At 50.5% G+C, this 262,329-nt stretch overlaps 6 protein-coding genes across 8 annotated transcripts; 4 read left to right on the forward strand and 2 right to left on the reverse strand.

Annotated features, from left to right (window-relative positions):
• Window positions 1-17,920: 17,920 nt before the first annotated feature.
• On the reverse strand, window positions 17,921-178,123 carry LOC147092001 (uncharacterized). Its single transcript, XM_085976658.1, is given in 9 exon segments — window positions 17,921-18,985; window positions 18,987-19,091; window positions 81,765-82,495; window positions 94,852-95,437; window positions 96,348-96,400; window positions 97,019-97,209; window positions 98,836-99,604; window positions 165,753-166,343; window positions 178,007-178,123. Coding segments are annotated over 9 exon segments (4,047 nt in total). The 3' UTR covers window positions 17,921-18,081.
• Window positions 29,260-51,709, forward strand: LOC147092002 (uncharacterized). 3 transcript variants are annotated; one of them, XM_085976965.1, is made up of 4 exons: window positions 29,260-29,618; window positions 29,700-29,864; window positions 37,844-38,061; window positions 50,607-51,709. In XM_085976965.1, exon 4 carries the CDS (start codon window positions 50,714-50,716, stop codon window positions 51,581-51,583), a length of 870 nt encoding a protein of 289 aa, XP_085833091.1. In that variant the 5' UTR covers window positions 29,260-29,618; window positions 29,700-29,864; window positions 37,844-38,061; window positions 50,607-50,713; the 3' UTR covers window positions 51,584-51,709. The 3 variants fall into 3 exon arrangements, with proteins under 3 accessions (XP_085833091.1, XP_085833090.1, XP_085833092.1); XM_085976964.1 differs by having other exon boundaries at window positions 29,260-29,440; XM_085976966.1 differs by lacking the exon at window positions 37,844-38,061 and having other exon boundaries at window positions 29,260-29,440.
• Window positions 159,567-161,134, forward strand: LOC147092003 (uncharacterized). Its single transcript, XM_085976962.1, has one exon. It carries the CDS (start codon window positions 160,102-160,104, stop codon window positions 161,053-161,055), a length of 954 nt encoding a protein of 317 aa, XP_085833088.1. The 5' UTR covers window positions 159,567-160,101; the 3' UTR covers window positions 161,056-161,134.
• Window positions 178,124-184,729: 6,606 nt separating the features above from the next.
• On the forward strand, window positions 184,730-185,953 carry LOC147092004 (uncharacterized). Its single transcript, XM_085976963.1, has one exon. The coding sequence runs from the start codon at window positions 184,834-184,836 to the stop codon at window positions 185,785-185,787; it is 954 nt and encodes a 317-aa protein (XP_085833089.1). The 5' UTR covers window positions 184,730-184,833; the 3' UTR covers window positions 185,788-185,953.
• Window positions 185,954-202,823: 16,870 nt separating this feature from the next.
• Window positions 202,824-203,767, reverse strand: LOC147092005 (uncharacterized). Its single transcript, XM_085976970.1, has one exon. The coding sequence runs from the start codon at window positions 203,636-203,638 to the stop codon at window positions 202,937-202,939; it is 702 nt and encodes a 233-aa protein (XP_085833096.1). The 5' UTR covers window positions 203,639-203,767; the 3' UTR covers window positions 202,824-202,936.
• Window positions 203,768-234,975: 31,208 nt separating this feature from the next.
• On the forward strand, window positions 234,976-244,719 carry LOC147092006 (uncharacterized). Its single transcript, XM_085976959.1, has 3 exons — window positions 234,976-235,063; window positions 235,165-235,254; window positions 243,157-244,719. The coding sequence occupies exon 3, from the start codon at window positions 243,263-243,265 to the stop codon at window positions 244,550-244,552; it is 1,290 nt and encodes a 429-aa protein (XP_085833085.1). The 5' UTR covers window positions 234,976-235,063; window positions 235,165-235,254; window positions 243,157-243,262; the 3' UTR covers window positions 244,553-244,719.
• The last annotated feature ends 17,610 nt before the right edge of the window (window positions 244,720-262,329 follow it).

Consider the following 262,329-nt stretch of genomic DNA (forward strand, 5'->3'; position numbering starts at 1 on the left):
TATTCAGAGGTCTGGGCGATTTCTGATCTAGTTAACGTATCACAACCCTTATATACTGGTGTGGTCACTATCGGTATTACAGTATACATGAGCCAATAAATAGTGCCACCCTAAAGTAGTGCTCTTAAAGGCGAACGGTCACATTCTATAGTTCCCTTAAAGGTAAACGGTTACATACACAACAGCTTCCACCTCCCATTCAGGCAGTGCATTCCAGATCATCACAATTCGCTGTGTAAAAAAAGTCTCCTCATTTCCTCTCTAGATTCTTTTGCCAATGATCTGAAATCTGTGTCCTCTCGTTACCGACCCTCCTGCCAGTGACAACAGCTTCTCCTTGTTTGCTCGATCAAAACCCCTCATAATTTTGAGCACCTCGATCACAGCTCCACTTAACCATCTCTGCTCCAAGTTATATTGCCATTGTTTCGAGAATTGTTGCTGTGATCGAGGTGCTGGATGTCCGTGCCTGGGGAATGGGACATTCTATCCTCGTGAGCACCAAGTGTCAGCTTCCAGCAATCTCTGGTCAGGGACTGTCTTTTTAAACTGCCTCACCTGAGCTTTTTGATTCCCTGATTTCATTATTAAACACCTCAGAGTTTTTGCAGACTGACCAAGGCTGAACAGATAAATAGAAACATAGAAGATAGGAGCAGGAGTAGGCCATTCGGCCCCTTGAGCCTGCTTCACCATTCAATGAGATCATGGCTGATCATCCAAATTCAGTACCCTGTCCCTGCCTTCTCCCCATACCTCTTGATCCCTTTAGCCTTAAGAAATATATCCAACTCTTTCTTGAATATATTTAATGAATTGGCCTCTACTGCCTTCTGTGGTAGAGAATTCCACAGGTTCACCACTCTCTGGGTGAAGACCCAATCTCTCCTCATACGTCATTCCTGCCATCCCAGGTATCAGCCTGGTGAATCTTCGCTGAACTCCTTCCATGGCAAGAACATCCTTCCTCAGATAAGGTGACCAAAACTGCACACAATACTCAAGGTGTGGTCTCACCAAGGCCCTGTGCAACTGCAGCAAGACATCCTTGTTCCTGTACTCAAACCCTCTCGCTGCGAAAGCCAACATACCATTTAGCCTTCTAAACCACCTGCTGCACCTGCATGCTTACCTTCAGCGACTGGTGCACAAGGACACCCAGGTCTCGTTGCATTTCCCCTTCTCCCAATCTATTGCCATTTCCCCGTCTCCCAATCTATTGCCATTCAGATAATAATCTGCCTTCCTGTTTTTGCCACCAAAGTGGATAACCTTGCATTTATCCATGTTATATTGCATCTGCCATGCTTCTGCCCAATCACCCAACCTGTCCAAATCATCCTGGAGTTTCTCGGCATCCTCCTCAGAGCACACATGCCCACCCAGCTTTGTGTCATCTGCAAACTTGGAGATATTACATCTAGTTCCCTTGTCTAGATCATTAATATGTATTGTGAATAGCTGGGGTCCAAGGACCGATCCCTGCGGTACCCCACTAGTCACTGCCTGCCACTCAGAAAAAGGCCCGTTTATTCCAGCTCTTTGCTTTCTGTCTGCCAACCAGTTCTCTCTCCAAGTCAATACTTTGCCCTCAATCCCATGTGCCTTAACTTTACACGCTAATCTCTTATACGGGACCTTATCGAAAGCCTTCTGAAAGTCCAAAAGCACCACATTCACTGGTTCTCCCTTATCTATTTTACCAGTTACATCCTCAAAAAATTCCAGTAGATTAGTCAAGCACGACTTACCTTTTGTAAATCCATGTTGATTTTGTCCGATCCTGTCACTGTTTTCCAAGTGCTCTGCTATTACATCTTTCATAATGGACTCTAGCATTTTCCCCACTACCAATGTCAGGCTTACTGGTCTGTAATTCCCCGTTTTCTCTCCCACCTTTTTTGAATAGTGGGGTAACATTAGCTGCCCTCCAATCCATGGGAACTGTTCCAGATTCCATCGAATGTTGGAAGATGATCAGCAATGCATCTACTTTTTCTAGGGCCACTCTCTTAAGTACCCTAGGATGTAAATTATCAGGTCCTGGGGATTTATCGGCCTTCAATCCTGTCAATTTCTCTAACACCATTTCCCTACAAATACTGATTTCTTTCAGTTCCTTTCATCAGACCCTATGTTCCCCGACATCTCTGGGAGGTTATTTGTGTCCTCCTTTGTGAAGACAGAAGCAGAATATGTATTTAATTGGTCTGCCATTTCTTTGTTCCCCATTGTAAATTCCTCTGATTCTGACTGCAAAGGACCTACGCTTGACTTCACCAATCTTTTTCTCTTCACATATCTATAAATGCTTTTATATTCACTGCAAGCTTACTCTCATATTCTATTTGCCCCTTCTTAATTAATCCACTTGTCCTCCTTTGTTGAATCCTAAACTGCTCCCAATCCTCAGGTTTACTGCTTTTTCTGGCCAATTTATATGTCCTCTCCTTGGATCTTATGCTATCCCTAATTTCCCTTGTTAGCCACGGTTGAGTCACCTTTCTTGTTTTATTTTTATGCCAAACTGGGATGAACAAATTCTGTAGTTCATCCATGCGGTCTTTGAATGTTTGCCATTGCCTATCCACCGTCAACCCTTTGAGTGGCATTCGCCAATCAATCCTACCCAACTCGCGCCTCAGGCCATTGTAGTTTCCTTTATTTAAATTCTGGACCCTAGTCTCAGAGTCAGCTACTTCATTCTCCATCTTAATGAAGAATTCTATCATATTATGATCGCTCCGACCCAAGGGGCCTCGTACAACAAGATTGCTAATTAATCCTTTCTCGTTACATAATACACAGTCTAAGATGGCCTGATCTCTGGTTGGTTCCTCGACATATTGGCCCAGGAAATCATCCCGTAAACACTCCAGGAATTCCTCCTCCACAGTATTGTTACTAATTTGGTTAGCCCAATCTATATGTAGATTAAAGTCACCCAAGATGACTGCTGTGCCCTCATTGCATGCTTCTCTAATTTCCCTTTTAATGCCATTCGCATTACTGTTTGGAGGTTTATATACCACTCCCACTAACGTTTTCTGCCCCTTGGTATTTCTCAGTTCTGCCCACACAGATTCCACATCATCAGAGCTAATATCCTTCCTTACAATTGTGTTAATCCCTTCTTTAACCAGCAATGCTACCCCACCTCCCTTTCCTTTTTGCCTATCTTTCCTGAATATTGAATACCCCTGGATGTTGAGTTCCCAGCCTTGGCCACCCTGGAGCCATGTTTCCATTATTCCAATCAAATCATATTGGTTTACCTCTATTTGCGCAGCTAATTCATCCACCTTATTACGAATGCTCCTCGCATTAAGACACAAAGCCTTCAGGCTTGTGTTTTTAACACTCTTAGACCTATTGGAATTATTATTTACTGTGGCCATGGTTGATTTAAACCATTGATTTCTCTGACTGCCACTTTTATTTTTCTCCTTTCTATCTTTTGCTTTTATACTTGTTTCCCTTTCCACTGTCTCCCTGCTCAGGTTCCCAACCCCCTGCCATTTCAGTTTAAACCCTACCCTGTGAGGTATTACATTTTGGTAGGAAGAATGGGGAGGTCACATCACTTGGAGGGTGCGAGTCTAGGTGGGGTAGAGGAACAAAGGGATCTCGGAGTACAAATACACAAATTACTAAAAGTTGCGACACAGGTTAGCAAGGCCATAAAAAAAGCAAACCAAGCACTAGGTTTTATTTCGCGAGGTATAGAATTGAAAAGTAGTGAAGTTATGCTAAACCTGTATCGAACCTTGGTTAGACCACACAGGGAGTACTGTGTACAGTTCTGGTTGCCATATTATAAAAAGGATATAGAGGCACTGGAGAGGGTGCAGAGAAGATTTACAAGGATGATACCAGAAATGCGAGGGTATACATATCAGGAAAGGATAAACAGGCTGGGTCTCTTTTCTCTTGAAAGAAGGCTGAGGGGTGACCTAATAGAGGTCTTTAAAATTATGAAAAATGTTGATAGAGTGGATACAGAAAGAATGTTTCCACTTGTGGGGAAGAGCATAACTAGAGGCCTCAATATAAGATAGTCACCAAGAAATCCAATAGGGAATTCAGAAGAAACTTCTTTACCCAGAGAGTGGTGAGAATGTGGAACTCGCTACCACAGGGAGTGGTTGAAGCAAATAGTATCGATGCATTTAAGGGGAGGCTAGACAAGCACATGAGGGAGAAGGGAATAGAGGGTTATGCTGATAGATTTAGATGAGGAAAGACGGGAGGAGGCTCGAGTGGAGCATAAACACCGGCATGGACTGGTTGGGCCGAATGGCCTGTTTCTGTGCCGTATATCCGATGTAATCCTATGTCAAGTATCCCAGCTGGCTTAGCTCCAGGCACTTTAGCTCAGTGGGCAGCATTCTCACCTCTGAGTCAGAAGGTCGTGGGTTCAAGTCCCAGTCCAGAGACTTGAGCATAAAAGTCTACGCTGACACTCCAGTACTGAGAGAGTGCTGCACTGTCAGAGGTGCCGTCTTTCGGATGAGATGTTAAACCGAGGCCCCCGTCTGCTCTTTCAGGTGGATGTAAAAGATCCTGTGGCACTACATTGAAGAAGAGCAGGGGAGTTCTCCCCGGTGTCCTGAGGCCAATATTTATCCCTCAATCAACATCACTGAAATAGATTACCTGGTCATTGTCACATTGCTGTTTGTGGGAGCTTGCTGTTGCGCCAATTGGCTGCCGCATTTCTCACATTACAACAGTGACTACACTTCAGAAGTACTTCATTGGCTGTAAAGCGCCCTGGGACGTCCTGAGGTTGTGAAAGGCGCTATATAAATGCAAGTCTTTCTTTCTCAGCAAGAGGGCGAGTGTCAGTGGTTGGAGGGAGGAGCTCAGTGTTGTCACTGGGTGGACACAGACAGATTGAAGCTAAAAGACAGAGAATGCTGAAGTTTGGAATGATAACACCCAAAGTCAGGAGATGAGCCCTTTGCCTAGATAAGGGAGGTGGTTGCTAAGAGACCCACAGACCTAATAACACTGCAAACTGCTCAGGCAGCAGACTTGTTGCAACATGTGAGGTCACGAGTGAGTTGGTGCCCAGACAACAGAGCCTTGGGCATTCCTGAGAGAGAGAAACTGGTTCTGTAACCGGGAGAACAGGTTGAGGGAGTCACCCTACGTGGGACGGCTCGCCTGAGGTGTTAACACAGAGTCAGCCTGGGGAATGGGATGATCAATGAATCATAGAAATTTACAGCACAGAAGGAGGCCATTCGGCCCATCTTGTCCATGCCAGCCGACAAAGAGCTATCCAGCCTAATCCCACTTTCCAGCACTTGGTCCGTAGCCTTGTAGGTTACAGCACTTCAAGTGCATATCCAAGTACTTTTTAAATGTGATGAGGGTTTCTGCCTCTACCACCCTGTCAGGCAGTGAGTTCCAGACCCCCACCACCCTCTGGGTGAAAAACATTTCTCCTCAAATCCCCTCTAAGCTTCCGACCAATTACTTTAAATCTATGCCCCCTGATTATTGACCCTTCTGCTAAGGGAAATAGGTCCTTCCTATGCACTCTATCTAGGCCCCTCATAATTTTATACACCTCAATTAGGTCTCTCCTCAGCCTCCTCCGTTCCAAAGAAAACAACCCCAGCCATCTCTGCTTATATATAAAATTCCCCAAACCAGGCAACATCCTCATAAATCTCCTCTGCACCCTCTCTAGTGCAATCAGATCCTTCCTGTACTGTGGTGACCAGAACTGCATGCAGCACTCTAGCTGCGGCCTAACTAAAATTTTATACAGTTCAAGCAAAACCTCCCTGCTCTTATATTCTATGCCTCGGCTAATAAAGGCAAGTATCCCGTATGCCATCTTAACCACCTTATCTACCTGTCCTGCTACCTTCAGGGATCTGTGGACATACACCCCAAGGTCCCTCTGATCCTCTGCACTTCTCAGTGTCCTACCATTTATAGTGTATTCCCTTGCCTTGTTAGCCCTCCCCAAATGCATTACCTCACACTTCTCCGGATTGAATTCCATTTGCCACTGTTCTGCCCACCTGACCAGTCCATTGATATCTTCCTGCAGTCTGTAGCTTTCTTCTTCATTATCAACCACACAGCCAACTTTTGCATCATCTGCAAACTTCTTAATCATACTTCCTACATTCAAGTCCAAATCATTGATTTATACCACAAAAAGCAAAGGACCCAGTATTGAGCCCTGTGGAACCCCACTGGAAACAGCCTTCCAGTCACAAAAACACCCTTCTGTAGGAGTCTACGTACTCCTAGCAAAAAATACTGCACTCGGAGAGGTTCAACAGAAAAGGTTTAATTGTTGAGGCTGCATGCTGAACACAAAATGGAGTCCGAGACCACACAAAGTACAACTGCCTTTCATCAGTGCACAGCTTCGAACCCTCCTCCCCCGCTCTGGGCTTAACTATATGCAGACCGAGTTTCTTAAAGGTGTGATGCTTCTTAAAGGCATGACGCCTGATTTATATTCTACGGACCGGAAAGTGGATTGTGTCCGTTCTGTGATCGGTACGCCACACTTCGACCATTACCCTTTGTTTCCTGCCTCTGAGCTAATTTTGGATCCAACTTGCCACTTTGCATTGGATCCCATGGGCTTTTACTTTCATGACCAATCTACCATGCGGGACCTTATCAAAAGCCTTGCTAAAATCCATATAGACTACATCAAACACACTACCCTCATCGACCCTCCTTCTTACCTCCTCAAAAAATGCAATCAGGTTTGCCAGACACGACCTCCCCTTAACAAATCCATGCTGTCTGTCCCTGATTATTCTAAATGAAGATTTAACCTGTCCCTCAGAATTCTTTCCAATAATTTTCCCACCACCGACGTTAGGCTGACTGGCCTGTAATTACTCAGTCTATCCCTTTCTCCCTTTTTAATCAACGGTACCACATTAGCAGTCCTCCAGCACCACACCTGTAGCCACAGAGGATTGGAAAATGATGGTCAGAGCCTCTGCTATTTCCTCTCTTACTTATCTTAACAGTCTGGGATACATTTCACCCGGCCCTGGGGATTGAACCACTTTCAAAGATGCTAAACCCTTTAATACTTCCTCTTTCACTATGTTTATTTCATCTAATATTTCACACCCTCCTCCCTGATCGCAATGTCTGCATTGACCCTTTTGTGAAAACAGAGGTAAAGTATTCATTAATATATATAGATGATGTGAGGTTAGTGTGCCCTTATCCCTGTATATTATTCAATCAGTGATTGTCCCTTTGCCAGGCCCGCTGCCTGCGGCCCCCCTCCCAGATTCCAGCCCCAGCTCTGTGCTGACTGAGCTGCTCTCACCTGGGGACAGCGCGTCACAATCGGCCCCAGCACACCTGAGCTAGAGAGGAGGCTCTGCTCCCTTGCCGCACCGCCATTGGTTGGAGGGCTCGCCGCCAGTCAGCTCCGCCTGTGCTCTTCCTATTGGTCAGAGCTCCTGTCAGTCACAGGCCCCGCGATCACGTGCTGCGGTTCACTCCACCCCCTCGCAAAACTCACTTTCCCTCACTGATTGCGGCTCTTCACCAACACCGACTTTACAACGAAAGCCCCGTGCGGCAGCCTGGAGCTCAGGGGCCCAGCGCGCAGGCGCTTGTGCTGGGGAGGATGATTGACAGGGGCCCAGGGTGTGTGCTGAGCATGCGTGGTGCGGGCCGGGCGCCTGTGGAGCAGGAGAGGGCAGGGCCATGGGGCGTATGCGCGGGGTCAGCCACAACTCAGCGCGGCGGCCGGAGCTGATGAGAGACACAAGAACATAAGACGTAGGAGCAGGAGTAGGTCATTTGGCCCCTCGAGCCTGCTCCGCCATTCAGTAAGATCGTGGCTGATCTGATCTTGACTTCAACTCCACTTATCTGCCCGCTCCCCATAACCCTTGACTCCCTTATCGTTCAAAAATCTGTCTATCTCCATCTTAAACACATTCAATGACCCAGCCTCCACAGCTCTCTGGGGAAGAGAATTCCAAAGGTCAGAGGCTGGGTATCCTGTGGCAAGTGTCTCACCTCTTGACTCCCCAAAGCCTTTCCACCATTTACAAGGCACAAGTCAGGAGTGTGATAGGATACTCTCCACTTGCCTGGATGAGAGCAGCTCCAACAACACTCAAGAAGCTCGACACCATCCAGGACAAAGCAGCCCGCCTGATTGGCACCCCAGCCACCACCTTAAATATTCACTCCCTCCACCACCGGTGCGCTGTGGCTGCAGTGTGCACCATCTACAAGATGCACTGCAGCAACTCGCCAATACTTCTTTGGCAGCTCCTCCCAAACCCGTGACCTCTACCACTTAGAAGGACAAGGATAGCAGGCACATGGGAACACCACCATCTCTGAGTTCCCCTCCAAGATACACACCATCCTGACTTGGAAATATATCGCCGTTCCTTCATTGTCACTGGGTCAAAATCCTGGAACTTCCTCCCTAACGGCACTGTGGGAGTACCTTCACCACAAGGATTGCAGCGGTTCAAGAAGGCAGCTCACCATCACCTGCTCAAGGGCAGTTGGGGATGGGCAATAAATGCTGGCCTTGCCAGCGACGCCCACATCCCATGAATGAATAAAAAATGTGTTTGATGGGACAGTGTAGAGGGAGCTGTATTCTGTATCTGTATTCTGTATCTCACCCCTGCTGTACCTGTCCTGGGAGTGTTTAATGGGACAGTGCGGAGGGAGTCTTAATCTGTATCTAACCCATGCTGATCATCCACTTAATTTTTGAAATATAATAATAAACTATAACAATTTAATCTCATCTTCTAACCCTTTCTAAAATTGTGCTAGTTGCCCATGCGCTGAGTGTATCCGAGCATTGCTCCAATGGACGCTGCGCGGCTCATCCCGGTGTCTGAAATCACAGGAATCAACTTTCATTGATTTTCTCCTCCTCCTATTGCTTGCTCTAAATGTATCTCTGCACTCCTCAGCCGGCCGAGACAATGGCGGTGGTTGTTACCCAGAACGCTCCACGAGGGAGAATAGGCCCTATCAATGCTGCAGGGGACTGGTTCGCAGGCGCGGGGTGGGCGGGGCGGGTCCCGTGCGTGCGCAGTCAGTGCCGCCAGTCGGGTGATGGCGGCGGAAGGCAGAGAGAAGATTCCGGAGCGGGGAGGTGGTGTTGGGGTGCAGGGGAGCAATGGAACCGGCGGGGAGGTTTTATAAACACCCGGTGTAGGCCTCAAGCCCCCGAATAAGTACCTACGGTTCCCACGTTTGCCACGAGTGGGGCAGCGGCTGCGGGACTTTCTCCCGGTGACAGGCCCGGCTCAATGGCTGCCATCTTGAGAGGCCGAGTGTGCAGCGGGGCGCATGCGCGGCCCCCTTGGGCCAGGGAGCAGGAGGAGCGAATGTTGTCAATTTCTGTCCTGGACTCTCAGTGATGGCTTTTGTAAACTCCTTTCACAGGCTGTGAGATGGGCAGGATTGACAGACGGGGAAACTCAAACCAAACATCACATCAAGAGCTGAGAGAGTCACTCCATTCATCAGGACCTGAAATTCATCGGCCTTTTGAGTGTGGAAGGAGAAATGTTTGGGAGGTAAGTAGCACTGAGTCCAGTTCTATGGAGTATTGCTTCTACAGAGTACTGAACTCGGGAATTGGGTGAGTGAGTGAATTCGATGAGGTGGGGGTAAGAGGTGCTGCTTGATACATTAAAAAATATAGAAACAACTAGGATTTAATTAGGACTGTAGGCTAAGTTACAGTAAAGACCTAATGCATATAACTACATTTAATAAATTAAACAAGGTTATTACCAAGATTAAAAACTATTGATAGACAATGGAGTATTTCAAAACTTGAAAACCTAATTAGTTAAATAAAATACAATAGAGATGGCAGGGCAGGTGATGTGTTGCATAGAGTCATAGAGGCACAGAAGGAGGCCATTCAGCCCATCGAGTCCATGCCGGCTCTCTGTAGAGCAATCCAGTCAGTCCCATTCCCCCGCTCTATCCCCGTAGCCCTGCAAGTTTATTTCCCTCAAGTGTCTATCCAGTCTCCCCTTGAAAACATTCAGTGTCTCCGCTTCCACCACTTCCGTTGGCAGCGAGTTCCAGGTCATCCCCACTCACTCTGTAAATAGTTTTCCCTCACATCCCCCCTGTATCTCTTGCTCAAAACCTTAAATCTGTGTCCCCTCGTCCTTGGACCATCAACTAGTGGGAACAGCCTTTCCCCGTCTAGCTTATCCAAACCTGTCATAATCTTGTACACCTCTGTCAAATCACCCCTCAACCTCCTTTGCTCTAATGAAAACAAATCCAGCTTCTCCAACCTGTCCTTGTAGCTAAGATCCCCCATCCCCGGAACCATTCTGGTAAATCTCCTCTGCACCCTCTCAAGGGCCTTCACATCCTTCCTAAAGTGTGGTGACCAGAAGTGTCTGCAGCTCGAGGAACTTCGGCTCAGAGTTAGAGTCATAGAGTTATACAGCACAGAAAGATGCCCTTTGGCCCATCGTGTCCGCGCCGGCCATCAAGCCCTATCCTAATCCCATTTTCCAGCACTTGGTCCATAGCCTTGTATGCTATGGCGTTTCAAGTGCTCATCTAAATGCTTCTTGAATGTTGTGAGGGTTCCCGCCTCTACCACCCTTTCAGGCAGTGAGTTCCAGATTCCAACCACCCTCTGGGTGAAAAAGTTTTTCCTCAAATCCCCTCTAAACCTCCTTCCCCTTACCTTGAAACTATGCCCCCTGGTTATTGACCCCTCTACTAAGGGGAAAAGTTCCTTTCTATCTACCCTATCTATGCCCCTCACAATTTTGTACACCTCAATCAGGTCCCCCCTCAGCCTTCTATGCTCTAAGGAAAACAACCCCAGCCTGTCCAGTCTCTCTTCATAGCTGAAGCGCTCCATCCCAGGTAACACCCTGGTGAATCTCCTCTGCACCCTCTCCAATGCAATCACATCCTTCCTATATTGTGGCAACCAGAACTGCACACAGTATTCCAGCTGTGGGCTAACTAGCGTTTTGTACAGCTCCATCATAACATCCCTGCTCTTATATTCTATGCCCCGGCTAATGAAGGCAAGTATCCCATATGCCTTCTTAACCACCTTATCTACTTGTCCTGCTGCCTTCAGGGATCTATGTACATGCACACCAAGGTCCCTCTGATCCTCTGTCCTTCCTAGGATCCTACCATTCATTGTGTATTCCCTTGCCTTGTTAGTCCTCCCAAAATGCATCACCTCACACTTTTCAGGGTTAAAGTCCATTTGCCACTGTTGGGCCCATCTGACCAACCCGTCTATATCGTCCTGTAGCCTGAGGCTTCCCTCCTTGCTATTTACCACTCTAATTTTCATATCATCTGCGAACTTGTGGTAAACCACTGTTTGTATTCCACTGTGTACATGTCTGTACATGCCTCGGCTGACTCCTCCCACGAGTCCAGGTATAAAGGTGACTGCGCCACAGTCCCTCTGTATTCTGGACTGGTCAACCACTCGAGGCACACCTTCATTCTCTTGTTAATAAAAGCCTGTTAGTTACTCGCTTAACCTCAGTCTTTTGAGTAATTGATAGCGCATCAATTTTTTTAACAAGATTTTTTATAATGGAGAAGATCCTCACACCAGCATGCCTGGACTTAGACCATCTGGAGGTGGACGCATCCACCAAGTTTGCTCACTGGCTTAGGTGCTTCGAAAAATTCCTGATCGCCTCCGCTGCAACGGTCAAACCGGATGAGGACAAACGGGATGTCCTGACCTCCAAAGTGCCCCACTGCCTCAAGGCCCTGAAGAGGTGCCTAGGGTTTTTCTCCTATTACGCCCAGTGGGTCCCCTGCTATGCGGACAAGGCCCGTCCGCTGATCAAGTCCACCTCTTTTCCCTTGACGGCAGAGGCCCGCTTAGCCTTCCACCGTATCAAGGAAGACATTGCCAAAGCCACCATGCACGCAGTGGACGAATCCATCCCCTTCCAGGTGGAAAGCGATGCGTCCGACTTTGCCCTGGCCGCTACCCTTAATCAGGCGGGGAGACCCATGGCCTTCTTTTCACGAACCCTCCAGGGCCCGGAGACCAGACACTCCGCTGTTGAGAAGGAGGCCCAGGCTATTGTGGAGGCTGTGCGTCATTGGAGGCACTACCTGGCCGGAAAACGATTTACCCTGCTCACTGACCAGCATTCAGTTGCTTTTATGTTTAACAACAAGCAGAGGGGCAAAATCAAAAACGACAAGATCTTGAGGTGGAGAATCGAACTTTCCACATACAATTACGAGATCTTGTACCGGCCCGGGAAGCTCAATGAACCCCCGGATGCTCTATCGCGTGGCACCTGCGCCAGCGCGCAGATCGATAGACTGCGGGCCCTCCACAATGACCTCTGCCACCCTGGGGTCACCAGGTTCTTCCACTTCATCAAGGCCCACAACCTGCCTTACTCCATTGAGGAGGTCAGGACCATGACCAGGAACTGCCAAGTCTGCGCTGAGTGCAAACCGCACTTTTATAGACCAGACAGGGCTCACCTGATAAAAGCCACTCGCCCCTTCGAGCGCCTGAGCGTTGATTTTAAAGGGCCTCTCCCCCCCCTCCGACCGTAATGTGTACTTCCTCAACATTATTGATGAGTACTCCCGTTTCCCGTTCGCCATCCCCTGCCCGGACATGACCAGTGCCACGGTCATTAAATGTCTGAACGACCTCTTCACCCTGTTCGGTTTCCCCAGCTATATCCATAGCGACCGGGGCTCATCGTTTACGAGCGATGAACTCCACCAGTACCTGCTCGCTAGGGGTATTGCCACAAGCAGGACCACCAGTTACAACCCCCGGGGGAACGGACAGGTGGAAAGAGAGAATGCAACAGTTTGGCAGGCCGCCCTGCTAGCCTTAAAGTCTAGGGGCCTTCCGACCTCCCGCTGGCAGGATGTGCTCCCCGATGCGCTCCACTCTATTCAGTCACTGCTCTGCACTGCCACTAACGCCACCCCTCATGAGAAAATGTTTGTCTTCCCAAGGAAGTCCACATCGGGGACATCGCTACCGCCATGGCTGACGTCCCCAGGGCCGATCCTACTGAGAAGACACGTGAGGACCCATAAAACGGACCCCCTGGTCGAGAGGGTCGACCTCCTCCACGCCAACCCCCAGTATGCTTACATTGCGTACCCGGACGGGTGGGAGGACACAGTCTCCATATGAGACCTCGCACCCTCGGGGTCCCCAGTAACCCACTACCCACTACCACCCCCGCCACGATCCAATATCCAACCCCAGCAGACAGCACGCCTGAGCCTCGCGACCCGCTCGACACCCACGAGGACTACACACCAGTGCCCATCTAAATCATTAATGTACACTACAAACAGCAAAGGACCCAGCACCGATCCCTGTGGTACACCACTGGACACAGGCTTCCAGTCACAAAAACAACCTTCGACCATCACCCTCTGCCCCCTGCCACTAAGCCAATTTTGGATCCAATGTGCCAAATTGCCCTGGATCCCATGGGCTCTTACATTCTTGACCAGTCTCCCATGCAGGACTTTGTCAAAAGCCTTACTGAAGCCCATATAGACTACATCAACTGCACTACCCTCATCCACACACCTAGTCACCCCCTTGAAAAATTAAATCAAATTGGTTAGACATTATCTCCCCCTGACAAAGCCATGCTGACTATCCTTGATTAATCCTTGCCTGTCCAAGTGGAGACTAATTCTGTCCCTCAGAATTTTTTCCAATAATTTCCCTACCACTAATGTTCGGCTCACTGGCTTGTAATTATCTGGTTTATTCCTACTACCCTTCTTGAATAATGGTACTATGTTAGCTGTCATCCAGTCCTCTGGCACCTCCCCTGTGGCCAGAGAGGTTCTGAAAATTTGTGTCAGAGCCCCTGCAATCTCCTCCCTTGCCTCACACAGCAGCCTGGGATACGTGTCATCTGGGCCAGGGGATTTATCTACTTTTAAGCCTGCTAAAACCGCTAGTTCCTCCTCCCTCTCAATACTAATTTGTTCAAGTATATCAGAATCCCACTGCCTGATTTCTATGCCTACATCGTCCTTCTCCATAGTGAACATGGAGGCAAAATATTCATTTAAAACCTCACCCACATCTTCCGGCTCTACACACACATTGCCACTTTGGTCCCTAATGGGCCCTACTCTTTCCCTGGTTATCCTCTTGCCCTTAATATACTTATAAAACACCTTGGGATTTTTCTTTATTTTGCCCGCCAGTGTTTTTTCATGCCCCCTCTTTGCTCTCCTAATTTCTTTTTTAAGTACCCCCCTGCACTTTCTATACTCCTCTAGGGCTTCCACTGTTTTTAGTCCTTTGTATCTGCCAAAAGCCTCCTTTTTTTTCCTAATCCATTCTTGTATATCTCTTGATATCCAGGGTTCCCTGTGCTTGTTGGTCCCACCCGTGACCGTTACGGGAACATGTTGGCGTTGTACTCTCTCTATTTCCTTTCTGAAAGACTCCCACTGCTCTGATGTGGATTTTCCTTCAAATAGCTTATCCCAATCCACTTTGGCCAGATCCTGCCTTACTGCATATAGTTTTGGTCTCCTTATTTAAGGAAGGATATACTTGCATTGGAGGCAGTTCAGAGAAGGTTCAGTAGGTTAATTCTGGAGATGAAAGGGTTGTCTTATGAGGAAAGGTTGAGCAGGTTGGGCCTATACTCATTGGAGTTTAGAAGAATGAGAGGTGATCTTATTGAAACATGCAAGATTCTGAAGTGGCTTGACAGGGTAGATGCTGAGAGGATGTTTCCCCTCGTGGGGGAATCTAGAACTAGGGGGCATAATTTCAAAATAAGGGGGCACCCTTTTAAATCGGAAATGAGGAGGAATTTCTTCTCTCAGAGGGTCGTGAATCTTTGGAATTCTCTTCCCCAGAGAGCTGTGGAGGCTGGGTCATTGAGTGTGTTTAAGGTGGAAATAGACAGATTTTTGAACGATAAGGGAGTCAAGGGTTCTGGGGAGCGGGCAGGGAAGTGGAGTTGAGGCCAAGATCAGATCAGCCATGATCTTATTGAATGGTGGAGCAGGCTCGAAGGGCCACATGACCTACTCCTGCTCCTACATCTTACGTTCTTATGAACTCATATTTCTTAGCATGAAATTTAATTTGACATCTACCCGCCCCATATACAAACCTGTGTATTCACACTGAAGTCAATTACAGTCCTCTTCACAGGTGGCCATGCTCCCTATTTCAGCCTCATCTGGTGAATTTGACCTTGTGCCCCATAAACACAAGCCCAGCTCATTCAGTTATATTGAGAAGAGCAATGGTGCCAACACTGACCCTGGGGGACACCGCTGTTTACATCCCTCCAGTCTGAAGAACAGCCATTAACCACTACTCTCTGTTTTCTGCCCTTTACCCAACTTCCTATCCACGCTGCCCCCTCCCTTTAATACCGTGAGCCTTAATTTGATCAACAAGCCTCCTGTCCAGCACCTTATCAAACACCTTTTGACAATCCATCTACACAACATCCACTGCATTTCCTCCCTCACTACACTGTGTTATTTCCTGAAATAATCCCTGCTGTCTGTCCTGAATGAATCCATTTCACTACCAAATGTTGCGATATTTGCTCCACACCACGGGGTTTCATCTGTTTAAAGCCACAACAGAAAGGGCCAGTTTTCTCCTGGAGTTTGAGAGAAATCAGGTTTGAAAATGATGCAGAGTTTCAGCCAATGAGGGAGCTCCAGGCTGAGCCCCGCCCACTGGGTGCCGCAAGCCCTGCCCCTCACACACTCTGATTGGTTGGAGGACTCGCCCTGCTCTTTCTATTGGTCCGGAGCTCCCGTCAATCACCCGGGTAGTGTGAGCTGAGCATGCGCGGGCAGCGGTGGCGACTGTGGGTGAAGCAGCAGGTGAGAGATGGGTGGAGGGAGGATGCAAAACAGGACTAATGCTGCCGAGCTCAGCGCTCCATGTCTCTCCAGTGGCTGAAGGGTCTGTAACCCTGTCAGGGGCGCCCCTGCCACAGGACTCAATATCCACCCCCTCCACCACTGGTGCACTGTGTCTGCAGTATGTACAGTCTACAAGATGACCACAACTCTACACGGCCTGACCAAGGGCCAGGCAGCAGAATGGATGGAAAGATCGCAACAAACGTCCCTTAACTCCAACCCTCTGATTTCTGTTTTGTAGCCAGCTTTTCATCCATTCTGCTGCCTGGCTCTTCACTCCACACGGCCTGACCTTGGTCATCTTGTCAATCTTACAAACTGTTTTTGGATAGCAAGCTGGTCACAAAACAGAAAACAGAGACTGGAGGTTGGGAGTAGCTACTCAGACTGGCAAAAGGTGGGAAGTGGTGTTCCACAGGGATCGGTGCTGGGATCACTGTTGTTCATAAACGATTTGGACTCGGGAATCAGAAGTACAATTTTAAAGTTTGTCGATAACACCAAATTGGGAGGTAGAGTTAATACTGAGGAAGACAAAATGCAAGAAGACATTAATAAATTTCAGAATGGGCGTGTAATTGGCAAATGAATTTCACTATAGATCAGTGTGAGGGGGTGTGTTAATGAATTTCACTATAGGTCAATGTGAGGAGGTGTGTTAATGAATTTCACTATAGACCAGGGTGAGGTGGTGTTAATGAATGTCACTATAGATCAGTGTGAAGTGGTGTTAATGAATTTCACTATAGCTCAGGGTGAGGTGGTGTGTTAATTAATTTCACTATAGATCAGTGTGAGGTGGTGTGTTAATGAATTTCACTATAGATCAGTGAGGTGTTGTGTTAATGAATTTCACTATAGATCAGTGTGAGGTGGTGTGTTAATGAATTTCACTGTAGGTCAGTGTGAGGTGGTGTGTATTGTTGGGAAGAATAAGGAGGCCACTCACTACTTGGACAAGGGGGTGAAATTGGGTTGCTTTGTGCCTCCCGCGATATTCAGCGGGAGGTTAGTGGCGGTGGTAGCCGCTAGCGCCCCGCGGAACTGCACCGCCGGCAATGACCTCATCACCACGCGCAGCACCCCGGCAACCGCTGACCTATCGCTGGCCGATATGTCCGACAGGGTCAGGGGTCGTTTCTACAGCTGCGGCGACGCCACTTAAAGTGCTGGTGTCGGGTGGCAACTTTTTATTTTGGCTGACTGCCAGCACCTGCCCCCTTCCCCTTTCTTCTTCGGGGTGTCGGCCGCGATCGCACAGCCCGGCGCTCTTCTTGATCTGACACCTCGCTCCCTGGTGGTCCAGCAGGGCCCCAGTGTGCACAGTGCTAGGCTCCTCCCCGTTAATCAGGGAGGGAGGTCTGCTATGACGCGGTGCTATGTGCCGACGGGCGTGGCGCTGTTACACGAAGTGTCGTGAAATTCACTGGTAGCGCCTCAAGAGGGAGGGGAGCGCTTCCAGTAGCCTCCGGTGCTACCACTGAATTTAATGCACAGGGGCGCTAACATTTTCGGGGGGCTAAAATTAGCCCCGGTGACGTTAGTGACCCAAAGGGGGTGCCACCGAATTTCCCCCGAAGAGTCTAAATGGGCTGGAGGAGCAGAGGGATCCAGGGATACAGATACACAAATCACTAAAAGTAGCGACACATGTTAATAAGGCCATTAAAAAAAGCACTGGGGTACATTCCTAAAGGAGCCTTCTGTTCCGTGCCTAGGAGCTCTGAACCATGGCAGAGAGTGGCTGGGACACATTTCTCACACGCCTCGAGATTAACCCTCATGGGGACTTTGCTGTCAGTGAAGAGAGAGAAGAAAGACCAAAGCGCCGTTTGCCCCTCTCAGTGTGGCCCTGAAGGACTGTGTCCAGGCTGGAGTTCTGTTCCCGTCATATGATCCTCCCCCAGATTGTACTTTGAGCTCCAGCCAGGTGATGCTAAACACTCAGGTGGGAAAGACAAAAATCTACAACAATGTGTTTAAAAGAAAGTTGATTTATTGAACATAATATCCAGAATATTAAACTCCAGCCCAGTTCCCAGAGTTATTATCAGCAGAAACAATCCCCAATGTCAGAATGAACATGGTTCAGTCCTGGATGTAATTAACAGCAGCAACAGCAGAATCCACCCCCTGCAGTCACTTGTGAACTCGCTGGTGTTTCAGCAGGTTGGATGACTGAGTGAATGCCTTCCCACACACGGAGCAGGTGAATGGCCTCTCCCCAGTGTGAGTGCGCTGGTGTACAAGGAGGTCAGATGATCGCCTGAACCCAGTCCCACAGTGAGAGCACCTGAAAGGTCTCTCGTCAGTGTGAACTCGCTGGTGTCTCAGCAGGTGGGATGACTCAGTGAATCCCTTCCCACACTCAGAGCAGGTGAATGGCCTCTCCCCAGTGTGAACGCGCTGGTGTCTCAGCAGGTTGGATGACTGAGTGAATCCCTTCCCACACACGGAGCAGGTGAACGGCCTCTCCCCAGTGTGAGTGCGCTGGTGTATAGTGAGCTCAGATGACTGCCTGAACCCAGTCCCGCAGTGAGAGCACCTGAGCGGTCTCTCGTCAGTGTGAACACGTTGATGGCATGTCAGTTCCCAGGAACTTTTATAGCACTTCCCACAGTCCGAGCATTTAAAAGGTCTCTCGTCAGTGTGAACCCGTTGGTGTGTCAGCAGGTTGGATGACTGAGTGAATCCCTTCCCACACACGGAGCAGGTGAATTGCCTCTCCCCAGTGTGAACTCGCTGGTGTCTCAGTAGGGTGGCTGACTGAGTGAATCCCTTCCCACACACAGGGCAGGTGAACGGTCTCTCCCCAGTGTGAGTGTGCTGGTGTGTCTGAAGGTCAGATGACCGAGTGAATTCCTTCCCACACTCAGAGCAGGTGAACGGTCTCTTGCCAGTGTGAACTCGCTGGTGTCTCAGTAGGGTGGCTGACTGAGTGAATCCCTTCCCACACACAGCGCAGGTGAACGGCCTCTCCCCGGTGTGAACTCGCTGGTGTCCCAGTAGGGTGCCTGACTGAGTGAATCCCTTCCCACACTCAGCAGGTGAATGGCCTCTCCCCGGTGTGAATGCGCTTGTGTCTCGATAGGCCAGAGGGTTGGCTGAAGCCTCGTCCACACACAGAACACGTGTACGGTTTCTCCCCGCTGTGAACGGTGCTTTTTGCTTCCATGTTCAGAGGCCGTTGATATTCAGATCTGATGAGTCGAGTGACTCTGTCATATCTTGAAGTGATGTTTGGTTTGAGTTTCCAGTCTGCAAATCGTCCCCTTCCAGTGCCCTGTAAAATTAATTTAAAACAGGGAGCGTGAGAGACAACCCACAAGAAAACAAAGGCAGGTTGTGAAATTGAGCTCAATGAATCTGGTCAATTGTGAGGCTGGCACTAAAAAAAAGTGACCATGAAAGCTGCCGGATTGTCATAAAAACCCAACTGGTTCACTAATGTCCTTCAGGGAAGGGAATCTGCCACCTGGTCTGGGCCTACACACAACTCTGGCCTCTATGGGAGGAGAGAGAGAGAGAGAGAAGTGGGAGGGGGCGAAGGAAAGGAGCTTTATACATCTGCAATTCGACCAGAACTTTGACAGAACCTCCCAAACCCGCAACCTCCACCACCTAGAAGGACAAGGGCAGAAGGTGCATGGGAGCACCATCACCTCCAAGTTCCCCTCCAAGTCACACATCATCCTGACTTAGACATATTCATCATTACTGGGTCAAAATCCTGGAACTCCTTACCAAACAACATTGTGGGAGTACCTTCACCACACGGACTGCAGCGGTTCAAGGCGGCGACTCACCACCCCCTTCTCAATCGGCAACTGGGGATGGCAATATTTGCTGCTCTTGCGAGTGACACCCACATTGCAAGAATGAATTAAAACAAATCTGTATATGTAAAATGGATTAAAAGCCTGTACAGAAATACTTCTTCCTAAAACAATACTCTTTTACATTGTGCGGACAGTGTCTGTGTAACAACCTAATCTCCCCCAAAATCCAGCTCCCTTGACAGTCTCACATTGGAAATTGTTGGGTCCTCCTGGGCTCAGAAGTACTGGGGGTTAAACCCAGCAGCTTCTCCACAATCACCACTCCAGCTCAAACTGAAGCAACAAAAAGACCTACACAGGCGGCCAGGGACCTACCTTCCATCAGCCTGCAATAAATCTCTTCCCGACAGCTGCTGACTAATGGTGGCCGCAGCACCCACAATTCCCTGCGCCCCAGAAACCACTCTATCCAACGCACTGATTTACCCGCTGAGAGTGCGCATGCTCCCCGGGGCCGCGGGCCATTCTGGGAGCCTGGCTCCTGTTCTTTTTCCTGAGTCGGACTCAGTGGAACCGGCTGAAGAAACCGGGAAGCGGCGGCTCGGATGGGGGAGGCGCTGCACCCTGGGTTTCCTGGTGCCGGGGCCCTGGCTGCACGTCCGCCAGGCCCGGCTGCTCTGATTCTGATTGAGTTTTTTGATGAGGTAACAGAGAGGGTTGATTGATGAGGGGAATGCGGTTGACCTGGTGTACATGGATTTCCAAAAGGCGTTCGACAAGTGCCACATAATAGGCTTGCCAGCAAAGTTGAAGGCCATGGAATAAAAGGGACAGTGGCAGCATGGATACGAAATTGGCAAAGTGACAGAAAACAGAGAGTAGTGGTGAACGGTTGTTTTTCAGACTGGAGGAAGGTATACAGTGGTGTTCCCCAGGGGTCGGTACTAGGACCACTGCTTTTCTTGATATATATTAGTGATTTAGACTTGGGTGTACAGGGCAGTTTCAAAATATGCAGATGACACAAAACTTGGAAGTATAGTGAACAGTGAGGAGGATAGTGATAGACTTCAAGAGGACATAGACAGGCTGGTGGAATGGGCGGACACATGGGAGATGAAATTTAACACAGAAAAGTGCGAAGTGATACATTTTGGTAGGAAGAATGAGGAGAGGCAATATAAACTAAAGGGTATAAGTCTAAAGTGGGTGCATGAGCAGAGAGACCTGGGGGTATGTGTGCACAAATCATTGAAGGTGGCAGGGCAGGTTGAGCAAGTGGTTAAAAAAGCATACGGGATCCTGAGCTTAATAAATAGAGGCATAGAGTCCAAAAGCAAGGAGGTTATGATGAACCTTTATAAAACACTGGTTCGGCCTCAACTGGAGTTTTGTTTCCAATTCTGGGCCCCGCACTTTATGAAGGATGTGAAGGCCTCAGAGAGGGTGCAGAAAAGATTTACAAGAATGGTTCCAGGGATGAGGGACTTCAGTTACGTGGATAGACTGGAGCAGCTGAGGTTGTTCTCCTTAGAGCAGAGAAGGTAGAGAGGAGATTTGATAGAGGTGTTCAAAATCACGAGGGGTCAGGAGAGAGTAGATAGAGAGAAACTGTTTGGTGGAAGGGTCGAGAACCGGAGGACACAGATTTAAGGTGATTGGCAGAAGAACCAAAGGCGACACGAGGAAAAACTTTTTTACGCAGCGAGTGGTTAGGATCTGGAATGCACTGCCTGAGAGGGAGGTGGAGGCAGATTCAATCACCGCTTTCAAAAGGGAATTGGATAAGTGCCCGAAGTAAAGAAATTTGCAGGGTTACGGGGAAAGGGCGGGGAGTGGGACTAGCTGAAGTGATCTTGCAGAGAGCCGGCACGGGCTCGACGGGCCGAATGGCCTCCTTCTGTGCTGTAACCATTCTATGATTCTATAAAATATTAGAAAGTTTGTTCCACAGAAGCACGAGGTTTATCTGCTTTTATTGATGAATCTAAAAAGTCTCCATTAAAACCTGAGCCAGTGTGTTGTGGGCCAAAGAGCCTTGTGTCCAATGAGGGGAATAAAGGCCCACAGCCTCCCCTGGCCCCGGGCCCTGAACAAGGGACTGGAGAAACTCGCTGCCCTGCGGATCAGACAATCAGCTGGCGCTAGTCCCGCCCCTCGGGCTCCTCGATTGGTTGGAGGACCCGCCCCGCTCGCTCCCTATTGGTCGGAAGCTCCCGTCAATCAGGCCCTGGGCTGGGTCACGTGTCCCCGATATCACGTGCTCCGTCCAACTGACGCCGCTCAGTCCGGGACCTCGCGGACTCTCAGGTTTTCCATTTCTCTTTATTCTCTCCCGATCCACCCCTCCCCCCCCACCCCGCGCGATTCTCCACCCAATCGGAGTGGAGAAAGCTCACTTTGCGTCACCGATCGCGACTCTGGACCCGACACCAAGGCCTTTCCCCGGAATGGCCCACGCCGACTCCATCCGGCAGGATCTGAGTGCGCAGGCGCAGCTCCAAGTGTGGGAGGGTGTTTGGTGTCCTCTGGGCATGCGCGGTTGTTGCCCTTGGTGACCGGGAGGGGTCGCTGTGCCCGACTCTGTCCAAACCGTCGCTCCCTGTGCGCATGCGCGGACCATCGTCTGTCAATCAACCATCAGCCAGAAGAGGTCGCTGGAGAGACCAGTGAAGAAAGACTTGCATTTCTATAGCGCCTTTCACCACCACCGAACGTCCCAAAGTGCTTTACAGCCAATGAAGTACTTTTGAAGTGTAGTCACTGTTGTAATGTAGGAAATGCGGCAGTCAAATAGCGCACAGCAAGCTCCCACAAACAGCAATGTGATAATGACCAGGTAACCTATCTTTTTGTTAACTCTGTTTCTCTCTCTACGGATGCTGCCTGGCCTGCTGAGTGTTTCCAGCATTTCCTGTTGTTATTTCAGATTTCCAGCATCCGCAGTATTTTGCTATTATCCTTTTGTTACATTTATTGAGGGATAAACATTGGCTAGGACACCGGGGATATTTCCCCTGCTCTTTCCCACATTACAACAGTGACTACACCTCAAAAGTACTTCATTGGCTGTAAAGCACTTCAAGACGTCTGCTGGTCATGAAAGCACTATATAAATGCAAGTCTTTCTTTCTCAAAATAGTGTCATGGGATCTTTTACATCCACCTGAGAGAGCAGACAGGGCCTCAGTTTAATGTCTCATCCGAAAGACGCCACCTCTGACAGTGCCTCAGTACTGCACTGGAGTGTCAGACTGAATTTTTGTGCTCAAGTCTCTGGAGTGGGACTTGAACCCACAACCTTATGCCTCAGAGGCAAGAGTGCTACCATAGAGTCATAGATTTATACAGCACAGAAAGGGGCCCTTCGGCCCATCGTGTCCGCGCCGGCCATCAAGCCCTGCCTATTCTAATCCCATTTTCCAGCACTTGGTCCGTAGCCTTGTATGCTATGGCGTTTCAAGTGCTCATCTAAATGCTTCTTGAATGTTGTGAGGATTTAATGCCTCTACCACCCTTTCAGGCAGTGAGTTCCAGATTCCAACCACCCTCTGGGTGAAAAAGCTTTTCCTCAAATCTCCTCTAAACCTCCTGCCCCTTACCTTGAAACTATGCCCCCTGGTTATTGACCCCTCTACTAAGGGGAGAAGTTCCTTTCTATCTACCCTATCTATGCCCCTCATAATTTGTACACCTCAATCAGGTCCCCCCTCAGCCTTTTCTGCTCTAAGGAAAACAACCCCAGCCTGTCCAGTCTCTCTTCATAGCTGAAGCGCTCCAGCCCAGGTAACACCCTGGTGAATCTCCTCTGCACCCTCTCCAATGCAATCACATCCTTCCTATAGTGTGGCAACCAGAACTGCACACAGTATTCCAGCTGTGGCCTAACTAGCGTTTTGTACAGCTCCATCATAACCTTCCTGCTCTTGCCTTCATTAGCCAAGGCATAGAATATAAGTATCCCATATGCCTTCTTAACCACCTTATCCAGCTGTCCTGCTGCCCTCAGGGATCTATGTACATGCACACCAAGGTCCCTCTGATCCTCTGTCCTTCCTAGGGTTCTACCATTCATTGTGTATTCCCTTGTTAGTCCTCCCAAAATGCATCACCTCACACTTTTCAGGGATAAATTCCATTTGCCACTGCGCTGCCCATCTAACCAACCCGTCTATATTCTCCTGTAGCCTGAGGCTTCCCTCCTCGCTATTTACCACTCCACCAATTTTCGTGTCATCTGCGAACTTACTGATCATACCTCCTACATTCATATCTAAATCATTAATGTACACTACAAACAGCAAAGGACCCAGACCCTGTGGTACACCACTGGACACAGGCTTCCAGTCACAAAAACAACCTTCGACCATCACCCTCTGCCTCCTGCCACGAAGCCAATTTAGGATCCAATGTGCCAAATTGCCCTGGATCCCATGGGCTCTTACCTGCTTGACCAGTCTCCCATGTGGGACTTTGTCAAAAGCCTTACTGAAGTCCATGTAGACAACATCAACTGGACTGCCCTCATCCACACACCTAGTCACCCCCATCGAAAAATTCAATCAAATTGGTTAGACATGATCTCCCCCTGACAAAGCCATGCTGACTATCCTTGATTAATCCTTGCCTCTCCAAGTGGAGACTAATTCTGTACCTCAGAATTTTTTCCAATAATTTCCCTACCACTGATGTTTGGCTCACTGGCCTGTAATTCCCTGGTTGATCCCTACTACTACCCTTCTTGAATAATGGTGCTACATTAGCTATTCTCCAGTCCTCTGGCACCTCCCCTGTGGCCAGAGAGGTTCTGAAAATTTGTGTCAGAGCCCCTGCAATCTCCTCCCTTGCCTCACACAGCAGGCTGGGATACATCTCGTCTGGGCCTGGGAGTTTATCCACTTTTAAGCCCGCTAAAACCACTAGTACCTCCTCCCTCTCAATACTAATTTGTTCAAGTATATCACAATCCCCCTGCCTGATTTATATGCCTGCATCGTCCTTCTCCATAGTGAACACAGTTGCAAAATATTAATTTAAAACCTCACCTACATCTTCTGGCTCTACACACAGATTGCCACTTTGGTCCCTAATGGGCTCTACTCTTTCCCTGGTTATCCTCTTGCCCTTAATATACAAATAAAACACCTTGGGATTTTCCTTTATTTTGCCCGCCAGTGTTTTTTCATGACCCTTCTTCGTTCACCTAATTTCTTTTTTAAGAACCCCCCTGCACTTTCTATACTCCTCTAGGGCTTCCACTATTTTTAGTCCTTTGTATCTGCCAAAAGCCTTCCTTTTTTTCCTAATCCATTTTTGTATATCCCTTGACATCCAGGGTTCCCTGGGCTTGTTTGTCCCACCCTTGACCTTTACGGGAACATGTTGGCATTGTACTCTCTCTATTTCCTTTCTGAAAGACTCCGACTGCTCTGATGTGGATTTTCCTACAAGTAGCTGATCCCAGTCCACTTTGGCCAGATCCTGCCTTATCATATTAAAATCGGCCTTACCCAATTTAGAACCTTTATTTCTGGTCCATCTTTGTCCTTTTCCATAACTACCTTAAATCTCACCGAATTATGGTCACTGTCACCAAAATGCTCTCCTACTAACGCTTCTACCACTTGCCCTGCTACATTCCCTCGAATTAGGTCCAGTACCGCCCCCTCTCTTGTAGGACTTTCCACATGTTGGCTGAAAAAGCTCTCCTGGATGCACTTTAAGAATTCCACACCCTCTAAGCCTTTCACACTCTGACTATCCCAGTTAATATTGGGGAAGTTGAAATCCCCAACAATTATTACCCTATTATTTCTACACTTCTGAGATTTGCCTACATATCTGTTCCTCTATCTCCCCGTTACTGTTTGGGGGCTTATAGTACAATCCCAGCAAAGTGCTTGCCCCCTTTTTGGTTTTAAGTTCTACCCATATGGCCTCATTAGAGGAACCTGCTAAGGTATCATCCCTCCTTACAGCAATAATTGACTCTTTGATTAATATTACTAACATGATTTTTGGTCAACTCTTGGAGTATTCCCATTTAATAATTCTCCGGGAGAAGGAGTCGCTTCACTTGCACTGGTTCCTGTGGCCTGATCACCTTCCCCAGGAGCAGGGCCTTGACCCTGACTTTGTTCGCTTGAACCGGTTCCTGCGGCCTGAGCACCTTCCCCAAGAGCAGGGCCTTGATTCTGGGGGTGTTTTAATGCAACGCTTGGTTTACTTGAGAAGAGCCCCATCAGGGCGAGCGTGGGAGGGTCGGGGGGCGAGCACGGGAGGGCCGGGGGCGAGCGCGGGAGGGCCGGGGGCGAGCGCGGGAGGGCCGGGGGCGAGCGCGGGAGGGTCGGGGGGGAGCGCGGGAGGGTCGGGGGGAGAGCGCAGGAGGGTCGGGGGGCGAGCGCGGGAGGGTCGGGGGGCGAGCGCGGGAGGGTCGGGGGGCGAGCGCGGGAGGGTCGGGGGGCGAGCGCGGGAGGGTCGGGGGGCGAGCGCGGGAGGGTCGGGGGGCGAGCGCGGGAGGGTCGGGGGGGAGCGCGGGAGGGTCGGGGGGCGAGCGCGGGAGGGTCGGGGGGCGAGCGCGGGAGGGTCGGGGGGGGAGCGAGAGAGGGTCGGGGGGCGAGCGCGGGAGGGTCGGGGGGAGAGCGCGGGAGGGTCGGGGGGCGAGCGCGGGAGGGTCGGGGGGCGAGCGCGGGAGGGTCGGGGGGGAGCGCGGGAGGGTCGGGGGAGAGCGCGGGAGGGTCGGGGGGCGAGCGCGGGAGGGTCGGGGGGCGAGCGCGGGAGGGTCGGGGGGGGAGCGAGAGAGGGTCGGGGGGCGAGCGCGGGAGGGTCGGGGGGCGAGCGCGGGAGGGTCGGGGGGCGAGCGCGGGAGGGTCGGGGGGCGAGCGCGGGAGGGTCGGGGGGCGAGCGCGGGAGGGTCGGGGGGCGAGCGCGGGAGGGTCGGGGGGGAGCGCGGGAGGGTCGGGGGGCGAGCGCGGGAGGGTCGGGGGGCGAGCGCGGGAGGGTCGGGGGGGGAGCAAGAGAGGGTCGGGGGGCGAGCGCGGGAGGGTCGGGGGGAGAGCGCGGGAGGGTCGGGGGGCGAGCGCGGGAGGGTCGGGGGGCGAGCGCGGGAGGGTCGGGGGGGAGCGCGGGAGGGTCGGGGGAGAGCGCGGGAGGGTCGGGGGGCGAGCGCGGGAGGGTCGGGGGGCGAGCGCGGGAGGGTCGGGGGGGGAGCGAGAGAGGGTCGGGGGGCGAGCGCGGGAGGGTCGGGGGGCGAGCGCGGGAGGGTCGGGGGGCGAGCGCGGGAGGGTCGGGGGGCGAGCGCGGGAGGGTCGGGGGCGAGCGCGGGAGGGTCGGGGGGCGAGCGCGGGAGGGTCGGGGGGCGAGCGCGGGAGGGTCGGGGGGCGAGCGCGGGAGGGTCGGGGGGCGAGCGCGGGAGGGTCGGGGGGCGAGCGCGGGAGGGTCGGGGGGCGAGCGCGGGAGGGTCGGGGGGCGAGCGCGGGAGGGTCGGGGGGCGAGCGCGGGAGGGTCGGGGGGCGAGCGCGGGAGGGTCGGGGGGCGAGCGCGGGAGGGTCGGGGGGCGAGCGCGGGAGGGTCGGGGGGCGAGCGCGGGAGGGTCGGGGGCGAGCGCGGGAGGGTCGGGGGGCGAGCGCGGGAGGGTCGGGGGGGAGCGCGGGAGGGTCGGGGGGCGAGCGCGGGAGGGCCGGGGGAGAGCGCGGGAGGGTCAGGGGGAGAGCGCGGGAGGGTCAGGGGGAGAGCGCGGGAGGGTCAGGGGGAGAGCGCGGGAGGGTCAGGGGGAGAGCGCGGGAGGGTCGGGGGCGAGCGCGGGAGGGTCGGGGGGGCGAGCGCGGGAGGGTTGGGGGGCGAGCGCGGGAGCGTCCATCTCCAGGACCAGTGTCTATCTGAATCAATGAGACTCTCTCAGAACATTTTCCCCAGTCCATCTCCAGGACCAGTGTGTATCTGAGTCAATGGGAATCTCTGACCTTTCTCCCCAGTCCATCTCCAGGACCAGTGTGTATCTGAGTCAATGGGAATCTCTGACCTTTCTCCCCAGTCCATCTCCAGGACCAGTGTGTATCGGAGTCAATGGGGCTCTCTCTGACCTTTCTCCCCAGTGCATCTCCATGACCAGTGTGTATCTGAGTCAATGGGACTCTCTCTGACCTTTCTCCCCAGTCCATCTCCAGGACCAGTGTGTATCTGAGTCAATGGGACTCTCTCTGACCTTTCTCCCCAGTCCATCTCCAGGACCAGTGTGTATCTGAGTCAATGAGACTCTCTCTGACCTTTCTCCCCAGTCCATCTCCAGGACCAGTGTCTATCTGGGTCAATGGGACTCTCTCTGACCTTTCTCCCCAGTCCATCTCCAGGACCAGTGTGTATCTGAGTCAATGGAACTTTCTGTTACCTTGCTCCTCAGTCGATCTCTGGAAGCTCTTTGAATCGGAAGGGTTCTCTCCGGTTGGTGCTCACAATCCTGTGCTGGTTCACCTGCTGTCGTTCCTCAGTCTACAATCCCTGTTTACTTCGAGCTGAGCACCTTCCTCAATCACACCATCATTCACCGGGAGATCTAATTGTGGCAAAGCAGAAAATAAGAACAATATTGAGAGCCTGAAATAATGTAATGTAGACTTTTAATCTGCTTACTAATAATTCAATTTCAAGGCCGAGTATTTGTTTGATTTTGTCCCTTTCCTCAGATCCCCAGTTCGAGGGCTGTCTGCTTAGTTTGGAGATTTTCCTCACTGTAAATTTCCGGCCTCCTGAGACTCCCCCATTTTCACTGCTCTGGGCGAAAATGCGCCATTTTCTGTGCGGAGTTACTTACCGGAGCGGTGACCCTGTGACCCTCCCTCGCTGAGATCTAAACTCGGGGCTGAGCAGCCGCTGGTGGGCCGGGTGCTGAATGGAGCCGAGTTCTCTCAGTCAGAGAGCGGGCCCTGTAACCCGGGCAACCAGCCCGTTTTTGACCCTCACTCACCGATCAACCCGCGCCGCCCGGCACTGCAGCGGAGCGGCACTGCGCCTGCGCGTGAGAGAGAGAGAGAGAGAGAGAGAAAGGGAGCAGCACTGCGCCTGCGCGGGAGAGAAAAGGGAGCTGCACGGCGCCTGCGCAGTAGAGGGAGCGCACGGGAGCGGCACTGCGCCTGCGCGGAACTGAGTAAGGGAGCCACACTGCGCCTGCGCGGGAGTGCAAGGAGCGGCATTGCGCCTGCGCGGGAGACAAAGGGAGCGGCTTTGCGCCTGCGCGGGAGAGAGCAAGGAAGCGGCACTGCGCCTGCGCGGAAGAGTGACGTCGCAGAAATGCATCAGTATCGCTCCCAGTGGTGGGAGGACTACATCGGATATTAATATGTTCCGATGCAGTCCTCCCAGCACTGGGAGCGATACTGATGCGTTCCTGCGACATCGCTCTTCCGCGCAGGCGCAGTGCCGCTTCCTTTCTCTATCCCGCGCAGGCGCCGTGCCGCACCACTTCGCTCCCGCGCAGGCGCAGTGTCGCTCCTTACTCTCTCCCGCGCAGGCGCAGTGCCGCTCCGCTCCCTTGTACCGCGCAAGCGCAGTGCCGGGCGGCGCGGGTTGATCGGAGTGAGGGTCAGAAACAGGCTGGTTGCCCGGGTTACAGGGCCCGCTCTGTGCCTGTGGGAACTCGGATCCATTCAGCACCCGGCCCGACAGCGGCTGCTCAGCCCCGAGTTTTGATCACAGCGAGGGAGGGTCACAGGGTCACCGCTCCGGTTAGTAACTCCGCACAGAAAATGGCGCATTTCCGCCCAGATCAGTGGAAATGGGGGGAGTCTCAGAAGGCCGGAAATTTACAGTGAGGAAAATCTCCGAACTAAGCACACAGCCCTCGAACTGGGGATCTGCGGAAAGGGACAAAATCAAACAAATACTCGGCCTTGAAATTGAATTGTTAGTAAGCAGATTAAAAGTCTACATTACATTATTTCACGCTTTCAATATTGTTCTTATTTTCTGCTCTGTCACAATTAGATGTCCCGGTGAATGATGGTGTGATTGAGGAAGGTGCTCAGCTCGAAGTAAACAGGGATTGTAGACTGAGGAACAACAGCAGGTGAACCAGCACAGGATTGTGAGCACCAACCGGAGAGAACCCTTCCGATTCAAAGAGCTTCCAGAGATCGACTGGGGAAAAAGGTAAGAGAGAGTCCCATTGACTTAGATACACACCAGTCCTGGAGATAGACTGGGGAGAAAGGCCAGAGAAAGTCCCGTTGACTCAGATAAACATTGGTCCTGGAGATGGACTGGGGAGAAAGGTCAGAGAGGGTCCCATTGACTCAGATACACACTGGTCCTGGAGATGGACTGGGGAGAAAGGTCAGAGAGGGTCCCATTGACTCAGATACACACTGGTCCTGGAGATGGACTGGGGAGAAAGATCAGAGAGGGTCCCATTGACTCAGATACACACTGGTCATGGAGATGGACTGGGGAGAAAGGTCAGAGATGGTCCCATTGACTCAGATACACACTGGTCCTGGAGATGGACTGGGGAGAAAGGTCAGAGAGAGTCCCATTGACTCAGATACACACTGGTCCTAGAGATGGACTGGGGAGAAAGATCAGAGAGAGTCCCATTGACTCAGATACACACTGGTCCTGGAGATGGACTGGGGAGAAAGGTCAGAGAGAGTCCCATTGACACAGATACACACTGGTCCTGGAGATGGACTGGGGAGAAAGGTCTGAGTCCCATTGACTCAGATACACACTGGTCCTGGAGATAGACTGGTGAGAAAGGTCAGAGAGAGTCCCATTGACTCAGATACACACTGGTCCTGGTGATGGACTGGGGAGAAAGGTCAGAGAGAATCCCATTGACTCAGATACACACTGGTCCTGGAGATGGACTGGGGAGAAAGGTTAGAGAGAGTCCCATTGACTCAGATACACACCGGTCCTGGAGATGGACCCTCCCGCACTCGCCCCGTGACCCTCCCGCACTCGCCCCCTGACCCTCCCGCACTCGCCCTGATGGGGCCCTTCTCAAGTAAACCAAGCGGTGCAATAAAACTCCCCCAGAATCAAGGCCCTGCTCCTGGCGAAGGTGATCAGGCCCCAAGAAGCAGTACAAGTGAGCAAAGTCAGGGTCAAGGCCCTGCTCCTGGGGAAGGTGATCAGGCCCCAGGAATCAGTACAAGTGAAGCGACTCCTTCTCCCGGAGATTTATTAAACGTGAATACTCAAGAGTTGACTGAAAATCAGGTCAGTAATATTAATCAAGGAGTCAATTTCTGCTGTAAGGAGGGATGATTCCTTAGCAGGTTCCTCTAATGAGGCCATATGGGTAGAACTTAAAGACAAAAATGGGGAAAGCACTTTACTGGGAGTGTACTATAGGCACCCAAACAGTAAGGGGGAGATAGAGGAACAGATATGTAGGCAAATCTCAGAGAAGTGTAGAAATAATAGGGTGATAATTGTTGGGGATTTCAACTTCCCCAATATTAACTGGGATAGTCAGAGTGTGAAAGGCTTAGAGGGTGTGGAATTCTTAAAGTGCATCCAGGAGAGCTTTTTCAGCCAACATGTAGAAAGTCCTACAAGAGAGGGGGCGGCACTGGACCTAATTCGAGGGAATGTAGCAGGGCAAGTGATAGAAGGGTTAGTAGGAGAGCATTTTGGTGACAGTGACCATAATTCGGTGAGATTTAAAGTAGTTATGGAAAAGGACAAAGATGGACCGGAAATAAAGGTTCTAAATTGGGGGAAGGTCGATTTTAATATGAAAAGGCAGGATCTGGCCAAAGTGGACTGGGATCAGTTACTTGTAGGAAAATCCACATCAGAGCAGTGGGAGTCTTTCAGAAAGGAAATAGAGAGAGTACAACGCCAACATGTTCCTGTAAAGGTCAAGGGTGGGACCAACAAGCCCAGGGAACCCTGGATGTCAAGGGACATACAAGAATTGTTTAGGAAAAAAAGCGAGGCTTTTGGCCGATACAAAGGACTAAAAACAGTGGAAGCCCTAGAGGAGTATAGAAAGTGCAGCGGGGTACTTAAAAAAAAAAAAAAAAAGAAATTAGGAGAACAAAGAGGGGTGATGAAAAAACACTGGCAGGCAAAATAAAGGAAAACCCCAAGGTGTTTTATTAGTATATTAAGGGCAAGAGGATAACCAGGGAAAGAGTAGAGCCCATTATGGACCAAAGTGGCATTCTGTGTGTAGAGCCAGAAGATGTAGGTGAGGTTTTAAATTAATATTTTGCATCTGTGTTCACTATGGAGAAGGACGATGCAGGCATATAAATCAGGCAGGGGGATTGTGATATACTTGAACAAATTAGTATTGAGAGGGAGGAGGTACTAGTGGTTTTAGCGGGCTTAAAAGTGGATAAACTCCCAGGCCCAGACGAGATGTATCCCAGCCTGCTGTGTGAGGCAAGGGAGGAGATTGCAGGGGCTCTGACACAAATTTTCAGAACCTTTCTGGCCACAGGGGAGGTGCCAGAGGACTGGAGAACAGCTAACGTAGTACCATTATTCAAGAAGGGTAGTAGTAGGGATAAACCAGGGAATTACAGGCCAGTGAGACGAACATCAGTGGTAGGGAAATTATTGGAAAAAATTCTGAGGGACAGAATTAGTCTCCACTTGGAGAGGCAAGGATTAATCAAGGATAGTCAGCATGGCTTTGTCAGGGGGAGATCATCTCTAACCAATTTGATTGAATTTTTCGATGGGGGTGACTAGGTGTGTGGATGAGGGCAGTCCAGTTGATGTAGTCTACATGGACTTCAGTAAGGCTTTTGACAAAGTCCCACATGGGAGACTGGTCAAGAAGGTAAGAGCCCATGGAATCCAGGGCAATTTGGCACATTGGATCCAAAATTGGCTTAGTGGCAGGAGGCAGAGGGTGATGGTCAAAGGTTGTTTTTGTGACTGGAAGCCTGTGTCCAGTGGTGTACCACAGGGTCTGGGTCCTTTGCTGTTTGTAGTGTACATTAATGATTTAGATATGAATGTAGGAGGTATGATCAGTAAGTTCGCAGATGACATGAAAATTGGTGGAGTGGTAAATAGCGAGGAGGGAAGCCTCAGGCTACAGGAGAATATAGACGGGTTGGTTAGATGGGCAGCACAGTGGCAAATGTAATTTAACCCTGAAAAGTGTGAGGTGATGCATTTTGGGAGGACTAACAAGGGAATACACAATAAATGGTAGAACCCGAGGAAGGACAGAGGATCAGAGGGACCTTGGTGTGCATGTACATAGATCCCTGAGGGCAGCAGGACAGCTAGATAAGGTGGTTAAGAAGGCACATGGGATACTTGCCTTCATTAGCCAAGGCATAGAATGTAAGAGCAGGGAGGTTATGATGGAGCTGTACAAAACGCTAGTTAGGCCACAGCTGGAATACTGTGTGCAGTTCTGGTTGCCACACTATAGGAAGGATGTGATTGCTCTGGAGAGGGTGCAGAGGAGATTCACCAGGATGTTACCTGGGCTGGATCGCTTCAGCTATGAAGAGAGACTGGACAGGCTGGAGTTGTTTTCCTTAGAGCAGAGAAGGCTGAGGGGGGACCTGATTGAGGCGTACAAAATTATGAGGGGCATAGATAGTGTAGGAATCGACCGATCCCCTACTAAAGCACTGAGGTCGAGTCAGTTCGATAAATAAACTAAGTTTAATTAAAACTTGAGAACAAAACAAAGGCATGCAGGAGCAACAGTAAACAGGTCTTTTTACTTGCTGGTTTCACGAGGTCTGAAGTGGGAACCTCCCCCTCTCTGACGTCATGACGTCATCACGTTTCCCGCCGTTCAGGGCATCACGTGACCAATGTGATGACGTCATCGCGTTGATTCTGGGACTTCTCCAGACAAGCTATTTACATGCAGGCAACAACATAGGTGCTATAGCACTCTGTTAAAGACAGTTATACGTTTGTACAGGAGCCCCTTGGTGGCTTTGCCACAATAGGGTAGATAGAAAAGAACTTTTCCCCTTAGTAGAGGGGTCAGTAACCAGGGGGCATAGTTTCAAGGTAAGGGGCAGGAGGTTTAGAGGGGATTTGAGGAAAAGCTTTTTCACCCAGAGGGTGGTTGGAATCTGGAACTCACTGCCTGAAAGGGTGGTAGAGGCATTAAATCCTCACAACATTCAAGAAGCATTTAGATGAGCACTTGAAACGCCATAGCATACAAGGCTACGGACCAAGTGCTGGAAAATGGGATTAGAATAGACAGGGCTTGATGGCCGGCGCGGACACGATGGGCCGAAGGGCCACTTTCTATGCGTCTTTCGGATGAGACATTAAACTGAGACCCTGTCTGCTCTCTCAGGTGGATGTAAAAGATCCCATGACCCTATTTTGAGAAAGAAAGACTTGCATTTATATAGTGCTTTCATGACCAGCAGACGTCTTGAAGTGCTTTACAGCCAATGAAGTACTTTTGAGGTGTAGTCACTGTTGTAATGTGGGAAAGAGCAGGGGAAATATCCCTGGTGTCCTAGCCAATGTTTATCCCTCAATCAATGTAACAAAAGGATAATAGCAAAATACTGTGGATGCTGGAAATCTGAAATAACAACAGGAAATGCTGGAAACACTCAGCAGGCCAGGCAACATCCGTAGAGAGAGAAACAGAGTTAACAAAAAGATAGATTATCTGGTCATTATCACATTGCTGTTTGTGGGAGCTTGCTGTGCGCTATTTGACTGCCGCATTTCCTACATGACAACAGTGGCTACACTGCAAAGGTACTTCATTGGCTGTAAAGCACTTTGGGACGTCCGGTGGTGGTGAAAGGCGCTATAAAAATGCAAGTCTTTTTTCACTGGTCTCACCAGCGACCTCTTCTGGCTGATGGTTGATTGAGAGCCGAGAGTCCGCGCATGCGCACACGGAGCGGTGGTTTGGGCCGAGTCCGGCACAGCGACCCCTCCCGGTCACCAAGGGTAATAACCGCGCATGCCCAGAGGACACCAACCCCCTCCCCCACTCGGAGCTGCACCTGCGCACTCGGATCCTGCCGGACGGAGTCGGCGCGGGGCATTCCGGGGAAAGGCCTTGCTGTCGGTTCCAGAGTCGCGATCGGTGACGCAAAGTGAGTTTTATCCGCTCTGATTGGGTGGAGAATCACGTGGGGTGGGGGTGAGGAGTGGATCGGGAGAGAATAAAGAGAAATAGAAAAACCTGAGAGTCTGCGAGGCCCCGGACCGAGCGGCGGCAGTTGGACGGAGCACGTGATCTCCTCGGGGACACGTGACCCGGGCCCAGGTCTTGATTGACGGGAGCTTCCAACCATAAGAACATAAGAAATAGGAGCAGGAGTAGGCCAATCGGCCCCTCGAGCCTGCTCCGCCATTCAATAAGATCATGGCTGATCTGATCCTAACCGCCAATCCACTATCACAGAACCATCTCCTGAATCTAACAGAATTAGACACACGAATTAGGAGCAAGATCAGGCTACACGGCCCCTGGGCCCGCTCCGCTACCCACAGGGCCATGACCGATCTGGACCTAGACTCATGTCCAAATTCCTGCCTGCTCCCCGTAACCCTTAATTCCCTTTACTTCTAGGAAACTGTCTATTTCTGTTTTAAATTTATGTAATGATGTAGCTTCTACAGCTTTTTGGGGCAGCATATTCCATGGACCTACCACCCTCTGAGTGAAGTAGTTCCTCCTCATCTCAGTTTTGAAAGAGCAGCCCCTTATTCTAAGACTATGCCCCCTAGTTCTAGTTTCACCCATCATCGGGAACATCCTCCCCGCATCCACCCGATCCAACCCCTTCACAATCTTATATGTTTCAATAAGATCACCTCTCATTCTTCTGAACTCCAATGAGTCGAGTCCCAATCTACTCAACCTCTCCTCATATGTCCATCCCCTCATCCCCGGGATTAACCGAGTGAACCTTCTTTGTACTGACTCGAGAGCAAGTATGTCCTTTCTTAAGTATGGACACCAAAACTGTACGCAGTATTCCAGGTGCGGTCTCACCAATACCTTGTACAACTGAAGCAATACCTCCCTATTTTTATATTCTATCCCCCTAGCAATGAAAGCCAACATTCCATTGGCCTTCTTAATCACTTGCTGCACCTGCATACTAACCTTTTGAGTTTCGTGCACCAGGACCCCCAGATCCCTTTGTACTTCAGTACTTTCCAGTTTTCTTGCCATTAAGATAATAACTTGCTCTACGATTTTTCCTGCCTCACACTTTCCAGTATTGTATTCCATCTGCCAAATCTCTGCCCACTTACTTAGCTTGTCTATGTCCCCTTGCAATAGGGAGCGAGCTGGCGGCGGGTCCTCCAACCAATCGGGGAGCCCGAGGGGCGGGACTAGCGCCGGCTGATTGTCTGATCCGCAGGGCAGCGAGTTTCTCCAGTCCCTTGTTCAGGGCCCGGGGCCAGGGGAGGCTGTGGGCCTTTATTCCCCTCATTGGGCACAAGGCTCTTTGGCTCACAACACACTGGCTCAGATTTTAATAGAGACTTTTTAAATTCATCAATAAAAGCAGATAAATCCTGTGCTTCTGTGGAACAAACTTTCTAATATTTTATCGAATCAGAGAATGGTTACAGCACAGAAGGAGGCCATTCGGCCCGTCGAGCCCATGCCGGCTCTCTGCAAGACCACTTCAGCTAGTCCCACTCCCCGCCCTTTCCCCGTAAACCTGCAAATTTCTTTACTTCAGATACTTATCCAATTCCCAATTGAAAGCGGTGATTGAATCTGCCTCCACCACCCTTTCAGGCAGTGCATTCCAGATCCTAACCACTCGCTGCGTAAAAAAGTTTTTCCTCATGTTGCCTTTGGTTCTTCTGCCAATCACCTTAAATCTGTGTCCTCTGGTACCCGACCCTTCCGCCAATTGGAACAGCTTCTCTCTATCTGCTATGTCCAGACCCCTCATGATTTTGAACTCCTCTGTCAAATCTCCTCCCAACCTTCTCTGCTCTAAGGAGAACAACCTCAGCTTCTCCAGTCTATCCACGTAACTGAAGTCCCTCATCCCTGGAACCATTCTTGTAAATCTTTTCGACACCCTCTCTGAGGCCTTCACATCCTTCCTAAAGTGCGGTGCCCAGAATTGGACACAATACTCCAGTTGAGGCCGAACCAGTGTTTTATAAAGGTTCATCATAACCTCCTTGCTTTTGGACTCTATGCCTCTATTTATTAAGCCGAGGATCCCGTATGCTTTTTTAACCATTTTCTCAACCTGCCCTGCCTCCTTCAATGATTTGTGCACACATACCCCCAGGTCTCTCTGTTCATGCACACATTTTAGACTTATACCCTTTAGTTTATATTGCCTCTCCTCATTCTTCCTACCAAAATATATCAGTTTGCACTTTTCTGCGTTAAATTTCATCTCCCATGTGTCCGCCCATTCCACCAGCCTGTCTATGTCCTCTTGAAGTCTATCACTATCCTCCTCACTGTTCACTATACTTCCAAGTTTTGTGTCATCTGCATATTTTGAAACTGTGCCCTGTACACCCAACTCCAAGTCATTAATATATATATATATAAAACAGTATGTCTCTGTCTCTCCGTCTCTCCGTCTCTCTTTCTGTCTGTCCGGCTATACAATCAAAAGTTATAGAGCGTACCTACACATATGTTATATCAAAAGAAAGCTCATCATTAGGGGCCTCTCATGGGTGTATTTACATTTTGGTTGGACAAAAATTGTGCCGACGGTATCCAAAAAACATTCAAAATTCCGCTCATTATCCGCTCATTAGCATCGAGTGACGTGAAGGTTGACCAATCGTACAGTCGAGCGACCCGACGATCGACCAATCGCTGCGTCACGGGGGTGGGTTCATTGCGTGTGCGGGCGGGCCATCCTAGAGTCGAGTGACGTGACCATTGACCAATCCTACAGTTCAGTGACCTGATGGTTGACCAATCGGTGTGTGTGTGGGCGGGACTAATCATTCTGAGTTCAGGTGAGTGGCCGCCATCTTGATTCCAAACTCTTCATTTCTTTTTCCCGCTTTCTGCGTCTTTATTTTCAAATGTACATTTCCAGCAAAAAAATAATTGCTTTTATTAAATAGTTTTAAAAAAAAGATAATTCATTTGCAAATATTTTCTCTAACCTGATTCTTTTTCCTACCTTTACCCGTTTTTGTAGGCCTCGAAGCCTGGGCCTCTCCTGCCCAGCCACGCCCGAGCTAGGTAATTGTCCCACGGCTTGTGGCAAGCTCCTCCCCCCCCTCACCCCCCCCAGTCTCCCCCGTCACGTTACCCGGGGCAACGGCGTCGGCTGCGAGGGACACGGGACAGGCACAGGGTGCACGCGCAGCAGGCGACACACACAAGCCCGAGGCACAGAGCGCAGGAAGCCAGCAGGTGAGATGCGGCATCTCTCTCTCTCTTCCCCGCTCGGCAGTCTTGAAGCCGGCTCGGGCGGGGGGGGGAGGGGCTCGGGAGGGGGGGAAGGGTTACCCCAGCAACCGGGCCGGGCCCTCACAGCCTCAAGCCGGCTCACGCCCGTTCCCGGGGCTTGGCTCCAGCCGCAATCGGCGGCCTTGAAGCCGGCTCGGGTGGGGGGGGGCGGAAGGGGCTCGGGAAGGGGGGGAAGGGTTACCCCGGCAACCGGGCCGGGCCCTCACAGCGTCAAGCCGGTTCACGCCCGTTCCCGGGGCTTGGCTCCAGCCGCAATCGGCGGTCTTGAAATGGGCTCGGGAGGGCGGGGCTCGGGAGGGCGGAGGGTGGGGCTCGGAAGGGGGGGAAGGGTTACCCCGGCAACTGGGCCCGGCCGTCTCTCACAGCCTCCAGCTGGCTCACGCCCGTTCCCGGGGCTTGGCTCTGTGGTAAACCACTGTTATACCTGTCTGTATGTGTATGTGTATTCCACTAGGTACAGGTCTGGACATGCCTCGGCTGACTCCTCCCACTATTCCAGGTATATAAGTGACTACCTCCCAGTCCCTTAGTATTCTGGACGGGTCGACCACTCGAGACAAGACCTTCATTCTTTAGTTAATAAAAGCCTGGCTGTTACTCGCTTAACCTCAGTCTTTTGAGTAATTGATGGCGCATCAATTTTATTAACTAAATTTTTTATAATGGAGAAGATCCTCACACCAGCATGCCTGGACCTGGACAGTCGGGAAGCGGACGCTTCCACCAAGTTTGCTCACTGGCTCATGTGCTTCGAGACATTCCTGACTGCCTCCACTGCGGTCACAACGGATGCGGACAAACTGTCTGTCCTGATCTCCAAGGTGAACCACTGAGTGTACTCAGTCATCCAGGACGCGACCTCGTACACAGCCGCCCTCCAGCTCCTCAAGACCCAGTACGCGCGCCCTGTGAACGAAGTGTACGCCAGGCACCTCCTGGGGAGTCGCAAGCAACAACCTGGGGAATCGACTGAGGAATACCTCCAAGCACTGTCCGTGCTTGGCCGGGCCTGTGGGTGTAAGGCGGTAACGCCCGCTAAGTACACGGAGGAACTGATCCGGGATGCCTTCGTAGCGGGCCACAGGTCCAACTACACCCGACAGCGTCTGCTGGAGCAGAGCGACCTCAACCTCAACAAAGCCTCCGAAATCGCACTAATGCTGGACGCAGCCTACCGGGGCATGGATGCCTACTCCTCTGCACCGTGGACGCCGCGGGGAACGACAACCTGGGACACGGTAGGGCAGCCCCATAGCACCGTGCCACCCCAGCCACAGCCCAACAATGGCCCAACTACCGCAGCAGTGTCCCAAAGCCAGACAGCAGTATCCCAAGGCCAGAAATGCTACTTCTGTGGCCAGGCCAAACACCCCAGAGCGCGCTGCCCGGCGAAGAATGCGACCTGCTCGGGCTGCGGGAAAAAGGGACACTACGCCAGCGTCTGCAAGGCCAAAGCCACCCCGAACGCCAGCAGCGCCGCGTGTGGGCCGTGTGAGCCGCCATCTTGGGCCTCCCCAGCCATGTGCGAACCACCGCAGCAGCAGCCATCTTGGACGACTCCAGCCACATGGGAATCATGGACGCCGCCATCTTGGACACCAACCGGGACGCAGCAGACCGCCAACCCCCCCCCATCTGATACCCACAGCGACACACCGACCCCTACGCTGGCCTCTGTTACGCTGGACCAAACGAGACCGCACCAACTAGCTCGGTCCAAAATGGATGTTCAGGTAAACGGCTATGCAATAAACTGCCTTTTTGACTCCGGGAGCACAGAGAGCTTCATCCACCCCGACACGGTGCGGCGTTGCTCTCTCCCCGTCCTGCCTGCGCACCAGCAGATTTCTATGGCTTCCGAGTCCCAGTCAGCGGACATTGGCGGCTACTGCGTGGTGACACTAGTAGTAGACAGGACTGTGTTCAATAATTTTAAACTCCTCGTCCTGCCCGACCTCTGCGCTGCCATCCTACTGGGGTTGGATTTCCAGTGCCACCTCAAAAGCGTTACGATGGCGTACGGTGGCCCCCTCCCCCCACTCACAGTCCACAGCCAGCAGCCTCCAAATTGCCCGCCGCGCACCAGATGCAACATCTCCACACTCAGTCCCACCCCCCCCCCACTGTTTGCTAACTTCACCCCCGACTGTAAGCCCATCGCCACAAAGAGCAGGCGATACAGTGCCGGGGACAGGGTTTTCATCAAAACCGAAGTGGAGCGACTCCTGAAGGAGGGGATTATTGAGGGCAGCTCTAGGTTGTGGTCATTAAGACCGGCGAGAAACAACGCCTGGTCATCGACTACAGCCAAACAATAAACCGCTACACCCTGCTGGACGCCTACCCACTCCCCCGCATAGCTGACATGGTCAACCAGATCGCGCAGTACCGCGTCTTTTCGACCATTGACCTGAAATCAGCGTACCACCAGCTCCCCATCCGCCCTGAAGACCGCCAGTATACTGCTTTTGAGGCAAACGGCCGCCTCTATCACTTCCTTAGGGTTCCCTTCGGCGTTACCAACGGGGTCTCCGTCTTCCAAAGGGAGATGGACCGGATGGTCGATCAAAACGCACTGCAGGCCACTTTCCCTTACCTAGACAATGTGCGGCCAGGACTTGCAGGACCATGACGCAAACCTCGAGAAATTCCTCCGCACCGCCCAACTCCTGAACCTGACATATAACAAGGAGAAGTGCATATTCCGCACAGACCGCCTCGCCATCCTTGGCTGTGTTGTGGAACACGGGGTCATCGGTCCCGACCCGGACCGGATGCGTCCCCTTATGGAACTCCCACTGCCCCACTGCCTAAAAGCCCTGAAGAGGTGCCTAGGGGTTTTTTCCTACTACGCTCAGTGGGTCCCATACTATGCAGACAAAGCCCGTCCGCTGATCAAATCCACCTCTTTTCCCCTGATGGCAGAGGCCCGCTCGGCCTTCCACCGCATCAAGGAGGACATTGCCAAAGCCACCATGCACGCAGTGGACGAATCCATCCCCTTCCAGGTGGAAAGCGATGCGTCCGACTTCGCTCTGGCCGCCACCCTTAATCAGGCGGGGAGACCTGTGGCATTCTTTTCATGAACCCTCCAGGGCCCGGAGACCAGACACTCCGCGGTCGAGAAGGAGGCCCAGGCCATTGTGGAGGCTGTGCGTCATTGGAGGCACTACCTGGCCGAAAACGATTTACCCTGCTCACTGACCAGCGTTCAGTTGCTTTTATGTTCAACAACAAGCAGAGGGGCAAAATCAAAAATGACAAGATCTTGAGGTGGAGAATCGAACTTTCCACCTACAACTACGAGATCTTGTACCGGCCTGGGAAGCTCAATGAACCCCCAGATGCCCTATCGCGTGGCACCTGCACCAGTGCGCAGATCGATAGGCTGAGGGCCCTCCACAATGACCTCTGCCACCCGGGGGTCACCAGGTTCTTCCACTTCATCAAGGCCCGCAACCTGCCTTACTCCATCGAGGAGGTCAGGACCATGACCAGGAACTGCCAAGTCTGCGCTGAGTGGAAACCGCACTTTTATAGACCAGACAGAGCCCACCTGATAAAAGCCACTCGCCCTTTCGAACGCCTGAGCGTCGATTTTAAAGGGCCTCTCTGCTCCTCCGACCGCAATGTGTACTTCCTCAGCATCATTGACGAGTACTCCCGTTTCCCGTTCGCTATCCCCTGCTCGGACATGACCAGTGCCACGGTCATTAAATCTCTGAACAGCCTCTTCACCCTGTTCGGTTTCCCCAGCTACATCCATAGCGACCGGGGCTCATCGTTTATGAGTGACGAACTCCGCCAGTACCTGCTCGCTAGGGGTATAGCCACAAGCAGGACCACCAGTTACAACCCCCGGGGGAACGGACAGGTGGAAAGAGAGAATGCGACAGTTTGGAAGGCCGCCCTACTAGCCTTAAAGTCTAGGGGCCTTCCGACCTCCCGCTGGCAGGAGGTGCTCCCCGATGCGCTCCACTCGATTCAGTCACTGCTCTGCACTGCCACCAATGCCACCCCTCACGAGAAAATGTTTGTCTTCCCAAGGAAGTCCACATCGGGGACGTCGTTACCGCCATGGCTGACGTCCCCAGAGCCGGTACTACTGAGAAGACACGTGAGGGCCAATAAAACGGACCCCCTGGTCGAGAGGGTCGACCTCCTCCATGCCAACCCCCAGTATGCTTACATTGCGTACCCGGACGGGCGGGAGGACACAGTCTCCATACGAGACCTCGCACCCTCGGGGACCGCTGTAGGGCGGGAGGACACAGTCTCCATACAGGACCTCGGGGACCGCTGTAACCCACTACCCATTACCACCCCACCCCCACGACCCGCTATGCAACCCCAGCAGCCGGCTCGCCTTGGACCATCACCCACGAGGACTACACTCCAGGGCCCCAGCCTACACGGGACGCGACGCCGGAAGCTCCACCACCCCTGCCGTCGCCACGTCGATCACAGCGGCAGACAAGACCTCCGGAGAGACTCCAATACAAGAACTTTTAAATACACTTCAGCCCGCCGGACTCATTTTTAAACAAGGGGTGAATGTGGTAAACCACTGTTATACCTGTCTGTATGTGTATGTGTATTCCACTAGGTACAGGTCTGGACATGCCTCGGCTGACTCCTCCCACTATTCCAGGTATATAAGTGACTACCTCCCAGTCCCTTAGTATTCTGGACGGGTCGACCACTCGAGACAAGACCTTCATTCTTTAGTTAATAAAAGCCTGATTGTTACTCGCTCAACCTTAGTCTTTTGAGTAATTGATGGCGCATCGGGCTCCATTTGCGGCTGCGGGCCACTCGCCCTCCTTTCCTCTGTCTCTCTCTCCTCCCCCACTTCCCTCTCCCCCTCGCCCTCTCCCCACCCCCTCCCCCTCTCCCCCTTCCCTCTCCCTCCCCCCTCTCCCGCTCCGTCCCCCTCCCTCTCGCTCCCTCCCCCTCCCTCTCCCCCTCTCGCCTCTCCCCTCCCCTCTCGCCTCTCCCCTCCCCTCTCGCCTCTCCCCTCCCCTCTCGCCTCTCCCCCCCTCTCGCCTCTCCCCTCCCCTCCCCCCTCCCTCCCCCTCTCTCTCCCCCCCGCCCTCCCCCTCTCTTTCCCCTCCCTCCCCCTCTCTCTCCCCCTCTTTCTCTGCCCCCTCCCTCCCTCCCCCTATTTCTCTGCCCCCTTCCTCCCCTTCTTTCTCTGCCCCCTCCCTCCCCCTCTTTCTCTGCCCCCTCCCTCTCTTTCTCTGCCCCCTCCCTCTTTCTCGGCCCCCTCCCTCCCCCTCTCTGTCTGCCCCCTCCCTCCCCCTCTCTCTCTCTGCCCCCTCCCTCCCCCTCTCCCTCTCTGCCCCCTCCCTCCCTGTCTCCCCCTCTGCCCCCTCACTCCCCTCTCTCTCTCTGCCCCCTCCCTCCCCCTCTCTCTCTCTGCCCCCTCCCTCACCCTCTCTCTCTGCCCCCTCCCTCACCCTCTCTCTCCCCCTCTCTCTCTCCCCCTCTCTCTCTCTCCCCCCAGTCTCTCTCTATCCCCCCAGTCTCTCTCTCTCTCCCCCCAGTCTCTCTCTATCCCCCCCAGTCTCTCTCAATCCCCCCCAGTCTCTCTCAATCCCCCCCAGTCTCTCTCTATCCCCCCAGTCGCTCTCTCTCTATCCCCCCGGTCGCTCTCTCTCTTCCCCCCGGTCGGGTTCTCTCTTGCCCCCGGTCGCGCTCTCTCTTCCCCCCGGTCGCGCTCTCTCTTCCCCCCCGGTCGCGCTCTCTCTTCCCCCCCGGTCGCGCTCTCTCTTCCCCCCCGGTCGCGCTCTCTCTTCCCCCCCGGTCGCGCTCTCTCTTCCCCCCCGGTCGCGCTCTCTCTTCCCCCCCGGTCGCGCTCTCTCTTCCCCCCCGGTCGCGCTCTCTCTTCCCCCCCGGTCGCGCTCTCTCTTCCCACCCGGTCGCGCTCTCTCTTCCCCCCCGGTCGCGCTCTCTCTTCCCCCCCGGTCGCGCTCTCTCTCCCCCCCCGGTCGCGCTCTCTCTTCCCCCCCCCCCCGGTCACGCTCTCTCTTCCCCCCCCCCGGTCGCGCTCTCTCTTCCCCCCCCCGGTCACGCTCTCTCTTCCCCCCCCCGGTCACGCGCTCTCTTCCCCCCCCCCCGGTCGCGCTCTCTCTTCCCCCCCCCCGGTCGCGCTCTCTCTTCCCCCCCCCCCCTGTCGCGCTCTCTTCCCCCCCCCCCCCGGTCGCGCTCTCTCTTCCCCCCCCTCCCGGTCGCGCTCTCTCTTCCCCCCCGGTCGCGCTCTCTCTTCCCCCCCGGTCGCGCTCTCTCTTCCCCCCCCGGTCGCGCTCTCTCTTCCCCCCCGGTCGCGCTCTCTCTTCCCCCCCGGTCGCGCTCTCTCTTCCCCCCCGGTCGCGCTCTCTCTTCCACCCCCATTCGCTCTCTCTCCCTCTTCCAACAACAACATGCCCTCAAAAGACCCTCAGCACCGCCGGGCACTTCAAGTATATATCAAGAAAAGCAGTGGTCCTAGTACCGACCCCTGGGGAACACCACTGTATACCTTCCTCCAGTCTGAAAAACAGCCGTTCACCACTACTCTCTGTTTTCTGTCACTTAGCCAATTTCATATCCATGCTGCGACTGTCCCTTTTATTCCATGGCCTTCAACTTTGCTGGCAAGCCTATTATGTGGCTTTTTGTCGAACGCCTTTTGGAAATCCATGTACACCACGTTAACCGAATTGCCCTCATCAACCCTCTCTGTTACCTCATCAAAAAACTCAATCAGAATCAGAGCAGCCGGGCCCGGTGGACGTGCGGCCAGGGCCCTGGCGCCAGGAAACCCAGGGTGCAGCGCCTCCCCCATCCGAGCTGCCGCTTCCTGGTTTCTTCAGCTGGTTCCACTGAGTCTGATTCGGGACAAAGGACAAAGGCCAGGCTCCCAGAATGGCCCGCGGCCCCGGGGAGCATGCGCACTCTCAGCGGGGAAATCAGCGTGTTGGATAGAGTGGATTCTGGGGCGCGGTGAACTGTGGGTGCTGCGGCCGCCATTAGGCAACAGCTGTCGGGAAGTGTTTTATTGCAGGCTGATGGAAGGTAGGTCCCTGGCCGTCTGTGTAGGTGATTTTGTTGCTTCAGTTTGAGCTGGAGTGGAGATGGAGGAGAAGCTGCTGGGTTTAACCCCCAGTACATCTGAGCCCAGGAGGATCCAACAATTTCCAATGTGAGACTGTCAAGGGAGGTGGATTCTGGGGGAGATTAGGTTGTTAAACAGCCACTGTCCCTACTATGTAAAAGAGTATTGTTTTAGGAATAAGCATTTCTGTAGAGGCTTTTAATCCAGTTTACATCTGCAGATTTGTTTTAATTCATTCTTGGGATCTGGGCGTTGTAATAATAATAAATAACTTCCGGAGGAAGTTATGTGCACATCACTTCCTGTGAACTGTGAACTCTGTGCATACATCACTTCCTGTGCATACGTCACTTCCTGTGTTTGGACTCGTATAAATACTGAACTGCTCAGTATAGTAAAAGGGCTTCTCCTAGAGGCATGGTGAAGACCGCTCTTGTACATAGTATAATTATAAGTTGTTTAAAGCTTACTTTAAAGTTCCTTGATGTGAGACTTTTTATTACATCAATTTAAACAACTTAGTATTTACACTCACAAATACTAGACCTTCGGACAAACTCGGAGTTAAGGATCCAGGGAACCACCCATCATGGAAAACATCCTTAAACCTACTCATCTGGACTTGGACCCAAACGCAGCAGCAGCTGGCAGGGTATGGAAGCATTGGTACCGTACTTTTGAGAATTTTCTTGATGAATGTAAAGCGAATGCTTCTACTAAACTGAGGATACTTATCAACTATGTGACCCCAACAGTGTTTGAATATGTTGATGAATGGGATAATTACGATGAGGTGATCCGGGCACTTAAAAAACTATATGCCAAGACCGCAAATGAGGTCTATGCTAGACATCTACTGGCCACAGCCCAACAAGGGCCAGGGGAATCGATTAACGAATTCCTTCAAGAACTTCGCAGGCTCAGCGTAGATTGTAACTTTCAGGCAGCCTCGGCTGAGCTGTACCACGAAGAAATGATTCGTGATGCTTTCATCTGCGGGATTGCCTCTCCATTTATATGCCAGCGTCTGCTAGAAAGTAAAACACTTGAGCTACAAAAGGCTTTTGACCTGGCTTGTTCTCTGGATTTGGCAAAGAAAAATGCAGACCTCTATCAGCTGCCCAGATCTCGATCTGCTGCTGTAACTGCAACCAGACGATTCAAGTGGTCTCAGGTGAACCCTATCATGGAGGAATCTAATCCTGATGATAATTCTGATGAAGAAGAGGAGGATGACCCCACTTTAGCAGCCTCTTGGCAATCTAGGAAGGAATGCTTCTTTTGTGGAGATTCTTTTCACCCTAGGAAATTCTGCCCTGCTCGCAATGCGATCTGCAGTCATTGAGATAAAAAGGGACACTTTGCAAAAGTTTGCGAATCAAGAGCCTCTACGAGGGCCTATCCAGCTAAGGCCTACCGAACTGCCCCAATTAGGGCCTATTAAGATGCTCCGGCTAGGAACTATCAAGCTTCCTCTCGAGCTCTCTCCCAAAGAAGCAAACCTAGAGTTTCAGCCACTCTCTGTGCAACCACACCAATTACAGCTGCTTGCCCACAGAACCTGTTCCATGCAGCTACAAAAGTTTCAGTTAATGGGCCTACCTTAGATGCCTTAATTGACTCAGGAAGTACTGATAGTTTCATTAGAGAACAGATTGTTGCAAAATTGAAACTACATATCTTCCCATCGGACCAGGCAATTGCGATGGCTCAGTCATCACTTAATACCAGAATCTCCGGCTTTTGTATTATTGATATGACACTTAATGGTCGCATGTATCCCTCCACCCGACTTTCGGTGCTCAAGGACTTATGTAGTGATCTCATCTTAGGGCTGGATTTTCAAAAACAGCATAAGAAACTCACCATTGAGTTTGGCGGATCCAAACCTGGACTTACTATTTCTAATATACTGTCTAAATTACCGTTTTGTGCATTATCAGCAGCTTCACTTGATGAACCCTCATTATTTGCCAGTATTCCTCCTTGATGCAAACCAATAATAATAATGAAATCGCGGCGCTTTAGTCAGGAAGACCAATCTTTTATTGAGGCTGAAATCTCTCGACTTTTAGCAGAGGATATCATCGAACCATGTTCGTCGCCCTGGCGGGCTCAAATCGTCATCGTCAAGAACCCTCTAAAACCTCACAAACAACGACTATGCATTGATTATTCGCAAACCATCAATCAATATATTGACTTGGATGCCTACCCATTGCCACGCATTGATGATATGGTTAATAAACTGGCCGAATACAAAGTGTTCTCAACTTACGATTTGAAAAGTGCCTATCATCAGGTACCCTTGAAGGTCTCAGATAAGCAGTACACGGCCTTTGAGGCTAATGGACGGCTGTACCAATTTCATCGCCTCCCATTCGGGGTTACTAATGGAGTGGCTGTCTTCCAACGGGCAATGGATGGCCTGGTTAAGCAGGAAAACTTAAGGGACACTTTTCCCTATCTTGATAACATTGCTATTGCAGGTCACGATCAACAGGAACACGACGCCAACCTCCAAAAAATTTCGGGATGCTCTCCATCACCGTAACTTAACTTTGAATCTAAATCTGTTGAGTCTCAACCGACCATCAACATCCTTGGCTACTGCGTAGGCAATGGTATCATTAAGCCAGACCCAGAAAGACTTTGCCCGCTCCAAGAGCTCTCGTCACCTAAGAATCCGGCTTCTTTACGTCGGGCTCTCGGTCTGTTTGCATACTACGCTAAATGGATTCCTCATTTTTCAGACAAAATCCAACCCTTGCTGCATGCTAGATCATTTCCATTGGGAACAGCGGCTGTTGCAGCCTTTAACCTTCTCAAAAAACAGTTGGAGAAAGCGGCTCTTCACTCCATCGATGAGAATCTCCCTTTCATAGTCGAATGTGATGCCTCGGAGGTGGCGATCTCGGCTACTCTAAATCAGGAAGGTCGTCCTGTAGCATTTATGTCCAGGACCTTACAAGATGCCGAGCTACATTATCCTCCGGTTGAGAAGGAAGCCACAGCCATCATAGAGGCGGTACGGAAGTGGAACCATTTCCTAGCTCGCCAGCACTTTACATTAATCACGGACCAGCGATCAGTCGCCTTCATGCTCGATAATCGAAAACGAACCAAAATTAAGAATAATAAAATACAGCTTTGGAGGATGGAACTGGCCTCTTTTGGTTACACCATTCACTATCGACCTGGCAAGGAGAATGTGGCCCCGGATACCCTCACACGAGCATTCTGCTCCACTATGTCGTCCTCTACTCTCATAGATGTCCATAATGGATTGTGTCATCCTGGCGTTACGCGCATGCTACATTTCGTACGATCACGGAATCTCCCTTTTTCTACTGGAGATGTAAAGAAAATGTGCTCAGAATGACGGCTTTGTGCAGAATTAAAACCTCAGTTCTTCCGCCCCTCAGATGGTATGCTCATACACGCAACCCAACCGATGCAACGACTTAGCATCGATTTTAAGGGCCCAGTGCCCTCTTCAACTCGGAACACATATTTGCTCACCATGATTGATGAATATTCACGTTTTCCGTTTGCTTTCCCCTGCTCCAATATGCTGGCGTCCACAGTAATCTGCTGCCTTGAGCAAGTATTTTCTCTCTGAGGCATGGCGGCTTACATTCACTCGGATCGGGGTGCATCCTTTATGTCAAGGGAACTCAAGGACTACCTCTCTGAACGGGGAATTGCTACAAGCAAAACGACGCCATATCATCCCATCGGAAATGGGCAGGTAGAGAGGTATAATGGTATCATCTGGAATTCCGTACGTCTTGCTTTAAGATCTCGGGGCCTACCAAACCAGCAATGGGAAGCAGTGCTTCCGGATGCATTGCACTCTATACGGTCCCTTCTTTCTACAGCCACAAATACTACACCTCATGAGCGGTTCTTTGGATTCCAGCGTCGCTCATCTTATGGGACATCCCTCCCGTCATGGCTAACTACTCCTGGACCTGTACTACTCCGAAGATACGTTCGGACGTCTAAAAATGACCCTCTCATAGACGAGGTCGAACTAACCGATGCCAACCCCACCTATGCATACATACGATATTCCGACGGCCGAGAATCTACCGTATCATTACGGGATCTGGCTCCCTGCCCACCAGGACCTAATGGGACATCGAGTGATGGTATTTTACCAGGAGCCTCTTGGAACCTACCGGGTACCCCTCTCCAGGATCCTGATCTGACACCAACTAGCTTGGTGCCGGTAGAACACCGCACTCAAAGTTGCGACCCTCCCAGTACCGCGCACCAAAGTACTGATCCGCCACGGACCAGCTCTGCACCTCCCTCTGAACAGAGACAGACCGACTCTGCACCTATTGGGGCTCGTACACGAAGCCATGATCTCCCCGACCCTTCACAGGGTAATCCAGGCCACACAGACTCTGACCAATGGCCAACAGCATGTAAGCACCCAATGACCCTCTACGACGGGAACCCAAACGGGTGCGACTTTTCCTCGTTCGGCGGCTGCGGAATAAAAGGAAGACCACAGCCTTCTAATCTCGCAGGAGGGAAGAATGTAATAATAATAAATAACTTCCGGAGGAAGTTATGTGCACGTCACTTCCTGTGAACTGTGAACTCTGTGCATACATCACTTCCTGTGCATACGTCACTTCCTGTGTTTGGACTCGTATAAATACTGAACTGCTCAGTATAGTAAAAGGGCTTCTCCTAGAGGCACGGTGAAGACCGCTCTTGTACATAGTATAATTATAAGTTGTTTAAAGCTTACTTTAAAGTTCCTTGATGTGTAAGACTTTTTATTACATCAGGCATCGCTCGCAAGTCCAGAATATGTTGCCAATCCCCATCTTCCCGTTGAGAAGGTGATGGTGGGCTGCCTTCTTGAACCGCTGCAGTCCGTGTGGTGAAGGTACTCCCACAATGCTGTTGTGTAAGGAGTTCCAGGATTTTCACCCAGTGATGATGTAGCAACGGCGATGTATGTCCAAGTCAGGATGGTGTGTGACTGGGAGAACTTGGAGGTGATGGTGCTCCCATGCACCTTCTGCCTTTGTCCTTCTAGGTGCTGGAGGTTGCGGGTTTTGGAGGTTCTGTCAAAGTTCTGGTCGAGTTGCAGATGTATAAAGTCCATCTCCTTCGCCCCCTCCCACTCCCACCTCTCTCTCTCTCTCTCTCTCCTCCCATAGAGGCCAGAGGCCCAGACCAGGTGGCAGATTCCCTTCACTGAGGGACATTAGTGAACCAGTGGGATTTTATGACAATCCGGCAGCTTTCATAGTCACTTTTTTCTAGTGCCGGCCCCACAACTGACCAGATTCATTGAGCTCAATTTCACAACCTGCCTCTTTAGTGGGTTCTCTCTCACGCTCCCTGTTTTAAATTCATTTTACAGGGTGTTTGAAGGGGAGGATTTGCAGACGGGAAACTCAAACCACACATCACGTCAAGATCTGACAGTCACTCGATTCATCAGGAACTGAATATCATCGGCCTTTGAATATGGAAGCAAAAAGCACTGTTCACAGCGGGGAGAAACCGTATACGTGTTCTGTGTGTGGACGCAGCTTCAGCCAACCCTCTGGCCTATCGAAACACAAGCGCTTTCACACCGGGGAGAGGCCGTTCACCTGCTCTGAGTGTGGGAAGGGATTCACTCAGTCATCTGACCTTAAGACACACCAGCGAGTTCACACTGGGGAGAGGCCGTTCACCTGCTCTGAGTGTGGGAAGGGATTCACTAATTCATCCCACCTGCGTACACACCAGCGAGTTCACACTGGGGAACGGCCGTTCACCTGCCCTGAGTGTGGGAAGGGATTCACTAATTCATCCCACCTGCTGACACACAAGCGAGTTCACACTGGGGAGAGACCGTTCACCTGCTCTGAGTGTGGGAAGGGATTCACCAATTCATCCCACCTGCTGACACACCAGCGAGTTCACACTGATGAGAAACCTTTTAAATGCTCGGACTGTGGGAAGTGCTATAAAGGTTCCGGGGAACTGATACGCCATCAACGTGTTCACACTGGGGAGAGACCGTTCAGGTGCTCGCACTGCGGGACTGGGTTTAGGCAGTCATCTGACCTCACAGTACACCAGCGAGTTCACACTGGGGAGAGGCCGTTCACCTGCCCTGAGTGTGGAGAGGGATTCACTCAGTCATCCCACCTGCTGAGACACCAGCGAGTTCACACTGACGAGAGACCATTCAGGTGCTCTCACTGCGGAACTGGGTTTAGGCAGTCATCTGACCTCACTGTACACCAGCACACTCACACTGGGGAGAGGCTGTTCACCTGCCCTGAGTGTGGGAAGGGATTCACTCAGTCATCCCACCTGCTGAGACACCAGCGAGTTCACAAGTGACTGCAGGGTTTGGATTCTGTTGTAGTTGCTGCTGTTAATCACATCCAGGACTGAACCATGTTCATTCTGACAGGTGGGGGTTGTTTCTGCTGATGTTACTAACTCCGGGAACTGGGCTGGAGTTTAATATTCTTGATATATGTCAAATAAATCAACTTTGTTTTAAACACATTGTTGTAGATTTTTGTCTTTCCCACCTGAGTGTTTAGCATCACCTGGCTGGAGCTCAGAAAGGACAATCTGGGAGAGGATCGTACGGTGGGAACAGAACTCCAGCCTGGACACAGTCCTTCAGGGCCACACTGAGAGGGGCAAACGGCACTTTGGTCTTTCTTGTCTCTCTTCACTGACAGCAAAGTTGCCGTGCGCATTAATCTCGAGGTGTGAGAGAAACGTGTCCCAGCCGCTCTCTGCCATGTTTCAGAGCTCCAAGGCACGGAACAGAAGGCTCCTTTAGGAATGTACCCCAGTGCTTTTTTTTTAATGGCCTTATTAACCTGTGTTGCTACTTTTAGTGATTTGTGTATCTGGATCCCTCTGCTCCTCCAACCCATTTAGACTCTTAGGGGGAAATTCAGTGGTGGCCCCTTTGGGTCACTAACGTCACCGGGGCTAACATTAGCCCCCTGAAAAAGTTAGCGCCCCTGTGCATTAAATTCAGTGGTTGCGCCACAGGCAGGAGGCAGGGTGCTACTGGAAGCGCTCCCCTCCCTCTTGAGGCGCTACCAGTGAATTTCACGGCGCTTCGTGTAACAGCGCCATGCCCGTCAGCACGTAGCACCACGCCATAGCAGACCTCCCGCCCTGATTAAAGGGGAGGGGCGCAGCACTGCACACACCTGGGCCCTGCAGGACCACCGGGGAGTGGGGTGTCGGATCAAGAGGAGCGCCGGGCTGTGCGATTGTGGCCGACACCCCAAAGAAGAAAGGGGTAGGGGTCAGGTGCTGGCAGTCAGCCAAAATAAAAAGTTGCCGCCCGACACCTGCCCTTTAAGTGGCATCGCCGCGGCTGCAGAAACGACCCCTGACCCTGTTGGACATATCGTCCGGTGATAGGTCAGGGGTCGTAACCCAAGGTTGCAGCCGGGGTGCTGCGCTTGGCGATGATGTAATTGCCGGCGGTGCAGTGCCGTGGGGAGCTACTGATTACCTACGCCGCTAACCTCCTGCTGAATATCGTGGGAGGCACAAAGCAACCCAATTTCACCCCCTTGTCCAAGTAGTGAGTGGCCTCCTTATTCTTCCCACCAAAACACACCACCTCACACTGACCTATAGTGAAATTCATTAACACACCACCTCACACTGATCTATAGTGAAATTCATTAACACACCACCTCACACTGATCTAAAGTGAAATTCATTAACACACCACCTCAAACTGACCTATAGTGAAATTTATTAACACACCACCTCACACTGATCTATGGTGAAATTCATTAACACACCGCCTCACACTGATCCATAGTGAAATTCATTAACACACCACCTCACACTGATCTATAGTGCATTCATTAACACACCACCTCACACTGATCTACAGTGACATTCATTAACATACCACCTCATACTGATCTATCGTGACATTCATTAACACACCACCTCACTGATCTATCATGAAATTCATTAACACACCACCTCACACTGATCTATAGTGAAATTCATTAACACACCACCTCACACTGATCTATCGTGACATTCATTAACACACCGCCTCACACTGATCTGCAGTGAAATTCATTAACACACCACCTCACACTGATCTACAGTGAAATTCATTAACACAGCACCTCACACTGATCTACAGTGAAATTCATTTGCCAATTACACACCCATTCTGAAATTTATTAATGTCTTGCATTTTATCTTCCTCAGTATTAACTCTACCTCCCAATTTGGTGTTATCGACAAACTTTGAAATTGTTCTTCTGATTCACGCGTCCAAATCGTTTATGTAAATGGTGAACAATAGTGATCCCAGTGCCGATCCCTGTGGAACACCACTTCCCACCTTTTGCTAGTCTGAGTAGCTATTCTTAACCCCTACTCTTTTTTCTGTTTTGTAACCAGCTTGCTATCCATAACAGTATGTAAGATCGACAAGATGACCAAGGTCAGGCCGTGTGGAGTGAAGGGCCAGGCAGCAGAATGGATGGAAAGCTGGCTACAAAACAGAAATCAGAGGGTTGGAGTTAAGGGAAGTTTGTAGCGATCTTTCCATCCATTCTGCTGCCTGGCCCTTGACTCCACATGGCCTGACCGTGGTCATCTTGTAGACCGTACATACTGCAGACACAGTGCACCAGTGGTGGAGGGGGTGGATATTGAGTCCTGTGGCAGGGGCGCTGATGAAGTGGATTTCTCTCTCCGTGAGTTTTGAGGCATCACTAGTTGCGTTTTTCAACTCTTTCCACCTTTAAAAACAACCTTGCATCCAGTTTATTAAAGCCATTAACAGCCGCTCGGGTGGGACACACCAATAAATGAGGCCTTGTTTCCCTCAGAATGACAGGCCTGAACCCGAGTTAGAAAACATTTAGCAATTAAACCAGACTGGGCGGGGCCTGAGGTGTGAGCTAGCAACGGAAAATTGGTGGCCAGCGTACTTCACACCAGGGCTGAGGATCCGGGGACTCGGGTTTCTGTGTCATTTATTGATTAATTTTGTTTATTGCCCAATCTCAATCAGACTGGCAGGTCATCTTGCTGTCTGACGGAGGCGAGGGTCCCCAATGGAGGGCTCTCTATGCGGGAGTCCTTCCCAGCACCATTGGGGATCTGGGGTGGAGACTGTTGCAGGGAGCTGTCGTGTGCAACAATTTCTAAGATCCTTTCCAGACTCCAAGGCCAGATGTGTCCACGGGCCGTGTATATATTCAGTGTGAGAGGTTGCAGCCCATGTGTAGTTACCTGAAGGGGCTACTCCTCAACTCTTGGTTACACTTTAGCCCCATGCTCCCAATCTTTGCCTGCCCGCCCGGTGCAGAGTGGGGTGGGTAAGTCAGAGGATCTTCTGCTGGACCTGCTCTTGGGCCTGGTAAAAACAGCAATTTGTAGGTCCAGGATGGGCGGGGCCCATGGGGTGGGGTCACTCTGGCTGCCTCCCTCTCTCCCATGGTCTTGTCCGTGCCTGGGTGGCCCTGGAGAGGGAGCAGGCGGTGTTTTGACCGGTACGCTTGATGCCTTCCGTGACCGGTGGGCGCCTCAGATTACAGAGGGTATGATTAAGAAGATTGCAGATGATACTAAAATCAGCTGTGTGGTTGATACTGAAGAAGGAAGCTGTAGACTGCAGGAAGATATTAATACATTGGTCAGGTGGGCAGAACAGTGGCAAATGGAATTCAATCCGGGGAAGCGTGAGGTTGTGGCGTTGCCACATTGGGGAAACACTGTGTGTATGTAGATAAACCTGTATAGTCCCCTTTTAACTGCTGTATTCCCCTCCCCCCGCAAGACAGTTGCAAGCTGAGAGGAATAAGGCATGTTCAGACTTGCCTGCTGCTGAGAGAAGGAAAACCAATCAGGTTCCAGCAGGTGACCAATCCGTGAGTCATCACAGGCTCGCGGGCTTTACGAATTCAGTACTGTATTGTGAGAGTTGGAGTAAAGACCTATTTCTTGTAGCTCGCTGTGTTGCCTATTTCTTTACGCGGGAGACTGTAGTCTCCCACATTGGTGACCCCGAATGTCGGCGGCCGAAGCCCCCGACTCACGTAGCCCTACAGAGGCCAGCAACAACCCGACGGCAACCAGCAGCAGCCCGATGTCGGCCGGCACCGCGTCCTTGAAGCTCCCCACCTTCTGGGAACACCAAGCACCAGCTTGATTCGCGCATACGGAGGCCCAATTCACCCTTCGCAGAGTTCAAGATGATGAAGAAAAGTACCTCCACGTAGTCTCAGCACTAGCAAGCTCCACCGCCGCCGAAGTTCTCGACCTGCTGGGGAACCCACCACAGACCGGCAATACTCAACCATTAAGGGCCGCTTGCTGCAGGCTTACGGCCTGTCCGGGGAGGAGAGGGCCCGTAGGCTTCTTTCACTACCAGGCCTCGGCGACTCTACCCCGACCCAGTTGATGAGCCGGATGCTTGCGCTCCTGGGCTCTGAACCGCAGTGCTTCTTGTTTCGGGCCCTTTTCCTCAGCCTGCTTCCTCAGCAGGTACAGACTGCCCTCGCGGGGTCCCCGATCACGGACTGCGTACAACTGGCAGCCGCCATGGACAAAGTCTTCGCCGTCGCCCAACTCGGCTCTGCAGCCGCGAGGCTCCCCGACACCACCGAGCGCGCGCCGCCTCGCCAGGCCGCACAACTATGCTACTACCACGCGCGTTTCGGCCACAAGGCCCAACGCTGCAGAGCACCCTGCTCTTTCAATCAAACCAAGATGGTCGCCCGGCCCAACGTGCCAGCCCCGCACCGCCGTCTAGGCCCGCTCGACCGCACCCCCGCCGCCACGATGGCCATCGGCACTGCAGGTAAACTGCTGTACATAACCGACTCCCTTTCAGGGCGCAGATTCCTTTGGGACACCGGAGCCCAATGCAGCATAATTCCTGCCTCCCAGCTCGACATCCAGGCAGGCTGCAGCAGCCCACCCCTCGTGGCGGCAAATGGCGCAGCCATCGCTACTTTTGGAAAGCGACGGGCGAGGTTTGTTTCAATAGCCAGTGATTTACGTGGGATTTCGTGATGGCCTCGGTGGCACATCCCTTGCTGGGCGCCGATTTTCTTTGCGCCCACGGACTCCTGGTTGACGTCCGCGACAGGTGCCTGATCGATGCAGCAACTTTCGCTTCACTGGCCTGCCAGCAGAGCAACAGCCCAGCCCTCATCGGGTCCTGCTCTGTCCCGGCGGATGACGACTACGCCCGCCTACTCGCAGATTTCCCGAGGCTCACACAACCGACCTTCTCAGCCGCGGCAGCCAAGCATGGTGTCGAGCACCACATCGCCACTACGGGACCACCAGTGTTCGCCCGAGCCAGACTCCTGGACCCAGCCAAGATGGCGGTGGCCAAGGAAGAAGTCACCACAATGGAGAAACTGGGCATCATCCGCCGCTCGAACAGCCCCTGGTCGTCCCCCCTCCACATTGTGCCCAAGCCGGGCGGTGGCTGGCGCCCCTGTGGCGACTACAGCTGGCTCAACGACGCCACCACGCCCGATAGATACCCCATTCCGCACATCCAAGGCTTCTCGGCACACCTAGCAGGAAAGTCCGTCTTTTCCAAGGTCGACCTGATTCGCGGTTACCATCAGGTCCCCGTCCAGCACGCAGACGTCCAGAAGACGGCGGTCATCACCCCCTTCAGACTGTTCGAGTTCCTGCGCATGCCCTTCGGGCTCAAGAATGCCGCACAGGCCTTCCAACGGCTCATGGATTCCGTCCTACGGGACCTGAGCTTCCTGTTTGTCTATCTGGACGATATCCTCATGGCCAGCACCAGCAAGGCCGAGCACATCGCGCATTTGCGCTCTCTTTTCCAGTGCCTCAGCCAACATGGGCTAATCATCAACCCGGCCAAATGCCAGTTCAGAGCAGCCCAAATTGACTTTCTCGGCCACAGAATCTCGCCAAGGGGAGCCATTCCCCTACCTTCCAAGGTGCAGGTGGTGGTGGACTTTCCCCAGCCCACCTCGGTCAAGGTGCTGCAGGAATTTTTGGGGATGGTCAATTTCTATCACCGTTTCGTGCCCAAGGCCACCTCACTCATGCACCCCCTCTACGAAGCCACCAGGGGCAAAACGGGCAAAGAGCAACTCACCTGGTCCAGCAAGATGGCGACAGCCTTCCACCAGACCAAAAGCGCCTTGGCCAATGCCACACTACTGGCCCACCCCATCCCGGGCGCCAAGACCGCCCTCACCATGGACGCCTCGGATTATGCCGTCGGCGCTGTCCAGCAACAGTGGGTCGAAGGCGCGTGGCAGCCACTGGCATTTTTCAGCCGACAGCTGTGCAAGAACGAGCAGGCCTACAGCACGTTCGACAGAGAGCTCCTGGCCCTGTTCCTGGCAATCCGACACTTCCATTTCCTCCTGGAAGGCCGGTCGTTCACCGCATTCGTGGACCACAAGCTGCTCACTTTTACCATGGCCAAAGTAACCGAACCCTGGTCCACGCGCCAACAGCGCCAACTCAACTTCATCTCGGAGTTCACCACGGACATCCGCCACGTCACCGGCAAGGACAATTTGGTGGCCGACTGCCTCTCAAGACCCTCGCTCCATGCAATGCACCTGGGCATCAACTACGCCAGCATGGCGAGAGACCAGGCCACCGACGCGGAGATCCAGGCCCTCAGGACGTCAACCACCAGCCTCACTCTGGCCGACATCCACTTCCACGCAGCCGGCACAACCCTCCTGTGCGACGTCTCAGTCCCCTCGCCTAGGCCGGTCATCCTATCCGCCTGGCGCAAGCGAGTTTTCGACATCATCCACGGCCTCTCACATCCAGGGATGCGTGCGTCTCAGAAACTCATGTCCACCAAGTTCGTCTGGCCTGGACTCCACAAGGATGTGAGAGACTGGACCAACACATGCGTGGCGTGTCAGCGCGCTAAGGTCCAACAGCACACCAAGGTGCCATTGGAGTGTTTCCCGGTGCCCGAGAGGCGTTTCGACCACATCCACATCGATCTGGTAGGCCCCTTGCCGCCGTCGCACGGTTTCACACACCTGCTCATGATCGTCGACCGCACCACCAGATGGCCCGAGGCAGTTCCACTCACCTCCACCACCACGACCAACGTCGCGCGAGCATTCGTCTTGACATGGGTGGCCCGGTTCGGTGTGCCGACCGACATACCCTCGGACAGAGGCCCCCAGTTCACCTCCCACTTGTGGAATGCCATCACCGCCGGCCTTGGCACCAAGTTGCACAGGACAACAGCCTACCACCCGCAGGCCAACGGGCTCTGCGAGCGCTTTCATCGTTCCTTGAAAGCCTCCCTCCGCGACAGCCTGGCCGACACCAGCTGGATCGACAAACTACCCTGGGTCCTCCTGGGATTGCGCACCGCGCCCAAAGAGGACCTCCGCACCTCTGCGGCCGAGATGGTCTACGGCCAACTGCTCAGAGTACCAGGCGACTTCCTCCCCCTGACAACGGAACCGTGGTCGGCCGCCAGACAGCTTTTCCTGCACCAGGACGTGGCCCAGCAATACCGTCCAGTGCCCACTTCGCAACACGGCCCGCAGCCGTCCTACGTGCCTTGGGACTTACGACATGTGGAGTTCATCTTCGTGCGCTGGGACGCGCGCACAGAGGCCCGCTGCAGGCACCATACACCGGCCCCTTCTCAGTATTGGAGACGGGGGAAAAAGCTTTTCTTATCGACGTCGGCGGGAAGCTGGACCTTGTTTCAGTAGACCGCCTCAAACCGGCGCACCTGGACCTCAGCTTCCCGTTTCGTCTGGCTCTTCCCCCATGGCGGGGCAGACCTCCCGCGTTGGCGGCGGCCCCACAAGAGGACCAAGACACGCCAGAACCTTACTTCCCGGCCGCCACCCCACCTTCGCCGGCAGCCCGTCCAGCCAGCCCACCGGCAGACCAGCCGCCAGACCAGCCGACGAACCAACCGGCCGACCTCCCAGACAGCCCTCCTCACACGCCAGATGGCTACTACAGCCACTACGGCCGTTTGGTCAAACCTCCGCAGAGACTGACTTTTACAGTTAACGAGGATTCTGGGGGGGCGTATGTGGCGTTGCCACATTGGGGAAACACTGTGTGTATGTAGATAAACCTGTATAATCCCCTTTTAACTGCTGTATTCCCCTCCCCCCACAAGACAGTTGCAAGCTGAGAGGAATAAGGCATGTTCAGACTTGCCTGCTGCTGAGAGAAGGAAAACCAATCAGGTTCCAGCAGGTGACCAATCCGTGAGTCATCACAGGCTCGCGGGCTTTATGAATTCAGTACTGTATTGTGAGAATTGGAGTAAAGACCTACTTCTTGTAGCTTGCTGTGTTGCCTATTTCTTTACATGGGAGACTGTAGTCTCCCACAAGGTAATGCATTTGGGGAGGACTAACAAGGAAAGGGAATACACATTAAATGTTAGGACACTGATTAGTGTAGAGGAACAAAGGGACCTTGGAGTGCATGTCCACAGATCCCTGAAGGTAGCAGGCCAGGTAGATAAGGTGGTTAAGAAGGTGTACGGAATGCTTGCCTTTATTAGCCGTGGCATAGAATACAAGAGCAGGGGGGTTATGCTTCAACTGTATAAAACACGAGTTAGGCCTCAGCTAGAATACTGCATGCAGTTCTGGTCACCACATTACAGGAAAGATGTGATTGCACTAGAGAGGGTACAGAGGAGATTTACAAGGACGTTGCCGGGAGTAGAGAATCTTAGCTCTGAGGAAAGACTGGATAGGCTGGGTCTGTTTTCCTTGGAACAGTGGAGGCTGAGGGGAGACCTTATTGAGGTGTATAAATTTATGAGGGGCATAGATAAAGTGGATAGAAAGGATCTATTTCCCTTAGCAGAGGGGTCAAAAACCAGGGGCCACAGATTTAAAGTAATTGGGGGAAGGTTTAGAGGGGATTTGAGGGGAAATTTCTTCACCCAGAGGGTGGTGGGGGTCTGGAACTCACTGCCTGAAAGGGTGGTAGAGGCAGGAACCCTAACCACATTTAAAAAGTACTTGGATGTGCACTTGGGATGCTTTACCCTGCAGGGCTATGGACCAAGAGCTGGGAAGTGAGATTAGGCTGGATAGCTCTTTGTTGGCTGGCACGGACACGATGGGCTGAAATGGCCTCCTTCCGTGCTGTAACTTTCTATGATTCTAAGTGGCAATAATCGATCCTCACAATCACATTATGATTGAATTATTATTTGTGAGTGTCGCTGTATTGTACAGTTATTATTCATAGAATAGATTCATAGCGACTTACAGCACAGAAGGAGGCCATTCGGCCCATCATGCCTGTGCCGGCTCTTTGAAAGAGTCGTCGTGTTTAGTCCCACATCCTCACTTTTTGTCCGTAACCCTGTCAGTTGCTCAAGTTCCCGTCCAACTCTGCTTTACAATTATTAACGGAATCAGCTTCCACCATCTTTTCAGATCGAGTGTTCCAGATCCCCACAACTCTGAGCGGAAACATTTCTCCTCATCTCTCCTCTAGATCTTTTGCCAATATTTTTGAATCTTTGACCTCTAGTTATTGACCCACTCACCAGAGCGAATGTTTCTTTCCCAATTTATTCTATCAAAATCGCTCACCATCTTGAAAACCTCTATTAAATCACCTCTGAACCTTCTCTGTTCCAAGGAGGATAGGGTGGGATATGTGTTGATTACGGGGATCGGGTGGGATATGTGTCGGTGCAGGCTCGATGGGCCGAAATGGCCTCTATCTGCACTGTGGGGTTTCTATGATTCTTCTGTGATTCTGAGGACAGTCCGAACTTAGAACATAAGAAGTAGGAGCAGGAGTAGGCCATACGGCCCCTCGGGCCTGCTCCACCATTCAATAGGATCATGGCTGATCCAAACCTAGACTCACGTCCACTTCCCTGCCCGCTCCCCGTAACCCCTAATTCCCTTATCAGCTAGGAAACTGTTTATCTCTGTTTTAAATTTATTTAATGTCGCAGCTTCCACAACTCTCTGAGGTAGCAAATTCCATAGATTTACTACCCTCTGAGTGAAGAAGTTTCTCCTCATCTCAGGTTTGAAAGGGCAGCCCCTTATTCTGAGATTATGCCCCCTAGTTCTAGTCTCACCCATCAGTGGAAACATCCTCCCCGCATCCACCCGATCAAGCCCCCTCACAATCTTATATGTTTCGATAAGATCGCCTCCAGTTCTTCTGAATTCCAATGAGTAGAGGCCCAACCTACTCAACCTTTCCTCATAAGTCAACCCCCTCATCTCCGGAATCAACCAAGTGAACCTTCTCTGAACTGCCTCGAGAGCAAGTATATCTTTTCGTAAATATGGAAACCAAAACTGCACGCAGTATTCCAGGTGTGACCTCACCAGTCTGTCAATATGCTTCTATTATGATCTCTTGATCTGTGGCCATAAAAACCTTCAGTCTCGGCCCTTATTATAGAATAATAGATGGAGTATATTCTTTGTGGCTTACACAATACTGCCTGAGCAATTTGGACTTCTGCTTAAAGCCCAAATTATAAGGCAGTAGAATGAACCAGGGCAACCCTACCGGATTATTAATTCCAATTAATTTTATTACTTTTCCAACCTCTCCTCATAACTGAAGTCCCTCATCCCGGGTAACATCCTGGTAAACCTCCTCTGGGCCCTTTCTAAGGCCTTTACACCTTTCCTCAAGTGTGGGGCCCAGACTTGTCCACAACACTCCAGCTGAGGCCTAACCTGTGATTTATGAAGTTCCAGCATCATCTCTTTGCTTTTATATTCTATTCCTCTGTTTATAAACCCAAGTAAGCGGTTATTCGTTGTTTAATATCTGTGGGGCACTTGCCTTCATGGGTTTTGCTCCCGTCTGGTGTCACTGGGGCAACTCAGAGTCACCCCTACAGGTGGTGAAAAATGGTTCAATCTCATTCGGATGGCAAAGATGAGGAGAAATGTTTTCACTCAGAGAGTTGTTGGGATCGGGAACGCTCAGGGAGCGGGTTAATGAACCCTGGGATCCCTGATAGCCAGCCAGGATCTTCTGCTGCTGCTGTGCCAGAAGAGAGGAGAGGAGAGGAGAGGTCTCTCTCTATCTCTGTGTCCAGGAGGAGAGACCACATCTGTTGCTGCTGCAGCTACTATTGGGGTGCCAGAGGAGAGGAGAGGAGAGACCAGGAGAGGACAGCTGAGGTCTCTCTCTCTCTGCGTCCAGGAGGAGAGACCACATCTGTTGCTGCTGCAGCTACTATTGGGGTGCCAGAGGACAGGAGAGGAGAGACCAGGAGAGGACAGCTGAGGTCTCTCTCTCTCTGCGTCCAGGAGGAGAGACCACATCTGTTTCTGCTGCAGCTACTATTGGGGTGCCAGAGGAGAGGAGAGACCAGGCGACCAGGAGACCAGACCAGAGCTAACAACAAAGGGAAGCCATCCCATCACTGTTTCCCCAACTGGTCTCCATTACAGGAGAGGGAGAGAGGGGAGAAAAACGAACATCCTACATCTGTTCAGAAGCAGGGAGAGCCGTTGGAAAACTTCGACAGGTGGGTGTTTCATGGTGCACTCTCATAAAGACTTTGTATTTAAGTGGGGGGGAGGAAAGAAGAAGGAGAAGAAAACAACTAGGGGTGTGTGTGAGTGTGTGTGGCTCTTGTAAAAACTAGGCCACACACACCACTAGCAAACACCCCTCCCTATTGCTTGACCTGGGACAGCTGGAGGTGCCCAGGCGAAGTCATCATTTAATTATCACATCGTTAAGACCTGGTGGTGGACTGAGCCTGGGCATCTCCAGCTTTATTTTCCCAGGTGAAGACATCTTCTCCCCCCACAAGAAGACCATCAACAGAGATTATTTTTCAGAGAGTGCACCCCTGCGAGCACCCACCCACCAACTTGAGTGGAGACCCAGCCCCTGCGGCCTCTCTCCTTCCCACCCCACCCTTTCTCTCTCTCTTTGTCTCTCTAAAGAGGCACCTCATATCCATTAATTGCCCATTGAGCAGAGGGGAGAAGGCCCCTCTCCCAATTTAATCAACAAGGGGAGAGGTGTGCCTTCACTTTTAAAGCTCCCTCTGCTCAGGGAAAACAACCGTTGAGGCCATTAACATCACCAAGCCTGTGACTTGGGGTGGGTGTAGCCCTTTATAATAAGCGCCCCACGATGTTGACCACATCATCGCCGGTGATGGGGCCAGCAAGGCCATACGCAAGTGTGGCAGCCACGGCCAAGGCTGCTCCCACTGCTTCTGCTGCCCCATCACCTTTCCGCCTTCACACTAAAAAACACAGGGTGAAGAGCTACACTCACCCCAACATGACTATCAAAGCATGCGTGAAGGCCATGGCTGGGGTTGTCGGCCCTTCAGCCATCGTCGTCGCCTCGAAAATGTATGGCAAGGCTGTGTTCTTCCTGGCATCGGAGCGGGCGGTGTCCCTGGCCGTAACCAAGGGGCTCACCGTGGGCGGGACCTTCCTGCTGGTGGATCCTCTCAAGGCCACCGTGCAGAGGATCCTTTTATCAAACGTCCCACCCTTTTTTTCGGCTGAGCTCCTCCTCCCCCACCTACATCAACTGGGGGAGGTGAGGTTGGGGATCACACCAATCCTGCTCGGATGCAGGGAGGCCAGCCTCCAGCACGTCTTCTCCTTCCGGCACCAGCTTTTTGTTCAGCTGGCGCAGGAGGACACCGAGGGCACTTTTATTGTATGCCACGAGGGGGCTGCCTACCGCTTCTTTTGGACGTCGGACGGTGTGCGGTGCCACGCCTGTAAGGAGGTGGGGCACGTACGAAAGAACTGCCCCACCTCCAAGACCACCAGAACATCTGAGGCAGCCAAGGCTGGCGCCGCCGCCGCTCGCCCCCCCCGATTCTGTCCGCGCGTCCTCAACACCTGATGCACGATCGACGCCGGAGGCCAATGCCATCACAGCCTTCAGCGGGGGGGAGGGAGAGCGTCCGAGCGAAGGGAAGGTGCGGAACAAGATGAAGCACCTTAGGACGGGTCCCCTCGGTGAGCACGTGGATACGGACGATCTGCTGGAACTTACACCCGCATACCTTGCGCTGGTGGCGGCAGAGTCTCGGAGTTTGGGGGGGCCTCATGCCCGGGCCCATGATCGCAACCGCTGAGGCGAAAGAAGTAAGACCTGCGACCGGGCTCAGGCTCGAGGGACCCGAACAACCCGCGCGATGGGAGGGAGCGGAGGAGGAGGCTCCGGTAGGTATGGAGGTCTCCCAGCCTTCGTGTCCCTCCATAACAAAAAGGAGGCGCGAGTCGCTGGGAGAGGAGGAGGACCACGAGAGACAATGTCCCTCCTCGCAGAGGGAATCGTCGCCCGCCGTGGGTGCTGCGCCCCCCCCCGCCTACTATTAGCGTCTTCTGTATTCGGCAGGAGTTGCCTGTCCCTCGGGAGGGTACGACAGATGAGTCTGTCCCGCCTGCGCCTCCCGAGGACGGGGAAGAGACCCTGTGCATGAGGAGGGGGGGCCGTGGATCTACCCGCAGAGGAAATAACACAAGAATCATTACATCTCGCCATGTCAGGCGCCCTGGAGACTGGGGTTGGCGAGGCCAGTGAGCCTGGGCTCACCCAGGACAGTCCGGACCATTCCCAGGCGTTGCTCGATGTGGCCGAGGAATGTATTCAAGCTCCCCAGTCCGCTGGGTCGGTGGCTGATGGCGGTGAGGGGGGAAGACCCCCTGACTCCATCTCCGATGCTGTCACCGGGGGTGTTGGGGGAAATGGGTATAGTGTACTCCCTGGTTTCCCCATGCACCCCGGTGCCTGGGGCGGAGGGGGGCCCCGAACTGCCGCCGCCTCCTGACCCAGCACCTCCGGAGGATCCCAGGGAGGAATCCTCTGCCGCCGATCCTGGGGGTGGGATCGAGACAGAGGTGGGGCTGGCTGATGACGACCTCCCGGAGGAGGACGGGGACCCGGTGGAGAGCACCAAGGATGAGTCAGACTCCGTCGCCAGTGAGGTGGCGGATACCCTCGTGCCCCCCTCCAAGTCCCCCCTCATCCCCGTTGTGGGACTCTGGGACTTTCTGGCTGCGTGCCGGGGTCACCCTGGCAAAGTCCGGCTGGCCCTAAACAGATGGTCAGATCTGGCGCTGCTCGTTGGCTCCGTCTGTGCCGCTGTCAAATCCATGGGTGCGGACGAGGGCGCGGGGTCGCGCGAGCAGCATCGGATCAACAAATTCCTCACTGGGCTGCTGAAGGAGTGGTGGTCGACAAGCGGCCGCTCTCCCTCCTCCCGTTAGGTTAAGTAGCGGTTGCACTATGCTCTTGTCATGAAGATAACCATAGCCAGCCTCAACATCAATAGCAGCGAGATGCGCGCCATAGATTTAATAACCTCTCGGTCCTCCGGGACAGGAGGTATGCGGTGTGCTTCCTGCAAGAAACCCACACCGTTCCGGAGGACGAGGCCACGTGGCTCCTGGAGTGGCAAGGAGGGGTCAGCATAAGTCACCTCTCCAACTATTCCAGCGGGGTGGCTATCTTGCTGGCCCTGCATTTTCAGCCAGAGATCTTGGGGGTCAAGGAGCATGTGCCGGGCCATTTGCTCCAGGTCACTGTTCACCTGGGGGGCATGCCGCTCTATCTTGTGAACGTGTATGCCCCCGTGGCCGGTGCGCAAAGTGCGCTTCTTTGAAGAAGTGTCCGCTCTTCTGGGCTCCATCGCCGTCGGCGAGTGCGTCATCCTCGGGGCGGATTTTAATTGCACCCTTGAGGCGAGGGACCGTTCGGGTCCCCCGTACAGCCTGGTGGCGATGGAGGAGTTGAGGGACCTGGTCGGGTCCTTCGACTTGGTGGACGTGAGGTCTGGAGGAGGAAGGTCCAGAATCGACCGCCTTTACATTTCTCCTGCGTTCCGGCGGCTTCAATGCAGCCGGGGCCGTGCACGGACCACCACCTGGTGTGGGCGGAGCTCGTTCTGTTACACGCACGGGGGGGGTCCGCGTACTGGCATTTTAACAACCTGCTGCTGGAGGACGAGCGGTTCCGGGATTTGTTTCATCGGTTCTGGGCCGACTGGAGAAGGAGGCGGGGGGGGGGTTTTCCCCCCCTTGAGGCTATGGTGGGATGTGGGCAAGGCTCACGTCCGTCTCTTCTGTCAGGAGTACGTGAGGGGGTCGACCAAGAGGCAGGAAGCCCAGGTTGGGCGGTTGGAGAGGGAGCTCCTCGAACTGGAGTCCCGTCTCGGTCAAGTCGTCGATGACCCGGCCCTGCGGAAGGTGTACGAAGAGAAGAAGGACATGCTGAAGGACCTGCAGCTCGTCGGGTCCCGAGGCGCGTATGTGAGGTCGCGGATCCAGATCCTCCGGGACCTGGACCGCGGCTCCCCCTTCTTCTACTTGCTGGAAAAAAGACGGGGGGTCCGTAAGGAGCTCTTGGGGCTGCTGGCCGACGACGGATCTCTGGTCTCGGATCCGGAGGGGATCAGCGCGGAGACCCAGGCCTATTATGGGGCTCTGTTCTCTCCGGATCTGTCCAGTGAGGATGCGTGCAGAGTTTTGTGGGAGGACCTGCCGAAGGTCGGCCCGGAGGGCGCTGAAAAATTGGATGCTCCGCTAAACTTGATGGAGCTGACCGGCGCCCTCGGCCAGCTCTCGAGGGGAAAGTCCCCGGGGTTGGACGAGCTGACCGTGGAGTTCCACAGGGCATTCTGGGACGTCTTGGGGGGTGAATACGCATGGGTCCTGGGGGAAAGCCTGGCGACCTGGGAGATGCCCCTCTCGTGGCACAGGGCGGTCATTGTCCTGCTGCCTAAGAGGGGCAATCTCCGCCTTTTTAAAAAAAAGAACTGGTGTCCGGACTCCCTCCTCAGCACGGATTATAAAATTTTTGCCATGGCCATGTCTGGCCGCCTTGGCACCATGCTGGCCCACATGATCCACCCCGATCAGTCCTACATGGTCCTGGGCCAGACTATCCACGATAACATCCATCTGGTCCGGTTTACACCTGAACCAGGGGGGAACCAATATCCTTGCGGGGAGGTTTGCTAGCACTGCTGGGGAGGGTTTAAACTAACTTGGCAGGGGGTTGGGGTACAGAGTGGAGCTATAGTAGGGGGTGATTTACGGCCAAATACAGAGGGAAAAACAAGTCAGCTGGGAAGGCAGAGCAAATATGTGAAGGCAAAAGAGAATATGGCAGGGCTGGAAGGCATTTATTTTAATGCAAGGAGTCTTGCAAATAAGGTGGATGAACTGAAGTTGTTGTTGAACACATGGGAGTACGATATTGTTGCTATCGCGGAGACATGGTTGAGGGAGGGTCAGGACTGGCAGCTCAATATTCCGGGGTATAGAATCTTCAGGCGAGACAGAGGGGGGTGTAAAAGGGGAGGGGGTGTTGCAATATTAATTAAGGAGTCAATTACTGCTGTAAGGAGGGATGATATATTAGCGGGTTCCTCTAATGAGGCCATATGGGTAGAACTTAAAAACAAAAAGGGGGCAAGCACTTTGCTGGGAGTGTACTATAGGCCCCCAAACAGTCAGGGGGAGATAGAGGAACAGATATGTAGGCAAATCTCAGAGAAGTGCGAAAATAATAGGGTAATAATAGTGGGGGATTTCAACTTCCCCAATATAAATTGGGACAGTCAGAGTGTGAAAGGCTTAGAGGGTGCAGAATTCTTAAAGTGCATCCAGGAGAGCTTTTTGAGCCAACATGTAGAAAGTCCTACAAGAGAGGGGGCGGTACTGGACCTAATTCTGTGGAATGTAGCCGGGCAAGTGGTGGAAGTGTCAGTAGGAGAGCATTTTGGCGACAGTGACCATAATTCGGTGAGATTTAAGGTGGTCATGGAAAAAGACAAAGACGGCCCGGAAATAAGGGTTCTAAATTGGGGGAAGGCCGATTTTAATATGATAAGGCAGGATCCGGCCAAAGTGGACTGGGGGCAGCTGCTTATAGGAAAATCCACATCAAAACAGTGGGAGACTTTCAGAAGGGAAATAGAGAGAGAACAACGCCAACATGTTCCTGTAAAGGTCAAGGGTGGGACCAACAAGCAAAGGGAACCTTGGATGACAAGGGATATACAAAAATGCATTAGAAATAAAAGGGGGGCTTTTGGCAGTTACAAAAGACTAAAGACAGAAGAAGCCCAAGAGGAGTATAAAAAGTGCAGGGGCATACTTAAAAAAGAAATTAGGAGGGCGAGGAGGGGCCATGAAATAACACTGGCGAGCAAAATAAAGGAAAATCCTAAGATGTTTTATAAGTATATTAAGGGCAAGAGGATAACCAGGGAAAGGGTAGGGCCCATTAGGGACCAAAGTGGCAATCTGTGTGTAGAGCCAGAGGATGTAGGCGGGGTTTTAAATGAATTTTTTGCATCTGTGTTCACTATGGAGAAAGACGATGCAGACATAGAAATCGGGCAAGGGGACTGTGACATACTTGAACATATTAGCATCGAGAGGGAGGAGGTGCTAGCGGTTTTAGCGGGCCAAAAAGTGGATAAATCCACAGGCCCGGACGAGATGTATCCCAGGCTGCTGTGGGAGGCAAGGGAGGAGATTGCAGGGGCTCTGACACTAATTTTCAGAACCTCTCTGGCCACAGGGGATGTACCAGAGGACTGGAGAACAGCTAACGTAGTACCATTATTCAAGAAGGGTAGCAGGGATAAACCAGGGAATTACAGGCCAGTGAGTCTAACATCTGTGGTGGGGAAATTATTGGAAAAAATTCTGAGGGACAAAATTAATCTCCACTTGGAGAGGCAAGGATTAATCGGGGATAGTCAGCATGGCTTTGTCAAGGGTAAATCATGTCTAACAAATCTGATCGAATTTTTCGAGGGGGTGACTAGTGGGGTGGATGAGGGAAATGCTGTGGATGTGGTTTACATGGACTTCAGTAAAGCTGTTGACAAAGTCCCGCATAGGAGACTGGTCAAGAAGGTAAGAGCCCATGGGATCCAGGGTGCCTTGGCGCGTTGGATCCTAAACTGGCTGAGTGGCAGGAGGCAGAGGGTGATGGTCGAAGGTTGCTTTTGTGACTGGAAGCCTGTGTCCAGTGGGGTACCTCAGGGATCGGTGCTGGGTCCCTTATTGTTTGTGATCTACATAAATGATTTGGATGAAAATGTAAAAGGTATGATCAGTAAGTTCGCAGATGACACGAAAATTGGTGGGGTGGTAAATTGCGAGGAGGAAAGCCTCCGGCTACAGGACGATATAAACGGGTTGGTCAGATGGGCGGAAAAGTGGCAAATGGAATTTAACCCTGAAAAGTGCGAGGTGATGCATTTTGGACGGACAAATAAGGCAAGGGAATACACAATGAGTGGTAGGACCCTAGGAAGTACAGAGGGTCAGAGGGACCTTGGTGTACATGTACATAGATCCCTGAAGGCAGCGGAGCAGGTAGATAAGGTGTTTAAAAAGGCATATGGGATACTTGCCTTCATTAGCCGAGGCATAGAATATAAGAGCAGGGAGGTTATGATGGAGCTGTACAAAACGCTGGTGAGGCCACAGCTGGAGTACTGTGTGCAGTTCTGGTCGCCTCACTATAGGAAGGATGTGATTGCTTTGGAGAGGGTGCAGAGAAGATTCACCAGGATGTTACCTGGGATGGAGCGCCTCAGCTATGAAGAGAGGCTGGACAGGCTGGAGTTGTTTTCCTTGGAGCAGAGAAGGCTGAGGGGGGACCTGATTGAGGTGTACAAAATAATGAGGGGCATAGATAGGGTAGATAAAGAGGAACTTTTCCCCTTAGTGGGGGGGTCAATAACAAGGGGGCATAGATTCAGGGTAAGGGGCAGGAGATTTAGAGGGGATTTGAGGAGGAACTTTTTCACCCAGAGGGTGGTTGGAATGTGGAACTCAATGCTTGAAAGGATGGTGGAGGCAGGAACCCTCACAACATTCAAGAAGCATTTGGATGAGCACTTGAAATGCCATTGCATACAAGGCTATGGACCAAATGCTGGAAAATGGGATTAGACTGGACAGGGATGAATGGGCGGCGCAGACACGATGGGCCGAAGGGCCTCTTTCTGTGCTGTAAAACTCTATGACTCTATGACCATTCCCAGAGGGCTGGTCTGTCGGTCGCCTTCCTTTCCCTGGATCAGGAGAAGGCGTGCGACAGGGTGTATCACGAGTATCTCTTCGACGCATTTCGTCGCCCAGATCCGACTTCTGTATGCCGCCGCGGAGTGTCTGATAAAAGTTAACGGGTCTTTGACGGTGCCCCTTTGCTTCGGGAGGGGGGTGTGTCAGGGATGCCCCATGTCCTGTCACTTATACGCCGTCTGCATGGAGCCTTTCCTGCGCCTCTTGCGGAAGAGGTTGACGGGACTGGCTCTGCAAGGGCCGGGCGTGGAAGTCGTCCTCTCGGCTTTCGCCGATGATGTGCTCCTCATGGTCACGGATCCTGCTGACTTGCGGAGGATGCGAGAATGCCAGCAGATTTACTCGGACGCAATCTCCACCAGGATCAACTGGGAGTAATGTTCTGGACTCCTGGTGGGCCAGTGGCGGGTGGACTCCCTGCCGGAGGAGTTAGCCCTTCGCCTGGAGCACCACGCACCTCCTCTACTTGGGAGTCTACCTCAGCCCCGCCGAGGATGCCTGTCCGGTGAATTGGCAAGAGCTGGAGGCCAAAGTCACTGCTCACCTAGGATGCTGGACAGGACTGCTCCGAGTGTTGTCCACAGGGGTCGAGCGCTGGTCATAAACCAGCTGGTGGCCACCATGTTGTGGTACCGGTTGGTCACTTTGATCCCGCCCCCTGCGTTTGTCGCCAAGATGCAGAAGAAGCTCATCGACTTCTTCTGGGACAAAGGGAAGCACTGGGTCTCTGCCACGGTTCTGAGTCTCCCGCTTAGGGAGGGCAGTCAGGCGCTGGTGTGCCTTCGCACCCAGGCGGCGACTTTCCGTCTTCGGACACTGCAGAGATACCTGTACGTCGAGAATCCTCCTCGCTGGTGTGCGCTGGCGACGTATTTCTTCCGCCAGCTGCACGGCCTCAACTATGACACGCAGCTCCTGTTTGTGGAATTGGGCCGTACGCGTGCCTACCTGCGGGAGTTGCCTGTCTTCTACCAGGAACTGCTATGGGTCTGGAACAGCATTGCCTCCAGGCGGAGTTCTCCCCCATCAGGAGTGGCGGCTCTCCTTCAGAAGCCGCTGCTCAGGAATCCGCACCTCCGTGACCGCTGGATCGGGCGGCTGGCGGAGGGCAGGGCTGTGCCTGGTAAGGTGACCAGGGTCGGGGACCTGCTTGATGGCGGAGGAGCGGGTTGGATGGTGCTGGAGGAGCTGGCACAGCACCTGTCCTGGGCCAAAGTCCGGCTCGCGGCCAAAGCCATCGAGACGCTGAAAGTGGCGCTGGGCCCCGACTCCAATAGGTGTATCGAGAGGCTCAGGCACGTGGGGCAATCCCGTCCGAACTGACCCCTGTTCAGACGGAATTCCTCATCGGCGCGCGGCCCTGAAACCCCTCTCGGGAACCGGTGCCTCACAACTTGAGCCATCTCGAGGAAATGCCCTCCGTGCCTTTTAGTTCTGTGCGGAGGGGTTTCCTGTACGGGCTGCTCCTGCACACTCTCCACTTTGTCATCTTTGCCTGCCGTCCAGACACGCTTTGGTGTGCCATCTTGCCGTCCGGCGGAGGTCCCCAATGGGGGGCGCTCTGTGCGGGAGTCCTCCCTTTATCTATTGGGGACTTGACCTGGAGGGTGTTGCATGGAGCAGTCCCGTGCAATAAGATTTTAGATAAGCTCACGGACTCCCAGGCTGCTTGCTGTTTTTGTGGCCTAGAGGAGTCCGTGTTCCATGTTTATGTGGAATGTGAGAGGTTGCAGCCCCTGTTCCATTATTTGAAGGGGCTGCTCCTCGATTTTTGGCTGCACTTCAGTCCCACGCCCCGGATCTACGGCCACCCGGTGCGGAGGAGAGAGGGCAGGTCGGAGGACCTCCTTGTAGGACTGCTCCTGGGCCTGGCAAAGATGGCCATAAACAGGTCCAGGCAGCGGGTGGTCGAGGGGGTCGTTCGGCCCAATTGCCTGCCTCTCTTCCGCGGCTATGTTCATGCTCGGGTGGCCCTGGAGATGGAGCACGCGGTGTCTGCCGGCATGCTTGAGGCCTTCCGAGACCGGTGGGTGCCACGGGGACTGGAGTGCATCATCACCCTGGCCAATGTGTTTGTAATTTAATTTGATAAGTTTTAAAAATTAATCCAGTGTTTTTAAGCTTCTTTACAGTCCACTTGTTCGGTCGGGAGAGTGAGAGACTCCGCTCAGCGATGCAGAGAGCCCTGCAGATGGAGAAGAATGTTGACCAGTGTCTGCTTGATCTGCACAAACTGTCCACTGGGAGCGCCAACCCTCAACTGAGTGAATTCCTGGAGACCCACGATCTGGATGAACAAGTGAAGATGATCACATCATTAACTTGAAGAGACTGGGGCCCCTGCCTTGTAGGCATGGGGCCTTGTGACTTTATACAAAGAGCCGAGACTTGAGCTCTCTGAATGTCATTAAAAAAAATTATTATATAAATAAATAAATAAACTGCGGGTTGCCATGGTTTATAAAGTTAGAGAATGGTCTCAGGCCCGAATGAGATCCAGCGGCCGAATGTGTTCCGCCGAACGGCAGCGGCGAGTCTTTTTCTCAGTGACAGGCCCGGGTTACACGCCGCCATCTTGGTGAAAGAAATACAGGCTGGTTCTACCTGCAGCAGGGCGCATGCACTGCCATCTTGGTACAGGTTCTAAATTGGGGGAAGGCCGATTTTAATAGGATAAGGCAGGATCTGGCCAAAATGGACTGGGATCAGCTACTTGTAGGAAAATCCGCATCGGAGCAATGGGAGGCTTTCAGAAGGGAGATTGAGAACATACAATGGCAACATGTTCCCGTAAAGGTCAAGGGTGGTTCCAAAAACCACAGGGAACCTTGGATGTCAGGGGATATACGGGAATGGATTAGGAAAAAAAGGAGGGCTTTTGGTAGATACAAAAGGCTAAAGACGGAGGAAGCCCTAGAGGAGTACAAAAAGTGCAGGGGGATACTTAAAAAAGAAATTAGGAGATCAAGGAGGGGCCATGAAATAACACTGGCAAGCAAAATAAAGGAAAATCCGAAGATGTTTTATAAGTATATTAAGGGTAAGAGGATAACTAGGGAAAAAGTAGGGCCCATTAGGGCCAAAAGTGGCAATGTGTGTGTGGAGCCGGAAGATGTAGGAGGGGTTCTGAATGAATTTTTTGCGTCTGTTTTCACTATGGAGAAGGACGATGTAGACATAGAAATAGGGCGGGGGGACTGTGATATGCTCGAACATATTAACATCGAGCGGGGGGAAGTATTGGCGGTTTTAGCTGGCCTAAAAATGGATAAATCCCCAGGCCCGGATGAAATGTATCCCAGGCTGCTGTGTGAGGCAAAGGAGGAGATTGCGGGGGCTCTAACACATATATTCAGGACCTCTCTGGCCACAGGGGATGTGCCAGAGGACTGGAGAACCGCTAATGTAGTACCATTATTCAAGAAGGGTAGTAGGGAAAAACCGGGGAACTACAGGCCAGTGAGCCTAACATCAGTGGTAGGAAAATTATTGGAAAAAATCCTGAGGGACAAAATGTGTCTCCACTTGGAGAGGCAAGGATTAATCAGGGATAGTCAACATGGCTTTGTCAAGGGAAGATCATGTCTGACTAATTTGATTGAATTTTTTGAGGGGGTGACTAGGTGTGTGGATGAGGGTAACGCAGTGGATGTGGTATACATGGATTTCAGTAAGGCCTTCGATAAAGTCCCGCACAGGAGACTGGTCAAGAAGGTAAGAGCCCATGGAATCCAGGGTGCCTTGGCACATTGGATACAAAACTGGCTTAGTGGCAGAAGGCAGAGGGTGATGGTCGAAGGTTGTTTTTGTGACTGGAAGCCTGTGGCCAGTGGGGTACCACAGGGATCGGTGCTGGGTCCCTTGCTGTTTGTGGTCTACATTAATGACTTGGATATGAATGTAAAGGGTATGATCAGTAAGTTCGCGGATGATACAAAAATTGGTAGGGTGGTAAATAGCGAGGAGGGTAGCCTCAGTCTGCAGGACGATATAGATGGGTTGGTCAGATGGGCGGAACAGTGGCAAATGGAATTTAACCCGGAAAAGTGCGAGGTGATGCACTTTGGGGGGACTAACAAGGCAAAGGAATACACAATGAATGGAAAGACCCTAGGCAAGACGGAGGGTCAGAGGGATCTGGGTGTGCAAGTACACAGATCCCTGAAGGCGGCGGAACAGGTGGATAAGGTGGTAAAAAAGGCATATGGGATACTTGCCTTCATTAGCCGAGGCATTGAATATAAGAGCAAGGAGGTTATGATGGAGCTGTATAAAACACTGGTTAGGCCACAGCTGGAATATTGTGTGCAGTTCTGGTCGCCACACTACAGGAAGGATGTGATCGCGTTAGAGAGGGTGCAGAGGAGGTTCACCAGGATGTTACCAGGGCTGGAGCGCTTCAGCTATGAAGAGAGACTGGGCAGGTTGGGTTTGTTTTCCTTGGAGCTGAGGAGGCTGAGGGGGGACATGATTGAGGTGTACAAAATTATGAGGGGCATAGATAGGATGGATGCTGAGGAGCTTTTTCCCTTAGTAGAGGGGTCAATAACTAGGGGGCATAGATTCAAGGTAAAGGGCGGGAGGTTTAGAGGGGATTTGAGAAAGAACTTTTTCACCCAGAGGGTGGTTGGAGTCTGGAACTCACTGCCTGAAAGGGTTGTGGAGGCAGAAACCCTCACAACATTTAAGAAGCATTTGGATGTGCACTTGAAATGCCATAGCATACAAGGCTACGGGCCAAATGCTGGAATATGGGATTAGATTAGACAGGGCTTGATGGCCGGCGCGGACACGATGGGCCGAAGGGCCTCTATCCGTGCTGTATTACTCTATGACTCTATGAGGAACAAAGAGTGGGCGGGGCTTCAGGGTCCCAGTGACCAAGAGGGACAATCATTGACTCATTGATTTTATTCTCACTCTGCACAGAGCGGGTGGAGAACTGAAGGTTTCAGGGTCCCAGTGACCAGGACAGACAATCATTGTCACATTGATTTTATTCTCACTCTGCACACAGCGGGTGGAGAACTGAACCCAACCAGAGTAGAGGGAGGGGGAAAACTGGGAGTGGAGGAAAGAAATGTTGGAGATGGTGCGATGGGTTTGGATTTCAGCACAGGGAGGAGGGAGAGTGTGTGGGACAGGGATTTACAGCTTAGCGGTTAAAATGTGTTATTTTGGTCATATTTCTAGATTTGCCATTTTCTGCCCACAGGGCAATCACAGTGCACTGACCAACACCTCAGCTTGTCAGAATAGGGCAGGTGGAACCGAGCCAGAGGCAGCTCTGGGACTTCATCTTCTGAGCATTGGGTTGGGAAAGAAGAATTCCATTGTTTATTGGGCCCTGGCGAGCACTGCCCTCCCTCCCACAATTTGAATATTTTGATGCATCTGTCTATTTATATACTAGTAATGTTTTAATTGCTTTCATAGCAAAATGCATTTATTATTAAACCTCCACAGAAACAACTGTGGTAACAATTGAATAAAACTCAGAGAGTTGTCGGGATCTGGAACGCTCGACCTGGAAAGGTCATGAGCTGATTCCATCAATGATTTTAAAAGGGAGTTGGGCGGGTACTTGAGGATGAGGATCTTACAGGGTTACGGACAACAAGCAGGGATGTGGGGCTAAGCAGGAGTGATGGGCCGAATGGCCTCCTTCGTGCTGTACTTTTCAATGATTCTGTGAAAACTAACAGAACCAAACAAAGAAATGATCTTCCTTGGTTATTGATCATTTCACTAAATTTCAACAGAGTTCTCTATACACCAACAACAACTTACCTTTATATAGAGCTTTTAAAACATCTCAAGGCACTTTACAGTAGGGTAATAAGACAATAATCGACACACATACTTTGTTTGTGGTCCAGTGCACTGACACAAAGTTCCTTCACAACTGTAACAATTTTATTGCGGTTGCTGTCAAGGCTGCGCTCACTCTGCTCGTACACCTGGTCTCCAAAGGAGGCAAAACAGGACTAATGCTGCCGCGCTCAGCTCTTTTTGATCAGAAAATATCAACTGTTTCGCCTCGCCAGGAAATGCACAAAAGAGGCAGCAGTGCTCATTGGCTGCCCAGGGAAGTCCTATTTAGATTAAACTCCTTCACCCAGAGGGTGCTGAGATTGTGGAACTTGCTGCCACAGGAGTAGTTGAGGCGAAGAGCATGGATGTATTTAAGGGGAAGCTGGATAAACACATGGGAGAAAGGAATAGAAGGAGATGCTGATAGGGTGAGATGAAGAGAGATGGGAGGAGGCTCGTGTGGAGCATAAACACCACATGAACCAGTTGGGCCGATTGGCCTGTTTCTGTGCTGTACAATCTGTGTAATTCTATGTAATAAGAGAGGAGAGAATGTTCCATAGAAACTAGAATTATCTGTTCCGAATTTTAATCCTGAACTTACAGTGATGTCTTTTGTAAACTGCTTTTACAGGGAAATATCATCGGCCTTTGAATGTGGAAGGAGAAATGTTTGCCTGTTCTGTCTGTGGGAAAAGATTTCAAAGATCGGTGTGACTGGAAAAGCACCGAGACACACACACCCGAGTGAGAGTGTTCCAGTGCACTGACTGTGGAAAGAGCTTTAACCAGTTACAGTCTGAAAAAACATCGCACCGTTCACAGCAGGGAGAAACCGTACATGTGTTGTGTGTGTGGATGAGGCTTCAACTGATTGTCCAACCTGGAGAGACACAAGGACACCCACACCACGGAGAAACTGTGGGAATGTGGGGACTGTGGGAAGGGATTTAGCTCCCCATCCCGGCTGGAAACTCATCGATGCAGTCACACCGGGGAGAGGCCGTTCACCTGCTCCAAGTGTGGGAAGGGATTTAGTCAGTCATCCCACCTTCTGACACACCAGAGACTTCACACTGAGGAGAGACCATTCAGTTGCTCTCACTGTGGGAAGAGGTTCAGGCAGTCATCTCACCTCATTGAGCACCAGTGCATTCACACTGGGGAGAGACCGTTCACCTGCCCTGTGTGTGAGAAGGGATTCACTAATTCATCCACCCTGCTGATACACCAGCACATCCACACTGCATAGAGGCCATTCACCTGCCCCATGTGTGAGAAGGGATTCACTAATTCCTCTGACCTTCTGAGACACCAGCGCATTCACACTGGGGAGAGGCCATTCACCTGCTCCGTGTGTGGGAAGGGATTCAATCAGTCATCCAACCTGCTGACACACCAGCAAGTTCACACCGGGGAGAGGCCGTTCACCTGCTCAGTGTGTGAGAAGGGATTCAGTCAGTCATCCAACCTGCTGAGACACCAGCAAGTTCACAAGTGACTGCAGAGGTTCAATTCTGCTGTTATTGCTGCTGTTAACCACATCCACGACTGAACCATATTCATTCTGACAGTTGGGGTTTGTTTCTGCTGATGTTAATAACCCCTATAACTGGGCTGGATTTTAATATTCTGGATATATAGCTGATTGAGTTGTCGGGGCTGCAGTGTCCCTTTAAGTGCTGCTGTCTGATCTTTCCCCTTAATTTCTGATGAGTGTTCCTGAAATATTTTACAATAAAATTATGAACTTTTACTTCAATCGTAAATTAATCTTTGCTATAAAATCTACAATTCATTGTCTGAAAGATTCCATTGATTATCATCTCCAATTAGAAAGTGCTGATTAATCCTCGCTGACAACTCTTACTGACTTGCACATTACACACAGTGGCACCTTCATTATCCACCAGAAAGAAGGGGAATGGGAATCGGTGGAGAATCGAGAGTCCCCAAATGTTGCCCCTCCCATCTGGTACAGCAATCCCCTCGGCACGGGAATGGAGACAAGTCCAGTTATCGTGACGGGATGAGTTAAAGGTATTTACTCAGACGGGCGGAAGGTGGGAAGTGGTGTTCCACGGGGATTGGTGCTGGGACCACTGTTGTTCACCATTTACATGAATGATTTGGACTTGGGAATCAGAAGTACAATTTCAAAATTTGCTGATGACACTAAATTGGGGGGTGTAGTTAATACTGAGGAAGACTGCGGTAGCATCCTTGTAGAATTATTCAGTTGTGTTCAGTAAATAACAACATTTTTAAATTTGCTTTGACTGATCACATCACTATATAGTTAAGTGATAAACAGAAATCATTAAAAGCTCCCAATTTCAGAACTGTTAGATTCAAACTCAACTTCTTCCAAGTACAATCTAACATTTCAAAGATTGTAATGGATGTAGGCGAGATATTAGGACTGTTGTCTAACACAATCCAAACACAGTGACACACAGACAGATGGGCAGGTGTAGCTTCACAGCGAATCCTTTCAAGCCTCACTAAAAAGTGGCAGACTGGCAATCCATTGTTCACTAATGGAGTTGTGATCTTTGTAAATTAAGAAATGGAAATGTGTCAAAGAGTTGATTAACAGAGTGGGGCATCATCTCCCTTTGATTTCTATTTCTGACACCAGGCAACAGAAAAAGGTCATTACAACACGACAGAAACAGACTCTTCAGGTGTGAGACATCAGACTTCAGAACAACATGTCTGCCAGCTCGGCCACAAACCCCAGTACAGTCAACCTTTCAGCAGCTGCAGCCCTGATTAAATAACTAGTAGTTTAACATGTCTAGTAGAGCTTTTGTATCAAAATAGAAGAAATGTATTTGTGACACACACACAATTAATAATTCAATCACAATGTGATTGTGAGGACCGATTATCGCCTCTTGATACCTTCCGTGTCCAGCGGTCGAGGAAGGTATCAAGTGAACCGGTGGACACCGCCTGCTCCCTCTCCAGGGCCACCCGGGCAGGGACAAGACCATGGGAGAGAGGCAGGCAGCCAAAGTGACCCCCCCCATGGGCCCCACCCATCCTGGACCTACAAATTGCTGTTTTCACCAGGCCCAAGAGCAGGTCCAGGAGAAGATCCTCCCAGTTTCCCACCCCCCTCCGCACCGGGCGGCCAAAGATTAGTAGCGTGAGGCTAAAGTGTAACCAAGAGTTGAGGAGCAGCCCCTTCAGGGAACTACACAGGGGCTGTAACCTCTCACACTGAATATATACATGGCCCATGGACTCCTCTAGGCCCCAGAAACCACATCTGGCCTTGGAGTCTGGAAAGGAGTTTAAACTGTTGCACACGACAGCTCCCTGCAACAGTCTCCATCCCAGATCCCCAATGATGCCGGGAAGGACCCCCGCGTAGAGAGCTCTCCATTGGGGACCCCTGCCTCCGCCAGACAGCAAGCTTACCTGACTGACATTGGGCAATAAACTAAATTAATCAATAAATGATACAGAAACCCGAGTCCCCGGGTCCTCAGCCCTGGTGTGAAGTACGCTGACCACCAATTTTCCGTTACTAACTCGCACCTCAGGCCCCGCCCAGTCTGGTTTAATTGCTAAATGTTTTCTAACTCGGGTTCAGGCCTGTCATTCTACGGGAAACTTACAAGGCCTTATTTATTGATGTGTCCCACCCGAGCGGCTGTTAATGGCTTTAATAAACTGGCAGCAAGATTTTATTAAAGGTGGAAAGAGGTGAAAAATGCAACTAGCGATGCCTCAAAACTCGCGGACAGAGAAATCCACTTCATCAGCATCCCTGCCACAGAACTCAATATCCACCCCCTCCACCACTAGTACACTGTGTCTGCAGTATGTACGGTCTACAAGATGACCACGGTCAGGCCGTGTGGAGTCAAGGGCCAGGCAGCAGAATGGATGGAATGATCGCTACAAACTTCCCTTAACTCCAACCCTCTGATTTCTGTTTTGTAGCCATCTTTCCATCCATTCTGCTGCCAGGCCCTTCACTGCACACAGCCTGACCTGGGTCATCCTGTAGATCTTACATACGGTTTATGGATAGCAAGCTGATCACAGAACAGAAAACAGAGAGTAGGGGTTGGGAGTAGCTACTCAGACTGGCAAAAGTTGGGAAGTGGTGTTCCACAGGGATCGGTGCTGGGATCACTGTTGTTCATAAACGATTTGGACTTGGGAATCAGAAGAACAATTTCAAAATTTGTCGATGACACCAAATTGGGAGGTAGAGTTAATACTGAGGAAGACAAAATGCAAGATATTAATAAATTTCAGAATGGACGTGTAATTGGCAAATGAATTTCACTGTAAATCAGTGTGAGGTGGTGTGTTAATGAACTTCACTGTAGATCAGTGTGAGAGGGTGCGTTTTGGTGGGAAGAATAAGGAGGCCACTCACTATTTGGACAAGGGGGTGAAATTGGGTTGCTTTGTGCCTTCTGTGATATTCAGCGGGAGGTTAGCGGTGGCGGTAGACGGTAGCACCCCCGCGGCACTGCACCGCCGGCAGTGACGTCATTGACATGTGCAGCACCCCGGCTGCAGCCTTGGGTTGCAACCCCTGACCTATCGGCAGACGATATGTCCAACAGGGTCAGGGGTTGTTCCTGCAGCCGCGGCGGCACCACTTAAAGAGCAGGTGTCAGGCGGCAACTTTTTATTTTGGCCGACTGCCAGCACTTGCCCCCTTCCCCTTTCTTCTTTGGGGTGTCAGCCGCGATCGCTCAGCCCGGCGCTCCTCTTGATCCGACACCCCACTCACCGGTGGTCCAGCACGGCCCCAATGTGCGCAGTGCTAGGCTCCTCCCCGTTAATCAGGGAGGGAGGTCTGCTATGACACGGTGCTATGTGCTGACGGGCGTGGCGCTGTTACATGAAGTGCCGGGAAATTCACTGGTAGCGCCCCAAGAGGGAGGGGAGCGCTTCCAGTAGCACCCCGCCTCCTGCTTGGGGCGCTACCACTGAATTTAATGCACAGGGGCGCTAACTTTTTCGGGGGGCTAAAATTAGCCCCTGTGATGTTAGCGACTCAAAGGGGGCACCACCGAATTTCCCCCTAAGAGTCTAAATGGGCTGGAGGAGCAGAGGGTTCCAGGGATACAGATACACAAATCACTAAAAGTAGCAACACAGGTTAATAAGGCCATTAAAAAAAAGCACTGGGGTACATTCCTAAAGGAGCCTTCTGTTCCTTGCCTAGGAGCTCTGAACCATGGCAGAGAGCGGCTGGGACACGTTTCTCACACGCCTCGAGATTAACCCTCATGGGGACTTTGCTGTCAGTGAAGAGAGAGAAGAAAGACCAAAGTGCCGTTTGCCCCTCTCAGTGTGGCCCTGAAGGACTGTGTCCAGGCTGGAGTTTTGTTCCCGCCGTACGATCCTCCCCCAGACTGTCCTTTCTGAGCTCCAGCCAGGTGATGCTAAACACTCAGGTGGGAAAGACAAAAATCTACAACAATGTGTTTAAAACAAAGTTGATTTATTGGACATATATCCAGAATATTAAACTCCAGCCCAGTTATAGGGGTTATTAACATCAGCAGAAACAATCCCCACCTGTCAAAATGAACATGGTTCAGTCCTGGATGTGATTAACAGCAGCAACAACAGAATCCAACCCCTGCAGTCACTTGTGACCTCGCTGGTGTGTCAGCAGGTTGGATGAACGAGTGAATCCCTTCCCACACTCAGGGCAGGTGAACGGCCTCTCCCCAGTGTGAGTGCGCTGGTGTGTCAGCAGGGTGGATGACACAATGAATCCCTTCCCACACACGGAGCAGGTGAACGGTCTCTCCCCAGTGTGAGTGCGCTGGTGTCTCAGCAGGGTGGATGACTGAGCGAATCCCTTTCCACACACGGAGCAGCTGAACGGCTTCTCCCCAGTGTGAACACGTTGATGGCATATCAGTTGCCCGGAACTTTTAAAGCACTTCCCACAGTCCGAGCATTTAAAAGGTCTCTCCCCAGTGTGAACTCGCTGGTGTGTCAGCAGGTGGGATGACTGAGCGAATCCCTTCCCACACACGGAGCAGGTGAACGGCCTCTCCCCAGTGTGAGTGTGCTGGTGTACAGCGAGGTCAGATGAGTGCCTAAACCCAGTCCCGCAGTGCGCGCACCTGAACGGTCTCTCATCAGTGTGAACACGTTGATGGCGTATCAGTTCCCCGGAACTTTTAAAGCTCTTCCCACAGTCCGAGCATTTAAAAGGACTCTCCCCAGTGTGAACTCGCTGGTGTATCAGCAGGTGGGATGGCTGAGTGAATCCCTTCCCACACTCAGAGCAAGTGAACGGCCTCTCCCTGGTGTGAACGGTGCTTTTTGCTTCCATATTCAAAGGCCGATGATATTCAGTTCCTGATGAATCGAGTGACTGTCAGATCTTGACGTGATGTTTGGTTTGAGTTTCCCGTCTGCAAATCCTCCTCTTCTAATACCCTGTAAAATGAATTTAAAACAGGGAGCGTGAGAGAGAACCCACTAAAGAGGCAGGTTGTGAAATTGAGCTCAATGAATCTGGTTATTTGTGGGGCCGGCACTAGAAAAAAGTGACCATGAAAGCTGCTGGATTGTCATAAAATCCGACTGGTTCACTAATGTCCCTCGGTGAAGGGAATCTACCACCTGGTCTGGGCCTCTGGCCTCTATAGGAGGAGAGAGAGAGAGAGAGAGAGGAGAGAGAGAGAGCGAGGTGGGAGTGGGAGGGGGGCGAAGGAGATGGACTTTATACATCTGCAACTCGACCAGAACTTTGACAGAACCTCCAAAACCCACAACCTCCAGCACCTAGAAAGACAAAGGCAGAAGGTGCATGGGAGCACCATCACCTCCAAGTTCTCCCAGTCACACACCATCCTGACTTGGACATATATCGCCGTTGCTACATCATCACTGGGTGAAAATCCTGGAACTCCTCACACAACAGCATTGTGGGAGTACCTTCACCACACGGACTACAGCGGTTCAAGAAGGCGGCCCACCATCACCTTCTCAACGGGAAAATGGGGATTGGCAACATATTCTGGTCTTTCGAGCGACGCCCACATCCCAAGAATGAATTAAAACAAATCTGCAGATGTAAACTGGATTAAAAGCCTCTACAGAAATACTTATTCCTAAAACAATACTCTTTTACATTGTAGGGACAGTGTCTGTGTAACAACCTAATCTCCCCCAGAATCCACCTCCCTTGACAGTCTCACATTGGAAATTGTTGGGTCCTCCTGGGCTCAGAAGTACTGGGGGTTAAACCCAGCAGCTTCTCCTCCATCTCCACTCCAGCTCAAACTGAAGCAACAAAAAGACCTACACAGGCGGCCAGGGACCTACCTTCCGTCAGCCTGCAATAAAACTCTTCCCGACAGCTGCTGACTAATGGCGGCCGCAGCACCCACAATTCACCGCGCCCCAGAAACCACTCTATCCAACTCGCTGATTTACCCGCTGAGAGTGCGCATGCTCCCCGGGGCCGCGGGCCATTCTGGGAGCCTGGCTCCTGTCCTTTGGCCTGAGTCGGACTTGGTGGAACTGGCTGAAGAAACCGGGAAGCGGCGGCTCGGATGGGGGAGGCGCTGTACCCTGGGTTTCCTGGTGCCAGAGCCCTGGCCGCACGTCTGCCTGTCCCGGCCGCTCTGATTCTGATTGAGGTTCTTGATGAGGTAACAGAGAGGGTTAATGAGGGCAATGCGGTTAACATGTTGTACATGGATTTCCAAAAGGCGTTCGAGAAGTGCCACATAATAGGCTTGCCAGCAAAGTTGAAGCCCATGGAATAAAAGAGACAGTGGCAGCATGGATACGGAATTGGCAAAGTGACAGGAAACAGAGTAGTGGTGAACGGTTGTTTTTCAGACTGGAGGAAGGTATCCAGTGGTGTTCTCCAGGGGTCGGTACTAGGACCACTGCTTTTCTTGAGATATATATAATATATATATATATATATATATATGTATGTATGTATGTATGTATGTATGTATGTATGTATGAGTCGATCTGTCTGTCTGTCCTCAGGTGTGCATCTGTCCGGCTATGCGCTCGAAAGTTATAGAGCGTACCTACGCGCGCGTTACCTCCGAAGAAAGCTTACGCTTCCGGGACGGTCGTAAGCGTATTTACTTTTCGGTCGCACGAAAATTGTTCGCGCCTTATGCAAAAAACCTTCAAAATTAAACTCATTATCTGCTACTTAGCATTGATTGACTGACGTCAAGGTTCGACCAATCCTGTGCCGTCACGATTGACCAATCCTACAGTATGGTCCCCTGATGGTTGGCCAATCGGTGTGTGTGTGTGGGCGGGACTAATCGTTTTCATCTCAGGGATCTGGCAGCCATTGTTTCACTACCATTACTTCAGCTTCCAGCTCAAACTACTTTGATCATCCAGCTTTGAAAAAGTTAGTATCTCTTTTAAAAATAACATAAGATTTACAAAAAACGTTTTATAAGTACTTTCACTTTCATCTTTCAAGGTATTAAAAGGTAGAAATGTTGCCCGGCAGCAGATTCACAAAGGGACAGAGACAGGGCCCAAAAGCCTGGGACTCGATTTAAAATGTTGCCCGGCAGCAGATTCACAGAGGGACAGACAGGCCCCAAAGCCTCGCACTCGATTTAAACCGCCCGGCCCAAAACAGCCCTGGCAAAGCCGGGCTCCCCCAGCTAGTATATATTATATCTATCTATCTAGGATACATCTGTCTGTCTATCTGTCTGTCTGTCGAGCTATACACTCTAAAGTTATAGAGCGTACCTACACGTGCATGACATCAAAAGAAACCTTGCGATTCCAGAACGGTCGTAAGCGTATTTACGTTTCGGCCGGACAAAAATTGCGCCCGCAGTATCCAAAAAACGTTCAAAATTCCGCTCATTATCTGCTCATTAGCATTGAGTTACATCGAGGTCGACCAATCGTATGGTCCAGCAACCCGACGGTCGACCAATCGCGGCGTGGCGGGGCCGGTTCCTGGCGTGTGTGGGCGGGCCCCCCTAGAGTCGAGTGACAGGACGATTGACCAATCCTACGCTTCAGTGACCTGACGGTCGACCAATCGGTGCGTGTGTGGGCGGGCCTTATCGTTCTGAACCGAGGTGAGTCGACGCTATCGTGATTCCAAACTTTTCATTTCTTTTTCCCGCTTTCTGCGTGTTTTTCAAATCTACATTTCCACCAAAAAAAGTCGTTTTTAAAACACAAAATGTTTAAAAAAGTTAATTCATTTGTAAATCTTTTTTCTAACCTCTATAATTTTCCTACCTTTCACCGTTTTTCCAGGCAGGCCTCGAAGCCTGGGCGTCTGTTGCCCAGCCACGCCCGAGCTACGCACCGGCCATCCCGCTGGGCCCGATTCCGAACCAGCGGCCAGCCATCTTGGTAAAGGCTGGCTGGGCTCACTGCAAGCTCCTCGCGCTGCACGGCGCACCTCCACACAGAGCGCGGCCAGAGGGAAGCGAGCAGGCTCGGGGGGGGGGGCGGGGCTCGGGAGGGGGAGCGGAGAGGGTTACTCCGGCAACCGGGCTCGCCAGCCGCAATCGGCCGTCTCAAGCCCCTAAGGCCCGGAGATCGGGAGGCGGAGAGTTACCAAGGCAACCAGGCCTGGCCAGCCGCAATCGGCCGTCTCAGGCCCGGCCTCGGAAGGGCGGGGCTCGGGCTCACCGCTCAGCATGTCAGTGCGTGGGGCGGCACAGAGCTCAGCGGAGCCATCGCCGGCAGAGGGGAGAGGGTCTGCTGGCTCCCCCCTCCCTGCCTCCGCCCCCTTGGTGACCGGGAGGGGTCGCTGTGCCGGACTCAGTCCAAACCGTCGCGCCCTGTGCGCATGCGCGGACTATCGTCTGTCAATCAACCATCAGCCAGAAGAGGTCGCTGGTGAGACCAGTGAAGAAAGAAACACTTGCATTTCTATAGCGCCTTTCACCATCACCGGATGCCCCAAAGTGCTTTACAGCCAATCAAGTACTTTTGAAGTGTAGTCACTGCTGTAATGTAGGAAATGCGGCAGTCAAATAGCGCACAGGAAGCTCCCACAAACAGCAATGTGATAATGACCAGATAATCTATCTTTTTGTTAAATCTGTTTCTCTCTCTATGGATGTTGCCTGGCCTGCTGAGTGTTTCCAGCATTTCCTGTTGTTATTTCAGATTTCCAGCATCCGCAGTATTTTGCTATTATCCTTTTGTTACATTGATTGAGGGATAAACATTTGCTAGGACACCGGGGATATTTCCCCTGCTCTTTCCCAACAAACCGTCTATATTCTCCTGTAGCCGGAGGCTTCCCTCCTCGCTATTTACCACTCCACCAATTTTCGTGTCATCTGCGAACTTACTGATCATACCTCCTACATTCATATCTAAATCATTAATGTACACTACAAACAGCAAAGGACCCAGACCCTGTGGTACACCACTGGACACAGGCTTCCAGTCACAAAAACCTTCGACCATCACCCTCTGCCTCCTGCCACTAAGCCAATTTTGGATCCAATGTGCCAAATTGCCCTGGATCCCATGGGGTCTTACCTTCTTGACCAGTCTCCCATGTGGGACTTTGTCAAAAGCCTTACTGAAGTCCATGTAGACTACATCAACTGGACTGCCCTCATCCACACACCTAGTCACCCCCATCGAAAAATTTAATCAAATTGGTTAGACATGATCTCCCCCTGACAAAGCTATGCTGACTATCCTTGATTAATCCTTGCCTCTCCAAGTGGAGACTAATTCTGTCCCTCAGAATTTTATCCAATAATTTCCCTACCATTGATGTTCGGCTCACTAGCCTGTAATTCCCTGATTTATCCCTACTACTACCCTTCTTGAATAATGGTACTACGTTAGCTGTTCTCCAGTCCTCTGGCACCTCCCCTGTGGCCAGAGAGGTTCTGAAAATTTGTGTCAGAGCCGCTGCAATCTCCCCCCTTGCCTCACACAGCAGGCTGGGATACATCTCGTCTGGGCCTGGGGGTTTATCCCCTTTTAAGCCCGCTAAAACCACTAATACCTCCTTCCTCTCAATACTAATTTGTTCAAGTATATCACAATCCCCCTGCCTGATTTCTATGCCTGCATTGTCCTTATCCATAGTGAACACAGATGCAAAATATTTATTTAAAACCTCACCTACATCTTCTGGCTCTGCACACAGATTGCCACTTTGGTCCCGAATGGGCTCTACTCTTTCCCTGGTTATCCTCTTGCCCTTAATATACTAACAAAACACCTTGGGATTTTCCTTTATTTTGCCCGCCAGTGTTTTTTCATGACCCCTCTTCGCTCTCCTAATTTCTTTTTTTAAGTACCCCCCTGCACTTTCTGTACTCCTCTCGGCTTCCACTGCCTTTAGTCCTTTGTATCTGCCAAAAGCCACCCTTTTTTTCCTAATCCATTCTTGTATGTCCATCTCCAGCACCGGTGTGTATCTGAGTCAATGGGCCTCTCTCTGACCATTCTCCGCAGTCCAACTCCAGGACCAGTGGGTATGAGTCAAAGGGACTCTCTCTGACCTTTCTCCCCAGTCCATCTCCAGGATCAGTGTGTATCGGAGTCAATGGGACTCTCTGACCTTTCACTCAAATCCATCTCCAGGACCAGTGTGTATCTGAGTCAATGGGAATCTCTGAGCTTTCTCCCCAGTCCATCTCCAGGACCAGTGTGTATCTAAGTCAATGGGACTCTCTCTGACCTTTCTCCCCAGTCCATCTCCAGGACCAGTGTGTATCTGAGTCAATGGGACTCTCTCTGACCTTTCTCCCCAGTCCATATCAGTCTTTACAGTAGAAGACACTAAGAATATCCCAACACTGGACAAACAGGGGGCTAAAGCAGGGGAGGAGCTAAACACGATCAAAATCACTAAGGAAGTGGTACTCGGTAAAATAATGGGACTCAAGGCGGATAAATCACCTGGACCTGATGGCTTACATCCTAGGGTCGAGGGAAGTGGCGGTAGGGATTGTGGATGCATTGGTAATAATTTTCCAAAACTCCCTGGACTCGGCAAAGGTCCCGGCAGACTGGAAAACTGCTAATGTAACACCCTTATTTAAAAAGGGCAGTAGACAGAAGGCTGGAAACTATAGACCGGTTAGCCTAACATCTGTGGTAGGTAAAATTTTGGAGTCCATTATTAAGGAGACAGTAACAGGACATTTGGATAATCATAATTTAATAGGACAAAGTCAGCATGGTTTTATGAAGGGGAAGTCATGTTTGACAAATTTGCTGGAGTTCTTTGAGGAAGTAACATATAGGGTGGATAAAGGGGAACCAGTGGACGTAGTGTATTTAGACTTCCAAAAGGCATTTGACAAGGTGCCACGCAAAAGATTATTGCTTAAGATAAAAAACCACGGGATTGGGGTAATATTCTGGCATGGATAGAGGATTGGCTATCTAACAGAAGGCAGAGAGTTGGGATAAATGGTTCATTCTCAGACTGGCAATCAGTAACTAGTGGTGTTCCGCAAGGGTCAGTGCTGGGTCCCCAACTCTTTACAAACTATATTAACGATTTGGAGGAGGGACCGAGTGTAACATATCAAAGTTTGCAGATGATACCAAGATGGGAGGGAAAGTAGTGAGTGAGGAGGACATAAAAAACCTGCAAGGGGACATAGACAGGCTAAGTAAGTGGGCAGAGATTTGGCAGATGGAATACAATACTGGAAAGTGTGAGGTTATGCACTTTGGCAGGAAAAATCGTAGAGCAAGTTATTATCTTAATGGCAAGAAACTGGAAAGTACTGAAGTAAAACATAGAAACACAGAGATAGAAACAGGAGTAGGCCATTCGGCCCTTCGAGCCTGCTCCGCCATTCAATGAGATCATAGCTGATCTTACCAGTTCAGTACCCCGTCCCCGCCTTTTCTCCGTAACCCTTAATCCCCTTAGCCTTCAGAAATATATCCAATTCTCTCTTGAAAATATTTATTGAATTAGCCTTCACAGCCCTCTGTGGCAGGGAATTCCACAGGCTCACCACTCTTTGAGTGAAGAAATTCTTCCTCATCTCTGTTTTAAATGATTTGCCCGCTATTTTTAGACTGTGGCCCCTGGTTCTGTGCTCCCCGGCCATTGGAAACATTCTCTCTGAATTCAGCCTGTCCAGGCCTGCCATAATTTTATATGTTTCGATGAGATCCCCTCTCAATCTTCTAAACTCCAGTGAGTACAAGCCCAAACTATTTAATCTCTCTTCGTAGGTCATTCCCGCCATTCCAGGTATCAGCCTGGTGAATCGCCGTTGCACTCTTTCCATGGCAAGAACATCCTTCCGCAGATGGGGCGACCAAAACTGTACACAATACTCCAGATGCGGTCTCACCAGCACCTTGTACAGCTGTAGTAAGGTATCCCTATTCCTATACTCGAACCCCCTTGATATGAAGGCCAACATACTATTTGCCTTCTTAATCGCCTGTTGCACCTGCATGCTCTCCTTCAGTGACTGGTGCACAAGAACACCCAGGTCCCTCTGCACTTCCCCATCTCCCAATCTATTGCCATTTAGATAATAATCTACCCTCCTGTTTTTACCCCCAAAGTGGATAACCTCGCATTTATCCACATTATAGTGCATCTGCCACGTATCCGCCCATTCCCCCAACCTGTCCAAATCGCACTGTAGCCTCCTGACATCCTCATCAGAGCCCACCCCTCCTCCTAGTTTAGTGTCGTTAGCGAATTTGGAAATATTGCATCCAATTCCCTGATCCAGATCATTTATATATATTGTGAACAGCTGGGGTCCCAGGACAGATCCTTGCGGCACCCCGCTGGTCACTGCCTGCCACTAGGAAAACGAGCCGTTTATTCCAACTCTCTGTTTTCTATCCGCCAGCCAGTTCTCTATCCACGTTAATACTTTGCCCCCAATCCCATGAGCCTTAATTTTGCATGATAATCTTTTGTGTGGAACCTTATCGAAGGCTTTCTGGAAGTCAAGGTACACCACATCCACTGGCTCTCCCCCATCTATTTTACCAGTTACTTCCTCAAAAAATTCCAGCAGATTAGTCAAACACGATTTACCCTTTGTAAATCCATGTTGACTCTGTCCGATCCTTTCCCCATTTGTCAAGTGCTCCGCTATTTTATCCTTAATAATGGACTCTAGCATTTTGCCCACAACCGATGTAAGGCTTACTGGTCTATAATTCCCTGCTTTCTCTCTACCCCCCTTTTTAAATATTGGGGTAACATTAGCTACCCTCCAATCCACGGGTACTGTTCCCGAGTCAATGGAGTTCCGGAAGATGATCCTTAGAGCATCTGCTATCTCCAGGGCCACCTCCTTAAGTACCCTAGGATGTAGTTTATCAGGCCCCGGGGATTTGTCGGCCTTCAGTCCCCTCAACTTACCCAACACCATATCCCTAGAGATACTAATTTCTGTCAGCTCCTCCCTCTCATTAGTCCCTATGTTTGCCGATATTCCTGGGAGGTTATTTGTGTCCTCCTTTGTGAATACAGAACCAAAGTATGAGTTTAATTGGTCTGCCAAAGGGATCTGGGGGTCCTGGTGCACAAAACTCAAAAGGTTAGTATGCAGGTGCAGCAAGTGACTAAGAAGGCCAATGGAATGTTGGCTTTCATTGCTAGGGGGATAGAATATAAAAATAGGGAGGTATTGCTTCAGTTGTACAATGTATTGGTGAGACCGCACCTGGAACACTGCGTACAGTTTTGGTATCCATACTTAAGAAAGGACATACTTGCTCTCGAGTCAGTACAAAGAAGGTTCACTCGGTTAATCCCGGGGATGGACATATGAGGAGAGGTTGAGTAGATTGGGACTCTACTCATTGGAGTTCAGAAGAATGAGAGGCGATCTTATTGAAACATATAAGATTTTGAAGGGGTTGGATTGGGTGGATGCGGGGAGGATGTTCCCGATGATGGGTGAAACTAGAACCAGGGGGCATAGTCTTAGAATAAGGGGCTGCTCTTTCAAAACTGAGATGAGGAGGAACTACTTCACTCAGAGGGTGGTCGGTCCATGGAATATGCTGCCCCAAAAAGTTGTAGAAGCTACATCATTACATAAATTTAAAACAGAAATAGACAGTTTCCTAGAAGTAAAGGGAATTAAGGGTTACGGGGAGCGGGCAGGAATTTGGACATGAGTCTAGGTTCGGATCGGTCATGGCCCTGTGGGTAGCGGAGCGGGCCCAGGGGCTGTGTAGCCTGATCCTGCTCCTATTTCGTGTGTCTAATTCTGTTAGATTCAGGAGATGGTTCTGTGATAGTGGATTGGCGGTTAGGATCAGATCAGCCATGATCTTATTGAATGGCGGAGCAGGCTCGAGGGGCCAATTGGCCTACTCCTGCTCCTATTTCTTATGTTCTTATGACCACTGTGTGTCTGAGTCAATGGGACTCTCTCTGACCTTTCTCCCCAGTCCATCTCCAGGACCAGTGTGTGTCTGAGTCAATGGGACTCTCTCTGACCTTTCTCCCCAGTCCATCTCCAGGACCAGTGTGTATCTGAGTCAATGGGACTCTCTCTGACCTTTCTCCCCAGTCTATCTCCAGGACCAGTGTGTATCTGAGTCAATGGGACTCTCTCTGATCTTTCTCCCCAGTCCATCTCCAGGACCAGTGTGTATCTGAGTCAATGGGACTCTCTCTGAACTTTCTCCCTCGCGCGGCCGCTTCGACCCAATGTTCCCAGAGATTGCCTGAGAGAGGCCGGCGCTGTTGTAAATGCCGGAGATTCTCTGAGCCACACTCACCGCACCATCCGCCGCTCCTCCGTCCCGCCGCCATTTTATCTCCTTCCTCAAACCGGAGCCTCATCCGGGGACTGCGAACAGCACCGAGCATGCGCACTGCGGGCACACAGCGCGCGCTTAAAGTCCCTCACGGAGTCCGTCTTTTCTATTGGCTGCGACTCGTAGATTGACAGCTGCGCTCACCAATCGCAGCCCGCAACGCCTCGGGGCCCCGCCCACTGCGTTAAAATGCCGCCGCCAGCTCCGGGGTCACGTGGCTCCTGATCGGCCGTTCAACCGCCTCAGCGCGCGGGTGAGGTCATAGCCCCGCCCACCGGCGAGCCCTTGTTGCCCAAGGTGCCGGCCGACTGCTGTCCCTTCTCCCCGGGCGGGCGGCTGTCCTTCCCCCGGGGGGGGGGGGGGGGGGGGGGGACTCCTCTCGAACTCTGTTCTCCAACTGCTCCTCCCTGCTCCGGGCTGCGGCTTTTATAGCAGCCGCCGGCCCCGTCCAGCCCAGCCCAGCCCAGCCGCGCCTTCTGATTGGCTGAAAACCCGGCAAATCTCGGCCTCTGATTGGCGCGTTTTTCAATCCGCTCCAACCTCGGACACCAACGAAAAAGGCGGCTTATAGAATAAGAGCTCGTCTGTGAATCAGACTCGATATTGTTAAAGTGATGGCCCTCTGTGGGACTGAATATTAACCAGTTATTAAAATCATTGCATCTGTGGGACTGAATAATAATCATTATTGTTTAAATTATTGCATCTGTGGGATTGAATAATAATCATTATTGTTTAAATCATTGCATCTGTGGGATTGAATAATAATCGTTAAAATTATGGTATCTGGGACTGAATAATAATTAAAACTATGTCATTTGTGAGACTAAAAAATAATCATTACTGTTAAAGATTGTCATCTGTGGGACTGAATAATCATTTTAATTAAAATTATAGCATCTGTGAGACTGAATAATTCATTATTAAATTGTGAATTATGGCAAATTGATCCTTTAAAATTACTGGTTCCTGAATTGACAGATTTAATTTCATTTTAGCTTTTCAGCGACCCGCTTATAAATGAGTGCCTTGTACAAAACAGGGCAGTGACAATGCATCATTTTGTTATATATTTGTTAAATTTCAATCTATTTTAAATTTACGATATACTGTGTTACAAACACGCACCAGCAAAATCTGAACATACGACAAAAAAATGAAAGTGGGGGTTAAATAAAGAAAGGATGATAAAAATAGTCCCTTCTGGATCTGGTGAGTGGCTCTGAAAAGAGCCTTTGGGTTGAGTTTTTAAGGTGGGAGGAACGAGAGGCTTTATTTGCAGCTGGTGTATTTGGTGACAGTTTTCATCCCCTCCGAGACGGCGTGCTTGGCCAGTTCCCCGGGCAGCAGGAGGCGGACGGCGGTCTGGATCTCCCGGCCGGGAGGAGATGGTCCGGCGTGCTTGGCCAGTTCCCTGGGCAGCAGGAGGCGGACGGCGGTCTGGATCTCCCGGCCGGGAGGAGATGGTCCGGCGTGCTTGGCCAGTTCCCTGGGCAGCAGGAGGCTGACGGCGGTCTGGATCTCCCGGCCGGGAGGAGATGGTCCGGCGTGCTTGGCCAGTTCCCTGGGCAGCAGGAGGCGGACGGCGGTCTGGATCTCCCGGCCGGGAGGAGATGGTCCGGCGTGCTTGGCCAGTTCCCCGGGCAGCAGGAGGCGGACGGCGGTCTGGATCTCCCGGCCGGGAGGAGATGGTCCGGCGTGCTTGGCCAGGTCCCCGGGCAGCAGGAGGCGGACGGCGGTCGGGATCTCCCGGCCGGGAGGAGATGGTCCGGCGTTTGGTGCACTCTTGTGGTTGGTGCTTAAACAAATTGACTGTAAATTAACAAAAGTTCAAATCAAACTAAAATTTGGTGGTCCGGGTTGATGATGCACTCCAGTCCCCGCTACTCATAGATCTGGGTCTGCACAATCACACACTGGTTCTTGGTGACCAAATCCTATTACCTGGGATGTTGGGAAGTCCCAACATTTCACCAGTTCGTTGGAGACCACATTCTAAAATTCCATGTGTTTATAAGTGGGGCCACCTGGTTTATGGTGCCTGAATTTTAGGACCACGTTTTGTAGGAATTTCCCCAGCGTTTTGGAGGTTGTATTCTGCGATAACATCCATTGTTTTACGTTATAAAAATGTAAATTGGTGGTCTTGACAAAGACAATCTCAGCTCGGCTATTAAAAGTGCATCGGAAGCACACAATGGAAGCGAAAATAGCTCATTATTGTTGTTTCAACGTTGATTCTTACACATTCAAGTGGCGAAGACGACTGACCTACCGAAATCGTGTCACTAACTAACAGAATTTAAATGCTATCTACAAGGCATCACCGCAACCGCAGGAGTTCATAAAGACGTTTGTAGTTTCACGATATGCCCATTGCAATAAATACTTGCAGCAACAATCATCAGCTGCACGACAGGATTTGATTTCAACCATTTATAATTTTCAGATATATTTCTCGCTTCAGCAATGAGACGAACAAAATGAACAATTTGAGGCAAAAGCTGCGGTTGCGGAGCTGGCTGAGGACTGTTGAAAGTGGTGCCCAGGCTGAGGACTCCTGGTCTTCCGATTCTCCCGCCCTACAATCTATCACAGCTCTGCTGCTCTCAATTTAACCACCTTTAAAATAGGAGTTAAAAACCAATATTGGTTCATGTATTGTATTATTCCTGGCAGGTATACTTCAGGAATTAAAACTCAATCGAATTTTTAATAATTTCCAGTATTGTAATGGGGAAATAATTGGTTTTCTATTTTTCAATAAGGATGACTTTGGTCATTAACCATCGGGCCAATTGCAATGTTCTTTTTCACACACCCAACCCTCCGGTCCGGCTCTTTGTGAATGTTTTTTGTGGCTCTGAAAAGAGCCGTTTGAAGTTGAAGGTATTCATCCTCTGATTGGTCTCCCCTTTAGGAGTTGTCCTCTTGCTCTGAGCAAACTTGGTTTTCTTTCTCCGACAGGGAGGTCTCCTCCTGAGCGGGGGTTTGGTCCGCTTCCTGCTCCGGTTGTTTGGCCAGCTTGCTCGGCTTTGCACGCTGGCGTTTGCCTTTCCCTTTGGCCCTGGCCGCCTTCCTGCCCTTGGGTTTGCGGGCAGTGGCCCTCCTCGGCCCTTTCCTGGCGGCGCCCTGTTTCTGGGTCTTTCTGGGCGAGCCTCTGCTCCTGGGTGCCGCTTTCCTGACCGCACCTTGCTTCATCCTCCTCCGCTCCCTGACGGCGTAGGCGGGCTCCCTCTTGGGTTTCTCCTCCTCCTCCCGGTCGCCCCACCTCTTGCTGAGCCTGAAGAAGCCAGAGGCGCCGGTGCCGGTGGGCTGCAGCAGTGAGCCTTTGGTCACCAGGCTCCGGGCCGCCTGGTGGACCCGCCAGTTGTTTCTGGCCACGTCGTAGCCGTGGCCCGAGAGCAGCTTCTTGAGAGCCGAGAGCCCCCGGCACTCCTTGGTGGCCGCCACCGCCTCCAGGATCTGCTGGGACACGGTGGCGCTGGGTCTCCTGGCCGTGGGCGCAGTCCTGGTCTTCCTCCTGGTGTTCCTGGCAGGGAGAGTGTCGGCCATGGCTTGGGGCTGGGACCTGTTCTCTCTCTCTCTCTATCTGAGTGTGTGTTGGGGGGATGAAGAGTTTCCAGCAGCCGGCGCTATTTAACCAGGCGAACCAGACGCTGCAGAGCCAAAGGTCTCGTCTCCTGAAAAATGCCTGCCAACAAAACACAAAACAAAGTCGCCTTCTTTCCTAAGCGTGTATCACCTCAGAGCGATTATATATCCCCAGAGACATTCTCTCTCGCTCTTTACGGAGGTCACTGACCATCATCAAAGACCCCACGCACCCCAGCCACAGTCTGTTCGCCCTCCTGCCATCTGGGAGACGCTACAGATGCATTCGCACCCGAACAACCAGATTTAGAAACAGCTTCTTTCCCAGGGCTGTCATCCTACTGAACTCCACAAATAAACTCTAAAGCCTGCACATCTGCCAATGCACTTTATTATGTTTATGTATTACAAGTCAAATGAATGTTGAATGTTAAATGTCTTAATCTAAGTGTACACTCTCGGGAGCCGCAAGCCTAAATTTCATTGTACTGCACTTGTGCACTAACAATGACAATAAAGTTGATTATTATTATTATTAAGTTCTTCTGAATCTTATGTTTTTTTCATGTATCTTTAGCTCAGCTCTCTGTAAAGACTTGAGCGTCTCTTCATCTCTTTCCCCCGTGAAGCATCTTGGGACGTGTTTCGACCTTAAATGTCATTTGTAAATGTGAGCTGTGCAGATTTCTTGATCTGGGGAAATGTGTCCGTCTTATCTCCTACTCCAAGTCGCAGTCTCAATGATTTCTTGTCTCCAAGTTCTCCCCTTCCCTGTACAAAACAAAGGTCTTCCTAAACCGAAATGTGGCATCAATGAACATTAATGCTTGAGCTACCTCCCATTTTACCCGCTTTTTTCCACAATATTGGCGGTCCGGCAACATTGATCTTCGCTGTACTCCTGGGTTTCAATATCAAGAGTAAATTCTTCAACTGGCAGGGAAGAGCCTTGGTTTCAACCGAAATCCTTGTTCTCAGAGTTATTGAGCGCCCATTGCCCCCTTCCCCGTGAATTCTCCAATCTCTTCAGGGACTTATACTCAAAAGTAAGAAATGCGAATTAAAACAGCTTTCATAAATAGAACGCACCACATGTAGATGGATGAACTGGACGATTAATTTGGCAATTCATTGCATTAACATACAGCCTAACAGAAGTATTTGTTCAGGGGTCTCGGTTTTGTTTAATAGCTTCATTTTAAGGCTTTGCGAAGTGGCTCTTAAAAGAGCTGTTTGGTGATTTAATTGCAGGTTTTATTTTGGGAGGGGGACTCTACTTGGAGCTGGTGTATTTGGTGACTGCCTTGGTCCCCTCTGAGATGGCGTGCTTGGCCAGTTCCCCGGGCAGCAGGAGGCGGACAGCGGTCTGGATCTCCCGCCCGGGAGGAGATGGCCTGGTGTTTGGTGCAATGGATCAGGCGGGAAGCCTCGCAGGCGATGCACTTGAAGATGTCGGTGATGAACGAGTTCATGACACTCATGGCCTTGGAGGAGATGCCGGTGTCGGGTCGGGGTGGACCTGCTTCAGCACCTTGTAGATGTAGATGCTGGAACTCTCCTTCCTGCTCCTCCTGTACTTCCTGTCCCTTCTCCTGGTCATTTTAATGGCGGTTTTCTTCGAGCCCTTCTTGGAGACGGCGCCCTTGGCAGCGGCTGTGGTGGAACTGGTGGAAACAGCAGCAGCAGTCGGCATGGCAAGCCCTTCAATTCCTTCTCACAGAATCACAGAGACCCCACAGTGCAGATAGAGGCCATTTCGGCCCATCGAGCCTGCACCGACACATATCCCACCCGATCCCCGTAACCCCTACGCCAACACATATTCCACCCTATCCCCACGTATTTAATCCCCCTAACACTAAGGGTCAATTTATCATAGCCAATCAACCTAACCCGCACATCTTTGGACTGTGGGAGGAAACCGGAGCACCCGGAGGAAACCCACGCAAACACGGGGAGAATGTGCAAACTCCACACAGTCACCCGAGGCCAGATTCGAACCCGGGTCCCTGGCGCTGTGAGGCAACAGTGCTAACCACTATGCCACCGTGCTGGAGTGTTCTCCACGGTGACTGGTTAATAAAAACACAAAGCAACATTAAAATGGAGCCTGCAACCCCTCCTTTATATACGCAGCTTTATCATAATGAAGGATGCCAAATTGTCTATTCCAATTGGCTGATCCTTGATATACCACATGTGCAGTCTGCACAAATCACAGTCACCTATCAAGTTTTTTTTGCCAGAAGCCGCTGCCACGCAAGGAATGGGGAAACCTTAATTTGCTGGAGCAAAATCCCAAAGCTATATATATATAAAATCTCACTCTCATGTGACACGTCCACAGTAAATGTCTTATGCGAAATACATTTCATTCGAGCCACAATTCTGGAACTCCCCATAATATACAAATTAGATGGCTCCCAGAAACTACAAAAGAGATTGTCTAAGAAAAAAATATATGCGCTTAATCGCTTCTGTTTAAGAAAGGCCACTGCAATATTAGCTATTTACTAAAACCCTTATGGCATAGTACACAAATGCTGAACCTGAGGCAATTTATTTGGTATTTAAAAAGATTCTCAGGATGTAGGCATCGCTGGCAAGGCCAGCATTTATTGCCCATCCTTAATCGCCCTTGAGAAGGAGGTGGTGAGCCGCCTTGTTGAACCGCTGCAGGCCGTGTGGTGAAGGTACTCCCACAGTGCTGTTAGGGAGGGCGTTCCAGGATTTTGACCCAGCGACGATGAAGGATCGGTGATATATTTCTAAGTCAGGATGGTGTGTGACTTGGAGGGGAACTTGGAGGTGGTGGTGTTCCCATGCGCCTGCCGCCCTTGTACTTCTAGGTGGAAGAGGTCGCGGGTCTGGGAGGTGCTGCCGAAGAAGCCTTGGCGAGTTGCTGCAGTGCATCTTGTCGATGGTCCACACTGGAGAGTATTCCATCACACTCCTGACTTGTGCCTTGTAGATGGTGGAAAGGCTTTGAGTCAGGAAGTGAGACACTCACTGCAGAATACGCTGGAAACATGAAATAAAGTAGGGCGACATGGATGATCGTATGGAGCAGAAACACCAACACAATTCCAACTCTTAATCCAATGAATACCAATCATTTCTGTGACTATTTTTTCTCCAACTCATTCTAGTCTGCAAGATGCTTCACGACGGCTGCAGCTGGTTGCAAAGGCTCCCGAGAGCTGGAGGACAACCGCCAGGATCATTCGAAGATTCTCGGGTTTATCTTCAAAATGTCAATCGGGAAAGTTGAACAGAAACAACGGCCGCAGCAATGATTTAAAAATAAAGATATTTATTGTATAATTCTGGAACAACCTCTTTCATCGGAAGGGTGTGGTGGCTCTGAAAAGAGCCTTTTGTTTCGGTTCACACGGGTAGTATTTCTGTTTTGGGTTTTCAGTCTTGGCTGCCGCCCGTGGGGCTGCTGCCGCCTTCTGGTCTCGGCAGCTCCCGGGCTTCCTGCCCCTGGAGGGGACCTGGGGCCCCCGACGGCTCCCGGGTCGCCCGGCGGGCCTCGCCCCCTGGCGGACCCTGCCCGCCCTCTTCTCGGCCTTTCTTCGGTGGCAGCAGCAGCAGGATCACCGGCCCCGGCCTCCTTCCTCCTCCGCCCCCTCGGCTTGTTCTTGCTGGCCGTCCGCACCAGCGAGCCCTCGGTCACCAGGCTCCGCACCGCCTGCTTCACCCGCCAGTTGATGCGCGGCATGTCGTAGCCGGGGCCGACAGCGCCTGCTTGACGGCGGCCAGCGACAGGCCGCGCCGCTCCCTGGAAGCCGCCACCGCCTGCAGGATGTGGCCCGACACCGTGGGCCCGCCCGCCGGCCGTGCCTTGGGCTGGGCTCCTCCTCTTCCTGGCATTGCGGCCTTGGGTCGGGCCTTTGGTCTGGTCGCCCGAAGCCATTTTATTTTGTCGCTCAGTCAGCACCTCCCCCCCTCCTCCTCCGGCTGCTCCGCGCTCCTCACCGCGCCGAGTCCAGCTGCCGAGCGGCAGCGGCGGCCACGCCTTTTGTAAGCTTAAGGCGGACGGTCCAGAGGCAACTCCTCCACCGGGACCTGGCGCGTGGCCGAGCGCCACCTGCGACTCTTTCTGTGTGAGTGTGAGCGTGAAAAGATTTGGTTGCATTCTTCAAACCTTCAACCCTTCCCTCTCCCTAGGCGGGTGCATTCCTTTTGGTTGCATTCTTCAAACCTTCAACCACTCCCTCTCCCTAGGTGGGTGCATTCCTTTTGGTTGCATTCTTCAAACCTTCAACCCCTCCCTCTCCTGAGGCAGGTGCATCCCTTTTGGTTGCATTCTTCAAACCTTCAACCCCTCCCTCTCCCAAGGCGGGTGCATCCCTTTTGGTTGCATTCTTCAAACCTTCAACCCCTCCCTCTCCCGAGGTGGGTGCATCCCTTTTGGTTGCATTCTTCAAACCTACAACCCCTCTTTCACCCGAGGCGGTGCATCCATTACATTAACCATGCGAACTAAACTTTGAATTTGGGTTTGCCTCACACCGATTACTCCATTCCACGACCGGTGGGTGCCGTGGGGACTGGAGTGCATTATCAACCCGGACAGTCAAATTTTAATTTAATTTGTTAAGTTTTATTTAAAGTTTTATTAATTTACAGACATTTTGTTTAAGTACCCAATCAAAAGAGTACACCGATTACTCCTCAGATAACGAAGCAGTCCCTGCCCGCCTGCAGCAAGACCCGGACAACATTCAGGATTGGGCTGATAATTGACAAGTGCCAGACAATGACCAGCTCCAACAAGAGAGAGAGCCTAGCCACCTCCCCTTGACATGCAATGGGACAACATTCTTCAAACCTACAACCCAACACCCACCTCCCCTCAATGGGCAGGTGCATCAAATTTGGCTGCATTCTTCAAACTTTCAATACCCCCCTCCCCCTCCCTGGGCGGGTGCATCCGATCTGGTTGCGCTCTTCAAACTTTGAATTCGGGCTTGTCTTACACCAATTACTCCTCAGGCAATGAAGCAGTCCTTGCCCGCATGCAGGAAGACCTGGACAGCATTCAGGCTTCGGCTGATAAGTGGCTAGTAACATTCGCAACTCACAAGTTTCAGGCAATGACCATTTCCAACAAGAGAGAGTCTAGCCACCTCCCCTTGACATTCAACGGGATTATCATCACGTCACAGTTCAAGAAGGCAGCTCAAGGGCAATTAGGGATGGGCAATAAATGCCGACCTTATCAGTGACGCCCACATCCCATGAATGAATAATAAATAAAGATTGAACCATATTTTAAAACACGTCACAACAGGATTAAACAGCCTATTACTCAGCATACAGCAAACAAAGTCTATTTAACAAACTACAGGAAACATAACTCATGACCGAAACTACAGCAAAGTCTCCCGATAATAGAGAGTTTATTTCTCCAATGAAATGCCGTGAGTGGAGGATAGTTCCAAAATAGAAATGATATGCTTAAATTAATCCCAGTCATTTACAGCTGTGTGCTCTCCAGGCATGATTGATGCAGGTATTTCCAAATCATCTCCATTCTGCCTGGTGCTTGAAATATCACTATATGCAGTCATGTGAAAATCGTGTTTCCGACATTACAACAGCGACTGCACTTCAAAATACTTCATTGGCTGTACAGCGCTTTGAGACATCCTGAGGTGGTGAAAGGTGCTGAGGATGGTGTCAGGGATGCTTAAGTCCACTCCAGCTGAACTTGCTCCCGGTGCAGTCCCACATTGCCCCGCCTGCCATTCACCACGATGCCACCGTGCTCCATGAGATGGAAGAAATCATGAGCAACATCGAGCTTCCCATTCACAAAGACTGGATAAACCCACCACGAAGGCGCTGAAAGTTGCACCGGCCATTCTGGGAAACAGCAGCCACTTTTGATGCAGCTGGTATCGACCCACTATCCAGATGGACAGATTCGTGGGATGCATGCAACATAAAGAACCGACACCTCATCACTGACTCAACAGCAGAGGGCCCTGGCTTTGACCTCGCTCAAAGACCGCGGACAGCACTCAACCCAATCCGCACAGGACATGGACGCTGCGGCCAGCCGCTCCACAAGTGGAAGATGAGGGACGACCCGATGTGCGACTGTGGCCATGAGTCCCAGACCATGGAACACATCACACATGCCCACTAAAGATCTGTTGTGGGAGGCACCTCATTTCTCCGCTCGGCATCTCAGGAGGCCATCGGATGGATGGCCAAACTAGACATCCCATCATAAGCTTTACCCATCAGACCAAAGTAGTAGTAATGCAAGTCTTTCTTTGTTTCTTTTTCCAGCAACAAATTGTTTTGTTATTAATGCAAAAGGACTTTTATATCGGTGGACAACTGAGGCCATACTAAGACCAGAGGCAGAGACCGAGATCTGGTTCAATGGTCAATATAGAATCTACAGCACAGAAACAGACCATTTGGCCCAACAGCTCGATGCCGATGTTTATACTGCACACAAACCTCCTACCACTCGAATTGCCCCTTCCCACCCTAGCCCTCTATTCTGCACTGTACTACAGTGTCAGCTGTGGCTCAGTGGGCAGCACACTCGCCTCTGAGTCAGAAGGTTGTGGGTTCAAGTCCCACTCCAGAGACTTGAGCACAAAAAACTAGGCTGACACTGCAGTGCAGTGCTGAGGGAGTGCGACACTGTCGGAGGTGCCGTCTTTCAGATAAGACGTTAAAACCAAGGTCCTGTCTGCCCTCTTAGGTGGATGTAAAAGATCCCATGGCACTATTTCGAAGCAGAGCAGGGGAAGTTCTCTCTGGTGTCCTGGGACCAATACTTATCCCTCAGCCATCATAACAAAAACAGATTATCTGGTCGTTATCACGTTGCTGTTTGTGGCAGCTTGCTGTAGGCAAATTGGCTGCCATATTACAACAGTGACGACACTCCAAAAGTACTTCATTGGCTGTAAAGCGCTTTGAGATGTCTGGTGGTCATGAAAGGTGCTATATAAATGCAAGTCTTTCCTTCTTTAATCCCTTCTCCCTCATGTATGCATCAAGCCTCACCTTAAATGCACCAGTGCTCTCTGCTTCAACCGTTCCATGTGGCAGCCAGTTCCACATTCTCACCCCTCTTTCTGTGTCAAAATAATCCTCCTGAATTCCTTATTTGATCTGTTAGTGGCTCTCTTATGTTTAAGCCCACTTGTTCTGGACCCACAAGTGGAAACAATTTCTCCACATCCACCCCATAGAACCCCTTCCTAATTTGAAAGACCTTGATCGGGTCTCCTCGTAGTCATCACTTCTCTGGAGAAAAGAACCCCAGCCTGCTGATAGTTCCCGTGCTCTCGATTCTGGAAACATTCTTGTAAGTCTTTCCTGCAGTTTTTCCAATGCTTCAGTATCCTTTTTGTAATATGGATACAAGAGCAGTACACAGTACTCCAGTGGTGGTCTAACCAAGGTTCTATATAAATTGGCATCTCTGCTTTTTTATTCAATTTCTCCAGCAATGAACCTCAGTAATTTATTTGTACTCTTTATGACCTTATCAAGGTGTGTTGCTTCAGTTAGCAATTTATGTACTGTATCTGTATTCCCAGGAATAAGTGGCCTCCTTATTCCACTTACCAAAATGAACCACCTCACACTTAGCTATAGTGAATTTCATTTGCCATTTATCTGCCCATTCTGCAAGCCTGTTTATATCTTCCTGTGTTTTGGTGCAGCTCCCCACATTATTAGCTCTGCCCCCCCCCAACCTCACCCCAATTTGGCATCAAATTGATCGATTTTTGTTAGGCAAAGTTATTTAGGGCCACGGGAACAAGGTTGGTAGAGGGGGTTGAGATACAGATCAGCCATGATCTCATTGAATGGTGGAACAGGCTCGAGGGGCTGAATGGCCTCCTCCTGTTCCTATGTGCCAATCAACAAATTTCGACTCTAGGTCTCCGATTTCTGAGTCTAAATCATTTATATATATATATCTATAAGGTGAACAACGGCGGTCCCTGTAGGACACCACTTCCCATTTTCTGCCAGTCCATGAAACTTCCATTAACTCCTATCCTCCGTTTTATAGCCATCTTTGCTAAAATTACCAACGTTTAGAACGTAAAGGAGACTGGGGAAATTGTCCAATTTTGCATTTTTAGATTCATTGTAGATTTTCATGACTACATAAGACAAGGTTAAAATTTGGTCACAAACCAGTACAATGGAAGGATATGCTTTTTATTCCAATTTCTGCCACTGGAGCTTTTGCCCTGCCAAGCACTACCCCTGGGCACTGAAGAAAGCAACCTGGCCTGTTTGTCCAGTTCTCCCCAGGCTGAAGAAGCACGGCAGTCTTGATCTCCCTGGACGGAATGGTTGAGCGTTCGGTATAACAGGCCTAACGAAAAGCCTTGTTTGTGACAAGTTAAAAAAACATGTGATTAATTAAAGAAAGACTTGCATTTATATAGCGCCTTTCATGACCTCAGGATGTCCCAAAGCTCTTTGCAGCTAATGAAATAATTTTGAAGTGTAGTTACTGTTGCAGTGTAGGAAATGCAGCAGCCAATTTGCGCACAGCAAGCTCCCACAAATCGGTAATGTGATAAAGACCAGATAACCTGTTTTTGTTATGTTGATTGAGGAATAAATATTGGCCAGGACACCGGGTATAACTCCCCTGCTCTTGTTTGAAATCATGGCCCTTGGGATCTATTTACATCTGCCTGAGAGAGCAGACGGGGCCTCGGTTTAACGTCTCATCCGAAAGACTGCACCTCCGACAGTGCAGCGCTCCCTCAGCACTGCACTGAAGTGTCAGCCTAGATTGTGTGCTGATGTTTCTGGAGTGGGGACTCTGAACCCCACAACCTTCTGATTCAAGAGGCAAGGGTGCTACCCACAGAGCCACAGCTGAAAGCAGGTCCCTCTCACAAATCACCCCTGCCCTTGCTGACCTACTTTGGCTCCTGGCTCCCTAACACCTCCAATTTAAAAGAAAAGGAATGCTGTATATTAATGCAAGAGGCTTTCAAAACAATAAAAAAAACAATTCAAGATTCCCATGGATTTGGAAGACATTTCTAACTTAGGAGTGAACCTGCTTTGTTAGTTCATAAATGTCATAAGGCTCAGTCTGGGGGTTGAATCTGGCGAGGCTTCCTGTTATAGAAGTCATCCAATTTTCACTACATTAATTCAACGGAACGAAAATCGGGCGGTTTCTTTAAAGGGCAGCTGATCTGCAACACCCGTTTTACGCCTGAGTGCTAAGATGAAAATCTACCCCCTGGGTTTCTCCCCTTACTCTCCATCATGAATATCACCTACTTCCACCCCTGTGGCATCGCCTGCCTCCGCCCCTGCCTCAGACCATTTGCTGCTGAAAGTCGCATCCATGCCTTTGTCGCCCCCCAGGCACGGCTATTCCAATGCTCTCCTGGGCAGCCTCCCTTCCTTCATCCTCGGCAAACTTCAGCTTATCCAAGACTCTGCTGCCCGTATCCTATCCCGCACCAGGTCCCGCTCACAAATCACCCCTGCTCTTGTCGGCCGACATTGGCTCCTGGCTCTCTATCGCTTCCAATTTCACAGGAAAGAAAGGAATATGCTGCATATTAACTTAAGAGGTGCACAAAACAACAACAATGTAGTAAAACGTCCCACGGTGCTTCACAGGAGCGATTAACAAGCAACATTTGACAGCGAGCCACATAAGGAGAGATTAGGGTGGATGAAAGAGGGAGGTTTTAGGAGTGTCTTAAAGGAGGAAAGAGAGGTGGAGAGACAGAGAGGTTTAGGGAAACAATGGAAAACAATTACTGAGAAATAGACCAGGAAATATTAATGTTGCATTTATAGACCTTCCTATCTAGCAAAGATTGATTAGTATTGTAAACCATAGTAATCACATGCAATTGGAAATATGGGGAGATGGAGTAACATTTCTATTAGGAATGATTCCTAGTAGTCTTGTCTGTATATTGGCAAGTGGCTGTTTATTCTGTCATTTGCTCTTCTGATTAATTTTTGTGCTGGTAAAGCTGCTGATGGACAACGCACATACAGTGGCCCTTGCATTCCGAAACCCCTGGAGTTAATTTCTAAAGCAAAGGTTTCACCTCAGATCACAATTGGGATTTCACTGATTGCTGGTAGGTGCTCAAGTCTGAGGGTCAGGAGGACTCGGAGAGTAGCCATCTCCCAGTCTTTATTATATTAAAACTTTGTGCTTATCAGCGATTACAGCACTCTGTGAAAGAGGTGTCTAGGCTGCCTTCATCCAGGTTGCATCTAACTGAAGGCATCTCCCCACCCCCACCCGTTAACTTGTGAAAACCCGGGTGAACTGGAAACACCCCACAAAGGCGGGGGGTTGGGGGGGGGGTGGTGGAGGGAAGCAGTGGTACAATGGAAAAGTCATCTGCTGGAAGGACCGAAACATGTAATTGGAGATAAAAACTGGGAAGGACTTCAATAAAGCACAGCTGAAGGAGACAAAACTGTGTCCAAAACAAGGTCTGGCACAAGGAAGATCGATTCTATTTCCCTCTCTCTCCACAGGTGCTGCCCAACCTGCTGCGTATATTCCGTGCATTTTCTGTTTTTATTTCAGGTTTGACAGCATTCGCAGTATTTTGCTTATCTCCCCCACGGGTGCAGTTCAATATCGGCTACTTGAGAAGGAACCGGGAGTCCTCATTTTCATCCTGACTCCGCCCATTTTATGGGTTTCCAACCAGGTCCGCCAGCATTGTATAAAAGGAGTGTGCGGCGCCGAAAACTCTTATTCCCAATTCAATTACTGGGGTTATTTCTTTTGCAATAGCTTAAGTTTCAGTTTCAGCAGAGGGAAAGGGGGTAAGGGGCTGGGGAAAGGCGGAGTCAAGCGGCACAGCAAAGTCCTTCGTGACAACATCCAGGGCATCACCAAGCCTGCCATCCGCCGCCTGGCTCAGCGAGGCGGCGTCAAGCGCATCTCCGGCCTCATCTACGAAGAGACCCGGGGTGTGCTGAAGGTCTTCCTGGAGAACATCATCAGAGACTTGGTCACCTACACGGAACACGCGAAGCGCAGGACGGTCACTGCCCTGGACGTGGTGTACGCGCTGAAACACCAGGGGCGGACACTCTATGGATTCGGCGGTTGAAAAGATTAAATTAAAATTATGGATCTGAACCAAAGAAAAAAGGCTCCTTTAATAGCCACCCATTCAATCGACAAGAGGTCTGTGAAATGTAAAAATTCTGGTAAACCTCACTGCGAGATTTGACAATGAGGGGCGTGGCAGGAGTAGGCACAGATAAGAACATAAGAAATAGGAACAGGAGTCGGCCATTTGGCCCTTCGAGCCTGCTCCGCCACCTCATCTCCACTTTCCTGAACTATCCCCTGATGCCCTTAATATTAAAACATCTATTTCTCTGCCTTGAATATACTCAATGACAGCCTCCTTAGCCCTCTGGGGTACAGAATTCCAAAGTTTCACAACCCTCTAGTGAAGACATTTCTCACCTCCGTCCTAAATGGCCGACCCCTTATTCTGAGACTGTTACCCCTGGTTCTAGACTCCCCAGCCAGGGGAAACATCCTCCCTGCATCTACCCTGTCAAGCCCTGTCAGACTTGTGTATGTTTCAATGAGATCACCTCTCAATCTAATAAACTCTAGAGAATATAGGCCTAGTCTACTCAATCTCTCCTCAAAGGACAATCTCCCCATCCCAGGAACCAGTCTGGTGAACCTTTGTTGCACTCCCTTTATGGCAAGTATATCCTTCCTTAGGTAAGGAGACCAAAACTACACAATACTCCAGGTGTGGTCTCACCAAGGCCCTATGTAATTGCAGTAAGATGTCTTTACTCTTATACTCAAATCCTCTTGTAATAAAGGCCAACATACCATTTGCTTTCCTAATTGTACCTGCATGTTAACTTGGAGTGAGTTGTGTGCAAGGACACCCAGGTCCCTCTGAACACCAACATTTCCCAATCTCTCACCAATTAAAAAATACTCTGCTTTTCTATTTTTCCTACCAAAGTGGATAACTTCACATTTCTCTGCATTATATTCCAGTTGCCATGTTCTTGCCCACTCACTTAGCCTGTCTATATCCCCTTGGCACCTCTTTGCATCCTCCTCACAACTTACATTCCCACCCAGCTTTGTATCATCAGCAAACTTGGATATATTGGAGAAGGGAGTTGTTGCTCGGGGTCCTGCTGTATCCTTGCCATCCTACTGAGCCAGAGAGTGCAATCTCAGGCAGCCGCTGCTGTGTTAGATGTGGCATTAACAGGGCAATCTTATGGCCCAGCAGAAGGAGGTAAAGAGTCATCTGTATCCAAGTAAACATTCAGTCCCGTCCATCAGGTCGCTGGACACAGAGAAGCAGTGGGATAAAGAGGCATTAATTCATAATGAATCCTGCACTGTTTATTGGAATCACGTTTTCACTCTTACTGGGGCCCATTTCTGTAGCAGGAAATGAATGGGATTGATATGTTTGATGGCCGGGGTTGGGTAGAGCATAATGGTGTGGATGGGTTTGGTGCATCAGTTTCGTTGGGAACATGAGTTCAGCAATGCTTGTGCTGAAGTGACCTTTGAATGTCTAATTGAAATGGTTGTCCATTAGAAGTTGCTGGGCTTGTCTTCCTTGCCGCCAGTCTGGTGGAGCAGCCAGCCGTGAGCTCAGCCTCTGTCGATCCTGACTGTCCTTCCTGTCCCAACTACTGCATGGTGACGTGTCTTCTGAGAGCATAATTATGCACTGTGCAGCATACCACTATAATGGATACCTTTCTAGCGCTGTGCAATAGGACAGCCCCCACCCTCCACCCTCCCAGATCTGTTCAAGCAGCAGAATCTTTGCTTCAGCGTGACTATGGTATGTTTTATGTGTATCTTTGTCAAAGAATGTGCCTCTTTATATTTGATTTCAGGCGTGGTTTATGGATGAAATATCGAGTCATGCTGCTAACGATAATCCCAGGTCTCCATGATCCATCTGCCTGGTCTAGGTATTCCAACAACAACTTGCATTCATATAGTGCCTTTAATGTAGTGAAACGTCCTAAGACGTTTCACAGGAGAGTAATCAGACAAACATTGACACCGAGCCACATCGGGAGATATTAGGACAGAAAGACAGAGGTTTTAAGGAGCGTTTTAAAGGCGGAGAGAGAGAGGTAGAGAGGATTTAATTCCATTAAATAACGGTAGAAACATAGAAAAAACATAGAAACATAGAAGATAGGAGCAGGAGTAGGCCATTTGGCCCCTCGAGCCTGCTCCGCCATTCAATGAGATCATGGCAGATCATCCAAGCTCAGTACCCTGTCCCTGCCTTCTCTCCATATCCCTTGATCCCTTTAGCCTTAAGAAATATATCTAACTCTTTCTGGAATATACTTAATGAATTGGCCTCTACTGCCTTCTGTGGTAGAGAATTCCACAGGCTCACCACACTCTGGGTGAAGAAATTCCTCCTCATCTCAGTCCTAAATGGCTTATCCCTTATCCGTAGATGGTGACCCCTGGTTCTGGACTCCCCGCCATCAGGAACAGTCTTCCTGCATCTGGTCTGTCCAGTCCTGTTAGAATTTTATAAGTTTCAATGAGATCCCCTCTCATTCTTCTAAACTCCAGTGAGTATAAGCCCAATCGACCCAATCTCTCCTCATACGTCATTCCTGCCATCCCAGGTATCAGTCTGGTGAATCTTCGCTGCACTCCCTCCATGGCAAGAACATCCTTCCTCAGATAAGGCGACCAAAACTGCACACAATACTCAAGGTGTGGTTTCACCAAGGCCCTGTACAACTGCAGCATGACATTGTTGCTCCTGTATTCGAATCCTCTCGCTATGAAGGCCAACATACCATTTGCCTTCTTAACCCTCTGCTGCACCTGCATGCTTACCTTCAACGACTGGTGCACAAGGACACCCAGGTCTCGTTGCACTTCCCCTTTTCCCAATCTATTGCCATTCAGATAATAATCTGCCTTCCTGTTTTTGCCACCAAAGTGGATAACCTCGCATTTATCCACATTATACTGCATCTGCCATGCATCTGCCCAATCGCCCAACCTATCCAAATCATCCTGGAGTTTCTCAGCATCCTCCTCACAGCACACACGCCCACCTAGCTTTGTGTGTGTGTGGGGGAGGAGGGGGGGTGCGAGTCCATGGAGGAATTTGAAAACAAGGATGAGATTTTTTTAATTGAGGCGTTGCTTAACTGGGAGCCTCTGTAGGTCAGCGAGCACAAGGGGTAATGGTTGAACGGGACTTGGTGCACGTGCGGACACGGGCAGCAGAGTTTTGGATTACCTCAAGTTTACGTAGGGTGGAATGTGGGAGGCCGGCCAGGAGTGCGTTGGAATAGTCAAGTCTAGAGGTAACAAAGGCATGGATGAGGGTTTCAGCAGCAGATGAGCTGAGGCAGAGGAGGGGTCGGGTGATATACCGGCGGCGGAAATAGGCGGTCTTAGTGCTGGCGTGGATATGTGGTCGGAGGCTCATCTGAGGGGGGGGTGGGGGTTCAAATATGACACCACGGTTGCGAACAGTCTGGCTCAGCCAGCTGCCCAGGGAGAGGGAGGGAGTCGGTGACGTGGGGACGCAGTTAGTGGCGGGGACCGAAGATGATGGCTTCGGTCTTCCCAACATTCAGCTGGATCAATGTCGGGCAAGCAGTCTGCAATTTAACAGGGCAACTTATGGTACCAAAAATACATTTTTCAACAGAAAATGCTGGAAATACTCAGCTGGCCAGGCAGCTTCCGTGGAGAGAGAAACAGAGTTAACGTTTCAGGTCTGGGACCCTTCATCAAGTATTTCCAGCATTTTCTGTTGTTATTTCAGATTCCGCAGTATTTTCCTATTGTAATATATTTTTCAAGCTGCAGCCATGTGGAGACTCTCCCCCACGTGCCTGAAACCAGCTGCAACACCATGAGTGTTTCTGATTGGCCAGTTGGCACCCCTTGTTCCTAACTCACAATAGATACTTATGCGCTGGTTCACCAATAGGAATCCTTCACTTTCTGATTCCTCATTTGCATACGGCTGGCTATTAAATAGCACGTCCGGGAGACTTTCTCCATCACAAACCCTCGCGTCCATTCACCAGGCCTGAAGCGGTGTCCAGGGGCATCGCCCCGAAAAAGGGGCCGAAGAAAGCGGCCACCAAGAAGCAGCCACCAAGAAGCAGGCCAAAGGCGACAAGAAGCGCAGGAAGACCAGGAAGCAGAGTTACAGCATCTACATCTACAAGGTGCTGAAGCAGGCCCACCCCGACCGGACACCGGCATCTCCTCCAAGGCCATGAGTGTCATGAACTCGTTCATCACCGACATCTTCGAGCGCATCGCCTGTGAGGCCTCCCGCCTGATCCATTACCCCAAACGCCAGACCATCTCCTCCCGGCCGGGAGATCCAGACCGGCATCCGCATCCTGTTGCCCGGGGAACTGGCCAAGCACGCCGTCTCGGAGGGGACCAAAGCAGTCACCAAATACATCAGCTGCAAATAAAGCCTCTCGTTCCTCCCACCTTAAAAACTCAACCCAAAGGCTCTTTTCAGAGCCACTCACGAGATCCAGAAGAGACTATTTATTTTCATTTGACTAATGACATTTGAAATATGGACAGCATAAAGAATGAAACTCTTTAAAAAAATGTTTTATCATCCTTTCTTTATTTACCCCTCACTTTCACTTTTTTGTCGTATGTTCAGATTTTGATGGTGTTTTTGTAATACAGTATATCGTTAATTTTAAAATAGATTGAAATTTAACAAATATATAATAACAAAATGATGCATTGTCACTGCACTGTTTTGTATAAAGCACTCATTTAAAAGCGGGTCACTGAAAAGCTAAAATGAAATTAAATCTGTCAATTCAGGGACCAGTAATTTTAAAGGATCAATTTGCCATAATTCACAATTTAATAATGAATTATTCAGTCTCACAGATGCCATTTTAATGATTATTCAGTCCCACAGACGCTATAATTTTAATTAAAATGATTATTCAGTCCCACAGATGACAATCTTTAGCAGTAATGATTATTATTTAGTCTCACAAATGCCATAGTTTTAATTATTATTCAGTCCCAGATACCATAATTTTAACGATTATTATTCAATCCCACAGATGCAATAATTTTAACAATAATGATTATTATTCAGTCCCACAGATGCAATGATTTTAATAACTGGTTAATATTCAGTCCCACAGAGAGCCATCACTTTAACAATAACGAGTCTGATTCACAGACGAGCTCTTATTCTATAAGCCGCCTTTTTCGTTGGTGTCCGAGGTTGGAGCGGATTGAAAAACGCGCCAATCAGAGGCCGAGATTTGCCGGGTTTTCAGCCAATCAGAAGGCGCGGCTGGGCTGGGCGGGGCCGGCGGCTGCTATAAAAGCCGCAGCCCGGAGCGGGGAGGAGCAGTTGGAGAACAAAGTTAGAGAGGAGTCCGCCCCCCCGGGGGAAGGACAGCTGCCGCCCGCCCGCCCGCCCGGGGAGAAGGGACAGCAGTCGGCCGGCACCTTGGGCAACAAGGGCTCGCCGGTGGGCGGGGCTATGACGTCACCCGCGCGCTGAGGCGGTTGAACGGCCGATCAGGGGCCACGTGACCCCGGAGCTGGCGGCGGCCTTTTAACACAGTGGGCGGGGCCCCGAGGCGTTGCGGGCTGCGATTGGTGAACGCAGCTGTCAATCTACGAGTCGCAGCCAATAGAAGAGACGGACTCAGTGAGGGACTTTATGCGCGGGCTGCGTGGCCGCAGTGCGCATGCTCGTTGCTGCTCGCAGTCCCCGGATGAGGCTCCGCTTTGAGGAAGGAGATAAAATGGCGGCGGGACTGAGGAGTGGCGGATGGTGCGGTGAGTGTGGATCAGAGAATCTCCGGCATTTACAGCAGCGCCGGCCTCTCTCAGGCAATCTCTGGGAACATTGGGGCGAAGGGGCGTGGGAAGAGACTCGGTGTTCGGCACCTTCCCAGATTTTTCTCCTCCACTTTGTGTGGTCTTGGGCCAGGGATTCCCAGGTGTCGGTGGGGATGTTGCACTTTTTCAAGGAGGCTTTGAGGGTGTCCTTGAAGTGTTTCCTCTGCCCACCTGGGGCTCTCTTGCCGTGCCGGAGCTCCGAGTAGAGCGCTGGTTTTGGGAGTCTCGTATCGGGCATGCGGACAATGTGACTCGTCCATCGGAGCTGATCGAGCGTGGTCAAAGCTTCGATGCTGGCTTGAGCGAGAACATCGATGTTGGTTCGCCTATCCTGCCAATGGATTTGCAGGATCTTGCGGAGGCAGCGTTGGTGGTACCTCTCCAGTGCTTTGAGGTGCCTGCTGTACATGGTCCGTGTCTCTCAGGCATACAGCAGGGCGGGTATCGCTGCTGCTCTGTAGACCATGAGCTTAGTGCGGGGTTTGAGGTCTTGGTCTTCAAACACACTTCCTCAGGCGACCGAAGGCTGCACTGGCACACTAAAGGCGGTGTTGGACTTCGTCGTCAACGTCTGTCCTTGTTGACAGTAGGCTCCCGAGGTATGGAAAGTGGTCCACGTTGTGAGACTATGCCCCCTAGTTCTAGACACTCCAGCCAGGGGAAACAACCTCGCAGCATGTACCCTGTCAATCCCCTTCAGAATCTTGTATATTTCAATGAGATTACCTCTCATTCCCCTACATTACACTCCATTTGCCACCTTACTGCCCACTCACTCAGTCTATCTGTATCCCTTTGCAGAGTCTCTGTTCTCACAGCTTACTGTCCCGCCTAGATTTGTAGCGTCAGCAAACTTGGATACATTACACATTGTCCCTTCATCTAGGTCATTAATGTAGATTGTAAATAGCTGAGGCCCCAACACTGATCCTTGCGACACCCCACTAGTTACAGCCTGCCAGCCTGAAAAAGGTCCGTTTATCCCTTCTCTGTTTTCTGTCTGTTAACCAATCCTTGATCCATGCGACTATATTACCCCAACCCCATGAGCCCTAATCTTGTGCAATAACCTTTTATGTGACACCTTATCGAATGCCTTTTTGGAAATCTAAATATACTACATCCACTGGTTCCCCTTTATCTACCCTGCTAGTAACATCATCAAAAAACTAAAATTTGTCAAACATGATTTCCCTTTCATAAAACCATGTTGACTCTGCCTAATCATGTTATGATTTTTCTAAGTGCCCTGATACCACTTCCTTAACACTGGATTCCAGTGTTTTCCGAATGACTGATGTCGGGCTAACTGGCCTGTAGTTCCCTGTTTTCTCTCTTCCCTCCTTTCTTGAATAGCGGTGTTACATTTGCGACCTTCCAATCCGCTGGGACCATTCCAGAATCTTGGGAATTTTGGAAGATCAAAACCAATGTATCCACTATCTCTTCAGCCACCTCTTTTACAACCCTAGGATGTAGGCCGTCGGGTCCAGGGGATTTGTCGGTTTTCAGTCCTGTTAGATTCTCTAGTACTTTTTCTCTACTTATATGAATTACGTTAAGTTCCTCACCCTCATTAGACCCTTGGTTCCCCACCATTTTTGGTCTGCTTTTTGTGTCTTCTACTGTGAAGACAGATACAAAATACTTGTTTAACGTTTCTGCCATTTCCTTATTCCCCATAATAATTTCTCCTGTCTCAGCCTCTAAGGGACCAATGTTTACTTTTGCTACTCTCTTCCTTCCTACATACTCGCAGCAAATCTTACAATCTGCTTTTAGATTTCTTGCTAGTTTTCTGTCATTGCATTTTTTCCCTTTTTTATCAATTTATGGTCAATCTTTGCTGGTTTCTGAAACTCTCAATCCTCAGGCTTACTATTATTCTTTGCAACATTATAAGCTTCTGTCAATCTAATGCTATCCTTACCTTCTTTAGTTAGCCATGGTTGGATCACTTCCCGTGGAGTTTTTGTTTCTCAATGGAATGTATTTTAGTTGAGAATTATGAAATATTTCTTTAAATGCTAGCCACTGCTTATCTACCGCCATACCTTTTTTTTAATCTATTTTTCCAATCTATCTCAGCCAACTCGCCCCTCATACCTATGTAATTGGCTTTATTTAAGTTTAAGACACTAGTTTCGGACTTAGGCAAGTCACTCTCAAAATTAATGTGAAGTTCTAACATAGTAAAGGATCCTCTGGGGCAGAGTGATCATAATATGAGGTTGCTAATTAACCCTGTCTTATTACACAATACAAGTTCTAACATTGTTGGTTCCATGACATTTTGTTCCAGGAAACTGTCCCGAATGGATTCCATGAACCCGTCCTGCAGACTCTTGCTCCACAGCCCTGTAGGTTACGGCTCTTCAAGTGTACACCCAAGTACTTTTTAAATGTGCTGAGGGTCTCTGCCTCTACCATCCTTTATGACAGTGAGTTCCAGACACCCACCACCCTCTGGGTGAAAAAAATTACATCTGCTCTGCACCCTCTAGTGGATGGACTGGGGAGAAAGGTCTTTACTAACCGAGGCATAGAATGTAAGAGCTGGGAGGTAATGCGTGAACTGTATAGCTAGGCCGCAGCTAGAATACTGCGTGCAGTTCTGGTCAACACATTACAGGAAGGATGTGATTGCATTGCAGAGGAGACTTACGGGGATTTTGCCTGGGCTGGGGAATTTTTGCTATGTGGAAAGATTGGATAGGCTGGGGTTGTTTTCTTTGGAACAGAGAAGGCCAAGGGGAGACTCGATTGAGGTGTATCAAATTATTAGGGGCCTAGATAGAGTGGATAGGAAAGACCTATTTCCTTTAGCAGAAGGGTCAATAATCAGGGGGGCATAGATTTAAAGCAGATGGTCAAAGGGTTAGAGGGGTTTTGAGGTGAGTTTTTACACCCAGAGGGTGGTGGAGGTCTGGAACTTACTGCCTGAAAGGGTGGTAGAGGCAGAGAACCTCATCACGTTTAAAAACTGCTTGGATATGCACTTGAAGTGCCGTAAGCTACCAGGCTACGGACCAAGTGCTGGAAAGTGGGATTAGGGTGGGTATATCTTTGTCAGCCGGCTCAGACAAGATTGGCCGAATGGCAGCCTTCTGTGCAGTAAATTTCTCTGATTGTGTAACCCGGAGAGGATGGGACCAGTGAGATCAGACAGTGTGTAACCTGGGGAGGATGGGCCCAGTGAGATCAGACAGTGTGCAACCCGGGGAGGATGGGCCCAGTGAGATCAGACAGTGTGTAACCCAGGGAGGATGGGCCCAGTGAGATCAGACAGTGTGTAACCCGGGGAGGATGGGCCCAGTGAGATCAGACAGCGTGTAACCCGGGGAGGATGGGCCCAGTGAGATCAGGCAGTGTGTAACCCGGGGAGGATGGGCCCAGTGAGATCAGACAGTGTGTAACGCGGGGAGGATGGGCCCAGTGAGATCAGACAGTGTTACCCGGGGAGGATGGGCCCAGTGAGATCAGACAGTGTGTAACCCGGGGAGGATGGGCCCAGTGAGATCAGACAGTGTGTAACCCGGGGAGGATGGGTCCAGCTTCGGTTTGCCTGAAGCACAGGGAAATTGTACATTTCTATCCAGAACTTTGGTGATTTGCTGGAAGCCCAGGCGGGCATGGTGGGAATCTAAGAAAAGGGACAACATCAGACAGAAGCACTCGGACCCAAACTTTTATTTTTATTAAGCTGAAGAAAAGTCTACATTACTTCACACTATTCATGTTGTTAATTTCAGTCCTGCCATAATTAGATCTCCCGGTGAAAGACTGAGTGATTGAGAAAGGTCCACAGCTGAGAGTAAACAGGGATTGTAGACTGAGGAACGACAGCAGGTGAACCAACACAGGATTGTGAGCACCAACTGGAGAGCTTCCCGAGATCGATTGGGGGAAAAGGTCAGAGAGTCCCATTGACTCAGATACACACTGGTCCCGGAGATGGACTGGGGAGAAAGGTCAGAGAGTCCCATTGACTCAGATACACACTGGTTCCTCCCTCCCTTCCATTTCCTGATTTACAGCTATTTCTGGGATGTTACTTGTATCCTCTATGGTGTAGACTGATACAAAATACCTGTACAATTCAGCTGCCATCTCTGGTACTCTAATTTTTCTCCTTTTTAATCTTTTAGTCACTCTTTGCTGTTTTTTGTATTCTGTCCTATCTTCTGACCTGCCAGCCATCTTTGTGCAATTATATGCTTTTTCTTTAAGTTACATACTATCGTTAATTTTTTTAGTTAACCACGGATGGTGGGTCCTCCCCTTGGAATTTTTCTTTCTCGTTGGAATGTATATATTCTGTGTATTCTGAAATATCCCCTTAAATGTCTGCCACTGCATCTCTATTGACCTATCCCTTAACATAATTTGCCAGTTCACTTGAACTAGCTCTGCTTTCATGCCCTCGTAATTGCCCTTATTTAAGTTTAAAATACTAGTCTTGGACCCACTCTTCTCTCCCTCAAACTGAAGGTAAAATTCAATCATATTATGATCGCTGCTACCTAGGGGCACCTTCACTGAGGTCTTTAATTAATCCTATCTCATTGCACAATACCGGGTCTAGTATAGCCTGCTCTCTGTTTGGCTCCAGAACGTGCTGTTGTAAGAAACTATCCTGAAAACATTCTATGGACTCCTCATTTAGGCTACCTTTGCCCATCTGATTTTTCCGGTCTCTATGTAGATTAAATCCCCCATGATTATTGCCATACCTTTCTGACAAGCTCCCATTATTTCTTCCTTCATACTCCATCATACTGTGTGGTTACTGTTAGGGGGCCTGTACACCACTCCCACAAGTGACTTCTTGCCTTTATCATTTCTCATCTCTACCCAAACCGCTTCTACATCCTGGTTTCCTGAACTTGGGTCATCCCTCTCTATTGTGCTAATACCATCATTAATTAACAGAGCCACCCCTCCACCTTTTCCTAGCTTTCGGTCCTTCCTAAATGTCACGTACTCTTCAATATTCAGGACCCAATCTGTCATCCTGCAGCCATGTTTCTGTAATGGCTATCAGATCATACTTATTTATTCCTATTTGCACTATCAGCTCCTCTGTTTTGTTTTGAATGCTACGTGCATTCAGATGCAGATCCTTTAGTTTTGTCCTTTGATTTTTGTAACCTCTAGCCTTAACTGTTGATTTAATCTTCGATTTGTACTCTCTGTCCCTTCCTGTCACGGCCTATTTATCATTTCCCATATTAATACCTTTCTCTATTGCCTTGTCTCTACTCTTTCATTTACCACATCTTCCCAAATTTGATCCCTTGCCCCACTATTTAGTTTAAAACCCTCTCTACCGCCCTAATTATATGACTTGCCAGAACACTGGTCCCAGCACAGATCCCACTTTCCCCAGTGTGGTGCCAGTGCCCCAGGAATCGAAACCCATTTCTCCCACACCAGTCTTTGAGCCACACATTCATCTCTCTAATTTGATTTACCCTATGCCAATTTGCTCGTGGCTCAGGTAATAATGCAGACATTATTACCCTTGAGGTTCTGCTTTTTAATTTAGCTCCTAGCTGCTCACAGTCTCTCAGCAGAACCGCTTTCCTAGTTCTAACTGTGTCGTTGGTACCTACATGGACCACGACCATTGGCTCCTCCCCCTCCCACTGCAAGTTCCTCTCTAGCCCAGAATAGATATCCTGAACCCTGGCACCGGGCAGGCAACACAGCCATCTGGACTCTCGCTCTTGGCTGCAGAGAACTGTATCTATCGCCCTGACTATGCTATCCCTTATTACCACTATATTCCTATTAACTCCCCCCGTTTGAATCGCTTCCTGTACCTCGGTGTCACGGTCAGTTTGCTCATCCACCCTGCAACCACCGCTTTCATCCATACAGGCCGCAAGAACCTCAAACCTGTTGGACAATTGCAAAGGCTGAGGCTCCCCCCACCTCCTGGGTCCCCATACCTGCCTCACTTTTAATTTAATTTGAATGAATTAAAGGGTAAGGCATGACAGGAGAGCTCTGTGCCATGGTATGCTCTTCCTGCACTATGTGGGAAATCAGGGACACTTCCTGTGTCCCCGGCGACCATGTGTGCGGGAAGTGTATCCAGCTGCAGCTACTGACAGACCGCATTGTGGCGCTGGAGCTGCGAGTGGATACATACTGGAGCATTCGCGATGCTGAGGACGTCGTGGATAGCACATTTAGGGAGTTGGTCACATCGCAGGTAAAGGCTGCACAGGCAGGAAGAGAATGGGTGACCACCAGGCAGAGTCGTAAGCGCAGGCAGGTAGTGCAGGGGTCCCTTGTGACTGTTCCCCTCTCAAACCGATATACCGCTTTGGATATTGTTGGGGAGGATGGCTTATCGGGGGAAGGCAGCAGCAGCCAACTTCCTGGCACCATGGGTGGTTCTGCTGCACAGGACGGGAGGAAAGAGTGGGAGAGCTATAGTATTAGGGGATTCTATTGTAGGGAACAGATGGGCGTTTCTGCGGCCACAAACGTGACTCCAGGATGGTATGTTGCCTCCTGGTGCAGGGGTCAAGGATGTTTCCAGAGCGGCTGCAGAACATTTTGGAAGGGGAGGGTGAACAGCCAGTTGTCGTGGTGCATATAGGTACCAATGATATCGGTAAAAAAACAGGATGAGGTCCTGAAAGATGAATATAGGGAGTTAGGAGGTAAATTTAAAAATAGGACCTCCAAGGTAGTAATCTCAGGATTGCTACCAGTGCCACGTGCTAGTCAGAGTAGCAATAGAAGGATATTTCAGATGAATATGTGGCTGGAGGAATGGTGCAAGGGGGAGGGATTCAAATTCCTGGGACATTGGAACCAGTTCTGGGGGAGGTGGGACCAGTACAAAACTGACAGTTTGCACCTGGGCAGGACCGGGACCGATGTCCTAGGGGGAGTGTTTGCTAGTGCTCTGGGGGAGGGTTTAAACTATAATGGCAGGGGGTTGGGAACCTGAGCAGGGAGACAGAGGAAAGGGAAACAAGGATAGAAGCAAAAGACAGGAAGGAGAAAAACAAAGGTGGCAGTCAGAGAAATCAAGGGTTTAAATCAAATATGGCCACAGTAAATAATAATTCTAAAAGGTCGAAGAGCATTAAAAAGCAAGCCTGAAGGCTTTGTGTCTTAATGCAAGGAGCATTTGTAATAAAGTGGATGAATTAGCTGCGCAAATAGAGATAAACAGATATATGATTGGGATTACAGAAACATGGCTCAAGGGTGACCAAGGCTGGGAACTCAACATCCAGGGGTAGTCAGTATTCAGGAAAGAAAGGCAAAAAGGAAAAGGAGGTGGGGTAGCATTGCTGGTTAAAGAGGGATTAACACAATTGTAAGGAAGGATATTTGCTCTGATGATGTGGAATCTGTATGGGTAGAATTGAGAAATACCAAGTGGCAGAAAACGTTAGTGGGAGTGGTATACAGAACCCCAAACAGTAATGCGGAGGTTGGAGATGGCATTAAACGGTAAATTAGAGATGCGTGCAATAAGGGCACAGCAGTTATCATGGGTGACTTTAATCTACATATAGATTGGGCTAACCAAATTAGTAACAATACTGTGGAGGAGGAATTCCTGGAGTGTATACGGGATGGTTTCCTGGACCAATATGTCGAGGAAGCAACTAGAGATTAGGCCATCTTAGACTGGGTATTATGTAATGAGAGGATTAATTAGCAATCTTGTGCGAGGCCCCTTGGGTCAGAGTGATCATAATATGATAGAATTCTTCATTAAGATGGAGAGTGAAGTAGTTGACTGAGACTAGGGTCCTGAATTTAAATAAAGGAAACTACGATGGTATGAGGCGCGAGTTGGGTAGGATTGACTGGGGAATGTCACTCAAAGGGTTGACGGTGGATAGGCAATTGCAAGCATTCAAAGACCGCATGGATGAACTACAGAATTTGTTCATCCCTGTTTGGCATAAAAATAAAACAAAAAAGTTGACTCAACCGTGGCTAACAAGGGAAATTAGGGATAGCGTAAGATTCAAGGAGAGGACATAAAAATTGGCCAGAAAAAGCAGTAAACCTGAGGATTGGGAGCAGTTTAGGATTCAGCAAAGGGATTAATTAAGAGGCGGACAATAGAGTATGTGAGTAAGCTTGCAGGGAACATAAAAACTGACTGCAAAAGCTTCTATAGATATGTGAAGAGAAAAAGTTTGGTGAAGTCGTGCGTAGGTCCCTTGTGAGGTGGATGTCGAGAAACTCCAGGATGATTTGGACATGTTGGGTGATTGGGCAGAAACATGGCAGATGCAATATAACGTGGATAAATGTGAGGTGGTCCACTTTGTGGCAAAAACAGGAAGGCAGATTATTATCTAAATGGCAATAGATTGGGAGAAGGGGAAGTGCAACGAGACCTGGGTGTCCTTGTGCACCAGTCGCTGAAGGTAAGCATGCAGGTGCAGCAGTCAGTTAACAAGGCAAATGGTATGTTGGCCTTCGTAGTGAGAGGGTTTGAGTACAGGAACAAGGATGTCTTGCTGCAGTTGTACAGGGCCTTGGTGAGACCACACCTTGAGTATTGTGCGCAGCTTTGGTCGCCTTATCTGAGGAAGGAAGTTCTTGCCATGGAGGGAGTGCAGCGAAGATTCACCAGGCTGATACCTGGGATGGCAGGAATGACATATGAGGAGAGATTGGGTCGATTGGGCTTGTACTCGCTGGAGTTTAGAAGAATGAGGGGATCTCATTAAAACTTATAAAATTCTAACAGGACTAGACAGACTAGATGCAGGAAGGATGTTCCCGATGGTCGGGGAGTCCAGAACCAGGGGTGACAGTCTAAGGATACGGAGTAAGCCATTTAGGACAGAAATGAGGAGGAATTTCTTCACCCAGAGAGTGGTGAACCTGTGGAATTCTCTACCACAGAAGGCAGTAGAGGCCAATTCATTAAATATATTCAAATAGGAGTTAGATATATTTCTTAAGGCTAAAGGGATATGGGGAGAAAGCAGGGACTGGGTACTGAATTTGGATGAGCAGCCATGATCTCATTGATTGGCGGAGCAGGCTCGAGGGGCCGAATGGCCTACTCCTGCTCCTATCTTCTATGTTTCTGTTCCAAGCTGCACTCCGCGACAAACGGCACTCAGTTGTGAATTACAATTCTGAACTGGACGCTGGATTTACTGAGTTATGTTCTATCAGTAAATCTATTTCTGAATTTCACGATGGTAGTTGAATTACATGATTAGCATTTAAGTATGAACTGATAAAATGATACGCAAATCTTATATTTTACTGATTATTAGTAAAATTATTTTGTGCTGTCAGAAAAAAGTTTCTTGTTGGTCCCATGATCCAGGTGCATGGATACATACAATTCGAGAACTAACAGATTTAGATGGTTTAAGACAATCTGATTTTCAGCGGTCACAGGGTGAATCTCCAACAATGTGACTATTGTATTGATGTATTTCTGTAGATGTGGCACTGCTTAATGTTCTGTACAGATTGAACTGACGGTGGATTCAGTAAACCCGCAGTGTCAGGTCTGGTGGTGTAAAAATCCGTTATTGGAATCGCAGCTTCATGGTTAGAAACACTGGCTGAATGTTCAGGGTTAATGTTCTTCACTAAACTCCGAACATGTGATGTTGGTTTTGTTATTTCTGTTTTCAGTTATTGTCGGTGAGTGATTTCCTCTGTTGTCAGGGTAACAATCTGTCAGATCTCAGTGCCAGAGGCCTGGGCTCCAATTTATATCTGAAAGTCTGTGAAACATTCAGTGTAAACTCCTGTCTGTGTACTCGGCAGTCCAGGAGTAGGAACCTGTTGGTTCTGAGCAGTAGGTTATGTATAGATACATATAATTTGTAAGACTTCCTCTTGCTATGGTTTGGTAATGGTTCTTTTAAAATTTGATAATCTCTGTCACAATATATTTTTGAGTAGTGAATATTGTCCCACATGTTATTCAGTTCTGGGCACTGCCCCTCAGGAAAGAGAGATGTTGGCATTGGAGGGGATTCATCGGATGATACCTGAGCTAAAATGGTTAAATTATCAGGACAGGTTGCACAGTCTAGCCTTCTATTCCCTTGAACATAGAAGATCAAGGGGTCATCTAATTGAGGTGTTTAAGGGGAGCGATAGTGATACACTCCTGCTGTGTTGCCGTCCCGCGCGGGACGGCAGTGCCGCGGCCTTGCCATCCCGCGCGGGACGGGTTGATCGGTGAGTGAGGGTCAGACACAGGCTGGTTGCCTGGGTTACAGGGCCTGCTCTGTGACTGAGGGAACTCTGCTCCATTCAACACCCGGCCCGACAGCGGCTGCTCAGCCCCGAGTTTAGATCACAGGGAGGGTCACAGGGTCACCGCTCTGGTTAGTAACTCCGCACAGAAAATGGCGCGTTTCCGTCGACAGGAGTGAGAATGCGGAAGTCTCAGTTCTAATGTTTTATATCACAGGGAGGGAGGGTAAAGTGCAACAGAACCGGTTTGTAATGGAGGGGAGGTTCCTGTCAGCATCAGGTCCCGGGGAATGACCTGAACCAGCTCACAATACAGGGGCCGGTCCAGGGGTGGAGTGCGTGGTAGGTTCATCAGGTCCCGGGAATGAGCTGAACCGGCTCACAATCCAGGGGTGGAGGGCGCGGTGGGTTCATCAGGTCCTGGGGAATGAGCTGAACCGGCTCACAATACAGGGGCTGGTCCGGGGGTGGAGGGCGCGGTGGGATCATTGGCAGTTTGGACACAAAATGGTGCATTTCTGCCCAGAGCAGTGAAAATGGGAGAGTCTCAGGAGGCCGGAAATTTACTGAGGAAAATCTCCAAACTAAATACTCGGCCTTGAAACTGGGTTTAGCAAGAGGATGGAGTTATGGAAAAGAAATACCAGTGAGATCAGACAGTGTGTAACCCAGGGAGGATGGGCCCAGTGAGATCAGACTGTGTTACCTGGGAAAGATGGCCCCAGCTTCGGTTTGCCTAAAGCACAGGGAAATTGTACATTTCTATCCAGAACTTTGGTGATTTGCTGGAAGCCCAGGCGGGCGGGGATCTGAGAAAAGGGACAACATCAGACAGAAGCACTCGGACCCAAACTTTCATTTTTATTAAGCTGCAGAAAAGTCTACATTACATTACTTCACACTATTCATGTTGTTATTTTCAGTCTTGCCATAATTAGATCTCCTGGTGAAAGACTGAGTGATTGAGAAAGGTCCACAGCTGAGAGTAAACAGGGATTGCAGACTGAGGAACGACAGCAGGTGAACCAACACAGGATTGTGAGAGCACCAACCGGAGAGAACTCTTCCGATTCAAAGAGCTTCCAGAGATCGACTGGGGGAAAAGGTCAAAGAGAGTCCCATTGACTCAGATACACACTGGTCCTGGAGATGGACTGGGGAGAAAGGTCAGAGTCCCATTGACTCAGATACACACTGCTCCTGGAGATGGACCCCCCCTGCGCTCGCCGCCCCCCCCCCCCCTGCGCTCGCGCCACCCCTCCCGTGCTCGCCCGCCCTCCCGCGCTCGCCCGCGCCCCCCCCCCCCGGCCTTCTTTACAGAGGCTGGTGTCAGGAGCAGTGAGACCGGAGACCCAGAGAGTATTTAAACTCACTTTCGTGGGCTTTCTTTGCAGAGGCTGGTGTCGGGAGCAGTGAGACAAGCTTAAATTCTGCGGTTTATATTTTCTTGGGTCTCTGTGGTGTAGTGGGGACAGTTGGTAAATAAGCGCCCTAGAGTATATTTTTAACTGGTGGTATTGAATTAATTTAAATTAATTAAAGGGGTAAGTCATGCCAGGAGAGCCCAGCCCCATGTTGTGCTCCTCTTGCTCTATGTGGCAATTCAGGGACGCTGCCAGTGTCCCTGATGACCACGTGTGCCAGAAATGCATCCAGCTGCAGCTACTAACGGGCCGTATTGAGGCACTGGAGCTGCGGATGGATGGGTTGTGGAGCATTCACGATGCTGAGAGGGTCGTGGATTACACGTTTGATGAGTTGGTCACGCCGCAGGGTAGGGCTGCACAGGCAGAAGGGAAATGGGTGACCACCAGGCGGAGCAATAGAAGCAGGCAGGTAGTGCAGGGGACCCCTGTGGTCATCCCCCTTTCAAACAGGTATACCAATTTGGATACTGTTGAGGGGGATGACTCACCAGGGGAAGGTAGCAGCAGCCAACTTCCTGGCACCAGGGGTGCTTCTGCTGCTCAGGAAGGGAGGAAAAAGAGTGGGAGAGCAATAGTGGTAGGGGATTCTATCATAAGGGGAACAGATAGGCGTTTCTGTGGCCGTAGATGTGACTCCAGGATGGTTTGTTCCCTCCCTGGTGCCAGGGTCAAGGATGTCACTGAACGGCTGCAGGGCATTCTGAAGGGGAGGGTGAACAGGCAGAGGTCGTGATTCACATTGGGACCAACGACATAGGTAGGAAGAGGGATGACGTCCTGCAGCAAGAATTTAGGGAGCTAGGTAGCAGATTAAAGAGCAGGACCTCCAAGGTTGTAATCTCTGGATTACTCCCGGTGCCACGTGCTAGTGAGTATGGGAATAGGAGGATAGAGCAGATGAATGCGTGGCTAAAGAGTTGGTGCAGGAGGGAGGGCTTTAGTTTCCTGGATCACTGGGTCTGCTTCTGAGGAAGGTGGGACTTGTACAAGTCGGACGGGTTGCACCTGAACCAGAGCGGGACAAATATCCTTGCGGGGTGGTTTGCTAGCACTGTTTCGCGGGGGGGGTTTAAACTAAAATGGCAGGGGGTTGGGAACCTGAGCAGGGAGACGGAGGAAAGGAAAACAAGGATAAAAGCAAAAGATAGGAAGGAGAAAAACAAAAGTGGCAGTCAGAGAAATTAACAGTTTAAATCAAACGTGGCCACAGTAAATAATAATTCCAATAGGTCTAAGAGCATTAAAAATACAAGCCTGAAGGCTTTGTGTCTTAATGCGAGGAGCATTTGTAATAAGGTGGATGAATTGGCTTCGCAAATAGAGGTAAACAAATATGATTTGGTTGGGATTATGGAAACGTGGCTTAAGGATGGCCAAGACTGCGAACTCAACATCCAGGGGTATTCGATATTCAGGAAAGATAGGCAAAAATGAAGGGAGGTGGGGTAGCATTACTGGTTAAAGAAGAGATTAATACAATTGTAATGAAGGATATTAGCTCTGATGATGTGGAATCTGTATGGGTAGAATTGAGAAATACTAAGGGGGAAAGAAACATTAGTGGGAGTGTTATATAGACCTCCAAACAGTAAGGCGGAGGTTGGGGATGGCATTAAAAGGGAAATTAAACAAGCTTGCAATAAGGGCACAGCAGTCATCATGGGTGACTTTAATCTACATATAGATTGGGCCAACCAAATTAGTAACAATACTGTGGAGGAGGAATTCCTGGAGTGTTTACGGGATGGTTTCCTGAACCAATATGTCGAGGAACCAACCAGAGATCAGGCCATCTTAGACTGGGTATTATGTAACGAGAAAGGATTAATTAGCAATCTTGTTGTACGAGGCCCCTTGGGTCGGAGCGATCATAATATGATCGAATTCTTCATTAAGATGGAGAATGAAGTAGTTGACTCAGAGACCAGGGTCCTCAATTTAAATAAAGGAAACTATGATGGTCTGAAGAGCGAGTTGGGTAGGATTGATTGGGGAATGGCACTCAGGGTTGACGGTGGATTGGCAATGGCACACATTCAAAGACCGAATGGATGAGCTACAGAATTTGTTCATCCCAGTTTGGCATAAAAATAAAACAAAAGTGACTCAACCGTGGCTAACAAGAGAAATTGGGGATAGCATAAGATCCAAGGAGAGGACATATAAATTGGCTAGAAAAAGCAATAATCCTGAGGATTGGGAGCAGTTTAGGAGTCGACAAAGGGATTAATTAAGAAAGGGAAAATAGAATGAGAGTAAGCTCTCGGGGAACATAAAAGCTGACTGTAAAAGCTTTTATAGATATGTGAAGAGAAAAAGATTGGTGAAGTCAAGCGTAGGTCCCTTACAGTCAGAATCAGGGGAATTTATAATGGGAAATGAGGAAATGGCAGACCAACTAAATACATACTTTGGTTCTGTCTTCACAAAGGAGGACACAAATAACCTCCCAGAGATGCCAGGGAACATAGGGTCTGATGAAAGGGAGGAACTGAAAGAAATCAGTATTTGTAGGAAAATTGATGGGACTGAAGGCCAATAAATCCCCAGGGCCTGATGGTCTACATCCCAGGGTACTTAAGAAAGTGGCCCTAGAGATAGTAGATGCATTGCTGGTCATCTTCCAGAACTCTATGGACTTTGGAACGGTACCCATGGATTGGAGGGTAGCTAATGTTACCCCACTATTCAAAAAAGGTGGTAGAGAAAAAGCAGGGAATTATAGACCGGTAAGCCTGACATCGGTAGTGGGGAAAATGCTAGAGTATTATAAAAGGTGTAATAGCAGAGCACTTGGAAAGCAGTGACAGGATTGGACAAAGTCGACATGGATTTACAAAAGGTAAGTCATGCTTGACTAATCTACTGGAGTTTTTTGAGGATGTAACTGGCAGGGTGGATGGGGGAGAACCAGTGGATGTGGTGTATTTGGACTTTCAGAAGGCTTTCGATAAGGTCCCACAGAAGAGATTAGCGTGCAAAGTTAAGGCACATGGGATTGGGGGCAAGGTATTGACTTGGATAGAGAACTGGTTGGCGGACAGAAAGCAAGAGTTGGAATAAACGGGTCGTTTTCCGAGTGGCAGGCAGTGACTGGAGGGGTACCGCAAGGATCGGTCCTAGGACCCCAGCTGTTCACAATATATATTAATGATCTGGACGAGGGAATTGGATGTAATATCTCCAAATTTGCAGACGACCCAAAGCTGGGTGGGAGGGGTAAGCTGTGCGGAGGATGTCGTGAAACTCCAGTACGATTTGGACAGGTTGGGTGATTGGGCAGAAATATGGCAAATGCACTATAATGTGGATAAATGTGAGGTTATCCACTTTGGTGGCAAAAACAGGAAGGCAGATTATTATTTGAATGGCAATAGATTGGGAGAAGGGGAAGTGCAACGAGACCTGGGTGTCCTTGTGCACCCGTCGCTGAAGGTAAGCATGCAGGTGCAGCAGGCGGTTAAGAAGGCAAATGGTATGTTGGCCTTCGTAGCAAGAGGGTTTGAGTACAGGAACAAGGATGTCTTGCTACAGTTGTAAAGGGCTTTGGTGAGACCGCACCTTGAATACTGTGTGCGGTTTTGGTCACCTTACCTGAGGAAGGACGTTCTGGCCATGGAGGGTGTTGTATCCGTGTGTTAATGAAGACACGGAATGCAGGAGTTGGTTTACAGGTGTTTACTGGACAAAGTCTGGAGGTGAACTAACAGACACAAGACACTATACAGGCTTATATAGCCCGAGTGGCCACTACCGGCATTACAGTACACAGGGGCTCTTAAAGGCACGTACACCACAATTCCTCCCCTTTTAGACAACCAGTACATAACATTTTAAGTAATTGTTATTAACATGTGTACAAGAACAATAATCTAAACATTTGCTGCAGTTAATCAATTATAAGTCAGTCTCTCTGGAGGCTTCCTGACTCGGTCCGGATAACGCCTCGGTGGTGTTGTAGGTTCTCTTGGTAAGGTCGATTCGGCTTGAATGCCAATGCCGGGTTCATCTGGTTCCAGTATCACCGGATCGGAGGTAGATGCTATGGGTATCTCTACTTCATCATTAGGCGTATAGAGTGGTGGTGTAGGTTGTCCCTTTTCGGATGACTCTATGATCTGGTCAGCATGGCGCCTTATTATGCTTTCTCCAATGTCCACGGTATACATCAGTGGTCCTAGTCGTGTGCAAATAGTTCCAGGCTGCCATTTCTCGGTACGGTAGTCCTGGGCCAAAACTTTTTGACCTATCTGGAAGGTTCTAGTTGGCCTTTCATTCATGCCTTGAAATTGCCGGTTCTCTACGTCCCTTCTGATGTTTGGCTTGATCAAATCCAGCCGGCATCTTAGTCTTCTATTGAAAAACATCATGGCTGGAGTTTGGTTTGTAACCATATGTGTTGCATTCCTGTAGGCAAACAAGAAGTTATCTACCTTATGCTGTAGATTGATGCCTTCATTACCCATAGCCTTTATGGCCTTCTTGAAGGTCTGGACAAACCTTTCAGCCAATCCATTGGTGGCGGGATGGTATGGGGCGGATGTATAGTGCTTAACCCCATTGTTTTTTTTAAGAACTTTCTGAATTCTTCGGACACAAATTGTGGTCCATTATCAGAACAGATCTGTTCAGGCAGCCCATTCCTGGCAAATATGGTCCTTAATACTGTGATGGTTTTTTCCATGGTGGTGGAGGACATCTTTATTACCTCCGGCCACTTGGAGTGTGCGTCAACCGCGATTAAGAACATGGAGTCCATAAATGGACCAGCAAAGTCGATGTGTACCCTTTGCCATGGAGATGAGGGCCATTCTCATGGATGTAGAGGGGCTTGTGGTGGGGCGTTTTGGACCTTCCGACATCCTAGACAGCCCTTGGTCATTTCTTCGATGTCTCCATCGATACCTGGCCACCACACAAACGCTCTGGCTAGTTCTTCATTTTCATTTTCACTCCACCCAGATGCCCCTCGTGAAGCTCCTTTAGCACTTTATCCTGGAGTTTGGGTGGAATCACCACTCTGGATCCACACAGCAAGGTTCCTTGACACACTGACAGCTGTTCTCCTCTTTGCGAGAATGCTGGCAACAGTGGTTCGCCATGTGTTGGCCATCCCTTCACCGTTAAATCGTAGACTCGTGAGAGAGTCTGGTCATTTCTCGTTTTCTTTTCAATGGCAGCATTTGTTACTGGTAGACAATCTACTATGGTAGAGTGGAACATTTCCACTGGGTCTACTGTAGGTGCTTCTTCTACCGTTGGTAACGGTAGACGCGATAAACCGTCAGCATTTCCATGCTGTTTTGATCCGTTGTATTCTATGTCATATCGGTGTGCCCCTAGGAAAAGGGACCACCTCTGTAGCCTTTGTGCTGTCATAATGGGAACGCCCTTTTTAGGGTTGAATATGGAGACGAGGGATTGATGGTCAGTCAATAAGGTAAATTTTTGTCCATGTAGGTAATGGTTGAATTTCTTCACTCCCCATACCAGGCTGAGTGCTTCCCTGTCGATCTGGGCATAGTTACGCTCAGCTGAGTTCAATGAGCGTGACGCAAAAGCTATCGGCCGCTCCGAGCCATCAGGGAATCTATGCGATAATACCGCTCCTACGCCGTAAGGGGATGCATCGCATGCCAGTCTGATTGGCAGTGATGGGTTGTAATGAGCCAAAACTTCCTTGGATGTGATCAAGCCTTTACATTTATGGAAGGCACGTTTACAGTCCTCGCTCCATTCCCAAATTACTCCCGTTTGTAGCAGTTCGTTAAGAGGGTGCAGAACAGTTGACAAGTTCGGTAAAAATTTATGATAGTAATTTATCAATCCCAGGAACGACCGTAATTGTGAGACATTTTCAGGTGCTGGGGCTTTTATGACCGCTTCAATTTTTTCAGGGGACTTATGCAACCCTTCTTCGTTAATTATGTGGCCACTATGATATTTGTTTCTGGAAAAATTCACACTTGGGGCGGTTTGCTCGTAGGCCCCGTTCTCTCAGCCTAGTGAGCACCTGCTCCAAATTGGCAAGGTGCTCGTTGTCATTTTCTCCTGTTACAAGGATGTCGTCTAGGTAGCATTGAGTCCCAGGAATTCCTTGCAGGACTTGTTCCATAGCCCCTTGCCAGATAGCTGGAGCTGATGCTATTCTGAAAACCAGTCGATTGCACTGGTACAGGCCTTTGTGTGTGTTTATTGTGAGATACTTTTTGGAGGCCTCCTCAACCTCCATCTGTAGATATGCCTGTGCCAAGTCAATTTTTGTGAAACGTTTCCCTCCGGATAGTGAGGCGAAAATATCTTCTATCCTCGGAAGAGGATACTGTACCGTGTGAAGGACCGGGTTTACAGTCACCTTGAAGTCCCCACAGATGCGAATTTTTCTCTGTTCTTCAGATTTATCATTATTCAACGTTTTCTTCATGACAGGGACGATGGGTGTTGCCCACTCGCTCCAATCTATCTTGGATAATACGCCTGCCTTTTCCAAATTCTCCAGCTCTGCCTTGACTGCTGGACGAATTGCGTATGGCACCGGCCTTGCCTTAAAAAAACTTGGGAATTGCCGCATCTTCCACTTTTATTGAGGCAGTGACGCCTTTCAAGGTTCCTAGTTCCTGTTGAAACATTTCTTTGGCGTTGGCCAAGATGTCTTTCAATCGTTCAGGTATGACGTCATCATTTTTTTTCTTACTGGTCACCGTCAGTGCCTGAATGGAGTGCCAGTCTAAATGTATCTTTCTGATCCATTCACGTCCCAACAGCAGTGGACCGCCATTTTGCAGAACATATAAATACAACTTCTGTATTTCCTTGCCGTTGTATACAACAGGCACCCTTATTTTCCCTCTGGGGTATACTTTCTGCCCCGTATATGTTTTTAAGATAATGGATGTGTCTTTCAAGGGTATGTGCGGAAATAGCCGCTCGTAATCCTGTCGACTTATGACGGTCAGAGCTGATTCTGTATCTAGCTCCATTTTAACTGGGGACCCTGCTATTGTGAGGGTAACCCAAATGGTCTGGTAATCTTCTTTGACAATTACATTATGTAATTTGAGACCGCTTAGTCTCTTGTTTCCGGAGTCGCTATCGCTCTTCTGGTCTTCGGAGCTACTGTCTGTCATCATTTGTACCTTTTTGTACTTTATTGATTTTTTTTTTTTGTCAGTGGATTTTTTTTTCCAGATCGGCATACACGTGCAATGTGTCCCATCTTTCCGCATTGCCTGCATGCTTTGTCCTTGAACCAGCAGTCCCTCTGGTCATGGGTGGATCTGCCGCACCGATAACATCTCTCTCAACCCTGTGTCATTTCATGGGTGCCGAAATCCTGTGGCTTGTGCTGTATCTCTGCAGCTCCTCTTGCTGCTGCTTCGTATGATACAGCCACACTGAAAGCCTTGTCCAGTGTTAAATCTTTCTCAGAAAGTAGCCTTTTCTGTGTTTCTTCATTTAGGAGACCGCAGACGAATTTGTCTCGAAGAGAATCTGCCAGTCCTGCTCCGAGTTGGCAGTGCTTTGATAGCTACCTCACCGAATTAAGGAAATCAGCGTTACTTTCATTCTTGTGCTGATTCCTCCTGAAGAATTTGAACCGTTCCGCTATCGGCAGCGGTATTGGGTTTAAGTGCTCCTGTAGGGTATCAACAATTTCCTTAAAATTCTTGTCCATCGGTTTGGCTGGAGTGATTAAGTTTCGTAACAGCCCGTATGTCTTTGCGCCCATTAGATTCAGGAGTATCGATGCTTTTTTATCATCCTCTATTTCATTTGCTGTGCAATATACCTCCACTCTTTCTACATATGTGGTCCAATCCTCCACATCACCATCGAAAGCAGTAATATTGCCAGTCTTGGGCATCCTGAAAAAAAAATGGCGCCTTCCGCGCTTTCCCTTCCTCCTTGCTGGAAATAAAAATGGCGCCTCCTGCGCTTTCCTGCCGCTGTTGCTGCTGCTGACAACGCTGTTCTCTGCGGTTTTAATTATACAAATATTTTTAATAGTCGGAGACTTGTTCCCGCCGGACTCTCTGGGACTTACCCTCCCTCCGCGTCCGAACGCCGACCTGCTTTGCAGAGCTGGCCGTCTCCCGAGTGCTCCACCCTTCGTCTTTGTTTGCCTGCGCCTTCACTGCTTGGCCCCGCTGTAGAGCCAGCCGATCGAGCCCCAGCCCGCCGCCCAGGAAGGATTATTGCAGTACCTGCCACCAGCCCGGCTAGCTGGTGAAACCACAGTTTTTTCTTTTTTTTTTCTTCTTCCTTTGTCTGAAGAATCGATCTCCTTGAGGTGCTGCCGAATTGCAGGTAAGTCCGTTTCCAATTCGTCGCCACTGTTGTATCCGTGTGTTAATGAAGACACCGGAATGCAGGAGTTGGTTTACAGGTGTTTACTGGACAAAGTCTGGAGGTGAACTGATGGACACAAGACACTATACAGGCTTATATAGCCTGAGTGGCCACTACCGGCATTACAGTACACAGGGGCTCTTAAAGGCACATACACCACAGAGGGAGTGCAGCGAAGATTCACCAGGCTGATACCTGGGATGGCAGCAATGACGTACGAGGAGAGATTGTGTCGATTGGGCTTATACTCACTGGAGATTAGAAGATTGCGAGGGGATCTCATCGAAACCTATAAAATTCTGTCAGGTCTGGACAGACTAGATGCAGGAAGGATGTTTCTGTTGGCCGGGGAGTCCAGAACCAAGGGTCATAGTCTAAGGATAAGGGGTAAGCCACTTAGGACTGAAATGAGGAGGAATATCTTCACCCAGAGAGTGGTGAACCTGTGGAATTCTCTGCCACAGAGGGCGGTGGAGGCCAGTTCATTAAATATATTTAATAAAGAGTTGGATATATTTCTTGAGGCTAAAGGGATCAAGGGATGTGGGGAGAAGGCAGGGACAGGGTACTGAATTTGGATGATCAGCCATGATCTCATTGAATGGCGGACCAGGCTCGAAGGACGAATGGCCTACTCCTGCTCCTATCTTCTATGTTTCTCCCGCGCTCGCCACCCCCGGCCCTCCCGCGCTCGCCCTGATGGGGCTCGGCTCTTAAGTAAAACAATAAAACACCCCCCAGAATCAAGGCGTTGCTCGTGGGGTCAGTGATCAGCCCCCAGGAACAGGTACAAGTGAACAAAGTCAGGGTCAAGGCCCTGCTCCTGGGGAAGGTGATCAGGCCGCAGGAACCAGTACAAGTGAAGCGACTCCTTCTCCCGGAGATTTATTAAACGCGAATACTCCAAGAGTTGACCAAAAATCAGGTTAGTAATATTAATCAAGGCGTCAATTTCTGCTGTAAGGAGGGATGATATCTTAGCAGGTTCCTCTAATGAAGCCATATGGGTAGAACTTAAAAACAAAAAGGGGGCAAGCACTTTGCTGGGAGTGTACTATAGGCCCCCAAACAGTAAGGGGGAGATAGAGGAACAGATATGTAGGCAAATCACTGGGAAGTGTAGAAATAATAGGGTAATAATTGTTGGGGATTTCAACTTCCCCAATATTAACTGGGATAGTCACAGTGTGAAAGGCTTAGAGGGTGTGGAATTCTTAGTGCATCCAGGAGAGCTTTTTCAGCCAACATGTAGAAAGTCCTACAAGAGAGGGGGCGGTACTGGACCTAATTTGAAGGAATGTAGCAGGGCAAGTGGTAGGAGAGCATTTTGGTGACAGTGACCATAATTCGGTGAGATTTAAGGTAGTCATGGAAAAGGACAAAGATGGACCGGAAATCAAGGTTCTAAATTGGGGGAAGGCCGATTTTTAATATGAGAAGGCAGGATCTGGCCAAAGTGGACTGGGATCAGCTACTTGTAGGAAAATCCACATCAGAGCACTGGGAGTCTTTCAGAAAGAAAATAGAGAGAGTACAACGCCAACATGTTGTCGTAAAGTTCAAGGGTGGGACCAACAAGCCCAGGGAACCCTGGATGTCAAGGGACATACAAGAATGGATTGGGGGGAAAAAAGGGAGGCTTTTGGCAGATACAAAGGACTAAAAACAGTGGAAGCCCTAGAGGAGTATAGAAAGTGCAGTGGGGTACTTAAAAATGAAATTTGTAGAGCAAAGAGGGGTCATGAAAAAACACTGGTGGGCAAAATAAAGGAAAATCCCAAGGTGTTTTATTATATTAAGGGCAAGAGGATAACCAGGGAAAGAGCAGAGCCCATTAGGGACCAAAGTGGCAATCTGTGTGTAGAGCCAGAAGATGTAGGTGAGGTTTTAAATTAATATTTTGCATCTGTGTTCACTATGGAGAAGGACAATGCAGGCATAGAAATCAGGCAGGGGGATAATAATCATAATCAACTTTATTGTCATTGTTAGTGCACAAGTGCAGTACAACGAAATGTAAGCTTGTGGCTCCCGAGAGTGTACATTTTGATTAAGACATTTAACATACATTTGGCTTGTAACATAAACATAATAAAGTGCATTGACAGATGTGCAGGCTTTAGAGTTTATTAGCAGAGTTCAGTAGGATGACAGCCCTGGGAAAGAAGCTGTTCCTAAATCTGGTCGCGTGGGTGTGAATGCATCTGTAGCATCTCCCAGATGGCAAGGGGGCGAACAAACTGTGGCTGGGGTGGGTAGGGTCTTTGATGATGGTCAGTGACCTCCGTAGACAGCGTTTCTGGTAGATGTTCTAAATGGTCGGTAGCCGGGTGCCGGTAATGCGTTGGGCAGTTTTGACTACCCGCTGCAGGGCTTTCCGGTCATAGGATGTACAGCTGCTATACCACACTGATACAGTTCGTCAGGATGCTCTCTATTGTGCAGCGGTAAAAGTTAGAGAGGATCCGGGGTGACCGGTTGCATCCCTTCAGCCTCTTTAGGAAATACAGGTGCTGCTGAGCCTTCTTCACCAAAGAAGGGGTATTGAGGGACCAGGAGAGGTCTTCCGTGATGTGGACTCAGAGGAACTTAAAGCTGGCCACCCTTTCCACCATAGCCCCTTGGATGTGGATGGGGGTGTCTCTTCCGCCTTTAGACTTCCTGAAGTCCACAATGATTTCCTTGGTTTTCTTGATGTTAAGGGCCAGGTTGTTGTCGGCGCACCACTTCACGAGGTACTGGATCTCCTCCCTGTAGGCTGACTCATCGTTGTTGGTGATCTGACCTACCACCGTGGTATCATCCGCAAACTTGATGATGGTGTTGGAACCATGAACAGCCACACAGTCGTGGGTGAAGAGGGAGTAGAGGAGGGGGCTCAGCACACAACCTTGTGGGGGCCCCGTGTTCAGGGTCAGGTGGGGGGGAGGTGTGGTTACCTAATTTGACAGACTGGGGTCTGTTAGTTAGGAAGTCCAGGGTCCAGTTGCAAAGGGAAGTGTTCAGGCCAAGAGTGTGGAGTTTGGTGGCCAGCTTGTTGGGGACGATGGTGTTGAATGCTGAGCTGTAGTCTATGAACAGCATTCTGATGTAGGTCTCTTTACCGTCTAAATGTTTCAATGCAGAACGAAGAGCAGTTGTGATTGCATCCTCCGTTGATCTGTTTGCACGATAGGGAAACTGGTGTTGGTCAAGAGCGGCGGGAACACTGGCTTTGATGTGAGCCAGGACCAGTCTGTCGAAACACTTCATTATGATGGGTGTGAGTGCGACAGGTCGATAGTCATTCAGACACGTCACAGCCGTTTGCTTTGGCACTGGAATAATGGTGGCGGTCTTGAAGCATGTAGGGACTACTGCCTGGGCCAGTGACAGATTGACGATGGCGGTGAAGACATCAGCCAGCTGATCACATTCTTTGAGTACCCGTCCAGGGATGCTGTCAGGTCCAGCAGCCTTTCGTGTGTTCACTCCGCGTAGAACACCCCTTACGTCGGAGGTGGACAGAGTGAGCACCTGGTCTTCCGGGGGTAGCAAAGCTTTGGTAGCCGGCTCCCTGTTGTCCCTGTCAAAGCGAGCGTAGAACTTGTTAAGCTCCTCCGGAAGGGAGTCATCGCTAACCAGGGGGCTGGTGTTTTTACTCTTAGTCGGTGATAGACTGGATGCCTTGCCACATGCGCCGGGGGTCCGAGTTGTTGTGGAAATGATCCTCAATCCGCAGTGTCTGTTTTCTTTTGGCAGTCCTGATACCCTTTTTTAGGTTGGTCCTAGCTGCACTATAAGCTGCCGCGTCGCCAGATTTAAATGCTACATCGCGTGCTTTCAACAGCGAGCGGACCTCCCCGTTCATCCAGGGTTTCTGGTTGGGATATGTCCTGATATTTTTATGGGTCGTGACTACCTCGACGCAACTGTTGGTGTAGAATAGCACTGTGGATGTGTATTCCTCGATGTCAGTATGGGCAAATATGCTCCAATCAGTGCGTTCGAAGCAATCCTGAAGCTCTGAGACTGCCCCCTCTGGCCATACTTTCACTGATCTTACTGATGTTTTCACTCTTGATAAGCGGTTTGTATGCCGGGGCTAGAAACAAGGAGAGGTGGTCAGACTTCCCAAGCTGGGGGCAGGGAATGGCCTTATAAGCATCTACAATGCTCGTGTAGACTTGATCCAGTGTGTTCTCCCCTCTTGTGGGGCAGGAAACATTCTGGTGAAATTTCGGGAGTACAGATTTTCGGTTGATGTGATTGAAGTCCCCGGCAATGATAAAGGCTCCGTCTGGGTGCACAGTTTGTTGTTCGCTGATGGCCCTATAGAGGTCCTTCAGTGCTAGTTTGGCATTAGCATGTGGTGGGATGTAGACCGCAGTGATGATAACAGCCGTGAATTCCCGAGGCAGGTAGAAGGGTCTGCACCTTACCATGAGGAATTCCAAATCAGCAGAACAGGATCTATCGATTATGTCCGTGTTAGTGCACCAGGCATTGTTCGTGTAAATGCACAAACCGCCTCCCTTGCTCTTACCGGAGTCTGCAGTTCTGTCGGCGCGGAAGACCGTGCGTCTTTCTAGCTGGATGGTGGTGTCAGGGATGCCGTTGTTCAACCAGGTCTCTGTGAAGATCATGGCGCAGCATTCCTTTGTCCTTTTCTGTGAGGAGCGATCAAGTTTGATCTCATCCATTTTATTTTCCAATGACCTAACGTTGGCCAGGAAAATACTTGGGAGGGAGGGTTTGTGTGGGGCCCTCTTTAACCTGTTGTGGATTCCAGCCCTCTTGCCCCGCCTCTGTTTGCGCGGTCTGCGCCAACTTCCGGCTGGGGGAGGACACCACGCTGGTCCCGGGGAGCGAGCGATGTCGCCGAGTGTGAGCCGCACGCAATCGACCCCGATATCAAGGAGCGTCTGCCGGCTGTACAGCAGGTCCGCCCTCAATTCCCACGTGAGCAGAGTCAAGAAGAGATACAGGAAGAAGGTAAAAACGCACAGTCTCGGGAGAGACAAAGCTGCTGCGTCCATGCGCGCCGCCAATGGTTTCCGGCTTCCAGTCCCACCCCCAGCTGCACCTGGCCCACATTGTGATATACTTGAACAAATTAGTATTGAGAGGGAGGAGGTACTATTGGTTTTAGCGGGCTTAAAAGTGGATAAACCCCAGGCCCAGATGAGATGTATCCCAGCCTGCTGTGTGAGGCAAGGGAGGAGATTGCAGGGGCTCTGACACAAATTTTCAGAATCTCTCTGACCACAGGGGAGGTGCCAGAGGACTGGAGAACAGCTAACGTAGTACCATTATTCAAGAAGGGTAGTAGTAGGGATAAACCAGGGAATTACAGGCCAGTGAGCTGAACATCAGTGGTAGGGAAATTATTGGAAAAAATTCTGAGGGACAGAATTAGTCTCCACTTGGAGAGGCAAGGATTAATCAAGGATAGTCAGCATAGCTTTGTCAGGGGGGAGATCATGTCTAACCAATTTGATTGAATTTTTCGATGGGGGTGACTAGGTGTGTGGATGAGGGCAGTCCAGTTGATGTAGTCTACATGGACTTTAGTAAGGCTTTTGACAAAGTTCCACATGGGAGACTGGTCAAGAAGGTAAGAGCCCATGGGATCCAGGGCAATTTGGCACATTGGCTCCAAAATTGGCTTAGTGGCAGGAGGCAGAGAGTGATGGTCGAAGGTTGTTTTTGTGACTGGAAGCCTGTGTCCAGTGCTGTACCGCAGTGATTTAGATATGAATGTAGGAGGTATGATCAGTAAGTTCGCAGATGACAAAAATTGGTGGAGTGATAAATAGCGAGGAGGGAAGCCTCAGGCTACAGGAGAATATAGACGGGTTGGTTAGATGGGCAGCACAGTGGCAAATGGAATTTAACCCTGAAAAGTGTGAGGTGATGCATTTTGTGAGGACGAACAAGGGAATACACAATGAATGGTAGAACCCTAGGAAGGACAGAGGATCAGAGGGACCTTGGTGTGCATGTACATAGATCCCTGAGGGCAGCAGGACAGCTAGATGGGGTGGTTAAGAAGGCATATGGGATACTTGCCTTCATTAGCCGAGGCATAGAATATAAGAGCAGGGAGGTTATGATGGAGCTGTACAAAACGCCAGTTAGGCCACAGCTGGAATACTGAGTGCAGTTCTGGTTGCCACACCATAGGAAGGATGTGATTGCATTGGAAAGGGTGCAGAGGAGATTCACCGGGGTGTTACCTGGGCTGGAGCGTTTCAGCTATGAAGAGAGACTGGACAGGCTGGGGTTGTTTTCCTTAGAGCAGAGAAGGCTGAGGTGTACAAAATTATGAGGGGCATAGATAGGGTAGATAGAAAGGAACTTTTCCCCTTCGTAGAGGGGTCGATAACCAGGGGGCATAGTTTCAAGGTAAGGGGCAGGAGGCTTAGAGGGGATTTGAGGATAAGCTTTTTCACCCAGAGGGTGGTTGGAATCTGGAACTCACTGCCTGAAAGGGTGGTAGAGGCATTAAATCCGATGGATTGGAGGGTAGCTAACGTTACCCCACTATTCAAAAAGGGGGGTAGGGAAAAAGCAGGTAATTACAGACCTGTAAGCCTTACATCAGTTGTGGGCAAAATGCTGGAGTCCATCATTAAGGATGAAATAGCGGAGCACTTAGCAAATGGGGACAGGATAGGACAGAGTCAACATGGATTTACAAAGGGTAAATCGTGCTTGACTAATCTATTGGAATTTTTTGAGGGAGTAACTGGTAGAATAGATGGGGGAGAGCCAGTAGATGTGGTGTACCTGGACTTCCAAAAGGCCTTCGATAAGGTCCCACATAAAAGATTAGCATGGAAAATTGAGGCTCATGGGATAAAGGGGAAAGTTTTGGCGTGGATAGGGAACTGGCTGTCAGATAGAAAACAGAGAGTTGGAATAAACGGCTCATTTTCTGAATGGCAGGCAGTAACAAGTGGGGTACCACAGGGATCTGTCCTGGGCCCCCAGCTGTTCACAATTTACATTAATGACCTGGATCAGGGAGTCGGATGCAGCATTTCCAAATTTGCAGACGACACTAAACTAGGAGGGGGGGTGGGCTCAGAGGAAGAGACCAGGAAGCTCCAGAGCGATTTGGACAGACTGGGCGATTGGGCGGATAAATGGCAGATGCACTATAATGTGGACAAGTGCGAAGTTATCCACCTTGGGTGCAGGAACGGGAGGGCAAATTATTATTTAAATGGCAATAGATTGGGAGAGGGGGAAGTACAGAGAGACCTGGGTGTTCTTGTACACCAGTCACTGAAGGCGAGCATGCAGGTGCAACAGGCGGTCAAGAAGGCAAACGGTATGCTGGCCTTCATAGCAAAAGGGTTAGAATACAGGAACAGGGATACCTTGCTGCAGCTGTACAGGGCACTGGTGAGACCACACCTCGAGTACTGTGTACAGTTTTGGTCGCCTCATCTGAGGAAGGATGTTCTTGCCATGGAGGGGGTGCAGCGGCGATTCACCAGGCTGATACCAGGAATGGCGGGAATGACCTATGAGGAGAGACTATGTAGTTTAGGGATGTACACACTGGAGTTTAGAAGATTGAGAGGGGACCTCATAGAAGTGTATAAAATTCTGACAGGTCTAGACAGACTGGATGCAGAAGGAATGTTTCCCTTGGCGGGTGAGAACAGAACTAGAGGACATAATTTAAGGATAAGGGCTAAACCATTTAGGACAGAGATGAGGGGGAATTTCTTCACTCAGAGAGTGGTGAACCTGTGGAACTCATTGCCACAGAGGGCAGTGTACGCCAGCTCATTAAATATATTTAAGAGGGAATTAGATATATTTCTACGGGCAAAAGGGGTTAAGGGTTACGGAGAGAAGGCGGGGACGGGATACTGAATTAAAGGATCAGCCATGATCTCATCGAATGGCGGAGCAGGCACGAAGGGCCGAATGGCCTACTCCTGCTCCTATCTCCTATCTTCTATGTATCCTCACAACATTCAAGAAGCATTTAGATGAGCACTTGAAATGCCATAGCATACAAGGCTATGGACCAAGTGCTGGAAAATGGGATTAGAATAGACAGGGCTTGATGGCCGGTGCGGACACGATGGGCCGAAGGGCCCCTTTCTGTGCTGTATAAATCTATGACTCTATGGTAGCACTCTTGCCTCTGAGGCATAAGGTTGTGGGTTCAAGTCCCACTCCAGAGACTTGAGCACAAAAATTCAGGCTGACACTCCAGTGCAGTACTGAGGCACTGTCAGAGGTGGCGTCTTTCGGATGAGACATTAAACTGAGGCCCTGTCTGCTCTCTCAGGTGGATGTAAAAGATCCCATGACACTATTTTGAGAAAGAAAGACTTGCATTTATATAGTGCTTTCATGACCAGCAGACGTCTTGAAGTGCTTTACAGCCAATGAAGTACTTTTGAGGTGTAGTCACTGTTGTAATGTGGGAAAGAGGGGAAATATCCCCGGTGTCCTAGTCAATGTTTATCCCTCAATCAATGTAACAAAAGGATAATAGCAAAATACTGTGGATGCTGGGAATCTGAAATAACAACAGGAAATGCTGGAAACACTCAGCAGGCCAGGCAACATCCGTAGAGAGAGAGAAACAGAGTTAACAAAAAGATAGATTATCTGGTCATTATCACATTGCTGTTTGTGGGAGCTTGCTGTGCACTATTTGACTGCTGCATTTCCTACATTACAACAGTGACTACACTTCAAAAGTACTTCATTAGCTGTAAAGCACTTGGGGATGTCCGGTGGTGGTGAAAGGCGCTATAGAAATGCAAGTCTTTCTTCACTGGTCTCACCAGCGACGTCTTCTGGCTCATGGTTGATTGACAGACGATCATTCGCGCATGCGCACATGGAGCGGCGGTTTGGGCCGAGTCTGGCACAGCGACCCCTCCTGGTCACCAAGGGTAATAACTGCGCATGCCTAGAGGGGGCCAACTCCCCTCCCCCACTCGGAGCTGCACCTGCGCAGTCGGATCCTGCCAGACGGAGTCGGCGCGGGCCATTCCGGGGAAAGGCCTTGGTGTCGGTTCCAGAGTCGCGATCGGTGACGCAAAGTGAGTTTTCTGCACTCTGATTGGGTGGAGAATCGCGTGGGGGGGAGGGGGGGGGGAGGGGTGGATCGGGAGAGAATAAAGAGAAATAGAAAAACCTGAGTCCGCGAGGCCCCGGACCGAGCGGCGTCAGTTGGACAGAGCACGTGGTCTCCTCGGGGAAACGTGACCTGGGCCCAGGGCCTGATTGATGGGAGCTTCCGACCAATAGGGAGCAAGCGGGGCGGGGCTGGAGGAGCGAGCCGGTGGCGGGTCCTCCAACCAATCGGGGAGCCTGAGGGGCGGGACTAGCGCCGGCTGATTGTCTGAACCGCAGGGCAGCGAGTTTCTCCAGTCCCTTGTTCAGGGCCCGGGGCCAGGGGAGGCTGTGGGCCTTTATTCCCCTCATTGGACACAAGGCTCTTTGGCTCACAACACACTGGCTCAGATTTTTAAAATGTTTCATTCACCAGAAAATGACGAAGTACAAAATTAAATAAATCTGGAATGAAAAGTTTGTATCAGTGATGGTGACCATGAAACTATCAGATTGTGGTAAAAACCCATCTGGTTCACTAATGTCCTTTAGGGAATGAAATCTGCCATCCTTACACGGTCCGGTCTATATGTGACTCCAGACCCACAGCAATGTGGTTCACTCTTAACTGCCCTCTGAAATGGCCCAGCGAGTCACTCGGTTGTGTTCAGAAGGCGGCTCACCACCACCTTCGAGGGCAATTAGAGATGGGCAATAAATACTGGCCTTGCTGGCGATGCCCACATCCTGTGAATGAATTTTTTAAAAACACACAGTGGACAGCTTAAGAACATAAGAATTAGGAGCAGGAGTCAGCCATACGGCCCCTTGAGCCTGCTCCGTCATTCAATAAGATCATGGCTGATCTTCGACCTCAACTCCACTTTCCCACCTGATCCACATATCCCTTGATTCCACTAGAGTCCAACAATCTCTCTCAGCTTTGAATATACTCAATGAGACAGCATCCACAGCCCTTTGGGACAGGGAATTCCAAAGATTCACAACCTTCTGAGTGAAGAAATTCCTCCTCATCTCTGTCTTCAATGGTTGACCTCTTACCCTGAGACTATGCCCCGTATTTCTACACTCTCCAGCCAGAGAAAAAAACCTCTTAGCATCTACCCTGTCAATTCCCCTCAGAATCTTATGTTTCAATGAGATCACCTCTCATTCCTCCACGTCCCAACAAATACTCCCAGGGCAGGTACAGCACGGGTTAGATACAGAGTAAATCTCCCTCTACACTGTCCCCATCAAACACTCCCAGGGCAGGTACAGCACGGGTTAGATACAGAGTAAAGCTCCCTCTACACTGTCCCATCAAACACTCCCAGGGCAAGTACAGCACGGGGTTAGATACAGAGTAAATCTCCCTCTACACTGTCCCCATCAAACACTCCCAGGGCAGGTACAGCACGGGTTAGATACAGAGTAAAGCTCCCTCTACACTGTCCCATCAAACACTCCCAGGGCAGGTACAGCACGGGTTAGATACAGAGTAAATCTCCCTCTACACTGTCCCCATCAAACACTCCCAGGGCAGGTACAGCACGGGTTAGATACAGAGTAAAGCTCCCTCTGCACTGTCCCATCAAACACTCCCAGGGCAGGTACAGCACGGGTTAGATACAGAGTAAAGCTCCCTCTACACTGTCCCATCAAACACTCCCAGGGTAGGTACAGCACGGGGTTAGATACAGAGTAAAGCTCCCTCTACACTGTCCCATCAAACACTCCCAGGGCAGGTACAGCACAGGTTAGATACAGAGTGATGCGCTATCAATAACTCAAAAGACTGAGATTAAGCAAGTAATTAACAGGCTTTTATTAACAAGAGAATGAAGGTGTGCCTCGAGTGGTCGACCGGTCCAGAATACAAAGGGGCTGTGGAGCAGTCACCTTTATACCTGGATTCGTGGGAGGAGTCAGCCGAGGCATGTACAGGCATGTACACAGTGGAATACAAACAGTGGTTTACCACACTCACCCCTTGTTTAAAATTGAGTCCGGTGGGGTGAAGTGTATTAAAAGTTAATATATTGGAGTCTCTCCGGAGGTCTTGTCTGCCGCTGTGATCGACGTGGCGACGGCAGGGGTAGTGAAGCTTCCGGCGTCGCGTCCCGCGTAGGCTGGGGCACTGGTGTGTAGCCCTCATAGATGTCGAGTGGGTCGCGGGGCCCAGGTCTGCCGTCTGCTGGGGCTGGATATCGGATCGTGGGGGGGGGGTGGTAGTGGGTTACTGCGGCCCCCGAGGGTGCGAGGTCTCTTAGGGAGACTGTGTCCTCCCGCCCGTCCGGGTACGCAATGTAAGCATACTGGGGGTTGGCGTGGAGGAGGTCGACCCTCTCGACCAGGGGGTCCATTTTATGGGTCCTCACGTGTCTTCTCAGTAGGACCGGCCCTGGGGACGTCAGCCATGGCGGTAGCAATGTCCCCGATGTGGACTTCCTTGGGAAGACAAACATTTTCTCGTGAGGGGTGGCGTTAGTGGCAGTGCAGAGCAGTGACCGAATAGAGTGGAGCGCATCGGGGAGCACATCCTGCCAGCGGGAGGTCGGGAGGCCCCTAGACTTTAAGGCTAGCAGGGCGGCCTTCCAAACTGTCGCATTCTCTCTTTCCACCTGTCCGTTCCCCCGGGGGTTGTAACTGGTGGTCCTGCTCGTGGCAATACCCCTAGCTAGCAGGTACTGACAGAGTTCATCGCTCATAAACGATGAGCCCCGGTCGCTATGGATATAGCTGGGGAAACCGAACAGGGTGAAGAGGTCGTTCAGACATTTAATGACCGTGGCACTGGTCATGTCCGGGCAGGGGATGGCGAACGGGAAACGGGAGTATTCATCAATAATATTGAGGAAGTACACATTGCGGTCGGAGGAGGGGAGAGGCCCTTTAAAATCAACTCGAAGGGGCGAGTGGCTTTTATCAGGTGAGCCCTGTCTGGTCTATAAAAGTGCGGTTTGCACTCAGCGCAGACTTGGCAGTTCCTGGTCATGGTCCTGACCTCCTCAATGGAGTAAGGCAGGTTGCGGGCCTTGATGAAGTGGAAGAACCTGGTGACCCCCGGGTGGCAGAGGTCATTGTGGAGGGCCCGCAGTCTATCGATCTGCGCGCTGGCGCAGGTGCCACGCGATAGAGCATCTGGGGGTTCATTGAGCTTCCCAGGCCTGTACAAGATCTCGTAATTGTAGGTGGAAAGTTCGATTCTCCACCTCAAGATCTTGTCGTTTTTAATTTTGCCCCTCTGCTTGTTGTTAAACATGAAAGCAACTGAACGCTGGTCAGTGAGCAGGGTAAATCATTTTCCGGCCAGGTAGTGCCTCCAATGACGCACAGCCTCCACAATAGCCTGGGCCTCCTTCTCAATTCTCAACAGCGGAGTGTCTGGTCTCCGGGCCCTGGAGGGTTCGTGAAAAGAAGGCCACGGGTCTCCCCGCCTGATTGAGGGTAGCGGCCAGGGCAAAGTCGGACGTGTCGCTTTCCACCTGGAAGGGGATGGATTCATCCACTGCGTGCATGGTGGCTTTGGCAATGCCTTCCTTGATACGGTGGAAGGCTAAGCGGGCCTCTGCCGTCACGGGAAAAGAGGTGGACTTGATCAGCGGACAGGCCTTGGCTGCATAGTAGGGGACCCACTGGGCATAATAAGAGAAAAACCCTAGGCACCTCTTCAGGGCCTTGAGGCAATGGGGCAGTGGGAGTTCCATAAGGGGATGCATCCGGTCGGGGTCGGGGCCGATGACTCCGTGTTCCACAACACAGCCAAGGATGGCAAGGCGGGTTGTGCGGAATATGCACTTCTTGTTATACGTCAGGTTGAGGAGTTTGGCGGTGCAGAGGAATTTTTCGAGGTTTGCGTCATGGTCCTGCAAGTCATGGCTGCAGATGGTCACATTGTCCATGTGGTAAACCACTTTTATCGTTCACTATCGTTACACTATGGTTATCACTGTTTATATCGTTACACTATGGTTATCACTGTTTACACTGTTGTATCACTACACAAGGTCACCTCTTGCCACGCTGTTATACCTGGGCTGACCACAGCTGACTCCGCCCATGGCTCCGCCTGCTTGCCCAGGTATAAAGGTGGTCGACTGGCTGGTATTCCTCCTTGTTGGATCCGATCACCCACGAGGGTGGGCTCTGTTATTTAGCCAATAAAAACCTATAGTTACTAACTTAACTCGTCACTTTTCATGAACTGAATTGATAGGTATATCAATTTTACCGGGCAATTTTATATCAGTCCAGATATGGGAAAGTGGCCTGCAGCGCATTTTGATCGACCATCCGGTCCATCTCCCTTTGGAAGACGGAGACCCCGTTGGTGACGCCAAAGGGAACCCTAAGGAAGTGATAGAGGCGGCCGTTTGCCTCAAAGGCAGTATGCTGGCGGTCCTCAGGGCGGATAGGGAGCTGGTGGTACGCTGATTTCAGGTCAATGGTCGAGAAGACGCGGTACTGTGCGATCTGGTTGACCATATCAGCTATGCGGGGGAGTGGGTAAGCGTCGAGCAGGGTGTAGCGATTTATTGTCTGGCTGTAGTCGATGACCAGGCACTGCTTCTCGCCGGTCTTAATGACCACAACCTGGGCTCGCCAGGGGCTGGTGCTGCCCTCAATAATCCCTTCCTTCAGGAGCCGCTCCACTTTGGTTTTAATGAAAACCCTGTCCCCGGCACTGTATCGCCTGCTCTTTGTGGCAATGGGCTTACAGTCGGGGGTGAGGTTAGGAGGTTAGCAAACGGTGGGGGGGCTGTGACTCTGAGTGTGGAGAGGTTGCACCTGGTGCGCGGCGGGCAATTTGGAAGCTGCTGGCTGTGGACTGTGAGTGGGGGGAGGGGTCCACCGTACGGCATCGTAACACTTTTAAGGTGGCACTGAAAATCTAACCCCAGTAGAATGGCAGCACAGAGGTCGGGCAGGACCAGAAGTTTAAAATTATCGTACACAGTCCCATCTACTACGAGTGTCACCACGCAGTAGCCGCCAATGTCCGCCGACTGGGACTCGGAGGCCATAGAAATCCACTGGTGCGCAGGCAGGACTTGGAGAGAGCAACGCCGCACCATGTCGGGGTGGATGAAGCTCTCCGTGCTCCCAGAGTCAAAAAGGCAGATTGTTTTGTGACCATTTACCTTAATGTCCATTGTGGAACTGGCCAGCTGGTGCGGTCTCGCTTGGTCCAGTGTAACGGAGGCCAGCGTAGGGGTCGGTGTGTCGCTGCGGGTATCAGATGAGGCGGTGTTGGGGGCCTGCTGCGTCCCGGCTGTCGTCCAAGATGGCGGCGTCCATGATCCCCATGTGGCTGGAGTCGTCCAAAATGGCTGCTGTTCCGGTGGTTCGCACATGGCTGGGGAGGCCAAAGATGGCGGCCCGCACGCGGCGCTGCTGGGGTTCGGGGTGGCTTTGGCCCTGCAGACGCTGACGTAGTGTCCCTTCTTCCCACAGCCCGAGCAGATCGCATTTTTCGCTGGGCAGCGCGCTCTGGGGTGTTTGGCCTGGCCACAGAAGTAGCATTTCTGGCCTTGGGGCACTGCTGTCTGGCCTTGGGACACTGCTGCGGTAGTTGGGCCGTTGCTGGGATGTGGCTGGGGTGGCACGGTGCTATGAGATGGTCCTACAGTGTCCCAGGCTGTCGTTCCCCGCGGCGTCCACGGTGCAGAGGAGTAGGCGTCCAATGATAGTGCGAGTTCAGAGGCCTTGTTGAGGTCGAGGTCACTCTGCTCCAACAGTTGCTGTCGGGTGTAATTGGACCTGTAGCCCGCTACAAAAGCATCCCGGATAAGTTCCTCTGTGTACACGGCGGCCTTTACATCCTTACAACCACAGGCCCGACCAAGCACAGACAGTGCCTGAAGGTATTCCTCGGTCGATTCCCCAGGTTGTTGTTTACGACTCCCCAGAAGGTGCCTGGCGTACACTTCGTTCACTGGGCGCGTGTACTGGTCCTTGAGGAGCTTGATAGCATCCGCCTACGAGGTCGCGTCTTGGATGACCGAGTACACTCGGTGGTTCACTTTGGAGGTCAGGACATCCAGTTTGTCCTCGTCCGATTTGATTGCAGCGGAGGATGTCAGGAATTTTTCGAAACACCTAAGCCAGTGAGTAAACTTGGTGGATGAGTCCGCCTCCTGATGATCTAAGTCCAGGCATGCTGGTGTGAGGATCTTCTCCATTATAAAAATCTTGTTAATAAAATTGATGCACTATCAATAACTCAAAAGACTGAGATTAAGCGACTAATTAACAGGCTTTTATTAACAAGTGAATGAAGGTGTGCCTCGAGTGGTCGACCGGTCCAGAATACAAAGGGGCTGTGGAGCAGTTACCTTTATACCTGGATTCGTGGGAGGAGTCAGCCGAGGCATGTACAGGTATGTACACAGTGGAATACAAACAGTGGTTTACCACACAGAGTAAACCTCCCTCTACACTGTCCCCATCAAACACTCCCAGGGCAGGTACAGCACATGGTTAGATACAGAGTAAAGCTCCCTCTACACTGTCCCATCAAACACTCCCAGGGCAGGTACAGCACGGGTTAGATACATAGTAAAGCTCCCTCTACACTGTCCCATCAAACACTCCCAGGGCAGGTACAGCACGGGGTTAGATACAGAGTAAAGCTCCCTCTGCACTGTCCCATCACACATTCCCAGGGCAGGTACAGCACGGGGTTAGATACAGAGTAAAGCTCCCTCTACACTGTCCCATCAAACACTCCCAGGGCAGGTACAGCACGGGTTAGATACAGAGTAAAGCTCCCTCTACACTGTCCCATCAAACACTCCCAGGGCAGGTACGGCACGGCTTAGATAATGAGTAAAGCTCCCTCTACACTGTCCCATCAAACACTCCCAGGGCAGGTACAGCACGGGTTAGATACAGAGTAAAGCTCCCTCGACACTGTCCCCATCAAACACTCCCAGGGCAGGTACAGCACGGGTTAGATACAGAGTAAAGCTCCCTCTACACTGTCCCATCAAACACTCCCAGGGCAGGTACAGCACGGGTTAGATACAGAGTAAAGCTCCCTCTGCACTGTCCCATCAAACACTCCCAGGGCAGGTACAGCACGGGTTAGATACAGAGTAAAGCTCCCTCTGCACTGTCACCATCAAACACTCCCAGGGCAGGTACAGCACGGGTTAGATACAGAGTAAAGCTCCCTCTACACTGTCCCATCAAACACTCCCAGGGCAGGTACAGCACAGGTTAGATACAGAGTAAAGTTCCCTCTGCACTGTCCCATCAAACACTCCCAGGGCAGGTACAGCACGGGTTAGATACAGAGTAAAGCTCCCTCTACACTGTCCCATCAAACACTCCCAGGGCAGGTACAGCACGGGTTAGATACAGAGTAAAGCTCCCTCTACACTGTCCCATCAAACACTCCCAGGGCAGGTACAGCACGGGTTAGATACAGAGTAAATCTCCCTCTACACTGTCCCCATCAAACACTCCCAGGGCAGGTACAGCACGGGTTAGATACAGAGTAAAGCTCCCTCTGCACTGTCCCATCAAACACTCCCAGGGCAGGTACAGCACGGGTTAGATACAGAGTAAAGCTCCCTCTACACTGTCCCATCAAACACTCCCAGGGTAGGTACAGCACGGGGTTAGATACAGAGTAAAGCTCCCTCTACACTGTCCCATCAAACACTCCCAGGGCAGGTACAGCACAGGTTAGATACAGAGTGATGCGCTATCAATAACTCAAAAGACTGAGATTAAGCAAGTAATTAACAGGCTTTTATTAACAAGAGAATGAAGGTGTGCCTCGAGTGGTCGACCGGTCCAGAATACAAAGGGGCTGTGGAGCAGTCACCTTTATACCTGGATTCGTGGGAGGAGTCAGCCGAGGCATGTACAGGCATGTACACAGTGGAATACAAACAGTGGTTTACCACACTCACCCCTTGTTTAAAATTGAGTCCGGTGGGGTGAAGTGTATTAAAAGTTAATATATTGGAGTCTCTCCGGAGGTCTTGTCTGCCGCTGTGATCGACGTGGCGACGGCAGGGGTAGTGAAGCTTCCGGCGTCGAGTCCCGCGTAGGCTGGGGCACTGGTGTGTAGCCCTCATAGATGTCGAGTGGGTCGCGGGGCCCAGGCCTGCCGTCTGCTGGGGCTGGATATCGGATCGTGGGGGGGGGTGGTAGTGGGTTACTGCGGCCCCCGAGGGTGCGAGGTCTCTTAGGGAGACTGTGTCCTCCCGCCCGTCCGGGTACGCAATGTAAGCATACTGGGGGTTGGCGTGGAGGAGGTCGACCCTCTCGACCAGGGGGTCCATTTTATGGGTCCTCACGTGTCTTCTCAGTAGGACCGGCCCTGGGGACGTCAGCCATGGCGGTAGCAATGTCCCCGATGTGGACTTCCTTGGGAAGACAAACATTTTCTCGTGAGGGGTGGCGTTAGTGGCAGTGCAGAGCAGTGACCGAATAGAGTGGAGCGCATCAGGGAGCACATCCTGCCAGCGGGAGGTCGGGAGGCCCCTAGACTTTAAGGCTAGCAGGGCGGCCTTCCAAACTGTCGCATTCTCTCTTTCCACCTGTCCGTTCCCCCGGGGGTTGTAACTGGTGGTCCTGCTCGTGGCAATACCCCTAGCTAGCAGGTACTGACAGAGTTCATCGCTCATAAACGATGAGCCCCGGTCGCTATGGATATAGCTGGGGAAACCGAACAGGGTGAAGAGGTCGTTCAGACATTTAATGACCGTGGCACTGGTCATGTCCGGGCAGGGGATGGCGAACGGGAAACGGGAGTATTCATCAATAATATTGAGGAAGTACACATTGCGGTCGGAGGAGGGGAGAGGCCCTTTAAAATCAACTCGAAGGGGCGAGTGGCTTTTATCAGGTGAGCCCTGTCTGGTCTATAAAAGTGCGGTTTGCACTCAGCGCAGACTTGGCAGTTCCTGGTCATGGTCCTGACCTCCTCAATGGAGTAAGGCAGGTTGCGGGCCTTGATGAAGTGGAAGAACCTGGTGACCCCCGGGTGGCAGAGGTCATTGTGGAGGGCCCGCAGTCTATCGATCTGCGCGCTGGCGCAGGTGCCACGCGATAGAGCATCTGGGGGTTCATTGAGCTTCCCAGGCCTGTACAAGATCTCGTAATTGTAGGTGGAAAGTTCGATTCTCCACCTCAAGATCTTGTCGTTTTTAATTTTGCCCCTCTGCTTGTTGTTAAACATGAAAGCAACTGAACGCTGGTCAGTGAGCAGGGTAAATCATTTTCCGGCCAGGTAGTGCCTCCAATGACGCACAGCCTCCACAATAGCCTGGGCCTCCTTCTCAATTCTCAACAGCGGAGTGTCTGGTCTCCGGGCCCTGGAGGGTTCGTGAAAAGAAGGCCACGGGTCTCCCCGCCTGATTGAGGGTAGCGGCCAGGGCAAAGTCGGACGTGTCGCTTTCCACCTGGAAGGGGATGGATTCATCCACTGCGTGCATGGTGGCTTTGGCAATGCCTTCCTTGATACGGTGGAAGGCTAAGCGGGCCTCTGCCGTCACGGGAAAAGAGGTGGACTTGATCAGCGGACAGGCCTTGGCCGCATAGTAGGGGACCCACTGGGCATAATAAGAGAAAAACCCTAGGCACCTCTTCAGGGCCTTGAGGCAATGGGGCAGTGGGAGTTCCATAAGGGGACGCATCCGGTCGGGGTTGGGGCCGATGACTCCGTGTTCCACAACACAGCCAAGGATGGCAAGGCGGGTTGTGCGGAATATGCACTTCTTGTTATACGTCAGGTTGAGGAGTTTGGCGGTGCAGAGGAATTTTTCGAGGTTTGCGTCATGGTCCTGCAAGTCATGGCCGCAGATGGTCACATTGTCCATGTGGTAAACCACTTTTATCGTTCACTATCGTTACACTATGGTTATCACTGTTTATATCGTTACACTATGGTTATCACTGTTTACACTGTTGTATCACTACACAAGGTCACCTCTTGCCACGCTGTTATACCTGGGCTGACCACAGCTGACTCCGCCCATGGCTCCGCCTGCTTGCCCAGGTATAAAGGTGGTCGACTGGCTGGTATTCCTCCTTGTTGGATCCGATCACCCACGAGGGTGGGCTCTGTTATTTAGCCAATAAAAACCTATAGTTACTAACTTAACTCGTCACTTTTCATGAACTGAATTGATAGGTATATCAATTTTACCGGGCAATTTTATATCAGTCCAGATATGGGAAAGTGGCCTGCAGCGCATTTTGATCGACCATCCGGTCCATCTCCCTTTGGAAGACGGAGACCCCGTTGGTGACGCCAAAGGGAACCCTAAGGAAGTGATAGAGGCGGCCGTTTGCCTCAAAGGCAGTATGCTGGCGGTCCTCAGGGCGGATAGGGAGCTGGTGGTACGCTGATTTCAGGTCAATGGTCGAGAAGACGCGGTACTGTGCGATCTGGTTGACCATATCAGCTATGCGGGGGAGTGGGTAAGCGTCGAGCAGGGTGTAGCGATTTATTGTCTGGCTGTAGTCGATGACCAGGCACTGCTTCTCGCCGGTCTTAATGACCACAACCTGGGCTCGCCAGGGGCTGGTGCTGCCCTCAATAATCCCTTCCTTCAGGAGCCGCTCCACTTTGGTTTTAATGAAAACCCTGTCCCCGGCACTGTATCGCCTGCTCTTTGTGGCAATGGGCTTACAGTCGGGGGTGAGGTTAGGAGGTTAGCAAACGGTGGGGGGGCTGTGACTCTGAGTGTGGAGAGGTTGCACCTGGTGCGCGGCGGGCAATTTGGAAGCTGCTGGCTGTGGACTGTGAGTGGGGGGAGGGGTCCACCGTACGGCATCGTAACACTTTTAAGGTGGCACTGAAAATCTAACCCCAGTAGAATGGCAGCGCAGAGGTCGGGCAGGACCAGAAGTTTAAAATTATCGTACACAGTCCCATCTACTACGAGTGTCACCACGCAGTAGCCGCCAATGTCCGCCGACTGGGACTCGGAGGCCATAGAAATCCACTGGTGCGCAGGCAGGACTTGGAGAGAGCAACGCCGCACCATGTCGGGGTGGATGAAGCTCTCCGTGCTCCCAGAGTCAAAAAGGCAGATTGTTTCGTACACCATTTACCTTAATGTCCATTGTGGAACTGGCCAGCTGGTGCGGTCTCGCTTGGTCCAGTGTAACGGAGGCCAGCGTAGGGGTCGGTGTGTCGCTGCGGGTATCAGATGAGGCGGTGTTGGGGGCCTGCTGCGTCCCGGCTGTCGTCCAAGATGGCGGCGTCCATGATCCCCATGTGGCTGGAGTCGTCCAAAATGGCTGCTGTTCCGGTGGTTCGCACATGGCTGGGGAGGCCAAAGATGGCGGCCCGCACGCGGCGCTGCTGGGGTTCGGGGTGGCTTTGGCCCTGCAGACGCTGACGTAGTGTCCCTTCTTCCCACAGCCCGAGCAGATCGCATTTTTCGCTGGGCAGCGCGCTCTGGGGTGTTTGGCCTGGCCACAGAAGTAGCATTTCTGGCCTTGGGGCACTGCTGTCTGGCCTTGGGACACTGCTGCGGTAGTTGGGCCGTTGCTGGGATGTGGCTGGGGTGGCACGGTGCTATGAGATGGTCCTACAGTGTCCCAGGCTGTCGTTCCCCGCGGCGTCCACGGTGCAGAGGAGTAGGCGTCCAATGATAGTGCGAGTTCAGAGGCCTTGTTGAGGTCGAGGTCACTCTGCTCCAACAGTTGCTGTCGGGTGTAATTGGACCTGTGGCCCGCTACAAAAGCATCCCGGATAAGTTCCTCTGTGTACACGGCGGCCTTTACATCCTTACAACCACAGGCCCGACCAAGCACAGACAGTGCCTGAAGGTATTCCTCGGTCGATTCCCCAGGTTGTTGTTTACGACTCCCCAGAAGGTGCCTGGCGTACACTTCGTTCACTGGGCGCGTGTACTGGTCCTTGAGGAGCTTGATAGCATCCGCCTACGAGGTCGCGTCTTGGATGACCGAGTACACTCGGTGGTTCACTTTGGAGGTCAGGACATCCAGTTTGTCCTCGTCCGATTTGATTGCAGCGGAGGATGTCAGGAATTTTTCGAAACACCTAAGCCAGTGAGTAAACTTGGTGGATGAGTCCGCCTCCTGATGATCTAAGTCCAGGCATGCTGGTGTGAGGATCTTCTCCATTATAAAAATCTTGTTAATAAAATTGATGCACTATCAATAACTCAAAAGACTGAGATTAAGCGACTAATTAACAGGCTTTTATTAACAAGTGAATGAAGGTGTGCCTCGAGTGGTCGACCGGTCCAGAATACAAAGGGGCTGTGGAGCAGTTACCTTTATACCTGGATTCGTGGGAGGAGTCAGCCGAGGCATGTACAGGTATGTACACAGTGGAATACAAACAGTGGTTTACCACACAGAGTAAACCTCCCTCTACACTGTCCCCATCAAACACTCCCAGGGCAGGTACAGCACATGGTTAGATACAGAGTAAAGCTCCCTCTACACTGTCCCATCAAACACTCCCAGGGCAGGTACAGCACGGGTTAGATACATAGTAAAGCTCCCTCTACACTGTCCCATCAAACACTCCCAGGGCAGGTACAGCACGGGGTTAGATACAGAGTAAAGCTCCCTCTGCACTGTCCCATCACACATTCCCAGGGCAGGTACAGCACGGGGTTAGATACAGAGTAAAGCTCCCTCTACACTGTCCCATCAAACACTCCCAGGGCAGGTACAGCACGGGTTAGATACAGAGTAAAGCTCCCTCTACACTGTCCCATCAAACACTCCCAGGGCAGGTACAGCACGGCTTAGATAATGAGTAAAGCTCCCTCTACACTGTCCCATCAAACACTCCCAGGGCAGGTACAGCACGGGTTAGATACAGAGTAAAGCTCCCTCGACACTGTCCCCATCAAACACTCCCAGGGCAGGTACAGCACGGGTTAGATACAGAGTAAAGCTCCCTCTACACTGTCCCATCAAACACTCCCAGGGCAGGTACAGCACGGGTTAGATACAGAGTAAAGCTCCCTCTGCACTGTCCCATCAAACACTCCCAGGGCAGGTACAGCACGGGTTAGATACAGAGTAAAGCTCCCTCTGCACTGTCACCATCAAACACTCCCAGGGCAGGTACAGCACGGGTTAGATACAGAGTAAAGCTCCCTCTACACTGTCCCATCAAACACTCCCAGGGCAGGTACAGCACGGGTTAGATACAGAGTAAAGCTCCCTCTGCACTGTCCCATCAAACACTCCCAGGGCAGGTACAGCACGGGTTAGATACAGAGTAAAGCTCCCTCTACACTGTCCCATCAAACACTCCCAGGGCAGGTACAGCACGGGTTAGATACAGAGTAAAGTTCCCTCTGCACCGTCCCATCAAGCACTCCCAGGGCAGGTACAGCACGGGTTAGATACAGAGTAAAGCTCCCTCTGCACCGTCCCATCAAACACTCCCAGGGCAGGTACAGCACGGGTTAGATACAGAGTAAAGCTCACTCTACACCGTCCCATCAAACACTCCCAGGGCAGGTACAGCACGGGTTAGATACAGAGTAAAGTTCCCTCTGCACCGTCCCATCAAACACTCCCAGGGCAGGTACAGCATGGGTTAGATACAGAGTAAAGCTCACTCTACACTGACCCATCAAACACTCCCAGGGCAGGTACAGCACGGGTTAGATACAGAGTAAAGCTCCCTCTGCACTGACCCATCAAACACTCCCAGGGCAGGTACAGCTTGGTCAGATACAGAGTAAAGCTCCCTCTGCACTGTCCCATCAAACACTCCCAGGGCAGGTACAGCACAGGTTAGATACAGAGTAAAGCTCCCTCTACACTGTCCCATCAAACACTCCCAGGGCAGGTACAGCACGGGTTAGATACAGAGTAAAGCTCCCTCTGCACTGCCACATCAAACACTCCCATGGGTTACATACAGAGTAAAGCTCCCTCTGCACTTCAGCCAATGTCCCAAATTCCTCCATCACCATCTCTAGGAATGTTGTATCCCACCAGCAGGACAAACCCACCAGGGGTGGTGGCACAGTGATGTACAGTCCGGAAAGGAGTGGTCCTGGGAGTCCTCAACATTGATTCTGGAGCCCATGCGGGCTGCTGCTGATGGCCCACAGCACCTCATGGATGCCTAATTTTGAGCTGCTGGATCTGTTCTGAATCTACTTTGGTGGCAAAAACAAGAAGGTAGATTATTATCTGAACGGTAACAGATTGGGAGAAGGGGAAGTGCAACGAGACCTGGCTGTCCTTGTGCACCAGTCGCTGAAGGTAAGCATGCAGGTGCAGCAGGCGGTTAAGAAGGGAAATGGTATGCTGGCCTTCATAGCGAGAGGATTCGAGTACAGGAGCAAGGACGTCTTGCTGCAGTTGTACAGGGCCTTGGTGAGACCACACCTGGAGCACTGTGTGCAGTTTTGGTCGCCTTATCTGAGGAAGGATGTTCTTACCATGGAGGGAGTGCAGCGAAGATTCACCAGACTGATACCTGGGATTGCAGGAATGATGTATAAGGAGAGATTGGGTTGATTGGACTTATACTTGCTGGAGTTTAGAAGAATGAGAGGGGATCTCATTGAAACTTATAAAATTCTAACAGGACTAGACAGACTAGATGCAGGAAGGATGTTCCCGATGACGGGGAGTCCAGAACCAGGGGTCACAGTCTAAGGCTAAGGGGTGAGCCATTTAGGACAGAGATGAGGAATTTCTTCACCCAGAGAGTGGTGAACCTGTGGAATTCTCTGCCACAGAAGGCAGTTGAGGCCAATTCATTAAATATTTTCAAGAAGGAGTTAGATATATTTCTTAAGGCTAAAGGGATCAAGGGATATGGTGAGAAGGCAGGGACAGGGTACTGAATTTGGATGATCAGCCATGATCTCATTGAATGGCGGAGCAGGCTCGAGGGGCCGAATGGCCTACTCCTGCTCCTATCTTCTATGTTTCTATGTAATTCCCTTTTGAAAGCCGTGATTGAATCTGCCTCCACCACCCTCTCGGGCAGTGCATTCCAGATCCTAACCACTCGCTGCATAAAAATGCTTTTCCTCATGTCGCCTTTGGTTCTTCTGCCAATCACCTTAAATCTGTGTCCTCTGGTTCTCGACCCTTCCGCCAGTGGGAACAGTTTCTACACTGTCAAGACCCCTCATGATTTTCAACACCTCTATCAAATCTCCTCTCTACCTTCTCTGCTCTAAGGAGAACCACCCCAGCTTCTCGAGTCTATCCACATAACTGAAGTCCCTCATCCCTTATCCCTGGAACCATTCTTGTAAAGCTTTTCTGCAATCTCTCTAAGGCCTTCACATCCTTCCTAAAGTGCGGGGCCCAGAATTAGACACAATACTCCAGTTGAGGCCGAACCAGTGTTTTATAAAGGTTCATCATAACCTCCTTGCTTTTGGACTCTATGCCTCTATTTATTAAGCCCAGGATCCCGTATGCTTTTTTAACCACTTTCTCAACCTGCCCTGCCACCTTCAACGATTTGTGCACACATACCCCCAGGTCTCTCTGTTCATGCACACACTTTAGAATTGTACCCTTTAGTTTATATTGCCTCACTTGGTTCTTCCTACCAAAATGTATCACTTCGCACTTTTTTGCGTTAAATTTCATCTGCCACACGTCCGCCCATTCCACCAGCCTGTCTTTGTCTTCTTGAAATCTATCACTATCCTCCTCACTGTTCACTTTACTTCCAAGTTTTGTGTCATCTGCAAATTTTGAAATTGTGCGCTGTACACCCGAGTCTAAGTTATTGATATATATCAAGTAAAGCAGTGGTCCTAGTGCCGACCCCTGGGGAACACCACTGTATACCTTCCTCCAGTCCGAAAAACAACCGTTCACCACTACTCTCTGTTTCCTGTCACTTTGCCAATTTCGTATCCATGCTGCCACTGTCCCTTTCATTCCATGGGCTTCAACTTTGCTGGTAAGCCTATAATGTGGCACTTGTCGAACGCCTTTTGGAAATCCATGACACCACGTTAACCACATTGCCCTCATCAACCCTCTCTGTTAGCTCATCAAAAACGTAATCAGAATCAGAGCGGCTGGGCCCGGTGGATGTGCGGCCAGGGCCCCGGCACCAGTAAACCCAGGGTGCAGCGCCTCCCCTATCAAAGCCGCCCCTTCCCAGTTTCTTCAGCCAGTTCCACCGAGTCCGACTCGGGAAAAGGACAGGAGCCAGGCTCCCAGAATGACCCGCGGCCCCGGGGAGCGTGCGCACTCTCGGCGGGGAATTCAGCACGTTGGATAGAGCGGTTTCTGGGACGCGTGGAATTGTGGGTGCTGCGGCCGCCATTAGTCAGCAGCTGTGGGTATGAGTTTTATTGCAGGCTGACGGAAGGTAGGTCCCTGGCCGCCTGTGTAGGTCTTTTTGTTGCTTCATTGTTGAGGATGTAACTAGTAAAATAGTTAAGGGTGAACCAGTGGATGTGTATTTGGACTTTCAGAAGGCTTTCGATAAGGTCCCGCATAAGAGATTAGCATGTAAAGTTAAGGCACATGGGATTGGGGGCAATGTATTGACTTGGATAGAGAACTGGTTGGCAGACAGAAGGCAGAAGAGTTGGAATAAACGGGTCTTTTTCCGAGTGGCAGGCAGTGACTAGTGGGGTACCACAGGGATCAGTCCTTGGACCCCAGCTATTCACAATATATATTAATGATCTAGACAAGGGAACTAGATGTAATATCTCCAAATTTGCAGACAACACAAAGCTGGGTGGGCGTGTGTGCTGTGAGGAGGATGCTGAGAAACTACAGGATGATTTGGACAGGTTGGGTGATTGGGCAGAAGAATGGCAGATGCAATATAACGTGGATAAATGTGAGGTTATCCACTTTGGTGGCAAAAGCAGGAAGGCAGATTATTATCTGAATGGCAATAGATTGGGAGAAGGGGAAGTGCAACGAGACCTGGGTGTCCTTGTGCACCAGCTGCTGAAGGTAAGCATGCAGGTGCAGCAGGTGGTTAAGAAGGCAAATGGTATGTTGGCCTTCGTAGCGAGAGGGTTCGAGTACAGGAACAAGGATGGCTTGCTGCAGTTGTACAGGGCCTTGGTGAGACCACATCTTGAGTATTGTGTGCAGTTTTGGTCGCCTTATCTGAGGAAGGATGTTCTTGCCGTGGTAAGAGTTCAACGAAGATTCACCAGGCTGATACCTGGGATGGCAGGAATGAAGTATGAGGAGAGATTGGGACGATTGGGCTTGTACTCGCTGGAGTTTACAAGAATCAGAGGGGATCTCATTGAAACTTATAAAATTCTGACAGGACTGGACAGACTAGATGCAGGAAGGATGTTCCTGATGGTCGGGGAGCCCAGAACCAGGGGTCACAGTCAAAGGATACGGGGTAAGCCATTTAGGACAGAAATTAGGAGGAATTTCTTCACCCAGAGAGTGGTGAACCTGTGGAATTCTCTACCAGAGAAGGCAGTAGAGGCCAATACATTAAATATATTCAAAAAGGAATTGGATGTATTTCTTAAAGCTAAAGGGATCAAGGGATATGGGGAGAAAGAAGGGACCGGGTACTGAATTTTGCTGATCAGCCATGATCGCATTGAATGGCGGAGCAGGCTTGAGGGGCCGAATAGCCTACTCCTGCTCCTATCTTCTGTGTTTTTATATTTGTATGTTTCTATGTTTCAGTTTGAGCTGGAGTGGAGATGGAGGAGAAGGTGTTGGGTTTAACCCCCAGTACTTCTGACCCCAGGAGGACCCAACAATTTCCAATGTGAGACTGTCAAGGGAGGTGGATTCTAGGGGAGATTAGGTTGTTACATGGACACTGTCCGTACAATGTAAAAGAGTATTCTTTTAGGAACAAGTATTTCTGTACAGGCTTTTAATCCAGTTTACATCTACAGATTTGTTTTAATTCATTCTTTGGATGTGGGCGTAGCTCGCAAGAGCAGCAAATATTGCCAATCCCCAGTTTCCCGTTGAGAAGGGGGTGGTGAGTCGCCTTCTTGAACTACTGCAGTCCGTGTGGTGAAGGTATTCCCACAATGTTGTTCGGTAAGGAGTTCCAGGATTATGGCCCAGCAACGATGAATATATCTGAGTCAGGATGATGTGTGACTTGGAGGGGAACTTGGATGTGATGGTGCTCCCATACAACAGCTGCCCTTGTCCTTCTAGGTGGTAGAGGTTGCGGGTTTTGGAGGTTCTATCAAAGTTCTGGTTGAGTTGCAGATGTATAAAGTTCCTTTCCTTCGCCCCCTCCCCCTCCCACCTCTCTCTCTCTCTCTCTCTCTCTCTCTCCTCCCATAGAGACCAGAGTTGTGTGTAGGCCCAGACCAGGTGGCGGATTCCCTTCCTGAAGGACATCAGTGAACCAGTTGGATTTTTATGAAAATCCGCCAGCTTTCATGGTCACTTTTTTCTAGTGCCGGCCCCACAATTGACGAGATTCATTGAGCTCAATTTCACAACCTGCCTTTGTTTTCCTGTGGGTTGTCTCACGCTCCCTGTTTTATATTAATTTTACAGGGCACTGGAAGGGGAGGATTTACAGACGGTAAGCTCAAACCAAACATCACTTCAAGATCTGACAGAGTCACTCGACTCGCCAGATCTGAATCTCACCGGCCTCTGAACATGGAAGCAAAAAGCACCATTCACAGCGGGGAGAAACCGTACACGTGTTCTGTGTGTGGACGAGGCTTCAGCCAACCCTCTGGCCTATCGAGACACAAGCGCATTCACACCGGGGAGAGGCCATTCACCTGTTCTGAGTGTGGGAAGGGATTCACTCAGTCATCCAGCCTGCTGACACACCAGCGAGTTCACACTGGGGAGAGGCCATTCACCTGTTCTGAGTGTGGGAAGGGATTCACTCAGTCATCTGACCTTCAGACACACCAGCGTGTTCACACCGGGGAGAGACCATTCACCTGCTTTGAGTGTGGGAAGGGATTCACTAATTCATCCAGCCTGCTGAATCACCAGCGAGTTCACACTGGAGAGAAACCGTTCACCTGCTCTGAGTGTGGGAAGGGATTCACTAATTCATCTCACCTACTGACACACCAGCGTGTTCACACTGGAGAGAGGCCGTTCACCTGCACTGAGTGTGGGAAGGGATTCACTCAGTCATCCCACCTACTGAGACACCAGCGTATTCACACTGGGGAGAGGCCGTTCACCTGCTCTGAGTGTGGGAAGGGATTCACTCGGTTATCCCACCTACTGACACACCAGCGAGTTCACACTGGGGAGAGGCCGTTCACCTGCTCTGAGTGTGGGAAGGGATTCACTCAGTCATCTGACCTGCTGAATCATCAGCGAGTTCACACTGGGGAGAGACCGTTCACCTGCTCTGAGTGTGGGAAGGGATTCACTCAGTCATCCAACCTGATGAATCATCAGCATGTTCACACTGGGGAGAGGCCATTCACCTGCTCTGAGTGTGGGAAGGGATTCACTAATTCATCCAACCTGCTGAATCACCAGCGAGTTCACACTGGGGAGAGGCCGTTCACCTGCTCCGAGTGTGGGAAAGGATTCACTCAGTCATCCAACCTGCTGACACACCAGCGAGTTCACAAGTGACTGCAGGGGTTGGATTCTGCTGTTATTGCTGCTGTTAATCACATCCAGGACTGAACCATGTTCATTCTGACAGTTGGGGTTTGTTTCTGCTGATGTTAATAACCCCTGTAACTGGGCTGGAGTTTAATATTCTGGATAGATGTCAAATAAACCAGCTTTGTTTTAAACACATTATTGTAGATTTTCTTCTTTCCCACCTGAGTGTTTAGCATCACCTGGCTGGGGCTCAATGGACAATCTAGGGGAGGATCGTGTGGTGGGAACAGAACTCCAGCCTGGACACAGTCCTTCAGGGCCACACTGAGAGGGGCAAACGGCACTTTGGTTTTTCTTGTCTCTCTTCACTGACAGCAAAGTTGCCGTGTGGGTTAATCTCGAGGCGTGTGAGAAACGTGTCCCAGCTACACTCTGCCATGGTTCAGAGCTCCTAGGCACGGAACAGAATGTTCCTTTAGGAATGTACCCCAGTGCTTTTATTTTAATGGCCTTATTAACCTGTGTTGCTACTTTTAGTGATTTGTGTATCTGTATCCCTGGATCCCTCTGCTCCTCCAGCCCATTTAGACTCTTAGGGGGAAATTCGGTGATGCCCCCTTTGGGTCGCTAACGTCACTGGGGCTAATTTTAGCGCCCTGAAAAAGTTAGCACCCCTGTGCATTAAATTCAGTGGTAGCGCCCCAGGCAGGAGGCAGGGCGCTACTGGAAGTGCTCCCCTCCCGCTTGAGGCGCTACCAGTGAATTTCACGGTGCTTCATGTCACAGCGCCATGCCCGTCGGCACGTAGCACCATGCCATAGCAGACCTCCCTCCCTGATTAAAGGGGAAGGGTGCAGCACTGCGCACACCTGGGCCCTGCTGGACCACCGGGGAGTGGGGTGTCAGATCAAGAGGAGAGCCGGGCTGTGCGATTGTGGCCGACACCCCGAAGAAGAAAGGGGAAGGGGGCAGGTGCTGGCAGTCGGCCAAAATAAAAAGTTGCCGCCCGACACCTGCCCTTTAAGTGGCATCGCCGCGGCTGCAGAAATGACCCCTGACCCTGTCGGACATATCGTCCGGTGATAGGTCAGGGGTCGTAACCCAAGGTTGCAGCCAGGGTGCTGCGCTTGGCGATGATGTCATTGCCGGCGGTGCAGTACCGGCTACACCGCTAACCTCCCACTGAATATCGCGGGAAGCACAAAGCGACCCAATTTCACCCCCTTGTCCAAGTAGTGAGTGGCCTCCTTATTCTTCCCACCAAAACACACCACCTCACACTGACCTATAGTGAAATTCATTAACACACCCGCTCACACTGATCTGCAGTGAAATTCATTAACACACCGCCTCACACTGATCCATAGTGAAATTCATTAACACACCACCTCACACTGATCTATAGTGCATTCATTAACACACCACCTCACACTGATTTACAGTGAAATTCATTAACACACCCGCTCACACTGATCTGCAGTGAAATTCATTAACACACTGCCTCACACTGATCCATAGTGACATTCATTAACACACCACCTCACACTGATCTATCGTGACATTCATTAACACACCACCTCACACTGATCTACAGTGAAATTCATTAACACACCACATCACACTGATCTATAGTGAAATTCATTAACACACCACCTCACACTGATCTATAGTGAAATTCATTAACACACCTCACACTGATCTACAGTGAAATTCATTAACACACCACATCACACTGATCTATAGTGAAATTCATTAACACACCACCTCACACTGATCGATAGTGAAATTCATTAACACAACACCTCACACTGATCTACAATGAAATTCATTAACACACCACCTCACACAGATCTATAGTGAAATTCATTAGCACAGCACCTCAAATTTATCTACAGTGAAATTCATTTGCCAATTACATGCCCATTCTGAAATGTATTAATGTCTTCTTGCATTTTATCTTCCTCAGTATTAACTCTACCTCCCAATTTGGTGTTATCGACAAACTTTGAAATTGTTCTTCTGATTCACGCGTCCAAATCGTTTATGTAAATGGTGAACAATAGTGATCCCAGCGCCGATCCCTGTGGAACACCACTTCCCACCTTTTGCCAGTCTGAGTAGCTATTCTTAACCCCTACTCTCTCTTTTCTATTTTGTGACCAGCTTGCTATCCATAACAGTATGTAAGATCGACAAGATGACCAAGGTCAGGCTGTGTGGAGGGAAGGGCCAGGCAGCAGAATGGATGGAAAGCTGGCTACAAATCAGAAATCAGAGGGTTGGAGTTAAGGGAAGTTTGTTGTGATCTTTCCATCCATTCTGCTGCCTGGCCCTTGACTCCACACGGCCTGACCGTGGTCATCTTGTAGACCATACATACTGCAGACACAGTGCACCAGTGGTGGAGGGGGTGAATATTGAGTCCTGTGGCAGGGGCGCTGATGAAGTGGATTTCTCTGTCCGTGAGTTTTGAGGCATCGCTAGTTGCGTTTTTCACCTCTTCCCACCTTTTAAAAAAAACCTTGCTGCCAGTTTATTAAAGCCATTAACAGCCGCTCGGGTGGGACACACCAATAAATGAGGCCTTGTTTCCCTCAGAATGACAGGCCTGAACCCGAGTTAGAAAACATTTAGTAATTAAACCAGACTGGGCGGGGCCTGAGGTGCGAGTTAGTAGCGGAAAATTGGTGGCCAGCGTACTTCACACCAGGGCTGAGGACCCGGGGACTTAGGTTTCTGTGTCATTTATTGATTAATTTTGTTTATTGCCCAATCTCAATCAGACTGGTGGGTGATCTTGCTGTCTGACGGAGGCGAGGGTCCCCAATGGAGTGCTCTCTATGCGGGAGTCCTTCCCAGCACCATTGGGGATCTGGGGTGGAGACTGTTGCAGGGAGCTGTCGTGTGCAACAGTTTTTAGCTCCTTTCTGGACTCCAAGGCCAGATGTGGTTTCTGTGGCCGAGAGGAGTCCATGGGCCGTGTACATATTCAGTGTGAGAGGTTACAGCCCCTGGATAGTTACCTGAAGGGGCTGCTCCTCAACTCTTGGTTACTATTTAGCCCCACGCTCCTAATCTTTGGCCGCCCGGTGCGGAGTGGTGGTGGGTAAGTGGGAGGATCTTCTCCTGGACCTGCTCTTGGGCCTGGCGAAAACAGCAATTTGTAGGCCCAGGATGGCTGGGGCCCATGGGGTCACTTTGGCTGCCTGCCTCTCTCCCATGGTCTTGTCCCTGCCCTGGTGGCCCTGGAGAGGGAGCAGGCGGTGTCCACCGGTTCACTTGATACCTTCCTCGACCGCTGGACACGGAAGGTATCAAGAGGCGAAAATCGATCCTCACAATCACATTTTGATTTAATTATTAATTGTGTGTGTGTCACAAATACATTTCTTCTATTTTGATACAAAAGCTCTATTAGACATGTTAAACTACTAGTTCTTTAATCAGGGCTGCAGCTGCTGAAAGGTTGATTGTACTGAGGTTTGTGGCTGAGCTGGCAGACATGTTGTTCTGAAGTCTGATGTCTCACACCTGAAGAGTCTATGTCGTGTTGTAATGACCTTTTTCTGTTGCCTGGTGTCAGAAATAGAAATCAAAGGAAGATGATGCCCCACTCTGTTAATCAACTCTTTGACACATTTCCATTTCTTAATTTACAAAGATCACAACTCCATTAGTGAACAATGGATTGCCAGTCTGCCACTTTTTACTGAGGCTTGAAAGGATTCGCTGTGAAGCTGCACCTGCCCATCCGTCTGTGTGTCACTGTGTTTGGATTGTGTTAGACAACAGTCCTAATATCTCACCTACATCCATTACAATTTTGGAAATGTTAGATTGTACTTGGAAGAAGTTGAGTTTGAATCTAACAATTCTGAAATTGGGAGCTTTTAATGATTTCTGTTTTTCACATAACTATATAGTGATGTGATCAGTCAAAGCAAATTAAAGATGGTGCTATTTACTGAACACAACTGAATAATTCTACAAGGATGCTATCGCAGTCTTCCTCAGTATTAACTACACCCCCCAATTTAGTGTCATCAGCAAATTTTGAAATTGTACTTCTGATTCCCAAGTCCAAATCATTCATGTAAATGGTGAACAACAGTGGTCCCAGCACCAATCCCCGTGGAACACCACTTCCCACCTTCCGCCCGTCTGAGTAAATAACTTTAACTCATCCCGTCACTATAACTGGACTTGTCTCTATTCCCGTGCCGAGGGGATTGCTGTACCAGATGGCAGGGGCAACATTTGGGGACTCTCGATTCTCCACCAATTCCCATTCCCCTTCTTTCTGGTGGATAATGGAGGTGCCACTGTGTGTAATGTGCAAGTGAGTAAGAGTTGTCAGCGAGGATTAATCAGCACTTTCTAATTGGAGATGATAATCAATGGAATCTTTCAGACAATGAATTGTAGATTTTATAGCAAAGATTAATATACGATTGAAGTATAAGTTCATAATTTTATTGTAAAATATTTCAGGAACTCTCATCAGAAATTAAGGGGAAAGTTCAGACAGCAGTACTTAAAGGGACACTGCGGCCCCGACAACTCAATCAGCTATATATCCAGAATATTAAAATCCAGCCCAGTTATAGGGGTTATTAACATCAGCAGAAACAAACCCCAACTGTCAGAATGAACATGGTTCAGTCCTGGATGTGATTAACAGCAGAATCGAACCTCTGCAGTCACTTGTGAACTTGCTGGTGTCTCAGCAGGTTGCATGACTGATTGAATCCCTTCTCACATACTGAGCAGGTGAACGGCCTCTCCACGGTGTGAACTCGCTGGTGTGTCAGCAGGTTGGATGAATGAGTGAATCCCTTCCCACACATGGAGAAGGTGAACGGCCTCACCCCAGTGTGAGCTCGCTGGTGTGTCAGCAGGTTGGATGACTGATTGAATCCCTTCCCACACACGGAGCATGTGAATGGCTTCTCCCCAGTGTGAATGCGCTGTTGTCTCAGAAGGTCAGAGGAATTAGTGAATCCCTTCTCACACACGGGGCAGGTGAATGGCCTCTCCCCAGTGTGAATGCACTGGTGCTCAATGAGGTGAGATGACTGCCTGAACCTCTTCCCACAGTGAGAGCAACTGAATGGTCTCTCCTCAGTGTGAAGTCGCTGGTGTGTCAGAAGGTGGGATGACTGACTAAATCCCTTCCCACACTTGGAGCAGGTGAACAGCCTCTCCCCGGTGTGACTGCATCGATGAGTTTCCAGCTGGGACGGGGAGCTAAATCCCTTCCCACAGTCCCCACATTCCCACAGTTTCTCCGTGGTGTGGGTGTCCTTGTGTCTCTCCAGGTTGGACAATCAGTTGAAGCCTCATCCACGCACACAACACGTGTACGGTTTCTCCCCGCTGTGAACGGTGCGATGTTTTTTCAGACTGTGTAACTGGTTAAAGCTCTTTCCACAGTCAGTGCACTGGAACACTCTCACTCGGGTGTGTGTGTCTCAATGCTTTTCCAGTCACACCGATCTTTGAAATCTTTATCCACAGACAGAACAGGCAAACATTTCTCCTTCCACATTCAAAGGCCGATGATATTCCCTGTAAAAGCAGTTTACAAAAGACATCACTGTAAGTTCAGGATTAAATTCGGAACAGATAATTCGAGGGCTAGATTTTCAGTATAGGCAGTTTTGGGGCGCTAACCTTAGCGCCCACCCGAAGTTAGCGCCCGCCCCAAATTAGCGCCCCGTTGCCGGAAATTCAGTGGCTTCGCCCTAAGAGGTTGGTGGAGCGCTAAAAGAGGCGTTCCACTACTATCTTTAGGTGCTATGCCGGCGGTCCAGAAGGATAGCGCCCAGGCGGGGCGCAGCGTGGGTGCGGTCATTTTTGGACTGACAGCAGACCCCGTGGCGCCGACCAGCTCTTAAAGGGGGAAGGGACGAATTGGTCTGCTGCCACGCCCTGCACACTGCAGCCTTGCAAAGAGGCCTCAACACTGCTGCTCAGCCCCAGGGAGTCATGGCAACGCCAGAGAAGGCCCGTCAGCATGCCCTGCGCTTCTCAGAGGGTGATCTGGACATAATGGTCACAGCTTTGGAGGTGAGGCGCTACATTAGGGCTTCATTCTGGCCAAGCTATTCCACCATGGGAGGCTGTGCACACTACATCAGGGCTTCACTCTGGCCAAGCTATTCCACCATGGGAGGCAGTGCACACTACATCAGGGCTACACTGCGCACTTACAGCCCGTCCTTTTTCTTGCAGGCTAAAGTAGCCTTTAATCGCCAGGCCCATGCCAGGGGTGGCCGCGCCAAGCTGCAGAAGCTCACTCGGCTGGAGGAGCGCGTGTGTGTGCTCATGGGAGCCCGTGTGATCGTACCCACAGCGTGCGGAGTAGCCGACCCTCCACTGCCCGGCAATGGTAAGGACCTCACCTTTTGGCCCTCTCGCGTCGCACTGGCCCATCCGAGCTACCTCCTTTGCCACTGTCCCACCAATGCGCTGAATGCCACCAGTCCTAACTCCCTCGCTGACGCCGTCTCCTCACTCTGAAGCTACTCTTGTGCATTTCTGCTTTCAGCTGGTGACGACCAGGACCCTGAAGCTGCCAGTGACAGCACCTCCGAGCAGGAGGAGGAGGAGGAGCAAGCTGGACCATCGGGGGAACAGTCACGTCCCACAGGAGAGGAGGAAATGCTTGACACCTCCTCACTGGACGAGTGCCTGGAGGAACTGTCGCAGGGCAATGCAGCTTCTGGGACCAGTGGCGTCCAGCCACCCAGGAGCCGTGCGTGTGGCCCGCGGCCTTCCCCCCAAAGGGGGGAAGGATCAGAGGGGAGTGCTGCTGATCGGCACACTCGCCGCCACCAACGTGACAAGGGTCCCCTAGTTCGGCCCCCTCCTCCCCAGCGGGAGAGTCGCAACTCCAGTCCGGACACCTTCACCTCGGAGGAGGTGCGGAAGCTGGATAAGATGGCCGAGGATTTGGACCGGCGCCACACGGAGCTCATGAGCGTGGTGGGGCGCATGCCTGAGGCCATCGAGTCGCTGGCGACCAGTGTGCGCGAGTTCGGGGCAGCAACTGCCGCGAGTGGCGGCATGCTGACTGATGCCGTCAAGACCCTGGCGGATGTGATGCGGGCGCACACCAGGACAACAGGGGCACTCACTGCTGCCACACGCGCTGTCTCAGGCAGGCATCGCCAGCGCAGCCGCCGCGCTGGACCATCCCAGCAAGCCGCCCCTCGGCTGATTGTTGCGGATCCTGCAGTGTGGGCCCGGACGAGTGCCACCGCACCACAGCACCAGCCAGCGCATCCCAGACACCAGCTGGCCCACATTGCGCCATCTGTCGCCGCCATTCCCCCACTGGGGCATCAAGGGCAAGCGGCTGCAGCTGATGGTGGCCAGGCTCAGGTGCGCCACTCAGCAGACGGCCCCTCGAGGGCCAAACGCCGTGTAGGCCGCCCCCCAGCGGCATCTGGCGGAAGGGCATCTGAGCCTCAGGCGCCTTCCCCCAGCCTCGCAGCAGCCACTGGGCAGAGCTTGCGAAGGAGCAGCAGGCCGGGCAGGGGAGTCAAAAGGCTGGGCAAGGTCTCGCCCTCTCGGGCCACTCAGTAGAGGGTGTGGGCAGCTTTTCCTTTTTTTTGGCGGTGGCCATCTTTATTTTGCCCATGGTTGTGTTGTTGGAGGGCTTATTTTTTGCGTTAGGCCGACGTTGAGGCCCGGTTTGAAGAAAGGTGGAGTGACTCCTCCCCAGTTTGTGGGAGTGAGTCGTTTGTTGGGCTTTTTGTGGGGCCCATTTATTGTTTTTGGGGATTCATGTGGGAAGGGCTTTTCATTTTTGTGTAATAAATAATTATCTTTATTCATGCAGTCTCCATGGTTGTTCTTCTTAGTGTTTGTTGGCTTCGCCGGCTGAGGGCTTGCAGAGCGGCTGCATTCATCTTCCCTCATGGCCCCTGGCCATTCCCTGACAGGGGGCTTAGAAGTACCGTGTAATAAGGTGGCGTCGTGCGGCCCTTGGCCCTGGTCGCTCCCTCCTGGGAACGTACTCCTGCTCCTCCTCCTCCTCCTCATGCTCCTCCTGCTCCTCCTCCTGAGGTGCTGGTCCAACGTCAGGTGGCAGTGCCTGAGTCCTGCGGATAGCCAGGTTGTGTAGCATGCAGCAAACCACCACAAATTGGGAGACCCGGTCCGGCGAATACTGGAGAGCTCCTCCGGAGCGATCAAGGCAGCGGAACCGCTGCTTGAGGACCCCAATAGTTTGCTCGATGATGTTGCGGGTGGTTTGATGGCTCTCGTTGTAGGCCTCTTCAGCAGCGGTCCTGGGCGCGCGGAGCGGGGTCATGAGCCAGGTGCACAAAGGATAGCCTTTGTCCCCGAGTAGCCATCCTCTTGGGGGAGGCTGTGCCTGGAACATGTCATGCACAGTACTCTGCCGCAGGATAAAGGCATCGTGGCTGCTGCCTGGGAAGCTGGCATTGACTGCCATGATGCGCTGCTTGTGGTCACACACCAGCTGCACATTCAGAGAATGGTAGCCCTTCCTGTTGCGATACTGCTCGCCATGCTCCAGAGGGGCCCGCAAAGCCACATGCGTACAGTCAATGGCGCCCTGCACCAAGGGGAATTCCCCGAGTCTGGAAAATCCCAATACGCGCTGATGCTGGCTCTCCGGGGCCATGGGGAAGGAGATGAATTGGCTTCTCCTTCTGAACAGTGCTTCGGTCACCTGGCGGATGCAGCGATGCGCGCCGTACTGGGAGATGTTTGCTATGTCCCCAGCAGCGTATTGGAAGGAGCCGGTGGCATAGAAGTTCAATGCCACCGTCACCTTCACTTCCACCGACAGAGACGTCCTGCACCTGAGCTTTGGCCGCAGATCTCGGCGAAGCAGGTGGCAGATCTCTGCAATCACCTCCTTTCGGAATCGGAGCCTTTTAACACATCGCGCGGCACTCATGTTTAGGTAGGAGCGCTGCTGGCGGTATAGCCTGACTGGGTAAGGCCTACGTGGCCAACACCTGTAGCCCCCTCTGCCTCTAGCCAGGGCTGCCCCTCTCACAATGCGTCTGCGAGCCCTACGGACATGGAGCTGCAGCTCCGCGTTGGCACCCCATGCAACCCCCATCAAATCCTGGCAAACACTCAAATTTCCAAAAGGCCACTTGCAGCGCTCTGGCCTGAGTCCAAAAATACCTGAGCTCTTGCTGCTTGAAACCAGTTAGCTATCCTCCTTGTTGTGTCTCCAGAAATGCGTTGCACAAGAGTGTTTTCTGAAAAAAGGCTGGCCTTTATACTGGAGAGCACGTCCCCTTTAATTTGCACCCCCCGGGGCCCGCGCTGGTTGTGTTGCGTTCCTTTTTCCAAACGCTCCGGCCGCCAGCCACACAATGGGGCGGTCCGACTGAAGTTTGGAATTGGGGCGGCCAAAGGGCGTTGCACGAGGATGTGACGTCATTGTCTGCGCGCGCATCCGGGCGGGCGCTAAACTTTGCGCCGGCGCTAACAGGCAACTTAATTTGGGGCGGGGTGCAAACTGCGCTGCGCACGGGCGCTACACACATAGCGCCTGAAAATCACTTCTCTTAAGGCGCTAACTGTTGGCGCTAGCAACTGAAAATCTAGCCCCTAGTTTCTATGGAACATTCCTCTCTTAGTACATAGAATTACACAGATTGTACAGCACAGAAACAGGCCAATCGGCCCAACTGGTCCATGTGGTCTTTATGCTCCACACGAGCCTCCTCCCATCTCTCTTCATCTCACCCTATCAGCATCTCCTTCTATTCCTTTCTCCCATGTGTTTATCCAGCTTCCCCTTAAATACATCCATGCTCTTCGCCTCAACCACTCCCTGTGGCAGCAAGTTCCACATTCTCAGCACCCTCTGGGTGAAGGAGTTTAATCTAAATAGGACTTCCCTGGGCAGCCAATGAGCACTGCTGCCTCTTTTGTGAATTTCCTGGTGAGGCGAAACAGTTGATATTTTCTGATCAAAAAGAGCTGAGCTCGGCAGCATTAGTCCTGTTTTGCCTCCTTTGGAGACCAGGTGTATGAGCAGAGCGAGCGCAGCCTTCACAGCAACTGCAATAAAATTGTTACAGTTGTGAAGGAACTTTGTGTCAGTGCACTGGACCACAAACAAAGTATGTGTGTCGATTATTGTCTTATTACCCTACTGTAAAGTGCCTTGAGATGTTTTAAAAGCTCTATTTAAAGGTAAGTTGTTGTTGGTGTCTAGAGAACTCTGTTGAAATTTAGTGAAATGATCAATAACCAAGGAAGATCAGTTCTTTGTTTGGTTCTGTTAGTTTTCATAGAATCATTGAAAAGTACAGCACGAAGGAGGCCATTCGGCCCATCGTGCCTGTGCTGTCTCTTAGAAAGAGCACTCGTGCTTAGTCCCACATCCCTGCTTGTTGTCCGTAACCCTGTAAGATCCACATCCTCAAGTACCCGCCCAACTCCCTTTTAAAATCATTGATGGAATCAGCTCATGACCTTTTCACGTCGAGCGTTCCAGATCCCGACAACTCTCTGAGTTTTATTCAATTGTTACCACAGTTGCTTCTGTGGAGGTTTAATAATAAATGCATTTTGCTGTGAAAGCAATTAAAACATTCCTAGCATATAAATAGACAGATGCATCAAAATATTAAAATTGTGGGAGGGGGGGTCAGTGCTCACCAGGGTCCAATAAACAATGGAATTCTTGTTTCCCAACCCAATGCTCAGAAGATGAAGTCCCAGAGCTGCCTCTGGCTCGGTTCCACCTGCCCTATTCTGACAAGCTGAGGTGTTGGTCAGTGCACTGTGATTGCCCTGTGAGCAGAAAATGGCAAATATAGAAATATGACCAAAATAACACTTTAACCCCAAAGCTGTAAATCCCCATCCCACACACTCTCCCTGCTCCCTGTGCTGAAATCCAAACCCATCGCACCATCTCCAACATTTCTTTCCTCCACTCCCAGTTTTCCCCCTCCCTCTACTCTGGTTGGGTTCAGTTCTCCACCTGCTGTGTGCAGAGTGAGAATAAAATCAACGTGATAATGATTGTCTCTCCTGGTCACTGGGACTCTGAAACCTTCAGTTCTCCACCTGCTGTGTGCAGAGTGAGAATAAAATCAATGAGTCAATGATTGTCTCCCCTGGTCACTGGGACACTGAAGCCCTGCCCACTCTCTGTTCCTGTACAAAGATGGCCGCGCATGCGCCCTGCTGCAGGTAGAACCGGTCTGTCTTTCATTCACCAAGATGGCGGCGGGTAACCCGGGCCTGTCAACGAGAAAAAGCCTCACCGCTACCATCCGGCGGAACACATTCGGCCGCTGGATCTCATTCGGGCCTGAGACAATTCTCCAACTTTATAAACCCTGAGGCGCGACCTACCCGCAGTTTATTAACCTCCCGAACCTGCTCCCACTGACCTGCAACTCTGCCCGGCGACCGCGCGGGGCTTTCTTTGTAAAGCCAGTGAGGGACATGTGACCCGGGCCCACTGCCTGATTGACGTGAGCTTCCGACCAATAGGGAGCAAGCGGGGCGGGGCTGGAGGAGCGAGCCGGCGGCGGGTCCTCCAACCAATCGGGGAGCCCGAGAGGCGGGACTAGCGCCGGCTGATTGTCTGATCCGCAGGGCAGCGAGTTTCTCCAGTCCCTTGTTCAGGGCCCGGGGCCAGGGGAGGCTGTGGGCCTTTATTCCCCTCATTGGACACAAGGCTCTTTGGCTCACAACACACTGGCTCAGGTTTCAATAGAGACCTTTTAATTTCATCCATAAAAGCAGATAAACCCCCGTGCTTCTGTTGAACAAAGTTTCTAATATTTGGGAGTAAAAGTACAAGTTTTTTTCCCTCTGGGGAATTTATTATTAGTTTCAGGAAACAGCAACCACTTGTATTTATAAAGTGCCTTTAATGTAGTAAAACATCCCAAGGCTCTTCACAGGAGCGTTATAAAACAAAATTTGACACCGAGCCACATGAGATATTAGGGCAGATGACCAAAAGCTTGGTCAAAGAGCATCTTAAAAAAGGAGAGAGAGGTAGAGAGATGGAGAGGTTTAGGGAAGGAATTCCAAAGGTTTAGGGCCCAGGCAGCTGAAGGCACGGCCACCAATGGTGGAGCAATTAAAATCGGGGATGCTCAAGAGGGCAGAATTAGAGAAGCGCAAATATCTCCGGGGGGGTGGTTTGTAGAGGCTGGAAGAGATTACAGAGATAGGGAGGGATGAGGCCACGGAGGGATTTGAAAACAAGGCTGAGAATTTTAAGGATGAGACACTTGAGGAAAAGCAGGGAGTGGGGGTGGGTCAAGCCCTTATGGGACAGGGTCGTTATTTCTGTTCTGCGACAGTTACTGGGACAGACTGTATCTCCCCCTCTTCTCCACACAGGGATTTGTGGTAGTTAAAGGGACAGCGATTCTTCTTGTTCCACGAGATTGTAATTAAAGGGACACTACTCTGAGATGGCTGTGAACTTTTAGTGCCGCCAGCCTTTCTAAAACATCTTCCTTTTTTTGAAGATCTGTGTGAACTCGCTGGTGACTCAGCAGGTTGGATGAACTCTGAAACCTCTTTGCACAGTCAGAACATTTAAAGGGTCTCTCATCGGTTCTGGGACAGGAGGGATCTGGTTAACAGTGATCACAATATCATTGGGTTTAAAGTAGTTATGGAAAGGGACAAAGAAGAATCAATGGTGAAAATACCCAGCTGGAAGAGAGCCAATTTCAGTGATTTGAGAAGGGATCGAGCACAGGTGGACTGGAAACAAAGATTGTCCAGGAAAACAGTGAATGACCAATGGCAGGCCTTCAAGGCTGAGATAGTTCGGGTACAAACCAAGCCTATTCCCATAAGGAGGAAAGATGGGCATCCAAAGCTAGAGCTCCCGATGACAAAGGATATTGAGGTTAGAATAAAACAGAGAAAGGAGGTTTACGACAAATGTCAGGTACAGAATACAGTCAAAAACCAGGAGAATACAGAGAGTGCAGGGGAAATTGAAACAGGATATAAGGACAAAGAGAATATGAGAAAAGAATAGCGGGTAACATAAAAGAGAACCCAAAAATCTTCTATAAACATATGAAAAGTAAAAGGATAGATAAATGAATGGTGGGGCCGATTAGGGACCAAATAGGAGCACATCATACAGAGGCAGAGGGCATGGCTGAGGTACTGAATGAGCACTTAGCATCTGTCTCCGCAAAAGAAGAGGATGAAGTTCATGTCGCAGTAGAGGAGGGGGGAGTAGAGAAATTGGATAAAAATGGATAGAAAGGAGGTGCTAAATAGGTTGTCATCACTCAAAGTTAACAAGTCACCCGGTCCGGATGGGATGCATCCTAGGTTGTTGAGGGAAGCTAGGGTGGAGATAGCAGAAGCTCCGACCACAATCTTTCAATCTCCCTCAGATATATGGGAGGGGTGCCAGAGGACTGGAGGATTGCAAATGTTACACCCTGTTTAAAAAAGGGGAGAGGGATAAACCTGGTAACTACAGGCCAATCAGTCTAATGTCAGTGGTGGGTGAACGACTAGAGACCATTGTCAAGGTCAAAATTAATTCTCACTTGGAGAAGCATGGGATAATAAGGGGCAGCCAGTATGGATTTGTTAAAGGTAAATCGTGTCTGACGAACCTGATTGAGTTCTTTGATGAAGTAACAGAGGGTTGATGAAGGCAGTGCAGCAAATGTTGTATACATGGACTTTCTAAAGGCATTTGACAAAGTACCACATAAGAGACTTATTCGGAAAATAGAAGCACAGGAAATTAAAGGGATGATGGTAATTTGGGTATATAATTGGCTGAGGGATAGGAGACAGTGAGCAGTGCTAAGGGATGTTTTTCTGACTGGAGGGAAATATGCAGTGGGTTCACCCAGAAGTCGGGATTAGGACCATTGCTTTTCTTGTTATATATAAATGACCTGGATTGGGTATAGGTGTACAATTTTGAAGTTTACGGATGATACAAAACTTGGCAAAGTAGTAAATAGTGAGCATAGTAGTAGCAGACTTCAGAAGGACAGAGACAGACTGTGAAATGAGCAGACACAAGGCAGATGAAATTAAATGAGGATAAGTGTGAAGTGATGCACTTTGGGAGAAACAACAGGGAGAGGCCGTATAATCTAAATGGGACTATTTTGAGGGGGTGCCAGAGCAAAGGGACCTGGGGGGTCCATATTCACAAATCTTTGAAAGTGCCACGGCAAGTTGGTGAGGCGGTTCAGAAAGCATATGGGGTACTTGGCTTTGTAAATAGGGCCATTGAATACAAAAACAAGGAAGTTACACTAAACCTTTACAAATCACTAGTTAGGAACATAGGACAGGAGGAGGCCATTCAGTCCCTCGAGCCTGTTCTGCCATTCAATGTGATCATGGCTGATCTGCAATCTAACTCCATACACCCGCCTTTGGCCCATATCTCTTAATACCTTTGGGTAACAAAAACCTATCAATCTCAGATTGAAAATTAACAATTGATCTCGCATCAATTGCCGTTTGTGGAAGAGAGTTCCAAACTTCTACCACCCTTTGTGTGTAGAAGTGTTTCCTAATTTCACTCCTGAAAGGTCTGGCTCTAATTTTTAGACTATGCCCCCAGTCCGAGAATCCCCAACCAGCGGAAATAGATTCTCTCTATCTATCCTCTGTTCCCCTTAATATCCTAAAAACTTCAATCAGATCACACCTTAACCTTCTAAATTCAAGGGAATACAACCCTAATTTGTGTAATCCCTCCTCGTAACTTAATCCTTGAAGTCCGGGCATCATCCTGGTAAACCTACGCTGCACTCCCTCCAAGGCCAATATATCCTTCCTTAGGTGTGGTGCCCAGAACTGCTCACAGTACTCCAGGTGTGGTCTAACCAGGGTGTTGTACAGCTGCAGGGTTTTGGCCTCAGCTGGAGTCTTGTGTACAGTTCTGGGCACCACACTTTAGGAAGGATGTCAAGGCCTTGGAGAGGGTGCAGAGGAGGTTGACCAGGATGGTACCAGGGATGAGGGACTTCAGTTATGTGGAGAGATTGGAGAAGCTGGGATTGTTCCTCTTAGAGCAGAGAAGGTTAAGAGGAGACCTAATAGAGGGGTTCAAAATGATGAGGGGTTTTGATCGAGCAAGTCGGGAGAAACTGTTCACTCTGGCAAGTGGGTCGGTAACCAAAGGTCACAGCTTTAAAATAGTTGCTAAAAGAACTAGAGGGAAATGAGGAGAATTGTTTTCACACAGAGGGTTGTTAAGATCTGGAACGCACCATCTGAAAGGATGCTGGAATCAGGTTCCACAGGAACTTTCAAACAGTAATTGGACATGTCCTTGAAGAGGACTAGTTTGCAGAGTTCTGGGGATAAAGCTGGGGTGTGGGACTAAATTGGACAGCTCTTTCAAAGAGCCGGCACAGACACGATGGGCCGAATCACCTCCTTCTGTGCTATTAGATTCTATGATCAGTGTGAACACGCTGGTGTCCCTTAAGGCTCTTCGAGATTTTAAAGCTCTTCCCACAGTCAGAACATTTAAAGGGTCTCTCGTCAGTGTGAACTCGCTGGTGTATCAGCAGGTGAGATGAATGAGTGAATCACTTCCCCCACACGGAGCAGGTGAACGGCCTCTCACCAGTGTATAGGAGCCGGTGTCTCTTCAGCTCCCTGGAGCTTTTAAATCTTTTCCCACAGCCAGAGCATTTAAAGGGGTTCTCTCCAGTGTGAACTTGCTGATGGGCCAGCAGGTTGGAGGACCGAGCGAATCCCTTCCCACACACGGATCAGGTGAATGGCCTCTCCCCAGCGTGTAGGAGCCGGTGTCTCTTCAGCTCCCCAGGGCTTTTAAAGCTTTTCCCACAGTCAGAACATTTAAAGGGTCTCTCGTCAGTGTGAACTCGCTGGTGTATCAGCAGGTTGGAGGGCTGAGCGAATCCCTTCCCACACACGGAGCAGGTGAACGGCCTCTCCCCAGTGTTTAGGTGTTGTGTCTCTTCAGCTACCAGGACCTTTTAAAGCTCTTCCCACAGTAAGAACATTTAAAGGGTCTCACGTCAGTGTGAACAAGCTGGTGTGTCTGCGGGGTGGATGACTGAGTGAATCCCTTCCCACACATGAAGCAGGTGAACAGTCTCTCCCCAGTGTGAACTCGCTGTTGTTGCTTGAGCTCCCGGGGGATTTTAAAGCTCTTCCCACAGTGAGAACATTTAAATGGCCTTTCATCAGTGTGAACAAGCTGGTGTGTCAGCAGTGTGGAGGACTGCAAGAATCCCTTCCCACGCATGGAGCAGGTGAATGGCCTCTCCACAGTGTGGAGGCACTGGTGTCCCTTCAGATCCCGGGGCTTTTAAAGCTCTTCCCACAGTCAGAACCTGTAAACGGCCTCTCATCAGTGTGAACAAGCTGGTGTCGCTTCAGATGCCCGGGGCTTTTAAAGCTCTTCCCACAGTCAGGACATTGAAATGGTCTCTCCCCAGTGTGAACTCGCTGGTGTGTTTGCAGGTGGGATGAACAAACAAATCCTTTTCCACACACGGAGCAGGTGAATGGACTGTCCCTGGTGTGACTGTGCCGTTGAACTTCCAATGCAGATGGGGAACTGACTCCCTTCCCACTGTCCCCACCTTTACCCCGTTTCTCCCTGGTGTGACGTTGCACGTGTCCCACCAGGACACGCGATCGGCTGAATCCGTGTCTACACACTGAACACGTGTGCGGTTTGTCATCGCTGCTTTCTTCTTCCATGTGCAAAGGCCGATGATATTCAGGTCCTGATGAATCGACCGACCCTCAGATTTTGACGTGATGTTTGGTCTGAGCTTCCCGCCTGTAACTGCTCCACTTCTATAACCCTGTAAATCGAGTTCAGAAAAGGATCAGAGGCAAACTGTTGTTTAATTTTCCCCTTTCCGAACCTAGGGGCAGTGAAGCTGATTTTCAGGCCCCAGCTGCTGCACAAGTTGTTTGAAAGGATCAGCAGTAATGGTGGCTGTAATACCCACAAGCCCCCGGCACTGCAGAATGCGCTCTGTTGACTGAGTCCTGCGCATGTGCTCATGGCCCCCGCGCTCTCCTGCTCTACAATCACCCGTTCCGATCGGTCCGCAATGCGCATGCTCAGGGCACAAAACCCCACGGTTGGAACATCGGGCACGCATGCGGAGCTGCAACATCTGGTATGCATGCGCGGCTCAGGTGGGAGCGAGTCAGTGTTTCGCCTCAGCCGCCAGGGAGGTGCGCATGCGCAGGACAACCCAACATTCTTCCTGTCAGCAATCACTCCCTCGTTTCTTTAATATAAACAGAAAATGCTGGAAATACTCAGCAGGTCAGGCAGCATCTGTGGAGAGAGAAACAGAGTTAACGTTTCAGGTCGATGACCTTTCGTCAGAACTACTTCTTCTTTCGTGTCAGCTGTGGCTCAGGTGGTAGCACTCTCGTCTCTGAGTCAGAAAGTTGTGGGCTCAAATCCCACTCCAGAGATTTGAGCACAAAAATCTACGCTGGCACTGCAGTGCAGTACTGAGGGAGTGCGGCACTGTCAGAGGTGGCATCTTTCTGATGAGACGTTAAACTGAGGCCCCGTCTGCGCTCTCAGGTGGACGTCAACGATCCTATGGCACTATTTCAAGAAAGAAATGCTTGCATTTATATAGTGCCTTTCATGACCACCAGACGTCTTGAAGTGCTTTACAACCAATGAAGTACTTTTGGAGTGTAGTCACTATTGCAATGTGGGAAAGAGCAGGGAAATTATCCCCGGCGTCCTAGTCAATGTTTGTCCCTCAATCAATGTAACAAAATGATAGATTATCTGGTCATTATCACATTGCTGTTTGTGGGAGCCTGCTGTGCGCTAATTGGCTGCCGCGTTTCCTACATTACAACAGTGACTACACTTCAAAAATACTTCATTGGTTGTAAAGCACATGCCCAGAGGACACCAACCCCCCTCCCCCACTCGGAGCTGCGCCTGCGCACTCGGATCCTGCCAGACGGAGTTGGCGCGGGGCATTCCGGGGAAAGTCCTTGATGTCGGTTCCACAGTCGCAATCGGTGATGCAAAGTGAGTTTTCTCCGCTCCGATTGGGCAGAGAATCGCGCGGGGTGGGGGGGAGCGGGTGATCGGGAGAGAGTAAAGAGAAATAGAAAAACCTGAGAGTCCGCGAGGCCCCAGACCGAGCGGCGTCAGTTGGACGGTCCAGGTGATCTCCTCGGGGACACGTCACCCGGGCCCGCGGCATGATTGATGGGAGCTTCCGACCAATAGGGAGCGCGCAGGGCGGGGCTGGAGGAGCGAGCTGGCGGCGGGTCCTCCAACCAATCGGAGAGCCCGAGGGGCGGGACTAGCGCCGGCTGATTGTCTGATCCGTAGGGCAGCGAGTTTCTCCAGTCCCTTGTTCAGGGCCCGGGGCCAGGGGAGGCTGTGGGCCTTTATTCCCCTCATTGGACACAAGGCTCTTTGGCTCACAACACACTGGCTCAGGTTTTAATAGAGACTTTTTCAATTCATCAATAAAAGCAGATAAACCTCGTGCTTCTGTGGAACAAACTTTCTAACATTTTACAGAATCATAGAATGGTTACAGCACAGAAGGAGGCCATTCGGCCTATTGAGCCCATGCCGGCTATCTTCAAGACCACTTCAGGGATTCCCACTCGCCGCCCTTTCCCTGTAACCCTGCAAATTTCTTTCCTTCAGGTACTCGAGGGGCCGAATTGCCAACTCCTGCTCCTATCTTCTATGTATCTATAATCCGAGGCACAGGTAGGCCCCACAGTGGCGGTGGCGGCGGACCTGTGAGGAGCAGTGGCAGTGATATAAAGTGAGGTGGTGGAGCAGGTAGGCCCCACAGCAGTGGACCTGTGAGGAGCGGCGGCAGTGATATAAAGAGCGAGGCGGCGGAGTTTATAGGGTTTCTGTAATTCTTGTGACACTTCCTGTGTCCCTGATAACCATGTGTGCAGGAAGTGTATCCAGCTGCAGCTACTGACAGACCGCATTGTGGTGCTGGAGCTGCGAGTGGATACATACTGGAGTATTCGCGATGCTGAGGACATCGTGGATAGCATGTTTAGGGAGTTGGTCACAGCGCAGGTAAAGGCTGCACAGGCAGGAAGAGAATGGGTGACCACCAGGCAGAGTAGCAGGCGCAGGCAGGTAGTGCAGGGGTCCCCTGTGGGCACACCCTCTCAAGCAGATATACCACTTTGGATATTGTTGCGGAGGATGGCTTATCAGGGGAAGGCAGCAGCAGCCAATTTCCTGGCACTGTGGGTGGTTCTGCTGCACAGGACGGGAGGAAAAAGAGTGGGAGAGCTATAGTAATAAGGGATTCTATTGTAAGGGGAATAGATAGTCGTTTCTGCGGCCGCAAACGTGAATCCAGGATGGTATGTTGCCTTCCTGGTGCAAGGGTCAAGGATGTCTCAGAGTGGCTGCAGAACATTTTGGAAGGGGAGGGTGAACAGCCAATTGTCGTGGTGCATATAGGTACCAACGGTATAGGTAGAAAAATGGGATGAGGTCCTAAAAGCTGAATATAGGGGGTTAGGAGGTAAATTAAAAAATAGGACCTCCAAGGTAGTAATCTCAGGATTGCTACCAGTGCCACTTGCTAGTCAGAGTAGAAATAGAAGGATATTTCAGATGACTACGTGGCTAGAGGAATGGTGCAAGGGGGAGGGATTCGAATTCCTGGGACATTGGAACCGGTTCTGGGGGAGGTGGGGCTAGTACAAACCGGACGGTTTGCACCTGGGCAGGTCCGGGACTGATGTCCTAGGGGGAGTGTTTGCTAGTGCTCTGGGGGAGGGTTTAAACTAAATGGCAGGGGGTTGGGAACCTGAGCAGGGAAACAGAGGAAAGGGAAACAAGGAAAGAAGCAAAAGACAGGAAGGAGAAAAACAAAAGTGGCAGTCAGAGAAATCAAGGGTTTAAATCAAACATAGCCACAGTAAATAATAATTCTAAAAGGTGTAAGAGTGTTAAAAAAACAAGCCTGAAGGCCTTGTGTCTTAAGGTGAAGAGCATTCGTAATAAGGTGGATGAATTAGTTGCGCAAATAGAGGTAAACGGATATGATATGATTGGGATTCTGGAAACATAGCTCCAGGGTGACCAAGGCTGGGAACTCAACATCCAGGGGTATTCAATATTCAGGAAAGATAGGCAAAAAGGAAAAGGAGGTGGGGTAGCATTGCTTTTTAAGGAGGAGATTAACACAATTGAAAGGAAAGATATTAGCTCTGATGATGTGGAATCTGTATGGGTAGAGCTGAGAAATACCAAGGGGCAGAAAACATTAGTGGGAGTGTTATACAGACCTCCAAACAGTAATGCGGAGGTTGGGGATGGCATTAAATGGGAAATTAGAGACGCGTGCAATAAGGGCACAGCAGTTATCATGGGTGACTTTAATCTACATATAGATTGGGCTAAACAAATTAGTAACCATACTCTGGAGGAGGAATTCCTGGAGTGTTTACGGGATGGTTTCCTGGATGAATATGTCGAGGAACCAACTAGAGATCAGGCCATCTTAGACTGGGTATTATGTAATGAGAAAGGATTAATTAGCAATCTTGTTGTGCGAGGCCCCTTGGGTCAGAGCGATCATAATATGATAGAATTATTCATTAAGATGGAGAGTGAAGTAGTTGACTCAGAGACTAGGGTCCTGAATTTAAATAAAGGAAACTACGATGGTATGAGGCGCGAGTTGGGTAGGATTGCTTGGGGAATGTTACTCAAAGGCTTGATGGTGGATAGGCAATGGCAAACATTCAAAGATTGCATGGATGAACTACAGAATTTGATCATCGCTGTTTGGCATAAAAATAAAACAAAAAAGGTGACTCAACCGTGGCTAACAAGGGAAATTAGGGATAGCATAAGATCCAAGGAGAGGACATATAAATTGGCCAGAAAAAGTAATAAACCTGAGGATTGGGAGCAGTTTAGGATTCAGCAAAGGAGGACAAAGGGATTAATTAAGAGGGGGAAAATAGAGTATGAGAGTAAGCTTTCAGGGAACATAAAAACTAACTGTAGATATGTGAAGAGAAAAAGATTGGTGAAGTCAAGCATAGCTCCCTTGCAGTCAGAATCAGGGGAATTTATAATGGGGAACAAAGAAATGGCAGGCCAATTAAATACATTCTTTGGTTCTGTCTTCACAAAGGAGGACACAAATAACCTCCCAGAGATGTCGGGGAACATAGGGTCTAATGAGAGGGAGGAACTGAAAGAAATCAGTACTTGTAGGGAAATGGTGTTAGGGAAATTGACGGGATTGAAGGCCGATAAATCCCCAGGGCCTGATAATCGACATCCTAGGGTACTTAAGGAAGTAGCCCTATAAATAGTAGATGCATTGCTGGTCATCTTCCAAAATTCGATAGACTCTGGAACAGTTCCAATGGGTTGGAGGGTTGCTAATATTACCCCACTATTCAAAAAAGGTGGTAGAGAGAAAACGGGGAATTATATCGGTAGTGGGGAAATGCTAGAGTCCATTTTAAAAGATGTAATAGCAGAGCACTTGGAAACAGTGACAGGATTGGACAAAGTCAACATAGATTTACAAAAGGTAAATCATGCTTGACTAATCGACTGCAATTTTTTGAGATTGTAACTGGTAGAATAGATAAGGGAGAACCAGTGGATGTGGTGTATTTGGACTTTCAGAAGGCTTTCAATAAGGTACCGTAGAAGAGATTAGCGTGTAAATTTAAGGCACATGGGATTGGGGGCAAGGTACTGACTTGGATAGAGAACTGGTTGGCAGACAGGAAGCAAAGAGTTGGAATAAACGGGTCTTAATCCGAGTGGCAGGCAGTGACTAGTGGGGTACCGCAGGGATGGGTCCTAGGACCCCAGCTATTCACAATATAAATAAATGATCTAGACAAGGGAACTAGATGTAACATCTCCAAGTTTGCAGACAACACAAAGCAGGGTGGGCGTGTGTGAGGAGGATGCCGAAAAACTCCAGTATGATTTGGACAGGTTGGGTGATTAGGCAGAAGCATGGCAGATGCAGTATAATGTGGATAAATGCGAGGTTATCCACTTTGGTGGCAAAAACAGGAAGGCAGATTATTATCTGAATGGTAATAGATTGGGAGAAGGGGAAGTGCAACGAGACCTAGGTGTCTTTGTGCACCAGTCGCTGAAGGTAAGCATGCAGGTGCAGCAGGCGGTTAAGAAGGCAAATGGTATGTTGGCCTTCGTAGCGAGGGGGTTTGAGTACAGGAACAAGGATATCTTGCTGCAGTTGTACAGGGCCTTGGTGAGACCACATCGTGAGTATTGTGTGCAGTTTTGGTCGCCTTATCTGAGGAAGGATGTTCTTGCCGGGGAAGGAGTTCAATGAAGATTCACCAGGCTGATACCTGGGATGGCAGGAATGACGTATGAGGAGAGATTGAGACGATTGGACTTGTACTCACTGGAGTTCAGAAGAATGAGAGGGGATCTCATTGAAACTTATAAAATTCTGACAGGACTGGACAGACTAGATGCAGGAAGGATGTTCCCAATGGTCGGGGAGTCCAGAACCAGGGGTCACAGTCTAAGGATACGGGGTAAGCCATTTAGGACAGAAATGAGGAGGAATTTCTTCACCCAGAGAGTGGTGAACCTGTGGAATTCTCTACCACAGAAGGCAGTAGAGGCCAATACATTAAATATATTCAAGAAGGAGTTGGATATATTTCTTAAGGCTAAAGAGATCAAGGGGTATGGGGAGAAAACATGGACCGGGTACTGAATTTTGATGATCAGCCATGATCGCATTGAATGGCAGAGCAGGCTAGAGGGGCCGAATGGCCTACTCCTGCTCCTATCTTCTATGTTTCTATGTTTGTATGTTTCTATGCTTCAGTTTGAGCTGGAGTGGAGATGGAGGAGAAGCTGCTGGGTTTAACCCCCAGGAGGACCCAACAATTTCCAATGTGAGACTGTCAAGGGAGGTGGATTCTAGGGGAGATTGGGTTGTTAAACAGACACTGTCCGTACAATGTAAAAGAGTATTGTTTTAGGAACAAGTATTTCTGTACAGGCTTTTAATCCAGTTTACATCTACAGATTTGTTTTAATTCATTCTTGGGATGTGGGCGTAGCTCGCAAGAGCAGCAAATATTGCCAATCCCCAGTTTCCCGTTGAGAAGGGGGTGGTGAGTCGCCTTCTTGAACTACTGCAGTCCGTGTGGTGAAGGTATTCCCACAATGTTGTTCGGTAAGGAGTTCCAGGATTATGACCCAGCAACGATGAATATATCTGAGTCAGGATGATGTGTGACTTGGAGGGGAACTTGGATGTGATGGTGCTCCCATACAACAGCTGCCCTTGTCCTTCTAGGTGGTGGAGGTTGCAGGTTTTGGAGGTTCTATCAAAGTTCTGGTCGAGTTGCAGATGTATAAAGTTCCTTTCCTTCGGCTCCTCCCCCTCCCACTCCCACCTCTCTCTCTCTCTCTCTCTCCTCCCATAGAGGCCAGAGTCTTGTGTAGGCCCAGACCAGGTGGTGGATTCCCTTCCCTGAAGGACATTAGTGAACCAGTTGGGTTTTTATGACAATCCGGCAGCTTTCATGGTCACTTTTTTCGAGTGCCAGCCCCACAAATGACCAGATTCACTGAGCTCAATTTCACAACCTGCCTTTGTTTTCTTGTGGGTTGTCTCTCACGCTCCCTGTTTTAAATTAATTTTACAGGGCACTGGAAGGGGAGGATTTACAGACAGGAAGCTCAAACCAAACATCACTTCAAGATCTGACAGAGTCACTCGACTCATCGGATCTGAATATCACCGGCCTCTGAACATGGAAGCAAAAAGCACCGTTCACAGTGGGGAGAAACCGTACACGTGTTCTATGTGTGGACGAGGCTTCAACCATTCCTCTGGCCTATCGAGACACAAGCGCATTCACACCGGGGAGAGGCCGTTCACCTGCTCTGAGTGTGGGAAGGGATTCACTGATTCATCCAACCTGCTGACACACCAGCGTGTTCACACTCGGGAGAGGCCGTTCACCTGCTCTGAGTGTGGGAAGGGATTCACTAATTCATCCAACTTGCTGACACACCAGCGTGTTCACACCGGGGAGAGGCCGTTCACCTGCTTTGAGTGTGGGAAGGGATTCACTGATTCATCCACCCTGCTGAATCACCAGCGAGTTCACACTGAGGAGAGACCTTTTAACTGCTCGGACTGTGGGAAGTGCTATAAAGGTTCCGGGGAACTGATACGCCATCAACGTGTTCACACTGGGGAGAGACCGTTCACCTGCTCTCACTGCGGGACTGGTTTCAGGCGATCATCTGAGCTCATGGTACACCAGCGCACTCACACTGCGGAGATGCCGTTCAGGTGCTCTCACTGCGGGACTGGGTTCAGGCAGTCATCTGCGCTCACTGTCCACCAGCGCACTCACACTGGGGAGAGGCCGTTCACCTGCTCCATGTGTGGGAAGGGATTCACTCAGTCATCCCACCTGCTGAGACACCAGCGAGTTCACACTCGGGAGAGCCCGTTCACCTGCTCTGAGTGTGGGAAGGGATTCATTCGCTCATCCACCCTGCTGAGACACCAGCGAGTTCACACTCGGGAGAGCCCGTTCACCTGCTCTGAGTGTGGGAAGGGATTCACTCAGTCATCCAACCTGCTGAGACACCAGCGAGTTCACACTGGGGAGAGGCCGTTCACTTGCTCAGTGTGTGGGAAGGGATTCAATCGTTCATCCAACCTGCTGAGACACCAGCGAGTTCACAAGTGACTGCAGGGGTTGGATTCTGTTGTTGCTGCTGTTAATCACATCCAGGACTGAACCATGTTCATTCTGACAGTTGGGGATTGTTTCTGCTGATGTTAAACTCCAGCCCAGTTCCCGGAGTTATTAATATGCTGGATAGATGTCAAATAAATGAACTTTGTTTTAAACACATTGTTGTAGATTTTTGTCTTTCCCACCTGAGTGTTTAGCATCACCTGGCTGGAGCTCAGAAAGGACAATCTGGGGGAGGATCGTACGGTGGGAACAGAACTCCAGCCTGGACACAGTCCTTCAGGTCCACACTGAGGGGAAACGGCACTTGGTCTTTCTTGTCTCTCTTCACTGACAGCAAAGTTGCCATGCGGGTTAATCTCGAGGTGTGTGAGAAACGTATCCCAGCCGCTCTCTGCCATGGTTCAGAGCTCCTAGGCACGGAACAGAAGGTTCCTTTAGGAATGTACCCCAGTCCTTTTTTTTTAATGGCCTTATTAACCTGTGTTGCTACTTTTAGTGATTTGTGTATCTGTATCCCTGGATCCCTCTGCTCCTACAGCCCATTTAGACTCTTGGGGGAAATTCGGTGGCACCCCCTTTGGGTCGCTAACGTCACCGGAGCTAATTTTAGCCCCCCGAAAAAGTTAGCGCCCCTGCGCATTAAATTCAGTGGTAGCGCCCCAGGCAGGAGGCGGGGTGCAACTGGAGGCACTCCCCTCCCTCTTGAGGGGCTACCAGTGAATTTCACGGTGCTTTGTGTAACAGCGCCATGCCCGTCGGCACATAGCACCGCGTCATAGCAGACCTCCCTCCCTGATTAAAGCAGAGGGGCCTAGCACTGTGCACACCGGGGCCCTGCTGGACCACCAGGGAGCAGGGTGTCAGATCAAGAGGAACACCGGGCTGAGCAATCATGGCCAACACCCCGAAGAAGAAAGGGGAAGGGGGCAGGTGCTGGCAGTCGGCCAAAATAAAAATTTGCCGCCCGACAACTGCCCTTTAACTGGTGTCGCCGCGGCTGCAGGAACGACCCCTGACCCTGTCTGACATATCGTCCGGCGATAGGTCAGGGGTCGCAACGCAAGGTTGCAGCCGGGGTGCTGTGCATGGCGATGATATCATTGCCGGCGGTGCAGTGCCGCGGGGAGCTACGGACTACCTCCGCCACTAACCTCCCGCTGAATATCGCGGGAGGCACAAAGCAACCCAATTTCACCCCCTTGTTGTCCAAGTAGTGTGTGGCCTCCTTATTCTTCCCACCAAAACACCACCTCACACTGATCTATAGTGAAATTGATTAACACACCACCTCCCACTGATCTATAGTGAAATTCATTAACACACCACCTCACACTGATCTATAGTGACATTCATTAACACACCACCTCACACTGATCTATAGTGAAATTCATTGTGCCAATTACACGCCCATTCTGAAATTTATTAATGTCTTCTTGCATTTTGTCTTCCTCAGTATTAACTCTACCTCCCAATTTGGTGTCATCGACAAATTTTGAAATTGTACCTCTGATTCCCAAGTCCAAATCGTTTATGTAAATGGTGAACAATAGTGATCCCAGCGCCGATCCCTGTGGAACACCACTTCCCACCTGTTGCCAGTCTGGGTAGCTACTCCCAACCCCTACTCTCTGTTTTGTAACCAGCTTGCTATCCGTAAACAGTATGTAAGATCGACAAGATGACCAAGGTCAGGCCGTGTGGAGTGAAGGGCCAGGGAGCAGAATGGATGAAAAGATGGCTACAAAACAGAAATCAGAGGGTTGGAGTTAAGGGAAGTTTGTTGCGATCTTTCCATCCATTCTGCTGCCTGGCCCTTGACTCCACACGGCCTGACCGTGGTCATCTTGTAGACCGTACATACTGCAGACTCAGTGAACCAGTGGTGGAGGGGGTGGATATTGTGTCCTGTGGCAGGGGCGCTGATGAAGTGGATTTCTCTGTGAGTTTTGAGGCATCGCTAGTGGCGTTTTTCACCTCTTTCCACTTTAAAAAAAAACCTTGCTGCCAGTTTATTAAAGCCATTAACAGCCGCTCAGGTTGGACACACCAATATATGAGGCCTTGTTTCCCTCAATGACAGACCTGAACCCGAGTTAGAAAACATTTAGTAATTAAACCAGACTGGGCGGGGCCTGAGGTGCGAGTTAGTGACGGAAAATTGGTGGCCAGCGTACTTCACACCAGGGCTGAGGATCCGGGGACTCGGGTTTCTGTGTCATTTATTGATTAATTTTGTTTATTGCCCAATCTCAATCAGACTGGCGGGTCATCTCGCTGTCTGACGGAGGTGAGGGTCCCCAGTGGAGGGCTCTCTATGCGGGAGTCCTGCCCTGCATCATTGGGGATCTGGGGTGGAGACTGTTGCAGGGAGCTGTCGTGTGCAACAGTTTCTAAGCTCCATTCCGGACTCCAAGGTCAGATGTATTTTTTGCAGCCTAGAGGACTCCACGGGCCGTGTATATATTCAGTGTGAGAGGTTGCAGCCCCTGGATAGTTACCTGAAGGGGCTGCTCCTCAACTCTTGGTTACACTTTAGCCCCACGCTCCTAATCTTTGGCCGCCCAGTGCGGAGGGGGGGTGGGTAAGTCGCAGGATCTTTCCTGGACCTGCTCTTGGGCCTGGTGAAAACAGCAATTTGTAGGTCCAGGATGGGCGGGGCCCATGGGGTGGGGTCACTCTGGCTGCCTGCCCCTCTCCCGTGGTCTTGTCCATTCCTGGGTGGCCCTGGAGAGGGAGCAGGCAGTGCTTTGACCGGTACGCTTGATGCCTTCTGTGAACGGTGGGCACCTCAGGTTAAAGAGGGTATGATTAAGAAGTTTGCAGATGATACTAAAATCGGCTGTGTGGTTGATACTGAAGGAGGAAGCTGCAGACTGCACGAAGATATCAATACATTGGTCAGGTGGGCAGAACAGTGGCAAATGGAATTCAATCCGGGGAAGTGTGAGGTAATGCATTTGGGGAGGACTAACAAGGAAAGGGAATACACATTAAATGGTCGGACACTTGAGTAGTGTAGAGGAACAAAGGGACCTTGGAGTGCATGTCCACAGATCCCTGAAGGTAGCAGGCCAGGTAGATAAGGTGGTTTAAGAAGGCATACGGAATGCTTGCCTTTATTAGCCGTGGCATAGAATACAAGAGCAGGGAGGTTCATGCTTCAACTGTATAAAACACTAGTTAGGCCTCAGCTAGAGTACTGCATGCAGTTCTGGTCACCACATTACAGGAAAGATGTGATTGCACTAGAGAATGTACCGGGGAGATTTACAAGGATGTTGCCAGGAGTAGAGAATCTTAGCTATGAGGAAAGTCTGGATAGGCTGGGTCTGTTTTCCTTGGAACAGAGGAGGCTGAGGGGAGACCTTATTGAGGTGTATAAAATTATGAGGGGCATAGATAAAGTGGATAGAAAGGACCTATTTCCCTTAGCAGAGGGGTCAAAAACCAGGGGGCACAGATTTAAAGTAATTGTTGGAAGGTTTAGAGGGGATTTGAGGGGAAATGTCTTCACCCAGAGGGTGGTGGGGGTCTGGAACTCACTGCCTGAAAGGGTGATAGAGGCAGGAACCCTAACCACATTTAAAAAGTACTTGGATGTGCACTTGGGATGCTTTACCCTGCGGGGCTACGGACCAAGAGCTGGGAAGTGAGATTAGGCTGGATCGCTCTTTGTTGGCTGGCGCGGACACGATGGGCTGAAATGGCCTCCTTCCGTGCTGTAACTTTCTATGATTCTAAGTGGCAATAATCGATCCTCACAGTCACATTATGATTGAATTATTATTTGTGAGTGTCGCTGTATTGTACAGTTATTATTCATAGAATAGATTCACAGAGACTTACAGCACAGAAGGAGGCCATTCGGCCTATCGTGCCTGTGCCGGCTCTTTGAAAGAGTCGTCGTGTTTAGTCCCACATCCTCACTTTTTGTCCGTAACCCTGTCAGTTGCTCAAGTTCCCGTCCAACTCTGCTTTACAATTATTAACGGAATCAGCTTCCACCATCTTTTCAGGTCGAGTGTTCCAGATCCCCACAACTCTGAGTGGAAACATTTCTCCTCATCTCTCCTCTAGATCTTTTGCCAATATTGTTGAATCTTTGACCTCTAGTTATTGACCCACTCACCAGAGCGAATGTTTCTTTCCCAATTTATTCTATCAAAATCGCTCACCATCTCGAAAACCTCTATTAAATCACCTCTGAACCTTCTCTGTTCCAAGGAGGACAGTCCGAACTTAGAACATAAGAAGTAGGAGCAGGAGTCGGCCATACGGCCCCTCGGGCCTGCTCCGCCATTCAATAGGATCATGGCTGATCCGAACCTAGACTCACGTCCACTTCCTTGCCCGCTCCCCGTAACCCCTAATTCCCTTATCAGCTAGGAAACTGTCTATCTCCGTTTTAAATTTATTTAATGTCGCAGCTTCCACAACTCTCTGGGGTAGCAAATTCCATAAATTTACTACCCTCTGAGTGAAGAAGTTTCTCCTCATCTCAGGTTTGAAAGGGCAGCCCCTTATTCTAAGATTATGCCCCCTAGTTCTAATCTCACCCATCAGTGGAAACATCCTCCCCGCATCCACCCGATCAAGCCCCCTCACAATCTTATATGTTTCGATAAGATCGCCTCTCATTCTTCTGAACTGCAATGAGTAGAGTCCCAACCTACTCAACCTTTCCTCATAAGTCAACCCCCTCATCTTCAGAATCAACCGAGTGAACCTTCTCTGAACTGCCTCGAGAGCAAGTATATCTTTTCTTAAATATGGAAACCAAAACTGTACGGAGTATTCCAGGTGTGGCCTCCCCAGTCTGTCAATATGCTTCTATTATGATCTCTTGATCTGTGGCCATAAAAACCTTCAGTCTCAGCCCTTATTATAGAATAATAGATGGAGTATATTCTTTGTGGCTTACACAATACTGCTTGACCAATTTGGACTTCTGCTTAAAGCCCAAATCATAAGGCAGTAGAATGTACCAGGACAACCCGACCGGATTATTAATTTCAATTAATTTTATTACTTTTCCTCAAGTGTGGGGCCCAGACTTGTCCACAACACTCCAGCTGAGGCCTAACCTGTGATTTATGAAGGTCCAGCATCATCTCTTTGCTTTTATATTCTATTCCTCTGTTTATAAACCCAAGTAACCGGTTATTGGTTGTTTAATATCTGTGGGGCACTGGGGCACTTGCCTTCATGGGTTTTGCTCCAGTCTGGTGTCACTGGGGCAACTCAGAGTCACCCCTACAGGTGGTGAACAATGGCCCAATCTCAATCGGATGACAAACATGAGGAGAAATGTTTTCACTCAGAGAGTTGTTGGGATCTGGAACGCTCAGGGAGTGGGTTAATGAACCCCGGGATCCCTGATAGCCAGCCAGGATCTTGTGCTGCTGCTGTGCCAGAAGAGAGGAGAGGAGAGGACAGGTGAGGTCTCTCTCTCTCTGTGTCCAGGAGGAGAGACCACATCTGTTGCTGCTGCAGCTACTATTGGGGTGCCAGAGGAGAGGAGAGACCAGGAGACCATACCAGAGCTAACAACAAAGGGAAGCCATTCCATCACTGTTTCCCCAACTGGTCTCCATTACAGGAGAGGGAGAGAGGGGAGAAAAACGAACATCCTACATCTGTTCAGAAGGAGGGAGAGCCGTTGGAGAACTTCTACAGGTGGGTGTTTCATGGTGCACTCTCATAAAGACTTTGTATTTAAGTGGGGGGGAGGAAAGAAGAAGAAGAAAACATCTAGGGGTGTGTGTGAGTGTGTGTGGCTCTTGTAAAAACTAGGCCACACACACCACTAGCAAACACCCCTCCCTATTGCTTGACCTGGGACAGCTGGAGCTGCCCAGGCGAAGTCATCATTTAATTATCACATCGTTAAGACCTGGTGGTGGACTGAGCCTGGGCATCTCCAGCTTTATTTTCCCAGGTGAAGACATCTTCTCCCCCCACAAGAAGACCATCAATAGAGATTTATTTTTCGGGGAGTGCACCCCTGCGAGCACCCACCCACCATCTTGAGTGGAGACCCAGCCCCTGCGGCCCCTGCGTCATTTGTATTCGGCAGGAGTTGCCTGTCCCTTGGGAGGGTACGACAAATGAGTCTGTCCCGCCTGCACCTCCTGGGGACGGGGAAGAGACCCTGCACATGGGGGGGACCGCGGATCTACCCGCGGAGGAAATAACAAAAGAACCGTTACATCTCGCCATGTTGGCACGCTGGAGACTGGGGTGGGCGAGGCCAGTGAGGCTGGGCTCGCGCAGTACAGTCCAGACCATTCCCAGCCGCTGCTCGACGTGGCCGATGAATGTATTCAAGCTCCCCAGTCTGCTGGGTTGGTGGCTGATGGCGGTGAGGGGGAAGAACCCCTGACACCGTCTCCGATGCTGTCGCTGGGGATGTTGGTGGAAATGGGGATAGTGTTCTCCCTGGTTTCCCCGTGCACCGCAGTGCCTGGGGCAGAGGGGGGCACCGAACCACTGCCGCCTCCTGACCCAGCACCTCCGGAGGAGCCCAGGGAGGAATCCTCTGCTGCCGATCCTGGGGATGGGATCGGGACAGAGGCGGGGCTGGCTGATGACGACCTCCCGGTGGAGAGCACCGGGGACGAGTCAGACTCCGTCGCCAGTGAGGTGGTAGATACCCTCGTGCCCCCCTCCGGGTAACCCCTCATCCCCGTTGTGGAACTCCAGGACTTTCTGGCTGCATGCCAGGGTCGCCCTGGCAAAATCCGGCTGGCCCTAGACAGATGGTCAGATCTGGCGCTGCTCGTCGGCTCTGTCCGTGCCACTGTCAAATCCATGGGCGCGGACGAGAGAGCGGAGCTGCGCGAGCAGCATCGCATCAACAAGTTCCTCGCTGGGCTGCTGAGGGAGTGGCAGTCGAATAGTGGCCACTCTCCCTCCTCCCATTAGGTTAAGTAGAGGTTGCACTATGCTCTTGTCATGAAGATAACCATAGCCAGCCTCAACTTCAATGGCAGCAGAGATGCACGCCGTAGATTTAATAACTTCTCGGTCCTCTGGGATGGGAGGTATGCAGTGTGCTTCCTGCAAGAAACCCACACCATTCCGGAGGACAAGGCCACGTGGCTCCTGGAGTGGCAAGGAGGGGTCAGCATGAGTCACCTCTCCAACTATTCCAGTGGGGTGGCTATCTTGCTGGCCCCGCATTTTCAGCCAGAGATCTTGGGGGTCAAGGAGCACGTGCCGGGCCGCTTGCTCCAGGTCACTGTTCACCTGGGGGGCAAGCCGCTCCATCTAGTGAACATGTACGCCCCCGCGGCCGGTGCGCAGCAAGTGCGATTCTTTGAAGAAGTGTCCGTTCTTCTGGTCTCCATCGACATCGGCGAGTGCGTCATCCTTGCGGGGGGGATTTTAATTGTACCCTCGAGGCGAGGAACCGTTCAGGTCCCCCATACAGCCTGGCAGTGATGGAGAAGTTGAGGGACCTGGTCGGGTCCTTCGACTTGGTGGACGTCTGGCGAAATCTCCATCCCGACTCCAGCGCCTTCACTTATGTGAGGTCTGGAGGAGGAAGGTCCAGAATCGACCACCTTTACATTTCCTGGGCATACGTCTCCTGCATTCTGGCGGTTTCCATGCGGCCGGTGCCAGGCACGGACCACCACCTGGTGTGGGCGGAGCTCGTTCTGTTACACACACTGGGGGTGGCCCGCGGACTGGCATTTTAACAACCTGCTGCTGGAGGACGAGCGGTTCCGGGATTCGTTTCGTCAGTTCTGGGCCGACTGGAGAAGGAAGCGGGGGGGCTTACCCTCCTTGAGGCTATGGTGGGATGTGGGCAAGGCTTACGTCCGTCTCTTCTGTCAGGAGTACGGGAGGGAGTCGACCAAGAGGCGGGAGGCCCAGGTCGGGCGGTTGGAGAGGGTGGTGCTCGACCTGGAGTCCCGTCTCGGTCAAGTCATCGAGGACTCAGCCCTGCGGAAGGTGTACGAAGAGAAGAAGGGCGCGCTGAAGGACCTGCAGCCCATTGGGTCCCGAGGCGCGTATGTGAGGTCGTGGATCCAGATCCTCCAGGACCTGGACCGCGGCTCCCCCTTCTTCTACTCGCTGGAAAAAAGACGGGGGGGCCCGTAAGCAGCTCTTGGGGCTGCTGGCCGATGATGGATCTCTTGTCTCGGATCCGGAGGGGATCAGCGTGGAGACCCAGGCCTATTACGGTGCTCTGTTCTCTCCGGATCCATCCAGCGAGGATGCGCGCAGAGTTTTGTGGGAGGACCCGCTGAAGGTCGGCACGGAGGGCGGCGAAAAATTGGACGCTCCGCTAAGCTTGGCGGAGCTGACCGGTGCCCTCGGCCAGCTCTCGAGTGGAAAGTCCCCAGGGCTGGATGGGCTGACCGTGGAGTTCCACAGGGCATTCTGGGACGTCCTGGGGGGCGACAATGCGTGGGTCCTGGGGGAAAGTCTGGTGACCGGGGAGATGCCCCTCTCGTGGTGCAGGGCCTGCTTCATAAGAGGGGCGATCTCCGCTTTTAAAAAACTGGCCCCCGGTCTCCCTCCTTAGAATGGATTATAAAATTTTTGCCAGGGCCATGTCCGCCTGCCTTGGCACCGTGCTGGCCCACATGATCCACCCCGACCAGTCCTACACGGTCCCGGGCCAGACTATCCACGATAACATCCATCTGGTTCAGGAACTGGTCCACCATTACCAGAGGGCTGGTCTGTCGGTTGCCTTCCTTTCCCTGGATCAGGAGAAGGCATTCAACAGGGTGGATCACGAGTATCTCTTCGGGACTCTGCGCGCATTCTGGTTCGGGACGCATTTTGTCACCCGGATCTGACTTCTGTACGCCACCACGGAGTGTCTGATAAAAGTTGTACAAAGAGCCGACACTTGAGCTCTGTGAATGTCATTAAAAAAAAACACAAAAAAAATGAACCAAAAAATAATAAGTAAAAACAAAAACTGCTGGTAGGCTGTGCCGCAGGGTTTATAAAGCTGGAGAACGGTCTCAAGCCCGAATGAGATCCAGCAGCCCAGTCTGTGTTCCACCGAACAGCAGCTGTGAGGCTTTTTCTCGGTGACAGGCCTGGGTTACGCGCTGCCATCTTGGTGGAGGAAGGACAGACCGGTTCCACCTGCAGCACGGCAAAAAAAATAAAAAATAAACTGCGGGTAGGCCACGCCGCAGGGTTTATAAAGCTGGGGGAAAAAAAAAACTGCGGGTAGGCCGCGCCGCAGGGTTTATAAAGTTGGAGAACAGCCTCAGACCCAAATGAGATCCAGCGGCCGAATGTGTTCCGCGGACGGCAGCGGTGAGGCTTTTTCTCGGTGACAGGCCCGGGTTACGCGCCACCATCTTGGTGAAGGAAGGACAGACCATTTCTACCTGCAGCAGGGCGCATGCGTGGCCATCTTTGTACAGGAACAGAGAGTGGGCAGGGCTTCAGGGTCCCAGTGACCAGGAGAGACAATCATTGACTCATGATTTTATTCTCACTCTGCACACAGCAGGTGTAGAACGGAATCAACCAGAGTAGAGGGAGAGGGAAAACTGGGAGTGGAGGAAAGAAATGTTGGAGCTGGTGCGATGGGTTTGGATTTCAGCACAGGGAGGAGGGAGAGTGTGTGGGATGGGGATTTACAGCTTTGCGGTTAAAAAGTGTTATTTTGGCCATATTTCTAGATTTGCCATTTTCTGCCCACAGGGCAATCACAGTGAACTGACCAACACCTCAGCTTGTCAGAATAGGGCAGGTGGAACCGAGCCAGAGGCAGCTCTGGGACTTCATCTTCTGAGCATTGGGTTGGGAATGAAGAATTCCATTGTTTATTGGGCCCTGGCGAGCACTGCCCTCCCTCCCACAATTTTAATATTTTGATGCATCTGTCTATTTATATACTAGGAATGTTTTAATTACTTTCACAGCAAAATGCATTTATTATTAAACCTCCACAGAAGCAACTGTGGTAACAATTGAATAAAACTCAGAGAGTTGTCGGGATCTGGAACGCTCGACCTGAAAAGGTCATGAGCTGATTCCATCAATGATTTTAAAAGGGAGTTGGGCGGGTACTTGAGGATGAGGATCTTACAGGGTTACGGACAACAAGCAGGGATGTGGGACTAAGCATGAGTGCTCTTTCTAAGAGCCAGCACAGGCACGATGGGCCGAATGGCCTCCTTCGTGCTGTACTTTTCAATGATTCTATGAAAACTAACAGAACCAAACAAAGAAATGATCTTTGATGAAGTTCTGATGAAGGGTCCCAGACCTGAAACGTTAACTCTGTTTCTCTCTCCACGGATGCTGCCTGGCCTGCTGAGTATTTCCAGCATTTTCTGTTGTTATTTCAGATTTCCAGCATCTGCAGTATTTTGCAATTATAAAGAAATGATCTTCCTTGGTTATTGATCATTTCACTAAGAGTTCTCTATACACCAACAACAACTTTTTAAAAATTCATTTATAGAATGTGGGTGTCGCTGGCTGGCTAGGCCTGCATTTAGTGCCCATCCCTAATTGCCCTTGAGAAGATGGTGGTGAGCCGCCTTCTTGAACCGCTGCAGTCCATATGGTGTAGGTACACCCACAATGCTGTTAGGAAGGGAGTTCCAGGATTTTGGCCCAGCGACAGTGAAGGAACGGCGATACAGGTCCAAGTCAGGATGGTGTGTGGCTTGGAGGGGAACTTGTAGGTGGTGATGTTCCCATGTGTCTGCTGCCCTTGTCCTTCTAAGTGGTAGAGGTCATGGGTTTGGAAGGTGCTGTTGAAGGAGCTTTGGCGAGTTGCTGCAGTGCATCTTGTAGATGGTACACACTGCAGCCACAGTGCGCCGGTGGTGGAGGGAGTGAATGTTGAAGGTGGTGGATGGAGTGCCAATCAAGTGGGCTGCTTTATCCTGAATGGTGTCTAGCTTCTTGAGTGTTGTTGGAGCTGCACTCATCCAGGCAAGTGGAGAGTATTCCGTCACACTCCTGACTTGTGCCTTGTAGATGGTGGAAAGGCTTTGGGGAGTCAGGAGGTGAGACACTCGCTGCAGAATTCCCAGCCTCTGGCCTGCTCTTGCAGCCATAGTATTTATATGGCTGGTCCAGTTCAGTTTCTGATCAATGGAAACCCCCAGGATGTTGATAGTGGGGGATTCAGCGATGGTAATGCCATTGAATGTCAAGGGGAGATGGTTAGAGTCTCGCTTGTTGGAGATGGTCATTGCCTGGCACTTGTGTGGTGCGAATGTTACTTACCACTTGTCAGCCCAAGTCTGAATGTTTTCCAGGTCTTGCTGCATATGGACACTGACTGCGTCAGTATCTGACGAGTCTCGAATGGTGCTGAACAATGTGCAATCATCAGCGAACATCCCCACTTCTGACCTTATGATGGAGGGAAGGTCATTGATGAAACAGCTGAAGATGGTTGGGCCTAGGACACTGCCCTGAGGAACTCCTGCAGTGATGTCATGTGATTGAGGTGAATGACCTCCAACAACCACAGCCAACTTCCTTTGTGCTAGGTATGATTCCAACCAATGGAGAGTTTCCCCCTTGATTCCCATTGACTTCAGTTTTGCTAGTGCTCCTTGATGCCACAGTCGATCAAATGCTGCCTTGTTGTCAAGGGCAGTCACTCTCACCTCACCTCTTGAGTTCAGCTCTTTTGTCCATGTTTGGACCAAGGCTGTAATGTGGTCAGGAGCTGAGTGGCCCCGGCGGAACCCAAACTGGGCGTCAGTTAGCAGGTTATTGCTGAGTAAGTGTCGCTTGATGGCACTGTCGACGCCACCTTTATATAGAGCTTTTAAAACATCTCAAGGCACTTTACAGTAGGGTAATAAGACAACAATCGACACACATATTTTGTTTGTGGTCCAGTGCACTGACACAAAGTTCCTTCACAACTGTAACAATTTTATTGCTGTTGCTGTGAAGGCTGTGCTCGCTCTGCTCGTACACCTGGTCTCCAAAGGAGGCAAAACAGGACTAATGCTGCCGAGCTCAGCTCTTTTTGATCAGAAAATATCAACTGTTTCGCCACGCCAGGAAATGCACAAAAGAGGCAGCAGTGCTGATTGACTGCCCAGGAAAGTCCTATTTAGATTAAACGCCTTCACCCAGAGGGTGCTGAGAATGTGGAACTTGCTGCCACAGGGAGTGGTTGAGGCGAAGAGCATGGATGTATTTAAGGGGAAGCTGGATAGACACATGGGAGAAAGGAATAGAAGGAGATGCTGATAGGGTGAGATGAAGAGAGATGGGAGGAGGCTCGTGTGGAGCATAAACACCACATGGACCAGTTGGGCCGATTGGCCTGTTTCTGTGCTGTACAATCTGTGTAATTCTATGTAATAAGAGAGGAGAGAATGTTCCATAGAAACTAGAATTATCTGTTCCGAATTTTAATCCTGAACTTACAGTGATGTCTTTTGTAAACTGCTTTTACAGGGAATATCATCGGCCTTTGAATGTGGAAGGAGAAATGTTTGCCTGTTCTGTCTTTGGGAAAAGATTTCAAAGATCGGTGTGACTGGAAAAGCACCGAGACACACACACCCGAGTGACAGTGTTCCAGTGCACTGACTGTGGAAAGAGCTTTAACCAGTTACACAGTCTGAAAAAACATCGCACCGTTCACAGCGGGGAGAAACCGTACACGTGTTGTGTGTGTGGATGAGGCTTCAACCGATTGTCCAACCTTGAGAGACACAAGGACACCCACACCATGGAGAAACTGTGGGAATGTGGGGGCTGTGGGAAGGGATTTAGCTCCCCGTCCCGGCTGGAAACTCATCGATGCTGTCACACCGGGGAGAGGCCGTTCACCTGCTCCAAGTGTGGGAAGAGATTCACTCAGTCATCCCACCTTCTGACATACCAGAGACTTCACACTGAGGAGAGACCATTCAGTTGCTCCGTGTGTGGGAAGGGATTCAATCAGTCATCCAACCTGCTGAGACACCAGCAAGTTCACAAGTGACTGCAGAGGTTCGATTCTGCTGTTATTGCTGCTGTTAATCACATCCACGACTGAACCATGTTCATTCTGACAGTTGGGGTTTGTTTCTGCTGATGTTAATAACCCCTATACCTGGGCTGGATTTTAATATTCTGGATATGTAGCTGATTGAGTTGTTGGGGCTGCAGTGTCCCTTTAAGTACTGCTGTCTGATCTTCCCCCTTAATTTCTGATGAGTGTTCCTGAAATATTTTACAATAAAATTATGAACTTTTACTTCAATCGTATATTAATATTTGCTATAAAATCTACAATTCATTGTCTGAAAGATTCCATTGATTAACATCTCCAATTAGAAAGTGTTGATTAATCCTCGCTGACAACTCTTACTGACTTGCACATTACACACAGTGGCACCTCCATTATCCACCAGAAAGAAGGGGAATGGGAATTGGTGGAGAATCGAGAGTCCCCAAATGTTGCCCCTCCCGTCTGGTACAGCAATCCCCTCGGCACGGGAATGGAGACAAGTCCAGTTATTGTGACGGGATGAGTTAAAGGTATTTACTCAGACAGGCGGAAGGCGGAAAGTGGTGTTCCACGGGGATTGGTGCTGGGACCACTGTTGTTCACCATTTACATAAATGATTTGGACTTGGGAATCAGAAGTACAATTTCAAAATTTGCTGATGACACTAAATTGGGGGATGTAGTTAATACTGAGGAAGACTGCGATAGCATCCTTGTAGAATTATTCAGTTGTGTTTAGTAAATAGCACCATCTTTTAATTTGCTTTTACTGATCACATCACTGTATAGTTATGTGAAAAACAGAAATCATTAAAAGCTCCCAATTTCAGAATTGTTAGATTCAAACTCAACTTCTTCCAAGTACAATCTAACATTTCAAAAATTGTAATGGATGTAGGTGAGATATTAGGACTGTTGTCTAACACAATCCAAACACAGTGACACACAGACAGATGGGCAGGTGTAGTTTCACAGTGAATCCTTTCAAGCCTCACTAAAAAGTGGCAGACTGGCAATCCATTGTTCACTAATGGAGTTGTGATCTTTGTAAATTAAGAAATGGAAATGTGTCCAGGAGTTGATAAACAGAGTGGGGCATCATCTTCCTTTGATTTCTATTTCTGACACCAGGCAACAGAAAAAGGTCATTACAACGCGACATAAACAGACTCTTCAGGTGTGAGACATCAGACTTCAGAACAACACGTCTGCCAGCTCTGGCCACAAACCTCAGTACAGTCAACCTTTCAGCAGCTGCAGCCCTGATTAAATAACTAGTAGTTTAACATGTCTCGTAGAACTTGTGTATCAAAATAGAAGAAATATATTTGTGACACACACGCAATTAATAATTCAATCACAATGTGATTGTGAGGATCGATTATTGCCTCTTCATACCTTCCATGTCCACCGGTCGAGGAAGGTATCAAGTGAACCGGTGGACACCGCCTGCTCCCTCTCCAGGGCCACCCGGGCAGGGACAAGACCGCGAGAGAGAGGCAGGCAACCAGAGTGACCCCCCATGGGCCCCGCCCATCCTGGATCTACAAATTGCTGTTTTCACCAGGACAAAGAGTAGGTCCAGGAGAAGATCCTCCGACTTACCCACCCCCCTCCGCACCAGGTGGGCAAAGATTAGGAGTGTGGGGCTAAAGTGTAACCAAGAGTTGAGGAGCAGCCCCTTCAGGGAACTACACAGGGGCTGTAACCTCTCACACTGAATACATACACGGCCCATGGACTCCTCTAGGCTGCAAAAAACACATCTGGGCTTGGAGTCCGGAAAGGAGCTTCAAAACTGTTGCACACGACAGCTCCCTGCAACAGTCTCCACCCCAGATCCCCAATGGTGCTGGGAAGGACCCCCGCAAAGAGAGCCCTCCATTGGGGACCATCACCTCCGTCAGACAGCAAGATGACCCGCCAGTCTGATTGAGATTGATCAATAAACAAAATTAATCAATAAATGACACAGAAACCCGAGTCCCCGGGTCCTCAGCCCTGGTGTGAAGTACGCTGGCCACCAATTTTCCGTTACTAACTCGCACCTCAGGCCCCGCCCAGTCTGGTTTAAATACTAAATGTTTTCTAACTTGGGTTCAGGCCTGTCATTGTGAGGGAAACAAGGCCTCATTTATTGGTGTGTCCCACCCGAGCGGCTGTTAATGGCTTTAATAAACTGCCAGCAAGGTTTTTTTTAAAGGTGGAAAGAGGTGAAAAACGCCACTAGCGATGCCTCAAAACTCATGGACAGAGAAATCCACTTCATCAGCGCCCCTGCCACAGGACTCAATATCCACCCCCTCCACCACTGGTGCACTGTGTCTGCAGTATGTACGGTCTATAAGATGACCATGGTCAGGCCGAGTGGAGTCAAGGGCCAGGCAACAGAATGGATGGAAAGATCGCAACAAACTTCCCTGAACTCCAACCCTCTGATTTCTGTTTTGTAGCCATCTTTCCATCCATTCTGCTGCCGGGCCCTTCACTCCACACGGCCTGACCTGGGTCATCTTGTCGATCTTACATACAGTTTATGGATAGCAAGCTGGTCAAAAAAACAGAAAACAGAGAGTAGGGGTTGGGAGCAGCTACTCAGACTGGCAAAAGGTGGGAAGTGGTGTTCCACAGGGATCAGTGCTGGGATCACTGTTGTTCACCATTTACAGAAACGATTTGGACTCGGGAATCAGCACAATTTCAAAATTTGTCGATGACACCAAATTGGGAGGTAGAGTTAATCCTGAGGAAGACAAAATGCAAGAAGATATTAATAAATTTCAGAATGGGCGTGTAATTGGCAAATTAATTTCACTGTAGCTCAGTGTGAGGTGGTGTGTTAATGAATTTCACTATAGATCAGTGTGAGGTGGTGTGTTAATGAATTTCACTGTAGATCAGTGTGAGGGGGTGTGTTTTGGTGGGAAGAATAAGGAGGCCACACACTACTTGGACAAGGGGGTGAAATTGGGTTGCTTTGAGCCTCCCGCGAAATTCAGCGGGAGGTTAGCGGCGGAGCTAGTCAGTAGCTCCCCATGGCACTGCACCACCGGCAATGACGTCATCGCCACGCGCAGCACCCCGGCTGCAAACTTGGGTTGCGACCCCTGACCTATCGCCGGACGATATGACTGACAGAGTCAGGGGTCGTTCCTGCAGCCGCGGCGACGCCACTTAAAGGGCAGGTGTCGGGCAGCAACTTTTTATTTTGGCCGACTGCCAGCACCTGCCCCCTTCCCCTTTCTTCTTCGGGGTGTCGGCCGTGATCGCACAGCCCGGCGCTCCTCTTGATCCGACACCCCACTCCCCGATGGTCCAGCAGGGCCCCGGTGTGCGCAGTGCTAGGCCCCTCCCCTTTAATCAGGGAGGGAGGTCTGCTATGACACGGTGCTTTGTGCCGATGGGCGTGGCACTTTTACACGAAGAGCCGTGAAATTCACTGGTAGCGCCTCAAGACAGAGGGGAGCGCTTCCAGTAGCACCCTGCCTCCTGCTTGGGGCGCTACCGCTGAATTTAATGCGCAGGGGCGCTAACTTTTTCAGGGTGCTAAAATTAGCCGTGGTGACGTTAGCGACCCAAAGGGGGCGCCACCGAATTTCCCCCTAAGAGTCTAAATGGGCTGGAGGAGCAGAGGGTTCCAGGGATACAGATACACAAATCACTAAAAGTAGCAACACAGGTTAATAAGGCCATTAAAAAAAAAGCACTGGGGTACATTCCTAAAGGAGCCTTCTGTTCCGTGCCTAGGAGCTCTGAACCATGGCAGAGAGCAGCTGGGACAAGTTTCTCACACGCCTCGAGATCAACCCGCACGGCAACTTTGCTGTCAGTGAAGAGAGACAAGAAAGACCAAAGTGCCGTTTGCCCCTCTCAGTGTGGCCTTGAAGGACTGTGTCCAGGCTGGAGTTCTGTTCCCACCATATGATCCTCCCCCAGATTGTCCTTTCTGAGCTCCAGCCAGGTGATGCTAAACACTCAGGTGGGAAAGACAAAACTCTACAACAATGTGTTTAAAACAAAGTTGATTTATTTGACATCTATCCAGAATATTAAACTCCAGCCCAGTTCCCGGAGTTAATAACATCAGCAGAAACAATCCCAAACTGTCAGAATTAACATGGTTCAGTCCTGGATGTGATTAACAGCAGCAACAACAGAATCCAACCCCTGCAGTCACTTGTGAACTTGCTGGTGTCTCAGCAGGTTGAATGAATTAGTGAATCCCTTCCCACACACGGAGCAGGTGAACGGCCTCTCCCCAGTGTGAACTCGCTGGTGTCTCAGCAGGTGGGATGACTGAGTGAATCCCTTCCCACACATGGAGCAGGTGAACGGCTTCTCCCCAGTGTGAGTGCGCTGGTGGACAGTCAGCGCAGATGACTGCCTGAACCCAGTCCCGCAGTGAGAGCACCTGAATGGCATCTCCCCAGTGTGAGTGCGCTGGTGTACAATGAGCTCAGATGATCGCCTGAACTCAGTCCCGCAGTGAGAGCAGGTGAATGGTCTCTCCCCAGTGTGAACACGTTGATGGCGTATCAGTTCCCCGGAACCTTTATAACACTTCCCACAGTCCGAACAGTTAAAAGGTCTCTCCTCAGTGTGAACTCGCTGGTGATTCAGCAGGGTGGCTGAATCAGTGAATCCCTTACCACACTCTGAGCAGGTGAACGGCCTCTCCCCGGTGTGAACACGCTGGTGTGTCAGCAGGTTGGATGAATTAGTGAATCCCTTCCCACACTCAGAGCAGGTGAACGGCCTCTCCCCGGTGTGAATGCGCTTGTGTCTCGATAGGCCAGAGGGTTGGCTGAAGCCTCGTCCACACACAGAACACGTGTACGGTTTCTCCCCGCTGTGAACGGTGCTCTTTGCTTCCATGTTCAGAGGCCGGTGATATTCAGATCCGATGAGTCAAGTGAATCTGTCAGATCTTGAAGTGAGGTTTGGTTTGAGCTTACCATCTGTAAATCCTCCCCGTCCAGTGTCCTGTAAAATTAATTTAAAACAGGGAGTGTGAGAGACAACCCACAAAGGTAGGTTGTGAAATTGAGCTCAGTGAATCTGGTCATTTGGTGGGCCGGCACTAGAAAAAAGTGACCATGAAAGCTGCCGGATTGTCATAAAAACCCAACTGGTTCACTAATGTCCTGCAGAGAAGGGAATCCACCACCTGGCCTGGGCCTACACAAGACTCTGGCCTCTATGGGAGGAGAGAGGTGGGAGGGGGAGGGGGCGAAGGAAAGGAACTTTATACATCTGCAACTCGACCAGAACTTTGATAGAACCTCCAAAACCCGCAACCTCCACCACCTAGAAGGACAAGGGCAGCTGTTGTATGGGAGCACCATCACATCCAAGTTCCCCTCCAAGTCACACATCATCCTGACTCAGATATATTCATCGTTACTGGGTTAAAATCCTGGAACTCCTTACCTAACAGCATTGTGGGAATACCTTCACCACACGGACTGCAGTAGTTCAAGAAGGCGACTCACCACCCCCTTCTCAACGGGAAACTGGGGATTGGCAATATTTGCTGCTTTTGCGAGCGACACCCACATCCCAAGAATGAATTAAAACAAATCTGCAGATGTAAACTGGATTAAAAGCCTGTACAGAAATACTTATTCCTAAAACAATACTCTTTTACATTGTACGGACAGTGTCTGTGTAACAACCTAATCTCCACTAGAATCCACCTCCCTTGACAGTCTCACATTGGAAATTGTTGGGTCCTCCTGGGCTCAGAAGTACTGGGGGTTAAACCCAACAGCTTCTCCTCCATCTCCACTCCAGTTCAAACTGAAGCATAGAAACATACAAACATAGAAACATAGAAGATAGGAGCAGGAGTAGGCCATTTGGCCCCTCTAGCCTGCTCCGCCATTCAATGCGATCATGGCTGATCATCAAAATTCAGTAACCGGTCCCTACTTTCTCCCCACACCCCTTGATCCCTTTAGCCTTAAGAAATATATCCAACTCCTTCTTGAATATATTTAATGTATTGGCCTCTGCTGCCTTCTGTGGGAGAGAATTCCACAGGTTCACCACTCTCTGGGTGAAGAAATTCCTCCTAATTTCTGTCCTAAATGGCTTACCCCGTATCCTTAGACTGTGACCACTGATTCTGGACTCCCCGACCATCGGGAACATCCTTCCTGCATCTAGTCTGTCCAGTCCTGTCAGAATTTTATAAGTTTCAATGAGACCCCCTCTCATTCTTCTAAACTCCAGTGAGTACAAGCCCAATCCTCCCAATCTCTCCTCATACGTCATTCCTGCCATCCCAGGTATCAGCCTGGTGACTCTTCGTTGAACTACTTCCCCGGCAAGAACATCCTTCCTCAAATAAGGCGACCAAAACTGCGCACAATACTCACGATGTGGTCTCACCAAGGCCCTGTACAACTGCAGCAAGACATCCTTGTTCCTGTGCTCAAACCCTCTCGCTACGAAGGCCAACATACCATTTGCCTTCTTAACCGCCTGCTGCACCTGCATGCTTACCTTCAGCGATTGGTGCACAAGGACACCCAGGTCTCGTTGCACTTCCCCTTCTCCCAATCTATTGCCATTCAGATAATAATCTGCCTTCCCGTTTTTGCCATCAAAGTGGATAACCTCGCATTTATCCACATTATACTGCATCTGCCATGTTTCTGCTCAATCACCCAACCTGTCCAAATCATACTGGAGTTTTTCGGCATCCTCCTCACACACGCCCACCCTGCTTTGTGTCGTCTGCAAACTTGGAGATGTTACATCTAGTTCCCTCGTCTAGATCATTTATATATATTGTGAATAGCTGGGGTCCTAGGACCGATCCCTGCGGTACCCCACTAGTCACTGCCTGCCACTCGGAAAAAGACCCGTTTATTCCAACTCTTTGTTTCCTGTCTGCCAACCAGTTCTCTATCCAAGTCAGTACCTTGCCCCCAATCCCATGTGCCTTAACTTTACACGCTAATCTCTTATACGGTACCTTATCGAAAGCCTTCTGAAAGTCCAAATACACCACATCCACTGGTTCTCCCTTATCTATTCTACCAGTTACATCCTCAAAAAATTCCAGTAGATTAGTCAAGCATGATTTACCTTTTGTAAATCCATGTTGACTTTGTCCGATCCTGTCACTGTTTTCCAAGTGCTCTGCTATTACATCTTTTATAATGGACTCTAGCATTTTCCCCACTACCGATATAATTCCCCGTTTTCTCTCTACCACCTTTTTTGAATAGTGGGGTAATATTAGCTACCCTCCAACCCATGGGAACTGTTCCAGAGTCTATTGAATTTTGGAAGATGACCAGCAATGCATCTACTATTTCTAGGGCCACTTCCTGAAGTACCCTAGGATGTCGATTATCAGGCCCTGGGGATTTATCGGCCTTCAATCCCATCAATTTCCCTAACACCATTTCCCTACAAATACTGATTTCTTTCAGTTCCTCCCTCTCATTAGACCCGATGTTCCCCGACATCTCTGGGAGGTTATTTGTGTCCTCCTTTGTGAAGACAGAACCAAAGAATGTATTTAATTGGCCTGCCATTTCTTTGTTCCCCATTCTAAATTCCCCTGATTCTGACTGCAAGGGACCTATGCTTGACTTCACCAATCTTTTTCTCTTCACATATCTACAGTTAGTTTTTATGTTCCCTGAAAGCTAACTCTCACACTCTATTTCCTCCCTCTTAATTAATCCCTTTGTCCACCTTTGCTGAATCCTAAACTGCTCCCAATCCTCAGGTTTACTACTTTTTCTGGCCAATTTATATGTCCTCTCCTTGGATCTTATGCTATCCCTAATTTCCCTTGTTAGCCACGGTTGAGTCACATTTTTTGTTTTATTTTTATGCCAAACAGGGATGAACAAATTCTGTAGTTCATCCATGCGATCTTTGAATGTTTGCCATTGCCTATCCACCATCAAGCCTTTGAGTAGCATTCCCCAATCAATCCAACCCAACTCGCGCCTCATACCATCGTAGTTTCCTTTATTTAAATTCAGGACCCTAGTCTCTGAGTCAACTACTTCACTCTCCATCTTAATGAAAACTACTATCATATTATGATCGCTCTGACCGAAGGGGCCTCGCACAACAAGATTGCAAATTAATCCTTTCTCATTACATAATACCCAGTCTAAGATGGCCTGATCTCTAGTTGGTTTCTCAACATATTGGTCCAGGAAACCATCCCGTAAACACTCCAGGAATTCCTCCTCCACAGTATGGTTACTAATTTGGTTAGCCCAATCTATATGTAGATTAAAGTCACCCATGATAACTGCTGTGCCCTTATTGCACGCATCTCTAATTTCCCATTTAATGCCATCCCCAACTTCCGCATTATTGTTTGGAGGTCTGTATAACACTCCCACTAACGTTTTCTGCCCCTTGGTATTTCTCATCTCTACCCATACAGATTCCACATCATCAGAGCTAATATCCTTCCTTTCAATTGTGTTAATCTCCTCTTTAAAAAGCAATGCTACCCCACCTCCTTTTCCTTTTTGCCTATCTTTCCTGAATATTGAATACCCCTGGATGTTAAGTTCCCAGCCTTGGTCACCCTGGAGCCATGTTTCCGGAATCCCAATCATATCATATCCGTTTACCTCTATTTGCGCAACTAATTCATCCACCTTATTACGAATGCTCTTCGCATTAAGACACAAGGCCTTCAGGCTTGTTTTTTTAACACTCTTACGCCTTTTAGAATTATTATTTACTGTGGCTATGTTTGATTTAAACCCATGATTTCTCTGACCGCCACCTTTGTTTTTCTCCTTCCTGTCTTTTGCTTCTTTCCTTGTTTCCCTTTCCTCTGTCTCCCTGCTCAGGTTCCCAACCCTCTGCCATTTTAGTTTAAACCCTCCCCCAGAGCACTAGCAAACACTTCCCCTAGGACATCGGTCCCGGTCCTGCCCAGGTGCAGACCATCCGGTTTGTACTAGCCCCACCTCCCCCAGAACCGGTTCCAATGTCCCAGGAATTTGAATCCCTCCCCCTTGCACCATTACTCTAGCCACGTAGTCATCTGAAATATCCTTCTATTTCTACTCTGACTAGCACGTGGCACTGGTAGCAATCCTGAGATTACTACCTTGGAGGTCCTATTTTTTAATTTACCTCCTAACCCCCTATATTCAGCTTTTAGGACATCATCCTGTTTTTTTACCTATATCATTGGTACCTATATACACCACGACAATTGGCTGTTCACCCTCCCCTTCCAAAATGTTCTGCAGCCGCTCTGAGACATCCTTGATCCTTGCACCAGGAAGGCAACATACCATCCTGGAGTCACGTTTGCGGCCGCAGAAACGCCTATCTGTTCCCCTTACAATAGAATCCCTTATTACTACAGCTCTCCCACTCTTTTTCCTCCCGTCCTGTGCAGCAGAACCACCCACGGTGCCAGGAAGTTGGATGCTGCTGCCTTCCCCTGATAAACCATCCTCCCCAACAATATCCAAAGTGGTACATCTTTTTGAGAGGGGGATGCCCACAGGGGACCCCTGCACTACCTGCCTGCGCCTACTACTCTGCCTGGTGGTCACCCATTCTCTTCCTGCCTGTGCAGCCTTTACCTGCGGTGTGACCAACTCCCTAAACGTGCTATCCACGATGTCCTCAGCATCGCAAATGCTCCAGTATGTATCCACTCGCAGCTCCTGCGCCACAATGCGGTCTGTCAGTAGCTGCAGCTGGATACACTTCCTGCACACATGGTTATCAGGGACACAGGAAGTGTCAAAAGAACTACAGACACCCAATAAACTCTGCCACCTCGCTCTTTATATCACCGCCGCCGCTCCTCACAGGTCCGCTGCTGTGGGGCCTACCTGCTCCACCACCTCGCTTTATATCACCACCGCTGCTCCTCACAGGTCTGCCGCCGCTACCACTGTGGGGCCTACCTGTGCCTCGGATAAGATGCATAGAAGATAGGAGCAGGAGTTGGCCATTCGGCCCCTCGAGTACTTGAAGGAAAGAAATTTGCAGGGTTACGGGGAAAGAGCGGGGAGTGGGACTCACTTAAGTGGTCTTGCAGAGAGCTGGCACGGGCTCGACTGGCCGAATGGACTCCTTCTGTGCTGTAACCATTCTATGATTCTATAAAATATTAGAAAGTTTGTTCCACAGAAGCACGGGGTTTTTCTGCTTTTATTGATGAACTTAAAAAGTCTCTATTAAAACCTGAGCCAGTGTGTTGTGAGCTAAAGAGCCTTGTGTCCAATGAGGGGAATAAAGGCCCACAGCCTCCCCCGGTCCCGGGCCCTGAACAAGGGACTGGAGAAACTCGCTGCCCTGCGGATCAGACAATCAGCCGGCGCTAGTCCCGCCCCTCAGGCTCCCCGATTGGTTGGAGGACCCGCCGCCGGCTCCCTCCTCCAGCCCCGCCCCGCTCGCTCCCTATTGGTCGGAAGCTCCTGTCAATCAGGCCGCGGGCCCGGGTCACGTGTCCCTGAGGACATCACGTGCACCTGAGGACATCACGTGCACCGTCCAACTGACGCCGCTTGGTCCGGGGCCTCGCGGATTCTCAGGTTTTTCTATTTCTCTTTATTCTCTCCCGATCCACCCCTCCCCCCCACGCGATTCTCCACCCAATCGGAGCGGAGAAAACTCACTTTGCGTGACCGATCGCGACTCTGGAACCGACACCAAGGCCTTTCCCCGGAATGGCCCGCGCCGACTCCATCTGGCAGGATCCGAGTGCGCAGGCGTAGCTCTGAATCGGGGAGGGGGGTTGGTGTCCTCTGGGCATGCGCGGTTATTACCCTTGGTGACCGGGAAGGGTCGCTGTGCCGGACTCGGTCCAAACCGCCGCTCCTTGTACGCATGCGCGGACGCTCGGCTGTCAATCAACCATCAGCCAGAAGAGGTCGCTAGTGAGACCAGTGAAGGAAGAAAGACTTGCATTTCTATAGCGCCTTTCACCACCACCGGATGTCCCAAAGCGTTTTACAGCCAATGAAGTAGTCACTGTTGTAATGTAGGAAACGCAGCAGCCAATTAGCGCACAGCGCGCTCCCACAAACAATGTTGATTGAGGGATAAACACATTGGCTAGGACACCAGGGATAACTCCCCTGCTCTTATTCAAATAGTGCCATAGGATCGTTGACGTCCACCTGAGAGCAGACAGGGCCTCGGTTTAACGTCTCCTCCAAAAAACAGCACCTCCGACAGTGCCGCACTCCCTCAGCACTGCACTGGAGTGTCAGTCTAGATTTTGTGTTCAATTCTCTGGAGTGAGACTTGAACCCACAACTTTCTGACTCAGAGGCGAGAGTGCTACCCACTGAGCCACTGGCTGACACTAAAGAACAAGCAGTTCTGACGAAAGGTCATCGACCTGAAACGTTAAATCTGTTTCTGTCTCCACAGATGTTGCCTGACCTGCTGAGTATTTCCAGCATTTTCTGTTTTTGTTAAAGAAACGAGGGAGTGATTGCTGACAGGAAGAATGTTGGGTCGACCTGCGCATGCGCACCGCCCTGGCGGCTGAGGCGAAACACCGACTCACCCCCACCTGAGCCGCGCACGTGTACCAGATGTTACGGCTCCGCATGCGCGCCCGATGTTCCAACCGCGGGGTTTTGTGCACTGAGCATGCGCATTGTGGACCGATCGGGACGGGCGATTGTAGAGCAGGACGGAGAGCGTGGGAGCCATGAGCACAGGCGCGGGACTCAGTCAACAGAGGGCTTTCTGCAGCGCCGGGGGCTTGTGGGTATTGCAGCCGCCATTACTGCTGATCCTTTCAACCAACCTGTGCAGCAGCTGGGGCCTGAAAATCAGCTTCACTGCCCCTAGGTTCGGAAAGGGGAAAATTAAACAACAGTTTGCCTCTGATCCTTTTCTGAACTCGATTTACAGGGTTATAGAAGTGGAGCAGTTACAGGCGGGAAGCTCAGACCAAACATCACGTCAAAATCTGACAGAGTCACTCGATTCATCAGGACCTGAATATCATCGGCCTTTGCACATGGAAGGAGAAAGCAGCGATGACAAACCGCACACGTGTCCAGTGTGTAGACACGGATTCAGCCGATCGCCTGACCTGGTGAGACACGTGCACCGTCACACCGGGGAGAAACCGGGTTTAGGTGGGGATGGTGGGAAGGGAGTCAGTTCCCCGTCTGCATTGGAAGTTCAACAGCGCAGTCACACCAGGGATAGTCCGTTCACCTGCTCCGTGTGTGGAAAGGGATTTGTTTGTTCATCCCACCTGCAAACACACCAGCGAGTTCACACTGGGGAGAGACCATTTCAATGTTCTGACTGTGAGAAGAGCTTTAAAAGCCCCGGGCATCTGAAGCGACACCAGCTTGTTCACACTGATGAGAGGCCGTTTACATGTTCTCACTGTGGGAAGAGCTTTAAAATCCCCCAGGAGCTCAAGCAACACCAGTGAGTTCACACTGGGGAGAGGCTGTTCACCTGCTTCATGTGTGGGAAGGGATTCACTCAGTCATCCACCCTGCAGACACACCAGCGAGTTCACACTGACGAGAGACCCTTTAAATGTTCTGGCTGTGGGAAAAGCTTTAAAAGCTCCAGGGAGCTGAAGAGACACCGGCTCCTGTACACTGGTGAGAGGCCGTTCACCTGCTCCGTGTGTGGGAAGGGATTCACTGAATCCTCCAACCTGCTGTCACACCAGCTTGTTCACACTGACGAGAGACCCTTTAAATGTTCTAACTTGTGGGAAGAGCTTTAAAATCTCAAAGAGCCTTAAGGGACACCAGTGTCTTCACACTGATCATCGAATCTAACAGCACAGAAGGAGGTGATTCGGCCCATCGTGTCTGTGCCGGCTCTTTGAAAGAGCTGTCCAATTTAGTCCCAAACCCCGGCTTTATCCCCAGAACTCTGCAAACTAGTCCTCTTCAAGGACCTATCCAATTACTGTTTGAAAGTTCCTGTGGAACCTGATTCCAGCATCCTTTCAGATGGTGCATTTGTGGTAAACCACTGTCATACCTGTCTGTGTCTGTATGTGTATTCCACTAGGTACAGGTCTGGACATGCCTCGGCTGACTCCTCCCACTATTCCAGGTATATAAGTGACTACCTCCCAGTCCCTTAGTATTCTGGACGGGTCGACCACTCGAGACAAGACCTTCATTCTTTAGTTAATAAAAGCCTGATTGTTACTCGCTCAACTTCAGTCTTTTGAGTAATTGATGGCGCATCAATTTTATTAACTAAATTTTTTATAATGGAGAAGATCCTCACACCAGCATGCCTGGACCTGGACAGTCGGGAAGCGGACGCTTCCACCAAGTTTGCTCACTGGCTTACGTGCTTCGAGACATTCCTGACTGCCTCCACTGCGGTCGAAACGGATGCGGACAAACTGTCTGTCCTGATCCCCAAGGTGAACCACCGAGTGTACTCAGTCATCCGGGATGCGACCTCGTACACAGCCGCCCTCCAGCTCCTCAAGACCCAGTACACGCGCCCTGTGAACGAAGTATACGCTCGGCACCTTCTGGGGAGTCGCAAGCAACAACCTGGGGAATCGACTGAGGAATACCTCCAAGCACTGTCCGTGCTTGGCCGGGCCTGTGGGTGTAAGGCGGTAACGCCCGCTAAGTACACGGAGGAACTGATCCGGGATGCCTTCGTAGCGGGCCACAGGTCCAACTACACCCGACAGCGACTGCTGGAGCAGAGTGACCTCACCCTCGACAAAGCCTCCGACATCGCACTAACGCTGGACGCAGCCTTCCGGGGCATGGATGCCTACTCCTCTGCACCGTGGACGCCGCGGGGAACGACAACCTGGGACACGGTAGGACAGCCCCATAGCACCGTGCCACCCCAGCCACAGCCCAACAACGGCCCAACTACCGCAGCAGTGTCCCAAAGCCAGACAGCAGTATCCCAAGGCCAGAAATGCTACTTCTGTGGCCAGGCCAAACACCCCAGAGCGCGCTGCCCGGCGAAGAATGCAACCTGCTCGGGCTGCGGGAAAAAGGGACACTACGCCAGCGTCTGCAAGGCCAAAGCCACCCCGAACGCCAGCAGCGCCGCGTGTGGGCCGTGCGAGCCGCCATCTTGGGCCTCCCCAGCCATGTGCGAACCACCGCAGCAGCAGCCATCTTGGACGACTCCAGCCACATGGGAATCATGGGCGCCGCCATCTTGGACACCAGCCGGGACGCAGCAGACCGCCAACCCCCACCCATCTGATACTCGCAGCGACACACCGACCCCTACGCTGGCCTCTGTGACGCTGGACCAAACGAGACCGCACCAGTTAGCTCGGTCCAAAATGGACGTTAAGGTAAACGGCCATGCAATAAACTGCCTTTTTGACTCCGGGAGCACAGAGAGCTTCATCCACCCCGACACGGTGCGGCGTTGCTCTCTCCCAGTCCTGCCTGCGCACCAGCGGATTTCTATGGCCTCCGAGTCCCAGTCAGCGGACATTGGCGGCTACTGCGTGGTGACACTAGTAGTAGACGGGACTGTGTTCAATAATTTTAAACTCCTGGTCCTGCCCGACCTCTGCGCTGCCGTTCTACTGGGGTTGGATTTCCAGTGCCACCTCAAAAGCGTTACGATGGCGTACGGTGGCCCCCTCCCCCCACTCACAGTCCGCAGCCAGCAGCCTCCAAATTGCCCGCCGCGCACTAGATGCAACCTCTCCACACTCAGAGTCCCACCCCCCCCACTGTTTGCTAACCTCACCCCTGACTGTAAGCCCATCGCCACAAAGAGCAGGCGATACAGTGCCGGGGACAGGGTTTTCATCAAAACCGAAGTGGAACGGCTCCTGAAGGAGGGGATTATTGAGGGCAGCTCCAGCCCCTGGCGAGCCCAGGTTGTAGTCGTTAAGACCGGCGAGAAACAACGCCTGGTCATCGACTACAGCCAAACAATAAACTGCTACACCCTGCTGGACGCCTACCCACTCCCCCGCATAGCTGACATGGTCAACCAGATCGCGCAGTACCGCGTCTTTTCGACCATTGACCTGAAATCAGCGTACCACCAACTCCCCATCAGCCCTGAAGACCGCCAGTATACTGCTTTTGAGGCAAACGGCCGCCTCTATCACTTCCTTAGGGTTCCCTTCGGCGTTACCAACGGGGTCTCCGTCTTCCAAAGGGAGATGGACCGGATGGTCGATCAAAACGAGCTGCAGGCCACTTTCCCTTACCTAGATAATGTGACCATCTGCGGCCATGACTTGCAGGACCATGACGCAAACCTCGAGAAATTCCTCCGCACCGCCCAACTCCTGAACCTGACATATAACAAGGAGAAGTGCATATTCCGCACAGACCGCCTCGCCATCCTTGGCTGTGTTGTAGAACACGGGGTCATCGGTCCCGACCCGGACCGGATGCGTCCCCTTATGGAACTCCCACTGCCCCACTGCCTAAAAGCTCTGAAGAGGTGCCTAGGGTTTTTTTCCTACTACGCTCAGTGGGTCCCCTACTATGCAGACAAAGCCCGTCCGCTGATCAAGTCCACCTCTTTTCCCGTGACGGCAGAGGCCCGCTTAGCCTTCCACCGTATCAAGGAAGACATTGCCAAAGCCACCATGCACGCAGTGGACGAATCCATCCCCTTCCAGGTGGAAAGCGATGCGTCCGACTTCGCTCTGGCCGCCACCCTTAATCAGGCGGGGAGACCTGTGGCATTCTTCTCACGAACCCTCCAGGGCCCGGAGACCAGACACTCCGCGGTCGAGAAGGAGGCCCAGGCTATCGTGGAGGCTGTGCGTCATTGGAGGCACTACCTGGCCGGAAAACGATTTACCCTGCTCACTGACCAGCGTTCAGTTGCTTTTATGTTCAACAACAAGCAGAGGGGCAAAATCAAAAATGACAAGATCTTGAGGTGGAGAATCGAACTTTCCACCTACAATTACGAGATCTTGTACCGGCCTGGGAAGCTCAATGAACCCCCAGATGCCCTATCGCGTGGCACCTGCGCCAGCGCGCAGATCGATAGGCTGAGGGCCCTCCACAATGACCTCTGCCACCCGGGGGTCACCAGGTTCTTCCACTTCATCAAGGCCCGCAACCTGCCTTACTCCATTGAGGAGGTCAGGACCATGACCAAGAACTGCCAAGTCTGCGCTGAGTGCAAACCGCACTTTTATAGACCAGACAGAGCCCACCTGATAAAAGCCACTCGCCCTTTCGAACGCCTGAGCGTCGATTTTAAAGGGCCTCTCCCCTCCTCCGACCGCAATGTGTACTTCCTCAACATCATTGACGAGTACTCCCGGTTCCCGTTCGCTTTCCCCTGCCCGGACATGACCAGTGCCACGGTCATTAAATGTCTGAACAGCCTCTTCACCCTGTTCGGTTTCCCCAGCTATATCCATAGCGACCGGGGCTCATCGTTTATGAGCGACGAACTCCGCCAGTACCTGCTCGCTAGGGGTATTGCCACAAGCAGGACCACCAGTTACAACCCCCGGGGGAACGGACAGGTGGAAAGAGAGAATGCAACTGTTTGGAAGGCTGCCCTACTAGCCTTAAAGTCTAGGGGCCTTCCGACCTCCCGCTGGCAGGAGGTGCTCCCCGATGCGCTCCACTCGATTCGGTCACTTCTCTGCACTGCCACCAATGCCACCCCTCACGAGAAAATGTTTGTCTTCCCAAGGAAGTCCACATCGGGGACATCGTTACCGCCATGGCTGACGTCCCCAGGGCCGGTACTACTGAGAAGACACGTGAGGGCCAATAAAACGGACCCCCTGGTCGAGAGGGTCGACCTCCTCCACGCCAACCCCCAGTACGCTTACATTGCGTACCCGGACGGGCGGGAGGACACAGTCTCCATACGAGACCTCGCACCCTCGGGGACCGCTGTAACCCACTACCCATTACCACCCCCCCCCACGACCCGATATCCAACCCCAGCAGCCGGCTCGCCTTGGACCGTCACCCATGAGGACTACACTCCAGGGCCCCAGCCTACACGGGACGCGACGCCGGAAGCTCCACCACCCCTGCCGTCGCCACGTCGATCACAGCGGCAGACAAGACCTCCGGAGAGACTCCAATACACGAACTTTTAAATACACTTCACCCCGCCGGACTCATTTTTAAACAAGGGGTGAATGTGGTAAACCACTGTCATACCTGTCTGTGTCTGTATGTGTATTCCACTAGGTACAGGTCTGGACATGCCTCGGCTGACTCCTCCCACTATTCCAGGTATATAAGTGACTACCTCCCAGTCCCTTAGTATTCTGGACGGGTCGACCACTCGAGACAAGACCTTCATTCTTTAGTTAATAAAAGCCTGATTGTTACTCGCTCAACTTCAGTCTTTTGAGTAATTGATGGCGCATCAGCATTCCAGATCTTAACAACCCTCTGTGTGAAAACAATTCTCCTCATTTCCCTCTAGTTCTTTGAGCAACTATTTTAAATCTGTGACCTTTGGTTACCGACCCACTTGCCAGAGTGAACAGTTTCTCCCTACGTGCTCGATCAAAACCCCTCATCATTTTGAACCCCTCTATTAGGTCTCCTCTTAACCTTCTCTGCTCTAAGGGGAACAATCCCAGCTTCTCCAATCTCTCCACACAACTGAAGTCCCTCATCCCTGGTACCATCCTGGTCAACCTCCTCTGTATCCTCTCCAAGGCCTTGACATCCTTCCTAAAGTGTGGTGCCCAGAACTGTACACAAGACTCCAGCTGAGGCCAAAACCCTGCAGCTGTACAAAACCCTGGTTAGACCACACCTGGAGCACTGTGAGCAGTTCTGGGCACCACACCTTAGGAAGGATATATTGGCCTTGGAGGGAGTGCAGCGTAGGTTTACCAGAATGATACCCGGACTTCAAGGGTTAAGTTACGAGGAGAGATTATATAAATTAGGGGTGTATTCCCTGGAATTTAGAAGATTAAGGTGTGATCTGATCGAAGTTTTCAGGATATTAAGGGAAACAGATAGGGTAGATAGGGAGAAACTATTTCTGCTGGTTGGGGATTCTAGGACTGGGGGCATAGTCTAAAAATTAGAGCCAGACCTTTCAGGAGTGAAATTAGGAAACACTTCTACACACAAAGGGTGGTAGCAGTTTGGAACTCTCTTCCACAAACGGCAATTGATGCGAGATCAACTGTTCATTTTCAATCTGAGATTGATAGGTTTTTGTTACCCAAAGGTATTAAGGGATATGGGCCAAAGGCGGGTGTATGGAGTTAGGTCACAGATCAGCCATGATCTCATTGAAAGGCGGAACAGGCTCGAGGGGCTGAATGGCCTCCTCCTGTCCTGATACAAAGATGGGTGGGAAAGCAAGTTGTGCAGAGGACTCAAAGAACCTGCAAAGGGATATAGACAGGCTAAGTGAGCGGGCAAACATTTGGCAGATGGAGTATAATGTGGGAAAGTGCGAGGTTATACACTTTGGCAGGAAAAATAAAAAAACAAATTATTTAAATGGAGAGAGATTACAAAATGCTACAGTTCAGAGGGACCTGGGGGTCCTTGTGTATGAAACACAAAAAGTTACCATGCAGGTACAGCAAGTAATCAAAAAGGCAAATGGGATGTTGGCCTTTATTTCAAGGGGGTTGGAGTATAAAAGCAGGGAAGTCCCGCTACAACTGTACAGGGTATTGGTGAGACCACACCTGGAGTACTGCGTACAGTTTTGGCCTCCTTATTTAAGGAAGGATATACTTGCATTGGAGGCAGTTCAGAGACGATTCACGAGGTTGATTCCAGAGATGAAGGGGTTAACTTATGAAGAAAGGTTGAGCAGGCTAGGCCTATACTCATTGGAATTTAGAAGAATGAGGGGTGATCTTATTGAAACATATAAGATACTGAGGGGGCTCGACAAGGTAGATGCAGAGAGGATGTTTCCCCTCGTGGGGAAATCTAGAACGCAGGGGCACAGATTTAGATGAAAGGGTCGCCCCTTTAGAACTGAGATGAAGAGGAATTTCTTCTCTCAGAGGGTCGTAAATCTGTGGAATTCTCTGCCGCAGAGAGCTGTGCAGGCTGGGTCATTCAATATATTTAAGGTGGAGATAGACAAATTTTTGCAAGATAAGGGAGTGAAGGGTTATGGGGAGCGGGCAGGGAAGTGGCTTTGAGCCCAAGACCAGCCATGATCTTACTGAATGGCGGAACAGGCTCGAGGGGCTGAATGGCCTCCTCCTGTCCTATGTTCCTAACTAGTGATTTGTAAAGGTTTAGTGTAACTTCCTTGTTTTTGTATTCAATGGCCCTATTTACAAAGCCAAGTATCCCACACGCTTTCTGAAACCTCACCAACTTGCCGTGGCACTTTCAAAGATTTGTGAATATGGACCCCCAGGTCCCTCTGCTCTTGCACCCCCTCAAAATAGTCCCATTTAGATTATCCGGCCTCTCCCTGTTGTTTCTCCCAAAGTGCATCACTTCACACTTATCCTCATTTAATTTCATCTGCCTTGTGTCTGCTCATTTCACAGTCTGTCTCTGTCCTCCTGAAGTCTGCTACTACTATGCTCACTATTTACTACGTTGCCAAGTTTTGTATCATCTGCAAACTTTGAAATTGTACACCTATACCCAAGTCCAGGTCAGTTATATATAACAAGAAAAGCAATGGTCCTAATCCCGACCCCTGGGGGAACCCACTGCATACTTCCCTCCAGTCAGAAAAACATCCCTCAGCACTGCTCACTGCCTCCTCTCCCTTAGCCAATTAGCAGGAGTGGGCCATTCGGCCCCTCGAGCCTGCTCCACCATTCAATAAGATCATGGCTGATCATCAATCTCCATATCCCATGATTCCCCCAGAGTCCAACAATCTATCGATCTCAGCCTTGAATATACTCAAAGACTCAGCATTCACAGCCCTCTGGGGCAGAGAATTACAGAGATTCACAACCCTCTGAGTGAAGAAATTCCTCCTCATCTCAGTCTTAAATGGCCGACCCCTTATCCTGAGACTGTGCCCCCTAGTTCTAGACACTCCAGCCTGGGGAAACAACCTCTCAGCATCTACCCTGTCAATCCCCTTCAGAATCTTGTATGTTTCAATGAGATCACCTCTCATTCTTCTAAACTCCAGAGAGTATCGGCCCATTCTACACAATCTCTCATCATAGGACAGCCCCCTCATCCCAGGAATCAATCTAGTGAACCTTCGTTGCACCGCCTCCAAGGCAAGTATATCCTTCCTTAGATAAGGAGACCAAAACTGTGCCCAGTACTCCAGGTGTGGTCTCACCAAGGCCCTGTACAATTGGAGCAAGACTTCCTTACTCTTATACTCCAACCCCCTTGCAATAAAGGCCAACATGCCACTTGCCTTCCTTATTGCTTGCTGTACCTGCACGCTAGCTTTCTGTGTTTCTTGCACGAGGACACCCAAATCTCTCTGAACACCAACATTTGAACGTTTCTCACCATTTAAAAAATATTCTGTTTTTCTATTCTTCCTACCAAAGTGAATAACCTCACATTTCCCCACATTACACTCCATCTGCCACCTTACTGCCCACTCACTCAGTCTGTCTATATCCCTTTGCAGAGTCTTTGTGTTCTCCTCACAGCTTACTGTCCCACCTAGCTTTGTATCATCAGCAAACTTCGATACATTACACTCGGTCCCTTCATCTAGGTCATTAATATAGATTGTAAATAGCCGAGGCCCCAACACTGATCCTTGCGGCACCCCACTAGTTACAGCCTGCCAACCTGAAAAAGGTCCGTTTATATAAATGCAAGTCTTCCTTTACTTTTGCTACTCTCTTCCTTTTTAAGAATATAAGAAATAGGAGCAGGAGTAGGCCAATCGGCCCCTCGAGCCTGCTCCACCATTCAATAAGATCATGGCTGATCTGATCCTAACCTCAAATCTTCTATCACTCTGCATCTACCCGAACCCATGTGATCTCCCGGGAGAGGCGAAAAACCAGATAAAGACCCAATGGCCAATTTGGGAGAAAAAAATCTGGGAAATTCCTCTCCGACCCATCTAGGCGATCGAAATTCTTCCAGGAGATCACTCTGTCCCTATATTTTCTACAGTACTTACCTTCTGTAAAGGCGATCTCCACCCCAGCCAGGAACAGGAATAAAACCATCTCCTGAAATCTAACAGAATTAGAACACAGTAGGAGCAGAACAAGGCTGCACGGCCCCTGGGCCCACTCCAATACCCACAGGGCCATGACCATTCCGAACCCAGACTCATGTCCAATTTCCTGCCCGCTCCCCGTAACCCTTAATTCCCTTTACTTCTAGGAAAATATCTGATGCGCTATCAATTACTCATAAAAGAATGGAGGTCTGCCTCGAGTGGTCGACCGGTCCAGGATACAAAGGGGCTGGGGAGCAGTCACCTTTATACTAGGACCTGTGGGAGGAGTCAGCCGAGGCATGTCCAGGCATGTACACAGTGGAATACAAACAGGACAAACAGGAATACAAACAGTGGTTTACCACATTCACCCCTTGTTTAAAATTGAGTCCGGCGGGGTGAAGTGTATTAAAAGTTAGTGTATTGGAGTCTCTCCGGAGGTCTTGTCTGCCGCTGTGATCGGCGTGGCGACAGCAGGGGTAGTGAAGCTTCCGGCGTCGAGTCCAGCGTAGGCTGTGGCACAGGCGTGTCGTCCTCGTAGATGTCGATCGGGTCGCGGGGCCCAGGCCTGCCGTCTGCTGGGGCTGGATATCGGATCGTGGTGGGGGGGGGGGGGGTGGTAGTGGGTAGTGGGTTACTGCGGCCCCCGAGGGTGCAAGGTCTCTTATGGAGACTGTGTCCTCCCGCCCGTCCGGGTATGCGATGTAAGCATACTGGGGGTTGGCGTGGAGGAGGTCGACCCTCTCGACCAGGGGGTCCGTTTTATGGGTCCTCACGTGTCTTCTCAGTAGGACCGGCCCTGGGGACGTCAGCCATGGCGGTAGCGATGTCCCCGATGTGGACTTCCTTGGGAAGACAAACATTTTCTCATGAGGGGTGGCATTAGTGGCAGTGCAGAGCAGTGACCGAATAGAGTGGAGCGCATCGGGGAGCACATCCTGCCAGCGGGAGGTTGGAAGGCCCCTAGACTTTAAGGCTAGCAGGACGGCCTTCCAAACTGTCGCATTTTCTCTTTCCACTGGTCCATTCCCCCGGGGGTTGTAACTGGTGGTCCTGCTTGTGGCAATACCCCGAGTTAGCAGGTACTGACGGAGTTCGTCGCTCATAAACGATGAGCCCCGGTCGCTATGGATATAGCTGGGGAAGCCGAACAGGGTGAAGAGGTTGTTCAGACATTTAATGACCGTGGCACTGGTCATGTCCGGGCAGGGGAAGGCGAACGGGAAACGGGAGTACTCATCAATAATATTGAGGAAGTACACATTGCGGTCAGAGGAGGGGAGAGGCCCTTTAAAATCAACGCTCAGGCGCTCGAAGGGGCAAGTGGCTTTTATCAGGTGGGCCCTGTCTGGTCTATAAAAGTGCGGTTTGCACTCAGCGCAGACTTGGCAGTTCCTGGTCATGGTCCTGACCTCCTCAATAGAGTAAGGGAGGTTGCGGGCCTTGATGAGGTGGAAGAACCTGGTGACTCCCGGGTGGCAGAGGTCATTGTGGAGGGCCCGCAGTCTATCGATCTGCGCGCTGGCGCAGGTGCCACGCGATAGCGCATCCGGGGGTTCATTGAGCTTCCCGGGCCGGTACAAGATCTCGTAGTTGTAGGTGGAAAGTTCGATTCTCCACCTCAAGATCTTGTCATTTTTGATTTTGCCCCTCTGCTTGTTGTTAAACATAAAAGCAACTGAACGCTGGTCAGTGAGCAGGGTAAATCATTTTCCGGCCAGGTAGTGCCTCCAATGACGCACAGCCTCCACAATCGCCTGGGCCTCCTTCTCAACAGCGGAGTGTCTGGTCTCCGGGCCTTGGAGGGTTCGTGAAAAGGCCACGGGTCTCCCCGCCTGATTGAGGGTAGCGGCCAGGGCAAAGTCGGACGCGTCGCTTTCCACCTGGAAGGGGATGGATTCGTCCACTGCGTGCATGGTGGCTTTGGCAATGTCCTCCTTGATACGGTGGAAGGCTAAGCGGGCCTCTGCCGTCAAGGGAAAAGAGGTGGACTTGATCAGCGGACGGGCCTTGTCCGCATAGTAGGGGACCCACTGGGCGTAATAGGAGAAAAACCCTAGGCACCTCTTCAGGGCCTTGAGGCAGTGGGGCAGTGGGAGTTCCATAAGGGGACGCATCCGGTCGGGGTCGGGGCCGATGACTCCGTGTTCCACAACACAGCCAAGGATGGCGAGGCGGTTTGTGCGGAATATGCACTTCTCCTTGTTATATGTCAGGTTTAGGAGTTGGGCGGTGCGGAGGAATTTTTCGAGGTTTGCGTCATGGTCCTGCAAGTCACGGCCGCAGATGGTCACATTGTCCAGATATGGGAAAGTGGCCTGCAACGCATTTTGATCTACCATCCGGTCCAACTCCCTTTGGAAGACGGAGACCCCGTTGGTGACGCCAAAGGGAACCCTAAGGAAGTGATAGAGGCGGCCGTTTGCCTCAAAGGCAGTGTACTGGCGGTCCTCAGGGCAGATGGGGAGCTGGTGGTACGCTGATTTCAGGTCAATGGTCGAGAAGACGCGGTACTGCGCGATCTGGTTGACCATATCAGCTATACGGGGGAGTGGGTAGGCGTCCAGCAGGGTGTAGCGATTTATTGTCTGACTGTAGTCGATGACCAGGCGCTGCTTCTCGCCGGTCTTAACGACCACAACCTGGGCTCGCCAGGGGCTGGTGCTGCCCTCAATAATCCCTTCTTTCAGGAGCCGCTCCACTTCGGTTTTAATGAAAACCCTGTCCCCGGCACTGTATCGCCTGCTCTTTGTGGCGATGGGCTTACAGTCGGGGGTGAGGTTAGCAAACAGTGGTGGGGGGGTGACTCTGAGTGTGGAGAGGTTGCACCTGGTGCGCGGCGGGCAATTTGGAAGCTGCTGGCTGCGGACTGTGAGTGGGGGTAGGGGTCCACCGTACGCCATCGTAACACTTTTAAGATGGCACTGAAAATCTAACCCCAGCAGGACGGCAGCGCAGAGGTCAGGCAGGACCAGAAGTTTAAAATGATCGTACACGGTCCCGTCTACTACGAGTGTCACCACGCAGTAGCCGCCGATGTCCGCCGACTGGGACTCGGAGGCCATGGAAATCCGCTGTTGCGCAGGCAGGACTGGGAGAGAGCAACGCCGCACCGTGTCGGGGTGGATGAAGCTCTCCGTGCTCCCAGAGTCAAAAAGGCAGATTGTATCGTGACCATTTACCTTAATGTCCATTGTGGAACTGGCCAGTTGGTGCGGTCTCGCTTGGTCCAGTGTAACGGATGCCAGCGTAGGGGTCGGTGTGTCGCTGCGGGTATCAGATGAGGCGGTGTCGGGGGCCTGCTGCGTCCCGGCTGTCGTCCAAGATGGCGGCGTCCATGATCCCCATGTGGCTGGAGGCGTCCAAAATGGCTGCTGTACCGGTGATTCGCACATGGCTGGGGAGGTCCAAGATGGCGGCCCGCATGGCCCACACGCGGCGCTGCTGGGGTTCGGGGTGGCTTTGGCCCTGCAGACGCTAGCGTAGTGTCCCTTCTTCCCGCAGCCCGAGCAGATCACGTTTTTCGCCGGGCAGCGCGCTCTGGGGTGTTTTGCCTGGCCACAGAAGTAGCATTTCTGGCCTTGGGGCACTGCTGTCTGGCCTTGGGACACTGCTGCGGTAGTTGGGCCATTGTTGGGGTGTGGCTGGGGTGGCACGGCGCTATGAGGCGGTCCTACCGTGTCCCAGGCTGTCATTCCCCGCGGCGTCCACGGTGCAGAGGAGTAGGCATCCATGCCCTGGTAGGCTGCATCCAACGATAGTGCGAGTTCAGAGGCCTTGTTGAGGTCGAGGTTACTCTGCTCCAACAGTCGCTGTCGGGTGTAATTGGATCTGTGGCCCGCTACAAAAGCGTCCCGGATAAGTTCCTCTGTGTACACGGCGGCCTTTACATCCTTACACCCACAGGCCCGGCCAAGCACGGACAGTGCCTGAAGGTATTCCACGGTCGATTCCCCAGGTTGTTGTTTACGACTCCCCAGAAGGTGCCTGGCGTACACTTCGTTCACTGGGCGCGTATACTGGTCGCGTATACTGGTCCTTGAGGAGCTTGATAGCATCCGCGTACGAGGTCACGTCTTGGATGACCGAGTACACTCGGTGGTTCACTTTGGAGGTCAGGACAGCCAGTTTGTCCTCTTCCGATTTGATTGCTTCGGAGGCGGTCAGGAATTTTTTGAAACACTTAAGCCAGTGAGTAAACTTGGTGGATGAGTCCGCCTCCCGATGATCTAAGTCCAGGCATGCTGGTGTGAGGATCTTCTCCATTATAAAAATTTTGTTAATAAAATTGATGCGCTATCAATTACTCATAAAAGACTGAGAGTTAGAAGAGTAACGAAAGGCTTTTATTAACAAAAGAATGAAGGTCTGCCTCCAGTGGTCGACCGGTCCAGAAATACAAAGGGCTGGGGAGCAGTCACCTTTATACTAGGACTTGTGGGAGGAGTCAGCCGAGGCATGTCCAGGCATGTCCACAGTGGAATACAAACAGGACAAACAGGAATACAAACAGTGGTTTACCACAATATCTATTTCTGTTTTAAATTTATTTAATGGTGTAGCTTCCACAGCTTTCTGGGGCAGCAAATTCCACAAACCTACCACCCTCTGAGTGAAGAAGTTTCTCCTCATCTCAGTTTTGAATGAGCAGCCCCTTATTTTAAGATTATGCCCCCTAGTTCTAGTTTCACCCATCATTGGGAACATCCTCACCGCATCCACCCGATCAAGCCCCTTCACAATCTTATATGTTTCAATAAGATCGCCTCTCATTCTTCTGAACTCCAATGAGTAGAGTCCCAATCTACTCAACCTCTCCTCATATGTCCATCCCCTCATCCCCGGGATTAACCGAGTGAACCTTCTTTGTACTGACTCGAGAGCAAGTATGTCTTTTCTTAAGTATGGACACCAAAACTGTACGCAGTATTCCAGGTGCGGTCTCACCAATACCTTGTACAACTGCAGCAATACCTCCCTGTTTTTATATTCCATCCCCCTAGCAATAAAAGCCAACATTCCATTGGCCTTCTTAATCACTTGCTGCACCTGCATACTAACTTTTTGAGTTTCGTGCACCAGGACCCCCAGATCCCTTTGTACTACAGTACTTTCCAGTTTCTTGCCATTAAGATAATAACTTGCTCTATGATTTTTCCTGCCAAAGTGCATAACCTCACACTTTCCAGTATTGTATTCCATCTGCCAAATCTCTGCCCACTTACTTAGCCTGTCTATGTCCCTTTACAGGTTTTTTATGTCCTCCTCACTCACTACTTTCCGTCCCATCTTTGTATCATCTGCAAACTTTGATATGTTACACTTGGTCCCCTCCTCCAAATCGTTAATATAGATTGTAAAGAGTTGGGGACCCAGCACTGACCCCTGCGGAACACCACTAGTTACTGGTTGCCAATCTGAGAATGAACCATTTATCCCAACTCTCTGCTTTCTGTTAGAGAGCCAATCCTCCACCCACGCCAGAATATTACCCCCAATCCCGTGATTTTTTATCTTGAGCAATAATCTTTTGTGTGGCACCTTGACAAATGCCTTTTGGAAGTCTAAATACACTACGTCCACTGGTTCCCCTTTATCCACCCTGTATGTTACTTCCTCAAAAAACTCCAGCAAATTTGTCAAACATGACTTCCCCTTCATGAAACCATGCTGAGTTTGTCCTATTAAATTATGTTTATCCAAATGTCCCGTTACTGTCGCCTTAATAATGGACTCCAACATTTTACCAACCACAGATGTTAGGCTAACCGGTCTATAGTTTCCAGCCTTCTGCCTACTACCCTTTTTAAATAAGGGTGTTACATTAGCAGTTTTCCAATCTGCCGGGACCTTTGCTGAGTCCAGTGAGTTTTGGAAAATTATTACTAATGCGTCCACAATCCCTACCGTTACTTCCCTCAAGACCCTAGGATGCAAGCCATCAGGTCCAGGGGATTTATCCGCCTTGAGTCCCATTATTTTACCAAGTACCACTTCCTTAGTGATTTTAATTGTATTTAGTTCCTCCCCCCCTAGAGCCCCCTGTTTGTCCAGTGTTGGGATATTCTTGAAGCTTTTGATTTAATTATTAAACATTTAAGAAATTATTGCAGTGACAAATGCTGTCTCTGGAACTGCAGGAAATTTGTTTTTAAATAATCTTCTTTAGTGAAGCTGCTGTGGCTCTGCCCCTTTGCCAGGCCCGCTGCCTGCGGCCCCTCTCCCAGATTCTAGCCCCAGCTCTGTGCTGCCTGCGGCCCCTCTCCCAGATTCCAGCCCCAGCTCTGTGCTGCCTGCGGCCCCTCTCCCAGATTCCAGCCCCAGCTCTGTGCTGACTGTGGCCCCTCTCCCAGATTCCAGCCCCAGCTCTGTGCTGACTGCGGCCCCTCTCCCAGATTCCAGCCCCAGCTCTGTGCTGACTGCAGCCCCTCTCCCAGATTCCAGCCCCAGCTCCGTGCTGACTGTGGCCCCTCTAACAGATTCCAGCCCCAGCTCTGTGCTGACTGCGGCCCCTCTCCCAGATTCCAGCCCCAGCTCTGTGCTGACTGCGGCCCCTCTCCCAGATTCCAGCCCCAGCTCTGTGCTGACTGCGGCCCCTCTCCCAGATTCCAGCCCCAGCTCTGTGCTGACTGAGCTGCTCTCACCTGGGGACAGCGCGTCACAATCGGCCCCAGCGCACCTGAGCTGGAGAGGAGGCCCCGCCCCCTTGTCGCGCCGCCATTGGTTGGCGGACCCGGGCCCACCATCGTCCTATTGGTCAGAGCACCCGTCAGTCCCAGGGCAGGCCGGCCTCCATCTTCCTCTGATGACGTCACAATTGGGCCCCAGCCTCAGCGCCTGGGGAGGAAGGTCCCGCCCCCTAGCCGCACCGCCATTGGTTGGTGGACCAGGCCGTCCAGTTCAGGCCTCCCAGCTCAGCCCTCTTCCTATTGGTCCGCGCTCCCGTCAGTCACAATCACCTTGCTCCGGCTCCGGTGTCCGCGGAGGTCCCGCCCCGACTCTCAGGTTTGGTTTTCTCGTCTTTTACTTTAGAATCTCGCTCTCCGCTCCCCCCTCACCTCGATTTAAATCAATTCCCAAACACTTTACGCGGCCGCTGATTCCGCCTCTTCCTGGGCCCGGCTTTCGGTCTGATCCCCGGAGGCCCCGCGCAGACCCACTGGTAGCCTGGTTTTGTGGTGGGGCCGAATGAGCATGCGTGGCCCCGCCTCTCCACATTTAAAGGGACACCCACCCCCTCCACATTTAAAGGGACACCCACCCTCTCCACATTAAAAGGGACACCCACCCTCTCCACATTTAAAGGGACACCCACCCTCTCCACATTAAAAGGGACACCCACCCCCCTCCACATTTAAAGGGACACCCACCCCCTCCACATTTAAAGGGACTCCCTCCCCCCTCTTGTGTGTTCTTCTGATTAAAGGGACAGTGACAGTTCCCCTGGCCACCGCACCTTAGCAAGGATGTGAAAGACCTTGAGAGACAGCCAGTTGATAGCACCCTGAGTCAGAAAGTTTTGGGTTCAAAGTCCCCATTCCAGGGACTCGAGCACATAAATCTAGGCTGGCGCTCCGGGGCAGTGTCGAAGGAGCGCCGCACTGTCGGAGGGGCAGTACTGAGGGAGCACCGCACTGTTGAAGGGTCAGCAATTAGGGAACGCCGCACTTTCAGAGGGCCGTCTTTCGGATGAGATGTTCAGGTGGACATAAAAGATCCCACTATTTTGAAGAAGGGCAGGAGAGTTATCCCCGGTGTCCTGGCCATTATTTATCATGCAAATTGGCTGCAGTGTTTCCTACATTACAACAGCGACTACACTTCAAAAAGTACTTCATTGGCTGTAAAACCGTTGGTCGTGAAAGGCGCTGTATAAAGGCCAGTCTTTCTTTATTTTCTCTCCTGTATTTACATTAATTACTTATATAAAGCTGTTTTACCATCTCTTGCAAGGGGAGGAATTGCAGACGGGCAGCTTAACGCAAACTTCACACGAAGATCTGAGTCACTCGATTCATCAGGACCTGAATATCATCGACATATGGAAGCGGAAAGCAGCAATCAGAGTGCGGACAAACTGCACTTGTGTGTGGACATGGATTCAACCGAACGAGCAGCCTGGGGAGGCACAAGTGTAACCAAAGCGAGGAGAGTCCGTGCAAATGTCGGGAATACGGGAAGGGATTCAGTTGCCTCTCCGAGCTGGAGACTCATCAACGCAGTCACTACGTGAAATGGCCGTTCACCTGCTCCGTGTGTGGGAAGGGATTCACTCATTCAGGCTCCCTGCGGGCACACCAGCAAGTACACACCGGGGAGAGGCCATTCACCTGCTCCGTGTGGGAAGGGATTCAGTCGTTCATTCTCCCTGCAGACACACCAGTGAGTTCACACCGGGGAGAGGCCGTTCACCTGCTCTGTGTGCGGGAAGGGATTCACTCAACAATCCGCCCTGCTGAGACACAGGCAAGTTCACACCGACGAGAAGTCATTCGCCTGCTCTCACTGTGAAAAGAGGTTTAACCAGTCTTGCCACCTGTTGATACATGAGCGTGTTCACACCGATGAGAGACCTTTTCAGTGCTCCGACTGCAAGAAGGGCTTCAGAAGATCCAGCGACCTGATACAGCACCAGCGAGTTCACACCGGGGAGAGGCCGTTCACCTGCTCCGTGTGTGGGAAGGGATTCACTCTCTCCTCCACCCTGCTGATGCACCAGCGAGTTCACACTGGGGAGAGCCCGTTCACCTGCACCGTGTGCGAAAATGGATTCAGCCATTCTTACTCTCTGCGGGTGCACCAGCGAGTTCATACTGACGAGAGACCCTGTAAGTGCCCAGACTGTGAGAATAGCTGTAAAAGCACCAAGGATCTGAACAATATCAACACATTCACACTGGGGAGAAGCCATTCAGCTGCTCTCACTGCGGAAAGAGGTTTGGTAAGTCATCGAACCTGGTGAGACGCCAGCGACTGCACACCGGGGAGAGGCCGTTCACCTGCGCCGTGTGCGGGAAAAGTTTCACTCGTCCCTCCTCTCTGCGGGAACACCAGCTGGTTCACACTGACGAGAGGGCGTTCACCTGCTCCGTGTGCGGGAAAAGTTTCCCTCGTCCCTCCTCTCTGTGGGAACACCAGCTGGTTCACACTGATGAGAGGCTGTTCTCCTGCTCCGAGTGCGGGAAAAGATTCACTCGTCCCTCCTCTCTGCGGGAACACCAGCTGGTTCACACTGATGAGAGGCCGTTTAAATGTTCCGACTGCGACAAGAGTTTCAAATGCTCCAAGGGCCTGAAGATGCATCGATGCATCCACACCGGGGAGAGGCCATTCAGCTGCTCTCACTGCGGGAAGAGGTTTAAGCACTCATCCAATATTCTGAAACACCAGTTCACCCACACTGGGAAGAGGCCGTTCCCCTGCTCAGTGTGTGAAAAGGGATTCACCAGTTCGTCTCACCTGCTGAGGCACCAGCGAGTTCACACCTGAGCGCACTGGTCCCATTCTGCTGTTAATCACATGAAGGACTGATCTGTGTTAATAATGGCAATTACGGGGTTCGGGGGGCGGTTTGAAGATGCTGATAATAACCCCAGTAACTAGGCTGGAGTTTAAGAGGTGTCAGCCTTGGCTCAGTGGGCGACACTCTCACCTCTAGAGTCAGAAGGTCGTGGGTTTGAGTCCCATTCTGGAGACTTGAGCACGTAATCTAGGCTGACACTAAGAGTTGGAATAAACGGCTCTTTTTCCAAGTGGCAGGCAGTGACAAGTGGGGTGCCGCAGGGATCGGTGCTAGGACCCCAGCTATTCACAATATATATTAATGATCTAGCCAAGAGAACTAGATGTAATATCTCCAAATTTGCAGACGACACAAAGCTGGGTGGGCGTGTGTGCTGTGAGGAGGATGCCGAGAAACTCCAGGATGATTTGGACAGGTTGGGTGATTGGGCAGAAGCATGGCAGATGCAATATAATGTGGATAAATGTGAGGTTATCCACTTTGGTGGCAAAAACAGGAAGGCAGATTATTATCTGAATGGCAATAGATTCGGAGAAGGGGAAGTGCAACAAGACCTGGGAGTCCTTGTGCACCAGTCGCTGAAGGTAAGCATGCAGGTGCAGCAGGCGGTTAAGAAGGCAAATGGTATGTTGGCCTTCGTAGCGAGAGGGTTTGAGTACAGGAACAAGGATGTCTTGCTGCAGTTGTACATGGCCTTGGTGAGACCACATCTTGAGTGTTGTGCAGTTTTGGTCGCCTTATCTGAGGAAGGATATTCTTGCCATTGAAGTTCAGCGAAGATTCACCAGGCTGATACCTGGGATGGCAGGAATGACGTATGAGGAGAGATTGGGATGATTGGGCTTGTACTCACTGGAGTTTAGAAGATTGAGAGGGGATCTCATTGAAACTTATAAAATTCTGGTAGGACTGGACAGACTAGATGCAGGGAGGATGTTCCCGATGGTCAGGGAGTCCAGAACCAGGGGTCACAGTCTAAGGATAAGGGGCAGGCCTTTTAGTACAGAAATGAGGAGGAATTTCTTCACCCAGAGAGTGGTGAACCTGTGGAATTCTCTACCACAGACGCAGTAGAGGCCAATACATTAAATATATTCAAGAAGGAGTTGGATATATTTCTTAAGGCTAAAGGGATCAAGGGGTATGGGGAGAAAGCAAGGACTGGGTACTGAACTTGGATGATCAGCCATGATTGCACTGAATGGCGGAGCAGGCTCAAGGGGCCGAATGTCCTACTCCTGCTCCTATCTTCTATGTTTCTAAGTTTCTATGTAATTTTACATTAAGTTTGAGAGTGATGTAGTCCAATCTGAAACTAAGGTTTTCAATCTAAACAGAGGAAACTACATGGGTATGAGGGACAAGTTGGCCATGGTAGATTGGGAGACTACACTGAAAGGTATGAAGGTGGACATACAATGGCTAACATTCAAGGAAATAATGTATAATTTGCAACAAACATATATTCCTCTAGGGCATAAAAACTCAAAAGGAAAAGTGATCCAACCATAGCTAAAAGAAATTAAAGTATTGTCAAAGGAGGAAGCTTATAAAGTTGCCAGAAAAAGCGGTCAGCCTGAGCATTGGGATCTTTTTAGAAATCAGCAAAAGGGGAACCAAGAAATTGATAAAAGGGAAAATGGATTATGAGCACAAACTAGCGAAAATATAAAAACGGATTGTAAAAGCTTCTATAGGTATGTGAAAAGGAAAAGACTGGCGAAGGTAAATGTAGGTCCTTTACAGTCAGAGACGGGAGAATTTATAATGTGGAATGAGGAAATGGCAGAGAAATTAAATAAAGACTTTGTTTCTGTCTTCATGGAGGAAGACACAAAAAACCTCCCAGAAATACGAGAAAACCAAGGGTGTGGCGAGAATGAGGAACTTAAAGAAATTATTATTTGTAATAAAACAGTACTAACAAAATTAATGGGACTGAAAGTCGATAAATCCCAAGGACCGGATGACCTACATCCTAGGGTTTTGAAAGAGGTGGCCATTGGGATAGTGGACACATTGGTTGTCATCTTCCAAAATTCTATAGCTTCTGGAACGGTTCCTGCAGATTGGAGGATAGCAAATGTAACCCCGCTATTTAATAAAGGAGGGAGAGGGGGAACTACAGACCTGTTAGCCTCACATCAGTAGTTGGGAAAATGCTGGAATCTATTATAAAGGATGCAATAACTGGGCACTTAGAAACTAATAGTAAGATTGGGCAGAATCAACCTGGATTTATGAAAGGGAAATCCTGTTTGACAAACTATTGGAGTTCTTTGAGGATGTAACTAGTGGAGTAGACAAAGGGGAACCGGAAGATGTGGTGTATCTGGATTTTCAGAAGGCCTTCGATAAGGTCCCACACAAGAGGTTGGTGAACAAAATTAGGGCACATGGAATTGGGGGTAATATACTAGCATGGATTGAGAACTGGTTAACAGACAGAAAACAAAGAGTAGGGATAAACAGATCTTTTTCAGGATGGCAGGCTGTGACTAGTGGGGTACCGCAAGGATCGGTACTTGGGCCCCAGCTATTCACAATCTATATCAATGATTTGGTTGAGGGGACTAAATGTAACATTTCCAAATTTGCTGATGATACAAAGCTAGGTGGCAGTGTCAGTTGTGAAGAGGATGTGAAGAGGCTTCAAGGGGATCTCGACAGGCTCAGTGAGTGGGCGAGAACATGGCAGATGGAATATAATGTGGATAAATGTGAAGTTATCCACTTTGGTAGAAAAAACAGAAAGGCAGAATATTTCCTAAATGGTGAAAGATTGGGGAATGCAGATGCTCAAAGGGACCTGGGTGTCCTTGTACATGAGTCACTGAAAGTGAATGTGCAGGTGCAGCAAGCCATTAGGAAGGCAAATGGTATGCTGGCCTTCATTACAAGAGGATTTGAGTACAGGAGTAAAGAAGTCTTACTCCAATTATATAGGGCCTTGGTGAGACCACACCTGGAGTACTGTGTATAATTTCGGTCTCCTTACCTAAGGAAGGATATACTTGCCATAGAGGAAGTGCAACGAAGGTTCACGAGATTGATTCCTGGGATGGCGGGACTGTCGTATGACAAGAGATTGAGTAAACTAGGCCTGTATTCTCTTGAATTCAGAAGAATGAGAGGGGATCTCATTGAAGCATACACAGTTATTACAGGGCTTGATAGGGTGGATGCTGGGAGAATGTTTCCCTTGGCTGGGGAGTGTAGAACCAGGGGCCACAGCCTCAGGATAAAGGGTAGGCCATTCAGGACTGAGGTGAGAAGACATTTCTTCACACAGGGGGTGGTGAATCTTTGGAATTCTCTGCCCCAGAGGGCTGTGGAGGCTCAGTCATTGGGTATATTCAAAACAGAAGTCGCTAGATTTCTGACTAGTAAGGGCATCAAGGGATATGGCGATAGGGCCGGTGAATGGATGTGAGACAGAAGATCAGCCATGATCTCATTGAATGGCGGAGCAGGCTCGAAGGGCCGAATGGCCGACTCCTGCTCCTGTTTCTTATGTTCTTAAACCCTTATAAATCACTGGTTAGGCACCAGCTGGAGTATTGTGTCCAATTCTGGGAACCACACTTTAGGAAGGATGTCAAGGCCTTGGAGAGGGTGCAGAGTAGATTTACCAGGATGGTTCCAGGGATGAGGGACTTCAGTTATGTGGAAAGACTGGAGAAGCTGGGATTGTTATCCTTGGAGCAGAAGGTTAAGGAGAGATTTAATAGAGGCGTTCAAAATCATGAAGGGTTTGGATAGAGTAAATAAAGAGAAACTGTTTCCAGCGGCAGGAGGGTCGGTAACCAGAGGACACAGATTGAAGATAATCGGTAAAAGAACCAGAGGTGACATGAGGAAACAGTTTTTTACACAGCGAGTTGTTGTGATCTGGAATGCGCTGCCTGAAAGGGCGGTGGAAGCAGATTCAATAGTAACTTTCAAAAGAGAATTGGATCGATACTTTTAAGGGGAAAAATTTGCAGGGATATGAGGGGAGTGGGATTAATTGCAGAGCTCTTTCAAAGACTTCAAGGGTTAAGTTATGAGGAGAGATTACACAAACTAGGGTTGTATTCCCTAGAATTTAGAAGGTTAAGGGGTGATCTGATCGAAGTTTTCGAGATATTGAGGGGAAATAGAGAGGGGCGGTAGAGAGAAACTATTTCCGCTGGTTGGGGATTCTAAGACTAGGGGGCATAGTCTAAAAATTAGAGCCAGACCTTTCAGGAGTGAAATAAGGAAACACTTCTACACACAAAGGGTGGTAGAGGTTTCGAACTCTCTTCCGCAAACGGCAATTGATGCGAGATCAATCGTTCATTTTAAATCGGAGACTGATTGATTTTTGTTAACCAAAGGTATTAAGGGATATGGGCCAAAGGCGGGTATATGGAGTGAGGCTGCAGACCAGCCATGATCTCATTGAATAGTGGAGCAGGCTCACCCAGAGAGTCACAGTCTAAGGATAAGGGGTAAGCCACTTAGGACAGAAATGAGGAGGAATTTCTTCACCCAGAGAGTGGTGAACCTGTGGAATTCTCTACCACAGAGGGCGGTGGAGGCCAATTCATTAAATATATTCAAGAAAGAGTTGGATATATTTCTTAAGAGTAAAGGGATCAAGGGATATGGGGAGAAGGCAGGGACCGGGTACTGAGTTTGGATGACCAGCCATGATTGCATTGAATGGTGGAGCAGGCTCGAGGGGCCGAATGGCCTACTCCTGTTCCTATCTTCTATGTTTCTAAAATAGACTTTGCTTGCTTTGCTGACTCAGCAAACCTCATTTGCTTTGCTGTTTTTTGGCTGAGTAAATAAGAGTTTTTTTTTGGCTGCATGCAGGTATTTAATTGAGTTAGTTCAGGCTTGCTGTCAGTCCAGGCCCTGGTCCCGCCCCTTCCTGCACCTCATTGGCTGACACCGCTGTCAATCGACACCACGAGGGGGAAGGGAGGGTGATTGACAGGTGACGATTGATAGAGGCGCCTGCCCGCGCTGTGATTGGTGCAGGGGAAGACAAGTGGGCGTGTCCGGCCCGCTGGCCCACGTGGGGGAGTCAAAGGCTGGCTGGAGCGCATGCGCAGCCCGCCTCGCACTGTTGGGCAGCTTTTCAAAATGTTTTTATTTCCGAAACAAATTGAAAACACTCATTAATTCCCCCAAACCTCCTCCCCTCTAAACTGCGATTATTATTATTATTATTGTTTTTCCTCATTTGTGCAGCGTGTCTTTTTTTACCTTGCGGTGGCGTGCGTCGATCCAACCGACCCCTGGGCGTTGCGTGCTGGCGTCAGCGCGTAATCGGAGGAGGTGGTGTGATTGACGCGAGGCGCCCCCCAATCAGGAGCGCGGAAAACGCTCGGAGGACCGGGCGGGCTGACGGTCCTCCAAGCAATTGCGGCGCGGGAGGGGGGCGGGACCTCGGTGGGCTGCGTGCGCCGATCCAACCGACCCCCCTGGGCGTTGCGTGCATGCGCCAGCGCGTAATCGGAGGGGGGGTGTTTGATTGACGCAACGCGCCCGCCAATCAGGAGCGCGGAAAACGCTGGGCGGACCGCGCGGGCTGACAGACTTCAACCAATGGCGGCGCGGGAGGGAGGGGGGCGGGACCTCGGTGGGCTGCAGGCCGCTTTCCTGCTTTCATTGTCTGCAGGAGCTGTTAAAGGGAAGGGAGGGTGGAAAAACCCCAGCTTGTGAGTGTTTATTCCTTTGCATTACCTTTATTGCAAGGCTAGTCATCAGTTGCATTGATTTAAAAATAAGTGAACCTTTTCTCTTTTTCACTTTTATCCAGAACAAAGAGCCCTGGTGCTGTGAACATTTTGGTGGGCAGCCACTTTTAAAGGGACAAAGACCAGCATTCTTCCCTCTCTCTCTCTCTCTTGTGAGTATTTGTGGTGGGTGAGAGGGTGGGGGGTGAGTCAAAGGGGACTGCGGCCCCTTTTCAACAAAAAAAATTGCTTGGCCATTTAAAGGGGAATGGGTGCCCCCCGGGTATTTAAAGGGGCAGTGCCTCTCTCTTTCTGTATCATGTAAGAGCAGGGAGGTTCTGCTTGAACTGTACAAAACACCAGTTAGGCCACCGGCTAGAGTGCTGCGTGTAGTTCTGCTCGCCCCATTGCAGGAAAGATGTGACTGCTCGAGATAGCAGATTTACGAGGATGTAGCCAGGACTAGAGAATTTCAGCTAACAAAAAGATTGATTAAGAAAGGGAAGATAGATTATGAAAGTAAATTAGCAAAAAATATAAAAACAGAGTTTTTATAGTTATATAAAAAGAAAAAGGGTGGCTAAAGTAAATGTTGGTCCCTTGGATGAGACCAGGAAATTAATGGTGGGAAATATGGAGATGGCAAAAACACTGAATGAATATTTTATATCAGTCTTTACAGTAGAAGACACTAAGAATATCCCAACACTGGACAAACAGGGGGCTAAAGGGGGGGAGGAGCTAAACACGATCAAAATCACTAAGGAAGTGGTACTTGGTAAAATAATGGGACTCAAGGCGGATAAATCACCTGGACCTGCTGGCTTACATCCTAGGGTCTTGAGGGAAGTGGCGGTAGGGATTGTGGATGCATTGGTAATAATTTTCCAAAACTCCCTGGACTTGGCAAAGGTCCCGGCAGACTGGAAAACTGCTAATGTAACACCCTTATTTAAAAAGGGCAGTAGACAGAAGGCTGGAAACTATAGACCGGTTAGCCTAACATCTGGAGTCCATTATTAAGGAGACAGTAACAGAACATTTGGATAATCATAATTTAATAGGACAAAGTCGGCATGGTTTTATCAAGGGGAAGTCATGTTTGACAAATTTGCTGGAGTTCTTTGAGGAAGTAACATATAGGGTGGATAAAGGGGAACCAGTGGACGTAGTGTATTTAGACTTCCAAAAGGCATTTGACAAGGTGCCGCACAAAAGATTATTGCTTAAGATAAAAAATCACGGGATTGGGGGTAATATTCTGGCATGGATAGAGGATTGGCTATCTAACAGAAAGGCAGAGGGTTGGGATAAATGGTTCATTCTCAGACTGGCAATCAGTAACTAGTGGTGTTCCGCAGGGGTCAGTGCTGGGTTCCCAACTCTTTACAATCTATATTAACGATTTGGAGGAGGGGACCGAGTGTAACATATCAAAGTTTGCAGATGATACTAAGATGGGAGGGAAAGTAGTGAGTTAGGAGGACATAAAAAACCTGCAAGGAGACATAGACAGGCTAAGTAAGTGGGCAGAGATTTGGCAGATGGAATACAATACTGGAAAGTGTGAGGTTATGCACATTGGCAGGAAAAATCGTAGAGCAAGTTATTATCTTAATGGCAAGAAACTGGAAAGTACTGAAGTACAAAGGGATCTGGGGGTCCTGGTGCACGAAACTCAAAAGGTTAGTATGCAGGTGCAGCAAGTGATTAAGAAGGCCAATGGAATGTTGGCTTTCATTGCTAGGGGGATAGAATATAAAAATAGGGAGGTATTGCTTCAGTTGTACAAGGTATTGGTGAGACCGCACCTGGAATACTGCGTACAGTTTTGGTGTCCATACTTAAGAAAGGACATACTTGCTCTCGAGTCAGTACAAAGAAGGTTCACTCGGTTAATCCCGGGGATGAGGGGATGGACATATGAGGAGAGGTTGAGTAGATTGGGACTCTACTCATTGGAGTTCAGAAGAATGAGAGGCGATCTTATTGAAACATATAAGATTGTGAAGGGGTTGGATCGGGTGGATGCGGGGAAGATGTTCCCGATGATGGGTGAAACTAGAACTAGGGGGCATAGTCTTAGAATAAGGGGCTGCTCTTTCAAAACTGAGATGAGGAGGAACTACTTCACTCAGAGGGTGGTAGGTCCATGGAATATGCTGCCCCAAAAAGCTGTAGAAGCTACATCATTACATAAATTTAAAACAGAAATAGACAGTTTCCTAGAAGTAAAGGGAATTAAGGGTTACGGGGAGTGGGCAGGAATTTGGACATGAGTCTAGGTTCGGATCGGTCATGGCCCTGTGGGTAGCGGAGCAGGCCCAGGGGCCATGTAGCCTGATCCTGCTCCTATTTCGTGTGTCTAATTCTGTTAGATTCAGGAGATGGTTCTGTGATAGTGGATTGGCGGTTAGGATCAGATCAGCCATGATCTTATTGAATGACGGAGCAGGCTCGAGGGGCCGATTGGCCAACTCCTGCTCCTATTTCTTATGTTCTTAATACGTAGAAACATAGAAGATAATCTACATCCTAGGCTACTTAAGGAAGTGGACCGAGAAATAATAGATGCATGGCTGGTCATCTTCCAAAATTCGATAGACTCTGGAACAGTACCCATGGATTGGCGGGTAGCTAATGTTACCCCACTGTTCAAAAAAGGTGGTAGAGACAAAACGGGGAATTACAGACCGGTAAGCCCGACATCGGTCGTGGGGAAAATGCTAGAGTCCATTATAAAAGATGTAATAGCAGAGCACTTGGAAAACAGTGACCGGATCGGACAAAGTCAACATGGATTTACAAAAGGTAAATCGTGCTTGACTAATGTACTGGAATTTTTTGAGGATGTAACTGGTAAAATAGATAAGGGAGAACCAGTGGATGTGGTGTATTTGCACTTTCAGAAGGCTTTCGATAAGGTCCCGTATAAGAGATTAGCGTGTAAAGTTAAGGCACATGGGATTGGTGGCAAGGTACTGACTTGGATAGAGAACTGGTTGGCAGACAGGAAGCAAAGAGTTGGAATAAACGGGTCTTTTATCTGAGTGGCAGGCAGTGATCGGTCCTAGGACCCCAGCTATTCACAATATATATAAATCATCTAGACGAGGGAACTAGATGTAATATCTCCAAGTTTGCAGACAATACGAAGCTGGGTGGGCGTGTGTGCTGTGAGGAGGATGCCAAGAAACTCCAGTATGATTTGGGCAGGTTGGGTGATTGGGCAGAAGCATGGCAGATTGCAGTATAATGTGGATAAATGCGAGGTTATCCACTTTAGTGGCAAAAACAAGAAGGCAGATTATTATCTGAATGGCAATAGATTGGGAGAAAGGGAAGTGCAACGAGACCTGGGTGTCCTTGTGCACCAGCCGCTGAAGGTAAGCATGCAGGTGCAGCAGGCGGTTAAGAAGGCAAATGGTCGGTTGGCCTTCGTAGTGAGAGGGTTCGAGTACAGGAACAAGGATGTCTTGCTGCAGTTGTACAGGGCCTTGGTGAGACCACATCTTGAGTATTGTGTGCAGTTTTGGTCGCCTTATCTGAGGAAGGATGTTCTTGCCATGGAGGGAGTGCAGCGAAGATTCACCAGACTGATACCTGGGATGGCAGGAATGACGTATGGGGAGAGATTGGGTCGATTGGGCTTATACTCGCTGGAGTTTAGAAGAATAAGAGGGGATCTCATTGAAACTTATAAAATTCTAACAGGACTAGACAGACTAGATGCAGGAAGGATGTTCCCGATGGCCGGGGAGTCCAGAACCAGGGCTCACAGTGTAAGGATAAGGGCTAGGCCATTTAGGACAGAGATGAGGAGGAATTTCTTCACCCAGAGAGTGGTGAACCTGTGGAATTCTCTACCACAGAAGGCAGTAGAGGCCAATTCATTAAATATATTCAAGAAAGAGTTGGATATATTTCTTAAGGCTAAAGGGATCAAGGGATATGGGGAGAAGGGAGGGACAGGGTACTGAATTTGGATGATCAGCCATGATCTCATTGAATGGCGGAGCAGGCTCGAGGGGCCGAATGGCCTACTCCTGCTCCTATCTTCTATGTTTCTATGTAATTCCCTTTTGAAAGCCGTGATTGAATCTGCCTCCACCACCCTCTCGGGCAGTGCATTCCAGATCCTAACCACTCGCTGCATCAAAAAAAAATTTCCTCATGTCGCCTTTGCTTCTTCTGCCAATCACTTTCAATCTGTGTCCTCTGGTTCTCGACCCTTCCGCCTGTGGGAACAGTTTCTACTCTGTCCAGACCCCTCATGATTTTGAACACCTCTATCAAATCTCCTCTCTACCTTCTCTGCTCTAAGGAGAACAACCCCAGCTTCTCGAGTCTATCCACATAACTGAAGTCCATCATCCCTTATCACTGGAACCATTCTTGTAAATCTTTTCTGCAATCTCTCTAAGGCCTTCACATCCTTCCTAAAGTGCGGGGCCCAGAATTGGACACAATACTCCAGTTGAGGCCGAACCAGTATTTTATAAAGGTTCATCATAATTTCCTTGCTTTTGGACTCTATGTCTCTATTTATTAAGCCCAGCTTTCTCATCCTGCCCTGCCACCTTCAACGATTTGTGCACACATACCCCCAGGTCTCTCTGTTCATGCACACATTTTACAATTGTACCCTTTAGTTTATATTGCCTCACTTGGTTCTTCCTACCAAAATGTATCGCTTCGCACTTTTCTGCGTTAAATTTCATCTGCCACATGTCCGCCCATTCCACCAGCCTGTCTATGTCTTCTTGAAATCTGTCACTATCCTCCTCACTGTTCACTTTACTTCCAAGTTTTGTATCATCTGCATATTTTGAAATTGTGCGCTGTACACCCAAGTCTAAGTCATTAATATATATCAAGTAAAGCAGTAGTCCTAGTACCAACCCCTGGCGAACACCACTGTGCACCTTCCTCCAGTCCGAAAAACAACCGTTCACCACTGCTCTCTGTTTTCTGTCACTTTGCCAATTTCGTATCCATGCTGCCACTGTCCCTTTCATTCCATGGGCTTCAACTTTGCTGGCAAGCCTATTATGTGGCACTTGTCGAACGCCTTTTGGAAATCCATGTACACCACGTTAACCACATTGCCCTCATCAACCCTCTCTGTTACCTCATCAAAAAACTCAATCAGAATCAGAGCGGCCGGGGCCGGCAGACGTGCTGCGGCCACCATTAGTCAGAGGCTGTGGGGAAGAGTTTTATTGCAGGCTGACGGAAGGTAGGTCCCTGGCCGCCTGTGTAGGTCTTTTTGTTGCTTCATTGTTGAGGATGTAACTAGTGAAATAGATAAAGGAGAACCAGTGGATGTTGTGTATTTGGACTTTCAGAAGGCTTTCGATAAGGTCCCGCATAAGAGATTAGCGTGTAAAGTTAAGGCACCTGGGATTGGGGGCGAGGTATTGGCTTGGATAGAGAACTGGTTGGCAGCCAGAAAGCAAAGAGTTGGAATAAATGGGTCTTTTTCCGAGTGGCAGGCAGTGACTAGTGGGGTACCACAGGGATCGGTCCTTGGACCCCAGCTATTCACAATATATATTGATGATCTAGACAAGGGAACTAGATGTAATGTCTCCAAATTTGCAGCTGACACAAAGCTGGGTGGGCGTTAGTGCTGTGAGGAGGATGCCGAGAAACTACAGGATGATTGGGACAGGTTGGGTGATTGGGCAGAAGCATGGCAGATGCAATATAATGTGGATAAATGTGAGGTTATCCATTTTGGTGGCAGAAACAGGAAGGCAGATTATTATCTGAATGGCAATCGATTGGGAGAAGGGGAAATTCAACGTGACCTGGGTGTCCTTGTGCACTAGTCGCTGAAGGTAAGCATGCAGGTGCAGCAGGCGGTTAAGAAGGCAAATGGTATGTTGGCCTTCGTAGCACGAGGGTTTGAGTACAGGAGCAAGGATGTCTTGCTGCAGTTATACAGGGCCTTGGTGAAACCACACCTTGAGTATTGTGTGCAGTTTTGGTCGCCTTATCTGAGGAAGGATGTTCTTGCCGTGGAAGGAGTTCAACGAAGATTCACCAGGCTGATACCTGGGATGGCAGGAATGATGTATGAGGAGAGATTGGGACGCTTGGGCTTGTACTCGCTGGAGTTTAGAAGAATGAGAGGGGATCTCATTGAAACTTATAAAATTCTGACAGGACTGGACAGACTAGATGCAGGAAGGATGTTCCCGATGGTCGGTGAGTCGAGAACCAGGGGTCACAGTCTAAGGTTACGGGGTAAGCCATTTAGGACAGAGATGAGGAGGAATTTCTTCACCCAGAGAGTGGTGAACCTGTGGAATTCTCTACCACAGAAGGCAGTAGAGGCCAATACATTAAATATATTCAAGAAGGAGTTGGATATATTTCTTAAGGCTAAAGGGATCAAGGGGTATGGGGAGAAAGCGGGGACCGGGTACTGAATTTGGATGATCAGCCATGATCGCATTGAATGGCAGAGCAGGCTCGAGGGGCCGAATAGCCTACTGCTCCTATCTTCTATGTTTCTATGCTTCAGTTTGAGCTGGAGTGGAGATGGAGGAGAAGCTGCTGGGTTTAACCCCCCATTACTTCTGAGCCCAGGAGGACCCAACAATTTCCAATGTGAGACTGTCAAGGGAGGTGGATTCTAGGGGAGATTAGGTTGTTACACAGACAGTGTCCGTACAATGCAAAAGAGTATTGTTTTAGGAACAAGTATTTCTGTACAGGCTTTTAATCCAGTTTACATCTACAGATTTGTTTTAATTCATTCTTGGGATGTGGGTGTAGCTAGCAAGAGCAGCAAGTACAGGAAACTTTCTGGTATCCGGCACTGACGGGACCGAGCTGGTGCCGGTCGATCAACACTGCCGGAGAAACGAGCGCTATAGTTAAAAGATACGGAGCTTCTGCGCTCCGTCTGAAGCAACAAACCCTGTTGCTTAGCAACAGCTTCAAAACAGTCAGCGCAGCTTGCAAGCGTCTCTGTAGCTAAGCAACAGCTTCAGCTAGACGCTTGCAGAGCCACAAATGGAGAAAAAAAACAGCTAAAAGTAAGAAAAAGTTATCTGAACCGACGCCTGAATTTTGTCGGTGGATAGAGCATTCCGGATATTTCACCTCCGTTTAAACGAAAGTTTCCTGTATTGCCAATCCCCAGTTTCCCATTGAGAAGGGGGTGGTGAGTCGCCTTCTTGAACTACTGCAGTCCGTGTGGTGAAGGTATTCCCACAATGTTGTTCGGTAAGGAGTTCCAGGATTATGACCCAGCAACGATGAATATATCGCAGCACGGTGGCATCGTGGTTAGCACTGTTGCCTCACAGCGCCAGGGACCCGGGTTGGAATCCAGCCTCGGGTGACTGTCTGTGTGGAGTTTGCACATTCTCCCCGCGTTTGCGTGGGTTTCCTCCGGGTGCTCCGGTTTCCTCCCACAGTCCAAAGATGTGCAGGTTAGGTTGATTGGCTATGATAAATTGACCCTTAGTGTTAGGGGGATTAAATACGTGGGGTTACGGGGATAGAGTACGATATGTGTTGGTGTAGGGGTTACGGGGATCGGGTGGGATATGTATCGGTGCAGGCTCGATGGGCCGAAATGGCCTCTATCTGCACTGTGGGGTTTCTCTGATTCTGTGATACTGTGATCTGAGTCAGGATGATGTGTGAATTGGAGGGAAAATTGGAGGTGATGGTGCTCCCGTACAACAGCTGCCCTTGTCCTTCTAGGTGGTGGAGGTCGCGGGTTTGGGATGTTCTATCAAAGTTCTGGTCGAGTTGCAGATGTATAAAGTTCCTTTCCTTCGCACCCTCCCCCTCCCACACCCACCTCTCTCGCTCTCGCTCTCCTCCCATAGAGGCCAGAGTCTTGTGTAGGCCCAGACCAGGTGGTGGATTCCCTTCCCTGAAGGACATTAGTGAACCAGTTGGATTTTTATGACAATCCGGCAGCTTTCATGGTCACTTTTTTCTAGTGCCGGCCCCACAAATGACCAGATTCACTGAGCTCAATTTCACAACCTGCCTTTGTTTTCTTGTGGGTTGTCTCTCACGCTCCCTGTTTTAAATTAATTTTACAGGGCACTGGAAGGGGAGGACTTGCAGACAGGAAACTCAAACCAAACATCACGTCAAGATCTGACAGTCACTCGACTCATTGGATCTGAATATCATTGGCCTCTGAACATGGAAGCAAAAAGCACTGTTCACAGCGGGGAGAAACCGTACACGTGTTCTGTGTGTGGACAAGGCTTCAGCCGACCCTCTGGCCTATCGAGACACAAGTGCATTCACACCGGGGAGAGGCCGTTCACCTGCCCTGAGTATGGGAAGGGTTTCACTCAGTCATCCCACCTCCTGACACACCAGCGCACTCACAGCAGGGAGAGGCCATTCACCTGCTCTGAGTGTGGGAAGGGATTCACTCGGTCATCCAACCTGCTGATACACCAGCATGTTCACACCGGGGAGAGGCCGTTCACCTGCTCTGAGTGTGGGAAGGGATACACTCAGTCATCCAACCTGCTGATACACCAGCGAGTTCACACCGGGGCGAGGCCGTTCACCTGCCCTGAGTATGGGCAGGGTTTCACTCAGTCATCCCACCTCCTGACACACCAGCGCACTCACAGCAGGGAGAGGCCATTCACATGCTCTGAGTGTGGGAAGGGATTCACTCGGTCATCCAACCTGCTGATACACCAGCATGTTCACACCGGGGAGAGGCCGTTCACCTGCTCTGAGTGTGGGAAGGGATACACTCAGTCATCCAACCTGCTGATACACCAGCGAGTTCACACCGGGGCGAGGCCGTTCACCTGCTCTGAGTGTGGGAAGGGATTCACTAAGTCATCCAACCTGCTGAGACACCAGCGAGTTCACACTGATGAGAGGCCTTTTAACTGCTCGAACTGTGGGAATTGCTTTAAAAGTTCCGGGGAACTGATGTGCCATCAACGTGTTCACACTGACGAGAGACCGTTCAGTTGCTCGCACTGCGGGACTGGGTTCAGGCGATCATCTGATCTCACTATACACCAGCGCACTCACACTGGGGAGAGGCCATTCACCTGCTCCATGTGTGGGAAGGGATTCACTCGTTCATCCGCCCTGCTGATACACCAGCGAGTTCACACTGGGGAGAGGCCGTTCACCTGCCCTGAGTGTGGGAAGGGATTCACTCAGTCATACCCCCTCCTGACACACCAGCGCACTCACACCGGGGAGAGGCCATTCACCTGCTCTGAGTGTGGGAAGGGATTCACTAATTTATCCAATCTGCTGACACACCAGCGAATTCACACTGGGGAGAGGCCGTTCACCTGCTCTGAGTGTGGGAAGGGATTTACTCGCTCATCCAACCTGCTGACACATCAGCGCGTTCACACCGGGGAGAGGCCATTTACCTGCTCCGTGTGTAGGAAGGGATTCACTCGCTCATCCTACCTCCTGACACACCAGCGAGTTCACAAGTGACTGCAGGGGTTGGATTCTGCTGTTGTTGCTGCTGTTAATCACATCCAGGACTGAACCATGTTCATTCTGACAGGTGGGGATTGTTTCTGCTGATGTTAATAACTCCGGGAACTGGGCTGGAGTTTAATATTCTGGATATATGTCCAATAAATCAACTTTGTTTTAAACACATTGTTGTAGATTTTCGTCTTTCCCACCTGAGTGTTTAGCATCACCTGGCTGGAGCTCAGAAAGGACAATCTGGGGGAGGATCGTACGACGGGAACAGAACTCCAGTCTGGACACAGTCCTTCAGGGCCACACTGAGAGGGGCAAACGGCACTTTGGTCTTTCTTGTCTCACTTCAGTGACAGCAAAGTTGCCGTGCGGGTTAATCTCAAGGCGTGTGAGAAATGTGTCCCAGCCGCTCTCTGCCATGGTTCAGAGCTCCTAGGCACGGAACAGAAGGCTCCTTTAGGAATGTACCCCAGTGCTTTTTTTTAATGGCCTTAATAACCTGTGTTGCTACTTTTAGTGATTTGTGTATTTGTATCCCTGGATCCCTCTGCTCCTCCAGCCCATTTAGACTCTTAGGGGGAAATTCGGTGGCGCCCCCTTTGGGTGGCTAACGTCACCGTGGCTAATTTTAGCGCCCCGAAAGAGTTAGCGCCCCTGCGCATTAAATTCAGCGGTAGCGCCCCAAGCAGGAGGCAGGGTGCTACTGGAAGTGCTCCCCTCCGTCTTGAGGCGCTACCAGTGAATTTCACGGCTCTTCGTGTAACAGCACCACGCCCATCGGCACAAAGCACCGTGTCATAGCAGACCTCCCTCCCTGATTAAAGGGGAGGGGCCTAGCACTGCGCACACCGGGGCCCTGCTGGACCATCGGGGAGTGGGGTGTCGGATCAAGAGGAGCGCCGGGCTGTGCGATCACGGCCGACACCCCAAAGAAGAAAGGGGAAGGGGGCAGGTGCTGGCAGTTGGCCAAAATAAAAAGTTGCCGCCCGACTCCTGCCCTTTAAGTGGCGTCGCCGCGGCTGCAGAAACGACCCCTGACCCTGTCGGTCATATCGTCCGGCGATAGGTCAGGGGTCGCAACCCAAGGTTGCAGCCGGGGTGCTGCACGTGGCGATGACGTCATTGCCGGCGGTGCAGTGCCACGGGGAGCTACCGACTACCTCTGCCGCTAATCTCCCGCTGAATATCGCAGGAGGCACAAAGCAACCCAATTTTACCCCCTTGTCCAAGTAGTGAGTGGCCTCCTTATTCTTCCCACCAAAACACACCCCCTCACACTGATCTACAGTGAAATTCATTAACACACCACCTCACACTGATCTACAGTGAAATTCATTAACACACCACCTCACACTGATCTATAGTGAAATTCATTAACACACCATCTCACACTGATCTATAGTGAAATTCATTAACACACCACCTCACACTGATCTACAGTGAAATTCATTTGCCAATTACACGCCCATTCTGAAATTTATTAATGTCTTCTTGCATTTTGCCTTCCTCAGTATTAACTCTACCTCCCAATTTGGTGTTATCGACAAACTTTGAAATTGTTCTTCTGATTCACGCGTCCAAATCGTTTATGTAAATGGTGAACAATAGTGATCCCAGCGCCGATCCCTGTGGAACACCACTTCCCACCTTTTGCCAGTCTGAGTAGCTACTCCCAACCCCGACTCTCTGTTTTCTGTTTTGTGACCAGCTTGCTATCCATAACAGTATGTAAGATCGACAAGATGACCCAGGTCAGGCCGTGTGGAGGGAAGGGCCAGGCAGCAGAATGGATGGAAAGATGACTACAAAACAGAAATCAGAGGGTTGGAGTTAAGGGAAGTTTGTAGCGATCTTTCCATCCATTCTGTTGCCAGGCCCTTGACTCCACACGGCCTGACCGTGGTCATCTTGTAGACCGTACATACTGCAGACACAGTGCACCAGTGGTGGAGGGGGTGGATATTGAGTCCTGTGGCAGGGGCGCTGATGAAGTGGATTTCTCTGTCCGTGAGTTTTGAGGCATCGCTAGTGGTGTTTTTCACCTCTTTCCACCTTTAAATAAAACCTTGCTGCCAGTTTATTAAAGCCATTAACAGCCGCTCGGGTGGGACACAGCAATAAATGAGGCCTTGTTTCCCTCAGAATGACAGGCCTGAACCCGAGTTAGAAAACATTTAGTAATTAAACCAGACTGGGCGGGGCCTGAGGTGCGAGTTAGTAACTGAAAATTGGTGGCCAGCATACTTCACACCAGGGCTGAGGACCCGGGGACTTGGGTTTCTGTATCATTTATTGATTAGTTTATTGCCCAATCTCAATCAGACTGGTGGGTCATCTTGCTGTCTGACGGAGGCGAGGTTCCCCAATGGAGGGCTCTCCATGCGGGAGTCCTTCCCAGCACCATTGGGGATCTGGGGTGGAGACTGTTGCAGGGAGCTGTCGTGTGCAACAGTTTAAGCTCCTTTCCAGACTCCAAGGCCAGATGTGTTTGCAGCCTAGAGGAGCTCATGGGCTGTGTATATATTCAGTGTGAGAGGTTACAGCCCCTGTGTAGTTCCCTGAAGGGGCTGCTCCTCAACTCTTGGTTACACTTTAGCCCCACACTCCTAATCTTTGGCCGCCCGGTGCGGAGGGGGGTGGGTAAGTGGGAGGATCTTCTCCTGGACCTGCTCTTGGGCCTGGCGAAAACAGCAATTTGTAGGTCCAGGATGGGTGGGGCCCATGGGGGGGTCGCTCTGGTTGCCTGCCTCTCTCCCGTGGTCTTGTCCGTGCCCGGGTGGCCCTGGAGAGGGAGCAGGCGGTGTCCACCGGTTCACTTGATACCTTCCTCGACCGCTGGACATGGAAGGTATCAAGAGGCGATAATCGGTCCTCACAATCACATTGTGATTGAATTATTAATTGTGTGTGTGTCACAAATACATTTCTTCTATTTTGATACAAAAGCTCTACTAGACATGTTAAACTACTACTAGTTATTTAATCAGGGCTGCAGCTGCTGAAAGGTTGACTGTACTGGGGTTTGTGGCCGAGCTGGCAGACGTGTTGTTCTGAAGTCTGATGTCTCACACCTGAAGAGTCTGTTTATGTCGTGTTGTAATGACCTTTTTCTGTTGCCTGGTGTCAGAAATAGAAATCAAAGGGAGATGATGCCCCACTCTGTTAATCAACTCTTTGACACATTTCCATTTCTTAATTTACAAAGATCACAACTCCATTAGTGAACAATGGATTGCCAGTCTGCCACTTTTTAGTGAGGCTTGAAAGGATTCGCTGTGAAGCTACACCTGCCCATCTGTCTGTGTGTCACTGTGTTTGGATTGTGTTAGACAACAGTCCTAATATCTCGCCTACATCCATTACAATTTTTGAAATGTTAGATTGTACTTGGAAGAAGTTGAGTTTGAATCTAACAATTCTGAAATTGGGAGCTTTTAATGATTTCTGTTTTTCACATAACTATATAGTGATGTGATCAGTCAAAGCAAATTAAAAGATGCTGCTATTTACTGAACACAACTGAATAATTCTACAAGGATGCTATCGCAGTCTTCCTCAGTATTAACTACACCCCCCAATTTAGTGTCATCAGCAAATTTTGAAATTGTACTTCTGATTCCCAAGTCCAAATCATTTATGTAAATGGTGAACAACAGTGGTCCCAGCACCAATCCCCGTGGAACACCACTTCCCACCTTCCGCCCGTCTGAGTAAATACCTTTAACTCATCCCGTCACTATAACTGGACTTGTCTCTATTCCCGTGCCGAGGGGATTGCTGTACCAGACGGGAGGGGCAACATTTGGGACTCTCGATTCTCCACTGATTCCCATTCCCCTTCTTTCTGGTGGATAATGGAGGTGCCACTGTGTGTAATGTGCAAGTCAGTAAGAGTTGTCAGCGAGGATTAATCAGCACTTTCTAATTGGAGATGATAGTCAATGGAATCTTTCAGACAATGAATTGTAGATTTTATAGCAAAGATTAATATACGATTGAAGTAAAAGTTCATAATTTTATTGTAAAATATTTCAGGAACACTCATCAGAAATTAAGGGGAAAGATCAGACAGCAGTACTTAAAGGGACACTGCAGCCCCGACAATTCAATCAGCTATATATCCAGAATATTAAAATCCAGCCCAGTTATAGGGGTTATTAACATCAGCAGAAACAAACCCCAACTGTCAAAATGAACATGGTTCAGTCCTGGATGTGATTAACAGCAGCAATAACAGCAGAGTCGAACCTCTGCAGTCACTTGTGAACTTGCTGGTGTCTCAGCAGGTTGGATGACTGATTGAATCCCTTCTCACACACTGAGCAGGTGAACGGCCTCTCCCCGGTGTGAACTCGCTGGTGTGTCAGCAGATTGTATGACTGATTGAATCCCTTCCCACACACGGAGCAGTTGAATGGCCTCTCCCCAGTGTGAATGTGCTGGTGTCTCAGAAGGTCAGAGGAATTAGTGAATCCCTTCTCACACACGGGGCAGGTGAACGGCCTCTCTGCAGTGTGAATGTGCTGGTGTATCAGCAGGGTGGATGAATTAGTGAATCACTTCTCACACACAGGGCAGGTGAACGGTCTCTCCCCAGTGTGAATGCACTGGTGCTCAATGAGGTGAGATGACTGCTTGAACCTCTTCCCACAGTGAGAGCAACTGAATGGTCTCTCCTCAGTGTGAAGTCTCTGGTGTGTCAGAAGGTGGGATGACTGACTAAATCCCTTCCCACACTTGGAGCAGGTGAACGGCCTCTCCCCGGTGTGACAGCATCGATGAGTTTCCAGCCGGGACGGGGAGCTAAATCCCTTCCCACAGTCCCCACATTCCCACAGTTTCTCCATGGTGTGGGTGTCCTTGTGTCTCTCAAGGTTGGACAATCGGTTGAAGCCTCATCCACACACACAACACGTGTACGGTTTCTCCCCGCTGTGAATGGTGCGATGTTTTTTCAGACTGTGTAACTGGTTAAAGCTCTTTCCACAGTCAGTGCACTGGAACACTCTCACTCGGGTGTGTGTGTCTCGGTGCTTTTCCAGTCACACCGATCTTTGAAATCTTTTCCCAGAGACAGAACAGCAAACATTTCTCCTTCCACATTCAAAGGCCGATGATATTTCCTGTAAAAGACATCACTGCAAGTTCAGGATTAAAATTCAGAACAGATAATTCTAGTTTCTATGGAACATTCTCTCCTCTCTTATTACATAGAATTACACAGATTGTACAGCACAGAAACAGGCCAATCGGCCCAACTGGTCCATGTGGTGTTTATGCTCCACACGAGCCTCCTCCCATCTCTCTTCATCTCACCCTATCAGCATCTCCTTCTATTCCTTTCTCCCATGTGTTTATCCAGCTTCCCCTTAAATACATCCATGCTCTTCACCTCAACTACTCCCTGTGGCAGCAAGTTCCACAATCTCAGCACCCTCTGGGTGAAGGAGTTTAATCTAAATAGGACTTCCCTGGGCAGCCAATCAGCACTGCTGCCTCTTTTGAGCATTTCCTGGCGAGGCGAAACAGTTGATATTTTCTGATCAAAAAGAGCTGAGCTCGGCAGCATTAGTCCTGTTTTGCCTCCTTTGGAGACCAGGTGTACGAGCAGAGTGAGCGCAGCCTTCACAGCAACTGCAATAAAATTGTTACAGTTGTGAAGGAACTTTGTGTCAGTGCACTGGACCACAAAGTATGTGTGTCGATTATTGTCTTATTACCCTACTGTAAAGTGCCTTGAGATGTTTTAAAAGCTCTATATAAAGGTAAGTTGTTGTTGGTGTATAGAGAACTCTGTTGAAATTTAGTGAAATGATCAATAACCAAAGAAGATCATTTCTTTGTTTGGTTCTGTTTTCATAGAATCATTGAAAAGTACAGCACGAAGGAGGCCATTCGGCCCATCGTGCCTGTGCTGGCTCTTAGAAAGAGCACTCGTGCTTCGTCCCACATCCCTGCTTGTTGTCCATAACCCTGTAAGATCCTCATCCTCAAGTACCCGCCCAACTCCCTTTTAAAATCATTGATGGAATCAGCTCATGACCTTTTCAGGTCGAGCGTTCCAGCTCCCGACAACTCTCTGAGTTTTATTCAATTGTTACCACAGTTGCTTCTGTGGAGCTTTAATAATAAATGCATTTTGCTGTGAAAGCAATTAAAACATTCCTAGTATATAAATAGACAGATGCATCAAAATATTAAAATTGTGGGAGGGGGGTCAGTGCTCGCCAGGGCCCAATAAACAATGGAATTCTTCTTTCCCAACCCAATGCTCAGAAGATGAAGTCCCAGAGCTGCCTCTGGCTCGGTTCCACCTGCCCTATTCTGACAAGCTGAGGTGTTGGTCAGTGCACTGTGATTGCCCTGTGGACAGAAAATGGCAAATCTAGAAATATGACCGAAATAACACATTTTAACCCCAAAGCTGTAAATCCCCGTCCCACACACTCCCTCCCCCCGTGCTGAAATCCAAACCCATCGCACCATCTCCAACATTTCTTTCCTCCACTCCCAGTTTTCCCCCTCCCTCTACTCTGGTTGGGTTCAGTTCTACACCCGCTGTGTGCAGAGTGAGAATCAATGATTCAATGATTGTCCCTCTTGGTCACTGGGACCCTGAAGCCCTGCCCACTCTCTGTTCCTGTATAAAGATGGCCACGCATGCACCCTGCTGCAGGTAGAACCGGTCTGTCTTTCCTTCACCAAGATGGCGGCACGTAACCCGGGCCTGTCACCGAGAAAAAGCCTCACCGCTGCCGTCCGGTGGAACACATTCAGCCGCTGGATCTCAATCGGGCCTGAGACCATTCTCCAACTTTATAAACCCTGCGGTGCGGCCTACCCGCAATTTATTTATTATTATTATTTTTTTAATGACATTCACAGTGCTCAAGTGTCGGCTCTTTGTACAAAGTCACAAGCCCTCATGCCTGCAAGGCAGGGGTCCCAGCCTCTTCAAGTTAATGATGTGATCTCCAAGCTTCTTGATCATCTTCACTTGTTCATCCAGATAGTGGGTCTCCAGGAATTCACACAGTTGAGGGTTGGCGCTCCCAGTGGAGAGTTTGTGTAGATCCAGCAGACTCTGGTCAACATTCTTCTCCATCTGCAGGGCTCTCTGCATCGCTGAGCGGAGCCTCCCCCTCTCCCAGCTGAACAAATGGACTGTAAAGAAGCTGAAAAACACTAGATTAATTAAAAAATCTTATCAAATTAAATTTAAATCACATTGGCCGGGGTGATGATGCAATCCAGTCCCCGCGGCACCCACCGGTCTCGGAAGGCCTCAAGCATGCCGGCAGACACCGCGTGCTCCATCTCCAGGGCCACCCGGGCATGAACATAGCCGTGGAAGAGAGGCAGGCAATTGGGCAAAACGACCCCCCCCCCCCGACCGCCCACTGCCTGCACCTGTTTATGGCCACTTTGGCCAGGCCCAGGAGGAGTCCCACAAGGAGGTCCCCCGAGCTGCCCTCTCCCCTCCGCACCGGGTGGCCGTAGATCAGGAGTGTGGGACTGAAGTGCAGCCAAAAATCGAGGAGCAGCCCCTTCAAATAATGGAACGGGCTGCAACCTCTCACATTCCACATAAACATGGAACACAGACTCCTCTAGGCTGCAAAAATAGCAAGAGGCCTGGGAGTCCGTGAACTTATCTAAAATCTTATTGCACAGGACTGCTCCATGCAACACCCTCCAGGCCAAGTCCCGAACAGATAAAGGGAGGACTCCCGCGTAGAGAGCCCCCCATTGGGGACCTCCGCCTCCACCGGACGGCAAGATGGCACGCCAAGGTGAGTCCGGACGGCAGGCGAAGATGACAAAGTGGAGATTGTGCAGGAGCAGCCCGTACAGGAAACCCCTCCGCGCAGAACTGAAAGGCACGGAGGGCATTTCCTCGAGACGGCTCAAGTTGTGAGGCACCGGTTCCCGAGAGGGGTTTCAGGGCCACGCGCCGATGAGGAATTCCGTCCGAACAGGGGTCAGTTCAGACGGGATCGCCCCACGTGCCTGAGCCTCCTCGATACACCTATTGGAGTCGGGGCCCAGTGCCGCTTTCAGTGTCTCGATGGCTTTGGCCGCGAGCCGGACTTTGGCCCAGGACAGGCGCTGTGCCAGCTACTCCGGCACCATCCAACCCACTCCTTCGCCATCGAGCAGGTCCCCGACCCTGGTCACCTTACCAGGCACAGCACTGCCCTCCGCCAGCCGCCCGATCCAGCGGTCACGGAGGTGCGGATTCCTGAGCAGCGGCTCCTGAAGGAGAGCCACCACTCCTGACGGGGGAGAACTCCGCCTGGAGGCGATGCTGTTCCAGACCCATAGCAGTTCCTGGTAGAAGACAGGCAACTCCCGCAGGTAGGCATGCGTACGGCCCAATTCCACAAACAGGAGCTGCGTGTCATAGTTGAGGCCGTGCAGCTGGCGGAAGAAATATGTCACCAGCGCACACCAGCGAGGAGGATTCTCGACGTACAGGTATCTCTGCAGTGTCCGAAGACGGAAAGTCGCCGCCCGGGTGCAAAGGCACACCAGCGCCTGACTGCCCTCCCTAAGCGGGAGACTCAGAACCGCGGCAGAGACCCAGTGCTTCCCTTTGTCCCAGAAGAAGTTGATGAGCTTCTTCTGCATCTTGGCGACAAACGCAGGGGGCGGGATCAAAGTGACCAACCGGTACCACAACATGGTGGCCACCAGCTGGTTTATGACCAGCACTCGACCCCTGTAGGACAACACTTGGAGCAGTCCTGTCCAGCGTCCTAGGCGAGCGCTGACTTTGGCCTCCAGCTCTTGCCAGTTCACAGGACAGGCGTCCTCGGCGGGGCTGAGGTAGACTCCCAAGTAGAGGAGGTGCGTGGTGCTCCAGGCGAAGGGCCTGAACTCCTCCGGCAGGGAGTCCACCCGCCACTGGCCCACCAGGAGTCCAGAACATTTCTCCCAGTTGATCCTGGTGGAGAATGCATCCGAGTAAATCTGCTGGCATTCTCGCATCCTCCGCAAGTCAGCGGGATCCGTGACCATGAGGAGCACGTCATCAACGTAAGCCGAGAGGACGACTTCCACGCCCGGCCCTTGCAGAGCCAATTCCGTCAAACTCTTCCGCAAGAGGTGCAGGAAAGGCTCCACGCAGACGGCGTATAACTGACCGGACATGGGGCATCCCTGACGCACCCCCCTCCCGAAGCGAAGGGGCGCCGTCAAAGACCCGTTAACTTTTATCAGACACTCCGTGGCGGCATACAGAAGTCGGATCTGGGCGACGAAATGCGTCGAAGAGATACTCGTGATCCACCCTGTCGAACGCCTTCTCCTGATCCAGGGAAAGGAAGGCGACCGACAGACCAGCCCTCTGGGAATGGTGGACCAGGTCCCGGACCAGATGGATGTTATCGTGGATAGTTTGGCCCGGGACCGTGTAGAACTGGTCGGGGTGGATCATGTCGGCCAGCACAGTGCCAAGGCGGCCAAACATGGCCCTGGCAAAAATTTTATAATCCATGCTGAGGAGGGAGACCGGGCACCAGTTTTTTTTAATTTTTTTTTATAAAAGGCGGAGATCGCCCCTCTTAGGCAGCAGGACAATGACTGCCCTGTGCCATGAGAGGGGCATCTCCCCGGTTGCCAGACTTTCCCCCAGGACCCGCACGTATTCTCCCCCCAGGACGTCCCAGAATGCCCTGTGGAACTCCACGGTCAGCTCGTCCAGCCCCGGGGACTTTCCCCTTGAGAGCTGGCCGAGGGCGCCAGTCAGCTCTGCCAAGCTTAGCGGAGCATCCAATTTTTCAGCGCCCTCCGGGCCGAGCTTCGGCAGATCCTCCCACAAAACTCTGCGCGCATCCTCGCTGGACAGATCCGGAGAGAAGAGAGCCCCATAATAGGCGCAGGTCTCTGCGCTGATCCCCTCCGGATCCGAGACCAGAGATCCGTCGTCGGCCAGCAGCCCCAAGAGCTGCTTATGGACCCCCCATCTTTTTTCCAGCAAGTAGAAGAAGGGGGAGCCGTGGTCCAGGTCCCGGAGGATCTGGATCCGCGACCTCACATACGCGCCTCGGGACCCGATGAGCTGCAGGTCCTTCAGCGCGCCCTTCTTCTCTTCGTACACCTTCCGCAGGGCCTGGTCATCGACGACTTGACTGAGACGGGACTCCAGGTCGAGGAGCTCCCTCTCCAACCGCCCGACCTGGGCCTTCTGCCTCTTGGTCGACCCCCTCGCGTACTCCTGACATAAGAGACGGACGTGAGCCTTGCCCACGTCCCACCATAGCCTCAAGGAGGGGAAGCCCCCCCGCTTCCTTCTCCAGTCAGCCCAGAACCGACGCAACAAATCCCGGATCCGCTCGTCCTCCAGCAGCAGGTTGTTAAAATGCCAGTACGCGGGCCACCCCCCGTGTGTGTAACAGAACGAGCTCCGCCCACACCAGGTGGTGGTCCGTGCATGGCACCGGCTGCATGGAAGCCGCCGGAATGCAGGAGAAATGTAAAGGCGGTCGATTCTGGACCTTCCTCCTCCAGACCTCACGTCCACCAAGTCGAAGGACCCGACCAGGTCCCTCAACTCCTCCATCGCCGCCAGGCCGTACGGGGGACCCGAACGGTCACTCGCCTCAAGGGTGCAATTAAAATCCACCCCGAGGATGACGCACTCGCTGACGTCGATGGAGCCCAGAAGAGCGGACACTTTTTCAAAGAAGCGCACTTGCTGCGCACCGGCCACGGGGGCGTACACGTTCACTAGATAGAGCAGCATGCCCCCCAGGTGAACAGTGACCTGGAGCAAACGGCCCGGCATATGCTCCTTGACCCCCAAGATCTCCGGCTGAAAATGCAGGGCCAGCAAGATAGCCACCCCGCTGGAATAGTTGGAGAGGTGACTTATGCTAACCCCTCCTTGCCACTCCAGGAGCCACGTGGCCTTGTCCTCCGGAATGGTGTGGGTTTCTTGCAGGAAGCACACCGCATACCTCCCGTCCCGGAGGACCGAGAGGTTATTAAATCTACGGCGCGCATCTCGCTGCTATTGATGTTGAGGCTGGCTATGGTTATCTTCATGACAAGAGCATTGTGCAACCTCTACTTAACCTAATGGGAGGAGGGAGAGCGGCCGCTTGTCGACCATCACTCCCTCAGCAGCCCAGCGAGGAACTTGTTGATCCGATGCTGCTCGCGCGACCCCGCGCCCTCATCCGCACCCATGGATTTGACAGCGGCATGGACGGAGCCGACGAGCAGCGCCAGATCTGACCATCTGTCTAGGGCCAGCCGGATTTTGCCAGGGCGACCCCGGCACGCAGCCAGAAAGTCCCGGAGTTCCACAACGGGGATGAGGGGGGACTCGGAGGGGGGCACGAGGGTATCCGCCACCTCACTGGTGACGGAGTCTGACTTGTCCTCGGTGCTCTCCGCTGGGTCCCCGTCCTCCTCCGGGAGGTCGTCATCAGCCAGCCCCGCCTCTGTCTCAATCCCACCCCCAGGATCGGCGGCAGAGGATTCCTCCCTGGGCTCCTCCGGAGGTGCCGGTTCAGGAGGCGGCGGCGCTTTGGGGCCCCCCTCCGCTCCAGGCACTGGGGTGCATGGGGAAACCTGGGAGTACACTATCCCCATTTCCCCCAACACCCCCGGTGAAAGCATCGGAGACGGAGTCAGGGGCTCTTCCCCCTCACCGCCATCAGGCACCGACCCAGCGGACTGTGGAGCTTGAATACATTCCTCGGCCACGTCGAGCAATGCCTGGGAATGGTCCGGACTGTCCTGGGTGAGCCCAGCCTCACTGGCCTTGCCCACCCCAGTCTCCAGGGCGCCCGACATGGCGAGATGTAACGATTCTTGTGTTATTTCCTCTGCGGGTAGATCCGTGGCCCTCCCCCCTCACGCACAGGGTCTCTTCCCCGTCCCCGGGAGGCGCAGGTGGGACAGACTCATCTGTCATACCCTCCCGAGGAACAGGTAACTCCTGCCGAATACAGATGACGGTAATAGTGGGGGGGGCACAGCACCCACGGCGGGCGACGATTCCCTCCGCGAGGAGGGACATCGTCTCTCGTGGTCCTCTCCCAGGGACTCGCACCTCCTTTCTGTTATGGAGAGACACGAAGGCTGGAGACCTCCATACCTACCGAGGCCTCCTCCTCCGCTCCCTCCCGTCGAGCGGGTTGCTCGGATCCCTCGAGCCCGAGCCCGGTCGCAGGTCTTAATTCTTCCACCTCAGCTGTCCCGGGCATGAGGCCCCCCAAACTCCGCCGCCACCTGCGCAAGGTATGCGGGCGTAAGTTCCAGCAGATCGTCCGTATCCGCTTGCTCACCGAGGAGACCTGCCCTAAGGTGCTTCATCTTCTTCTGCAACTTCCCTCCGCGCAGACAGTCTCCCTCCCCCCCGCCAGAGGCCGTGATGGCGTTGGCCTCTGACGTCAACCGCGCATCAGGTGTTGAGGACACGCGGACAGAATCGGGGGGGGTTGCGGTGGCTGCGCCAGCCTTGGCCGCCTCAGATGTTCTGGTGGCCTTGGAGGCAGGGCAGTTCTTTCGTACGTGCCCCACCACCTTACAGGCATGGCACCGCACACCGTCCGACGTCCAAAAGACGCGGAGGGCAGCCCCCTCGTGGCACACAATAAAAGTGCCCTCGGTGTCCTCCTCCCGCGCCAGCTGAATAAAAAGCTGGCACCGGAAGGAGAAGACGTGCCGGAGGCTGGCCTCCCTGCATCCGAGCGGGATCGGTGTGATCCCCGACCTCACCTCCCCCAGTTGACGTAGGTGGGGGTGGAGGAGCTGCTCAGCCGAAACAAAGGGCGGGACATTTGATAAGAGGATCCTCTGCATGGTGGCCTTGAGAGGATCCACCGGCAGGATGGTCCCGCCCACGGTGAGCCCCTTGGTTGCGGCCAGGGACACCGCCCGCTCCGACCCCAGGAAGAACACAGCCTTGCCGTACATTTTCGAGGCGACAATGATGGCTGAAGGGCTGACAACCTCAGCCATGGCCTTCACGCATGCTTCGATAGTCATGTTGGGGTGAGTGTAGCTCTTCACCCTGTGTTTTTTAGTGAGAAGGCGGAAAGGTGACGGGGCAGCAGAAGCAGCAGGAGCAGCCTTGGCCGTGGCTGCCACACTTGCGTATGGCCTTGCTGGCCCCGTCACTGGCGATGATGTGGTCGCCATCGTGGGGTGCTTATTATAAAGGGCTACACCCACCCCAAGTCACAGGCCTGGTGATGTTAATGGCCTCAGTGGTTGTTTTCCCTGAGCAGAGGGAGCTTTAAAAGTGAAGGCACACCTCTCCCCTTGTTGATTAAATTGGGAGAGGGGCCTTCTCCCCTCTGCTCAATGGGCAATTAATGGATATGAGGTGCCTCTTTAGAGAGAGGCAAAGAGAGAGAGAAAGGGGGGGTGGGAAGGAGGGAGACCGCAGGGGCTGGGTCTCCACTCAAGATGGTGGGTGGGTGCTCGCAGGGGTGCACTCTCTGAAAAATAAGTCTCTATTGATGGTCTTCTTGTGGGGGGAGAAGATGTCTTCACCTGGGAAAATAAAGCTGGAGATGCCCAGGCTCAGTCCACCACCAGGTCTTAACGACGTGATAATTAAATGATGACTTCGCCTGGCCAGCTCCAGCTGTCCCAGGTCAAGCAATAGGGAGGGGTGTTTGCTAGTGGTGTGTGTGTCCTAGTTTTTACAAGACACACACACTCACACACACCCCTAGATGTTTTCTTCTCCTCCTTCTTTCCTTCCCCCCCACTTAAATACAAAGTCTTTATGAGAGTGCACCATGAGACACCCACCTGTAGAAGTTTTCCAATGGCTGTCCCTCCTTCTGAACAGATGTAGGATGTTCGTTTATCTCCCCTCTCTCCCTCTCCTGTAATGGAGACCAGTTGGGGAAACAATGATGGGATGGCTTCCCTTTGTTGTTAGCTCTGGTCTGGTCTCCTGGTCTCTCCTCTCCTCTCCTCTGGCACCCCAATAGTAGCTGCAGCAGCAACAGATGTGGTCACTCCTCCTGGACACAGAGAGAGAGAGAGAGACCTCTCCATCCCTCTCCTCCTCCTCTGGCACAGCAGCAGCACAAGATCCTGGCTGGCTATCAGGGATCCCGGGGTTCATTAACCCACTCCCTGAGCGTTCCAGATCCCAACAACTCTCTGAGTGAAAACATTTCTCCTCATCTTTGTCATCCGATTGAGATTGGGCCATTTTTCACCACCTGTAGGGGTGACTCTGAGTTGCCCCAGTGACACCAGACAGGAGCAAAACCCATGATGGCAAGTGCCCCAGTGCCCCACAGATATTAAACAACCAATAACCGGTTACTTGGGTTTATAAACAGAGGAATAGTAGAATATAAAAGCAAAGAGATGATGCTGGAACTTCATAAATCACAGGTTAGGCCTCAGCTGGAGTGTTGTGGACAAGTCTGGGCCCCACACTTGAGGAAAGGTGTAAAGGCCTTAGAAAGGGCCCAGAGGAGGTTTACCAGGATGTTACCCGGGATGAGGGGCTTCAGTTATGAGGAGAGGTTGGAAAAGTAATAAAATTAATTGAAATTAATAATCCGGTAGGGTTGTCCTGGTACATTCTACTGCCTTATGATTTGGGCTTTAAGCAGAAGTCCAAATTGCTCAGGCAGTATTGTGTAAGCCACAAAGAATATACTCCATCTATTATTCTATAATAAGGGCTGAGACTGAAGGTTTTTATGGCCACAGATCAAGAGATCATAATAGAAGCATATTGGCAGACTGGTGAGGCCACACCTGGAATACTGCGTACAGTTTTGGTTTCCATATTTAAAAGATATACTTGCTCTCGAGGCAGTTCAGAGAAGGTTCACTCGGTTGATTCCGGAGATGAGGGGGTTGACGTATGAGGAAAGGTTGAGTAGGTTGGGCCTCTACTCATTGGAATTCAGAAGAATGAGAGGCGATCTTATCGAAACATATAAGATTGTGAGGGGGCTTGATCGGGTGGATGCGGGGAGGATGTTTCCACTGATGGGTGAGACTAGAACTAGGGGGCATAATCTTAGAATAAGGGGCTGCCCTTTCAAAACTGAGATGAGGAGAAACTTCTTCACTCAGAGGGTAGTAAATCTATGGAATTTGCTACCTCAGAGAGTTGTGGAAGCTGCGACATTAAATAAATTTAAAACGGAGATAGACAGTTTCCTAGCTGATAAGGGAATTAGGGGTTACGGGGAGCGGGCAGGGAAGTGGACGTGAGTCTAAGTTCGGATCAGTCATGATACTATTGAATGGCGTAGCAGGCCCGAGGGGCCGTATGGCCGACTCCTGCTCCTACTTCTTATGTTCTAAGTTCGGACTGTCCTCCTTGGAACAGAGAAGGTTCAGAGGTGATTTAATAGAGGTTTTCAAGGTGGTGAGCGATTTTGATAGAATAAATTGGGAAAGAAACATTCGCTCTGGTGAGTGGGTCAATAACTAGAGGTCAAAGATTCAAAAATATTGGCAAAAGATCTAGAGGAGAGATGAGGAGAAATGTTTCCACTCAGAGTTGGGGGGATCTGGAACACTCGACCTGAAAAGATGGTGGAAGCTGATTACGTTAATAATTGTAAAGCAGAGTTGGACGGTGATGTGCCTTCAATAACCACAAAACTAGAAGTTATAGACTTTAACAAGTTGGCTTTTAATCACTAAGATCAGAGCTACATCTCAACACACCGACTGGCTCACAGGAATGAGTCAGGAAAGAGGAAGTGAAACTATACACCGTGTGGGGGAGGGTAATATACATGAGTACAGGAAATACAGGATAAAGACAAACAGATTTCATTACAGACGGGAACTTGAGCAACTGACAGGGTTACGGACAAAAGTGAGGATGTGGGACTAAACACGACGACTCTTTCAAAGAGCCGGCACAGGCACGATGGGCTGAATGGCCTCCTTCTGTGCTGTAAGTCCCTATGAATCTATTCTATGAATAATAACTGTACAATACAGCGACATTCACAAATAATAATTCAATCATAATGTGACTGTGAGGATCGATTATTGCCACTTAGAATCATTGAAAGTTACGGCACGGAAGGAGGCCATTTCAGCCCATCGTGTCCGCGCCAGCCAACAAAGAGCTATCCCGCCTAATCTCACTTCCCAGCTCTTGGTCCGTGGCCCTGCAGGGTAAAGCATCCCAAGTGCGCATCCAAGTACTCTTTAAATGTGGTTAGGGTTTCTGCCTCTACCACCCTTTCAGGCAGTGAGTTCCAGACCCCCACCAACCTCTGGGTGAAGACATTTCCCCGCAAATCTCCTCTAAACCTTCCAACAATTACTTTAAATCTGTGCCCCCTGGTTTTTGACCCCTCATGGTTCAGTCCTGGTTGTGATTAACAGCAGCAACAATAGCAGAATCCAACCGCTGCAGTCACTTGTGAACTCGCTGGTGTTTCAGCAGGTGGGATGACTGAATGAATCCCTTCCCACACTCAGAGCAAGTGAACGGCCTCTCCCCAGTGTGAACTCGCTGGTGTCTCCGCAGGGTGGATGAACAAGTGAACCCAGTCTCGCAGTGAGAGCAGGTGAACGGGCTCTCCCCAGTGTGAGTGCGCTGGTGTACAGTGAGCTCAGATGACTGCCTGAACCCAGTCCCACAGCGAGAGCACCTGAACGGTCTCTTTTCAGTGTGAACACGTTGATGGAACATCAGTTCCCCGGAGCTTTTAAAGCACTTCCCACAGTCCGAGCATTTAAAAGGTCTCTCGTCAGAGTGAACTCGCTGGTGATTCAGCAGGGTGGATGAGCGAGTGAATCCCTTCCCACACTCAGAGCAGGTGAATGGCCTCTCCCCAGTGTGAGTGCGCTGGTGTATAGTGAGCTCAGATGACTGCCTGAACCCAGTCCCACAGTGAGAGCACCTGAATGGTCTCTCGTCAGTGTGAACACTTTGATGGCGTATCAGGGTCTCGGGACTTTTATAGCACTTCCCACAGTCCGAGCAGTTAAAAGGTCTCTCATCAGTGTGAACTCGCTGGTGTCTCAGCAGGCGGGCTGTCTCAGTGAATCCCTTCCCACACTCAGAGCAGGTGAACGGCCTCTCCCCGCTGTGAACACGCTGGTGTATCAGCAGTTTGGATGAATCAGTGAATCCCTTCCCACACTCAGAGCAGGTGAACGGCCTCTCCCCGCTGTGAACACGCTGGTGTATCAGCAGTTTGGATGAATTAGTGAATCCCTTCCCACACTCAGAGCAGGTGAACGGCCTCTCCCCGGTGTGAATGCACTTGTGTCTCGATAGGCCAGAGGGTTGGCTGAAGCCTCGTCCACACACAGAACATGCGTACGGTTTCTCCCCACTGTGAACGGTGCTTTTTGCTTCCATGTTCAGAGGCCGGTGATATTCAGATCCGATGAGTCGACTGACTCTGTCAGATCTTGAAGTGATGTTTGGTTTGAGCTTCCTGTCTGTAAGTCCTCCCCTTCCAGTGCCCTGTAAAATTAATTTAAAACATGGAGCGTGAGAGACAATCCACAAAGGCAGGTTGTGAAATTGAGCTCAATGAATCTGGACATTTGTGGGGCCGGCATTAGAAAAAAGTGACCATGAAAGCTGCCGGATTGTCAAAAACCCAACTGGTTCACTAATGTCCTTCAGGGAAGGGAATCCACCACCTGGTCTGGGCCTACACAAGACTCTGGCCTCTATGGGAGGAGAGAGAGAGAGAGAGAGAAGGGGGAGGGGGCGAAGGAAAGGAACTTTATACATCTGCAACTCGACCAGAACTTTGATAGAACCTCCAAAACCCGCAACCTCCACCACCTAGAAG

This window comes from Somniosus microcephalus, unplaced genomic scaffold (assembly GCF_052327205.1).
Source record: "Somniosus microcephalus isolate GS21.2 unplaced genomic scaffold, FLI_Smic_1.0 unresolved_chr3, whole genome shotgun sequence".
In the NCBI taxonomy this organism is placed as follows: domain Eukaryota; kingdom Metazoa; phylum Chordata; class Chondrichthyes; order Squaliformes; family Somniosidae; genus Somniosus; species Somniosus microcephalus.

Coding starts and splice junctions, on each gene's coding strand:
- LOC147092006 (XM_085976959.1), top strand. CDS start 243,263: ATGGAAGCAAAAAGCACTGTTCACAGCGGGGAGAAACCGTACACGTGT.
- LOC147092005 (XM_085976970.1), bottom strand. CDS start 203,638: ATGGAAGCAAAGAGCACCGTTCACAGCGGGGAGAAACCGTACACGTGT.
- LOC147092002 (XM_085976965.1), top strand. CDS start 50,714: ATGGAAGCAAAAAGCACTGTTCACAGCGGGGAGAAACCGTATACGTGT.
- LOC147092003 (XM_085976962.1), top strand. CDS start 160,102: ATGGAAGCAAAAAGCACCATTCACAGCGGGGAGAAACCGTACACGTGT.
- LOC147092004 (XM_085976963.1), top strand. CDS start 184,834: ATGGAAGCAAAAAGCACCGTTCACAGTGGGGAGAAACCGTACACGTGT.